This window comes from Mastacembelus armatus, chromosome 1 (assembly GCF_900324485.2).
Source record: "Mastacembelus armatus chromosome 1, fMasArm1.2, whole genome shotgun sequence".
Taxonomy (NCBI): Eukaryota; Metazoa; Chordata; class Actinopteri; order Synbranchiformes; family Mastacembelidae; genus Mastacembelus; species Mastacembelus armatus.
Genome location: NC_046633.1, coordinates 13,868,995 through 14,157,352, shown reverse-complemented (window position 1 = coordinate 14,157,352; position 288,358 = coordinate 13,868,995). Strand labels below are relative to the sequence as shown.

At 38.9% G+C, this 288,358-nt stretch overlaps 1 protein-coding gene across 2 annotated transcripts; it reads left to right on the top strand.

Annotated features, from left to right (window-relative positions):
- Window positions 1-71,469: 71,469 nt before the first annotated feature.
- Window positions 71,470-269,189, top strand: sorcs3a (sortilin related VPS10 domain containing receptor 3a). Of its 2 annotated transcripts, XM_026303245.1 has the most exons (28): window positions 71,470-71,733; window positions 71,860-72,150; window positions 156,156-156,223; window positions 182,358-182,457; window positions 197,054-197,212; window positions 216,133-216,206; window positions 217,360-217,424; window positions 218,074-218,192; window positions 220,611-220,700; window positions 221,113-221,292; window positions 229,158-229,304; window positions 235,970-236,072; window positions 237,116-237,192; window positions 237,839-237,930; window positions 239,155-239,262; window positions 240,856-240,973; window positions 241,055-241,188; window positions 244,636-244,749; window positions 245,708-245,879; window positions 254,222-254,408; window positions 256,887-257,020; window positions 258,956-259,079; window positions 259,575-259,687; window positions 262,806-262,937; window positions 263,036-263,135; window positions 264,491-264,596; window positions 265,425-265,585; window positions 269,027-269,189. In XM_026303245.1, the coding sequence occupies exons 1-28, from the start codon at window positions 71,470-71,472 to the stop codon at window positions 269,083-269,085; spliced, it is 3,591 nt and encodes a 1,196-aa protein (XP_026159030.1). In that variant the 3' UTR covers window positions 269,086-269,189. The 2 variants fall into 2 exon arrangements, with proteins under 2 accessions (XP_026159030.1, XP_026159029.1); XM_026303244.1 differs by having other exon boundaries at window positions 71,470-72,150.
- Window positions 269,190-288,358: the final 19,169 nt, after the last annotated feature.

Genomic DNA, 288,358 nt, shown 5'->3' with positions numbered 1-288,358 from the left:
CTTTCCAAGACTGAGGAGAGCACAGCAACACTAGAACAAAGCATTCGAATGCTTGGGATATTTCTTGTTTTGCTCCTGTTTCTAATGACAACCATGCCATATTTTTAAGGAGCAAAATAGGGACTCAACCATTCGTGTCCAACTAATGTAGGTGTAAGACAAGCGGCACAGGGAGAAACCTGCACAGATCTAGTATGTTAGTGCCTTTAATCTGTTTGTGCATTAGAAGGAAAAGCTGTCTTGGCCTTTCTAAGAAATCTCTGAGACATGCCACATGTAGTTAATGTTAGTAGGACAATACCTGTGGTTCTCTTGCATAACACAGCTCTACTTCAAATAGCATGACAGAAAATACTCTACAGTGATGTGGTAAAGTGTGTTTCAGACTGAATAATTATTAAGGTACACTTGGTAAATACGCATGAGTTTGACAGCCAAGCCTATAACATTGGGACTGTCACCCTTTCCTGCCACATTACTAGCTCCCCTGTCAGTGTGTGAATTACACACAACTAATTATTGTAACTTGATGGATTTGTCCCCTTTAGTACACTTTGTATGAAGCTAATTGATAAATACTTTATAAGATGTATTAATGCCCAAAGGGAAATTTAGGTAATTTATCTAGTGAAATTGAAATTCAGGCATTTATGTGATGCATATTAAAAGCATCCACTGTGTATTTTGTGCCTAAAACTTTTGCACAGTACTGTAAAACCCAACCAGAAAGGTGAAAGGCCAAAGGGATAAAGATGGGCTCTGTCAGTTGCGTGTCCCACTGTGCTTCTGTGTAGACGTCATCTGTCTGACCTCTGTCTCCCTCACACTTATTTTATTCCTGCAGCTCAATCGTCCCAGTTACCGTTTATCATCTTTAAACACTGAGACAGTGAACTGTGCCTTGCTTGCAATTTAGTTTAAACTAAATGTTTTCTTATCATTCCTACTTGTTGTTCAACCCGCTTAACAAGGTGGTAATATTGACTTTAGCTACAAATCTATTTTCAATTTTACCTGCAAAGTTGCAAAGACTTTTAACGAGACTCTTTTATCCAAACCATCCCATCACAAATAAATTGCTGTTTCCAGAGCAACAGACCATTATTCACATAGTCATCGCAAACCTTGTTATTCCGATGAGGTTGTTTTTATGGGTGACATCAACATTCACCAGAATAAGACCTGTGATCCTGTCAGTAAAGCTTTTCCTTGGATTTTCCGCTAATTTTGATTTTAGACAGTTTTTGTGTGAACCTACTTTCAGCAGTGGCAACATCCTTGACCTGAGTCTGAGTGTCTGTTTTTTTTTGCTCCCATCACATGAATTGTCAGTCGCTTTTGGCACATCACTATTACTACGACAGACACAGTCCTAACCACAGTGCACAGCGTTTTCTGTAGTCTGCAATAATTAAGTACTATTGCAGTCAAAATCTGAATTTTAAATGAACTGTAGTTTATCTTCTGATTATTCTGGAATATTTCACCATCTGGCAACTAGAAGCAACACAGAAGAGGTTAGCAGCAAGCAGTAGAACTTGCAAGGAGCATTTTGTTTTTAATGTTCATTAAAAATATGTAAGGGTTGTTTTTTTCAGTTGTCTAACAAGAACCGCTGTACAGCTGCATCGATCTCTTTCTCAGCTTCCTTGTTCCTACAAAGCTCTGATTGACTGGGTAGATTTTCCAGTTGAGACAATTGGGTTATAGAAACTTGGCAGTGCTGGGCAACCTTTAGAAGTGTAGTCACAATGCTAGCACATTATACTTTATATTCCCACACTCTATCAGTTTCAAATAGCTGATCATAATTCCACCCAGATCCCCTGTCCTGTGTCACAGCTTACATAACTGCTGTCTGACATATTGTATAATTATGTTACAGAATGCTGGGTTCCTAATGGGCTTCCAGCCCCCATCCTCCACCCAAATAACTCACATTGTCTGTTTTTATAGACCCAAAAATAGCTTCTGAGAGAGGGGGAATCCTCTATAATTCACAGGACTTAGAGAAGCACTCAGCGTGCATATAATGACACTAATTGCTGCATGATTTGATAGAAAAGCTTAACACGTAAAACTGATTGTCACAGTTAACAGAAAGCTGTAGATAGAGAGAGGTGGTTTCTCAGTGTGCTCTCTGTCACTGAAGCCTTTCACATGTTCCCATCAATATTTTTTTTTTTTTAATCATCAAATTTAATCCTGCTTGTTGCCCTTAAACCTGTAAACTTGCAAGGTGTCTGGCTTTCTAATATTACTTATGTTGTTCTTATGTTACTTGTAAAAAAATCATTTGGCATTATTTCTGTGTTGAAGAATGAATTGTGGAGAAACACTGACATTACCTATTTATAAAGTAACATAGTACAGTGGTTCTACAAGCTGCAAGACAAACAGCAAGTTTTGACAGAAACAAATTAGATTTTTTCTGTTATACAATTTTTTATGCAACCTGTAGTTAAAAAAATAAATTGAAGCCCTAACAACTTGAAACCATGTTTAGATTTCTAAATGTGCTCTTGGACAGTAAACAGTAACTGTCCAATATAGACATTTCATCTTTATTAAAAACACTGCGCTTCATTGCTTTGCTCAATCTATAATCTATGCTTAATTCTGTTGTCTTTTTATAGAATATTAATTATAAAAAATATATATGGCTGCAAACATGCAGAGAGAAGGCTGGAGTACTTTTCAGCCCTAAGTAGTGTCTGCGGGTATATCTTAAAGGCTTTAACAACATCGATTAATGAGGTAGGGCTGCTGGAAAGTAGCCTGAAAGGTGAAAAAAGGCACATGCAGCTTCCTTAATAATATTGTTTATCGCTATATACATTATGGTAATATTTAAAGGCGACTCAGATAAACATAACATTTTTATCTCTTCTCTTATCTGGCTTTTGGCAGCTGGATAGTTGGAGGACACTGTTGCTTTCCACCAGTTTACAGTATTTTAACTGATTTTCCCTTGATTCCCTTTAATCGAACTGTAATAGCTTTTACAGTCTACAGGGTAACATGCTGTCCATTTTGCTTAGAAAGATTCATTCCTCAACTTATAACCCTCCAGTCCCTAATTTTAAACACGTGAAAAATAAACACATACTTCAGACAAACTTATAGTATTTGCCAATAATAATTTAGTGCATTTTTAAGCACTCCCATGGAGTTTCCTACAAATGGTTGCAATAAGCAAACTGCCTTATGGGCATTTTGTAATTCCCTGCATTTTCATTCACTATTTACCTCTAAATTGTCATTTCCACATCTAATATTTAGAGGCTGCTGTACAATGAAAACTAGAAGAAATATTAAAAGTACAGTTTATGGGTGAACCGAACCAAAGATTTCTGACCAAAACACATCCATCCATCCGTTATCTATACCAGCTTATATCCGAAAGGCAGGAGTACACCCTGAACAGGTCACCAGTCCATCACAGGGCCACATATAGACAAACAACCACACATGCTCACACTCACACTCCTATGGGCAAATCAGAATCACTAATCAACCTGACATATATGTTTTTTGGACTTTGGGAGGAAGCCAGAGTACCTGAACACAAGCCACACAAGCATGCGGAGAATATGAAAACTCCACACAGAAAGGCCCTTGCCAGGTTTCAAACCAGGAACCTTCTTGCTATGAGGCAACGGTACATTGAATCAGAGTTATATTATCATACTTGTGATTTTCCTCTTGTGCCCAGGGTATTTTAATTCCCATCATACCCCTGTTTGAGCTCCCATGCTACTCTCTTTTCTGCTTGTTCTCCTGAGCTTATTTGGGGAAGATAGCTCATTACTAAGTGTGATTCTTCCTCCTTCAGAGGGACTGTCGTTGCCTGCCAGCACAAAGGAATTGCCTGCCTGCTACCAATCTGGAGATCAAGAGAGTGATGAGAAGTGATTGTCCTCAGCTGTCCTACAGATGAAAAGCTTGGACTGTGGTGAAAGCCTAGGAACCTACAAATGACTGGACCTCTCAGAGGGAACCCAACTCCACAACCAGAGATCATAATGAGACTGTGGCCCACTGTTCTGTATTTCTACACCTCATCTTTTGCAAATGTTAAAAGTTAGTAAAATGTCCTCATCCTTTTCTGTTTTGATTTGTTTTTAATCGTTTTCATTTGAACATGTAAATTATACCCAACCTCCATGCTGTTACCCTACATTAAATGCATGGTCATAGTCAATTCTAATTCATTAAACATTTTGTCAGGATGACAAAATCATGTGGAACATGAAGAATCCTCAGTATTCCTCATGTTCCTCTTCCTGGCATTGCAGTTTGTGTGCTCTGTAAACCCAGGTGGTTGTGTTGGTGAGAAAAGGATCAGAGATGGGCATGGCCTAACAGGGATGGGTAAGAAGAGTAAACTTCATTAAACAATACACATTCTGGTACTAGTCAAGTACCTTTCTATTTTGACTGCCTCTTTTGATTTTGATTCCTCTGCCTCCTTTAGTGATAATGATACCTGTAATAAGTGCAAAGTTCTGCTAGCTTTGGAGGCGAGGATCATTGATTTGGAAGTGCAGCTCTGCACCTTTGAACAAAAGCCAGCTAGCCTAGCCCCATTAGCAGGTGTGGAGCCACCGTGCTCAGGGTCTGTTAGCGGTCCAAGGGCAGCTCCGAAGCAGCCCGGAGAATTGGTCTGGGTAACGGTCCGATGGAAACATACTCCTAAGCAGAAGCCCAGGGCTCATCACCTGCCTGTTCACGTTTCTAATAGATTTTCCCCGCTCACCAACACACCCGCTGAGAAGCCGACTCTGATAATTGGTGATTCCATAGTCAGAAACGTGAAGCTAGAAACTACCATAGTCAAGTGTTTCCTGGGACCAGAGCAGGCGTCACCGAGTCAAACTTGAAGAAGCTGGCTAAGGCTAATCGTAAATATGGTAAAATTGTTATTCATGTCAGCTGCAATGACACCAGATTACGCCAATCGGAGGTCACTAAAATTAATCTTGAGTCGGTGTGTAACTTTACCCAAACAATGTCAGACATTTATTATTACAGAGTTTATTAGCCAACCTAAAGTTTGACAATTCAGAGTGGGGACCGGGACGCAGAGACTCAGTCTAAAATGCCTCTGCAGTTTCCTTAGAGCCTTATTCAGAGTTTTTAACTGAATTTCCAGACCTCCTGTCTGATTTAGTGCTTAGTTCAGATAAAGTCATTATAGTGGGAGATTTTAACATTCATGTAGACGTTGGAAATAATAGTCTCAGCACTGCATTTAGATTCAATTGGTTTCACTCAAAATGTTAATAAACCCACCCACTCTTTCAATCACACCGTCGATCTTGTTCTGACATATGGCATCAAAACACCTAATAGTCTTTCCCCCAAATCCTATTTTGTCAGATCATTCTTTAATAACAAATTTAGAAATGTTTTATCTAGCCTGGAAAAACTGTATATTAATATCAAAAAGCTCTCCAGAAAGCAAAAACTGCATAATATTCATCACTAATAGAGGAAAATAACTTTTATGAGTCTCTTTACAAATGAAATCATAACTATCCATCCATCCATTTTCTATACCCGCTTATCCCTTAACCAGGGTCACGGGGATCTGCTGGAGCCTATCCCAGCTCTCTTTGGGTGAAAGGCAGGGGTACACCCTGGACAGGTCACCAGTCCATCACAGTAAAATCATAACTATTAGAGATAAAATTCATCAGATGCTTCCTATAGCTGCCAACTGCAGTAGCTTTTGAATCATCTGTAAGACCTCAGTTATGTTTAGCCTGCTTCTCTCCCATAGATCTCTCTGAATTCACATCAGTAGTTGCTTCATCTAAATCATCAACATGTCTCTTAGACCCCATCCCGACTAGAATGCTCAAAGACACCCTGACATTAGTTGGCTCATCTTTATTAGACTTGATAAATGTATCTCTAGTATCAGGCTACGTACCACAGACTTTTAAGACTGCAGTAATCAAACCCTTACTCAAAAAGCCTAGTCTTGATCCGAATCTTGAGTCTTGGCTAATTATAGACCAATATCCAACCTACCATTTATTTCTGAAATCCTTGACAAAGCTGATGCTAAGCAGCTATCAGACCACTTACACAGAAATGAACTATTTGAAGATTTATAATCAGGATTCAGAGCACATCATAGTACAGAAACAGCACTGTTAAAAGTCACCAACGATCTTCTCTTAGACTCAGATAATGGACTTGTTTCTATACTTGTTCTTCTAGGCCTTAGTGCTGCATTTGACACTATCAATCACAGCATGTTATGTGATTGGTATCAGAGGAACAGCGTTAAAATTTTTCTAATCTTATTTATCGTACAGATTCCAGTTTGTTCATGTTCATGATGAGCCTTCCACAAGCACAAAAGTTAGTTATGGAGTTCCACAAGGTTCTCTGCTAGGACCGATTCTGTTCATGCTTCCTTTAAGCAATGTTATTAGGAAGCACTCTATTAATTACCACTGCTATGACACTCAGCTGTATCTATCTATGAAACCTAATAACGCAAACCAGTTAGCCAGACTTCAATCGTGTCTAACTGACATAAAGGATGACCAATAACTTTCTACTTGTAAATTCAGAGACAGCAGAAGTTCTTGTATTTGGGCCTAAAAACCTCAGAAATAGCTTTTTAACCATATAGCTATTATAGATGGCATAGCCCTGACCTCAAGCACTACTGTGAAAAACCTTGGAGTTATTTTGGACCAGGGCATGTCCTTTAACTCACACATAAAACAAATCTTTAGAATTTCCCTTCTTTCACTTGCACAACATTGCCAAAATTAGGAACATCCTGTCTCAAAGTAATGCAGAAAATGTAGTCCATGCATTTGTTACTCCAAGGCTAAATTGCTGTAATGCATTACTATCTGAATGTCCCAGTAACTCCATAAAAAGCCTCCAGTTAATCCAGAATTCTGCAGCCAGTGTCTTGACAGGAACTAGCAAGAGAGATCACGGAAGAGCTGGAGGAAGTGTCCAAGGAAAAGGAAGTCTGGGTATCCCTGCTTAGGCTAGTGCCCCCACTACCCGGCCCCAGATAAGCGGTAGAAGATGGAATGGATGGATGTATGAATTGAATTGTTTGATAAAATTCACCATGGACAATTACTGAATGCTGGTTTCGCCAAATGATGCCATACATAGGCACAGAGTAGTAAATACATACATGGTCATAATTGAGTTGTAATGTATTTCCGACTATTTCTAATGTCCATCAGATTAAAATATATATGTTTATATATGTTTAAAAAAAACAGCAATCTAAAACACAACTTTGTTTTACTGGAGGAAATCCTGTGATTTGTTGGTTAAACTACTTTTAAATTACATACTTAAGTGGATTCAATTATAAATTAAAGTACTGGAACCAAATGAGCCAAATACAGAAACACTTGATTCCAAAGCTAATTTACTTAAATAAATTAGTTAAAATAAATGAGAAAGCTGAGAGAACAGATGTTGGTATGAATTTTTTATTAGATGAACATTCTTAAAAGTCAACATGCAAAATCTGCATTTTTTGGCAATATTTGTTTTTGGGCTAAAATAGTAAGAGAGCATGCAATTTATTTTTAAAATAGCATCTATGAATGACATCCATTTCATGCCAGTGTCTGTTAAATTCCTACACAGACATATCTAATAGATTAGGTGATCACCTGAATTAAACTATTTTTAATGAGGAAAAGTCTCAAAAGATCACTGCTGTAATCAACACTCTCCACACTGCGCCATCCAATGAGGATGGCGAAAACAGTGTTAGAAGTAATTCAAAGGTTATTGGAAATTTAAAAATAACAATAGACCCTGACCAAAAGAGGTGAAAAGAATGGTTCAATCCTGGCTTTACTGGCACAAGGTTACAGTGAGCATCAGGTTGCTTCAACCCTTAAAATTTCAAAGATGGCAGCACACAAGAACAAGGTCAAACAAAGAGGCCAACAAAACTACAGCCTGACACAAGGCGAACATGAATCAGTACTGAGAGGGATGACCGCAAACTCATTTGAATGTCATTCAATAACCGAAGGCTGACATCAAGTGATCTTCTAACACAGTGGCAGACTAAGACTGAGGTGAAGTACCCAGCAAGAACAGTTCGACACAGAGTCCTTCAGGCAGAGCTAAAATTATACGAAGACGCAAAAAGCAATTCATCAGTGAGAAGCAAAGAAGAGCCAAAGTAAAGTTTTCAAAAGACCACAATAATTGAACTGTTGAGGACTTGGAGTAAGGTCATCTTCTCTAATGAGTTCAGTTTTCAGCTTTGCCCAAAACATGGTCGTCTTACGATTAAAGGGAGACCTGGATAGGCCTACAACCCACAGTTTTTCACACCAACTGTAAAATATGGAGGCTCAGTGATAATGTAGGGGTGCTTCAGAAAGGCTGGAATTGGGCAGATTTGTCTTTGTGAAGGACACATGAATCAAACCACATGCAAGGTTATCCTACAAAAAAAAAAAAAAAAAAGTTTCCTTCTTCTAGACTGTGTTCCTCAACTCAGAGAATTGGTTTTTGTCCAACAGGACAATGCTCCATGCCACACAACAAGGGGAATAAAGGTCTTAATGAAGGATCACAAGATCAAGATCCTGTCATGGCCGGCCCAATCTCCAGATTTGAACCCTACTGAAAACCTCTGGAATGCCATCAAGAGGAAGATGGACAGTCACAAACCAACAAGCAAAGCTGAGCCGTTTGATTTTTTTGCAGAAGGACTGACATAAAGTTACCCAACAACATTTTGAGAAACTGGTGGAGAGCATGCCAAAACACATGAAATCAGTGATTAGCAAATCAGGATTATTCCATCAAATACTGATTTTTGACTATCCACTTTGTTTACAAGTGAATAGAGCCTTGCCCTGGCTAATGTAACTTTCAGGTAACAGCACATTCATGTAGAAATGTAAAGTGTAAATAATACCACAGCTAAAATAAAACAGGCTGTGTTCACGTTATTTCAGAAAGCCAGGAATATTTCTGTAAAACTGCAGAGCCTCATTAAATGGCTTTGAAGCAGTTTTTTTTTGTTGTTGTTGGTGTGAATGAGTCATTTTTACATATCGATAGAAACCTTAAGATCGGATATTTGTGTAATATTTCCAACACAGTGGTCTGAATTGAATGATACAGTGCATGAAGTACCATAAAAAATGAAATATTAAATGACATCTTATTGCACTTTATCACTGTGAATGATGATACATCTTCTTGTCTGTACAATAATATTATTTGAACAAAAATGAGCCAATTTAAAGTTTTAGTAGACTTAATAAATCTCATAAAGTCTGATGTCAGTTATTTGACATCCTATCATGCTCTTTACATGTTCCCTTGAGTCTGCTGCAGGCCTACCAGTAGTTTACCTTCCTTACCATACATCCTTGGGTCCATTGACACCAAGATGAATCAACACTAGATGACTTCCATCACCTGAATCAGGTCAAGAATCTACAAAGACATCACACAGTGAGAAAACGACCTTCCACGTCTTTATTATGCAATCTGCACATTTTCTTTTCTCTATAAGACAGCAGGCCGTAGGGTCATAGTTCAGTATTTCTGCTGTTATCTCTCATAGTTTTGACCTTTATGGACCAATATGACTGCTGAAGGTAAGGCAAGGAAAGTTTATTTGTATAGTACAATTCATACAGAATAATTTAAACTGCTTTACAGAAATAAAAGACAAATTCAAAGTACATAAAGTAAGGATTTAATCTTTTTTCATATCATAAAATGTTATTTATGGTTTAAGCTAACAAATTGCTTCAAAATAAATTAAGATGGTGTTAAAAAATATAAATGTCTATAAATTTAATGTGACTAGATTACATTCCATTATTAATATTAACAGCTTGCCATGAATTTTTTAAGAAGCCAGAAGAAAATCTTTGAAAGGTGCACTGGGCAGCTGTTAGCCTACTTACTGCAAGAGACAGTGGGGCATTCTTATTGTTGTAAGTTGAGTGTGTGGTGTAATGTATTATTATTGCAGTAACAGAAACCACAGGATCATGTGGGGGCTTTATTTTATTCTATTGTACATTTTAAGCACTGAATATTCAGTGATTCCAGTTACAGTGCCGAAACAAATCATAATTCACCCACTACTACTAAGATGTTATGCTTATCTTGTGTATTTTTAAAGGATATTATTTCATTTTCAAGTGTGTTGACATAAATACATTTATTTTAAAATCACATTAATGCACCAATACATTTTAGATGTCCTTTAATCTTATCTTTACTAACAATTAAATAAGTAGTATTTTTTTTATGTCAGAATAAAATCTAAAGCTGTCAGTGGCAAGTCACAGTGTCTTAAAGTATGTCTGAGCTGGAATCAGAGATGAGTTAGTCACTTGGGGTGGGGCCTCTGGGATTGAACCTAAAAAGTCTGTTATGCTTCAAGTCAGTTTCACTAAAAAGATTAGTTTCTCCATTATTCATGAGTATTCAGTTGTTTTAGTTTTTTTTAAGGAACCAGTTTTTCCAGGTTAACACAGTCATAGTTTGTTTAGGCTTAGGCACAAAAAACTTGGTTAGGTTTAGGGAAAGACTACAATTTGTGTTAAGAATGTTAGCACACCTTTGGTTAATATAATAGGGATGCAGTTAAGGTTAACTCTTTACTACATTACCTGACTTACTTATTTGCTCTTGTCATAATTCCTATGGCCAGACAACCTATTGGATCGTTTTTTTAAGGGAGTCTGATTTCGAAACATACCTTTTTCTTAACCACTACAATTAGGGGAAATAAAATCATGATTCGTAACAAAGATTTGCACAAAAAACGTGTAATTTGTTGGTAGCAGACAGATCATGAAAAACGCTCACTAGATCACTTAGGGGAGAAGCAAACTCACTGTCTGTTACTGTTTCTCATTTCACTACCTGCAGGCTATTTTAGTGAGTCAAAATAAAGAATCAGGGCTGAAGATCTATTCAGTTTGTAACCTCTGTATGACACCCACCAACACACTCACACGCTTCATTCTCCTCTGACCCTGCACTGTTTTACTCCACATGGCACATTCCATTCATTTCGACGGAAGGAAGGAAACGGTTTCCTCATTGTCAGCAGCCAATTTCTCCACAGATAAAGGTTGTTATATTTCTTCAAGAATCCCATTTAGGTTTCTGTTGTTCCTAGCAAATATGAATGCTCATGCCCTTGGGAGTTGTTCCATTTTACATCTCTGACTGTCTCCTTCCTGTTTTCTCTCTCATCTCCACAACAAAACAGCAACATGATAACAACTCAGGCATGTCTGTATTTTTTAAATAGGTTTTAATTTGTTTGAGTTTTATGTGGCTATTAGCCCCACCTAGGTGCTGTTTGCATTTGCAGGTGTGCTGTGTTTCAATCTTTCATTTTGCACCATGGGTGTGACTATTACCCTGGTTACATTTGCATGTTAATTGGTTGATTTTACAAATTTAACATTGTTCTTTCTCTACATACAACTATTCGTACTTGTGGCTTGGTGCCTGCTGTTTTCGGAATCAAAGCTTCCTTAAATCAGTAAGTATGCTCAAACTGCACTCAAAGCATGGCACAGATGCCTGAACACCCACAGCAAATGGAAGAGAGCCGTGTTTGGTTCCTTTTGGTCTTGGAATGACGTGAGCAGGCGGCGAAAAAACAAGCTGAGCTGAAGTGAGGAGTCAGCAGAGTGTTTTAAAGGCCTCGTTCAAATGCTAGTAATGAGAGAGCAACTCTGAAGTGCAGAGATCAGAGAACATAGCGCAGAAGACCTCTGCATTCAGAGCCCAGCTCTAAGTGGGTCATACAGTTTGCCTTTGTTAACAGATGCTGTTTGTTTTAGGCTTTGTCTCGCGCTTCCTCAGAAAACAAATGCTGGCAACCACTGTGCCCTCTTTCCTACTGTGCTTAGGCTTCAACATGCCTGAGTAACTCTATCTTAATTATAATTTTCTAAACACAGTTTTTGTCTCTGCAGGCTGTTCATTTCCAAAACTTAATTTCTATTTACCCATTAGTGTTTGTTCAATTCCTCCTGGAGGTGGATCTGATCCAGCCCGAAGACTGTAAATAGCATCATCAGATCCTTTACCCTGCCTTTCAAAACGTCAGACTCTGGCACACCAATATGCTTTTTTAAAGTTGCTATGCTCTATTCATTCCATGCTCATGTTGCATTGAACCGAAAGTCCCCTTTATACTATGCAGTAGCGGCAATCTTGCTGGTTTATTACCTGTCACTCTGTGTGATATGGGTATAAAATAATCCTGGTTACAATCTGTTACCAAAAGTATCAGTTTTGAGGCATGTATGACAGCGTGATCATTCATCGAATTACAATGCTGTATTGATAGGTGGATTCTGAGTAATTTCACAACATTATCGAATTGGTCTGTGAAGTCTATGTGGTTTATAGCAGCAGTCACACTGGGAGTACTTTGGTCATCAAAAACTTTCTCACAATGCAGTCCACTGTTTTGTGCTCATACATCTTATATTTCTTTGGTTGTGGGACAAGAATATCTCCTCTCAGATGGCCTGAAAATTCAACCCTAACTCTCTAATAAGTTACGAATGAAGCATATTGTCAGTGAGCGTTTTGTTGACATGTTCTATATCAACCATTTGCACCATTACAGATATGTTCATCAGAAATATTTCTGAAATACACTGTTAAAATTTCAGGTGGCAATATATGTCTCCTATATATAATAAGTAGAAAATGAACATAATTTCTAGGAGCCAGGATTGCAAATATTGATTATTCTTTCTTAATATGGCAAAACTTTTAGTAACTTTTAGTATTTTTATAGTGATAAAGTTAGTAGAACTATTTTTCCATCTAAACAGCCTTAAATCTGAGAAGATTTCATTTGGCCCTTTCAATTTAATCCATCTGATCCACAACCTTGGTAGGCTGTTAATCAATGTACAGCCTGTAGCTTAAAACCCAGGGGTGTTATTTGACTTAGACCATAGTTTTGAAGCCCAAGTCAAGCAAGAAGTTTATCTACTTTACAAAAGTACCAAAACATTTTTATCTCATCATCTCTGTGCTGTTGTAATTCTCAGTGGTCTCTCACAGCTACAATTGTTCCAAAATGCAGCAGCAAAATTTTTTTAGATTTAGTGATTCATTATCTTAGCCTCCATTCACTGGTTAATTAATGGTGAATTGTAGAATCAATTTTAAAATCGTTCTTATTACATTCAAGGCTAAACTAGGTCAGGCCCTATTACTATGTTATTTAATTTCTCCTTAGTAGCCAGATTGCAACAAGTAGATGAGTTTTTCTGGCAGGAGTCTCTTAGGGTAAGCACCAGAGCAGCTTTTACTGTAAAGGGTCCTGATTTGTTCCTCTTGGGTTCCTCTTGTTAGAGGAACCCACAACTTATTATTTCTGCAGTAATGTTTTATAGGCAGACATTTCAATGTTGTTCGGCTCAATGGATGAGAAAACAGGGGGATCCAAAGGCAGACACATAGGCTGGCAGGCAAGTGCTCTGAAGTTCCTCTAATAGAAACTGCAGTTAAAAAAAATACTTACAGACAAGCAGGCATGGTCAGGTACAAGAATAAACAAAAGGCAAAACAGGTGACAGGTGGGTTGGCAAGAACAAAGCAAACAACATGCAGAACATGAAGAGCTCACATGAGGATCTGACAGCTGACTGGGAAAACCAGGCTGGAATCCATGCAGGACAGGTGATGAGATAGAAATGGTTATGTTGGTGGGGTGGGGGCAGGTGTGGTAATAAGGAATAAAGAACAGGTGTGCACGTGGATCTGGGAAAGGGAAGAAAGTGAGAAGACATCTGGTGGGTGGCTGGAGAGTGGTGAAAGACTGCAGGGCTTTATAGACATGCAGGGCCTGGGGAAGTGAGAATGTGGCTTAAGAGGACAGACAGTATTAATAGCACTGGGCCAGGAATTGTGACAGCTATAATTAATGATTGTCTCTACCATACATTAGTGTACTTTATCTGGAATTTAATACTAACTCTCCTGTCTATGTCTGTCTACGTTCTTCATTTAAGGCCTGTAAAGCACCACCTGATGTTTAATAAAAGTGCTGCACACAAGTGTATTACCTATTATGTCCTATTTTAGATGATTTACATTGCAATATAAATGTTGAATCATGGTTTATGCACTTAGTCACACTGGTACTTTTCTGTAAATGCTATCATCTGTATGCTAACATGGGTGAGATGAGAATTCTAACTGGTAACAAGGTAGTAATTTCTAGCATATTCACCATGTTATTTTAGCATATTAGCACAACAACGTCTCTACAGCAAGACTGATCTTCTGGGAACCATGTGTATACAGCTTTTTCAAACGTGATCTTGTGTGGTGATCTCAGTAATTGAGATATTTCAGTGTGGACCATAGTGGACTGATGGACAGAAAGACATGCATAAACTCAATCATTTTGGCCCATAGAATGCTGGTTGGCATTCCTTAGGGATAGACAGGGACAGTAACTTCAGCTGTGTTGTAAATATTCACCCTCACTAAAAAAAAAAGTATCATTTTTCTGATCCTGCAGCAATTACAATGTTTCTTTAGTACCGTTCAGCTGACAGCTTCCATTAATTTGACAGTTCTCCTTTTCACCTTTTCTGCACAAGGCAGTATTTTGATAGACACAAACCCCCAGGATGCCTGTTTTTGCACTTTTGTTTTTAATATCAAAGATGTGGCTTTCTGTTGCCGTTTCTGTTTTTTCCGTTCATCATTTGCTTGCATCTCTCTAGCTCTCCTCAATCCAGCTTCCCTCTTTTTCTCAAACCAGTATTCAGCCTGTCTGCTATGATGACCATTAAGCCAAGGCCAGTGGTGCTGGTGGGCCTGCTGCTTCCCTGCTTGCATTCCCACTGCACCGAAGCAAGTTCACTGGCCTGGAGCTGCTAACAAGCTGTGCATTCAGACAATTGATGCTACAAATGGAGCTATGCAGCAGGCAAACTCTGAAGAGGAACAACTGAAGCGCTTCTGAACCCCTTAGGCAAGGGAGGAAGTAAGAACATCTTGCTCTTTGCTAAAACTATGACTGGGACTAACTTGAATGTAGTTAGACTTTGAATATCATTGTATCATTTATACATAAATATTGCTGGATCATTCACTAACATGTATTACTGAGGGTACTGACAATTCAGTTTATGGTAGACTAAATCCATAGTACCATGACTGCATGACTGACATTCACAGTCACAGGCAGTACAAAATGAGCCTTACTATCAGCTATAGAAATAACTTGTACTTTTCCATATTCTGCATTATGCCTCCTACTCATGCACATCATGTTTGTGTTTTACTGAGCCCACAATGTGTGAGGAGTAAATTATTTACTCAAGAATGTAAATTAGAAAGTGATACTCTCAAATCTGTCATGGTGTAAAATAACAGAACATACACTCAAGTGCTATATTAAAGTTTCAGGTTAATGTAATTATATACTTTATAATTAATATTTGATATACTTTTTATTCTACCATACGTAACGATGAGAAATATTGTGCTTTCTACTTAAGTACATTTAAATTTGCATTTGAACTACTATTGTGTAACATATACATTTTTTACATACAGGCATACAGTAAAAAGGTGTTAGCAGCAGACTATAGCAGCTCAGTTCAGGTAAATGTGAGAAATGTATTTCTTATTAATATCTTTAGATTTAACGTGTTCTTTCATCACTTTCTTTATACAGTTCTGATGGTACATTGGAATTTCTTTTAATAATTCTATCTTTTGCTGCTAATTCTGGTATTTAGTGGCACATAGGAAAATGGAGCTTTACAGTAAACTGCATAGGAAAATGCAGCTCACATAACATTTTCCTTCAGTTACCCCACCCTTAACCTTACAAAAGACACGTTGCTGTTGCAAGTAATTAAAGCATATTCATCTGAGTGATCCAATTTGTGTGATTTGTGATTTTGAGGCATGTAAATATTTTGCCTATAAACTGAAAAATGCTTGAAAACCTTGCAGTTTGTTTTCTAGTAGTGTGATAAGGGACTTTATATAGAATTAAAACTTCTACATGTCCAAGCAGAACATCAACTGAGCACATCAGCTCTGTCTAAGCTGGAATAAGGTGAACGCTGACCTGTAAAGCTGCTGGAGTTGGTTGTAGATTAAATTGAAACAGGAAAGGAGCGCTAGGTTTTGGAAGAAATGAACGGGAAATGGCATGTATACTTGTAGAACAGAAATATGTGATGACATCTTAAATCAGAAAAAAGAGAATTGTCAGGACAGGGACTTTTAATTTTTTGTGTTTAGGTTTAACCCGTTAAAAACAGCACTGTCACTTTTAAAATGCCTGACAAATATTTAATATTTAAGATGTTAATATTTATAGTGATGGTGCACAAGTCTGAAAAGGGCATACCAACAATAATTTTCTAATCTTGAAACCTAAAGTTCACATTCGTATCTCAGGTCTCTTTTGAAACATAATATATTACAGAGTTTGATGAAGAAAGCACTACAAGGAGCATTCTGAATGGTCTTGTATAAAGACGTGTAAGTTTTATAGTAGCACTTAGTAACCAAATGAAATTATGGGTAAAATACCACATTCAACTCAACAAAACAACATACAGTGGGTACGGAAAGTATTCATACCCCTTTAAATTTTTCACTCTGTGTCATTGCAGCCATTTGCCAAAATCAAAAAAGTTCATTTTATTTCTCATTAATGTACACTCAGCACCCCATCTTGACAGAAAAAAACCAGAAATGTAGAAATTTTTGCAAATTTATTAAAAAAGAAAAACTGAAATATCACATGGTCATAAGTATTCAGACCCTGTGCTCAGTATTGAGTAGAAACACCCTTTTGAGCTAGTACAGCCATGAGTCTTCTTGGGAATGATGCAACAAGTTTTTCACACCTGGATTTGGGGATCCTCTGCCATTCTTCCTTGCAGATCCTCTCCAGTTCTGTCAGGTTGGATGGTGAACGTTGGTGGACAGCCATTTTCAGGTCTCTCCAGAGATGCTCAATTGGGTTTAGGTCAGGGCTCTGGCTGGGCCAGTCAAGAACGGTCACAGAGTTGTTCTGAAGCCACTCCTTTGTTATTTTAGCTGTGTGCTTAGGGTCATTGTCCTGTTGAAAGGTGAACCTTCAGCCCAGTCTGAGGTCCTGAGCACTCTGGAAGAGGTTTTCTTCCAGGATATCTCTGTACTTGGCCACATTCATCTTTCCTTCAATTGCAACCAGTCGTCGTGTCCCTGCAGCTGAAAAACACCCCCACAACATGATGCTCCCACCACCATGTTTCACTGTAGGGATTGTATTGAGCAGGTGATGAGCAGTGCCTGGTTTTCTCCACACATGCCGCTTAGAATTAACGCCAAAAAGTTCAATCTTGGTCTCATCAGACCAGAGAATCTTATTTCTCATAGTCTGGGAGTCCTTCATGTGTTTTTTGGCAAACTCTATGCAGGCTTTCATGTGTCTTGCACTGAGGAGAGGCTTCCGTCGGGCCACTCTGCCATAAAGCCCCGACTGGTGGAGGGCTGCAGTGATAGTTGACTTTGTGGAACTTTCTCCCATCTCCCTACTGCATCTCTGGAGCTCAGCCACAGTGATCTTTGGGTTCTTCTTTACCTCTCTCACCAAGGCTCTACTCCCACGATTACTCAGTTTGGCTGGACGGCCAGGTCTAGGCAGAATTCTGGTCGTCCCAAACTTTTTCCATTTGAGGATTATGGAGGCCACTGGGCTCTTAGGAACCTTGAGTGCTGCAGAAATTCTTTTGTAACCTTGGCCAGATCTGTGCCTTGCCACAATTCTGTCTCTGAGCTCCTTGGGCAGTTCCTTCGACCTCATGATTCTCATTTGCTGTAACATGCACTGTGAGCTGTAAGGTCTTATATAGACAGGTGTGTGCCTTTCCTAATCAAGTCCAATCAGTTTAATTAAACACAGCTGGACTCCAATGAAGGATACTTCATTGGAATGAATACTTTCCGTACCCACTGTATAATGATTATAAAACAATTTATGTTGTGAAGTGTGTAATTTCTGCAAATGTGTGGGCTAGTTGAAAAAACTTTATTATGCCAATTAGTAACATGCAAATTAATTATTATTTTTAAATGCATTAAAAAGTTAGATAAGCACAACTGATTTAAATAATTTAGACACTATTACCTCAACTACCCAGACATACTTTTGTCAGTGTGTGCTATCTGGGTGTTTTGTTTGTTTTAAAGAGAATTATAAAGTTTTAAACAATAAAAATGGTGGAAATCATGACAGAATATTGTCGAAACTATAATTTGATTGGCTAAAATATTTGTTACATGCTGTGCTCATGGGAGAAAAACTTGAATGAGGGTGAGTTTGTTTCATAATAGAATGGCATATGACATGACATACTTGGAAGTGGGAATGGCTGAGAGTAAAAATTAAATGTCGAAGTTACAGTTGAAATGTCAAGAATAAAGCTGTATTGTTGAGATTACAGAAAAAAATATAGCTTAATGTTGAAAAAGACTGTAATGACTTGCAGGCAAAAGATAGCCTACATGTTGAAACTGCATTGTATTTGGAACGAAGGCCACTACAGGTTGAAATGAAACCACTGAATAATGTTTCTTTGAAGTGTCAAATATGCTTAAACCAAATGAGGTTATAATAATGAGCTTATACTGTATGCCTTGTCTGTTTGTATGATTTTCTTATATTTCATTTTGAGCTGCTGCCTGGTACTTTTGGCCCATTGCATTGCACTTAAATTAAGATAAACATTAGTCACATGCCACCACTTTTTCATCTGTAGCATCTTAAAAGAAACAAAGTGTAGTAAGTGTTAAGTGAGAGGAATATGCATAGTGTAACTGTGTTTTTCAAACTTAAGCACTGACTACAGCAGCAATTTTCTCCCATGTCATTTCCCTCTCAGTGTAAGAACACTAAGAATTTCTGATTCCACTTGTTTGAAGAGCCATAGTGAATTGTTTTACCTGAGCTCCAATGATCATAGCCTCTTATAATCTTTGTGCACCACAGATATATACATACACTAGATGCCACATCAGCTCTTATGAGATGCATGTCATCTGCCGCCATATTGCCAGGGGCAGCTTGACCATTCTGGCCAATAATAGTAATCAAAAAGAATTTGGGGGAGTACCAGAACCAAAAATGGGGAATTGGGTTTCACTGGAAAAAAGTTATCTCACAATATTTTAATTTGATGTAATGTTAACTAATTGCTATTTTTAAGCTAACTTAAACATAGGATTACTATTAAGCCACCTACTGTATTTACTGTGTGAAATAACATCAATAATGCCAGTCACAGATACCTTTTTAAGATTTATTTAACTATTTACACAGTAGATACATGCTATTTACAGAAGGGGGGGGGGGGGAGAACTTAGAGAAACTAGATGAATTAACGAATAAAACATAATAAAAGTATACCAGGAGGTTGTTTGCAGTGGTGGAAAAGAAATCTTGAGATTAATTTATGTTCTGGGTTTGAGTCTGAGGTCTAAACAGCAGTTTTGGAGGAAGCTCTAATTATGGACTCCAACTGAAATTAGTGTGCCACGGGTTACTTGCTTGATTTAGGGTTTACTGAGGCTTGGTCCGTTCCATTCTGGACTGGTCTGACTCCAGTCTGGCGGCAGGTCTGGAGTCTATTCGTCGCCTTTCCACGCTCTCCAGCTGGCTGCTGCAGTGTTGTCCCATGGAGTCCCATGATGTGAGATGGTCAGCTGGAGGTGAGCTGTTTGCTGCAGGACAGCCACATGTGGGGAGGATGTCTTTGGGTCTCTCCTTCGCATGGGTAGTAAAAGCAGCCTCTACCTCATCTTTTGTAGGTGCTGTCTTTCTAAGGGTGTTTCTCCTCAGAGAGAGCGTCTCGAGGAGTCTGCAAATCTGCAAATATCTGGAAATTTGTAAAACTCTGAATCTGCTCTTTGGGTGTGTCTGTCGATGTACTGGTCTTTTTTGTGTACTTTTGTGTCTTGCCGCGCTGGGGGGGAATCCATCTGGTTAGTCCAGGAGGTCCACATAGATATATGTATTAATTACAAGCATGAATAACAGAGAAACAATAGCACAGATTCTATATCACACCATAGTCTGACAGCGATGCTGTTTATAAGTCTGGTCACACATATTTAGCAATCAAAGCAGAAATATAACAAGAACAATTCATAAGTCAATGCAGAGGTTTCAGGACCTTTCTTAAAGGGAGTAGTTTTAAGGTATTTATGGCTGGGTGTGAGCAGGGGAAGTCTGTTTGTTGAGAGAGGTCGTCTTTGTAAGAGCCGGTGGTCTGCACTTTGTCAAATGGGGACTTGACAGTGCAGTAATTGGTGGAGAGGGCTGCACCACTTCCTGTTGTTTACCTTAGTAGGTAACTGAGAGTTTTATAGCCATAAATTCCCTAAAGGATAAAACTCCTGCCTCAATCAGGAATGTGAACATATTTCTTCCTTAAGTCCGCTACACCACAATTTTAATTATTTCATCTTAAATATTCTAGAAATGTGCTGGTACAATCTGCAAAATATGAAGTGTCTTGCAGAATTGTAATTATTGCCAGGTATGTTTTCATATACAAGGAATTTGGCTTTGGTACAATGGCTTTCACTTTGCTCTGTCATAACAGTATCTACACATAAGTAAAAATAAAATACAATTTCATAGTTGACAAAACAGTCCTGCCACAAGTTCCATGTAGGTGTCAGTAGGTGTTGTGGATCTTCCTCAGCTGATTGTTCATGGAAGCAGCAGGTGAAAGAACAATTTTACTACAAGGTGCCTGTAGAAGTGATCAGCATTATTATCATTATTAAACACAATAATTCAAAAACACAGTCACTTAAATTGTGTCTAAGTACTAATTTGAACACATTAAGCATTACACTGTTATTGACAGTTATTATCCATTTATTGGTGCATTTTGTGGTTAAGATATATCCATGCATCCATCCATCTTCTATACCCGCTTTTCCTGGTTCAGGGTCACGGGGATCTGCTGGGATCTGCTGGAGCCTATCCCAGCTCTCTCTCGGGTGGAAGGCAGGGGTACACCCTGGACAGGTCACCAGTCTGTCGCAGGGCCACATATAGACACACAAAGACAGACAACCTCACACACTCACACTCACTCCTACGGTCAATTTTAGAGTCATCAATCAACCTAACATGCATGTTTTTTGGACTGTGGGAGGAAACCGGAGTACCCGGAGTAAACCCACGCAAGCACAGGGAGAACATGCAAACTCCACACAGAAAGGCCGGGATGTGAACCCACAGTGCTAACCACTCAGCCACCATGCTGCCCTGGTTAAGATATATGTACTGTATATTTCTGTAGGTGTGTCACTGTGTATCTGAATCAGCTAAAACTTGCTTACTGTACTTTGGCAACATACAGAAGGTTATGATTTTTAAATGTGAAATTAATTACAATTTCATACCTAGTGTTCATGTGGCTGTTTATAATACAACATGAAAGGGGAGGGGGGATGTGAGAAGAGATCAGGAAAGCAATGGCATGTAAAAAAAAATAGGATGGGGGTGGAGACAGTAAAGAAAGAAGGAAAGGATAAAGGAAAATGTTTGTCTGAGAAGCTGACACTGCAGTGTTGGGGTGGCAGCTGCACACAGACGGAGAAACTCTGCTTTACGGTCTTTCTCTCACCTCACACTACCCTTTACTTGGTTTTCTTACCTTATATTGTCTCACTACATATCGAAAAGCGCCACACACATATACATTCCAGTTGAGAGTCTGGCCATTACACAAGGGAACGAACAGCATGCCACGTTCATAGAACAGGCTCCCTGAAGGCCCTGTCCTTTCAGACTCCATAATCAATGGAGGCGTTTGGAAGAGCGCAGCCACAGCTCTCAGGAGGAAATGAACAGACTTCAGGCACTTGCTTAGCCAGCAATAAAGAAGTACAAATGTCCTATTAATTCAAAATGCTTTGATGCAAGAAGAAAAATTAAGCTAAAAAATGCAACTAAGTTGGTGTAAATGAACTCGTTTTTCTGTGTTCCTTACTAGATGATGCTCTTCAGTGAAGAAGCTACTGTAGCTACATATCTGACAGTGCCATGCAATATGCAGCCAGGCACACAGGAGGCCGATATAAGATTGAATCAGGTCTTTCACAGAATGGCAGAATGATTCTATAATTTTTGTCAATTTAGCATTTCTATACCATTAAAAATAGTTAATGTAAAACATTTTTTTTCTGTGAGTATTGCAGTAGAGCTAAAAGACATGAGCACAGTATGTTTTGATGGACATCACCCTGTTAAGATATGCTGCATGTCAGTCCATGTGGTGCTGGAGAGGGCAACACCAGGGGAGCTGCCAAGCATATTTTAATGTGTTATAAATTTGCTGAACAGTCAGCGGAGAGTTGAGGTCCAAGAAAAAAAAAAAAAAAAAAAAAAAAACTTGCCTCATAGTGACAGTGTGTTAGAATACCAATACACAGATTGGCTGTGATGCTGGGGAATAAGGGCTAGGTTCTGTAGCTATGTCTCCCTGTCTCAGCTTAATGATCTCTCCTGGTGATTTTGAGTCTTGCAGGACCCCCCTCCATAAACTCAAGAGGACATGGCTGCTTTCCTGCTGGCTCAACATTTAAGTGAGTGTCACATGTCACATTTTACTCCAAGTATTGAATTCACACAAGCTACGTATGGATATTAAGACTGATTTTGTGTCCTTGGATGTTATTGAATAGGTGGATGTGCGCACGCACGTTTATTCGTTTGGGGGTCTTTAGACAGAGACAAAGGGAAAACATATTGTGTTTTTATCTGTATATACTTTCAGTCATAATTTGAGGCTTTTTTATGTTTACACTCTTTCCAAATCAAATGAGAATGTAATCTGCAGTATTTCTGTGCACCCATCCGAATTGGGATGTTACACACTGAGATATGCTTCATTTGACATTTTTATTGTCATTAAAAGAACAGACAGATAAGAAGTGGGGGGAGGGGGTGGAAAAACAAATAAATAAATATTTTAAATATTTGTTAATTTTGTATATATCTAGATTACTCAAATCTGGATGAGTGGTTTGGTAAGTTGTGGTCTGTGGCCTTTATTTTTCCAAACCATGACCTTCCTCTGAGAATTCATCCATTAGATTTATTTGTTGGATGTGATATGTGAACTGAATATGCTTGTTCTTTCCTGTAACACTATGTTTGAATCCTTTTAATGAAATTATGTTAAAACATTACACTCCCTGGACTCTTTCTACCCAGGAGCCAATAAGCTAGAATTTAATCAAAAAAGCTGCACTTTGATGTCATATTTTAATTCATCAGTGTTTTTTAGAGTTACAGAGGTAATTATATCTCCTCAAATACTGATGGGCAAAATGAAAATGTGGGTTAGGGTTGTATTTAGTTTCATTAGAAAAAAAAAAGAGATTGCATCTCTTTACAGACTTAACACTAATCTTGTTATGTGTAAGCGAAGAAGGAGGGCCCAGATGCAGCTCGCAGTTAGCAAGACTTTCAGGTCCAGGATGTCCAAGCGAGGGACCCAGGAGGGCTCCATCAGACCATAACCCTCCCAATCCACCAGGTGTGGCAAATGGTTTCACCTATGACACGTGAAAGTCTGGATGAATCTTCATAGTAGCTGGTAAAGTCCGGCGTACCACTACCGGATTGACCAGTTGAGAGATGGGGAAACAACTGATGAAGCAGGGAGACAATTTCTTAGCGTCAGTCCATAGAGGGATGTTCTTCATGGACAGCCACACCGATTGTCCCACCTGATAGGGCGGAGCAGGGATCTGGTGACGATCTGCCAGAGTTATGCACATACTCCATCCAGGGAAGCTGGATACTCCAAGAGGTGGGGTTGGAGGCAGTGAGGCATTGTATAGCAGCCTCCAAGTCCTGATTTGCACGCTCACATTGGCCATTGGATTGCGGGTGAAAACCGGAGGAAAGACTCACCGCTGCACCCAGTCCCTTGCAGAAGGCTCGCCATAACCAGGGTGTAAATTGAGCTCCCCGATCAGACACCGCATCCTGAGGAATTCCGTGAAGGCGGAAGATGTGTTCCGTGAGGAGCCAAGCTGTTTCCGAAGCTGTGGGTCGTTTAGAAAGAACCACAAAATGAACAGCTTTAGAAAAACTGTCAATGATGGTAAGTATTACCGTTTTCCCATGAGATAATGGCAGTCCAGTTATAAAATTCAACGTTATGTGTGACCAGGGCCTGGATGTTATGGGCAGGGGCTGGAGTAGTCCGGCAGCCGGTCAGTGAGAGGATTTTGCCTGGGTGCAGATGGTGCAAGTGTCCTTGGCCGGCCACCAAAATCTTCATTGGATAATATTTCTGGTGCGGGGTATGCCTGGATGATGTGACCTTAGAGGCATTGGCCCACAGGAGCACCTGCGAACGCACAACAACAGGAAGAAAATGAAAATCCCCCCCGGATCCGGTTCCTGGTTCTGTGCTCCAGGACCTGCTCCTCGACTTCCCAAGTTACCACTGCCACTACACAGTGGGACGGGAGGATTGAATCAGGTGGAGTCCCAGATGTGGAATGCGAAAACAGGTGGGACAGGGCATCTGGCTTGACATTGAGTGACCCTGGCCGGTAAATCACCGTGAACTCGAACCTGCTAAAGAAGAGGGCCCGCCGTGCCTGGCAAGAGTTCAATCTCTTGGCCGTCCGAATGTACTCCAGATTTCTGTGGTCTATCCAAACGATAAATGTCCACATTCCTCTAAAGCTAATTTAATAGCAGTTCTCAGTTCCCTACATTGTAATTGGCCAGATGAAAGACGTTGGGAGAAGAAGGTGCAGGGATGGAGTTTGTGGTCCTTTTCAGAGTGCTGGGAGAGAACTGCACCTACTCCTACTTCCGAGGCATCCATCTCTACCACAAACTGCTGTTCTGTAACTTGTGTAACTTGAGCTAGTACCCTTCTGTCCAGTGCATCCGCAGGGATTGGGTGTGTAAGAGGTCTTAGCGGAATGCAGAGACGATGGGCTAGCTCGGCGTCTAAAAAATTGTTATCGGCTCCAGAATCCATGAGCACCAAGAGGGAATAATCTTGGGATGGTAATGTTAATACAGCTAGAAGCTAGAATTGGTTGGAATGTGCCTGGTTGGAAATTCAGCTCACCAGTACTCCCAGGCTTCCTGGTGAGCCGGATCTTTTGGCGGCTTGGGGAAAAAAGAGCAGGCGGCAATCGTGTGTCCAGGATTGCCTCAATAAAGCCAAAAATCCTGACGCTCACGCCGACGCCGATAGGTGATAGTCTGGTGTGGCCCAGCTGCATAGGTTCATCTGGATCAGTAATGACTGAGGAGGTTGTGGGAGACAGCGTCTTCTCTAACTGCCATGGGCTCGGGGTTGTCATAGTGGTGGTTTAAAGACGACTGAAACCTGCCTCCTCGGCTTTCTCTCTCTGCCGCTCCCGAAGATGATTATCTAGGCGGATTGTAAGAGAAACAAGTGTAATGAGGATTGTTCCTCCCTGCCCACTAGCTGGTCCTTTAAGTGAGAACTGAGTCCTTTAATATAGAGTCCCCTCAGTTCTTTGTCCCCCCAAGCTGCTTCAGCAAATAGTTCAACACGCTCTTGGTTCCCTGGCGGAGAGTGAGGAGACGGTTAACAGTGGCACCAGCGTGGTTGGGGAAATCAAAAAACTTCTTGAAAAATGGTCAATAATTCATCAAATGTAAATTCCTCTACGGGCCGTGTAGAAAAAAAATGGCCTGAGCCAAAGCCAAAGCCTTGTCTCTTAATAGTCCAAGCAAAAAGATTAGCTTGCTCTCATCAGTAGAAAATGTAACTGGGCATGACTTGAAAACATTAGTGCACATTAACAAAAAATCCCAAAACTTATCTGGTTCTCCACTGTATCCGGCACATGAAAATCTCACTGACTTGGCGAAGGAGGTGTCGAGCCAGGAGGTTGAAGAGGAGGCGCCGTGGTTGGAGCTGAGGGGTTTAGGCAAGCCGAGAGAACCCGCACCTGTTCTGTGAGCTGAGACCCTTGGAGTAGTAGTTGGTGATTGGTGTCCATGAGTGATCGGAGAGCGCGGTCGTGATCTCCCAGGACAGCGCCTTGTTGGGAGAAAGCCTTGTGGAAGTCGGGCGTGCTGAGAGCTGCCTCTGGCTTGTGATCCGCTGGGAGGAGAAGGAGGGCCCAAATGCAGATCACAGGTAGCAAGACTTTATTTAACAGTTCTTTATTTATTAGTGCTTTATTTATTAATGCTGGAGACGAAGCATTAACCTAACAATCTGCAGTGTCTATTTGTTATTTATTGTTACTGTTCTTTTCTCTCTCCTCTATCCACTCACCCCAACCGGTCGAGGTAGGTGGCCGCCCAAACTGAGCCTGGTTCTGCAGGAGGTTTTTTCTTCCGTTAAAGGGAGTTTTTCCTCTCCACTGTTGCCAGGTGCTTGCTCATAACGGATTTGTTGGGTTTTTTTGTTTTTTGTAAAGTGCCTTGATATGATTGTATTGTGATTTGGCGCTATACAAATAAATTGAATTGAATTGAATGATGAACTCTACTATGGTGTCTGTTGCCTCTCTCTCTTTTCTTTGATATTACTCTTTGGAACTGTGGTGTCTGCTGTGCTATGTAGTTTTATGTGTGGTTGATGATGATGCTGGCTGTGATAATGTGTCTATGGGCAAAGCATGGTGCCATGTTTACATTTCTCACATCTAATATAAATATTTGTTATTACCTTGTTTTGCACATTATCTGGCTGCAGACACTGTACTGTTGTTATTGTTACCTTTATCTTGTACATTGTTGTGTACATTGCCTAATGTATTGTCTGCACTGTGTGCACTCACCCACTTTCTGTAGCTTGAGGCTCTTAGCGTGTCTATTGTTTTATTGTCTCTAAGTAGCACCGTTTCACTTGACTATGCACTGTTTACTGTACATGGTTGAAATGACATATATAAAAGCTTCTTGACTGCATAGTTTGACTTCATACCATTTCTGTTTTGACCTGTGTATGTCTGTACCAGTACTAGTGTGGACATCTTTCCCTGCTCTGCATTTATACAGTCATAATAATGTAGTGTGTTAAACTGCTTCAAACACAAATATGTTTCGCCCTTCGACAGCCCAACAACATTACTCTGTATTAAACCCTTATAGGAGATATGCAGGGAATTTAAGCCAATACTCAACTGTAACAAAATTATTGTTTTAACTGGTGCTATATTTCGAAGCCATAATCTTCGTCATGCTATTAGTTACTGTTGTGGATTTGAGCATTTACAACATTTTGTAGGATTGTATAATGGTAACACCCCACTAGAATCAGTGATTATATTAAGTGGTTGATGAGGAGCCCATGGAAATTTACCATCTCACAAACTTACAAATTTATTTGGTTTAGTTATTTGGAAATGTTTTTTTTTTTTACGTCATCTTCAATCCCTTTACGTTTATCTACAAAGTAGTAATATTTTAGTAGATAAAATCATGTGTGTTAATAGGAAAAATATCAAGTACCTTTTCTTCCAACTGGATATATCACATATCACATTTTGGGATTAAACCATTTAACATGCAGTTAAATGAATTGTGGCTCAATTTTCTGAGTGCAGGGGAGAAGGTATGCAGTGGAGCGAAGATAAGAGCATTCGCAGCACAGACGATTGGAAGAGACGTTCATACAGTTACCGTCTGCTGAGGGAAGGAGGACCAGATAAGCACTACAGCTCTTAGGGCTTCTTAAGGCTCAAATCATCTGTCTCAGACTGGCTGGATCTCAACAGTTTTGCCTTCAAGTGTATTAGATATATGCAACTGCCTGACAGCCACAGAGGCTGGAAAAAAGACACTCTTTCCCTTTTAGGTTTCTGTGACTCTTACTGATGGAGTTTCTGACGGAGACAGATGGAAAAATGGGCAACCAGGCTTTTCTCAGCAGGAGTATGTTGGCGACAATCCCCACACCCCAACACTGAACATGTATGTCCAAGAAAAGGTTATAGATTGTTAAAAAGACATCCTGTTTTAAGGTGGAAATACTGCTTCTTATATCATGGAGAAATGTTAAAATTGTTCAATAAATGACACAAAAAGGGGTGTTTATGCTGTTTATATATTTATTTATTTATACCCCAACAATTTTCTCAGCAAAGAAAGGTAATGTGGTACATTTCCAGAAATGTACAAAAAATAAATAAATAAATAAAAGGAAGGAAAAGGAAATGAAAAACTAGCAATATGCTAAAGAGAAAACACAAAGCATAACCATAAATTGTTTTCAAAATCAAAATATTCTAAAAACTGAAACATTAAAAGCATAACACACAGTACAATAATGGAAGCTTAATAAAAAACATTGCAGAAAACACTGGCGCACATCCAGTGTGTTATATATTTGCAAAACTGTGCACCAGAAATGTTGCATGTAATAAAATATGTATAAAAGGTGAAAACATTTCACAAACATTAAGGAAGATCTTGCTCCTTTTATAATCGCAGCAGTGTTGCTTTGGACGAGGGAACATTTATTGTTAGTAAGATAGCAGATGAAGAGAGGGAGTGAGTTATTTATTCATTGCAGATTTCCTATTCAAAACAATGACCTTTTGGTTGGATCTCCCTAACTACCTCCATCCTGCCTCCTACAGCCAGTGATTCACCAACCAGACATCCCTACAGCCAGTCTCAGTATCACCCTGATCATGCCATTTGAACAGAAATTAATAATCAGTTACATTTCCATATTTTACCTCCATGTTCCAAGTTGCCTTTTTTGTGGGAGCAATAAGTTTTATGAAAGGAGTTACTCTCAGGCCATACAAAATCATTTCTTTACAATATGAAGTGGGCCAACAATACATAATGAAAATGTCATGCATTATTTTAACGTTATCCCTGCCACTTTTTTATATTTGCAGATAGTTGTTGGACATCTCAGCATCCTCTCAAGGACCTACTTCTTATTCTCCTCTAAAACTGCATGGTTCTCTTTGCTGCAAAGGGAAAATTGTTTCAATTAGCATTACAAAGGTGTTTTTCATTTGCGTTTGACTAGTTGGTTTATCATTTGCTATAAAGATGAAGTGGGCATCACAAACAAGACTCATTATCATCACTGGTATTCTGTGCTCTTAACTATCCTCTCCTTTTTCATGGACTATTTGTCTGTGTTTGCTGCCATCTCCCTCAAGATTGAATGCTTTGCATTAAAAACTGGGCCACCCTGGCAGCCTGACAAATGAAGGCAATAGCATGTTTGGAGACACCTCGTTCAACAGTTATTGAAGTTGATAACTTATAATTTGCATATAGATAAGGCATTCTTACCTAGAGTAAATCTTTAGCATATAAAGTAGAATTGTACTTTTTTATTTTTCTTCAAGCTGAGTTGTACTGACAAAAGCTGGCATACAATTTGAGGGTGGATTGATTCGAATGTTTGGGTGGCGGTTGGAATTTAGTGAAGGCAAGAATGTCAGTGTGCCACTTGAGGTTGTAATTACAAATGACAAATAATCATTAGGCCTTAAAGAGGATGCAAAAAGTGAGCCTTTTCTCTTTTTGTAAAGATAGTATCTACTGTGCAATTACCCACTGAAGCTGAATTCACCCCATAAATACTACTGTTGTTCCAGGGTTAGTCATATATGAATCATCTAATGAAGTAATAAGCACACACACACAGGAGGAATTCATTGACATACCAAAAGGAATCAAGTGAAGATCTGAATATTAGCCACGTTTCTGGGAGCTTGAAGATCCTGTTTCAGCAGCAGCCAGTCCTGTATTTAGCTAAATGCATGTTTGTGTTTGCTACTGTTACTGCTGGTTTAGATGTTTGCTTGTAGCTTTTTGCGAGGGACTTGCCTGAGTAAACAAAACAAAAAAATACTTTGGTGGGTTAGTAAGGATAAGGAACTCATCAGACACAGCAGTTATAAGCCTGTTTAAGACCCTGTGAACTGGTAATGCTGACTGCTGTTTTAACGTCTGCCAAGAATGAGGAAAACTGCCACCCAAATAAAACTGTTCAAAAATGAATGTAGCTGCATCTTTAAAATAGAGTGCAGCACTGCATGATGACTTAGAATATGTACTTCAGCTCACACAAAACATTATTAAGGGGATTAAACTAGTAAATTGAATTGGATGCATGAATGTAAAATAATATTAATAAAGAATTTTTTTAGATTAAGCAACACAAGTGCAGTTATATAGTACCATTATATAGTACACCTGGGTGTACTATAGTACATCTTGGGTGTACTTGACTTTCTTGACTTGCTAAAATTAGCAGTCAACTATCCATGCACATGAGCAGACAGGTGATTTTGTAATTTTTTTTTTCATTAATCCCAATAAGAGACTACAACAACATTGAGTTTTGAGTTCTCATGGTGATGTCTGTGAATCCAGAATCTGATTAAGCTTACTGGCCTGGAGGGTTTCGTCTACGATTTATCACATTAGTGTGGGGAAAGGGTTTTGTTCTACTAGGTATGTGCATGTGGTGTGTGAACCATTGGAATAAATATCAAATACAATTAAAAAGTAAAAAAGAAAGTAAAATAAAACAAAAACTTTAGATCATATTTATCCCCTGGAAAGACTGACAGTCTATCACAGGGCTGACACACAGAGACAGACCACTCATATTGACATTCATTCATTTAGAGTCACTGCATCATACCTGCATGTATTTGGACTGTTGGAGGAAGCCGGAGTACCAGGAGAAAACCCCCACAGAAACAGGGAAAACACGCAAACGCCACACAAGAGGCCCCAGGTTAAATGAGGTTTCAAGACCAGAACTTTCTTTCTGTGAAGCTACCTCTTTAACATTGTGCTGAACAAAAAATAATGAAAAAATTACAAATTACAAAAACAAACAAAATTACAAATAAACAATTATAATGTGGATCAAATGTGCAATTAAAAAACAATGTCGAACGATTATAGGCTACATGAAAATACATAATTAATAAAGTTCTGTGGTACCCTACAATCAAAATAACGTAAGTCGTTAGGGTGTAAGACAAGACTCATTTGAAAGTTTTTTATAAGTTAAGCAAAGATGACAGGGCAAATTGCTCATGTTAATTAGTATGTAGCATTTAATGTGAAAATCTAAACAGCTTGTGCAGTGTGAATAAATCTTTTGTTAAATCCCCTTAAAAATATAGTATAATACTGAAAACTGAAGCAATATTGTTGCTTTGTCCTTTCCAGATATCACACAGAAAAGCAAAAGCACATAATAGAGGCTGGAATATTTTCACCCCAAGCCCTCAAAATGTTATCTCCGGTTTCAGCTCCACTGTAAGTTAATAAGACAGTTTAAAACCAGGGCTAGAAATGAACTGGGATCAACAACTAAACTGGGAACAAGTATTCAAGAAGTTATACCACCCCTCCGTATGTCCACTAGCTGAACAAGTTTCCTGAAATAAACCAGAATGTAAGTCACTGATTTAGTCATTAATAAATCAGCCTTTTAATCCTTTCCAAAATATAAGTTCAATAAAATGCAAAATTAACTGGTTCATTATAAATAAATTCAAAATATAAAATTCCTGAGATAGATCCAATATTGTAGTCCAGTTGACTGTAGCTGCACAAGTCGTTTTCTGGGTCAAAAACAAAGCGCTCATGGGCAGACAAACACTAAATGTCATGCAAAATATAAAAATAGATGTTCAACACCCAGTAGGCCTACCTAGCTCTGGACAGGCTCGAGTCCAGCATCAACATGCCTGGCCACTAGACAGAGCAGATGCCCCCTGTTTGGGTTGGTGTGAGCAGTGGAACTGATAAGTGTAGACAATAACCTGCATGTACTGCTTTGTTGTATGAATAGGGGGTGATTCGAAGAAAATGGTCATTTTGGACCTCTGCTTTTCAATCATAATAGCTAAACGATCTGCTTTATGACTTTGTAATTCTGTTTTTTTGATCTGGTTACTCAAAAGGTCGGTTAAATTTTAGTGGTTATTTATTGAGTAACCTAAAAACAAAACATAAAACATTGAATACTTCTTGTGTGCATACTGCATATACTGTAAATATTGATATGAGTTCAACCTGTGAAATTAAACATTTAAGCTAATGAACATGATGAGAATATAAAAGCCCAAGAAAACACCTACCACGGCTCTTATCCACCTAGCCAATTAATGCTTGAAGTCATTCACCATCTAGTAGCCATTAAGGCCAGTGAGCCACTGGACTAATTTTGAGCCCAAATCCACTTAGTAGTCAAGATCTTGGACGCTTGTGTTGAAAACATTCATGACAGTTCAATCCGTGCATGATAGTCAGATACAATTCAAGGTCATACACAGGTGGCTTTTCTTTCCTACCAGACAACTGTACTTTTTCCTCTCTGTGTGAAATGTTAAAAGGACAAAGCGACATTGTTTCTTCAGCTCATGTTGTCATAACCTTTCTTTTTAAAATGCTTTCATTGTGAACTTTATTTCTATATTTATTTATTTATATATTTATTTATTTCTATAGTGACACCCAAATATGACATTCCCTGCTGACTTTTAGATTCCTCTTCATGAGAAAAAAACCATGTACTTCCAATTGAAACCAATGTGAATTTTTGCTGACACAAGCTGTAGTTGTCTGTGAAGGAATACTTCTTACCATTTGGTTGTAAAATATAATGGCATAGTAACACAAATGTGGGTATTTATGATCCATTCAAAATACTACCTGTATCCATCCATCTATCCATCCATCCATCCATTCATTCATTCATTCATTCATTCATCTATCCACTATCAAGTCTGAGTCAGTGTGGTAGCAGGAAAAGCATCTTGACTCACTTTACCTCACTATTACTATGGTCTCTTGTAGCCGTGATCTCATTATTCAGTTTCTACTTAAAGCCCACAACTATAAATAAAGGTTGGAATGTCGTTACACACATAAATCTGGAGCTTGGTCATGATTGATTGTTCTTGAGCTCTTCATTACGACGGTCTGGTAATATCCAGCACCCAACAACTGCCACAGCTCCTATCCACCTCTTCAATGCACACTAATACACACAGTATACTCAAAGTCTTTAATTAGGTTAAACAATTTGTTTCCAACATGTGGAGGTAATCCATCATTTTCTAGAATTACCCTTGGCATAGTCCAGCATCATTTGATAACAGAAAAGATTTACTTTGAAAAATGTAAATGCTAAATAATGTGAGTGAATTTGTCCTATTTCAGCAGTTCAGAACCAAAGCAATAAATTAGCCAATTTTGTAATCATGTCCCAAACAATCCAGTTCTTTGTGCCTTTTGGCAAATAGGTTAAGATTCTTAAAATTCTATTTTTAAGCTAGCCACCCACTAGACTATTTTCAAATCTTAATCAATTTTTAAAAATGTGACCACATAAGGACAGTTTCAACTAATTTTTAACATTACAATCCTCTGAGCTCACAGATGATTTGGCTAGACCGCAAGACCACATACGTGCTGTTTGTAGTAACTATTTCATAGTGGCAACAGACACGAGACCTCACAGAAACTTGCGTGATCAAACAGGATTTAGTGGCTCAGATTGTGCTGTGTTTCTGTTCAGTGCCGTATTTCTGACCTTTAAAGGCAACCTCGGCTTGTTGAAGCTTCTCGGTCTGCTCACTGTCGTTAGGTATTGTAGGTATTCCATCAGAGACAGCCGGATCAGGAGTCATAAATGTCAAACATAGGCTGTGACTCATTCACGAGCAGTAAAATAATCCTATTGACACCACACACTTGAGAATTATTCAGACAAATAATTGGTTGCAACAAGCTTCAAATTGGGCCCAAAATCAGATCAGGTATAAAATCATAGCGTGTAGCCAGCCTTTTCTCTTCTATTCCTGAAGAGTATGTATAATGTCTGTTCTTCCTTTTCCTGTATATGTATGTGCGTATGCGTGTACCCCCCACCATCGCCCCCACACTCCCTGAAGGAAATTGACAATGGTGTTAATTGTAAGTGTTTAGGGAATGTTATATCTTTTTAAAGCTCTCCAAGTTAATGGAGTTTATTTGGATGGTATTCAACACGGACATCAAACTAAACTTGACAACTCTTAATTTACTGCTCTGTCCCATGATACACTAGCAGTGCCTCTCACTCCCCGAGAGCAAACAGTAGCTTACCCCCTTGACTAGAGAGTCTAAAAGATCAAGCTTAGAACATGAAGCTCAGTTTGACTGACCTGAAATTTATTTCCCCATCTGAGCCTGCTGACTGGCTGCTGTACATCCCCAAACTATAGGGATAAAGGAGCACTCACACTCCAAAGCTAGTATGGTATAATGAGGCGACCCGGGAATGCTGGTCCTATTTCACAGCTAGCCACTAAAAGGTTAGCCTGGCCCAATTAATTCTGCTGGTTAAAAAGGTCAGGGCTCTGTGTTAAAGGGCTTGGGAAAAGCTATACAAGGGCCTTTCACTGCCACCTCATTACTTAGACTTCATCACGCTTCATTATAAAGTCGGAGGTATTGTTTAAACATGATAGGAGGGAGCCAGGAGGAGGGTCTGGGCTTCAGCCAAAAGATACACAGGCTAAGATTTGGTCATAGTTGCAGTAAAGCTTCCTTACACAATAGGGCAAAGGTGCTATGGTTATATAGCCTTTGATTTCAAAAGCAGAGTCTAATGTCAATGTTCTACCATTGTTTTGAATATAGACAATTTGTTAATCAAACACAACCACTTGGCGCTTCCATTGTTGAATTGGGAATCAATATCAAATTTATGCCCAGGGGCTGATGTGGTCCTCTCGCTTGCTGTATTGAATATACTGTTGGATGCTGCAAATGTATGGACTTTGAGGACTATGAGGATTGATTCCCTTCCTGTTCTGTCCAAATTCAAATCCTTCAAATTAAGTCTTTCCCTTTCTTTTACTTTTATATTACCTCTAAGCTTAACCCCAAATGTTGTACAAAGGCTAAGCTATACCAGTAGTCCAAAAATACCCTGACTTGACTTTGATATACTAAGAACTTCTGTGTTTGTGAGGACTGAGCATTTTTAACCCAGTAGCTCACATGCTGTCAACATGATGTGTAAAGACACCTGAGGCACCAGGATATCTGGGCAGGAATTACATCAAAGGCCAGAACCTGAGATAATTAAGACTGATCCTTCAACTACCTGTGAAAATGAATCCATCACATTTCCACCACAATGAAATCCCTGCTGTGCACGCTCACAGAGCTTTGTTATCAAAGACCATATTAAAATCTGTAATGCAAAGTGAAATTGAAAGGAAAGTTGTGCAAAGTGGTTAATACATTCTTCAAATCAGAATAAATTTACATCCCCAAAAAGCCATACTGATCTAGCTAATTTTTTTTCTTTTTGGCTGAAGAATTAGTTTCATCAATTCAAACTCTATCTGGACCCAGTAGTATGGATAGGTAAAGAGAGTTCTTATGAGTTGGATATACTAAGAAATGTGTCATTTAAATCCTGCTGCAAATGGACAAGTAAACCCTATTAAAGGCAGATCATAGGTACAATCCAAAGTAGTTAATTACACAAGCTGCCTGAAAGATGAGGCAGAAGATGTCATGCCAGATCTTACCATGATAATTACAAACTGCTACTTAGTGATAGTGAGAGCAGACAGGAGATGGTTCAGCATAAGACCACTGAGATGTTAAAGGAACAGGAAGCTGTTCCTGACTGACATTTGTTTTAGAATGGGAAGTTCTGTTTCTGTCATTGCAGATTGTGTGGAATGCACCAAAGATGAACATTCTTTGTTGACAATTTCATAACTCGAATGTCAACATCAATCAGTGCCTTTGGTAGTCCTAGCAAGGATTGTCTGTTCAACATGCATCTATTGTGCAAATCTCTGCCACAGTAAATGAAATGTCTTATAATGTATAATGGTGGCTTCAGCTGAATGAACATAACTGGTTGGACCCAAGCTTGCATGGGGGGAAGAACAGGAGCGAGCGTCAGGAGCAGGGTGGAAGGACACAAAGACAGGCAGGCACGCAGGCTGACAGACTGGCAAAAAACAGAGTTTTAGGCAAAACATTCAGAATGAACCAACAAAGGATATATATATATATATATATATATATATATATATATATATATATACATATACATATATACAAAAGGAAAGAGAAAAGGGCAGAGAGGGGACTGGTGAAACTGATTAGAAATGATTAATATAAAGCTACTGAGGTCTACAAGAAGGGAGGACAGAAACTAAACAAAATAAGAGTCCTCAACGGGATAACATGTTTTTTTTCCAGTAAGCATGGTGTTGGGCAATAACAAGTTAAAATGTTCTAAGATTAAAACAGTTCTTATAGATATCTAGGTTAGTGTCTTGTATCTTTTTTGGCTTGACAAATAAAGCAATGTCTATTTGTGACCCCAAAAACAGATTTTCCCTTTGTTTGATTTGAATGAAAATAGTATTTAGCCAATTTCACAAGAAAAAAGGCAAAGATTAGATAGTAACCAACTGTTGCTCAGCTTGTAAACCCTGTGGTTTACAGTATATGACTTATAAGGTCCCATTAACCACCAGTCAGGGTATAAATATTGTTCTGAAGAAAATTTCACTGCATACTTACCTGATTACATATAAACTAGATGATTAAAATCTCTTGTTTTCTTAAGTCAGGAACCCATACTTAAACACTTTTCTATTTACAGAAAAGATAATGATATCAACCCGTTTTGTCTAAAGATATCAGTACACTCCAGCTACAGAGCTTGTTGGTTGAACATGGTGAAACCATTTACACTGTCCTATTGTCTAATTTCAAGGCATGCCAAATGTTCCAGAAAAGTACCATGACATTTGGCACATCGCAGCTCTTTTGTCTTTCTGTACAATGTGCTCAGTGTGTCCTGTGGTTGACAAATGACACAACTCGGCTAGAATGTAAAGGACTTACACTTGTCGTTACTGTGCAAGGTATCACAATGCTGCTTCCAGTAACTCGGTAGTACAATGCTGCAGTAATGCCGATGGAACTGCCCAACACTTTTCCACCTTTTACCAGTTGATTTTAAGCTTAGATGAATGGATGGGTGAGTGGTGGGTGTGAACTCTAATCTCACACCAATCTGCTCACACTCTACTGTCAGTTATTGTTAATGTATTGGTAAATAAATCTGGACTGAAGACAACCGAGCAGATTTTCCTTGCGATGACAGCGTCTGTCCAAATCACTTAAAATTGAAAGTTGACTACAAAATGTATCAGTGCCACATTTCACTGTATGTGTCTTTAAAAGCTTGTTGGCAGCATATTTATATTAATATTGATACATGCATTTGAGTAGCAGTGGCATATTATAGAGAAGTTGTTTTCTTTTCTAATATTGCTTTCCCTGAGCCCATCACCATTAGCTGCATAGATCCATGATCACTTACAGTAACACCTTTTGGTTAAATTTATGTGCACACCACAGTATCCATTGTTATCCTATGCTTCTGTAAATGCATACACACACACACACATACAGGCTTGCAGGGGTCTGTCTAGTTGAATTAGCCTGTGAAAAATATTGGATGAATGCTTCTAGCTCCTAGCATTTACACAAGATCCACTCACACTAGGAATATCTAGTCAAGAGGGCAGAGAAGAGAAACAAACACAACAAATGCTGTCAAACAAGCTCAGGTGGAAAGAAAGTAAGTTGTTCTAATCTGTTTTGGGGCTCTTTTAGTCACAACTTCTGTCTAACCTGCTGAAGAATACTGCCAGCCATGTCAGTAGCTTCACTGGTCATGGAGGGAAAGAAGTGGTTCTCTTTCCTTTTCTTTTGGTTCCGTTCTCTTTTGTCTTCCCCCTGTTTTTCTCTGTACTTGAGATAGGAGGAGGAAGCTTTTAAAGGTGCATCCTCTCTTCCTTGCTCTATGAAGCAGCCACTATGAGGTGCTTTCCACTTCACAACACCATCACACATCAATTATTCAGAGGTCCTGAAATAAAACAGTGTGCTTCTTGTATCTTTTAAGGATGAAAGAGAGAATTATAAATGAAAAAACACAAAAGCAGCAACAATTCCAATACTTCTGCAATTAAAACATATCTTTTTAAATATTCAAAGGAGAAAAAAAAGTTGGAGCCTCAGTAAGAATGGTCTCCTGCCTTATCAATACATCCGTTGTTAAATGCACAGTTGCTACAATGACCATAGCCTGTCTATAATAAAAATAATACTGAAATGCTCATAGCTGTGTTGGCAATAGCAGGTGTCATTATGTCTTTTGTCAACTGCTCATAAGCTTAGCAGCACTTAATGACTCCATCAGTAACTCCATCATAGTTTTGAACACCCCCATTTTTTAAGCTTTTATTATTATTTATGTAGTTCAAGTAAATTGCCAGAGGTAAAAAAAAGTCACTAAAAACTAAAAATGAATGTACACTTCAGAGATCAAGTAATGGGTTACTTACATCACAACTAAACCTTGAAAATGCTTTCAAACACTTCCTACAGGTTTCTCAACCTTTGCTGAGTACAACAAACTGTCCATATAAAGGTGGTGCTGGAAAAGACTGTTACTAAACCTTCTGAAGGATTATTTGGACATTGCAGCACAGCAAAAAGTAGTACAGGATTATTCTATTTAAACAGTGAGGGAAAGTCAGTCAATAAGGGTAGTTAGGGTAATAAAATAGTAAAAATTACTTCCAGGCTGTGTAGGAAAATAGAAGACGTCACTTCAAATGGAACGGTAGCACAGTCTCTAGACTCTCCAAATAAACCTACAAGTGCAACGCATTTTTGGGAACTTCTGCAACAGTGCTATCTATCCCAAAAATATCTGATTTCATTTGGAGAAAGAATGCCACAAATGACGTGTGTTAGGCTGCAGGATGCGTCAAACATTTTGATTAAATTTGGTTAAAATAAAAGATTCCATAAATCTTTTTTTAATATCTCAAAATGTTTTTTTTTTTCCTTCTTCTTGTTTAAATTTCTGAGTACATTAAGACATTAAGTAAACTACATCCATTTCAGTAGCAACTGGAAAAACAGACATTCTAAAACTTTTGAGCGGTATTATAGCCATTAGAAGAACAGTAGGCTGTGGCCATAAAGGGATGCACATAGTCACTGACAGTGCTCTAGTATGCAGTGGCATTTGCTCAGTTGGTATTAAGGGGCCTATAGGAAAATCTTCTCCACACCATTACACAACCAGCAGCAACCAGAACTGTCGACACAAGCAAAATGGATCCATGGATTCATGTTGTTTACAGAAAATACTAATCCCGTCATCTGCTTGTTGCAGCAGAAATAATTTTTTTTGTCAGCCCAGGCAATGTTTCTCTAATCTTTTGTCCAATTCTGATGAGCCTGTACCTACTTCAGTCTCACATTTCCGAAGCTGACAGGTGTGAAGGCTGGCATGGTCCTGTAGCCTATCCTTTTTAAGATTTCACATGGTCTTCTTGATAACCCAGGTAACACGTGGATATTTGAGTTACCGGCCTATTCCTGTCAGCTTGAATCAGTCTATTTTCCTCTGACCTCGATCAGTAACAAGGCATTTTTGTCCACATAAATGCTGCTCACTGGATGTTTTTTTAATAAATATATAAATATTCTGCACCATTCTTTGTAAACTTCAAAGACAGTTATGCATGAAAATCCCAGGATATAAGCAATTTTTAAATCTCATATGGCACTCTCAATCATTCCACAGCTGAAGTCACTTACATCACATTTCCCATTCTTATGTTTAGTTTGAGCAATCAAACACACTAAAATTAGTTTAATGTAGATAAAAATGTTTTCACTAATGACTACATTACATAATAGGTTTACATTTCAAAAGCTACTATTTGCTTTTCTGTCTTTTAAAGAAAGCTTTTTACCCATACTGCAGAGTGAGATCAACAGTTGCTGGCAGTTACTGAACAAAACACTTTTCTTCTTTCTTGATCCAACCACAATGCGCCTAACTCTCAAGAATCAATAATATAGATGGCTTTTCAGTTTGCAAACAATTGAGGATGTGCACATTTATTAATTCACTCACTGATAGCCTTCTTGATTGTACCGGAGTCAAATTCCTTGTGTGTGCAACATAACTTGGCAATAAATCCAATTCCAATTTAATTCAATTTTTTTTATTTGTATAGCAACAAATCAAAATACAATCATCTCAAGGCACTTTACAAAAAAAACCAAAAATAAAACCCAACAAATCCTTTATGAGCAAGCACCTGGTGACAGTAGAGAAAAAATCTCTCTTTAACGGAAGAAACCTCCAGCAGAACTGGGCTCAGTTTGGGGGGCCATCTGCCTCGACCAGTTGGGGTGAGTGTATAGAGGAGAGAGAAAAGAACAACAATAAACAATACGCAGGCTGATGGCCACTAACTGCACATCTGCAATATAAAGCTCCAGGACCAGGGATACCTGGGATAAGACAAACACAGAGAGAAAGGACAAACAGAGAGAGCACAAAGTATGAGAGAGAGAAGGCACAAAGTTAGTGTTATGTTGCGGTGGTGTGCTGGAGAAGGAGAGATGTAGGACCCAAATGCTGGACATGAAAAACAATTCTGCTTATAATGTGTTAAGCTATCAGCTAGTTTGGCAAAATGAAATCGGTGATTGTCCAATAATGCTTTCTGTGCTTTTGTGTTACCAGAGTATGCACTCTATAATAAAACTACTACCTATCAAAACAACAAAAGTTGCAGACAGAAGAATGGTGTTAGCCTTTTGTATGTGCGGCACTTCATCGAACTGACTTTTTACTCACTTTTAAAGGAATTCTTCACATTCTGCAGGCTTTTTCTCAAGTCTGTCTACAGGTGCACCATCTGCATAGTTCAAAGTAAAATACAAATAAAAATAAATAAATAGGAAAAAAAAATTATTATTAATAAATTAAGTAAATCATTAAAACTCCAAAAACAGACACTCACCATACCTTTCCATTTCTGTGCAGATGTTGAAATTTGCTTGAATACTGTGACTTACACAAACACAAGCACATGCTATGATGAGGCAGGACATTTGGGACACGAGTGTGTGTTGGGGGAGTGAGAAGAATTATTTTTAACGGAAGGAGATGATGCCCTTAGAATACACCATGGAAGGAAAAGGTACTTGGAGACATGTGAAGGGGACCTGCACTGAGCAGCACATCCTAAGAAGTCACTCAAGTCAGTCGAGTTTCTATTTCCTGTGTCACCTGTTTTTAGTCTCAGGTAGCTTTATGTTTATTTGCTTATATATACCAACTCTCTGCTAGTTGCTGGACTGTTGTGCTTACTGCTATCTGACCTGTTACAGGAGAATCATGAAGTAGAGATTGTTTTACTGGCCACGCATAGGAGGAATGAAGACATCCTCCCTGCGTGGAGTTGTCCTCCAGCTGACCATCTCACATCAACCAACTCCATGAGACGTCCCTGCAGCGGCCAGATGGAGAGCGAGAAAAGGGATCGAATGGACCCAGGCCCGAAGCCCAAAACTCCGGGGAACATCTACTCTCTCCTACTCCTGCCGGCAGACTGCAGTTGGACCAGCCCACAGTGGAACAGACCAAGCCTCAGTAAACCCGTGGACAAGCAAGTAACCTGTGGCTGTGTTAGTTGTCTCACACTAATCTCAGTTGGCCTCCACAATTACTAGAGCTTCCTCCTAAACTGTGTTCAGACCTCAGACTCAAACACAGAACATAAATTAATTCCAAGATTTCTTTTCCACCACTCCAAACCTACTGTTAGTCTCTTATATTGTTTTGCTCGTTAATTCAGCTAGTTTCTCTGACCAGTTCTCCCTCCATTTCCCCCTATGTAAATGGCATGTATATATTGTAAATAGCTGAATAAATCTTAAAAAGAAAACTCTAACTGGCATCATTAATGTTATTTTACAGTAAATATGTCACTGAGTCGAGAGAACTCTCCCTCAGATTGTATTATTCTGTATTACTCATTAATTGACTGATTGATCTGACAGAAAAAAGGATCCCAAATTATTAAAATGGCTTATGATCTTCTAGATAATCTAGACATAATAAAACTTAATGTTCAATACATGTATATATTTAAATTTGCTACACGGATAGAATGTGATAGAACGATTCGGCCAGAACCATGGACCCTGCATACCCTGACACCACAGCACAAGAGAAATTTTTTTACTGCTGATTTGAGGATCATAGCGGAAGCCATATAATCTGAGGAGGATTATAAAAAGATTATTTCTGTCTGCCACTCTATAAAACAGACAATCCTGCTTTCCCCTCCTTGAATCAACGGAGACACCATTCCGCATGTAACAACTCAACTTTCATCAATAATTTCAGTAGCCTACTTCTGGATTGTCAAAAGCAGCAGATCCCCATCAAAGCAATTTGTCTCCCAGACTCTTTGGCCTGTCTTCCAGATCCATTTTCACGGGGATCTGCCTAGCCATCCACCTGGGGTGTTTGGGACTGAGATTTGGAAGGAGACACACCCTGCGAAAACATCAGTTTCCCACTCTGTTCCAGCAGCCAGCTACCCATCATCCAGTTTCTGTTCCACTTCCCCTGTCTGTATCTGCAGCTATGTCGTGAGAGCCCCAGCCATACTCTCCAGAGCCCCAGCCTTTGTTTCCAGTCCCCTTGATGGACAATCCAGAGTCTTTGACACCCCAGTCTGACAAGCCCGAGTTCCAGTTTCTACCCAATTTCCAGTTCTAACACAAACGTCCACACTGAGGCTCTGTTCCTGCTTCCTGACCCTCAGTGTGATGAAAGGCACATGCTCACTGAGGTTCCACTTCTGTTTCCTGACCATCAGTGTGTGGCTTCGTTCCTGCTGAGGCTGCACCCTTCCTCCTGACCCTCAGAATAATGGAGGGGTTCCTTTTTGAGGGCCATATGCCTGAACCAGCCATGGGTCCTCCAGCAGTAGTCGGATGCCACCTACCCAATTCCTGATCTCCATGGTGAGTCGAGAGCTGGAGCCACTATTCCTTTCCGACTCCACTGCATCTCCTGTCTCTGGTTTCCTCAGTGGGTCAACCGCAACTCTGACACCACTGTATCTCTTGTTCCTGGTCTGGCCAGTGGATTGGCTGGCACTGCTGATATGATTATATATCCTGTTCCTGTTTTGTTCAGTATGCCTCTGCAGTTACTGACCTTCCTAATGGACCTGTTGACACTGCAGATGCCACAGGATTTCCTGTTCCTACTCTGCTTAGTTTGTTGGATGATATCACCAATGCTTCTGTACCTCATTTTCCTGCTCTGCCCAGTGGATTGCCCAACACCACTGTAACTCCTGTTCCTGGTCTCTTCAATGGATCAATTGGCACTGTTCATATCATAGTATATCCTGTTCCTGCTCTGCCCAAAGGGTTGGTGGACACCACCAACGCCACTGCACATTCAGTTATATATAATGATAATAATACATTAATTTTATATAGCACCTTTAAAAGTTGCTTTCTCAAAGCGCTGTACATAAAAGCTTACATAAGAAATACAGCAGATGAACATTGAGATGAAAAAATGAGCTCTTTATTGTGTTCAATATAAAAGGCTCAAATGACAGAGTGGCATCAAAGATAACACCAAGCGATGGCAGGTTCCTCTGGTGTGGCAATATTAAATTACCAAGATCAACACCAGTACGATATGGTCTTGTGATCTTCCGTCGGCTATTTAAAACCGAGGCAATGGAAGACGACAAAGAAACATAGCTGCATCCAGAGCTCTGATGTATGTAGCACTTAGGCCTCGGTATGCCAGCATTCCCACAGCAATCGTATGCATCTTTACCCAGGTAACAGTTCTGCTTTAGGGACAAAAGCTGTCGGGAGGAGAAGCGTAAAGCAATATCCGATGGATGCACACCCGCAGTAGTCCCTGAGAGGCTCAGGAAAAAACTCCAGGCCAACACCAGCTGAGCCAAAAATCCAACATGCGTTAAAAATGGCACTACATCACATGAAGGAAGCATAAAATAGTAAAGCAGTAAAAATAGTGAAAAGAAATGAAACACTTACTAAAATGGATTAAGAGCGGTAAAACAATCGGAGAGTGGAGCGGCAGCCAAATGTGCCAGCGTACCTAGTCAGCCGGAACCAGAACCAAAAAATATATATATGCATATACAGTGGGTACGGAAAGTATTCAGACCCCTTTAAATTTTTCACTCTTTGTGTCATTGCAGCCATTTGCCAAAATCCAAAAAGTTCATTTTATTTCTCATTAATGTACACTCAGCACCCCATCTTGACAGAAAAAAACAGAAATGTAGAAATTTTTGCAAATTTATTAAAAAAGAAAAACTGAAATATCACATGGTCATAAGTATTCAGACCCTTTGCAGTGACACTCATATTTAACTCACATGCTGTCCATTTCTTCTGATCCTCCTTGAGATGGTTCTGCTCCTTCATTGGAGTCCAGCTGTGTTTAATTAAACTGATTGGACTTGATTAGGAAAGGCACACACCTGTCTATATAAGACCTTACAGCTCACAGTGCATGTCAGAGCAAATGAGAATCATGAGGTCGAAGGAACTGCCCAAGGAGCTCAGAGACAGAATTGTGGCAAGGTACAGATCTGGCCAAGGTTACAAAAGAATTTCTGCAGCACTCAAGGTTCCTAAGAGCGCAGTGGCCTCCATAATCCTCAAATGGAAAAAGTTTGGGATGACCAGAACTCTTCCTAGACCTGGCCGTCCAGCCAAACTGAGCAATCGTGGGGGAAGAGCCTTGGTGAGAGAGGTAAAGAAGAACCCAAAGATCACTGTGGCTGAGCCCCAGCGATGCAGTAAGGAGATGGGAGAAAGTTCCACAGAGTCAACTATCACTGCAGCCCTCCACCAGTCGGGGCTTTATGGCAGAAGGGCCCGACGGAAGCCTCTCCTCAGTGCAAGACACATGAAAGCCTGCATAGAGTTTGCCAAAAAACACATGAAGGACTCCCAGACTATGAGAAATAAGATTCTCTGGTCTGATGAGACCAAGATTGAACTTTTTGGCGTTAATTCTAAGCGGTATGTGTGGAGAAAACCAGGCACTGCTCATCACCTGCCCAATACAATCCCTACAGTGAAACATGGTGGTGGGAGCATCATGTTGTGGGGGTGTTTTTCAGCTGCAGGGACAGGACGACTGGTTGCAATTGAAGGAAAGATGAATGCGGCCAAGTACAGAGATATCCTGGAAGAAAACCTCTTCCAGAGTGCTCAGGACCTCAGACTGGGCCGAAGGTTCACCTTTCAACAGGACAATGACCCTAAGCACACAGCTAAAATAACAAAGGAGTGGCTTTGGAACAACTCTGTGACCATTCTTGACTGGTCCAGCCAGAGCCCTGACCTAAACCCAACTGAGCATCTCTGGAGAGACCTGAAAATGGCTGTCCACCAACGTTCACCATCCAGCCTGACAGAACTGGAGAGGATCTGCAAGGAAGAATGGCAGAGGATCCCCAAATCCAGGTGTGAAAAACTTGTTGCATCATTCCCAAGAAGACTCATGGCTGTACTAGCTCAAAAGGGTGCTTCTACTCAATACTGAGCACAGGGTCTGAATACTTATGACCATGTGATATTTCAGTTTTTCTTTTTTAATAAATTTGCAAAAATTTCTACATTTCTGTTTTTTTCTGTCAAGATGGGGTGCTGAGTGTACATTAATGAGAAATAAAATGAACTTTTTGGATTTTGGCAAATGGCTGCAATGACACAAAGAGTGAAAAATTTAAAGGGGTCTGAATACTTTCCGTACCCACTGTACATACATATGTATAGTTCCAAAATGTTTCAAGTAAACAGACCACATTTTTTTCCCAGTCTGCTATTTATTGTTATGGAATTTACTGTGACGTGTACATATATGTGCTGCTAGAACAGATTAAACAGGAAGTTTGATTTTGAAAACAGACAACCAGGGAAATCCCAACCTTTGGTCCTGACCTCTCCCCCAAAGTTTTTCTTTTTTTTTTTTTCTTGAGAAAGAACATTGAGGATCACACCAAATGGTTTTTGTTCAGCTGTTCAGCTACTGTTTTTGATGTAAGTGGACTTCTGTCAACTAAGAGTTCCTCCTTGTATGAATGTATGAAATTGTGACTTTTATAGGACTAATTTCTGGACCAAACTTTGATAACACAGAATAGAGAACCTGGAAAAAACACCAGAAGGGCTGTGAGAGAGTAAAACCTTACATTTTGCTTCAAGAGCTACATCTTCTGTCACTACAAATAATTAGTCAGGAGAGACTATTAGCATAATTAATTGTTGATAGACAATGTTCTGTCTGGGGTTAAGACCTGATCAGACATTGTAGGCATTGTGCTATGTCTGCACCTAGTTTGATTGATAAAGGGAATCAGTGATTGGTTACTAAGTTTTGGGTTTACATGACTGGACAAGTAACAATATTTTTCCTATCTTTTTTTTATTTTTTGATTGTTCCAAAAGATCTGAAATCTACTTTGGCACAGAGTCCACTACTGCTGACAACGTGGTTCAAATCTTACTTCTCTGGCTTACTGATAGCACCCTTATATATTTGCCATGACATGCTTTTCCTTTCATCCTGTTAATATATTAAACACACCATATATTGGTAGGATGTAATTTCTAGATATGGTCAGCTATATTATAAAATTTAACACAAAAAAAAGGATGAAGTTTGAAGCTTTGCCCCCACAATCCCAGATCCAGCACCAAAGCATCCCTGAAATATGGCTAAATAATGCATCCAAATAAAGAGGCTGCTTACCTGAAATGCCCTGCTTAGATTTAGCAAAGTCGGTCGTTTGGGGAAGCGACTGCTTACTGAGGACCCTGAGGTGTGAAGATGGATATCCTTATCCACTGATAGGGGAACAAACCTGCCACTGGCAAGCACAGCTGTGACAGCGACAAGGCACTGACTCAGCCATTGGAGGATGCAGTAGCTGCCCAAACTGTCAGTCTCTATTTAGAATTAAAGCAGTAATCGATACTGCAACCATTCCCAATGCCCCTCACGCTGTCTGGGACTAAATGGAAGGCTTAAAATCTACAGAAGCTGAATTTATAGTGTTGAAATACTTCAGAACATTTATGAAGTCCTTGCATCCATAGTCATTAATAAATGGCATTCACTGCAATGGTGCCTCAGGGCTCCAACAATACTCACATAAAACAACAGTGTTCAGGGGTCCATTTATCACCAGCAAAGAAAAATAACACACAGAAGCAATACAAGTAATTAGGCTGCCAGGTGTGATAGTCCAAAGAACAAGCAATTAGTGGTACACTGATCAAGTGATAAGTGAACAAGAAGGAGTCAAAAGTGAAGTTTTTAAGTGAACTTGGATAAGTAAAAACACAAAACAATAGCTCCATATGCTGGGCTGAATGTTCAAAAATAAGAAAGCTGCATTAAGTTTTAGTTTTACATTCATATTCATTGAGTACATTACATTTAGAATGCACAAAGTGGCCATTACCCTATTCAAAACTGCTGCACATGTAGCGCCATAACCTTAATGCAATGTTGTGAACTCAGTTCGACAAAAACAGGGCCTGGAAAGGCCAGTGTTAGCAGATGAAGTGATGACCCTCCTCATTAACTTTTTTGTCTGTTTTGGTGCTGTTGACAGTTCTCTCAAATGCTGTTCAGTACACTGAACAAGAAACTACCTCTAGTCTTCTTTAATTGGAAATGAAAACAACATTTGTATTCTGCCGGGCAGTACTGGTCTCCACAAGCATGCAGTGGTAAGCAAAAGTCCAGTAAATTATGTCTCTTCCACTCAAACACTGAACAAATGTCTCAACATGAAAATCTCTTCAGCTTATATCCTACTGATTTACAGTATTGTTGAACTGAAAGTTTTGGAACAAATAGTATTGCTATGAGTGTTTATAAACTACATGAATTCTGTTTTCAGCATACAAAAGCAGATACAGTAAATACAATGAGCACTTTAATTGCACAAAGCTATAAACTTGTAAGAGAATATACAGTCTAGTGTGGGTTATTTTGTTTTCAGTTTACCAGTGTCATTCAGATAATGCATCGCTGATTTAATTTTTAAATGCATAAAAATATCCCAAAAAACTAAATATTAAACAAAAATTCTACATCAGCTTACATGATTGGTCCAGCCGACACTCTGATCCAAAGTAAGATTACACAACATATTCCTACTTTGCTGTCATAATGTTTTAGATGACACCCCAGACCCTCCAAGATCCATCCTTTAGTCTGACTAGGTCAAATTTTCCAAAAATAGGCTAAACATGTACCAATATTGTATTTCTTTTTAACTCCATTTTGGTCTCTACCAGATACTGAGAGTGTTAGCTACATTCCTAAATTAGAGTAACAGGGATCTGCTGGAGCCTATCCCAGCTCTCGGGTAAAAGGCAGGGGTAGACGAACAACTTTACACACTCACATTCACTCCTATGGGCAATTTTGACTCACCAATCAATCAATACATGTTTTGTTTTGTTTTGTTTTTTTTGACTGTGGGAGGAAACTGGAGTACCTGGAGAGAACCCAGGCAAGCATGGGGAGAACATGCAAACTCCACACAGAAAGGTCCCTGATTGGTTGCAAATAGTTTAAAAATTATAACTATGTAGAGATGACTGCCACTGTATAGATTGGTGAAAATTCTGTGTAGGTTCATCACAGTAAGTGACAACTTTCATATAGAAATATACTAGTTTTATTGTTAATAATAAAATAACTAATATGGTAACTTTGCAGAAGTCCAACTGCTTGTGAAGAGTTTTACATGAAACTTTTATGTGCTTCAGTGGAGAAAATAGACTTGAAACATAAAAAAACACATCCTGGTGTAATAATGCATGTGAAACAGGGCTATACCTGAAGTGTAGCCTCCCAGTAATTACAAAGCAATAGGGACCAAACAGCATTTTCTTTGCTCCAGTGCCTCCAAATAGGTTGTTAATCTGTCCACACAATGTCACCTAGTATCACAAATTTTTAAGTCAATTTCTAAGTTATTATTCCACCATTTTATTAGCATAGTAAAGCTTGGTGTGAAAATAAAAGTCTAGTATGCAGGGAAAAAACCTTTAAATCAGGCAAGTGCCAGAAAATATTGCTGCTTGAAGTTCTTCTCTTTCAGCAGAAATTTTTAGCAGGTGTGTCTCTGCTTTGTCCACTTTCAGTCATTATCTCCTGCCTCCATCAGAGCACCAGACAGAACCTGACTAGTATTTGTCCTTAAGCTATGGCTGATGTAGTCACAGAACAGACCTGTGAACTTCTCTTCATCAACAACATGGCTTACAGGTGCTGCATTATACCAGTGAATTAAATTTGTTCATTAATCACCACCTACTGATAATTTGAAGTTCAATCAGATATGCAATCATAATGGTGTAGGTGTGAGAAAGTTTCTATGATTTACTTTTAATTGAAACTATGTTTGTACAGCACTAAACTAAGCCCTATAGATGCATATGTAAATATGTGCCCTTCTATGAATGGAAAAAGTCAATTATACTTACATGTCCAAGGACACTCTATCATAGCCTGAGATTTTAGCCAGGGTTGCCAGGGAAACCCATAAAAGCTTCATCCAAAGGTCACATGTTATCTGACAATGCTTCAGAGTATTTACTGTTTTGCCAGTATTGATTCATTATGGGGCAGCATGGTGGAGTGTGGTTAGCACTTTTGCCTCACAGCCAGAAAGGCCCGGGTTTGCAACCTGTCAGGGACCTTTCTGTGTGGAGTTTACATGTTCTCCCTGTGCTTGCATGGTTTACTCCGGGTATTCCAGTTTCCTCCCATAGTCCAAAAACATGCATGTTAGGTTGATTGATGACTCTAAATTGCCCATAGGAGTGAATGTGTGAGGTTGTTTGTACCCCTGCCTTTCAACCAAAGGGAGCTGGGACCCTAGCATAATAACATTTTCTGGATTATAAGTCCCTCTCTAAACTGAGTTCATCCACCTGCTGCCTTGATGATGATGTTGTTGTTGTCACAGGTAAGTATCTGTTTTGCCTATTGGTTCTCTCTCTCACAGGCTTTTGTGATGTACTCGGCTAGGCTGTATGCTGTTCACCTCTGGTAAGCCTTAGCCCTGTCCTTTCAATAGGTATTCTTAACCAGTAGTCTCAGCTGCAGTCTTCATCTGAGTCATCTACTGAGTCACTTGAGTGTGTCTGTTTCTGTGTCTCTACTGTGCTTCTTGTTTATCTGCTTTTTCTTAACTGTCCACAGTCCTTACTTTGTTTATGAGTAGTAGTTACCTCAACAGGTAGGTCATTTACTAACAGTTGGAGGTTGAAGTGCAGTTTTCTGGTTTTCTTCTTGTCTCCAGTCTCAGGATAGACAACATACACTGGGCCCCCTGCAAGCTGCTCTTTAACTAAATAGAGTCTTTTAACCAATAGGATCTCAATTTGCTGGGTCCCCCACGCTCACTGAGGTTGCTGACCAGAACTCTGTCTCCTGGCTGCAGTACAACACCTTTTACTTTTTTGTTGTAAGTCACTTTACCTCTTGCACTGGACTTTTTACTTTTTTCACTAGCAATGCGATACACCTCTGACATTTGTTCAGCCCATTTTTCCGCATATCCTCTAGGTGAGTATGTCTCTCCCTCCTGAGATAAACCAAACAGTAAATCAACTGGGAGATGGGGATTCTGGTCATAGAGCAAGAAAAAAGGTGAGTAGTCAGTACCCTCGTGGCACATGCAATTATAGGCATGTACAACATGTGGCAGGCTGTCCTTCCATTGCAATTTTTCAGTGTCTGTCAATGTCCTTAACATCTGGAGTATAGTTTGATTAAACCTCTCTGCTGGATTACTTTTGCAGGTTATATGGAGAGGTACGTGAGTGGCCCACACCAGACAGATGTTGCAGTGTCTTAAACAGTGCATTTTCGAATTCACGCCCCTGGTGGTGATGTAATTTTAGGGGATACCAATCAATTTTGTAGGGAATACTAATTGCTTTCTCTCTTTTGTCTGTCTGTACAGGATATCATTTCCAAGACATAACTTGCTCCACTCATGTAGAAGGTTACATGCCACTCTGTTTACTGTCTTACGTACCTCATCCGTCAGTTTTGTCTGTGATTCTTTCAGTTTGATGACTTGGCTGATAGCTGGGTCTGATGTGACTGATGCTCCATAGGTTGGGCTGAGGCTGTGAGTGTGAGTCTGGGGCTGAGGTGTTCAGATCAGCCACCCAGGTGATGTCTTCCTCTTTGGCCACCTGGCTCCCATCCTATATAGCTCGAACTGCCTTATCGGGAAAAGTCTCTGTACATTCTCTCACATACTTTTCAATGTCTAGTAAAAGACGAGAGAGTGTGTCTACATCAATGTTAGTATTATCTGGTCTATATCTTATATCAAATCTGAAGTCTGATAGTTCTCCAAACCATTTATGGTCAACTGCATTGAGTTTTGCGGAGCTCATGACGTAAGTCAGTGGGTTGTTATCAGTGTAAATTGTGAAATGGGGTGCATAATACAGGTGGTCCCGGAATTTCTCACACACAGCCCATTTCAAGGTAAGAAACTTCCCACTATGCAGGTGACAGCTGCATTCAGCTTGTGTTAAGGTCCTTGAGCCATAATCCAGTGACCCGCAACTTACCATTTTGACAATGATAAATGACAGCTCTTATTCCCTTATTTGAGGCGTCTGTGCGTAGTGTGAAAGGCAAATTATAGTTGCCGTAGGCTCACACTGGTTGGGCTGGTGAGGAGACTGACCAGCTGTTCTAAGGTTTCCTGATGTGTGTCTCTTTAGATGGCAATTGTGGGTGTTACTGTCTTTCCTGCAGACCGGACTCTGTGCTACACCTGGTTTTGTCTGGAGGAGCTCGTATATTGGCTTGGCAACCGGAGAAAAGTCCTCGATGTAAGAGCGGTAGTACCCCAGAAATCCTGTCAGTCTCCTCACACGTCCCACTGTCTTTGGTGTCTTTGAGTTCAGTGTGATTTCAGCCTTTAGGTCAAGGGGGTCTATTTTGACTCCTTCAGCTGACACAATCCTTCCCACATACCTTACTTCATTTTTGAAAAGTTCACATTTCTCTGGCCTAAGCTTTACCCCATGTTGTTGTAGGGCACATAGGATTTTTCTGAGGCACTCAACATGCTCATCAAAAGTCTTTGCATAACACCATACATCCAAATAGAGGAGGCAACATTTATCTCTGAGGGGAACTAGCATTTCCTCCATGCTCCTTTGGAATGCGACAGGAGACATTTGTTAATCCAAATGGGATACGAACCCATTCATACAGGCCCAGGGAGTTATGAAGGCAGTGAACTGACGGGAGCCCTCAGCAGTGGATGTCGATCAGGAACAGTCTTTTTTTTAAGAAACCTATAATCGATACATAGCTGTAAGCTGCCATCTTTTTTTCTGACACATACGACTGGAGCAGCATATGGAGACGTGGATTTTACTATCCAACTTTTCAGCAACAGTTCCTGTATGTAATCCTTTACCTCTTTGAGTAATGGCTTTGGTATTGATGAGTAGGCCCTCTGGACAGGAATATCGTTCTTTAGGTTGATGGACATTTTCAGGCTGGGTATGCTTTGTGAAGACTCCTGATTCTTCACAAAGCACTTTGTTAACTTAAACTTGTTATTCATCAGTGAGATGACTTAGATCAATGGGAGGCAGCCATGATGACGAGTTGGTAACAGGGGTACAGGTGGTACTACTTACTGTTGCTGTGGGCTCTGGCTCCTCAGGTAAGTTCATGTCTATCAACTTGTCAATGCTATGAATACTACCAAGAGCTGTTTTTCTTTGTATTGTCACTGTGTGTTTGGTGTTATTCCCCACAGGTGCTAAAACATAGGGCTTCGTAGGATTCTGTAATTCTAAAAGACCCTCACCAATGTCCAATTCAGCAGGTCTTGTGCTATTTTCATCAGGTTCGAAGAGGAAAACTGTCTCAGACAAGTTAATATCGGGTGAGACGTTACCTTTGATCCATGCTACTTGGCTAGCTAAATCTCTCAGGTTGGGTTTGGATCACCTCCACTAGTATGTTGAAACTGAGAAGTGGCCTCTCTAAAGCAAAGCCGCAAATAAACAAGAAAAGGCACAGTGATTGTCAAACTAGGGTCTTCATTTCCCATGAGACTGACTGTTATAGTTACCCAGCAATGAAATGGGAGACTGTCACCATTCACAGCAGAGATTTGCAAGTCATTTTCATTTTCCACAATTTGATGTAGGAGTCAGACAGCTGTTAGGCAAGTATTTATTTTTCCATTCTCTGTCTATGATGCTTACTTGAGTGCCAGTGTCTAACAACGCACTAATGGCTAACCCACTTTCAGCTTTCTGTCCAATCAATTTAGCAAGCTTTTCACTTTTAGTGTCAGGTATGTCAGTGGTTAGTGCATTGACATGTTTATTTTGCTTAAGGCCTATGACTTGATAAAGGAACTGCTGTGGAATCTCACTGTCATTTTGCTTAGTGCACATCAGTTCTTGGAAAAGGTCAGTGTTGTTTTGCTCACCAAGATGGAAGTGTAGAAAGTCTTTCAGTTCTCTTACTGTCAACTCATCTTTATTCATTAGCATGTCCTTCAAATTACCAGGTTTGATAACTCTTATGACAGCTCTGACTATTTCAGCATCACTGAACTGTACTTTAAACCCTTCTTCAATCTGGCGGAAAATGCCGTTATAACTGATGTCTGACCCCTCGTCTCCAAACTGACCGCCTTGGATTTTGAATTCTCTGCAATGGAGATAAGAGAGGTCTTTAAGTGATACAACTTTATCATGCATGTGTTGCTCAACATCATTTCTTTGTGGAACATTTCTAAGTAGTATTCTAGGTGACTGAGATCATGACGTGGGTGTCAGCCTCTGATTCACCACTCCTTTCATTATCAGGTAGGTTTGACTTTGTCCAATGTTAGTGTCACTAATCTGAGTGTCTGGGGGCGGCACATCTAAAATATTCTCAACAATCACTTGGACTGATGAGCCTTTAGCCGGAGTGACTTCATCAATGGTATCTCTGAGTTCTAACAGGTGTTACATCCCCATATCTTCCGACTCTTTTACTACAGATGACATCAAGGATGTACTGGAAGCAACTGCCCTCATCCTCTGACTTGGGACCTGGCTGGTCCATCGCTGGTATGGGCCACAGTGACTTGGCAATCTGAAGCAGTTCTTCTGCAGAGAGGGTAAGCAGGCTTCTCTTGATGCCCCGCACCAAGTTTCTCTTTTCACCATCTGCCATAACTGTTTCACTTTTCCTTTCACCTGGTCACACACCATGGTAGATTCTCTCCAGTCTCTATCCTTGAAGGGCATTACTCAAGTACAGTTGTCTTTACCCTTTACTCATCAACACTGCTTAGCATGAGTGTCGAGTCTTCATCAGTAGTCCATCCAGCATAGGTCTCAGTAGGCATGACTGAATACTCCCCGTACGGCCACCAAGAAACTGTAGCAGGTATTGGGCCGGTACAACACTATTAACAGTTTAAATTTGTTGGGGAGTACCAGTGCTCTCAAAAACATACGAATTACACAAAGATTTATTATTTTCTGGGCATCCTCAAGCTCTGCATCTGCAGACTGGCAGAGCAGGTCAAGGGGTGCATCCAAGTCGTCTCACTGCAGCTACTGCCATCATAGGGTGGAACCTGGTACAACACTTTATTTCTCTATTACGCATTCATCCATAATTTAAAACAATGTGAACACACGTGTGTGTGTGTCTCTCTCACACACACACACACACACACACACACACACACACATATATATATATATATATTTATGTATATATATAAAATCTAATTTTTCACTTGTTTATATTGTAACCTTAAATCATGTATAGTGTGTGTGTGTGTGAGCTGTGAATGAGGAGAGGTGACAGTGGCCATTCCATGTGCCACTTTTGAGCTAAAGCTGACTGTCTCCCCAAGTCCTTTAGATGTGGATATTTTAACTGGCCATTGCACACAGTTTTCTTTGGTTATTTAGCCACAGTGATGTCTCACTATATCCAAACCTTATGTATCTGTTATGCTACAATCATGCCCATCACACTACTGCAGCCAAACTTTAGATCAATGTAAATAAAACTACTGAAGTCCCCATCAGGTCCTTTCTCTGACATATTCTGGGGATTTGGCCTTAAGTGCCTCTCACATTTGCGTAAACAATTTTATTTGGACCCAAGGGTGCAGATTCTAAGACGTTGACAGAAAAGAAACCTTAACTCAGATATGCAGGAGTTGGAATAGGGAATCAGGAAATCATGGAGCCGGGAAACTGGAGTAGGAAAACAGGAGCCAGGGAAAACATGAACCAGGAAAGCTGGTGTCCAGAGACGTGGAACATACAAACAGAGGAAGAGTCTGGGAAACTCAGGAGAGTGTGGCAGGGAAGATGAAATCAAGTGAAAAGGAACACCACCTGAGAGTTAAACCTTCAGGGATTGGGTATGGCCTTCCGGTGTCAAGTTTGACCTTCGGGATTCAGCTTTGGCCTCAAGGAGTCAGGTTGACCCATCAGGAATCAGATTAGGCCATGTAGTGTCAGAATGAAGCTCAGGAAAGGGTTGGCACACGCCGGGAATGGTCAGATCACAGCAAGACACCCACACGCCCACACACCCCCACACCAGTTGCCAAGGGAAGACCCATACACACACACACAGAGAGAGAGGCAGAGCAGAAACAGGTGAAACCAATAATACACATGAACAAAAAGCTCCCTGGGAAATCCACACACAGGAAGTCCAGAACATGGATCATGATAACACCAGGTTGAATGCAATGATAAATACAGGCCCATCAGCTTTTAAAATGGTCAAATATCAATATTAGAACAGACTACTGTTAGACCTTTCTAATAACCTTTCTGGTTCTAATAGTGATATTTGACCATTTTAAAAGCTGCTCATCTTTTTATTGCAGAGTTTGTGGATGGACCTTATGGAGCTGAAATTTGAGAAGGTGTTTCTGGATCCAGTTTCATATACAAAGACTGTGATGAAGATCCCCATCCCTGAACCACTGTCTTCATATCTGTCTTATTTATGTGTGTCTCTTAACCCAAGAATATGATGTAGCGGAGCAGCAGGAACTGGCTGGTTGGGTTTTTCATTCCTGGCAGACATGACAACTATGGCAATATTTAAGTATATCCACTTTCAACCCAGGGCAAAAAATAATGTTTTAAAGTTGACTCGTAGGTCTTCTTTATTCCTAAATGATCTGACCATGTACTGTCGTGGGCTACTGAGAGTACATCAATAAACTGTACCACCACTTGTTTAACAGCATTCCATTCAGTTCTGTCAGCGATGGATGGTGACCACCTTAGCATTAACAATCCCTCATCAACAAAGTAAAACACTCCAACCTTGGCAGGCTGTGTGTCATCCACCACGGCAACATAATGCTGGCCTAGGGATTCATCCACTTTCTGAGCTGTTAAGTATTTTTCACAAGATACTAGCAGCAGTGTCTCCACTTAGTTTTCACTAGATATCTTCCAGGTGCATTCCAACTTCCTTAAACATGCTACTGTAACCACTGAAAAAAGCAGCACTCTAGCAGCACACCAGCACTAATGATTGAGACCCACCAATCACATAATATTCTAATAGGTATTTTGTCTTTCGGATCACCAGTTAAGGACAGTAAACCGTCAAACATGAACTGTCAAAACCCTTTATCAGGATCCACCAGGTGCGGAAGAGTGAGAAATGGGAGAATTAGAATTAACTCCCGCAGCTTAGTAAAATATGATGTGGCAGTAGCTATTCTTTCAAAGGTGACAAACTACTTGTCTCGTAATGAAGGTACCACATTGATGTATTGAGCCTACATTTCCCATAATGCAACTGAATTGCTGCATTACTAAGGAGTAGTGATGGTACCCGTATTGGCTACAGCTGCACAGGTTCGTGTATTTTTTAACACTATGCTGAAATTTTGTTCTGTGTACACGTGTACGTCTGATTGACGGTAAAGTCTGTCTAAGACTATTTAACACTCTCAACAGAACCAGCCAGTGACCCAGAGGAAACAGGAACCAAACCTATACTTACTGGAGCAGAAGGGGCTTGAGCTCTTTGTTGTGTGTCTAACTCAAGCTGATGCAGCCTGATCACTTTGTCTGCCTCGGTCTCCATTCTTTTCACCTGGAGATGATACTCTAACTGAGCCAGTCTTTCATTTTAGACTTAGACTGTTGCGGACTGTTTCTGGTGACTGTGTTGGTGTCAAGATCCAGGAGTCGAAATAGCCATTGAGCTGACAATGTTCCATGGGGAGAAAGACTGATGGAACTGGATTTTGAGCTCTTTCCAAATGGTTCGAGCCTCTGTTGGCATCAATGGCGGCTGGGCAGCAGACTGCAGTGCCTGGAAAACAGATTTCAGAGTTTGGGTGACAGGTTGTGGTGACAGGCTTAACAAACCTGACCACATTGACAGAACTGCAGCACCAGGCTGTGACATGGAGTTAGCTGAGGGAACGGCTTCTGGATAGCTGGTTAGGGTGACTGAAAGACATGCTGCAATGAACTGGGAGGCAGGCTGGACCTGGGAACCTGACAGAGCTGGAGATGACTGTTGGACACCTAGCTGGCACCATCTTCCCCTGTGAGACTAATTAACTGACTGGGGAGCTAGTTGGGGCAGTAACTGGGGTTGAATTGCTGGCTGTGACTGTGGTTGTGGCTGATCTGCTGGTTGTGAGTGAGATGAAACCCAGTGATCGGGAGCCAGAGAACCAGAGAGACTATGGGGCCTGTGTTTAACCTTGAGGATAAACAGAAATTCAAAGAATGTCCTTTTACCATACAGCTCTTCCTACACCTACTATATATCCATCCATCTTCTATACCCGCTTTTCCTGGTTCAGGGTCACAGGGATCTGCTGGAGCCTATCCCAGCTCTCTCTCGGGTGGAAGGCAGGGGTACACCCTGGACAGGTCACCAGTCTGTCGCAGGGCCACATATAGACACACAAAGACAGACAACCTCACACACTCACACTCACTGCTATGGGCAATTTTAGAGTCACCCTAACATGCATGTTTTTTGGACTGTGGGAGGAAACCGGAGTACCCGGAGTAAACCCATGAAAGCACAGGGAGAACATGCAAACTCCACACAGAAAGGCTGGGATGCGAACCCACGACCTTCTTGCTGTGAGGCAACAGTGCTAACCACTCAGCCACCATGCTGCCCCCTACTATATATACAGACAGTAATTGTTAGCTGACACATTGAACCTCAGTCAGGATTTCTGTGAAATATGACCCCTACACATGTTGTCGTTATGAGTTTATGTTCTTTGATATATGAGCATTCTTCCAAGCTCAACTAATTAAGTCAAAGCACTTTTACAGAGATATTAAACTGAACATGAAAGAGAGTCCCACTGGGACACTTCTGGTGGTTGAGCGAATTCATGTTATCCAGTCCTTAGTCCTGTTGTTCCCAACCTGCAAAGTATTTATGGACTGCATTGTTGGTGGCAGTTTGATGAAAGGATTGACCAGTTATAAGACATTTATGTTGAGAAATACAACATAAAAAAATGCAATAACAAATGAAATATGAAAAATCCAAATAATTAAGCAACTGCTCTAAAACAATGCAAGACTTGACAAGGACACTTCCTTTCTAAGATACATCGCTCAAGCTTTGAGATCTGTGAGGCACAGTATGCCTGCGACATTAAATCTACTCTGCTCATTTTTGATAAAGTCCTCCTCCAAGAAACCAAAATACATCTTACTTGGATGTTGATTGATTTAAAAAATTCCATCTGATTTATCGTTAAAAGGGATTAATAATTTCCACTCCATTAGTAACCCATGGTAATTGATGAATGGCAGCATTACAAGAGATGAGAAGTTTCATTCACTTTCATTAAAATCTCATTAAATGTCTCTCTCTTAAATAATTCAGTCCTAGCATGCAGTCTCTATCTCTGTGTCTATCGGAAGCTTAAGGTGTTTCTTGGGTGATGACCTCCTTGGACATAGTCTTCTTGGTATAAATGGGATTGAGGGCATGGCCTTGTACAGGGTGAGATGAATATCACATTTGGGACAATATTCTATTTAAATGTGGCAGGTTAGATTAATGCAACTTTCATGACTTTATACTCAGTGTTTATCCAGCAAAACTGTCCAATCATGTGTTTAGTGTTTTTTTGACAAAACATAATGTAAACAACACAATTAGTGGGACCAATTGTCACCACTACAAAGTACAGCAACATCCAAGAAAAGTCAAAATGATCTTATATTAGCTTTCACACCCAACTATGAATGGTAACATTTTATAATACTTTATACAAAAATGTGAGCTAATTAAAGCATATTTGTCAAATAATTATTTACTAAGTCTGCAGATGCGGTAAGTTTTTATCTTACCGCATAATAAGGTTTAATAATTTACTCCTAAAGCAGACTTTAATATTAATTGTGCAGGATATTGGACAACATAGAGGAAGTAAACTGTGGTGTGGCAAATATAATTGTTTTGTCTTGCAAAGGGGTATGTCACTGCAAGTTCAATCTGATATTCACCTTCATAGGTGTCTGTGCTGTATAAGATTAGATTGTATTAGTATAGTGTGTGGATATCTGTAACCAGAAACGGCCATTATGACATTAGATGAACTCTAAGGTAATGTACTACTGTCTTCCATTACACAGTACTCAATTATTTCCCTCTAACAGGCACAAGAGCAAATCTCAATTCAGCCCGAAAGCTAATCTTGCATCCCACTGTTATGTGCTGGGCCTCTTTGTAGCCTGCAGTTGTGGTTCTGCCTGGTGTAGTAGATCCCAAGCCTCCATTGACCTTGTACATGAGCTTGTTTCTGTGCTGCTGTGATTAGTGCCTCTGTGCTCTCTTTCAGTCCTGCTTTGTCCAGACTCTTGTAGGATTTTTTAGGCACTTTTGCCAGTGCTACACACTGTGGAGTTTTTCCTTACATGATGTTTCTGCTCTTATTTTTCTACCATCTTAGGTTTCGGCTGGTTTTTACTAAGTGCTCTTGGGGCTCCTGGGGACATCTTCCTGATGTGATCATGGATCTTTGCTGTTTCATCTTAGCTAGTGGCTCAAATGCTCACTAGTTATCAGCTTCCTTCCTTCTGCTTAGTGTACAGTTTCAGGATGCTGGATTTGGGGTGAAACCCTCTGTGCATTGTGAGGACCTTCCTTGTGTTCAAGTCAGTGGCCTCTACCTCCTCTTATGCCCAGATTATTATACCTGGTGACTAGAATGGTGCAGATGTTGATAACCTGGACCTTGTTCTTCCAGTACAGCTGACTTCTCAGGACTCGCCTTAGTCTTTATAGTTATTTGGCAGTTGCTGCTCTCCTTGGAGCCTCTTAACGGTCCTTGCTGTTTTTGTTGCAGATATGTTTCACTACAGAAACTGTCCACCAGCTACTTGATTGCTGTGGGCTAGAGCACCACAGTGTCACAACAGAAGAAGTTGATGCTGCGTGGTGTGTGCTAAATGTGCACATCTCCACCCAGTGTGGACACACATGTATGCTGTTGCTGAGATATTTTATCAAGTGTTGATATCAGTGTCTGCTACTAGATGTGGTTTTCCCCGCAATGCCAATCACACACACGCACACGGATTTGGAATTCTCGGACACTCTTTATTTCAGTGTCCAGACCAGCTTTCCAGCATGTCTTAGTTTCTCTCAGTTGTTGTTGTGTTGCTTCTGGTTTTTGCTCATTCTTCCCCCCTCGACTAGGCATGCTACTCCTATATAGGGAGAGGCAGATCATAATTTATTTCAGCTCTGGCCAATCTCCCCACTTGACCGCCGTTCCTCCGGCCGCTGCTCCATAGCTCCTGCAGCCTAGCAGCGATCACACCCTGCCACCACAGTTGCAGATTTTTTTTCAATGCAAGGAGAGCAGCCACTATCAGTACCTGGCGAAGTGGCTGGATTGTGAAAATGGCATCCTGCGATGAGTGAGTATTTGCCAGTGAGGATTAGGGCAGTAGGCAAATAAGCTTGTAAACTCAGTCCAAAACACAGTTCATATATCCAGCGGTCTTCAATCCGAAAAGCAAGTTCAACACTAACATAAATCAAGGCAACTAATCCAATAACCCAATAATCACTCTGAATCCAAATACTCAAAATCCAAGAATATGAGGTTTGGCAAGCACAATCCAGTCCATCTAAATCACATCACCACGTGAGATCATCACACTGTGGATGAAAACAATCACCCAGTAACTCCAATGAACAAAAAAAGTTGCTGTTGCTAGTCAGTGTTGCATTTGCCCATCCACTGTACAGAAGAGATTTTAAAATAATTTGACAAATTAAAGAGCCAAATCAAAAGGATAAATTAGCATAAACCAGTCTGGAAACACAATTCAACAGGCATTAGAAACAAGGATATGATGAGGGAGAAGTTGCTGAAGCTGTCATTCAAGCAATAGCAGCAGGGACAAAACTGAATAGTTATCTTGAAAGCAGAATTGATAAGACACTACAGGCAGATATTGTGAAATGAAATTGAGATGGATGCTATGGAGCTCCCCTCATGCTCACTGGTGCAAGTCATGGATCTGAGACAACAAATTGTCTTTGTATCAGAAAAAGCCAGGTCTAGTTTGAAATGCAACTCTGAGCTAATCCAAAATCAGTACCTTCAAACAGTAATCACTGGCCTCCATGATTCGTTCGTGCAGACATAAAGCCATACCTACAAGATCCGAAAGTTAAAGATGAAGTTCTTTTGGCGAAAATGACTGCTGCATAGAACCTGGAAATGGAAAGAAAGAACAAGTTGTCAACTACATCAAAATCAAAGATGATCAAGGAAAATGAGGACGTGAATAAGGAAAGCTATAAGCACACGCCACACAATAAGAACAAACATGGTGAGATGAACAAACATGATACATTAATGGAAAAATTTGATCAAGTAACAAAGCCATATGCAAAGCTATTAGAACCTCAGAATTCAAATTGCAAATCTCAAACAGATCCCCAACCCTCAACCAGTGAGAGTGAGTGAACAGCCATACCAAATGTATCAACCACAGTCCATCCATCCATCCCTGGACACTTCCTGCAGCTCTCCCGGGGGGACACCGAGGCATTCCCAGGCCAGCCGAGAGACATAGTCCCTCCAGCCTGTCCTGGGTCTTCCCCAGGGCTTCCTCCCACTGGGAGGCATCTGTTCCGGATGCCTCCGCCACCTCAGCTGGCTCCTCTCGATGTGGAGGAGCAGTGGCTCTACTCGGAGCTCCTCCCGGGTGGCCGAGGTCCGCACCCTATCTCTAAGGGAGCGCTCGGCCACCCTGCAGAGGAAGCTCATTTCAGCCGCTTGTATCCGAGACCTTGTCCTTTTGGTCACAACCCAAAGCTCATGACCATAGGTGAGAGTAGGAACGTAAATTGACTGGTAAATCGAGAGCTTCAGATTTCAGCTCAGCTCCTTCTTCACCACGACGGACCGGTACTGCTGCTGATGCCCCAATCCGTCTGTCAATCTCGCGTTCCGTCCTTCCCTCACTCATCAACAAGACCCCAAGATACTTGAGACCCACGGCCTCGGACTTAGAGGTGCTGATTATCATACCAGCCACTTCACACTCGGTTGCAAACCGCCCCAACACACGCTGGAGGTGCTGGCTCGATGGAGCCAACAGGACAACATCATCTGCAAAAAGCAGAGATGAAATCCTGTGGTCCCTGAACTGGACTCCCTCCGGCCCCTGGCTGTGCCTAGAATTTCTGTCCATAAAAATAATGAACAAAGGGCAGCCCTGCCGGAGTCCAACATGCACTGGGAACAGGTCTGACTCACTGCTGGCAATGCAAACCCAGCTCCTGCTCCATTTGTACAGAGACCGGATAGCCCTTAGCAAAGGGCCCCGGACCCCATACTCCTGGAGCACCTCCCACAGGATGTCACGAGGGACCGGGTCGAATGCCTTCTCCAAGTCCACAAAGGCGTGCACAGGCATGTCAGCCATGACAACCCAACAACATCCAGAGACTTGAGGTACTCGGGGCGGATCCCATCCACCCCCAGTGCTTTGCCACTGAGGAGCTCCCGAACTACCTCAGTGACCTTGGCATGGGTAATGGATGGATCAGCCTCCGAATCCCCAGCCCCTGCTTCCTTTACGGAAGACGTGTCGGCAGGGTTGAGGAGATCCTCGAAGTATTCTTTCCACCATCTGACAATATCCCCAGTCAAGGTCAGCAGCTCCCCACCTCCACTGTAAAAAGTGTTGGCAGTGCACTGCATCCCCCTCCTGAGGCGCCAGATGGTTTGCCAGAATCTCTTTGGGGACGACCGTTAGTCCTTCTCCATGGCCTCACCAAACTCCTCCCATACCCAAGTTTGGGCTGCAGCATGCTTGGCCCGACAGTACCTGTCAACAACTACAAAGTCGATCATTGACCTCCGGCAGGGTTCAAGCTATTTTATCATGGTGTGGATGGAAAGAGGAATGGAGTAGGAGTTATCCTGAAGGAGGATTTTGCTAGGAATGTTCTGGAGGTGAAGAGAGTGTCAGATAGGGTGATGAGTATGAAGCTGGAAGTTGAAGGTGTGATGTTGAATGTTGTCAGTGGTTATGCCCCACTATGTTAGAAGAGAAAGAGAAATTCTGGAGGGAGATGGATGAGGTGATTCAGGGTATCCCTAGTGGTGAAAGAGTGGTGACTGGGGCAGACTTCAGCGGACATGTTGGTGAGGGAAACAGAGGTGATGGGTAAGTTCGGTATACAGGACAGGAATGCAGAAGGAGTGGTGGTGAATGTGGTAGACTTCGCAAAAAGGATGGAAATGGCTGTAGTGAACACATTTTTCCAGAAAAGGGAGGGGCATAGGGTGACATATAAGAGTGGTGGTGGCAGGTGCACACAAGTTGATTACATCTTGTGCAGACGTTACAACCTGAAAGAGATCAGTGACAAAGTAGTGGCTGGGGAGAGTGTAGCCAGACAGCATAGGATGGCAGTGGGTAGGATGACTCTGGTGGTGAGAAAGATGAAGAGGACAAGGGCAGAGCAGAGGACCAAGTGGTGGAAGTTGAAAAAGGAAGAGTGTTGTGTGGCTTTCAGGGGGTAGCTGAAACAAGCTCTTGGGAGGTCAGGAGGTTCTTCCAGATGACTGGACAGCTAGAGCTAAAGTGATCAGGGAAACGGTAAGAGGGTACTTGGTGTGTCATCTGTAAAAAGGAAAGCAGATAAGGAGACTTTGTGGTGGAATGAGCAGGTTCAGGAGTGTGTTAAGAGGAAAAGGTTAACTAAGAAGAAGTGGGACACTGAGAGGACAGAAGAGAACAGACAGGAGTACAGGGAGATGCAGCGTAAAGTGAAGGTAGAGGTGGCAAAGGCCAAACAAAGGGCATATGAGGATTTGTATGATAGGTTGGACACTAAGGAGGGAGAGGTGGATTTGTACAGGTTGGCAAGGCAGAGAGACAGAGATGGGAAGAATGTGCAGCGGGTTGCCACAAGTGTGATGCGAAGATGGAAGGAATACTTTGAAGAGTTGATGAATGAGGAAAATGTTATAGAGAGCAGAGAGTAGAAGAGGTGACTGTTGTGGAGCAGGAAGTAGCAAAGATCAGTAAGGATGAAGTGAGGAAGGTGTTGAAGAAGATGAAGAGTGGAAAGTAGTATGTAAGTAGAAACAATGTTGTATGGTTTAGAGACAGTGGCACTGAGAAAAAGACAGGAGGCAGAGCTGGAGGTAGCAGAGCTGAAGATGTTGAGGTTCTCTCTGTGAGTGACGAGGATGGATAAGATCAGGATGAGTACATCAGAGGGACAGCTCATGTTAGATGTTTTGGAGAAAAAGCCAGGGAAGCCAGATTAAGATGGTTTGGACATGTTCAGAGGAGGGACAGTGAATATATTGGTAAAAGGATGCTGAAGTTAGAGCTGCCAGGAAGGAGGCCTAAAGGAAGACCAAAGAGGAGGTTCTTGGTTGTAGTGAAGGATGACATGAGGATAGTTGGTGTGGGTGAGGAGGGTAAAATGGAGGCAGATGATTTGCTGTGGCAACCCCTGAAGGGAGCAGCCGGAAGGAGAAGAAGAAGATACAATGATACAAATCAGATCAAAATCCTAGTTAACAGCTTAATCATGATGAGCAATTTTAAAAAGGTGAGTTTTCAACGGTTTCTTAAAAATACTTAGTGTAGGAGCACTTTGAACATTCAAAGGAAGCACTTTCCATAACCTTGGAGTAGCATGAGAGAAGGCTCTCTGTCCCACAGTTTTTAATCTAGAGTGGGGCTGATAAGAAGAGAATTGGCAGAGCGAAGAGGATGGGAATGCATATAAGGGGTAACTAAATCACAAACATAAGAAAGAGCTAATTTATGCACAGCTTTATAAGTTTAAACAAGCATTTTGAACTCGGAAGAGATGTTTAGTTCAAGTCTCTTTAGGGGGAATTGACACCAAGATATTATAAGACACCAGTTCACAGTTATCGATAGTAGGAACAAACTGGAAAAGGGAATACATGCCAGAAGTCGAGGTGAGACCAGTGTGGGAGCTGCTTGAGGAAGGGGACCTGTCCTGGTCCCAATCCTGGTGGCCAGCATTGACATTGAATGTCCCATCACTGGCTTTAGTGTGATTGAAGAACTAGCACTGACAAACGACACATGGTAAACAGACTGTGCTCAGAACTAGAAATAGGATGCAAAACTGCAAGAGCGGTTCTCTCTGTTCTAAAGAAACAAATGCCTCTAAGTTAACCAAGCATAGCCAGAGCTGGCAGATTGCCAGTAACCATCCGTAAGAACAAAGTGATGGCAGTGCAGTGCAGCCTGCTAAATAAGTAGGTGTTGAGTATACCACATGTAGTATTGGAGCCGATCCATGAAGCACCATCGCCAACAGGCCTAATTATAAGAGAACAATTAATTCAGCTACCTCCAGAAGACTATATTAATATAGAGGTGACTTTTGAAACCACCATCACATGCTGCGCAGTCGTTTTTTTGATACCACCTACCCTTTGAATACATAGCCTATGGAGAGTCTGTAAACTCAGACAACAGTGTCGCCTAACCTGCGCAGCAGTCCAATCCATTGTCACAGGCTGAGCTCTGGGACCTACCGTGGACATGGGCCATCTGTCAGATGACCAGCAGCAACAGATACAGCAGATGCTCAGTGAGGAATCTGATGTTTTTGCAAAGGATGATTAGGATACAGGGTGCATTAAATATCTGGAGATGGATATTCAGTTAAAAGACAATTTGTCTGTACAAAGAATATACAATGCAATCATCTCTACCAGGAAGTAAAAACACACCTTCAGGACTGAGGTTGAATTCAGAAATCCTGCTCTTCATATTCCTTACTGGTCGTATGCGTCAGAAAGAAGGACGGGAGTCCCCACCTGTGCATCGATTACAGGCTGCTGAAAGGGAAAACACTGCCTGACATCCCATTCCAAGGATACAGGAAATCCTGGAGAACCTGGAAGGCAACTCCTGGTTCACAGTGTTGGACCAGGGGAAGGCTTATTATCATTCATGAGTGAGAGCAGCAGACCTTGCATAGCATTCATATCCCCAGGATATTCAGGATGCCATTTGGACTTACTAATGCACTGATGACTTTTCACCACTACATGGAGGGATGATTGGGAGGTTTCCAAGATACATTTTGTATGTTAGGATGATGCCTTGGTGTTCAGTCCCAACTTTGAACACATCCAAAATTTGAAGCAGGTACTGCCACCACAAAGAGAGTGTGGTATAAAATTAAGGCTGGAGAAATGAGGGTTGTTTTTTTTTTTTTTTTCAAAAGAGAGGTCTGTTATGTGGGTTGAGTAATCCCTGCAGATGGAAAACAAATGAACCCAGAAGAGGTGGAAACAGTTCAAGCACGAAAGCATGAGACACCCACTACTGTGCGAGAAATGAGACAGCTTTCTCAGTTACTTTAAAACCTATATAACAGACTTCTCCAGGACAGACAAACATCTTTGCGGCTTCTCAGCAAAGCAAAGTAGACATCCCCTCCTGGCTCACAAACCAGTTCCTGCCACTAAAATGGGGCAATAATTCCCTGACATATGTCACCAAGTCAGCAAAACACAATGCAATTGGACACTGCTGGCTGTTAGAGTTGGCAGATTATAGGTTCAAATTCAGACCTGGAACAGCCAACAAAGATGCAGATTTCTTGACATGGAGACCAAAGGCCATTGAAGAGATCATGCCATAGCCATGGATGCCACATTTGGTGTAATGGATTTAGAGCTGGACTTAAGTTAGCAGATAAGAGTCTTTATTTTAACAGAAAGTGGTTAATAAACACAACACAAGACAGCTACGATGGAAACTTAGAAGTACTTAATATTCTCCTTTAGACTAAAAAACACAGTAGACACAGGAGGGAGCTCGAGGATCCCGTAGATGAACCCAAGGCAGGAAAGGTTAAGTACAATCTTGCAACAAAGTGTAGAAGGGAGCTGTCTCATATATTTATAAACTGCTCCTTCATCTGTTGTGGCTCATCACCTTTCTGCCTCCCCAGCACACATACACACACACACACAAGGAAAGAGACAAAAGTAAAAGTAATCAAGGATAAATTACAACACAAACATACTGGGAACTAAAAAATGATCAAAAAATAAAAGTATCTCACGGGAAGCAGGGCGTGGAATCTGACAAAAAAAAAATGCATTGGGAAAGCTCTGGAGAGAGATAGAACAGGAGATGTTAATTGAATGTGTGTCACCTGTAATACAGAAGCACTGCCAGAGGAGTGTGGTATCGCAGAGCCAATTCAGCATTTTGCATTGGAAGACATTAGAGTTGCCCAAAATGCAAACTTGGCCATAAGCAGAGTATTGGACCTGAAGAGAACACATGTACACTTTAAACATAAAGATAAGTTGCAAGAATGAGGCACAGACAGCTTGTCAGAGAATGGTCCCATCTGCAGATTAATGGAGAAGGCATCCTCACAAGAGAGACCATGACAGGGAAACAACTGGTTGTTCCTTAGTCCCTGAGGCCCATTGTGTCTACAAACACGTACACGAGAAGACGGGTCACTTAGGAGCCAATCGAATGGTGGTTCTTGTTCGGGAACACTTCTTCTGGCCTAAGATGAGACAGGAAATGGAACACTATGTTAGACAGATGTGGCACTGGATAAAAGAAAAAAAAACTAACAGAATAACCACAACACCTATCCAGAGCACTGAGACATCTGCACTATTTGAGATGATTTCCACACACAGGCATATGCAACAAATTACAAATCTGGGAAGATCACAGCTACAAAACTGATGATTTCATTATGTGTTTTGGGTTCCCATCCAAGATACACAAGTGCAATACAAAATATGAAGAAAGGTGCACAGAGAGGACAGAAAAACAACAATCAGCGCTCATGGGTGGTGCCCTTGAGCTAGATGACCATGTCCTGGTGAGAAACCTCACACCTGTAGGAGGTCAGCAGATCACAGCATACCATACTTCCCAAGGCAAGGAAGGGCAGTGCATCGCCATACCAGTGAAAACCAAGGGCCAGTATAAGAGGCATGTATTGTTAAAAAAATATGTATTACTTTGGAGGTATTGCACATCAATACTGTTATATTCAGAGAAAGAAAAGAAAAGTGCAAAAACAGCCCATTACTTAAGCAACCATGCCAGAACTGTAAATTCAAAATAGAAAACATATCACATCATGTCATTTACAAATGTAATTAATGTAAATATGTTTTCTTAATCTATCGTGTTGCAAAAGCATCAAATAACATTTTTTCTTTCTCTTCTGTGATGTTTTGTCTGGACAATCTGATGAAAACCATATTCGAGAAAGTGTTGATGGATTCGGCAACCTATATGGAGAATATCAGTCAACTAGTGGTTGCCTTGTGCATCAGCAAACCCCAACTGTTTGCATAGAACCACAGGCATAAATGACCACTCAGATCCTGCATCCTATGAATAGTATAGTATTTTAAGTATTTGTGCACAGTTTGTGAGGCAGCCCATCATATTCATTCAACTTTGTTATATATAACTAAACATTTTTTATGTCACTCATAAATTATTAAAACATTACTTTTAATAATATAGTTTCCAGAGCATTGGTTATAACAGCCTATCAAAGAGTCATAGTCTGCCTGATAAATTTCAAATGCCTTCTATGACACATTCAAACACATGTGTCAGCCCCAGGTGCTCACCGTGATGGTAGGTTGGGAAGCTGTTCAGCTGTTTTTGTCACCTAGTTAGGAAAAGATAAGTTTAAAGACAGTATTACCCAGACAGTAAAATGTGTAACTAATAACCAAACACACCTGTGGTGTGTAGCAATATTTCAACGTCTGCCTTGGCACATAGGGAGAAAATTGTACACTATGATAAAGTATAAACCATATTTACATGCTTTGACTTTAATATCAAGAGAATAAAACGTGATGACAATGAAAAAGCACAGTGTCAAATATTCACGTTACACTTTGAAATGCATTATCTCTTTACAACTGGCAGATTAATGGATGTGTTGAAACACTAACACTAACTAGCAATACTAAATAGGAAAATCATCCATCTTCTATGCATAGTGTTGCTATCTTTGAGCAAAAGCCACTACAACGTTACATTGTTTATTCACTCTGTACTCACAAAGACAATAGACAAACTAGTGGTTACTGTCTAATGATGCCCTACTCCCATTTCTATTCAGTACACAATCATGAAATAATATCAAACACGGTAAAACAAAATGTTAACTAACCATTCTGACATGTCTTGTTGCATTCAGGACTTCACATCTCCTCTTATCTCCTCTTTCACTGACTCTGTTCTCCTCTTTCACTGACACCGCCCTGCCCCTCGTTCCAAATTTGAACCTTTAGGGGAAGGTTACCTTTTTGCCAGGGAGTTAGATTGCTCTTTATAACAATGCTGCATTTATTCCCACCCACTCTATATTTTACGCAGCACTGTGCCTGGTTGCTCTGCAGTTGGAGTTGGAAATCCACAAAACTGTTTTGCACGTTAATATTACATTTGTTAAAAATCCCCTATGAGTATTCCCTGTGTGCAGCTTACAGACAAGAACACAACATAGATCGCTAATGAGTAACCCTGACGCAATTAGGCAGACACAAACATTTACCCACTCATACTGTACATACACCCGCTGTTGTTTTCTCACACGCGCACAAAAACACGTTTCCTCCGCACCCCAACAGTTCCACTTGCGCCAGCGCCGTCTTTTACCCCATACCATCAGAGTGACCGGCTCTCCTCGCCAAGAACGAGCTGCTGCTGCCTTATTCTGCACACTACGCCGAGCTTAGTATGCGAGGGAGATTGGCAGCCTGTAGGCATACAACAGTGTCACAAACGATAAGTACTGTATAAGTTAATTGACCGGTGATGGCTGCTGGTTGCTGGCTCGAGGGGCCCTGCACTGCGATTGCGCATGTTTTTTGGTAAAGCTTTCCACAGTGAATATATCATTTTTATTGCCACGTTGGCGTCTTCTGGTTATAAATCAGCGATACAGGCAATGTAATTCTATTCTGTTTGTAAAATAATAATATCAATAGCCTGTGAGTTTTAGACGTGTTCAATTTTCAGATGTATTCATCGGCTTTACTTATGTGTTGATTGGTAATCAAAGCCAGGTTTAGGCATGCTAACCGCTGTAACTACTCACCTCACCTCTTCATCTCCGGTGATGGTTCAACCTCTGCACAAAACACTGTGTCCAAGTCAAGGGGAGATAGTTTTTCCTTGGCAAGAATGTTTTACACAAGAAATAACACAAAGGACAGAAGTCTCATTCAGAAAAGCGCTGTGGCATCACATAGATTTACATATCTAGTTTAAGATTGCATTGCTCATTGACATGACTTTTTGGTATAACTAATTCTGTAAATCCAGGAAGATACAACTGAACAACATAAAGAAGAAAATGCCATATGTAATAAGTAGTAATATATTGCAATGTTTTTTCTAAGTTGATTGTAGATCCTGGTGTGATGTGTGTGATATGCAGATTATTTTGCACGACAAGGATCTAAACGGTTTGAACAGGAAAATAATCAGAACCACGGACAGCTCCTTTCTCTCTCTCTCTCTCTCTCTCCCACTCTCTCTCTCTCTCTCTTTCTCTCTCTCTCTCACTGTCTCTTCCGGGCGCACACTCGGCAGCTGGCTGCTATACAGCTCCTCCCTCCTGTGTGGTGGCTTTCCCGAGCAAAGATCCTTGGACGTGAACAGTTTCGCTGAAGAGCACTTTTCGAAATCAAACGGACAATCGAGGTGTTAGTTATTTCATATCGGCCTGAGAGAAGGGAGTTAAGGCGTCGGATAAGGTCTCCAACGGTCCTTCACCCCCCCCACCCCAATCTCTGTCAGCGATGGAGACTTGGGCTGGCTTCTGCCCAGGTCTGCACTTATGTTTGGGTATCTGGGTGATGATAGCCGCTCATACCCTACAAAATGCCAACGCGGAGATAACTTGCGCATCTTGCCCGTCGCCACTTCAACTTAATCAGGAGGAATTAAGGCTGGTAATGCGCACTGACCAGGCAGTGGAACCGGGCACCCTAAAAAACATCCGAGTAGAGTTTCGGGAACTCAGGTTCCAAAATACTGGAGTGGCCGAAGACCACGAGACAGGCGTTCCTGTCGAGGATGTTCTTTTGTTCTCTCAAGATAACAGTTTGAATGGAGTTAATATAAAGGAAGATACACTGGAGTTCAGTGAAGAAAGTAAACGCGGCAGTCGCAGGGACACGGAGCCCGAGATGAGCGACGATGCTGCGCTCCAGAGGGCGAAGAGAAGCGGTCCTGAGTTTATCGAGTTCAGCGAGAGCGGGTGGACCGGCCGGACTGGCTTGGAAGTGGCCGCTCCGGAGGATCGAGGTTCGTTGTTAGACGGACAAAAGCAGGGCAGGTCCGAGTTCAGATGGAACAGGGACGAAGGGAGAGAAAGTACCCGACAGGCTGAGCCCAAGCTCACCAGCAGCACTTTCTCTCTAACGGGGGACTCTGCGCATAACCATGCGGTGGTCTACTGGTCAGGACAAAACAGCAGCGTAAGTAATCATGGTTTATTACGCGTTTCCCTACGCGTATTCGGCTGCTTTTCACTGTCCCACATTTCATATTAACTCTTTTCTAAGCGTGTGATTGCTCAGCGGCGAACAAACTCCGTGACGCACAGAACAGACTTTGTGCTCTGTCATGCCGCTGAGTTGTGGTTCACTGTTAACAGGTGCACTGGTAGCTACAGATGCGCACCGGCGTACTGTTCCTGTTAAATGTCAGACTTGTGCTGTGACTGCGAGCTGTATTCGACCGCGACCTTTGACTCTGTCGGCAATTACGCACAAAACCTTCTCACTGTTATAGCGTTTCTTTTTTTCTTTTTCTTTCTTTTTTTTTTTCTTTTTTTTGCGTTACCTTGTCACTTGCCGCCATCAATGCATGGACTGAGAATCGTGCATTTTAAGTTGAATATTTAGTTTGTCTTGATTTGTAGTCTTAGTGTGAAAAATATTTATGATTTATTTGAGGCGAATTTAAGATATGCTAATGCATGATTCATTCGCCCCTAAGATGGCGTGGTGTTTCGTCCAAATTAATTGATTTGGGATGGAGGGACCCATAAATTATTGCTCATTCTCAAATAAGCATTTAAGTTCATTTGATTATTAATTTCTCATGCTTCCTCTAAATTTTTGGTTTTATTGAAATGAACACTTGAAACAGTGAATTAATTCGTATTTGCTGTTTAAGACCTGTTTATTTTTGTAACTCACAGTAACCATCACTGATGTGTGATACTGTCTTAAAATTGTAAATAATAAGATGTGATCGCTGGATGTATTACCATACGCTTTCCAAAGGGGGGTGTTCAGTACTTGGAGATTCAGTCTTACCTCCATTTGCATTATCACCAAGGAGGAATTGTCTTCTTCTCTGAAACAATGGTTTGTAATGACGTGGATTCAGGGATTAAATGCCACATTGGATCATGACAGCACTGAAAGATTTTGTAAAAATTGAGGAAACATGTATTTTGTTTTATTCTAAGCTCTTAATTTAGCAATTAACATTATTTCAAACCGTTTATTTGCCATTTTCCTCAAACAAACATCTGTAAAATTCTCAATGAGATAATCAGTTTTAGACACTGAAAATATAAGTATACAGTATAATAGAAATCAGCACCTTATTAGGTCATGGTGCCCTGTGGGTGTAGGAGGGCAGCATGCAGTCTTTCGAGAATCATAACATAACTGTACAGGTCAAAGATAGAGGCAACCTGGTGCCATAATGTGTAAATTTTTGCAATGGCACTTACTGGTCTCTGAAAGGATACAGCCCACATTCATGGCCATTTTTCATGTTAAATAGTTCCTGTCCCTCTTACACAAGAGGACCCTCACAGGAAGAGAATAATGAGACAAAATGAATCAAAGTTATTATATTATTATTATTATTATACAACCACGAAGCTCACAGGGAGCTGATGGGCTCTTCTTTCTGGTTTCACAGGCTTAATTTGTTGTTGTGGCTGCTTCAGTCGCTTTATTCCATCTGGAAAAAAAAAAAATCCCACATATTCAGTCTTGTCTGAGCTGATTATGACATGGTGCATGAACTTGTTTTTAACCCACAGTGAAGACTGAGGCACTGTAAGAACATGTTTGTGTGTGTGTGTGTGCGTGTGCGTGTGTGTGTGTGTAACTGCAGGAGTGTGTGCTAGATGGAGCTGGGTGAGGAGGTTATTGTGTGCCACTGCCCCTCAGCTTTAAATCTTTAATAATTATCTTGATGACTGAGGCCTCTATTTCAAAGTCTTTTCTCTTCTCTTGGCCATAAAAAAAGGCTTTGAGAGAATCCTCAGGAGAGAAGATGTGCTGCTTAATCTTTGCTAGCCATTGGTGCTCGTTCTGGTGATGAATGGAGTGGGAGGGCAGGCAGATTAAACTCTAACTTAACTCCAGCAGTAGTTAAGGCAGAGCGAGAGTAAGGGGCTGGCTAACAGGTTGACTAGGTACTTCAATGGATGACCAGTTTGCTTCAGCCACCTTAAACTTGACTGTCTATTCACTGCACATTGTACACTTTGTAGGGTCCTTAATTTTTCATCTGACTGCAACTACAGAGATTGCCCTTACCAGAAAAATAACACTGGTTGTTTGTTCACACACTTAAAAACCACCCAAGGCATCCTGTTGGCTAAGAGAGAACCACAATACCCCAGGGGAAACAGCTGTTGCATATAAAATACTTTAATTTCTCTCTTTGCTCTCTGTCCATGTTGACATGACTTCATATAATTGTTAATTCACACACAAAACCTCTGTGTAAGACATCAGGCTGTACAAAGCATCTGAAATTAGTACTGGATACGACAGTTTCCACATAATTTCCTACCAACTATTATTGAAGGCTCCATTTAACTTTAAACTGAGCCTTAACCATATAGCTGACAGCAGTTGTTCCCTAGCCTTGGTCAAGTAGTTCTTTCTTTTATAATGACATAATAATAATAATATAAGGCATATTATAATGGCATTTCCTAACCTTAAATAAGAACTTTTTTAAACCGTGACATAAAATGACTGTCTTACCTTTCCAATCTTTACCAAGTATCGACCTCTAATGTTGTTCCACAACCTTGATGAAGCAGTTTTTTAATTTTTTTAAAATGTTATTGTGTTCTTTCTTTAACTAAATTGTTGTTTACATCTTGTAGTTTTAGTAGCTAAAGAAAAACCAAATAATGGTGTCAGAGCAGATAACAGGCCTGTGGGTCAGTTTTAACGGCACTGACATATGACCTGCTTTGTCCTTTGGACATCTTGTTGATACAATGATAGAAAATTGTTGTTTTTGTGGGAAAGTCAAACTTTTTGGATGGATGACCATTATATGCCCTGTTCCACTGACCTTTAACCAAGATACCAAATTCTTACCTACTCAACCCTAACCCAACTCCTTCAGTCCAAATGCTGAAATTATAACCGTAAACAAAACCGTAATAAAACTGTAATAAAACCTTAAATGCCAGCCAACTGGTAGTCTGTGACTACCTCTGTGAAGACTTGATACTGTGGAGGGTGGTTAATACACCTTTCGAACTTACAGTCTCTGCCCTTGCCACCGTACAACTCTTTCACTCCATCTGTCTTGCATGTGTCTTCCTGTCTCTGCCTCAGGCTTATGCAGGTTATGCCTTAACCTTTGATATTATACTAGCTGGGAATGTAGAGGTAGCAGTGTTGAGAGCAACTGTCATTTATAATTTTCATGGGCATAATTTCCATGAAGCATCCCCACAGTAAAGTGACAAGTTCTTTACTAAAGTATCTTTGAGGCTGTGTATCTCCCAGTCTCTGCAGTCATGTGCATAATGGCATTATGACTGACAGCTTAAGCAAAAAATGCATAGCTTTTGCAGTATGAGCTTGAAACATTCCTCTCTACTAAGGCTGTATTGAGACTTCCTCTTAATATCATAATGATAGTGAGTATGGTCCTTTAAAATACCAGCATATTCAGTCGATATCACAGATAGAATAGCAGCTTTTTAAGCTGATCAATGCCACATTTTTATCCCTTGATTTTTTTTTTTTCATGGAATGTGGCACATGGTGCCATCTTTGTTGTCCTCCATTTGTTGAGGGGGGATATTAAAAAGATGGTGCAAGTATGGGCTTGACTTGAGTGGTCTTTAAAGTCTTGCGAATTCCCACAGAGGCAGGTCAGTTATACTATCTGGCAAGTCATCAGTGGAGCTGACTGTGTGTTTGAAATTCCCAAATCCCTTCTGAGACCTGGTGGAGCACATGCAGAGTCTGATACGATGTATTTGAAGAATTAAAAATGTCACATAGCAAAAACGCAAACACACATTGCGGCATGTTTATGACTTGAAAAGCTAAAGATAGAGCAAATATGGTGTTTACATTTTTCATGTCTGACACTTTCCAAACAGGTTAAATGATTGTTGCTTTGAAAGAATTGGACGTCCTCCAAAAAATGTTGTAGTTCAATACTTACTGTGGTCATATTATGCACCATCCATAGTGTAGAAATAGGCCAGAGAACCACCAACAAGAACAGAGCTGGTCTCTGCAGTGAGAAAAAGTGATTTAGGATGTAGAGTCTGGTTCTTGCTCACTTTCCATCAACCCAGCTCACCTTCAGCCTAAATTACTGATGGTAATACATTATAAAATTATTTCTTTTCTTCCTTCTCCCACTACCCTGGTGGCCCTCTGCTCTGGAGGAAGAGAGCAGGGGAAAAAAACAGAATATCATAAATAATGCAACACTTCCAGTGGGGCTTAACTCTCTTATCCCTCGATCTCTCCTCCCTCCCACTTCCCTGCTCTAATTAGTGTCTACAAATTTGTTTCCAGTTGCTTGGTTTTTTTTTTGTTTGTTTGTTTGTTTTTTCGACCATTAGAAGAATGATGTTGTGGCAGTACACCATGTGCCACAAAACGTGAATGGAGAACGTGTCTTGACTGGCCCCTAGAACATAATTTCTGGCTTCGGTTCCTGAACAGGTGGGCTTGGGCTGTGGCTCACTTTTGTGCTCTTGATTCCATGCAGTGAGTTTAAAAGCATGTGATGTCACCTAATGGTGACATAATATGACAAAACTTTTAATTTCCATGATTAGAGTGAGTCCCATAATGTGTGGTAGGTTATTTTTCATTTCTGGATCCCTTGCAGATTTTAGCCACACAGAATAAATATTCCTATTTATTTTGTGTGGGAGGGGCAACATAACTAACCACATCATTTGAAATTTAACCAGAAAAAAACAGTTAAGCATAAAAAATCAAACTAATACATACTGCGAACAGAAACACCTAGCCCTTATGACTGCATACACAAAAAGTGCTTTCCTTTTGCCAGAAGTTTACTAGGTCAGCACAATTTTAGACTGGATTTCATAACTGCAGTTAAAGGTCAATGGATGCACTTATAAGTGTCAGATAATAAAACTATCCTTAGCAGCACCCATCACAAAAGGTCAAAATGCAGCCTGTCTTGGAGACTTGGAAATTTACAACTCGAAATTCAGCATTCCTTAAAGAATAGGTATGAGAAAGAGAATGAGAAGAACACACATTAAGGGAACCATTCAGGAAACCATCCAATCCAAATGCATTACACCTGCTGCTGCAGCGCATCACAGATCTCGGGTCACATCAAGCTGCTTGAAGCTTTCAAGCTATAAACACGTAGGTAGTAGAGATCCAGCCAGTCGACTGAGAGGCTTTAAGGATGCATTCACCAAACCTAATGGCCTCATTATCTTTCCTGTGTGATTGCCACTGTGGCTGAAACACTGATGGAAGCCACCTCGTTAGGACTTCACAGAGTTGAGTGTAATCATACTGTTCAGCACTACAATGGTGTTGACATTATGCGTGTGTGTATGCAATTCTATATGTGTTTACTACATTGGTACACCCCAGTGTCAAATTAAATTTAGTTTCATTTCTATCTACTAAATGCTTTTTCCCCATCTAGGATGTCCAGAGAATGCGTGGTACCACCTACCAAACTAGTGCCACCTACCAAACTAGTGTATCTTCTTCTCATTCTCTTCCTCTTACCTATGCTTCAACTTAAAGAATGCTGAATTTTGAGTTTTAGATTTTCAAGTCCTCAAGGCAGGCTGCATTTTGACCTTTTTTCTGAACTAAGCACGATACCTTGTAATGTTGATGGGGAGCTGGGGAGAGCAGCCAGGCGATGAACACATAATGTCAGACCACAGTGATGCGATAGATTGCATGCTGTGTTTCATACTCTGTCTCTCCCTCGCTCTCCGCCTCACCCTCCATTCAGTTTTCTTCCTTCTCCTCCTCTGTGTCCTTGAGCAAGCTCTGTCCCTCCTACATATTGATATGTGCTTATTAGGTCACAGTTACAAAATCACACCCACCCACACTTTTTTTTTTTTTGCATGCAAGCAGGCAGACATAACGTTGCATGCATACATGTGTACATGAAGACATTTGCTCAGTCATTCTCAGTATTACATCTCAAGTCTCAGAGTGAATGGCATTGTGCCTGGAGGGGGTTGTCATTGATGGAGACTAATGTTGACACATCACACCCTAGGACCTGCAGTCAATTAACACATTGTCTAATTAAAGTGATCTACTGGTTTATCTATGAGAGATTAAAAGAGGCTGTAAAATGGGTCCACGCTGCATTAACTTAACAATCAGGTCTGCTTCTTTATTTCCATTTAGATTTTAATGGTAATAACCTGCTTAAACATCCCTCCATTACCAAACAGATTGTATAAGCATCTTTCATTGATGGTGGCGGGAGATAGATGGTCATGATTTTGGATTTCTATTTTCTGTTAATACCTCTCTCAAGCTGTGCGAAATACTCCAACAGCTGCCGTACGTGACTGAATTTCTGACTTTCCATAGCATCTGGCGTGGAACTCAGCTTAAAAAGTGCCCTTTAAATAAATCATCCTTCAACCAGCTATAAGTCATTACCCTCCCACAAGGTTTGCACTTTCTTTACGAGTGAACTGCATTACATTTCTATCAAACACTGTATCTGTCGCGTATTTACCCACTATCTTTGCTGAGCTTCTTTTAAAAATTTAATAAATACTTAGACTGCTTGACAGGTATGGTACTACTACTGTATAAGACTGTCTTATACCAGAGACTGCGAGTGGTCATGGATATCACCACTTCCACTGGAACACAAAGTAGAGTGTCTTCTTATAATCCTGTGAAAAATACTGCTAACTACACAATGACAGACAGGTCAAGGTAAAGGTAGCACTAACAATCCCTTTGGGTAGTCATTGAATAGAGGTGACACCAATACCTCAAGTCTGGCATATAATTGAGATCACAACATAAAGACATGCAGTCATGCTAACTATTACAGAAACAGACAATGAAATCTACTGAATATAATATAACCTTATGAAAGCACCAGTAATATTAATAAGTTCTCCTCTTAGCCTGTGCTTTTTGCACTATATTTTAGCACATGCTATTGTGTATTGTATGGAATATGTTGCACAGGCTTGCTTCTTGTCCATCTTGAATTAAACAATAAATTGCCACACTAGTTTGAATGTCCCATCCAATGTAAACTGGGATTGGCCCCAGTCCCTCCTCAAACATCTAGTAGTATAGCTAATGGATGAAAGGATGGATGATATTTGATACATTACGGCATATTGTTTCAGCTGATAATTGCTTTCAAGGAGTTTTGACAGTGGGCAACTGGATCCAACAAACTGTTGCCACCTGTAGCCAGGTTTATTTAGGTAATGAACAGAGTTGTTGCTTTCTGCTGCTGTCTGGTTTCAATGTAGAGATTAGATGAGATGTTTGTCAATGTGTTTCACACCTGTTAGCCATATAAAACTGCAAAGATTGTGGAAAATAAACTGCAGTTGCCTCACACTGTACAATTTGAGGTATAAAGTGTGTGAGCATGCATTGCTGTGTGTATTAATGTAAGGGATGTGTATGCACTTGTCTATGCGTACCATATGTGTTTGCACAGAAACACATACTGTGTGTGTTAATGTTATACTAATGGATGTGAGCTGCCGCTACCACATAAAACCTAATGAAGCATGGTGAATTAAGAGTTGTCAGCTTTGACTTATTTAATTGACAAAACAAGCATCAGAGCTAGAGCTCAAAAAATTCCACTTTTATTCATTGCCTCAGTGTGTAATTTGTTTGCGCAGCCAAGTAAAAGAGGAATTACTACAGTCTAAGAAAAAAAAAATTCTCTAAATGAATATATCATCATCCACACAATAAAAAAGAATGTGTTGATGTTTTCTCTACTTTTACCTCTACAGCAAGTATTTTTATTATTTTTTTTTGCTGCTGTAATAAAGCCATTCCCAAGTGGCCCCATTTTGGCCCCCATCACTTGTTTTCCCACTTCCTCTATTTGTTCCTGCGCTTAATTCATGGCGTCTTGTTGTACTGAACACAGACAGTAATGTTGAGTAATGAGTGGTAACAGGCGTGTAACTAAATAAATACCCTTAGCCTGACACTTTTTACGTGCTCCAGCTTGCGAGCCTCTTTTTGCATGCGTCAACAGCCCAGTGATTTTCTGCAGGGTGGCTTGTTGTGCTGAGAGCAGAACATAAAGGGTAGCATCAATGAGGACCTGTTCTTTTTTAATGTGAAGCTTTATAACGTTTTTTAGTAGATGTAATGAAGCAAGGCTCTTGAATATTCACTCATATCGCTGAGCCATTTGTTGATGAAAAGTATATTTAGTCACTCAAAGATGGCAGCTCCTGGTATAGTACCTCCCTCAAAGTTAAGCTTAAACCACTTAAATCCCAATAATTCTCAGTGAAGGTAGTCACCGTTGTGCCCTAGTCCTGTCATAGAGAGACTGATAGTGGGCCTTTACAATCAATGGCGCTCGGTATGATTCCTGGTGTGTCAGATACCTTCAGGCTAGAGTGAAAATAAGGCAGGTTGCAGTTCAGCCACAGTAAGACATTTTTGGATGTTGTATTTTCTTCTGGTTTGGAGACAGAATAATTCTGCATTTATAAATATGTTTGACAGTGACAATATATTAAATGCAGGGTAATGCTGAAATTAAGTTAAATTAGCTAACATTTAATTCTGTGTAAAGTTTAAAACTTGCTTTGATTTACAACCCTTTTTTACTATATGGTCATACCTTTTGCCATCTGAGGTTATTTTAGCAAAAAGACTTTGGCTAAGTTAGCAACGAGATTTGGAATTTAACCAAAAATGGATTAAATAAAAAATGTAAAAATACATCTTTAACTTAACAAACTGGAATTAGATCCAACCTAACAATGAATCATTTGCTACATTTTCTTTCCAGGTGCATGTATTCCTGTATACCGTGGCATTTATTTTTCTTCCGCCTACCCCCCACTGACTCAAACAGCATGTTAGTGATAGTAGACATATGCCAAAGCCCTTTTAATTATCATACAATGCCCCAGAGGTGTCACAATATGATAGGAGGTACATTAGCTGAGGCCTGACCTTTTCATCAGGGAGATTAACACAATTATGGCCACAGAAATGGAGAAAACCTGTAAAATGCCAACATCAGTGAGATCATCTTTTTTTCTGGAAACACCTTGGATTCACCACTAAACACACACAGTGAAAAACTGGCAATTTTGCAACAGACTGTTCATGTCTCAGACAAAACACATTCACTAACATTCATTATGTCTGGACCTTCAGTACAACAATGCCTATGTACTTTGCTTTGACCACAGCTCTCTAATTTTACAATGACTACGTTATTGTGTAATCTTCAAAAGTAAGCCAGTTATATAAAATGTAATGAATTATGAATAATGCCCCATTTTCACCATGTGGCCTGCCGAGACTTCAGTGGTATCAATTATCTTGAAGGGGATAGATCTTATTCCAGTCCCTACCTGATTTTATACATGTCAGTATAAAGACATAATGGAACTTAAATGAGACCACTCAAACTGAAGCAGTGATTTGTTGCATGGAGAGTGCTCTGTAGTAACTTTATTTAATGAATCCTATTCATTTCAGTTAACTGAATTCTGACTCACCTTTTCATTTGCAGCGCTTGACTGCAGTTATTCCAGTCATTACGTATCTATACATTCAGTTGGATGCTTACTGGGCTTAACTTCTCTGTTCTGAACAGATGGGCACAATCTAATAAGATGAACATGTTCTAATAACTAATGGGGTATTAAAGCAAAGACCTGGTTGTTTTCTTGCTCATAGTGTTTATCATTCATAGACAACATCCCACTGATAAGTGCAGGGAATAGGAAAGTGGAGACTGTATTATTATTAATATTCGCCAAGCTAGGGCCACAAGTGAAGGTATTGCTACATCATCCAGATCAGTGAGATGGATCAGGGGAACAGGGACTGAGGGAAACTAGGCCTTGTTGGGAACCTACAGAGTAGCATGAAGCTTTGAAGAAACCCAGTCCAGGTAATTATCATGTTGCACCACTTAAATACAAATAAACATGCTTTTTCACAGAGGAGAGCAGTTTAATGAAGTGTGTTTGTGTGTGTATTTGTGTTTGTCCTCTCTCTGTTCCTCTATGCTTTTTTTGCTTTCTAGTCTGCCTCTTAGCACTTTCCTGAACACAGATTATCGCTTGTGCTCAGTCAGTCATTTTTATGCGGAAGCGACTGTTTTTTTGTTTGTGTGTGTGTGTGTGTGTTCTCATCAAACAAGTGTTCCTCTCAATCCACTGCTGTTTTTCCCACCGGCATTCTGGCAATGGCATCCAGCCTGTAGAGAAGAAGGCTGACTCTTCCTGTCATTCCTGTGGTCCCTCATTTGCCGCCTGCCTGCCTGCCTGCCTGCTGGCTACTCCTTAGGCATTGCCTTTGTCCATCACTAGAGGGAGTGGGTAGCCTAAAGATTAATGAAGTGTTATCTGAGCTGCAGGACAGGAGGACAGACACATAGGTAGAGCAAGAGGGAGAAACCACTGATTATTATTACTATTATTACCCTTACTTTATAAATCCATTGTGGCCCTTCAGCTTCAATGCATATGAAATGATACTGTCTGTTGTAAATGTGGTTGATGAATCCCACTTGAGAAATGTCATGCTACTTGGCAAATATAAATATTCTGTGATTAAAACTAAAAGATACCATGTTTACTCTGTGTGTGTGGGTGTGTATGTGTGTCTGACGAGAAAAGGCAGGAGAGTCAGATAGATGGATGTAAACATGACACCACATATATACACTGACTGATAAAGAGATACAGCCACTCTCTTGGCCTCTCACAAAGTAGCTAGTTCATTGCATGCTAAATATTACAGTGCATCTCAAATTTTTTCCCTCCTCTGTTCCTCAGAAGTACATCAGACCCTGCTCTTCTCCCCCAGCTGCAGTCTGAGCCTGTTTGCTGCCCTTTCACAGCTCACTTGCCACACAAGAAAATGTTTATGTGGCCGTAATTGAATTTAGAGCTACATGGCTTACCAGATAGAAAAGCATTTGTTGAGCAGGCTTCTACAAGCGAGATAATCCTGCTAGTAAAGATTCTTCACGTCTGCAGCCTATCTCTGCATTTAAGGAGCTTTAGGTTTAGCCATCTCTGGGAGAGTGGAGTGGAGCCAAATCTTGGCAGCACTTTGCCAAGGGATACGGTGGTCAGAGAATAGCATATGATTTCACTGTGTCAATTCATTCATTTTCCCTAAAGGGAGAGGTGTGTCAGATAGCCATCATTTTTGCCTTGTTTGTCATGACAATGTTAGCCTGTTCATCTGTGCGTTCATTAGTTGACTCAGAACTTTAATCGAGAGCTTGACATCTCCACAGACGGACATCAGATTGGGTATGGTTATTTATGAGTCCTTAGAAAATGGATTGTAAAGACTTTGGTGACACTTGGATCTTTCCTGTAGTGCCACCACCAAGATAAAATTTCCACTTTTAGACAAGAAATCTCTGTGCATACTTATTCTTCCCTTTCATTTTTGTCCATAGACTTTGCACCGGTGCCATCCTCAGGCCTAAATATCACAGTTCACAAATAAAGTAATAAATTAATAATTATAATAATAATAAAAAAAATATAACAGATGGATTGTCATTAAATTTCCTTAACATAATGCCTCAAGGAGATGACCCTTCTGAGTCTAGTGTAGGGATGACCTGATCAGTGAGGTACTGTACTGTACCATACTATAATGTGGCACTAAGCTGAATACAAAGTGGACTTGGGACATGCAGATACTACTCAATATAAAATTACTTGGATCTGGATCGCGGGGAAAAAACCTTGACTGCGACATCCTTAGTCTAGTGACTTTCCTCCAGTACTGCTTCAGGACATTATTTTAAACTTTGCTGCTCCTTTATAAGTTAGGGATTAACATAATCAAAGTGATGACAAATTTTGTGTTCAGTGTAGGGCTGCATCTAATGAATATTTTCATCATTGATTCAGCTCTTCTTATTTTCTCCAGTACTTGCTTTAAAAAACTTAAGTATATGGTATAAAAAAAGATGGTCATGATTTTGGATTTCTATCCATAAGTAGTGCCGAAATGATTAGTTAATGAATAGATTTGGAAAGGAAATTTATTTGACAGCCAACAGTTTTTCTGGCAAAAATGCCAAACATTCAAAAATTCGATCCTTGCTTCCAGCTTACAAGTGAGGATTTGTGGTTTTCCTTTGTTTTATGTTTCTGTTAATTGATTATATTTGGCTAGATAAAGCAAGAAATTGCAAAATGTCATCTTGGCATCAGGAGGTTGTAGTCTGCATTGTACACAGTTTCCTGACATTTTATAAACTAACTGATCAAATGAAAAAATGTATTCTCAGATTATTAAATAACAAAAGAAAATGTATTAAGTTGCAGCTTCAATTCTAGGGGCCACTAAAATGTTTGTTGTTTCCTTAGCTAGTTAGTTGTTATTGGCAATGGGTGACTAGAAGAAGACATTCTGGTAGGTTTCTGTCCTTGGCCACTGGGGTCCCAGATGTGGAAGTTATCACTTGGCTACCTTTGGGCTGTTTTATTTTGAAAGGTTTATTTTAAGATCTTCATGCTTCAATTTGCTTGACAGCACATGGCAGAGAGTGACAGGAAAGGAGAAAGAGAGAGGGGATGATGTGACAAGGGTTGTATTTGACATTCAAACTCTTATAATGATTCACTTGTTACACTGCAGCAATGAGCTCATCATATATACTGTATTTCAGAGCAGTGGAAAGGTTAGAATGTGCAGAATAATTAGGGCCAGTTAATCTCATCTCAACTTGCAAAATTGCAAATTTTTGTGTATGTTTTTTTTTTTTTATCCATCCACCTAAATATACATAAAACTAACATGAATCATAGTAGGGCAATGTTGGAATACAGTATTTTGCATATTGTCAGTCATGTCTTATTTCCCTGTGGATAGAAAATTGATTTAGAAGTGGGAGCAGCCTTCCAGTATATTCCTCTGATATTACTTCTCATTTCATTACCATGCCAATGGAGGCATGAACCTCCTTTGCAACCTGAGTCAACTGAGATGTCAACATATGTTTGAAGGTCGAGGTGGGGGGTCAGGTTCAATGACAATGATAAAGAGAGTAATGGGAGTAAAACAATTGTATTATGGTGATTCTTTATTTGTGAAAGCACTGCTCTAGTCTATCATGAAAATTATAATAACCTAAATTAAAATCTTGTTTAATCCTGTTATTTTGCTTGGAAATAGAGCTATTTCATTTTTCAGTACACTTGACAGGTAATTTCGTTCTTTCCAGTGATTGTAATATCCTCAAATGAATTAAATTAAGTACATTAAGTACAGTGCATCCTTAAACATTCAGAACAGGATGGCAGATTGGGGGGATGTCATCATCACCCCCATCCTCTGAGATTGGGTACCAAGCACCCAATAAAAAAGTGCAATCTTTACTCAAGAGCAGCTGATCTGAGAGTGAAGATCATCGTGCCTATAACTAAGTACCTTCTGAAAGTCTACTAGAAGATGTGAATGCAGCATTACAAGCAATCCTCACAGCTACCATCACTGAGACCAACAAGCTGATATATTTGTACACTACAGCAACAGTGATCCTTGAGATGCTTGGCTATGATGGCTATGAACAGCCAAATAAAGCAGTATCCTCCATGGAGACAGATGTTGAGATCCAAGATTAAGGAAGCATAAAGAGAAATTAGCCAGCTATCAGAACTACAGAAAGGTGTGATGAAGAAAAGCTTACCTAAGAAGCCCAACAAGCTGTCCAAACCTGAGACCTTGGAAACTGCCCAGCAAAGACTAACACCTCTAGCTACCCAACTAAAGAGGAGTGTTGTAACATGGGGTTAGTTCTAACACGGTGAGTTTGACCAATCAGAAACAACCTAGGGTCATGTCATCCATATCATACACTCCCATCTCCTTTTTGAGCTCACAGGAGAAGTGGCATGTGTCTGTGAGCATGATTATGAATTTCATCACCTAAAAAGTTATTTTCAGGTAAGAAAGATTTTTTTTTTGTAATGTAGATAACATTTTTTGACTTACATAATCTTCTTCAATTTTCTTCTTCATTAATTGCTAACTTCAAACCCACATTCTAAAAGAGTTAGCTATGTAATGGCTGCTTGGGCTGGGGATATTTGTAACAGTTGACAGACAATCAGAAATCCTGACAGATACGTCTGTGAAACAGGCACATGACGAGGCGGAAAAAAATAGGAACACCGGAAAGAGGGCAAAAAAGAAAGTCTGGAAAGGGACAAGAGAACTAAACAAAGAAAACAAGCAAAAAACCCAAGTCCAATGACCAAGAGTATTCTAATTCGTCTGATGAGGAGAATTTCTGCATTGTGTGCATGGAACACTTTGGAAACTCTAGGTCAAAAGAAGTGTGGGTCGACTGTGTTTCTTGTCAGTTCTGGGTCCATGAAGCCTGCACCTCAGGGGCAGCTATCTACATTTGCCACACTGCATTGTACTGACTGAATCCTTACGAGATATACACTATACACACACTCACACTGACAAACACAGAAATTTGTTATAGTGTTACGTTTAAATTTCCAACATAAATACACTATACAGACACGCATACAAATTTTGTTACATCTATCCCCAGCTAGTGTTACAACTAACCCCAGTAGTGGGGTAGGTTGTAACAACAGAGCTCTTTGTATTTGACATTAACTCACATGATCTGTGATTGTATAGCATAAGTTCAAGTGAGTTTTATTTGTAGTAGACAAATGTGGCTATAAAGTATCAAAGTTTGAGAGATCAAGCATGAACAATCACTAAATTACTGACCCTCTAACAAAAAGTGTTACTATCATCCCCGGTCTTCCTTCGACCAGGGTAGTGGCAGACCAAGTCTCACCAAGACTGGAAACTGAACAATACTGGAAAAACATATGGGAAGGAATCACAACAACAATGCCCAGCAGCTGGTGGACCTAAGATGAGACCACAGCAATTACCTTGAACAGGATCTGGTAACCATCACAATAGCAGACATCCAAGAAAAAATCTCAAGCATGACGATATGATCCACATCAACTGGCTAAAGCAGCTAACCTCACTTAATGAAAGCCTGGGTGCACAAATGAACTAGCTGCCAGTAGATGAGATCCACCCTGAATGGTTAACTGAAGATCAAACAGTCCTAATCCCGAAGAAACTCCAGAAGGGAACAGTCCCATCCTGTCAAGTATCATAGCGGATGAGTAGGCACATGGATCAATACATGCACACAGCCCAGAAAGGAACTGGTAGGAACACCATAGGTGCTGAGCATCAGCTACTGGTAGATAAAGCAGTCACTTGAAACTGCAAGACCAAACAGACCAACCTGTGCAATATCTAGATTGACTAGAAGGAGCCTGCAACTCACTGCTGCACACATGGATCCTGGAAAGCTTGAAACTGTACAACATCCACAGGACTCTAAGCGCCTTCATCAAGAACTCCGTGGGAATTTTGAAGACAAATGTAGAGGCCAACTTCGAGTGAATCACACAAGTCACTATCTAGTGCGGCGTCTACAAGGAGATGCTCTGTCCCTGATGCATTTCTGCATAGGCCTGAACCCCCTTGGCCAGATCATAACAAAAGTGGTTACAAATACCGACTATGGAATGGAGCAACCATCAGCCGCCATTTTTATATGGATGAAATTAAGCTGTATGCCAGGAGTGAACAAGACATCGACTCACTGATCCATGTCACTAGGATCTACAGCAATGTATATATTGCTGTACAGCAATATACAATGTACAGCAATATATATACAGTATATATATATATATATATATGAATATCAAACTTGATCCATAACATCTTGTTGATGCTTGGGCCTAAGGAGTCATTTTGAAAATATCTGAAAACAGAAAACAAGCAATCTGGGGAGCATCATTTTTTGCTCTGCTGCACTGAGCCATCATGGAGTGGGTAATTCAGCCGAGTGGAAATTGTTCTATCAGGAATCAGACAAAGATCGTGCCAACATGCCAAGCTCCCACTCATACTCAAACCTTGGATCCTACACTGAGATGAGATTATAGATAATTACAACAGCAGCGTGACTGAGAGCACTCTCAAATAAGTGCAAAGTGAATTCCTACACCCGTTATCTACAGTGTGTTGATTCTGTAATCAACTTTATATTTTACTATTATTATTATTTATTATTATTATTTATTATGTGTTTCATTACTTTGTATATGTGTGTAACAGCAGAATCTGTGTGTGCAAATGAATGTGTGGTCCCTTTAGATAACCTGCTCACAGTTTTTATATTATACAGAGTGACATGCAGTGCGGATGGATTCACAGTTTGGACCATATCTACTCCTCAGGCTTTGATGTTCATGGTGGGCAATGGGACTGAAATTACAGAAAGAGCCCACTTCACATTTTTGTGTTCTCCCTCCAGGGCTGCCAGTCTAGTAGAAAAATTCTCTCACTCCTGTGCTGTGTTGTTGTAGGATACAGTTAATCCCCACTCCAACTGTAAAGAGTCAGTTGCAAACCTGACACCATGACGCTCTAACTCTATTGGCTGTGTGTGAAAAATCAACTTTAAGATGTTACTGCTGTTCATACCAATACTTAGTGCAGGTCTTAGACAGCTGGAGACAATGCTGGATCACCTGGGAAACGTGTTTATTCAAAGACGGAGTACTTGCTTCAGGGTGAAGCAGACCCCCTAGCTATCAATCCACAGAAACATTCATTCCTTTATTATCTACTTACAAGGGGTCCCTTGTAATGACCAAACCACAGAGAATTATGAGACTCTGCAGTTCCCTCAGCTCTGTGTAGTGTTTTACGATCTTTCAGCTTGTTTTGGTTATCTGCTCCCCAGCTTTGCTTCTAATTCAATCTTACCTTTCTAAATTCCCGAACAGGTGGTGACAACAGTAAAAAGCATTTAGCAGATAGGAGCCAGATACTTCCCTAAGAGCTAAAAGAATAATGCATATTAATTGCATTGTTATTGTATATTCTGTATGTCGGGTGCAACAGTATACACCTACCACCTTTGTGTTTTCAGATCCATTCATTACAACCTTCTTGTAATGTGTATTTTTTCATTCAGTGTGTCACCAACATATCTCTCAACTGATCATTTCATAAGAAGTAGGGTCACTGGAAAACTGTAACCTGCCACTGCAGTCACAAACAGCATATAGACTTGTGTTTTTTTTGTTTTTTGTTTTTTTTCCCACAGGTCTTGTGTCCAGAAAGAAGACTGCTAATGTTGCTGTGTCTGCTGTGTATGGCAACTGTTAACTGTTTAGTGCCACAATATATTGTTTTCAGCTTGATCACTGCCCCAGGGTCACCAAAAAAACATTATTGCTGGTTTAAATAAGTCTTCTTGAAGTTGTTTAATGTAGGGCTTTTACTTATGTATATTGTGGTATTTCTACTTTTACATAAGTAAGAGATTTGAATATTTTTATAATCGCTGATCCTGGGGTTTTGCCTCTAGTTTAGAGCCAAAGAGCTCATACATAAAAATAATGGGCATTTTGTCTCATGGATTAGATATGCTAAGATATGAGGCTTAAACATGTCCATTTCGTGATGTGAAAAATTCAGTAGTTCTTAGAGTCATGGGCAATAATAAAGTGTAAATATGTGATGCAAGATTAACATTAGCATGAAAGAACATGTTTTGGAGAGACTTTTTATTACTTCAAAATGACAATATTTCCTGTATGCCTCATCTTGTCTTCCAGCTAATGTCCACTATAACAACCATTTTCTACCATATGAACCGATTCCAAAAGGCCTAAATGGTGGCATATGTTTCCCCAAATTAAGGGCCTGTTAGAGCGTGAGAATTGGCTGTGCTCTCCCCAGATGGATGGCGATTTCCCCAAGGACAGTAACTTCCATCTTCTCAGCTCTTCTATCTTCCTCCTCTCCTCTAAGGATCCTTCTGTATATTCCAGATATCATGGCCTTAGAATTTTGTCTTGAAAACGTATTGCTTTCTTCACCAGACAAATAAAATAGTCTTGAACTGGATAACATTTTAAATTTGAAAATTATTTCATCTGTGAGTTAGAAAACACCTCTTTTCTCTCAACAGGGGCATGGAAAAATCTGCTTTATCAAATCCTTGACATCAAACATAGAGCTAATATATAGTTATTTAATCCAGCCTTGCTTCTGACACTCTGGATGATCACTTTTTGCTATCAAGACTACTAAAAATAAAAAATCTCCCCAGAAGCCATGGTTATATAGCAATTAAAAACAAAGCATTTGTTCCTTAAGTGGCTAATATTAAAGTCTAGGAGGTAAAACCATGGTATATATTTGCTCCAGCCCTGTGGGAGGCAATTAGAGTTCTGCTGTTTTAGATTCATAGTCATTCACATACACTCAGAAGTGATTTACTGATACATAGAAACAAACAGTGTAAATCTTGATTAGTAAACAGCCTGTGTGGTGATGGTGTCTGGAAGCTCCCAGTGTGGATAGTGAATGGCTTCTCCAGCCATTTCTCTTTAGGTCTTGCAGCCCTATGGCAGCCATGGGCAATGTCTCCGTAAATCTGGAGTGGATGGGGGATGAATGCTGATAAATTAGAGTACTGAATTACAACGGTCAGGCTCAAAGAAGGTGGTTCCATTGCCTCTCCTGGCACAGATATGAAACTGCTGTGTGTGAGCTCTGGTGGCCTCCGTTTTTTACCCAGAATAAAATATCAGCATCAATATTGCTTCCCTTGATGATTTTAATCATGATTGTCATAATAGATGATTCTGGAAAGAAATAGCACAATGAGCTCATAAAATGAAAATTTTATACAATATAAAAGAAAAGTGTATTTTATAATGTTCTGATGATTAAAGTAGATTTGGCAGTAGAAGTGTGAAACAGGAGAAGGTGTTGGTTCTACAGATTGTTTTACACACTGCAAAGTTTTTTTATTTTTATTTTCGGTGTTCCTAGATCCCCTGGATTTAATGATATATGACAATTTTTATAGTAAAACAGATTTAAGTATTTCAGTGTTTTCTCAGAAGTTGTGGTTTTCCATTAATTTGGTATAGCATACTTCTATGTTATACTCCAGTTGTTATGATGATGTTACTCATAAGCATTTAATGAGGGCGGCGTTGCAGTAAAAAGATACAGGATTTGTGGTAAGTGGTTCAGGCTGAGCTTTCTCCCTGATGGGAGATGGTTAAACAGGTGACTGCAGGGACGAGAGGGGTTGACTGTAATCTCCTGGTTCTTTTATAGTACAGAACCCAAGGTAGAGGGTACAGGTTAAAATGCTAATTAGACAAAAGCATATAGCCTTTTTTGCAACACCTGAGAAGTAATAAACATATAAAAAGATAGCCACCAGCTATTTTATATCTTTTTAAGTAAAGCATACCCAGGTTCCTGTGACACCTCCTTTAACTGATAACACAAAAGAAAGCCAAAGTAATGAAAAGTAGTCAAGAAGTTTGTGTGTCCTTTCACTTCATATTGGATTGATAGATCATGTATGACATAGCTTTCATTTTTGACCTAAGGTTAAAAATATGATCAAAAACTGCAATGGAAACACTGAATGATTCAAGCTGACATTTTATATCTAGTACAGCAAAAGACTCAGGATCACATGTATGTATGTATTTATATCAAGGTCCAGCATAAGAATTGAGCCAATATGTACTTCTTAGAAAATAATAACGCACACGGGTCACTATTAGTTTACATACAGCAATTTTATAAGGACCAGTGAGTGTGATGGTGTCCTGTAATGCGTCTGACAAACATTTAAAAGTAAATTACTCTGTTAAATAACTCAGTCAGTAATTTTGCATGTCCTACAACAATGATGACTTTGATGATGCTACTGGACTATAAGAGTTGTTTACAGGATGAGAGGTTCAGATGCACCAGTTTAGCATGATGGGTATGTAATGCATAAATGCAGGTCCTCAAGCCTGATGAAGGGGTTGCCGTGTGACAGACTATGTGGCTGATGGTGTATGGCTAAGGAGGAGATTGTTTTGAACTGCGGCAGTAATTAATGGCCCTCATGCCAAATGAAGCTCCTCTCCAAGTTTGTCTAATCAAATAATATAACCCTCACTTCCTGTCTACCTCATGTGTTTTTCTGTCTTACTCGGTAATTTGCTCAAGGTCTACTTTACCTGCTCCCCCTTACTTCTTAAAGGTTTAAATGATGGATAGGATTTTTTTTTAATTCATTACCATCAATTTAGTTAGGCTATTTGCTATGGGGTGCCCACACATGCTGTACATCTCATCAAACCGCCACAGCACCACTGCCCATTATAATTAAATAATTTTCTCATTACTGTGGCTGCCAAATAAGAGTTGAACTGCAAATGTTAGTTGTAGAATAAACTCCTAAGTAGGAGGGCTTGTTGTTGGTACCCAAGACTTATTTTTGTATGAAAAAAGTTAGGTGAAACATGAGCAGATGTTTAAGACATGGTGTGGTAAAAAGTCCAAACAATTTCTATTCTATTCCATATGTGATCTTATTTAATCAGTTCACTTTCCAATTTTGGTTTTGGTTCAACTGTGCATTTATGGCACAGTTGTTCTCAGTTGTAATGACAGAGCATTTCAAAATATTTAGTTCAGATTTGCACCCTTGACTTGCTTCCTCTTTATGAAAAAATGGCCAAGGCCTTAGTATAATCTGCTTGTCAGACAATCTGACAGTGCAGAATTTTGGGTTGCGTGACAATTTCTATAACTCTCCAAAGCGGACAATCCAACAATCACATCCACTTCACACAGTAATTGGCCAATTGAGTGAAAGTGTAGAAGTAAGTGAGTATGAATGTCTCCCTCAAACTCACTTTTTCTTTCACACTTGAATACATCCAAATTCACCACTATTAATGCTTTTGAGGTGAGACTTTTTCCAAAGTGTGCAAAGTTATTCCCATTTGTATGAAATGTAATGCATTTAGATAACAGCCTCATTCTCCTTTAATTTTATTTCAAGTTTTCTACTATTTGCTGTTTATAATTTTAATTTTTGCCTATGTACTTTTAACATGTCTTTTATTTCTGTAAAGTACCTTGAATTACTCTGTGTATGAACTGTGCAATACAAATAACTTGCCTTGCCTTACACAAAGGAATTAGAGTTCCAAAAAGACACAATGACATTTAATCAGCATTTAACATTTGTATGGTAGTTTTCTACAATCTGCTTTATACTTAACTTATTTTTTTCCTTTGCTGAATGGTACCTCATTTTGTGCATTTTCCAACAAATAAAAACCCAATATATTTGGTTTGGACAATGTGTGTTATGATGCATGTGCACTTTCAATGCAATTCTTTGATTTTTAGTACTTTACACATAAAAGATAAACACCATGCCAGACTACTATGCCTACCATCATGGATATTGACATAATGTCTGCCTTAGAACAGGATTTAACACAAACTAGATGACAGTAGATGAACACTTAAGGATGCTAAAAGTGTTCGTACCTTCTGCTCTGCTATTCCTGAAAAATGTATAAATTAAAAGCTCTTTTGTCATGAACACCTGCAGCCTTTGGTTTGCCATGGAATCAAACAAAGACGCTGTGAAAAAGAGCTTGTTAATCCTACAATGATCAAAAAATGCCCTGTACAAAATTATAGGTAAGGCCAACCCTTAGAAGTGTTGATAAATAAAATGGATTGTAAAGAAATTTCAGACTATTTTCTCCAATCAAAGAAAGAAAAAAAGAGCCATTTTAAGAGAAATATGAAAGATCATTGTTGCCAAAAATGGTAGAAGCTACAACACCATACTAACAGTTTGATGTTCCTGTGACCACAGCTGCTGATATTACTGAGATGTTTAAGGTCCACGGGAGCACAACCGACCTTCCTGGACATGGCCACCAAAGTAAAATTAGTAGAAAGTGAACAAAGAAAAACTAAAGAAATACAAACTGATCTTAAAAGTCAGAATATAGCGATGTCCAGTTGTGGCACACTTTGCTTATTTTGAATGAAAGTGAAGACCTGTGAAGAGCCCACTTTCAAAAGAAAAAAAAAAACTGGGTGGAGTTGGTTAAAATGTATGTGGATGAGCTACAAAGTTTCTGGGAGACCTTCCTTTGGACAGATGAAACAAAGTGAGAGGCTTTTGGTCACATCAGCTCTGTGCTCACAGAACACAAGAACACCATCCCCAGTGAGAAACAGGAGGATCACTGATATTCTGGGGTTGTGCCCAAACATCTAAAAAACCAAGAATGGGTGAGAAGAAGCAAACAAACAAAACAAAAATAAAACCACTGGAGCGTTCTGAAGCAGCTGCTGTGAGTCATGATCTTAATCCAGCTTCAATTGTTGTCATTTAAAGTAGTGTTACACACTAAAACATAAGTAACTTATCTGTTTTGTTATATATAGAAGAGGAACTTATTTCAGATTAATTTATCTGTTTTATTACATATAGAACAGGAACTTATTTCAGATTAAATTTTGGGTTTGCTTTTTGGTGGAAGGGAACCCACGCATGTAGACACATTTTCAATTCACACAAATGCTTTCAAATGTCTGTGTACAATGACTAACATTGTCTGAGATTCTGAACTACAGTATTTAGTCTTACAAAATATGTTTGTGAACAAAGCTTTTGATGTAATGCTCTTCATTAATTCTACATTGCGCTTTTGTTGTTTTTGTTATCACTGCAGTATCTGCTCAAATGACTTTGGCTGATTGATCCACGGGCATATTTGACAATTCCGTTTTTTGTGTATTTATGTGTAGCTCTTCTAAATGAACTGCTGGGGAGAATACACAATCCCTCTTTCCAACTAATGTTCCATCATTGAAGATGTAAGTGCATGCTGAGAAAAAGATAGAGCTTAGTCCAATTTGGGTTGTGGTATGCTGGTGCCAATCTCACAGTGGGCAAGAGGCAGGGTACACCATGGACAGTTCACCAATCTATCACAGGGCCAACACATACACACACTCACATTCACACCTACAGGCAATTGAAGAGTTACCAATAAAGCTAAGGAAGTCAACGTACCTGGAGAAAACCCAACACAGACACAGGGAGAACATGAACATGAACATGAACTCCACAACAAAAGATCCGAGGTTTGAACAGGATTCAAACCTAGAATCTGCTGTGCTAACTATAGCACCACTGGGCTGCCCTATATAATGAATAGAAACTGGTGGTCCAGTTGTGCCACGTGCCCATATGTATTGTAGTGCTGTAGAACTGTAGCTTGACCAAACCTACTGAATATATGAGATAAACAAAATATTGCACCAATTTTATCAGAGTTTTCAACTTGCAACAAAAGATGAACTCATTGAGAAGTAAAGGGTGTAATGAGGTGACTTAATTAAAAGAGTGCCAATCTAGTCTCAAATAAAGGAGAATGATGAAGAAGACATGACAGAAATAATGCGTTTATATTTATTTTACTGATATACACGTATCTGATGTTTGTGGCTGCTACAAAGTTCAGCATTTTCATTTATCACGTACCACCAAGTAAACCATGTTTCATTCAATTGAATTCAGTTTTACTGGCATGAAAGTTTCAACAAATCATTTTTCCATCTACATTTTTAGAATTGCTACTGCATTTATGTCTCCCCATGTTCTGCTCTGCTGGGGGTTCAGCGTCACTTTCAATTTGCCATCATCTCTCACCACTGACCTATTTCTGCCTTTTTCCCCACTCACTGCTGTGGCCCTGAGCGCCGAGCTGACCCAGTAACCCTTTGCAACACCTGGCCAGTGGCACTCTGGGAGCCGGATAAGGGGTTAGAGTTCAATCTAATATTAGAAATTACTTGCTAATGTATAGTTTAGGATAAACCTAAACTATACATTCTGTTACAATAAGATAGTGTTTGTTCCACGCTACAGTGTAAAAATATATGTGAAAACAACAGTTTTCTACATTTATATTCTAGTACATATGCATGAAGCAGACTTGAGTTTGTATATACCACCAGAACGCTATTCCAACCACGATGCTTTTCATCATCAAATTATGATTCTGGTCTTTCTTCCAATCTGTCTCTGGCTTTGAGCTGTTTTATTTATCGTGTGTCTGTCATGCAGCAAGTGGATTTGTTGGAGATGTTTATTCTGCTCACAAAGACAAACACAATCACAATACACACAATTTCTTGTGGAACTGCATTGACTAATGCTACATTTTGGATCCTGAAACATGTTGGCAGAAATGCAGGCCAGGTATCCTAAGTGGGGAATTTAACTTTTTTTTTTTTTTAATATCTACTCTCTAAATGTTCCACTTTCAAATGTGCAGAGTACTAACCCAGCCCGAAAAAAAGACCATCACTCTGTTACTAGTTTTCCTACCTTGAATCTTGACCTTATCTTCCAGTAATCTCTTCATGCTGTTCCAATTTGACCATTTCAACCTTGTCCATTCATTTCACACTGGGTTTCCAAGAAGTTCACATGCTTGCTGAGAACTTATTTACACCATTTGAAAAAGGTCAGAGTTTCGGCAGCACTCTGGCGCAGATGTTGGATTAGGGAGAAAGGGAATCCATTATGCTGAAAGATGTGAGAAATGTCAGTACATGGGCAAGCCCCTTCTTTTAGCATGACCTTAAGTGAAGTAATATCAGCGCTTGGCAACACTTAGCCAGGCTTTGTCCATATGTATCCCCTGGGAGTGTGAACTCTTAGTATAGTAAGTATGGCATGGTGCGCCAGATTAACAGATGAGACTAATTGATGGCATAATCATGCCAGCCTTGCGTGCACATTCATAACCTCTGGGGTTATATGAAGATCAGTGAGGAGCCGGTGTAAATGGAGAGTTTGCACAGCTACAAATCAAAGAGAACATTAAATATAACACAAATATGAAATCAGTAATTGAAAACCCAGACAGGCATACTGTACATCTTCTCCCTGGTTCTCTTTAGCTTGCCATTTCTTATCCTAAATCACACTATTGAGAATTACTCTTCACTGCAGCCAATTACTTAATAAACCCACTAATGCCATTACTAGTCAGCATAATATGCAGAAAATAAAGAACCTCAACCAGGAATTTCAGCTGATTGTTCAAGCCAAACAATAACCATAACAGCCTTCTGTTAAACATAGAGCTTTGCCTTTGGGTTTTTTTTTTTTTTTCTTGTCTCGTCTTGTAATTTAATTAAATCTATAAACATTCAGTCATAGAATTCCCTCTCCATGGCTAAAGCTTATCCGTCAACATTGCAAACTTGAGGCTTTGTGTTTTAAGCTTAGGGGCTTCTATGCCAGCTTTTAATTTTTCTCTTTGTTATGTAGACCAAACAAAATGAATGCTCCTTAGAGAGGCTTGGCAGAAACAGGATGTGACTCCTCAGGCCCTGAATCCTAATGACTTAATAAATAAATATATAATGCCATCATTTCATTAATTGTACCACAGATCCCACTGTGAGAGTTTCCTCTCTTTCACTTTGTGGAGCCTGATGTGAGGCATGGATCTGTGTCTGCTACTTGTGCACACAAACTCATAAAGCTAGCTGTTGTTTTGACTAACATACATTATATGGCATCATCAGTTGAAATAACTGCTACAATGGATAAAATCTCATCATCTCATCACTTGTCTGTTATCATCAGGAATAAACAATCGCAAACTGTAGGTGAATCTGCATGTGACATGGGACACTAGTCTCACCCCTACACTCTCCTAACAGAGTTGTTACACATACTGTATGTGATAAATGTACTATAGGTCTCTTTCAGACAAACAAGATACTGAACCAGAAATAGCTCAAATATGGACTGTTTGGTTTTGTTGCCAGGAATGGACAACCTTTAAATAGCCCAATTAGCATTCTTGGCGTGAAGGGGAGACAAAGTTGGCAACGTCTGTCCCTCAGTCTGGAAAAATGATCCTCGAGTCTAAGGATGAAGCTTTAGTTTCATGCTTCGACAGCAGAGCAAACTGTATGCACAGACACAGAAAACAGTGAGTTACAGGAAAATCACCCTTTAATTCAGTCCCAAATTGACAGAAAAATAACCGCTAACCTGAGCAGTACATATGTAGATATAAGATATGTAGAGATAAGGTATATAGCTAATGTTGTCCTGAGTTGTGTATAGGTGAAGGCAGGCTGAAGAAAACTTTTAGAATACATAGTCAGTGGGAATCCTGAAATAGAACTATTTATATCAAAATAGAAGCGTAGAAAATTGAAAAAAAAAAAAAAATCAATCAGTAAAGCAGTGCCATTTGCATCAGCATTCAGATCTTTCATGCATTTTTCAATAAACAAATTTCAGATTTATTGCTTTACAGGTAACACTCAAGCTATTACCCATACATTATAAACCCATCAATAACCAGTACTAATCTGTAGTAGTGCATAGCTGAAATTTTTCCTGCCATCTGATAGTTTTAGAGCTTTTGACTGGTTTACTTAAAATATACCCTCAGTAGAAATTCAAGAGGTTTTTTTTATAATTACATTAACCCTCAGCCTGACAGTAGGTCCTTACAGTATTTATAATTATCTTGAAGGATATTTTTTCAGCTTTACTCACCTTCTCCTTCACAAATCGATCCTTACTTCATACTTCAGGTGAATAGGTGTCTTAGGGTTCGTAATAAAAACCATGCAGTCTCCACACAGAAATAATGAAAAGATATGTTTTTGAAATAAATAAGGTTTCTTCATCACTATTTTTATTTTCAGGCCATGTCTGACACCAGCTGGTCATTAGTACATGCAAAATGTTTCTTTTAGTATCAGCTATCCAGCTAGGCAACAAGGCAAAAGCAACAGATGAAAAGCATAATGTGGTGATTTGCTGATTTTTCTCATTATTCAAATAAATTACTGTATTTACATAAACCATTGAGGCTGCTGTTGTGTGAAGTTGAAATCCTGCTGGAAGTTACAACATTTTTCACTCTATCTTGTCCCTGTTTGACCCTCTGGTCACCTCATTGAATTTAGGTATTTTTCTCATCATGCATGGCAGTGCAATTGCACACAGAGGACTAACTATGACTGTAATGACTCTCTGGGCAAAATTCCTTTAAATTGAATTCCACTGAATAATCACCCTGCAATATAATGAGCCATTACCGATTTCGTACAATTATCTCATTTTTCTTCCAAAATGTCTATTAATTTGACCATAATGTATTTCCTTTTACCTTCAGATTTAAAATCATACATGTGTCTCTGAACACAGTCATAATGTGATGGAAGATATTTGACCACTTCCTTATACTTGGTCCATCCTGCTTAGCTTCTGAGATCTGACAGGATCAGTCTCTCGCAGGACAATATGGCCACCTATGTATTAGATTTTTTTTGTCTTCTTGCAGCTGCTCCCATTAGGGGTCGCCACAGTGGATCCATTATTTTGCATGATTGATTTGCCACAAGTTTTACACTGGATGAAAATGCAAACTCTGCACAGAAAGGCCAGGAACCAGGAACCTCCTTGCTGTGAGGCAACACTGCTAACCAGCAAGCCATTGTGCTGCCCAATATATTGTTTCTTTAGTGTGAATTTAACAGCTTGATATTTTACGGTGTCCAGGCACAGTAACTTTGTAGAGTCATGGTTGGTTGCCTAGTAATTGCTCAGAGCCAAAAAACAGTACCCTGGGAAATGACAATTATTTGTTTTGGTACAGACAGAATAACTGAGTAATAACCATTTAATTTGTGTTGAGAGCTGGTAGGTGGATTTTCTTTTACCTTTGGACCCTTGGACCTTGGACACACTAGCTGTTTCCTGCTTCCAGTCTTTGCTATGCTAAGCTAACCAGCTAAAATATCAAATAAATTGAACCAAGTGTTTTTTTGGAATAAACAATATTCATAATTTATTCATTCATAATCATTTAAACAATGTAAATGTGGTTCTATGGCCAGTATAGAGATTATAATGTGACTAAACCCAGAAGCAGTTCAACCTGAAAATCCACCAGGCTGGGCAGCATTTCAGCTGCACTGGCATTCTGTCAAGTCTCCAGCCTGGTACTAACATCCCCTCAAAACATCTTCATTAGCAGTGCCTATTCATTCCTTTTTTTCAGCAGCCAGGTTTTTATGCGGTTTTATTTATTTCCTTCAGTTTGGGCTTCGGTGATGTGTTACTACACTGTGTTTCTCTTTTTCTTATAATAGTATATCACAAAGGTTGCTGTATATGATCTGACTTATGAAGGATTGGTTATCTGCTGTGAAGTGAGAGACTGCACTGCATCATCAAAGGCAAAGTAGACCTGGAAGAGCTGTTTATTTCAATTTCTCTTCTTATATTAACTGAGTTTGATTGTTTTACAAATAAGTATGTGTCAAAACACTCAAAATACTTTGGTGCCAGATATGGTTTCTTTCAGGGCATCAGGTGTTTATTTCCCAAGCATTCAGTACAACACATGGGAAAATGTTTGTTGACAACACATACATGCTATTTCACATCAACTGTGTTAAATGGTCCACGAGCTCAGTATCTCAGTCTGTTCTGAGTCTTTCATATACATGTTTTTAAGTAGAAGGATAACACAATTTCACTGATTACATAAGTATACTCGAAGGCATTCATGTCTTAATCAGGTATATTATTTCACACATACATTCGTGTTGTGGAGAGCTCTTAGCACATAGGATCACCCAGCTTATAATATATGCAGTTTTCCACAGCTGCTCTATCAAACTTTTAAAAGGGAGTTTTAAAAAAAAAGATTTTTGTGTGACAAAAAGTATGCAAATGTTAAGGGTTTGTTACTTTGAACAATCATAAATAGCTAAACTCAACAAATAGATGCATTAGACCTCTGTGTACCAACGAGCCAAATTCCTAGTGAAGTCATATGTTCTTCTGCTTTAAGCTAAATAGTAATGTCAGTGTGCTAACATGCTGCAAGTATGTCCACTTAAAAGCCAAAGGAGACCTAAAATATCCCATCATTTAACATCGTTGCTTTGATTTTAGAATGCAGTGTCAAAGTCTTATATGTGCAAGTTGCCATTCTGAAAGCTATTCAAGCTTCTACCATTAATTGGTTTCTGAGCTAATGAATCCCACTATCACAAATGGATGACTCAATCTTTGATCTTGTTAGAGGGCAGAGAGGATCTCTGATTCTGGCTAGATTTTTTTACTCTGTGGTCACCAACAAGTTTTAAATGGTACCCTTTGTAATTAGTAATGGACTTGAGGGAGGTGACGTTTGGCGCTCTGTGTTAATGAAATGGAAAGATGCTGTGCCTAAACCAAGTCAGTTGATGTACAATGCGATGTCAGCATGAAAGGAAACCTTTCTTGATTAAGCTGTGGGCATTCAACACTAAAATCATTATTTCATCAGCCAGATGAAATACTTTTACTCTCCAGGTGATGACAATTTTTTGGACATGGTGCTTATGTTTGGAAAATGCTCTAAATATGTAATATCCATTGAAGTACTGCATTTTAACACTTTCCAGTTTCTAACAATATCCCTAAACATCCAGGACTGTGATCAGTGCTGACTGACTCAAAAACAGAAGTGGAGCAGACTCCATCTTTACCAGTAGTAGTCTTGGAGGTTCTCTTTTACCTGTCTAGCTGTCTAGCTATTACATGGCTCATTTACCATAAACATGATGCTGCCTGCCACGCCTCATTTTAATGACACTTGCCCCTGTTGTGAACCATAGTAGAAACTTCTTACTTTTTCGAAGCTGTTGTAGGTTGTGTAAATCTATCTAAGAATTTTGTGCTATATCTTCATTAACAAACATCTTTAGTTTTTCTCAATACTAAAGCTCATTGTAACTACTGACAGACTCAATAGAAAGCTAGAATTTAAAACGAAAAACAGGATCAACTGCAATTAGCATTGTATTTCAAGATGTATGTTCACAATGATAAGTAAGACTGTAGGGAATGTATATGGAGATTTTGTCTTTTGGACTGTTCACAGATATGAACATGTTGATGATAGAGGAAAGGACTCAGAGGAGAGAAAGCAGCCTGACATAAGTTTATTGGATTATTGTTGGTTTAAGGAAGAGCAGGCATTTCACAAGAATCAAAAGAGAAAGGCACAATGGTCACTTTGTATGCACAACATCAGATGACTATTTTCAAAGTATTTTGAGGTTTTTTCTGGAAAAGAGTGGTTTAAAATTCCAGGAGACAGAGAAGAAGTGTTTCCCATTTTCATCTTCCTCTGTGCAAATTTCTAAAAAAATAATGGGCACCGTAATTCAGAAGTTATGAAATTGTTCAGAAAGAAAATCAAAGATCGTCTTTACACAGCATGATTCAGATATTCGTTTGTGACTGAACATCTCTAAAATACTACTTCCTTTTAGTTGAGTTAATTACACGTCTCTGAAGGTACTCAGGGATGAAGTGAAAGAAGAGAAAATCAATGAATTTGCTAAATTATCAGATCTGTGTAGTACTTCATAGCTTAGCACCTACACAGTCCTCTGTGCAGTATGGCGTGTTATGCAAATCCAAACATTAACACATTAGTGCACTGGGTTGTGGTGAAGTACTCAAATATAAAGCATCTCATTGCTGTACTATTTAAATGTTTTATTTATGGTCCATTAGATACAGGAGAGCCTTCATTCCCACTGCCATCAGGCTCTACAACACCTTAGCCAATAGCAGATGATGACTGTCTGCTGACTACTCTTAGTACTGACTTACTTAGCTACAAGACTACCTGAATTTTCCTTTGTGGGATGAATAAAGTTTATCTTATCCTAATTTATCTCATCTTATTTTATCTTATCTTAAATGTGTAGGTGAGGAACCATATACTGAGATCACTATAAAATGATAGTGTGAAAGGTTAGCATGCACAACGGAAAGCTGATATCAGCTGCATTCATACTTAACTGTCAGGGCACCAAACTATCCTCCCATGTAGGTTAAAACTGAGCTCCTGAAAGATTTGGTTAAAGTGAGTGAGTTGGAGTCCTGAGGTCTTTTGACTATTCTGAATATATTTTTTTTTATATACCGCTTTACCGAATGTTAAACATACAAGTGTTTGGTGTCTTTTTTTCAGCACATCATCAATATGACCTGACAAATATATAACAATATCTTTTTAGGTCGAAACGTTTCACCACCACCATTCATCCACTCATCTGAGTCAGATGAGTGGTAAAACGTTTCAACCTAAAAACTATAAGGAAAAAATTAATTAAAACCCTTTTCCTCATAATGTTGACAATGGGTATCATTAACTTGATTTCTCTTACATATCTTTCTGTTCTTTTACAGTTACAATATATTTGTAATTTCTAGGAAAAAGACTTGTAGGAGCAGTAGTTTATTTATTTATTGTCAGACTTGCACACATATCATTCACCTTTGCTCTTGTGTCATAAAAATGTAGCAATAGCATTGAGCTGCTATGTCAGAGCTTTTAATATGACAGGTGTTGTTAATGCCCACTCCAGTATCTTCACTGTTAGTTTTATCTTGCTGAGAATGTGGCAAAAAATGTCATGCTGACAAGCTGTTAATGGCCTCAATAAGGAAATGATCTAATTGCATTGACTTTCACAGTCACACAGCCTTTGTCCATATGTCCATTTTGAAGTCTCCCTGTGGAGTCACAACATGTAATAGAAAATTATTTTGATTATTAGAACTCGATGTCATACTGGCACATACTTATTGACTTAGAGAGAGTTCAATTGATGAGAACTGTAGGAAGAGTCAGAGAGTAACTTTGAGATCTTCTGTTTAACGCTAAATGCTGCAAATCAAGATCATGACTATGGATGACAGTGTCAATCTGTTCACCAATTCAGTCCAGCTTAAAATGCTGCAACAGCTTTTGGAGATATTGTCATGGAGGTTTTTGTGATTCGTAAAGATGATCCCTACTGATTTTGGTAATTACACCAACTTTCCCCCGGCACAATTATGAGGTTGACAATTTTGATGAAATGTCTCCAGATCTATCACCTTGCATCTTGGAGGATTTAGTTTGCTTAGAAGCTTGTCACCAATGGCAAGTGTTTTGTCAGGAGACTGGAATTAGGTTTCTGTTTTGCTCTTTTGGCAGATTTACAACATCAGGTATAATTACTTATAGTCTTTCACTCTTATCCATCTCTCAGCCACAATGCAGGTGTATGGGGTAGGGGGGCAGTAGATTACTAAAATAATAAACAAGAAATACAAGCTCAAACAGTAAATAAAGAATAAGCAAATAGAGCAAACAACTTTATGAATAGAACTCTACAACCGAAAGTGGCGAGTGATGGATAACAATTTCCATGTAGCTTAATTCTGAAATTTACCAGGGTTCTCCCCTCATAGTTGTCAAAATTAACCACCTCTAAAAAAATATCTAAAGGACTGAGGGATTATTTTAACACAAACTATATCCTTTACATTAACATAAACATGCATATGTTAATGCAAAGGTCAACAGTTTCTATAATAAGTTAAGTGAAACCTAACCTTTCACAGTGAATAAGGGAAAAACCTGCTGCAAGGCCAGAAAGACTTACATAACCTGCCTGTCTTGGTGTTGCAACAGAATGGTGATTATTTGGCTTGTTAATGTGCACGCTGACATAGCCTTTTGTGTAGTAAAAATTATAACTGCTAAATATGTCAGCATGTTAACATTTCCAGTAGATATTGAGCATTTTGCTAATGTTAGCATTTGCATTTAGTTCATGGCCCTGCTGTGCCTAAGTAGCACCCCCCAGCATGGCTGTAGACACTTAGTCTTGTTTCACATTAGTTACAAAGGGTTAACCCCATTAAATTTATTACAGTCAAGTCAGTTGAAAGACTGCTGAAAAGTACTACAGGAAAGAACTTTTATTATGTGAAAAAACTGAATAATCTTCATTGCCCCAGTGAAGCATGAGGCAAAATCATCGTCAGTGAGACGAACAAGAGAGTTAAGAGTGGGTGGACTGGAGGGATGTGCTAAGTGAGAGCGGTACAGAACAAATCAAATTACACTTTAGACCTGCAATGGTGGGTACCGACAACTCAGGGGAAACTGTGGAGTATTTTGCCAACATATTGTGTAAGGAAGATGATGGGAGTTAGGGAGTTAGAATTAAGTTGGTGGAGAACTTTGTTTCTCCGTTTACCTCTGTTTTCATTAGAATGTAAAGCAGGGGCCACAGTATGGGCCATGAATCAGAAATGTGAGCAAAATAATAAGACAGAAAGATGGGGAGAGTAAAGGAGAGACGTGAACTCAGATAGGCAGGAATTTGTGTAAATTTTGTAGTAAATTTTAGATTTCTATTTTAGTGATAGAAATGACTCAACATTTGTAATATTACAATTCATCTATTAAGCAATGGCAGATACTTGCTGTAAATATTCACAACACTGGAAACATTTTTGTGAAACTGTTGCACTGTATTTCAACTGAATCCACGACTGCTCATCAAATTTGTCTTTGAAAACTGAAGAAAATAACGTAGAACAAAGGGCTTCCTACATATTTTTATTGTGCAATTATAGTGCCGGATATTGAGAACAATTTCATCACATTGTATTTTCAAAAAATGCTTTAATGCACTGACTTTCTCCAGCTACATGGGGTGTGATGAGTAGAGACACAAAAGCCCTTTTTGTCAATGTAATGCATTCTTTACTGCTCTGTTGACATTCAAGCCCAAGGAAATGTTTAGTCATTTCATTAAAATGGAACACAAATGGATAGCTGTGTAGTTTTTGCTTCATTAGATCCAAACTCAACTGCAGCCTTGCTACTCTGTGCTAAAAACCACGCAGTCCTCCAGAAAATTAATTGAAGTGAGTGAGATTACTCTTGTAGCAAATATATAAATAACGCTTGTCAAAGTACATGAGAGTGAGATTGATTACTCATTTATTTTACCTCAGTTTTTCCTCTTCAGTAGCCGTCTTTTGGTGCTCAGATCAATGAATTTCTCACACGCATTATTTTGTTGCACAAGTTGCACAGAATAGAAAATTATAGGGAGTAAACCTGTAACACATGAAATAACAGTGCAGTTGATCACAACCAAATAATCTGTGTGTCATGTGAAGTGCGGTCACTTTGTACTGATAAAGCCAGAGAAAAGCAGCGACCAACTCTGCATTGTCCCTTATCTCTACAGAGTTTTTAAGTCTTTTAACTTGTTTTTCTTTTACAGCATTGTTTGGTTCAGTCTTATCACTGGTATATTTCAATTCCAGTCAAAGCATGCATGTGCTTTTAGAAAGAAAAAAAACCCTTTATCCTTTAACCTTTATGTCACTGTACACAACAAAATCTACAAAGTTAATGGCTAGTTGGTGAAATGAAGCAAACGCATGCAGAAACACAACTCAAAATAAAGGCTATTATTGCTAGCATTTGTGAACAGCATTACAAAGTAATAATTTGCTAAAGACTTGAGTTTTACACGTTGTGTATTCATTACAATAATATTAACTTAGTTTAATAACCTTTCTACATGGTTTGGTGGAATTCATTCAGGTAATATATGGTGTCTTCACAGCATTTGCAAAAAATAGACAGATATTAGTATTACATATTACTTGACAAACATATTCAGTTAAGCAGTAGAGAATAGACAACTGTTGAAGTAGGTTATTTAGTTGAGATCTGTATTAGGTAGAGATCAGGGCCCGTATTCACAAAGCTTCCTAAGTGTAAAAGTTGCTCCTAGTGATGAAATTCTAAGGAAATTCTTAGAATTATGACGTTTTCTTAGAATTCTCTCTTAAATTTAGGACTAAATCTTAGTAAAGATAAAAAAGATCCACAAAACATCTTAGCCCTAAAAACAACTCCTAAGGCAAAAAATGGTTAAGAGTAGAGAGGAGGACTTTTACCAGGCTTAAGAGTTTCTTTAGCAGAGGACAAAATGGCTGAAAGAAGAAATATTCTCCAAACACAAAACGATTGTGAGCTAATTAAACACTACAGATTGGATCACGATGGGATAATGTTTGTGGTCGAACTTACTGGAGCTGCGCTCACATCTCCCACCCAACAGAGTAAAGCCTTAACCCCAGAAATGAATGTGATTACAACATTGAGGTATTTGGCAACTGAAAAAATGCAACAGTGCAGTAGTGATGATTTGAGTCTGTAACAACTTTCCATCAGCAGAGTCATCGCACAAACTATTGAAACGCTTTCAGTAGTTTTCATATAGTGTCATATAGTGACAGAAATAATCTGGCTTCCCAGTCTCTTCTGTCCAATTCACTTTGCTCCCATCAATCTCAAATGGATTACAAGTAATAAAATCAGTGTGGTCAATACATGTAAGCATTTAAATATAGTAACTACTGCATCGAAATTGGTAAACACATTTTCAATAGTTGGCTGTTTTAATTAACTTAATTAACTTAAAAGATATTTAGCCTACAGAAACTTTGCATAAAGTAGCCTGTAATCTCATGATTATACAATTTCTTAATATTAGCTATTAATAGTAGCAGTTGTGGAAGACAGAAGTATTCTTTTTTGAACAGTTTTTCTTAAGTTAATAAAAGAAGCTGTTGACAGAAAATGACACTCAAAATTCATAAAAAAAAAAAAAATTCCCGTCTCACCCCTATGGGTGGTGTGTGTGTCTTCCTCAATCTCGGGTCCTCTACCAGAGGCCTGGGAGTTTGAGGGTTCTTCGCAGTATCTTAGCTGTTCCTAGCACTGTGCTCTTCTGGACTGAGATCTCTGATGTTGTTCCTGGGATCTGTTGGAGCCACTCTCCCAGTTTGGGGGTCACAACCCCGAGGGTGCCGATTACCACGGGGACCACTGTTGCCTTCACCTTCCACATCCTTTCTAGCTCTTCTTTAAGCCCTTGGTATTTCTCCAGCTTCTCATGTTCCTTCTTTCTGATGTTGCTGTCACTTGGGATCGCTACATCTACCACTACGGCTTTCTTGTTGTTTGTCCACCACTACTATGTCCGGTTAGTTAGCCATCACCTGTTTGTCGGTCTGTATCTGGAAGTCCCACAGGATCTTAGCTCGGTCATTCTCCCTCACCTTTGGAGGTGTGTCCCATTTTGACCTTGGGACCTCCAGCCCATACTCGGCACAGATGTTCCTGTACACTATGCCGGCCACCTGGTTATGGCGTTCCATGTATGCTCTGCCTGCTAGCATCTTACAACCTGCTGTTATGTGCTGGATTGTCTCAGGGGCATCTTTGCACAGCCTGCACCTGGGGTCCTGCCTGGTGTGGTAGATCCCGGCCTCTATCGATCTTGTGCTCAGGGCCTGTTCTTGTGCCGCTACGATCAGTGCCTCTGTGCTGTCTTTCAGTCCAGCTTTTTCCAGCCACCGGTAGGACTTTTCGATATCAGCCACTTCTTGTATCTGTCGGTGGTACATGCCGTGCAGGGGTTTGTCCTGCCATGATGGTTCTTGCTCTTCGTCCTCTGCATCGGGCTTCTGTTGCCTGAGATATTCACTAAGTATTCCATCGCTTGGGGCCATCTTCCTGATGTACTCTATATATATATATATATATATATATATATATATATATATATATATATATATATATATATATTACACTTTATTGTCGATAACTACAATAAAATGTCTAATCTATTGGATTTCTTGCCTTACTGAAGGTAATATGAAGTAACTTATTCCTTCAAGTTCTATGGAAATCTGATTTTATAATTAGATTTAGGTGTAGTAAGCTGGTAAATAGAACAGTAAGTTTGTTAGTTAGAATGTTAAAATTGAGTTTAGTTCTAAAACGCTTCAGTCGTTTTCTTCCCCTGCATAGTTATTTTGGTGGAAATCGGAGTATGTGACATTCAGAGAATTTTTATGAGATTCCTACTTTGAAAAGCAGGGCATATGGCACAGCCTGCTCAAAGACGACATATATTTGATTTAATGTGCTAGGACAGTGCAGAGTTAGAGGATACCCTCTGGTGGTTTGCAGAGGAGAACAGGGGGACTCTACAGCCAGAATGATAGAAGCCTTTCATGAGAGGACAGAGGCGGTGAAAGTAAGGTAAAAATTGTGCCAAAGAGGTTCAGAAGGAGCGATAGAAGGCATCTGGACAACCAGTGAAATGGCCCAGCACACAGACCTTGAGTAACATAAAAGAAGCAAATGTGTCCAATAAACTAAGCTCTAGGGTGCGCTGAAACACAAAGGTTAATGAGCAGAGAAATCCTTTATATGGGGCCTGATGAGAGAGGAAAGTGGAAAAATGGCTGCATATGTTTTGTGCATGTATCCAAAGGATCTCAGAATGAGTGGGAGACTTTAGCCCATTGCAGCCAGTTTCAAGAATAACTGTGAATAACTCGCTCTTGGCTGAAAAATTTCCATCCATCCATCTATTAACTTTATCGCTTAGCCTGTGATGGGGTATTGGAGCCAATCTGAGAATGTACCCCACAAATCACAGAGCTGAGACAGATAACCAGTTACACTCACATTCACACCTACGGTGTGATTTAGAGTCACCGACCTGATGTGGTTGAACTGTTCAGTTAAATAATAATAATAATGATAAACATATTTCAGTAATGCTTCCCTACACCTTTAGAGCTGTTTGAGATTACATAATGGAAATGAGCCAAAAATTCTACGGTCATTTTGTTCAGTTATTTTGACCCGAACATGCATGAATTACATTTCCTTGATATTCAGGTATTTAAGCAAAATCCAGTTTTGCACTACTCAACCGCTGTATCAGTCATAAAGAGAGCTGTCTAAGATGCTTCTGTGCCATGACTAAAACAAACTCATTCTTACTTTTTTTCCTCTGTACACCAAAATACTAAGGATTGATTTTCAAAATAAGAGAAAGACAAAAAAAAATAAATAAATGAAACACCCTATCCTACTGGGTAAGATACACAACCTCTATCACCCTTGTGCGAAGGTTTCCCAACAGAAGTAGTTGCCAGATTGCTGGAGCATGAAGCACTAACAGCTTTGCCCAAGGCTAACTGCAACCTTTTCCAGTGGAATGGAATAGGAGATGTCTGGTGAATTTCTCATTGTTTATAGTCTCATTTCATGAAGAGATTAAGAGTGAGTCTCTTGCTTGGTGAAACAAGGGAAAACCAGGGAAGCGAGAAGATCATTTACTTCTCTGACAAAATGAGCTTTCCTCTTAAGCAAAGCTGTATGTGATTTAAGGGTGGAATTAAGCCAGAAGTAAGGTGTAATACAGAGTAATTGTACTCTCTGCATTTTCTCAATGTTGAAAAGAATTATTAGGATATTAGGTTTTATGTTGTTAATAAAAAAGAAAAATTGTAAACCAGCTTCACAGTTCAATATATTAAAAAAGCTCTGCTGAATACTACACAAATTTGTAAAATAATATAGATATATTAGCTATGCTAAAAATGCAGTTTTGTGATGAAAGCAGTTATTATTTATTTATTGTTCAGAGACCACTTACACCAATATTTGAATTAAGTATGAAATTGTATGAAAGTATGAAGTATAACTAAAACATTGTTTCCTTCTGAAACAGTCGAAGGCTGAGTTAGCTATAGTAGTTAGGAAGTGCTGTGAAAAATTCAAGGGTCAACCTTAATTATAAACACTGAACGAAGCTGAAGGTTCAATTTAAGTGTGCTGAGTGAAGTCGACATATCAGTTGAAAATAAAGTGCTAAATTTTGACTGAAGTTTCAACTAGATAATGTGGAAGCCTGCATGAATTATTTAAAATAATTCCCCATCTAAAAATTGGATGTTTTTCTGTATAATTAAAACAGTCATTATTCAGAGACAGGTGACACCAATACTACAATTAAAGATGAATGTATTATTACTTCTACTAATATTTATTGTATGCATAGGCCACTAGATATCAGGGAACTAATTACAGGATAGAGCGGCTTTAACTGCAAATTTGATAACAGCCTTTAAGCCTGTCGTTTATCAAGACAGTACTTTAAAAAAAAACAAGCCCATATGTTGTTTGTGTCAGCAGGTTGTCGACTAACACTATATCGACCACAGTAATTGTGACATGTGCAAAAGAATCCATTAGGTGACATAATATAAAAGAGACTAAGTCCATATTAGAACTGGTGAGGATGCGACTGGTCAAACAGACCAAGTGGTGGGATATCCTTTAAAGTTTTTCTGAGGTTGATGTCAGGTTGGCGGACAATTCATCTTTACATCTCAAGAAACACTAAGTGGAATAAAACTATGAAGCTACAAAAACTATAAGTGTGTAGATATGTGCCTAAGTGTGATATCTAATGATATGGTGCATTCCTCTTGAGGTTGCATTGGATGTTTTACAATTGCACCAATAATTTGCACTCAGATTTGTGAAGCTCCCTGTCTGCTCGTCTTATAGGCATTGAAACAGGTGTTTGACAGGTTTTGGGTTTTACTCCACTGAGAGCACCTGGCCCATCTTTCCTGTAATGAGCTACATGAGTGGGATTGTTTCTTTATCCTTGATTTGACCTTACAGCTAAATTGAGTGTCTTAACAAAACTGTTTTGCTGCTTACAGGATATGTTTACTCCTTTCAGGCAGCAGAGAGACAAGTTGCCTTGATAAGGTCTTTGAAGGTGGCTTAATGATTTCCCTAAATTAATGTTTTGGCAGTTCCACCGTCTGGATGCTTTTACAATTCGGTCTGCTTTTATCGCACATTATAGTTGCTGTGTGTTCAGTTTTGAGAATCAGGTGGTGTGCGAGATATTGAGCGCAGATGTTAAAGAAACCTGGAAAATTGATTGTCACTGCTGCTGCAGTCTCTGTCACTTTTGATAATACCAAAATAGAAACGTTGGGTGGTTATCCAGGTTTTATAAACATGCAATGTAGAAGTTATGCAGAGAAGTGTAGCCCATCATTATATCATAGTAGACCTTTTAACAAGTCAGGGATGGTCACATGATGATAGTGAAAACAAATAAAGCTGGCTCAAAGTATAAAATAATCCTTCCATTAAAATAAGGATAAAGCAACACACCGCAATTGCAGATAAGTGGTATTGTGGCTAGTACTTCTACGTCCTGAGGTAGGAATATGTGATGAGAAGGATACTCAACAGGGTATCTGTTCTGAAACACCCAAGGATGACCTTCACTAACTCTATTTCAAATACAGTACAAATAGTTAATCTTTAAAAAGATATATTGTGATAAATGACCTTTAGATGTAACCTAATTATATATTTATATGTTAGAGAGATACAGTAGGCAGCACAGTGCCTTCATGGTTAGCACTGTTGCCTCACAGCAAGAAGGGCCTGGGTTCGTAACCCAGCAGGGACCTTTCTGTGTAGAGTATGTATGTTCTCACCATGCTAGTGTGGATTTTCTCCAGCTATTTTGGTTTCCCCCCACAGTCCAAAAACATGTATGTCAGGTTGATTGGTGACTCTATATTGTCCATAGAAGTGAGTGTGAGTGTACATTATTAACTACTCAACAACCAAATGGCATATTTTACATAATGCTTATGAAAGATTTCTCTGCAGCCTGCCACTAAGTTTTCTTAACCAGACGTTGAATGAACTGTAAATCAATGAGGTTGCAGAAAAAGAATTCATAAATTTACTGTGCTAAAGAGTAAAGAAAATATCAGGAGTAATACTAACTATATTTAATTCCAACCATGACAATTACACACTATTCACAACATGACAACAACACAGAACATAGGTTAACATCCTATTTGAATCATCAGTATTTGAATGTTGACTACAGTTCCGTGATGCCAAAGTTTTAGGGATTAAACTGAGTCTAAAACATATTCATGTGAATAAAACATCAAATTTGACAGTCCAGTACCAAATGTATACTGTATATCCCGTTGTGCTTCACTTGTGTAAACCAAGCATGACTTGTTGGTGCAAGACCGGAACTTTAGGTTCACATGATCTTGAACTTTAGAACTTTTGGTGTAATGAGGGGTCAGCCAGCGGTTTGAAAGTATTTAGCGACCATCAACGACTAGTTCAGACTCTTTGACACAGCTCTCTGCAAATCCTGTCCTCAAAGTGAAATTCTTCCAACTCAGGCAGTTGTGCTGCACATTCTGTAAAACGTAATATAACATTGGAATCACTGGAAGTTGTGTTCCATACAGGCTTGCTGCCTTCTCCCAAACTTTAGTCTATGTGCCAAGCTAACTGACCAGGGAAAGTAGATGGTATGTGCTAGCCCTCTTTCTAGTGCTTTGGATTTTCACTTTAGTTATACACACACTAGCCCCCCCATTTTTTATCTCTTTGGTTGTAGCCTTATGAGTTTTACCTTTACCTTACAATCCTTATTATAAAGATCCATCACTGACACATTACTGCCTAACATTATTTGCATGTCCTGATGCACTGAAATATAGTTCTTCAAAAACCTAGCCCATTCCCTCTATTTGTTCTGTTCAGAAAGAGTGTGTCTGCCAGGGGTACATCAGTAATGCAGAAATAGCTGCTTGTTTTTCTTTCCTTGGCAGGATAAAGCATTCCTTTCTGGTAGATTACTTTTACCCTTAGGCCTTTTTATTTTTTATTCTGAACAACTTCATATAGTACATGCAATTCTGTTGTTGCCAGACCACCAGATTTACAAGCATTCAGTTGGAGTGCAAAGGTCACTGTGTACAGTTTATATAGAAAAAAAAAGGCTCTAATTTATTAAGGTTTAGTGATTTAGGTATTATAGAAACTAAATGAAAACACAGGCAGAGGGAAGGACAGAAACAATCCTATTATCTTCTGTGTGTTCAGTTCTTTGCAGTCATTTTTTTTAATATGTATGGTAATGTAAGAAAGCATTTCACTAAGTTGTTTGGTTATGTTGAGTTGAAAGAGAAGGGGCAGAGAGTGTTGGATTCAGAGAGGAGAAAGTTTTCGTTAGGGAAACCCCATGGTGCACTAAGCATACATGGAACCGGAGGAGAATCAGCCACAACACAAGATGATGGATTGTGTCGAGCTACTGGCAGGGAACGGTAGAAATAAGTAATAGAAAAGAAAGAGGGGGTAGCGGATGTTTATGTGGAAAAAATGTTCACCATTTCTCTCCTTTATTTCAAGAGGTGATGGAGCTTGTTATGTTGTGGATGGCATGAGGTATTGTACAAACTCTACTGCCTCCTGGCTTCGATAGGTGTTTTAGTGGAATAGAGCTGAATTATCCATTTAGTACCAGAGGGGCAGTTCATGACCTCTTCCTCTTCCACTCCCACGCTCCTCTATCAGCCACCCACAGTGGCAGCTGTGGTCAAGGTTAGCTCTGTGGCTATTCTGCATTTTCTCCACAGTTCAGTGTGTGAACTGAGCCAGGGAAGTGTGTCAGACAGGTTTTGCCTGACTATACTCCAGGACACAGCTAGTTTTAGGGCAGGCTTTCGTAATGCAAGCAAATGACCTAGAATTTCTTTTCTGTTGCCATAGTGCCTAAATATTTCTATGTACCAGACTATCACATAAAGAACTAAAAAGGAACTGAAAATCTAAAAATACAGAGAATTCATCCAGCCAATAAAGCAGACAATAACACAGAGATGAGCCATATTTTATAATAGAACTTTCAAATTGGTACTGATAAGTATTTTCATATTAGTTTAGTTTACTTTAATAATATCAAGTACTTTTCTTTTTCATAAAACATAAAAAAAATACAAACTTCTTGAATATACACAGATTGTTTATTTATATCACCACTTAAATATGATATGAATGGTGGTATTTGGACCACATTGCTTTGGACCAACCCTAACATAAAGATACAATATATATCATTACTATGCCATGCTCCATACACTATGAACATTAATATAAATAAACGATGACTGTAAGGTACAATTTGTATTTGCCATGGTTTGTCTTGAATCTTGAAGAAAAATTATATCTTTCCGTGGATGCCTGGATATTCTTACTGTTGTTGGAAGTTCATCAGTTTGGCCGTTTTCCACTGAAAAGGTTCAAATCAAATATCTTTACAGCTTCAAGCATTGCCATACAATAAAGCTGAGGGTGCATAGGCAACAAAGGGGCAACATTTTGTTCTTTAAAGGCCTGGGGTTGCTGCAGTTCCTTGCTCCAGGACTTCTGCTGTGGTCGTGCATTTTAACAACTACAGTCGACCGTATTAGTTGCACGAGAAACCAGTGAGGGATCATGCCGTGTTTTAGTCAGGAGTGTCAAATATGGAAATAGTTTGTCTGACAAAAATTGTCTGGATGCTATTTTTTCATATGTTTTGTCATAATTCATATGTCATGTATCATGTATTTTTACTTGCACTAAGTGGTTAGTATCTTTTCAGTTCTTATTGCTGCATTAAAAAGCTTTGTTTCCCTGAAGCTAATAAACCCCAATGGGGAAGGTTAAGAGTTGTTTCTGTCACTGGTTGTCCATTAGCATAAGATCATTTTTTATTTTTATTTTGCAAGTTTACTTTGAGCCTGGATGAACTCCAGTGTCTTCTCTGTTGTATTTTCTGCCATCATGCTTGATGGCTAAAATTTTACAGGCAGTGCTGTGGCAAATTTTCATGCTTCAAATACAAGGGGGGCAACCAGACAACCTGCCCAGCCTCCACTCACCACAAGCCCCATTCCTGAGTGGTGGATGACAGTTAGTCAAATACAAGTTGTTCCTTTTCTTGTCCCAAAAACCTTGGCTTAGTCACACATTAAAACTATCACAGTTAGTTGTGGGTGTGAAGCTACTGATCAGGGTAATTATGTTCTTTACAGTAGAAGAGTCCTGCAGGTGGTTGGCTGATATCACACTGGTTTCATATAACCACCCATTAAGACTTCTCCCTTATAGGATGAGAAGACAGACAGTACACAGTAAATTGATGAAGAAATAAGGATGCTTGATTAATCATTTAAAAGGCAACTAAAAACTACAAATGGATGATGAATGAGCCAACAGAAATCTGGATGTGAGCTGAATTTTCTGAATGACAAACAAAAAAACATTATTTTCATTTATCACTACAAATAATAGTTTTATTCACACAGTGCTTAATGGTATGACAAGATCTAGTAGGTTATATCAAACAGTGCAACTTTAGGGGATATGTATAATGTCAGAGGGAGGCAAAGATTAAAGTGAAGACTGAGGTGACAATTGTATAGTATCATAGGCCCACCTATTTATCTACATGCAAAAACAGCTCCGAAGATAGTGATCTGGTACAGCCCAGTAACATGTGATAAGATGATTAACAAAAGATGAACCTCTGCTGCACATGCAGTCCTCTTTAATTTGGCACAACTACTTTTGTTATCTTGATTTAAATAATGCAGTTGATACTAGGTGAGGTATTCATGGAAATTTTAGCCAACCTATCTTATATCAGCTGATTACACAGATTCTAACTGGCCTAATTCAAAAAAGTAATATTAAAAAAATAATAATGTAGATGCTTCAAAGTGATAATATATATATTGCACTATAGTCATTTTCAGCCCAACAGAAAGGGGTATTGGCATAGCTTATATTCTCACATAATGATTGAGGCTCTTGAAATTCAGAAGATAATTCAGAAATGCCATTGACAAGATCTAGTGATTATTGGCGAAATGTCCTTCAGTGTGACTATAATAAGGAAAACCTTGTTATAGTTCTGTGGAGAAAGGTTTACAGGTTGATCAGTGCTTTTCTGTTTTAATCTCCAGTCTCTGATCAGAGTGCAAAAGCTCACAGACAGGAACTTTGAAAAGATGTTGCTAGCCTGCCAGCACAGATGATCTGCCATTAGTGAGCAGAATGATTGATTTCTTAAAGAGGGTGTGTGGCACTGGAAAATAAATAATTAAGTGAATAAATAAAAAAAAAACCCTCAGGCATGGAGGCAGCATTAATAAAACATTACAGGGAATAAATCTTAAGTTCTCTGAATCAAGAGTGTTTAATGACTGTTTTCCTCTTGCCTATTTATGTTTAAATGCTGCTCATTGAGAGTTTCAATTCTGAGTATATGTGAAATTGAGATAACTAAATTGTGATAGCTATGCAAGTATATACCTAAAAGTTATGTCTCAGGTGGTGTCACAAAGTTGTGTTAATCTTCTATAAAATTATTTAAAATTCTAGTCATTGCTAGTGCCAGTTTCAAATGTTTCCATTAAATTTGAAATGGTAGGAAATTACTGTCAGCTTGACACATTCATTCAAAGCCAGGGGCTGATATTCTAAAACTGCAGCACTGTTTACCCAACCATGATTTGAAGTTAATTAACTGCGCTAATATTTCAGATGCAATCTGTATTCATTGTCCAGACTGCTGTCTCTTGTTTGTTTCTTTGCATGACAAGTAGCATCTAATTTGACAGAAAGAAATGCAACACCTTGCCTTACTTTTATTGAAAAAATAATTGGACATTTTTTTTTGCAAAATGATGGTTTGTCCACATTTGATGTCACTTTGCTATTTCATGTTCTGATCTAGTTGTGGTGAATGAAAGTGATTTAAATTCTTCTTTAAGGACGATTAACAGCTTTCTCTTAGTTCACCCCATAAGTTTACCAAAGATCTTTAATTGGAACAGTTCCTCAAATTAATGTTCTAAAATGTAGGACAGAGAAAAGAGGGAAATAAAGCCTTCATCCATCTATTATCTATAACTTATCTGGGTCTGTGTCACAGCTGCAGGCCAAGCAATATAGCCCGGGTGCTCTTCTTCGCAGCATTGCCCTCCAGGTACTCTTCAGAGATCCCGACACACAGAATATTAAATCTTTCCAAAGTATTTTGGAACTATACAGGCATTAATTTCCATTTGGACTCTGGAAGTGTATCAGCCCATGTCTGACTGACACAGCAGTGTGGAAGTGACACAGCAGTGGCTGTGGCTAACCTCTTCCACAGCTAGCATCTCGAGGTTTTGAACTACCTCAGTGACGTCTGCCACTGACCCTTGCCAGAGAAATGGGTAGGACTTCTATGGCTCAGAAATCAGCAGAAAGCAGTCAAAGTTTTTCGTTTTGCCTTTCACCATGGACAGCTCACTGGAAAAGAAGGCAGCTGAACTCCTATCCAAAGAGACTGGCTCCATATTACTGCAGTGCTTCCCTACCAGAGAGGTTCCACATCATTAACGTCATAGTATTGGCTTAATGAATCCAGGAGTCAATCTGCCAAGACTTCTACTGCCACATGTGCCCTTACTGTACACCTGTCCCTGTGGCCGTTTGGCCTACATGGGAGTGACCCCACATTTTCTCTTTCTCTTTTTCTCTCAAAGACACATATCCAGTGGGTAAAGGCCTCACAATTTGGCCCTCACCTGGTCTCCAGAATGGAGTCCTAGTGTAAATATTCCAGACGAGGTCACACTTTCCCACTCAAGCTCATTTATGGAGGTCTATGAAACATATGGCCCCTCACCTGGGACCAATTTGTCTTGAGAGAAACTACCAGGAGTTATTGCCCCTGACATCAAAGCTCCCAGGATAACCAGCACATGAAAACAGTTCCACCGAATAAGGTGGCGGTACAACTGTGGAAAGATATCCCCATTAATAAGGTGTTTTCTTATATCATAAAATTTCATTTGCATGCATGATGATGCCTAAATCTGTCTTGAGAGATACAACAGAGGGCAAGCCACAGTGAAGACATTTGCCACAGGTGGATCACCACATAATGAGTAAGTGCAGGACTAGAAGATGGCAGCATTTAATACAGGGGATTTGAGTGAAGTCTGCCTTAATATAAAAATGTGCAGCAGCTGGCTAGGTGCCATCTCCATGCATTAAATAAAGTGCACTTATGTGCTCACTGAGTGGGTTAACAAGGCACTCTCAAGTGAAGAATCAACATGCCCCTGAGAAAACAAAGGCTCGTTCAACTCCAAGCCTTTCCAAAAAGTCATAAACCTCTCAGAAGAAAACAAGGGAAGGCAAAGAGCTCAACACAATAAAAACTCACACACAGTTAAAATTATACTTACACTAAATTAAATGGTTATACCTCATGTTTCAAGTGACATTTCGAATATGCTTCTGCAGAAGCCCTGCCTTTTAGGTAATAGTAGTGACCTTTGAAAGGAAGAACTGATAAAAAGAAATGCTTTTTCTCACACAATAAGAACCAAGGCACTATGTCCACTTATCGCCAGGTACTGTACATGCCATAGAAAATGAAACTAAACCTACAGTATGTCCTTGTTATGTATTTAGTATCAGACCATATACGTTTATTTTAATTTTATTTTTATTCAGGTTTATACACTATTTCACAGGGCATCAGCTAAACACTTTAGCTGATTTGATCATGAAATGCTTCTACACATTTGCTCTGTTTTAATATGTGTACATGTGATACAATACATAAACATAAAAACATAAAATGCTAAATATTTAATAAAGTTCCTACATTAAGCATATTAAAATATTTTTGTTTGAAGTCTTTAGTTTGGATCACTCCAACAGATTTGATTGACAGATTTGATTGATAGTAGCTATTACACATTACAGAGACCTCTTCACTGAAAATCCTCAGCATAACCCACCTGACCTTAATGTCTGTGTGTATGGACACATACATTGTTATTCTATATTGTAGTTGAACCTCAGCATACAGTGGTTCTCCAGACTGGACAAAGAAAAATACAATCACTTGAATTACAGATGCAGTGCACTCCTCCAGATCGACATCTGACAGAAGAAATTTCTTATGATAAAAGAAACTTTGTCTGTGTTTTCATTCATTTAAATTAATCTAAAGTAAATTTTATTAGTCCTGCTTTTTTGTAAGCAATTGTGTTAGTAACTCATGAAATATGTTCCTCTGGCCAGTTTATTACAAGTTTCAAATTTTGTATTCTACAATATAACACTGGATGGGTGATAACTGTGGCCAGATTCAGTGACATCTTGGAGGAATGAAAGCATATTTGCATTACTTAATCAATTTAAAGTAAAGGTTTTTTTCCCCATGTCTAAACCTATGCTTATAAATGTTATTTTTAATGTTTGAGAAGACTTGCGTGTCTAGGGTACACTCTAGCTTTTACTACAGATATGTAATCAAGCAAATTGCAACAATGTTCGTTTAGAGAGAAAATTACATTGTGTTTTTATTTGACATATACAGTGACTACAAAGTGACCATCTCATAAGACCACCAGATGTTTAAAGGGTTAAAGTTGGGAGGGTTCATCTGGCCCAGCTCTGTCTCTCTGACAATTTTTTCCTCCCACCCCTCCACCTCCTACGCCAGCTTGACTGAAGAATTACTGTATTTGGTGCAATTTGATGGACTGCTGAACTGTGAATATGCTTCAGCCTCAGACAGCTGTCTTGCCCAGAGTGAAATGTGATGGATGGGTAGGAGAGCAACGAGGACATATGAAAATGACCAGGCATGAAAGTAAAGAGAAATATTCTGTGCCTTTGTTTCACCAATCCCCAACTACACTCAGCATTTCTTCTATTATTGTTTGTACCACAACCATAAAATGCCAGCTGTTTTATTTCCAATACATCAATATGCTTGTGCCCTAATTTCCTGTAGTTAATTCAGACAAAACTCCATCTAGAAAATGTAATGCTGGAGGTCACTAATGCTGATAAAAGTAACTGGAGACTGAATTCATTTGGTTGCACTTAACCACTCCTGTACTGACCTGTGGTCTATCTGGGTGGCACTACAGTGACAGCAGCTAAAGATCAGGATTGACAAAGTGGACCATCATCTCAGATAGCGTGGTCGTGAAGCATAATTTCCCAGTTACTCACCATATTTGGCAACACCTTAGTCAGCAAAATGCCTGCAAGCCATCAATCTAATCTGGGGAGATTGATTCTGTGAGTGCATTTGCATGAGGTTGAAAAAAAAAAGCTGGTGGAGCAGAGAGGGAGAAAAGAAAAGTAGCATCTGAGAGACATGTGACTATGTACATGATGTTGGTGTGAAGTTTGAAATAGCTTGTGGTCTCACTATTGTATTTTGCGACACCTCATGTGAGTAGTACACTGTGTATTTTGTGTGTCATGCCCATCCTAAGAGATATGTGCTGCAACTGGTGGGTGTCAGGGAGCCTTCAGTGGAGTCTTCACATGCCAAGTTAGAGTTTAAGATGTGACTGGAGGCTGCAGTGTGTGTTGGCTTTCTGAAAGGTCACTGACTGTTCCAACCCCTGACAGACTCCTCTAACAGAGCCCAAATGCTGAAATGCAGCAGGACCTGATGGATACTGCTAAATATAACTTGTTTTCCCCCAACAAATAAAAATACTTTTAACAGGAGGTTGATAATGATGTTCAACAGGCCTCATTCAGCACAGAGCTGCCGATTTGCAGTCGACATTTATCACAGTTAAAGGAAAAATAGCTATGCCTTAAACCACACGTGAACAGATAAATGAATAAGCAAATGCTAACTAATGAAAAACCTTTGTTCACTGTGAATACTAAAAGCCATGCTCAATGTGAACTGTATCAGTGGACAAACAGCTAAAAACTGAAAGCCGTCTAATCCAACATCCCTCCAATAAAACCTCCTTCATGAAGGAGATAATGTTGGGTTCACCCAATAAACTCAAAAGGTACAGACAAAAAAGTGCAATCACATAATCACGCTTTGGCCTACGACTTCATGACACTTTTTACCTATATTAGTTTTAGCCTTTGTTTATGTTTTGCAAAATACATTATGCCAAATTAGCTACAAAGACTTTTTTTTATGCTTTTCTGTTTTTTTAAATGATTTGTCATCAGGTTTTCTTGATATGGGAATCTCAATAATAATATCCTCAGAAAACATAAGAGAGCAAATCTAAAAATCATGTGTCATGTCCGTACTCAAAGTTATAACTCTGGGTTTTGACACAGATTACACAAATCAGCCCTGAAGGTTTCATAAATGCCTACCTTAATTGCCTCCATCAGCTGTGCATCACTGCTGCAGGTACTGAGCGGTGATAAGCAGCCATGCTACATTTACTATCCTTCTGCTGTTTTTGGAACACCTGTTTTCACCTGTCCCTTTCAGTATCTTTGCCTAACCCTCTGTGCTTCCCCTGCAAGTATTCCACAGCTCCGCTGCAGTTTAAACCTCTGGAATTTATAGACTTTTTGTAAATGGCAGCAAATGCAAGAACTTGCCAATTTTATTTTTACTTGCTGAAAGAAAAATAAATGTATGGAAAAAAAAAAAAACATTTTAAGTAAATTTTATGCTTAAATTAATGAAAATATTCAAAAAGCTTTGTGCTTTTTGAATATTTTCATTAATTTAAGCATAAAATTTCCATAAAACAATAAGCCCTCACTTAGTGATGCCACAAAGAACTGGGCCAAAGTTGAACCTAACTGCTGACCTTTACTGTACTCTATGATTTTTTGATATTGTCTGAAAGCTGAACTATTATTAGCTGAATGTTGCATTCTGGTGAAAACCTAAAGGACGTGTTACAATATTTTTCTAGAGCGCATAAAGATATATGATTCTTGACCTCTAAATTCACAGAAGGAGGAGGTTTTACAGGGGCACTCTGGTGTAATGGGTTATGCTTCTGTTTATCATGTAAAACTTTTAGTATATTTCATTTAATCCCGCACCAGTATGCTCAGTATCCTTGTGATGTGAGATCATCAATAAATTATGAGATTGTTCTAATAATTCTACCTCTATTGTTTGTAAACCATGGACAATTACCTGGAAGGTATTTTAAATGGGCAGGGTGCCATTTTAATTCATCAGTGTATTATGGCTTGCGGGATGTCTGCCCACCTGGAACTAGTGGTGTTTTAATGAATTGCTTACTGTAATGATGTGCTGCTCCTTCCTAAACTATATGGCCAAACGTATGTGGGCACCCAAAGGTCGTTTTTAGGTCTTTTTAGAACATCTTAGTTTAAAATCATGGGCATTTATATAGTGTTATGACACAGGGCATTAGACACTTAAAAAAAAATCAGTAAACTGTACACACAGTAAACAGTATATTGATTGACTAGATTGGAGAACTAGCTAGAAGCCTATCAATTTGTCATTTCGTAAGCAAGTAGGTACCAGGTTTGAATCCCACTCAAAACCTGGGGCCTTTTTGTGTTGAGTTTGCATGTTCTCCCCATGCCTGTGTGGGTTTTCTCCAGGTACTCCAGGTTCCTTCTACAGTCCAAACATATGCAATTTGAGGTTAGTTAATTGTTGACTCTGAATTGCACGTAGGTATGAAAATGAGTGCGAGTGTCTGTCTCTATCTCTATCAGCCCTTTGATAGACTAGTGATCTGTCCAGGGTGTACCCCTCCTCCTGCCTAGTTTCATTTCATTTCATTTCATTTTTATTGAGTATGCAACATTTAAAGTTACAATAACTGGATGAAGTAAACGCACACATAACCAGGTCAGTGGTTTGATTTTAATGATGTAAACAAGATAGAACATTTTGGTTTTCGAAGTTCAGATGTGAATCAAAAATTACTTTCAGATTACATCCAACACTTAGTATGATCATAACAGAGCAAAGGCAGTCAAACTCCAAGAATCAGTAGTGTTGAACGGGTGATAAAATTGTGTATCATCTACATAAAAATAACACAGAGTTCTGAACAGCACATAACATACCTGCACACAAAAGTACTATATGACTATCCTCTGAGGAGCTCCCAGAGCATATATTTACTGTTGGGTCTATAACCTTTTGCTCAACCCATGAACACACCCACCATGTGGACTGTGCCCTTTTCCTGTTAAGCAAAGTGCACACAGCGAACTACAACATAGCTTGGCTATATATCCACTAATGTGGGCAAGGTAGCAATGAATATACACATCCAAACACTGTGGCAGCTATTTTGTTTTTCCTTTCATCACAATTGCTCTGTGAACTGAAGAAATATGGAGTTTGGTCAGATCATGTTGTGCTGAAGTTGTGTTAGTGTGCAGGCTTTTGGAGCCAGTTAAAGCGACCAAAGTTGTTGCTGTTTACTGTATCTTAAACACAACATCTGTACCAAAATATCTGTACCAAATTTAATTACAGTCCATCCAATAGTCATCAGCTATTCTTAAAACCACAAATGTCAACCGTGCTTGAAGCCCTCTGTGGTAGATCTAAACAGAGGTGGTTTTGTTTGAAATCTGTGTCATTCTGGTTTAGAGGCATTAAAGGATTATGTTTGACAGTTGTACTATAATGCCTATATACTGAAACAATTTTTTAGATGCAATCTCCTATTGCACTTTGGTTATAGAACATATTTTCAGGGGCCAGCGTAACATTGTCTTCAATTTACTGTTGCCATCAGAGTGAAAAGGCAATATCCACAGAGATGCTTCTGTAACATGTAAGTGCACAGCATCTTGATAACATTATATACACTGGATGAATTCCAGCAGAATTTGATGCATTTATTCCCACCCTTTCTGTAAAATCTCTCACTGTATTAAAGCTGGCTGGATTTGATCACCAATGTACTCTGCTTGCAGAGTCAAGCAATTCAAGCACAGTGGCAAGTATCAAAAATGAAAGCCTAAATGAAGCATTGATTTTAGGAGAAATTGCAGCTCTGTTGCAGTTCCTAGCGAGACAAAACACATTTCTAAACATGATGTAAGTTTAACAATGTACTGCTTAGTTTCCATGGTCCAGTGGCTTAGTTTAATTGATTTTCACAATGAACATAAATTCCTGTTTCCTATTATTTATAGGAAAACAAGTAGTGCTTTCTGTCTCTTCTGTCATATAAAGACATGAGAATCCATGGCTCTGTTTTTTTTTGTTTTTTTTTTCTTTCTCCAGTAGCTATATTAAATGTTCTGTTTGTTTTCTCCAGAACACATAGCTCTCCTGTGTTTACCATAATTCAACAAACCCCTTTGGGCTGACAGCTGGTATTTTAGCACCTATTTTTTAGTAGCTCAATGTAAAAAGAAGTAACGCATGACTATATTTCTTTTTTTCCTCAGACATGATATTTGTGTTTGGAGACAGAATTTGTCACTTCACAAATAATTTGAAAATATGCCTTTTTCTCTCTTTCTTGTTGCTGTGTCTACTATTGATTGTATATGTGTGATTGCATGGAGCACACACAAGGTTCAGGAACGAACTCTAGGTGCACTGACTTCATAGCACCATTTAAAAAAATAATGATTTGCAATGTCACAAAGTCATATTCTTGTCGAAATAACTTCAATAAGTCCAAACCATATTGATTTAAAGCCTAGTTTGTGACTTAGTGAACAACAATCACTGTGCTTTGAGTGTTGCTTCATGTTGCTGTTGTGGTGTCGCCCAGCTGTGTGGACCCCTATATCCTACCCACGGCTCATGGAAAGCCTTAATGCTGCATGTTAGCTCAACTCTCCCTTTCCAAAATGGACTGGACCAAGAAGAGCTGATGATAACATACTACTGTCACTCAGTTGTTAGCGTGCTTTTTGTTTTTGTTGTTTGTGCCTTGATATAATTGTATTGTGATATGGCCCTATACACCTAAAATAAATTAAAATAGAGATAAAATAAAATGCTGCGTATCTTTCATTTGCCGCCTGTTTAATTACTACAGCCAGTAAATTTATTCATGACTCCCACTTACATATCAGAAAGCTTAGTTAAGCAACCAAGTTATAAAGTTAATGTACCTGAGATTAGCTTCAGACCTAATGCCTCTGACATTTACAGTATAGCAACTTAAAGCTGTGTTAAGGTAATAATGTGACACTTGCATTAAGGGAAATTAATTCACCTGTTTGGGCATTAAATGTGTCTCAAAAACTCATTATATCTCCACAGACAGCTAAGGAAACAAAGATGAAAACATGACAATTACATATTATTGCTCTACAAAGTAGACAGGACATTTGCCTGTGTACACACATGGAGCAACATTAGTGTTAATCTGCAGTAATGTTTCTACTCTACACAATCTAAGTCCTGTTTTCTTAGAAATAACACCTGTGATGTTTTGATAAGATCACAGTGCAGCACATTTTCAGTCATCAAGCACAGTTGTTCACACAATCAAAATTTTAAAGTGCAGAAAAGTGACCACTCCTTGTAAATTGTTTTCCACTTGTTGAAGAAAAGCCATTGTTCATTTGATGGCACAGAAAACAAACAGTCAACATGGCATGCAGTTGCAAACTCTTACAGTACACTAAGTAATTCTTTGCTAAATTTATGTGGCATCTATTGTAGCAAACAGTAAGAGCAACTTTCATTGCTGGAGAACATGTTTCGTGCAGTACACGTGAACTTAAGGACATTCTTATTGTTTCCTTAATGCATATCAACAATGGCTGCTAAAAAGGCTAACTGTACATATGACAAGGCAATGTGGAAGGGAGTAAAGAGAACAGAGAAAAAAGGAGGAGGATGGTCAAAGAAATGGAACAGGATAGATATGTCCCTATTCAACTACCAGCAGTCTCTATGCAGCCAGTCTCTATGCTACATCTGATCCAAGAAGTGCAGACAGTTCATTCCTCTGAGAGAGTTAGGGCCTATAATGCTCCGAGTTGATAATGAGAGCTCAACCTCAATGATACATCAGCCCAATGGAGAAACTTAACAGCAAAGGCATCATTCTTCATCGCAAAATCCTGACACTTTTATTACCTCGCTTTTCTGAGTATCCCTATTTATAGCATAGCAATGCTGGTATAGATACAAAGGGAACTGCAGCCAAGAGAGGCAGCTGAAGAGCGAGTTTAATACTATACCACTGTTTCACTCAGTGAAGTTCCACCTTTCAGCTTTAGATATGCAAAAGAGGAGCATGCAAAACATTTTTGCAGACTTTGCTTATAAATAACAATAGAAAGCTATGTTGGTGTTTTTATTATCATGAATGTGGCTCCACATACAGAAGCCATGCATTTTATTTTGCATTCAAAGGACTCTGTGATGCAGGCCATCTTGGGGAAAAAAAAAGTCAGAAAAAGATCAAATGGATACTCTTCCTACTTCGATCTCCTTGATCTCTATTTCTTTCTGTAACAACAACAGAAACAGCACAAGCATGCTCTGCAAGGTACTGTTTTTGGGAAGTTCACCATTTCAGTGACTTAAGAAATTACAGATTCATTGGCAACATCCACTGTGTCTCAGCGGCTGAGAAAAAAAAAAAAAACAAAACATTCATTTCAGTCCTCCACTATGTCCTTAGCAAAACTATCACAAAAAGCAGACAAGCAGGCCATGATCGAGTCTCTAATGAGACCTAATGGCCCTAATTCTCTGCATCAATAGAAAATCTGTTATTTTCTTTTCTGCATTCAAGGCAACAAAGTAGATTATGCTCCCACAACAACAGGAGGGGCAAAGTGATAGAATGTAGATAACTGTTCAAATTCAAGGAATGTGCAGTTAGCTGACTGTTATCCTTGTTAAAAAAAACAAACAAAAAACATTGGGCAATTTGCAAAATATGCTAACAAAACAATGGAAAATATTAAATATTTATTAAAAACAGCTACAGTTGATTGTATCCAAAAAAAAAAACAGTTCATATCTGATTATTTTAATGCATCAATTGTTTTTAAACAAGTATTACAAAATAAATAGTAATTGAATTTATTAAGGTGCATGTAAGTGTAAGTGTATTGGGTGTTCACATGAAATAACCTAGTCTTCACGAGAAACACACATTTCTTTTGCAGACTTTGTAACGTAACGTAACGTGCAAATGAAGTGCAATTATAAGCTTTTGACAGCATAAAACCTTGTGTGTGCAGGCTACATCAGTTTTATATTACAGGAAGGGATTTTTTTTTCTGCAGCTGACTCCTTTTCTTGCTTTCACTGATAAGCAACTCATGTCTCATGTTGTTATTATTCTTACCAAATTTCATTATAGATTGTGATCAATTTTCATCTTTTAGGCACACTACAGCACAGGAACACAACGGTCTGGGTGCTTGCAATCCATTTTGATAAGTTGGCTCTGTTTTATCAGTAGCATTTGGAGACAGAATGAAATGGGCACATAGTCTCATCTTCTCTCTACTTCTATACTTAATCGAATAACTAAGTGAGAAGTGTGATGGTCAAATTTAGAACTTGAACCAATCAGGCTTTTATCTCTTTTTTCTCCAAGGCTACTGTTTGACCTTTTCTTCCCTTAATTGGTTTACAGAAAGTCTCTCGCAGCTGCACTGAAACTAGATAGCTACAGGCTGTTTCAAATGTTCATTTTATTCAGTCATTCAAGCAATGTTATGCATGATTTTTTAAAAATGCTCTTTTTCATAAGCCTTGAAAAAAACAGAGTTCCTTTTGAATTAATTGAGGCTAATTGCTTAACTTTGCAAAATCAATCTGAATCAGTCAAAGTCAGCTGACGTGGAGAGAAATGTGCTATTATTTTCCCCTCAATAGTTTTGTAGTGCATAAATAATTTAAAGAGGTCAGGTTCCTTTCGTCAAGCCTGTTTTTCAATGATCTCCATGTTCTCCATCCATCCATGACCATAAAGGAGGCCATGGGCCCTTCCCATACTCCTCCTGGGTGCTTGTAGAAATGTCATGTTTTTTGGGGGGTTTCTTTCTATCATGCAGTGTAATACCACACTAATCCACTATTCCTACTTGTTGAACTGTGTGTGTGATTGTGACAGGTTCTGCCTGGGGTGGATGTGGGTGGATGCTGAGTGGCTAATGTGATATTTTTCTAATGTTAACATGTAAATGTGAGAGAAAAGGCTGGGTTAGGCACATGGGCCCACCAGGTCTAATTGAATGGCTTGTTAGCATTTTAAAACCTTCAAAGGAAGCATTATGTGCATTTCAGTTCAATTCAATTTATTTGTATAGCGCCAAATCACAACACAATCATCTCAAGGCACTTTAAAAAAAAACAAAAAACAAAAAAACCCAACAAATCCCTTATGAGCAAGCACCTGGTGACAGTAGAGAGGAAAAACTCCCTTTAACGGAAGAAAAAAACTCCAGCAGAACCAGGCTCAGAGGAGAGAGAAAAGAACAGCAACACTAAACAACAAATAGACACTGCAGGTTGGTGGGGCCAGTAACTGCACATCAGCAATATACAGCTCCAGGACCAGGGACACCTGCAGAAGGTACAGAGAGAGAGAGGGAGAGAGGGAGAGAGCACAAAGTTAGTGACATTCAGTGGTGGAATAGACATGTCAGGGGTTAGGAGAGTTTTTCATTTTAATTAATGGAGTCCGTCTGTAAATTCCTCCATCTATTTTACCATAGAGAGCCAGTGGGCTGAAACTAGTTGGGATTGGCTGACACTGGGCGAGAGGCAGGGTACACCCAGGATGGGGGGCCAGTCTATCATAGGACTGACACATAAAGATATTCACATTCACATATATGGAAAATTTAGAGTCACCAGTTGGCATGTCCAATGTAAACCTACGCAGGGACAGGGAGAACACGCTACTCTGCACAGAAGTAGCCCACTTCAAAAGTGGTTTGAACCCAGAACCTTCTTGCTGTGGAGACACATAAATTCAGCATTACCTAAATACATCAAGTTCCACTTATTTCTATAAACCAACCGCAACACCAGCAACATGTCTATTATCTGGCCCATATGTGAATGAACACCAGCATGCTACAGTTGACAACTGATGTACTTAGACTGCATCATTATTTGATGTTGATTTCTATACCGTAGATACTAGACTGTTGTCTTATCAAACCTTTAACTTCTCTCTATTTTATATACAGAACATAACACTAGTGTTGTTTGGGAATCTCCTGCCAGAGTCAAACGCAAAAGTCCGAGTTGACTCACACAAGTGACACATAAAATGCCTATGAGGACATGAACACTAGGCATTTCGAAATGAATCCATGCAACACATAGCATCATCTGTGTTGCTTGCTTGGCTACTATTATTAGCACAAAATGATGCCCACTGCCCATGACCCACACTGCCACCGGCTGATGCGTTGAGTCTTTCTGAAGCTCCAGTCCTCTGTGTGTTGGCAGAACGGGAGAGTAGTGCTGTCTCTTTGGTATTTCACTGAAATGACAGTTTGAGCTTTCTATGGAACTATGCTGTTTGATGGACCAATTTGCTAGAAAGGGACTGAAATTATTCCTTGACTAAAAGTGTTTTTTTTTTTTTTGTTTTTTTTTACCTTTTACACTTCAGTGGCTCTCTTAAAAAATATCTAGGAGTCAATTTGATATCAGTTAAAAGAGGCATAAAATGCCATTTTATGTTTTTCAGTCCAGATATAAGTTAAAATAAAATAAACTTTATTAATCCAAGAGTGGAAATTCAGGTATTCTGGTAGTGAAAGTAATAAGTAATCAGAAAAAGTTGTTGCAATCCAGTTCATGTTGGTTAGTCATTGACCACTGACTAAGGTATTGCATAGTGTGATCTCCTGTATCTCAGCAACTATCATAGAAAGCATGATAGTCTTAACATTTTGTTGCATACATCCAGAGGTGTCCAGAGGTTAATCCTAATGAATGTGGTGAACCCTGTGTGTTTGGTGTTTGTGATTACCAATGATATTGTCTTTAATACAATGAAATTGGTTGCATATATTGATTTACCCCTTTGACTTGTAATAATTTATGTGATCATGTCATTTTTTTAAATTTAGCATCATCATCAGGGTAAAATTTTCATTTTATCCAGTACTTTGGTTTATCACCAAAACTCTGCAAAATCTGGACATTCCCATCACCCACTCCTGTACTTAATGTTGAGTAATAATTATGTTTTTTAGAGAACACAGTAATCAGTTAAGTTTGCTTTTATCTGCTCTAGTGTTAGTCACTATTAAAAAAAGAGACTGTCAGGCCTCCAGTAATCCCCTGAACATGATCACTCAGCCAGGGGCTGTGGTAAGGGATGGAGGACTGATGCTGTGGCATCAGCAGCACACACTGGTGTCTGCTAAGCCAGCACTGTCACAGCAGATATCAGTGTAAGTAGCTACTGAGCCATCAGTAAGCTGGCTTGAATCGAGCCAAGCCAATGGATCAAGTGTTTAATGGATAAAATAATGTCCCTGAAAGGACAACATAATGCAATTTTAATTATGTCCAACTCACTTCTGATGCTTTTAGTGTGGCAGTTTCTAACCAAGTGTACTATGCTTGGTGACCATGCAGCTCTTGTCTGTTTCACCCCTCATACCACCCCATCACTCTGTACAGGATAGAGACAGGTGATGGCATCAGAACTTGGCAAAAAAACATACTCACCAGTTTAAGATGAAGCCTGGCGTTTATCAGCTGCCCTGTTGCCTCCATATTGTGTCACCTCTGAGAATATTCACAATGAGATGCGACTATACCTGCTGTTAAACTTCTGTCCCTTCTCCTCTCTTCTTTTCAGCCCCTGCTGACACCAGAGTGGAAAAATATTACTAGAGATCAGAGAGACATTGTGGAAAAAAATAATGAAAAGCTGAAAATGACATACCGCAACTAATTCCTGTTGCTCATTTGCTGAAAAAAGAGCAATATGTTCCTCTAATCAGAATGATGTGTCCGTGGTAACGGGGGAGAAAAAATATATTCAGACCCACTGTAGTGGAAGATGACTCTGATTAAATTAATAGTAGGTTGTGCACATGGATGTGTTTAGACCTTCAGTCGTCAAGATAATTTGCACTTGAGAATCAAAGCCAGCAGTCCTCATTGTGATATTGTAGTAGACAATGTGTCTGTCTTAAAAGAAATCTCTTTGAGAAAGGTAGAAATGGCACAATAGTTTGTAGCTGATGACACCTCCAACCATGACTCTGGCACCGGGTAGTCTCTCATATCTCCTATCAATTTTGTTTTTCACAGTGATTTTCAAAAACGGACCATTTTCCTGCCAAAAATAACAATGAATATTTCCCAGTCACACATTTCACAGTCCGGTATCTGTCACTTGTGAGCCACAGACCATAAACCCACCTAGTTCCCTCTGGCAAGAAATGCATTATGTTTCTGTAAAAAAAAAAAAAAAACCAAACAAAAAAAAAACCTTTGACTTAATTTGATTTGTATTTTTGACAGAACTTTAAATATGTATATAGATAGTATGTAGTATATGTAATCCCCACAGAACCTGGTTGGCTGATAGTGTATTAGAAACTCATTAAAGAGTGACCTGCTTCATTTATAATTACATTAAAGTAAGTTTAAAAATAGATCTCATTATTATTTCTGTTCATTACGTATTATCAGATGTTACAAACTCATATTTATTACAATTTACATGTTGTTTACAGTAGATTTATTCACTGTTTTGGTTTAAACTATAAAAAAGAAACTTCAGCTTCCATAGGGGGAAGCTGGAATTGGCCCACAGACCTCTATTTGTCTGCTATACAAACATAACTTTAAGAACAGTTGTGTCATGTGCCTTTTTATAGCTAAATTTGTTAAACATGCTTGTAAGGAGGCTGAGGAGTAGCCTTCTGATGTGTTTTACTCTCTTCACACTTTAAGTTTCATTATGGGAAGTGTTGGTGTGCAGTATTTTTGTAGCTTACTATAAAGGGAGTAAAAGTCAGGAGAAATTTTCATCAGGTTTGACCATTCTTTTCAGTGTTTCTTCAAAGTGTTCTATTGTTTTGCAAGTGCAATACAAAATTACTTTAGTGCCACAAAAAACAAACAAAAAAAAAAACCAAACAAACCAACAAAAGATGTTTATAAGCATTATCATGGTACCATTTCACAATAAACCTGTGCAATACAGTACACAAGTATGCCCAAAAATCTCATGACGCAAACAGCGTCGACTCAGCATGTGGAAACATAACAGAATGAGGTTCCACATATCCATAGGCTCTCCGCCAGCCTTGTCACACACAAACATTACTGTATACTGTGGGTTTTCATTTTTTTAAAAACTTTCCTCTTATGCAAGGGCTTTGTGATTTGTTATAACTTTTTCTTGTCAGACAAATTTCTAGTGACTGGACTTTTATCCTGTAGGAAAAGGTGCAGCTCTTAGCGCTGAATAAACTTCATTGTACATACGTATTTGTAGACTATACCAGCATCTTCTTTGTGACATTCTGAGCTCTTTCTGTGCTGCAGTCCATTTTCCAGTATGAGGCATCAGTTGCTTGCCATATGCACAGCAACTCATTAGTGCGGGGCTGCACTTTTACAAAAACAGCTCCTTAAGAACAACTCCCTGATGGTCACTGTGGGCCCCCACTGAAATAACCTTCTACCTATTTAATGATGAGATTTGAAATATCAGGTGCAGCAGAAAAAAGACCAGACTGCCTTTTGTTTGCCTTTTTTCACTTTCTTTCTTTTCCAGTGTCTTTTTTTTCCTATGATGTCTGGTGAGCCTCTGTCTGTGTCACTGAAATTCCACCAAATCCATTTTTCTCTGTGTCTCTGTGTTACATAGTATGATGGAGTCTAGTCAGGAGTCTGCACAAGCTTTGTTTTTATTGCACCCTTGCTTGCACTGTGATAAGCTCTAACGCCCAGTGCAGGCTTCACAGCCAGCCAGATAGTGTTTGCTTCGCTTGACTTCCTCAGGAGCTGGCCTTAGAGACAGATGCACCATGGGAAAAAAAAGTGAGCAAAGAGGAGATCTTGGTGTCTGGTGCCCTGTATGCTCTTGAAATAACAAAAATAACCTAATGCAAATGGAGACTATTAATAATGTTTTTCTCCCATAAACCAAAGACTTTGAAGAGAAACATTTTTTCTCCTTTGTTTGTTTAGGACAATGTAGATTTCCTTTTTAATCTGTAAATATTTTTAGAGTAAGCCTAATTAGGTGTTGTAGTGAGGCGGATGCCTTACCTTACACGGTGGAACTGTCTTCTTGCAGCAAACAACATCCTGGCTGTACTCCTAGGAGGATGAAATAAATGCCAAAAAATACTTGAAAACACAGTTTGATTCAGTTGTGAAGAACTGTAGCTGCTCCTTTTTTTCTATAAATGAATCATCCATGACGCACTGATAACATTTACAGTGGCAATGGGCATTACATGTGCAGTAGCAGCTCAGTAGAATGTTTCGCATATAAAGGCTGCAAGCTAGTAAAAAAAAAAAAAAATTACTTTCCTATTTCATTTTGACATAGGGTATGTTTCAGCATTTCCATGCCAGAATATCCTTGCTTTTTACAAATTATTAATCCTCTCAGAAGAAGATAGCAGTGGGTTTCTCTGGACTTTTATAAACTGTGGATGCAGAATGACTTGAGCTCTGCAAGCATTTGCAACTACTTTACAGAAAGCAGTTGTTATGGTAACGTTTCTATCTCAAGTCATTGAAGCTGACGTGGGATATAGTGTGAAATGACAGCACGTAATACTCTTTCTTTTTTTTTTTTTTTTTGTTGGAGGGGTGGGGGTGTTGCACAGTCTAATATGACAGGTTTTTGTCAGTGTGCTGGAAAGGTTATTCCTCCCATGTTATAGAAGTCCAGCTGAAGTGATAAAGCAGTTAGGCTCACAATCTCAAACTAGTCATGCAGACCACTTGATGGTTTATCAATTGACCTTTTCCTTCACCTTGTAGTGCCATATTGATCTTAGTGCTATTCTTTGAATGCCATACCACCTGCTCAAGCAGCACCTAATGTTGCACCAGTCAATGGGTAAGCAATCTAAAAAAGAACCTTTGGTCTGAAATGAATTCAGAGGAAAAAAAAAAATTAAAAACTACGTAAAACTATTTAAAAGCTAAGTAAAAAAATACTTCTTAATTATTAAATCTTTAGCCCCACAACATGAACAATCCTGAAAATGTTATACCCAAAATAAAATGGTTACTAATGTTGAATCCTGGGGATTGCATTCATGTCTCTGTGAAAATGTTTTTTTAATCTTTTGAACTGTGCAGACAGGATAAGGTTAGACTGTCAGAATCATGTTCTTGATGCCGTGATAGGCTTACTCGCTCACTGCCTGCAAAATATATATGATGCAAAAATCTGAATAGGGACTTTTTCAAAGAGGTAGATATGAATACAACAACAGTTTCTATGATAATATAAGTTGCAAACACCAGAAGAAAACAACCAACTGAAGAGAATGGCAGAGGTGGTCTGAGGGATTCTTCTTAGGGATAACACATCAAAGGTCTAAAAGCTAATTTTATTTATTCGACTTATTAGACTGTGCTTACAGAGAGATCTAACTCAGTGCTAATATCCCTCAATAGATGACATTGTGATATTATCTTAAAATAGATTACACCATTAACAGCATTAGAATTTGTGCTTTCAAACAATGTATGATTTGTTAAAGTTCATTCAGAGTTGACCAATGCCATACACAGGGTGAAAATTCATTGGGTCTGAATATGCAAATTCAGTTTGCAGTTCACTTACAATTGGCAATTCAATTTGCAATTTAAACATGCAATATGCCATTTGACCAATTAAGGCAACAAGTCCCAGACCATCAGAAGAGTGATTCTTTGAGCATACTAAGCGTAACGGTATGATGAAGTCAGAAGGAGCAGCTCTCTCAATTGTAAAATGAATTGCAATTGAATGAAGAGACCAAAAACCCATAGCAATATGACATGCAATTGATTTATCATAATTTCCAGACTATAAATTTTTACGTGTGTGTGACGTGTGTGACATGTGCAAGCAGGTTGGAACGGGTGGAGGAAAGAGTCAGGTGTGATGTGTGACAAAAGAGTGTCAGCAAGAATGAAAGGAAAGGTGGACAAGACAGTGGTGAGACCAGCAATGTTGTCTGGTTTAGAGACAGTGGCACTGAGAAAAAGACAGGAGGCAGAGCTGGAGGTAGCAGAGCTGAAGATGTTGAGGTTCTCTCTGGGAGTGACGAGGACGGATAGGATCAGGAATGAGTCCATCAGAGGGACAGCTCATGTTAGATGTTTTGGAGAAAAAGCCAGAGAAGCCAGATTGAGATGGTTTGGACATGTTCAGAGGAGGGACAGTGAATACATTGGTAAAAGGCTGCTGAGGTTAGAGCTGCCAGGAAGGAGGCCTAGAGGAAGACCAAAGAGGAGGTTCTTGGATATAGTGAAGGACGACATGAGGAGAGTTGGTGTGGGTGAGGAGGATACAGAGGATAGGGTTAAATGGAGGCAGATGATTCGCTGTGGCGACCCCTGAAGGGAGCAGCCAAAAAGAAAAGAACAAGAAGAAATTGCGCCTTTTTTAGTGCTCTGGCTTGTCATGTGATTTACATAGCAAAGCAACTTATACGTGTTAATTTGCTTTTCATTTTGTCACTAGTGTTAGATGGCACTTTTGACTCAGTTGGAGATATTACTGTACCACCGAAAAAGTAAAAACATTTATATTCACGCTAAAACCCTCCGCCTAGTATAACATAAGTAAAAATGCCACCCAAAAGAAAGAGCTATACTGCAGATTTCAAGCTGCATGAATAAAGTATGCAGCTGAAGAAGTTCTCATTCAGACAACCCGTCAGAGGAGGAAGATGCTTCACTTTCAGGTTGTTTAACGTTACTTAACACAAATGAATGAATTCGGTAATATGCTTATACTTGTTGTTATGCCTAGCCTATGTTCTTCATAGGCTAATTTAGGCTATAATTAGTATAATTAGAAATACACCGAAGGGACTTACTGTTATGTCTTTAGAGGCCATGATGGTTGTTGTAAGTAGAATTAACATGGTCTGTTTATTTGTGTGACCGTGGCATGGTGGAGGTAGTGCATGCTGGGAGTCATGAAGTGTTTCCCCATGCGGTCATCAGCTAAGGTTGTGTGAGATCAGCTCCTCAGATAACATGTTGTTCTTTCTCCCTCTTTGCTAAAGGCAACGTCTGTAAGTCTAACGGCATTGGAGCAAGTTGGTGTTTTGTGGGAATGTAGATAAGTTATTTGTGTTGCTAACATAAGCTAGCTTTGTAATTTACTGCTGTTTGACTTTAATTGTATTTCATCAAAAGCTGCTTACTCGGATATTGCTGTGATGTTTGGTTTAATACAGATATTTTGTTGTACTGTGTTTGAGGTTTTACAAGATTCTCAGTAAATTTCATGGAGATCATCACTTGTGTCCTGGAGTTTTTAGGACTGTTTAAGCTGGATGGAAATGCACCCCATCACACTCAAATATATATATATATATTGTTATTACAAGGCTGTTTTACTAAAAGCAACTAATATTCCAGTGCAACTTATATATGGTAGTTTTGATTTAAATTTTTAACCAACATATTTCGAAGTGAATTGCGTATTGAATTGCCACTTTGCATATTGAACTGTCAGTTGCATAATGCATTTTCAAATTGCATGTTTAAATTGTAAAATGAATTGCAAATTGAATAAAGAGACAAAAAACATATTTTTGCATTACAGATAGTCATTAAAGCCTTTGGCAGTATAAACAGATTTGACTTTGCACTTATCCTGAATAGAGAATACCTAACAGGGATTTAGGTACTCACCCAAGCCATTATGTGAACTCCAGCCTGAACTAGGAATGAAGTGATAATCTGGTGATAAACACATTGCATTGCTGTAATTCCTCCACATTAAAACCATTGTACAGTTTTTAATGTGAAGCAGTGACAGAAGGGAGAAAGTCTGCATTACCTGTGATGTGGCAGAAAATGATCAGTCAACATCAGATTAATGCCGATCTTTGAAACAAGAACACAGGACTGCACAAAACCATAAAAATACAGTTACAAGGTAGACTGTGGAACAAAACAAGGCTTTTTGAAAAACAGCTTTTGCTCTAGTCTCAAGCACAGAGACACCAGACTAGTCACTGAGAATACAGAGGAGTAGAACATCAGGGGTCAGTACTGCAGCTGTCCCCTGCTGTGAGGCTGTAATGGAAATGCATGCCCTGGCTTGGCAGCACATGGAAGAAACTGTCAACAAACCAAAAAGCTGTATATGAAAGTTTTTTGTTTGTTTGATTGTTTATTTGTTTTTGATAGCTAATCGCTATATATTAGGATAAATATATTAGGACATAGGCAGCACGGTGGGTTAGTGGTTAGCACTGTTGCCTCACAGCAAGAAGGGCCCAGGTTCGCAACCCCTCAGGGACCTTTCTATGTGGAGTTTGCAAGTTCTCCCCATGCTTCTGTGGGTTTAATCCAGGTACTCTGGTTTCCTCCCACAGTCCAAATACATGCATGTTAGGTTGATTGGTGACTCTAAATTTCCCATAGTAGTGAGTATGTGTGTTTGTGTATTGTTTGTTTCTATGCGGCCCAGAGATGGACTGATGACCTGTCCAGGGTGTACCCCTGCCTTTCACCCAAAGAGAGCTGGGATAGGCTCCAGCAGACCCTGTGACACTAATTAGGAATAAGCGGGCATAGATAATGGATGGATGGATGGATATTAGGACATATATTTGCATTAATATCTTAGCATTATTTGCTGATTTTTAAAAATAACTTAATTTTGGGCTTCACAGTACTACACACAGTAAGAAAGACAATTAAGCAAGTATAAATGTCTGACTGGGTTAACAACACAATTCCTGGATTCAAAGGCAGACTCTGATATTGTATTTGGTTTTGAGCTTTTATGAATTTCATTCACAGAAAACAATACACTTTTTTTAATAGAAAAGACATATGCAGGAAGGCATGCCTGATCATGAATAATCATGCAATTTACCTGAGAAGACAATTAGGGACTGTGAACCACCAGCGAGGATGGAGCACCTCCTGGACCAACCACATTGTGTCAAGCATAACAGACTAACCAGATAGATTCCCTGCCCACCGTCTCTCTTTTGGGTACCTGCCGGCAGACTGCAGTTGGACCAGTCCACAGCGGAATGGACCAAGCCTCAGTAAAACTGAGGTCAAGCAAGTAACCCAGAGCTGTGTTGGTTGTCTCAAACTGTCTCACAATTGTCTCCATATTTACTTAGAGTTTCCCCCTAAACTGCTGTTTAGAACTCAGAGTCAAACACAGAACATAAATTAAGTTCAAGATTTCTTTTCCACCACTCCAAACAACCTACAGTTATACTGTTAGAATGTTTTATTTGTTAATTCCTCAGTTTCTCTGATCAGTTGTCCCTCTGTTTCCCCCCATGTATATAGCTTGTATCTACCATGTATATAGTTGAATAAATCTTAAAAAGGCATCTGTGACTGGCATCGTTGATGTTGGTTCACACAATAAATACGTTAATCGGGGAACTCTCACTCAGTTTGTAGACTGATACCCTGCATTGTTAATTAATTGACTGGTTGATCCCCCATCAAATGATCTGGTGCCCTGAAATTATGAAGATGGTTTATGATATTCATAATTCATAAACATGACATAATAAACACATTCATGTTCAATACAAATTATATATATATATATATATATATATATATTTGCTACACTGTTTACTTTCACATGTCAAAACAAAGGTGAATAAAAAAATAAGTGGATAAACACATGGTAGGCAAGTTAAAATAATAAAGAAGAAGAAATGGTATAATGAAAAAAAGATAACTGGAATAACTGGAATAAGGAGGAGCAGAGAGCTGAGGCACATTAGGAAGGGAATATGAGAAACAGCTCAGAGAATAAAGATAAGATGTAGGCAAGAAAAGTAAGAAAAACCAAGGGAGACCAATGCGAGGGAAGAGGAAATAGAGGAGCCCAGAAAAACAGAGATAAAAGGGCTTTAGTTAGGAGAAATACTCAGAATGGGTAAGGTAATGGTGAGTTGAGATGTGGCTGGTGAGAAAATAAGGAACAAGGGAAAGACAGACACATGAAGGATGGAATAAATGAGAGAGGACCACACTCTGGGGAGGCATACATGGAAGGAGGGAAATAAAAGGAGGGAGGAAGTGATTCAGATAGAGAGAGATAGAGGCAGGAAGCGTGAGAGGGAGCGTGAAGCAGCAGCCTGATAGAAAGAGAAAGAGAAGGAGGGAGCTGCAAGGAAGCAGAGGGAGTGATGTCCAGAAGGAGCATAGTCTTCTGCAGTCTTCTCCCTGGTGTAGCTTTGTTGAGACTATAACATGCCAGCAGCTACAGCCTACCCTTGTCAACTGCCTTTACACACACCAACACAACTCATTTCACATAATTTCCTTCTTTCCTTTCATCTGATAATGTCCTTCATCTTAGAAGTGTTTGACATATTTAAATTTGTGCATAATAGTGATAATTGTATTTTTTCAGAAAGGTGAGCTGGAACCTTGGGTTTTTTGTCTTGCTTTGCCATGTAGTGGTAGCTAAGAGGCTTTTGTATCAGGTGAATTCTAAAGGAGGTTATTTCTATGTAGCCTGTGTATAATGAGGTATCTATGTACAGTACTGTACACGCACGAGGTGCACAGCATGATGAGAACATAATGATGTCTGTCATAGTCAGACACAAACGCAATCCATGAACCTTTGTTCTCCAAGTCATTTTTTTCTGTTCAAAATCCTTACATTATTTAAGACAGTCATAGAGGGTTAATTATGGTGTTAGACAAACACAAACAATGAGAGGGTGAAAAATATAGACCTATATGTTTTAACAGTTCACAAGCGCAAATGTGAAGCTTGCGCACAAAGAAAGAGCTGCGTGTATGTTTATTATATCATGCTCAAACTATTTTTTCCCTCCACAAATGTGTTTCGCTCTCCATTTGATAGTTTTCCTTGCTCACCAAGTACACTTCTTTCAACTGCTCTATATGCTTGACAGTCAAAGCAGTGAAGCAGATTTCCCTCTGTTTTCCTTCCAACCACAAACCTCATCTAAATCAAAGGAATCTTTTCCTAAATTAAACTATTGCAACAAACTATTGGCAGTTTTGTGCATGAAAAAAATATGAGGGGTGGTTTTGACAGTTTGGGGGTGGGCTAATGAATAATTAACAACTTCTCCAGAAGTCCAAGATGGCAGACAAGGATGTATTATGGTAATGTTAATTATTTATTATTCAAACAATATTTATTCTAAAGGTGTCTATGATTAATAAATAACATTACCATAAGATAAAGTACAGTGTTCCTAAACTCAAACACTTCCCTCTTCTTTGGTGTTTATTTGCAGATGGCATCTTTAGTTTGCATAAACCCTCAGCGGTCGATGAATGCGCCAGCGCAATTTGTGGCATCTTCTCCTGATAATGCCGAAAGAATCGTAAATTACTCCGTCAGTTTTGATCATACAGATCAGAGCAATATATCATTCGAATCTGTAAAGGGTCTAGTTTGATTTGTATACACTCATAATAGCAACAAAACGCTGTGCTTTTGTAAAATGAAGAAAGCAGACAGTGTGAGCTCTCTGTCTTCTCTGTCTCTGTGATCTCTCTTTACAGACACGTAAATTAACGTTATTGCCAACTAATGTCTGTGCGTTATCGGAGATGAGTATTAGTATAATGTGTAAAGAGAGGGAGAGGATAGAGTGTGTGCAATTATTTGAAGACGGTGGTATAGTATTGTAATGGAACAAGATGTGGCACCACCAGATGTTGACCATTATTGTGAACAACTGAGATGAGTTAGTAAGCAGACTGCTACGATGGTAACGTTAAAGCCTGATACATACACCGTGAGAACAGAGACATTTGTTCGTTTTCTCGAGGTGGCGAGAACAAGAACAAAGTTAGTTCTCGCCAGGACACTCCTGGGAAGTACCTCCCACTGCAGCATGCCTCACGCACATTAAGCATTGTGGGCATGTGACAGATTCTATAATACAGGGATAAGATATCAGACATCACCATGTTTTACGACAGACACTTTCCTCCGTACACAACGTTAGGGCTACCTCTTTCCACGAATTACTAGTCATTTGTGTATCTTTATATGCCTTACAAGATGTGTTATAAAGATTTTCATACCTCCTCACCACCTCTGCCAACTGTTCCTCAGAACTATCCATTGCTATTACAACCACCAGCGGGAAAAGCAATATTTCTGCTTTCTGCGTTAAACGCGCCCACTTCAACTCCCAAACCAGTGCTGCGAGAAAAAAAAAAACATTCTTTCCTCTCTGCCCAAGGACAGAGCAAGTTTCTTGGTTCTCACATAGTATGCATAGGCCTTAAGTCAGGTTTTCCTAATGTCCATGAACATGCCATGAGGATGTTTTGTTTTGGTTTTGCCTGATAGGAGAGAGCCCTTGAGTTAGCAGTGTGTGTGAGAGACATTCAGCTGACTGCTGGTTATGGCCCACAGTAGCCTGTGTACCGTTTAATAAAGGTTTAAAATATAAAACCGAGTTAGCCTCTTCAAGTTGCCATGAGTGATACCTGCCATTAAACACCAAAGAAGACGTGACCATTTGAGTGTATCAACACTGTGCTTTATCCTATGGTAATGTTAATTATTTATTACTTATGCAGTATTTCTTCTAAAAGTGTGTATATGACAATTCTTTAAGCTAATCATAGCTAATCATCATCGCTCTCCGTCTGGCTGCTGCAGGGTCGTCCCATGGAGTTTGGCTGATGTGAGCTGTTCAGCTGGAGTTAAGTTTTTGCAGCAGGACAGCCACACACAGGTAGGATGTTGTTTGGGAATCTCCTCTGTATGGGCAGTAAAAGTCGTCTCTACTTCAACTTCGTAGGTGCTCTCTTTCTGAGGTGTATTTCTCCTTAGAGAGAGAGAGAGAGGGCCTTTATCTTATCTTTATCATATAACAGTGCAGCACTTGTTGAAGGGGGCCTGTACCATCCCCTGTTGTTTACCTTAGTAGGTCACTATGGCTGTGTCCAAATTCCTAACCCCTCAATCACTATATAGTGGAACACTACATAGTGAACTATAATAGTGCACTCAATTGTTAACGCTTTCGGACACTTTTTTCTCTTTACGATTATGGCGATAATTATTTTTATTATTTTAATAATTTTGTGGTAAAAATATATTTATCTCATCCGAAATGTTTTCTTAAAAGGTATACCTTAACCATCTGTTCATAATTTACAGCCACACTCTTGAATCCATATTTCTAACTTTTGGTCGTTTCCGCCGTTCTTTCATCCACACAATGCATGACAGTCTGTTCTACCCGTTTAGTGACCATTGCTGCTCACTACTTTTTACAGTGCATTGTTGGAAATTTTGAGGGAGTAGGGAGTGATTTTAGACACAGCCTAAGATTTTTACAGCCATAAATTGTCTAAAGGATATAACTCATGCCTCAGTCAGGAATGTGAACATATCCTGCTGCTTTCGGTCTGCTATGTAGGGAAACCAAAATTGACGCTATACAGCACCTTAGACGACATCCGTGTACACATTTGAGTGCTGGGAATAAACATGATTTCAGCCAAATCATTTTTAGAGTCCAAAGCAAAGAAAACACAAGATATAAATCATGGGGTAACATTACAGCTAACTGCAAGGGTGTGTCTGTTCCCCATCCAGATACCTTTCTGTTTTATTAACACACCTTCTCTAAATTAAGATCATGCTCAGCTGCTCAGTGTTGTTAAATTAATAACTATATGATTGTAATATTTTCAGCATTATGTACATGTTATAATTTGTCTCATACTGACATGTCGACTGCTTATCCAGTTTAACTAATCACATGTCAAGTCATTGGCTACATCCAAGGTAGTAATGAGATTGTTAGCTTATAGAATCGAGATATCATACACAACTTTAGAAGAAATACTGTTTGACTAATCAATAGTTAACGTTACCATAATATAGATAAAGCACAGAGTGCATTCAGCCTACACTCATTAGTCTTTGTCTGCCATTTTGGACTTCTATAGATGTCAATCAATCATTAAATGTACAGTCAATCATGAAAGCAAACAACAGCATTTACTGACAGAAACGTCCATGAGCCTGCCCCCAAACTGTCAAAACAACCCCTCATGTTTTGTTGCGCACAGAAACGTCAACCAAGCACAGAGAGCAGTCAAAGGAAATCCACTTGGCGAGCGAGGAGATGGAGAGCGAAAAACACATTTGTGGAGGGAAAGAACACAGTTTGAGCATCACATTATGATAAAGCTTCATATTTGCGCTCGTGAACTGTTAAAAAAATGCAGGTCCATATTTTTCACCACGTTTCTGAGCCCCCTAGTTTTGACGTTGACCATTTTTGGAGTATTCTACCAAATATTTCAGCGATTACTCGAGTAATCGGATCAAATAGACTTTTGCGTTTTTAAACAATAATACTATTGTGTAATACATGACAGAAGCGACAGGTTACCTTGAAATTACGCTACTTTGTGTCGGCTCCGCTGGATGAGCCGGTCTGATTCACAACTGGATGCTTTAGGAGTCAGCTTATTTGGTGCATTACTTACTTGCAGTTTAACATGAACTATTAATGTAGTTCAGTACTTCGTTTCCAACCGGATACTTTCTGTTCAAATGTTGAAGCACTGACGAAGTGCTGTTGTGGTTTGGCGGTTTTACTTTACAATACACAGATTGCACCGTGTTGTCTTTTTTAAGTTTGAAATTATCCCAAACTTTGGACAGTTTCTGCCTTTTACGGACAGTCTCGCTCTCTGCCATAGTGCCAACTTTTGATACTGAAATGTGTTGTGCGACAGTGATTACGGTCCGTGTGGAACAATGATCCTGAGGCAGGGCAGGTCTGATGACTCAAGTGATACGCATACTCAAGGCAAATAATTTACTTTGAAGATTTTTTGTAATTAAATTCCTCGATTTATTCGAGTAATCGTTGCAGCTCTACTTAACACTATTCTATTTGTACCATGTACTGAAGGCTCAAGACTTTCTGGTATTGTCCATGAAGCACAAGTGGTGGTTCATGCCTGCTGGTTGCACAGTCTCAGTGAAGGTGCTAAACAGTTAATATTTGAAGAGATCTTTGCTGAAGGACAGAATTTAGCTTAGACCCAAACGTTCTCTCTTTTAGTCTTTCCTTTAAAAACAAGCATAATTTTATTGCTCAAAATGTATTCACAAAAATGCAGCAACCCCCAATTCAACAGAGGGTTGTAAATAAGGGAAACTATTACGCATTTCTGTATGGAGTGTGCATGTTCTCCCCGTGCTTGCATGGGTTTACTCAGGGTACTCTGGGTATAGTCCGAAAACATGCATGTTGCATGGAGGTTGATTGATGAATCTAAATTGCAGTTGTGTGTCTCTATGTGGCCCTGTGATGGACTGGTGACCTGTCCAGGGTGTACCCGAAAGAGAGTTGGGATAGACTCCAGCAGATCCCCGTGACCCTGGTTAAGGAATAAGCGTGTATAGACAATGAATGAATGAATGAGATCAACAGCAGCACAAACTACACCCTCCAAAATTCAGCAACGCTCTGACACCTGGACACACCCTTTGTGAAGGAAGGAAGACTCTCTGTTTTAGACTCACTTGGTTTTAGCACAGTGGACCTAATCAAATGAGCATATCTGTCTGTTATTTCCTTCTACACAGACTATTTATAAGGATTCCTTTATTGTGCTACAAGTATTTTACTAATTTCCTTAAAACAATGCCAATATTTTCTCTGGTATTATTATTACTACCTTATTACTTATTGCTGCTGACCAGGAACTGAAACAACGTTAGCATTCATTTGGAGGTTGTTTTTTTTTTTGTATTATTATTGTATTTATTTATTTATTTATTTTTTGGAGTGTTTTTGGCCTGCCAACAAAGTCCCTCAACTCACATATCCAGGTCGTTTGCTGCCATGATATCCCACTATCTTATTCAGACAGCTGCTAACATTGTCAGCCATTTTGTGCTGCCATTCAGAACTTTATCAATCCTGTTCTGACTGAGAACAGCAGCCTAGATGCTGTGACTGGAATTGCTAATGAGAGTAGGATATGTCAGAAAATGAAAAAAGTGACTGAAAGTGGTTAGAAAATTTGTGTGCGTTTCTCACTACACACAACCCAGGTAATGTAGTATATTTACTGGTGCAGCATTAATCTTTAATGCTTCTGTTTTTGTCCAGTGAGGGAGTGTTTTATTAGCTGTACAGCACAAGTTAACCAACCTTTAAACCATAATGGTAAACAGACATTATTATCATCAACCATCTTTGCTAGCAAGTAAATAATGGCAACAGATGACAGTTGAACCCTCTATGTCAGACACTCTCTGTTGCTGCAGTCTCCCCCTTTATTTCACCTCTCTATTTGTCTCCATTTATAATCCAGGCAGTCATTGGAAAATATCTCACTGTATTCAGCCTCTTACCATTAAGTGAAGAGCTTCATTTTTCCTCATGGTCATGCCAAATTGTGTGAAGGGATTCAGTGTTTGTCGGCCTTGATGTCAATTGGTAGTACTGTTGTCCCTGGTTGACATTGTGTTTCATAAAGACCCTTTGTCAATTGACAAAGTAATTGCTCAGCTGTTGACATGCTACTGAGAGGCAGAGGAGCTTAATCACTTTTAGATAATGATCAGCTCCAGCTGCCATTTTGGTGTTGATTATCCTGATGTTTGTTTGGAGGTTACTAAAAGCTTGTTTTCAGTAGTGTGTGAGACTGTCAATACTGGAGTACCATGACATTTAGCAGTCAAAGGCACAGAGAGCTCTTTTGTTCTGAATGGAGCATACAATGTGGACATCTTTGAAACTGTTTTTAACTAAAATACAAAGTGTCAGTATGGAATGAGATTTGAGACAATAACAACTGAACAGAAATGAGGACACTGAAAGTAAATGAGAATTTAACAAGTCTAATTTTCTTCCATTCAAAATTAGTCCGTTTCAATTTTTCAGTCTTTTTTTTTTTTTTCAGTTCTCATTTTTTTCAGTTTAAGTTCTGGCACAAAAGTTTCATGGGGGTGGGTATTACAGGACCAAGTCCTCTTTGGCCAGCTGTTTAAGAGTGACTGTTGTAGGACCCGTGTCCTCATTGGCCAGCTAATATGGGGTGATTGTCACAGGACTGTGTCCTCATTGGACAGTTAGGGGAGAGCAGGGGACAAAGTAACACTTTTTGGGTTAATGAAAAAAGTAATGAAGTTAGACAAACCATATATACAAACAACATACAAGCCTCTCTTACAAATGAGCACTGTTTGTATGTTCATTGGACCTATCGTTCCTGTGCCGAAAAGTGGCAGGAGTAAAATGTAACTATTTAGTAACAGACAGAGGATTAGTTGTAACACTTGCTGGAAGAGTCAGATTTCACACAATCAAAATCAAATTCAATTTAGTTTAAATTGTAGTATATTTCCTCATGGTACTCAACTCTACATTTTTTCATACTACATAGCAAAATATGTGCGTTTGTTGATCTATAAAAACAATACTCGAGTGTAGACAAATGGATTTATTTGCAACATTAACAAACTGCTTCAATAAAATTTATTTTTCTTCTTACAGTAGTAGATAAATAAATAAATTAAACACATGTCACACTTTCTTTTTTATCTTTTAAAACAGACCTGTGTATAGGTCTAAGGTCTAGGATTTAACTTAATGAACCAATAGGCCTACATTTTTAAATCATGTAACTTTCTTTTTTTCATTATAACACATTTTGAGTTGTGTGCATTAAGATTTTCAAGTTCAACTTTTCACTCCATTTCTGAATTGTCACACAAGACACATTGGACCCAATTCTGTCCAGGTGCACAGGATGTAAAATCCTTCCTACCCACAAGACAGTTGACCGAGTTACTTGCTTTATTTTGCCTTTTCACACCAAGGCTTCTTTTCTTGGGGTCTTTTTTTTTTTTTTTTTGCTCTTTTTATTCTCTTTTCCTATGCAACAACTGGAGCTTCTGTGAAGATGGCACTTGTTGCCCTCTTTCATGCACAATCATGGCTACTACTTTTTCTGGAGCCTTGGGGAAGGGCCTGACTAAAGTAGATTGAATTCAGGCACAGGGGAGCCCTGGTGGAGTTCAACGGTGCCCTGGTGAAGTTCGGCAGAACCCTGGTGGAGTGCAAAGGAGCACTGGTGGAATTCGGCAGATATCTGGTAGAGAGCGGAGGAGCCCTGGTGGAGAGCCGCAGAACCTGCAAGGATGTCAAGGTAGTTGACTGGTCTATCAGTTGCATATGCAAGAGCAAAGTAATCTTTTCCAAACACATCAGGGCTATAGGGCCAAATGCCAATACACCTAGACAGATGGATAATTTATTATCCTGAAAGAAATTAAGAATTGTTTTTTTTTTTTCTTTTTTTAAATAGATAGATACAGAAACCCAACATGATGTTCCCAGGCTTTGCTGCCTGCGGTGTAGAAAAATGCCCCATACCCTACAGAAATCCATGGCTGGGACATACAGGTGGGACACGTGATTGTGCAACAAGAGAAGTACCTTGGAGTCCAGCGAGGGCTTCATATAGTTGGCAGAATAGAGAAGACCTGCAAATATTCCTGTACTTGCATCCAACCAGACCCATTTGCTGTTCCAACTGATGCAGGCAGTCCTTTGTGGATGAAGTGAGAGTGAAATTGTTTGCCACTGCAATGGTCACAAGCTTACCCCTTTCTCCAGAGGCCATAGCTCCAATCTGGCAGACTCCTTTTGTGGCTATTATCTACTCTGGGGCCTGCACTGTGGTCACATCAGTTTCATCCATGTTTCATATATAATTTGGGTTGAAATTGTACATATTCTAGACAGTGTGTAATTTGTTGAAAAAACTGATCGATAGATCGGTTCCTTTTGAGGAAAGCAGTGAACCAGCAGTAGACCAGGATTCTGTGAATGTGAAGTGGAACTGGACAGCACATTGGAATGTGTTTTCGCACCTGAAAAACAGAAGATTAAAATAGGAAAAAAAAATAATGCCAACTACATGAATTGGTTTACTGACATCTCACACGGCATCCTAAAATTGCTTATTTGCGTATGTATGTATGCATTCATGCATATGAATCTGTGTGTGTGTCGGCCTATGTATTCATTCATTCTAAGCATTTAAACAAACTGACCTACACAATTTACAACAGAAATGGGCAATTGAATGTAATTACGGAGCTATAATTTGTCTACTTCTTATCTTAATCTTATTTCCAACATCCTAGCTTAACCAGCCCTCCTCCTTACGGCTCAGCCCATAACATATTGCTGCCGCATATGTATAATAACAAACAAGCTGCTTCTGCTCTGATGTAAAAACCTTCTTGTGCTGCGAGTAGCCCACTGGAGGTACTGGTGAATTTCTACCCTGATGCTGCTCTGGCAGTTTTCATTTACAAATGACAAAGCGAAGTAGAGTTACATGGCAGATGCAATAAGGACCTGCCTCTCTCCCTGGCTGCTAGACTGAAAACTTCCCTAGTCACTCTCCTATTTCTGGACCTTCTTTGACTTCTAATTCTGTGAAAAAATGAAATGCAACAAGTCTATATGCAAACTGCACTCATCAGCACAATAGCGCTGACAACAGTAGCTGGCCAGTAAGAACAAAGTATAGTAATAGTCTTTTCTATTCTGATCTTTTCTCCTCTTTTAAACTCCCCACCGAATCTGAAATTTCCGAATTCATTAACAAATCTATATCTTCCACATGTCAGCTTGATCCTCTACCTACCCAGCTGGTTAAAGCCTGAACACCCTCACTCTCCTCTCTCATAATGCGAATTATTCACTCCTCTCTATTTTCTGGCATTGTTCCTTCATCCCTCAAAACAGCTGCAATTACTCTGATTCTTAAAAAACCTGGTGCTAATACTAATGATCTCAATAATTTATGTCCAATTTCAAATCTTCCATTCATTTCTAAAATATTGGAAAAAGTAGTTTCAATGCAGGTTCACACTTACCTCAGTGACAATAACATTTTTGAATCTTTTCAGTCCGGATTCCGTTCTGAACATAGTACGGAAACTGCTCTGGTGAAAGTTACCAACGACCTCTTGTTGGCTGCTGATGTCGGACTATTAACAATCCTTGTCCTGCTGGATTTGAGCGCAGCCTTCGACACTATTTCTCACCCAATTCTATTAAACCATTTAACTACAATTGGCATCACTGACATACCTCTCGCCTGGCTCACTTCATACTTCTCTGATCATACCCAGTTTGTTCAATTAAAAAATTCCACTCTTTTCCAGTCAGCTGTGGTGTTCCCCAAGGCTCTGTCCTTGGTCCCCTTTTGTTCCTCATTTATCTTCTCCTTCTTTGTCTTATCTTCAGAAAATTCAGTTATTCATTGTTATGCAGACGATACACAACTTTACATCTCCACAAAGCCTAACTCTGCTCTTCCACCCTCCTGTCTCACCAACTGCTTAAACAAAATAAACACTTGGTTTTCCTGCAATTTTCTTAACAGCAATAAGACAGGGGTTCTCCTCATAGGATCAAAATCCCCCTTTCCAAGTCCAGCAGTTTCTCACTCTTCATCTATTGTTCTTCAATTTCTCCCTCTCCTCAGGTTAAAAACCTAGGGGTTATTCTTGATGGCGCTCTGTCCTTCGAGGCCCATATAAACAATATCTGCAGATCATGTTACCTCCAGCTATGCAACATTTCTCCGCTCCACCCGTTCCTCACGCCACACACTGCAGCCACTCTTATACATGCTCTGGTCACTTCCTGTATTGATTACTGCAATTCTCTTATAACTGGCCTACCACAAAAACTCCTACATAAACTCCAATTCATTCAGAACTTTGCTGCCCGTATCATAACGCAAATTCTGTTAATGCACCACATTACCCCCACCCTCCAACAACTTCATTGGCTCCCTATTAAATACCATATAGAGTTTAAAATTCTCCTCCTCACATTTAAAGCACTTCATAATCTCGCTCCCCTTTACTTACCTCACGCACTCTTCGCTCTTCTTCATCAAGGCTTCTAGTTACACGCCCTTCCCGCTTGACCACCATGGGTTCTAGAGCAGGGGTGTCAAACATATGGCCCGCGGGCCAGATCAGGCCCGCAAACGGGTTTAATCCGGCCCGCGAGATGATTTGAAGTTTAAATTAGCTGCAATTTTTCAATGAAAGAAACTGTTGTTCTAAATGTGTCCACTGGGTGTCGCAATAGCAATTATGTTAAGCAGGCAAACCGTTTATACCGGGGCTGAGCAAGTAGGCCTATACCTGTCAGGTGGCCCGGAGCTAGCTGCCTTGTCGTTCTGCCTATTAAATCTTCTACTTTGAACATTACACGCTTCAGTAGTTTTTACCTCCGTTTGTATGGTGTGGTGAGTTAACTCAGGATTAAGATGTGGAAATGACGAATGAGGTATTCAATACCTAGAAGAGTATTTTGTTCAATCCCAGATAGGCTGTGACTTAAAGTTGTATGCCTTTGTAGATAGAGTAGATAGTAGATAGATATTAGACGAAGTTTAGGTTCTAATCACTGAGGCATTGTTCTTGAAACTGCACCAATTTATTCTTTAGAATTTTCAACTAATTTAAAGTGTTTTGTAAAGAGCATTATTTGTGATGTGTTCAGAATGTGCTTGTACTATTTTGGACTAAAGTAAAACAAAGGAAACAAATCTGAAGTTGTCATTATTTTTAAGTTATTATGCCATAAGTTTTACCGGTCCGGCCCACTTGGGAATAGATTTTCCTCCATATGGCCCCTGACCTAAATGAGTTTGACACCCCTGTTCTACACCCTTCAGCTGTACTGCTCCACATATTTGAAATTCTCTCCCGGAAATAATCCGTAACATAGATCCTCCAACTAAATTCACATTCACAAGACACATTTATTTGCAGGGTCCTGCAACAACCACAGTTGGCCAATGAGAACACAGTCCTGGAACACCCACCCCATCGACACGTTTGTGAGAGAACTGAAAAATGGAAAATTGTGAACATTTCTGGTCAGTTGTTATTGTCTCAAATCTCATTTTCATATGTCAGAGGATTTAAGAAGATGCATGTGCTGTGGATTTGAATTCTTCATTTTAAACACTTTGTTTTCATTTTGATCAGTCACTTTGATGTGCAAGAGCCTTTGAATAGAGTAAATTGAGCTCAGGCTAGATATATTTCAGTATATTATAGTATATATTTCAGTTTTTCTTTTTTAATAAATTTGCTAAAATTTCTACATTTCTGTTTTTTTCTGTCAAGATGGGGTGCTGAGTGTACATTAATGAGAAATAAAATGAACTTTTTTGATTTTGGCAAATGGCTGCAATGACACAGAGTGAAAAATTTAAAGGGGTCTGAAAACTTTCCGTACCCACTGTAAGTCAAACTACATGTGATATGGCACATTGGTTGAATGCTTCATTCAGCATGAAAACTTTCATCTGCTGTAAGTCACACAAAGCCAAGTTTAATTTAACAGGCTTGCTGTGCTACCTTGTACCACTAAATGGCACTGAAGGTTACAGCTCTTTAGGTCATGATCATCATTAAACTATTCCACTGCAAAGAGAGGAGCTGCACTTTTTTTTCTCAGAAAAGTCATTAGAAATGTCATTAGCGTGCTGTGAGGTGAACCAGTGTTTAAAATTATGTTTGACACTTTGACTTGGTCTTTGAGGACAGGAGGACATTTAGTAATGCTAATAAAATGTTTTCATCACAGTTGGTTAATTCCTGAGGCAACAAGGCTAGTGCAAGTACAATGTGACAGACATTTTGATTCACTAATTGCAAGTCAACTGGGGATGTGGAAGGGAAAGTGTACTTGAAATAGACACCTTGTCAACTTCATTTTTAAGTGTACACCATCTGTCTGTTGAACAAAGACCAGTAATAGTTGTAAGCAAGCATGTAAATGAATAGAAAACATACTATCTGTCTGGTGCTCTTGGAAATGCCAAGATTTTTCTTTCAAGTCTGTGGCTTAGTGCATTAAATATTAAAACACTTGGATGTTTAGAGACATTAAGACAAAATTTATTTAGCAAGGGTTTGAGGAATGCTTAAGCAGTGTTGGAATAGATTGTTACTACACTGTTTTAAGCAATACAATACAGTACTGTTCTGCAGTAAGTAGTATAATGCTTTCAATATGGGGAGAAAAAGGCAATTAACAAAGCCAAACAGATCATCATAACCATTAAAAGTGTGAGCCTTTTTTTAGAGAAATTGCAAAGAAGGCCAAGGTGTCAGTGAGTATAGTCTCCTACACAATCAAAAGGCCAGAACCAAGTGACAGAACCAAAGCCGAAGCAACACAGTCTATAAAAAACTTTCTTTTTTTTTTATCTAGCACATTTAAAAATTTTTTTTACTTATCACATGTTTAAAAGTCCATTTGGAATAATATTTATTTTCTATCAGAATAGATGCATCCTAACCCTAAGTCCAAAAAGAGAGTGAAGGCATAATTTCACTTATGAATACAGTGCATCTTTGCCTAAAATCTTCACATTTTCTGTTTTCCATTTCTCTATACAATAGAATATGGAAAACTGAAAAAACACACTAGTCAAAAACCTTAATTACAGATTGATAATACAATGTAAGAAAACTGAGTTCAGTTACCCAATTTCGTGTTTTCATTTTGTGTATAGAACATAAACTGATAAGCCTTACATTGACCAAGAAGGATTTGAAGGAACAAAAGTATTTTTTTCATCTGATGTCCTGTCATGTGGGGATGAAACGATTCATGCCTGTGCCTGTGTGTCACCCCCCAAGTAGATGAAACCATAAATATCTAACATCACAAAGCCCACAGAAGTATGCACACACTTATTTGTACAGTGGCATGCAGAAGTACCCTTCCAAAATATATGCATCTGAACACACAGATCCAGTTTTCCTTTGTGGCTACATGGCAAAAAATCATTTTCTTGTTATTCAACACTGCCTTCTCCTTCGCACAATTTAATTTGGCTTGAACCATATGTTCACACTCTGAGTAAGAGGTTCCCAGGGGCATGTGGCACATTTTCCCACAAGACCCATACAGGGGTCTTTGGTGAGTGGCCGAGTTATTCATGGGGCTTGTGGGGATAGCAAGGCTCAGCCAGAGGTGGAAAGGTCTTGGAATTCTGCAGGCCTTACAGCATCATCAGGACATGGCTACTACATGAGGTCAAGGATGCTGGGCAGTGGTTCTTTTCCTATCTGAACAGATTTCTGTGCATTTTTTCCAATCTAACCTTGATTTTTGATGGCTTTTAGAATAGTAAATGCCACACCTCCTCCAACCCTCCCAGCCAAGTGAGTCAAAGTCAAACTTGTCAGGTTGCTTTAAACAAGGATAAACTTGTAGGGAGGAAAATACTAATGTGGAAGAGCAGCAGTCATTTAGTCAGGGAAGGAAAACCTACAACACATTGACTGATGAAAATAGAATCTATTATGTAAAATGACATTACCCCCAGTAAGGTCTGTTCAAATATGTGTAAGTACAAAATAATTGCATGTGTACACAAGTCTCTCTTTCCTGTATGTTCATATTTGCTTGAGAGTCCCCCCCCCAAGACATTTCTGACTACATTCTGTAACCCAGAGGTAAATATCTGTCATGGATGCTACCAGATAACAGTGTTTTTCCCCTATCACCTCTCATCTCTCTCAGAACTTTACACCCCCAGCTGTCTCTCTAAGCAGCAGTGAGCTCCCTCTCTATGCAACACTCCAGAGTGGAGGATCACAGCTGACCAGTGATCCTGCCATAGTTGACTTGGTCTTCATGTCTTGTGATTTACTCTGAGGTGCTTATCAAAGCAACCTGTCTTTTGATTACCTGTTCAAAAAAGCTGAGACCCATGATGTGAACAGAGAGACTGTTGGATCAGGCTTTTGCACAGCACTAGGGAGGGCAGCATGTTCAATCAAGAGAAAAAAAAAATATTTTCGAAGTGTTGGTTACCAAACGCTAATTATGGACAGCACAACCTCTCACCATGGTAAACTATTACTCACAGAACCTTGTAGTACTGTAGTGTTGTGAATAATTAAATTTACTATAAATTCAATTAGTTATTTTGTTACAGGTCACAAGAAGTATGTTTTTTTTTTTTGAGATACAGAAAAAAAAAGAATTGCATTAATCTTACTGTACTTGATCATGTGTTCATTTTTGACATTCCAATAAACTAGAATATGAGACAAAAGCATGTTAAAAATAGAAATCACACCTGGCAACATAAAAGTGGTGCAACTAACCTTCACGTACCTTTTGCAGTAAAAGCAGTACTTTATTCTGAAGCAACTGCAGGAAATGATTAAGTGACAGCAACTATCTGGGGGAAGCTTAATGATCATTGCTATGTATCGTACTGACACTGGGTCACAAAATTGCTGAATAATAGAATAAAGTGTGAGGTTGTATGGGTCTGAACTATATAGAAATGTGTTTTTGCGTGCCACCATATTTAATGAGAACAATTTCTCATTCAATCTATGTATTTTCTGGCTCAAAGTAGCAGCAGGTCAAACAGCGTAGTTGAGACATCCTTCTCCATAACTATGTTGTCGAGCTTTCCCTGGGGCATCCCAAGGTGTTCCCAAGCAAGGCAGAGTATACATTGCAATTCCGTCATATGTTTTCACATTTTCCTCACTTGGTTCCTTTTCTTGCATCTTAGTCCCTCTCACATAAGATACATGGAAAAGATGTCAGTAGAGAGGAATCAAGGAACAATGTTTTTGGTAATATGAAATGTCCTTTCTACTGATCTGTCATCTGAAGCATCCAATCACTACCTGTTTTTTGGTAAAGGATGTGGTGATGTACAGAAGAGTTCTGCAAAGAATAGTCTTGTGTGTCTTTGCTCATGTCCCCTCCAGGTAGCCTTCTAGCTTCTCACTTTTCATAGCAGGGATAAGAGCTTTGGGATGGCCTTCATGGCAGACCTGAATAACTTCTGCATCAAGTGAGAAATGAGAAACAAGGAACAATCAGATAAGGGAATAAGGATGTACCCAGGATATATATGGACAGGCATGGAAATCTTAACAGGGACCTACCCAAGATGCCTCTCAGCCTATCTTTAAATGACGAGTTTATCACTTTGGAAGATATGCTGCTCGTTCTGAGTGGTTGATCTTCCAAAACAAAAGTGAATAAATGTATTTCCCAAAATGTCAGAATATTACTTCAATGTTGACCCTAATCAAACTCAGCTCCCTCATCACAACAGCCCCCAAATACAGTGCTTACTGACCCATCTGTAAATATTTTATTCAAACTCACTGTAACTGGGAAACAAGAACCCATGATACTTGACCTCATTCACTTGGGAGATGTTTTAAATTCTGTGTTAGATAGACTCATAAGAGTAAATGCATTTTTCTTTGGCTTGATTTGTCCTATTTTACATTATTAAAAGATTGTAATGGTTAAATTCCATATCTTTAATGGTTAAATTCCATATCTTTACAGGTGATCCTGATTTTAACCAAGCTGTACGACTTTCATATTGGCAGTGTCACTGAGAGTACTCTTTGGAGGTGAGTACATAAGATTTATATTCCTAAAATATTGTTTCCTTTTTTATAGCACCAAAGCACAATTCAATCATCTCAAGGCACTTTACAAAAAACAACCAAAAAAACCCTTAAACACAAGAAACCTCCAGCAGAACCAGGCTCAGTTTGGGCATACACCTGCCTCGACCGGTTGGGGTGAGTGGATAGAGGAGAGAGAAAAGAACAGCAACAATAAACAAGAAATAGACACTGCAGGTTGGTGGGGCCAGTAACTGCACATTGGTAATATACAGTTCCAGGACCAGGGACACCTGCAGAAGGTATAGAGAGAGAGGACAGTGAGAGAGCGAGAGAGTATAAACTAGGGTAGGGTACGGGAGCTCAGTGCACCGATGGAGAGTTGTCAAGCAGTCTCTGCCTATAGCACTATAACTACCTGAAACAACACTAACTATAAGCTTTGTAAAAATGTAAAGATATGCTCTGGCGGACTTGTTCTATGGTAGGTTAATATGTTTAAAAGCAACTGAAAAAAGCATAAATTTCACCGCATATCAAAACTTGTCCAGGGCCCCAAAACACCCTTAGATCCCAGAGGGTTAATAGAGTGCTTCCTAATAACATTGCCTCCAAGTGCCTTGAGATAATTGTATTGTGATTTGGCACTGTACAAATAAATTTAATTGAACTGAATTTAATTAAATGAAGCATGTATAAGGTGAACAGAATCGGTCCTAGCACAGAACCTTGTGGAACTCCATAACTAACTTTTGTGCGTGTGGAAGGTTGACATGAACATGAACAAATTGGAATCTGTCCGATAAATACGACATTTTAACGCTGTTCCTTTGGTTCCAATCACATGCTCCAGTCTCTGTGATAAGATGCTGTGGTCGATGGTGTCAAATGCACCACTAAGGTCTAGCAGGACAAGTACAGAAACGAGTCCATTATCTGAAGCTAAGAGAAGATTGTTAGTGACTTTTAAAAGTGCTGTTTCTTTACTATGATTTGCTCTAAATCCTGATTGAAAATTTTCAAATAGTTAATTTTGGTGTAAGTGGTCTGATAGTTGCTTAGCAACAGCTTTTTCAAGGATTTTAGAGATAAAGGGTAGCTGGGTATAATTAGGTTGGTATAATTAGCCAAGACTCCTGGATCAAGACTAGGTTTTTTGAGTAAGGGTTTGATTACTGCAGTCTTAAAAGCCTGTGGTATGTAGCCTGATATTAGAGATACATTTACCAAGTCTAATAGATGAGCCAACTAATGGCAGGGTGCCTTTAAGTAGTCTAGTTGGGATGGGATCTTAGAGACATGTTGATTTAGATGAATCAACTGCTGATGTAAATTCAGAGCAATCTATGGGAGAGAAGCAGTCTAAACATAACTGAGGTCTTATAGATGATTCAAGAGCTACTGTAGTAGAAGATTCATTTATGGCAGCTACAGGAAGCATCTGATGAATTTTATCTCTAATAGTTACGATTTTATTAAGTCATCACTGCTGAGAGCTAAGGGAACACTGGGCTCAACAGAGCTGTGACTTTTTATCAACCTGGCTACAGTGCTGGAAAGAACCTGGGATTGTTCTTAATTTCCTCTATTAGTGATGAATAGTATGCAGTTCTGGCTCTATGGAGACATTTTTTTATGTTAATGGACTAGGATGGACTCCAGGCTAGATAAGATTCTTCTAAATTTGTGGAACGCCACTTCCTTTCCAGCGTTCATGATGCCTGCTTTAAGGTACGGATATGTGAACTGTACCATGGAGCTAATCTCCTCTGATTCACTAACTTCTTTTTCAGAAGGGCCACAGTATCAAGAGTTTCACGCAGTGAGGCTGCAGCACTGTCAACAACATGATCAACAACATCACTGGCAGATGTCTTTAAATGCTTTAATGGTGCTCAGCTTGTCAAAGATTAGAATGAACCTTGTATAACAATGCTGATTGGCTTAATGTTTTATTTTAACATATTTTCCAGTGACAGCAAGAGCATCTGATAGAGCCCATTGTAGTAAACCCTTAAAACAAACGCTTTTCCTGTTTTCCTACTCATTCTTTCTTTTGTACTAAACCATCAGTCTCTTTTGCCACCTGTTTACAGTCACCCCATGTCCTGACTTGCTCCTCTGGTGCTGTGAACAGTATGTTCCAGTGTCACGCATGGTCAAACAGGGCACTCCTCAGGGTAGAGGATGCTCTTGCCATGCTTTTGTTCCTGTGTATTATCTGATGTAACTTGCTTCCTCACATCTCCTGGGAATAAAATAAACACATATACACATACACACATACTCCTGATAAAACAAAAGTGCTTGTAAAAATACACTGGAAAAAGGCTGGGTAACAAATCCCTGATGAGCTACAACTGTGTGTATCCCATTTTCAAAACCTAACTCTCTTACAGTTAATCCTCTGTGTGTGTTCTAGGATGAGCCCACACATCTTCCTTAGCTGTTTGGTCTATTTTTCTGGGAAAAATTACTTTAGGGCAAAGGGCCGCCTCAGGTAATTGACCATTCTCCAAAATCCCCTCCCTGAACAGCAATTGCGCAGTCATAAAGTAGAAGCTGTAATAAGAGTGATACTAGACATTTAAAATAGTTTGTCTTTTTTTCTAGCTTTTCCAAAACCAAAAGTTATTGGAGCTAGTACTGGATGTTAGCACTTTTTTATACATATACATATATACACAGTATATGTACACACTATACACATACACTACTTCATAGATAGATAGATAGACAGATAGATGGAAAGAAACCATGAAAAAGGCAGTAGTAAAAACTGAGATCATGTTTGTTTTCTACTCAAGGACATTCAATCCCACCTTTTCTTGATTGAGCTCAGATTTGCTTTTTGACCAGGCCTCAACACTAATGACGCTGTTACACTTACTGGTTCAAACTCCAGCAGCTCTATTTGCCTAAAGAGAACGGAATAGTATTTCATCTATATTCTTTTTGTGGGATTTTAGAGTTGACACTCCTTTAAAGCAAAAAGCATTTGCACTTATCAAGGCAGCTCACTTTGCCCAACTTAAAATGGTGGATTGACAATGATAAGTGCTGCCAAAGTGACTGCTAGCCATTTTTGACATTTAGACAGCTACTCTGTAATTTGGACCCACAGGCAAAAACAGAGCAGTGTTTTGGTGTTTGAAAAAGTGCAAAGAAATCCAATCCCTAGATATCCAGCAGTAAGTGGAACTCAGTTGCTTTAGCTGCTCTTGCAATGGATCATAAAATAGAATCAGAATCAGAATTAGAAACAACTATGCAAACACTACTTAAATAACACTGGTCTACAAATTTAGGGAAATTATTGACCTCTGAGATAAACATTTTTTCTAACTCCTGTTTCTTGTTTCCACATGTTTATCCTATTACATATCTAAGAAATCTTTAGCAAAAGGGTTACTTCAGTGTGTGAAACGGTTGAAATCACTTTATTCTTTCTGATGATCCCTATGGTCTTTGGTGCATGAACACACCTAGACAAACCTTGCATTACAACCACCACAGATGGAGGACAAACTGAGAGGGGACATACTGTAGCCTCCAGGAGAGGTGAACACCTTCATAATGCAGACTGAACAGAGCTGGAACTGGATCTGGAACAAACTTGTACAAGAAGAAAGCTGAGTTTCTCATGACACAAGATGCAATTATCAGGAGCCAAATTCTTGTTAGTCAAACTTCATGGTCTCACTTTATACTTCCTCACTGATTTTGACATCTGACATTTTGCCTCTTGTCTTATTTTCAACAGTGTGCCCTTAAAAATATAAAATTTCTTTTTATTGCAGTTTAAAACATCATTTTTATCATTCTATTATAGTGGCTTTTGGATTATAATGTTTTAAAAATAATAAGACAGCTAACATCAACATTTTGCTTTCAAATAAAAACTGTCAGCCAACCTGGGTGTGCTCACACCTTTTGCTTTGTGCAATATGTTGTCCGATTCAATCAGAGACGAGCAGTGGCAACAGCCAAGGAACTGACTGATTTGAGCAAAGGATTCTAGTCAGGTTTAGCTTACACTAAGCCAGTGAAGCAGTGAGGGAACTAATATTTTTAACAGGGAGTTTGAGTTAAACTAAGAATACCAACAATATAGTACATACGTAGAAGTGTAGAAATTTGCTACTGGATTGTAATTGTTATTGTTGTAATTGTAACATGATTGGATGTTACTACTCAACTGGTAGCCAAGCAGCAGATGAATGAAATAGGCATTGTATTAGTAATAATTAGCACGAAAAAAGTTGCCAATATCAATCAGTTTACGCAAGTACAGCTTCAGCGCTCTGTAACTCCGGTCATGAGTCATTTTGAGTACCACTGTGGTTCCATCACTGTGAATCTACTGCTAGCAGAATTTTAGCAGCAGATAACTTGCTTCTATTAACTATTGTCATGTTGCCACATCATAGTGTGCAGTTATATTTGTGAGGAAAACTAGAGTTATGCAAGAAATCAGAAAAATAACTCCTCATGGCAGTGGACTAAATTTGGGGCTGTCCTTCAGTCAGCTAGGAATGAAGTCCTATGACTTATGTTTTACCATAAAGCTCAGTCAAGTATTACAACACTTTAGGGACACACTACATATCCATGAAAATTTCATCTTTTCATCATCAAGTTTTGGTGATTGAAGGTGTTATGCCTTTTAGATAAGCCAGCAGTATCAACAGGATATTTCAGTAGTACCCTCTCCTTCACAGAAAATGTTTGCACACAAATGCAGTGAAGCGGTCGTTGTACTGGCACGGCCCTCACAGTTAAATACACAATGACAGTTTCAGAACTGTAGTGGATCAGCGTTATTGGCAACACCCCCAGCCCTGTCACTCTCAGCAAGCCACAAACAGTGAGGAGAGCAGCTGTCCATCTGGGCTTGACTTTACAATACATTAGTGTCTGAAGATATGCAGGATGACAGATTTATCCGTGTTTTACTTTATGTTTGAGATAAGAATAGCAGCTGTAGATGATGAACACAGATTTAATAAAGAGGTAAATAGAGGAAGTGTGCTAGCACTACCAGTGAAGCAGCCATTTTCCTGAATTAACTTGGCAGTGGTGAGAGACCTGGCTGTCTCATGTCAGCGACCGGTTTGTGATTCATCCCTCTGTTGCTGACTAATTGAGATCATAGCTCTGATAGGGATTTGAAGGGGAAGAGTTGGTGAGAATTACAGGAAGACATTCCAAATGGCAAGTCTGACTCTGCCTTTTTTCAAAGGTCAAGACAGTGGCAACACCTCATAGTATTGCCCATTCAGTCTGTCAGTTTTAATGAACATCCTGACCTTAAACAATGAAAGCTGATCAGTCAGTCTACATAATTTTCAAAGCAGCCTTCATATGTGCATGGTAGAGGGGAATGAAGGCAAGGTATTCATTGCTGACTGTAAATCAGCTCAGCAAAACAATTCTTCAAAGTTGTTTAGCCTTTCTCATCTGGCCTCTGGAGTAATGTCCTTCTGTGGATGAAAAATATATCAAATCTGATAAGCCCTGTTCTCATTTGCAGGCATTCAGACATGGGTAAATTAAAGCCAACAACAAAGTCAGGTTGTATTTTCCTCCTTTCACAGTACAAGGTTGACATATTCTGTACTTGTACTTTTTGTAAAACAAGCCTGTGCAGCTGTTGTTTTCTGCTTTATACTATGAGTTATTTGAAACTGTGCTCACAGTATGTTACTGAATTGGAAAGCAATGGGATGATCTCTACCACTACAGCACACACAGTAAACACTAGTTCACTCCTTATTTATATTTTGTGGTAACTATGGCTCAGAGATTGTTGTTGTATTATAAATACAGACTGCGGTAGTGGTGGCTTTCAATGGTCATCACTGTCATTCCGAAAAATTTGTGGAAGCTGTGAAAGTTGATGGACGTGGAAGTCACCATACTGAGAGTAAGGGGAAGATATGTGCTTGCTGTAAAAACTGTGGTAATGCAGGTCTAGTTTTGCACTGAAAGTGATTTGTAATGTCAATTAAATCTGCTTCATGCTGTCTGAGCAGCATGTGCACTACTTTTAGCTTACATCCTGTGACAGCCATAAAGTTATGCAAGGGCCAGCAACTGAGAACCAACTGCAAGTTCTGCCCTCAGCTTTAAGACCCAGTCCAACTAAACCTAATTTGTACTCACAAAAACCTGATCCTGACCTGGGCTACATGTATACCCATGCTAGCAGCGTCAGTCTGTCCAGTGGTCCACAAAGTTGGTCCAGACTGAAATATTATTTATTAGATATATATTGTAACTGTACAGATATACATGGTATACAGACAATAGATTCTACTCTCCCCTGACTTTTCCTATAGAACCAACACCAGGTTTCACTAAACTATAACTGTAAATCACAATAAAATTTTCTACTCATATTCAAGCTCTGGATGAACTGTGATAATATTGATAGTCCCCTAACTTCTCAGGTAGCACCACTATGTCAGAATCCCAGTTTGTCCAATACCTTAGCTTGTGAGTGTGGGTACCAGTGAAGCTAATGACATTCCCCACAGCCCTCAACTGCCTTTCATCCGTGTTAATTAGCAAGCTCCAGCCCTCCGCAACCCCTTTACAGGACAAGTGTTACAGATAATGCATGGATGGATGTTAATTAACTAACATGCTAACACACTGAAGAAATCATGAATATGGTATAAACATTTTATCTGTTACATCAGCATGTTAGCATTGACACATGAAGTTATTTACATCTCAAAGGCATCATGGCTGTCAGTTGAACTGTTCAAAGGCTGGATTAGATATAGCTACTACAGTGAGAATAGCATATCATATGAGTCGTGTTGCTTCATTGGGCAGCTTTCAGCTTAGGCTGCTTGGTTTGAGTGGGTTAGAGCTCATGATTATTTTTTTGTACCATTCAGACAGTTTCCCTTGATAGGTTCTACATACAGTGGCTGTTAAGAGAGATAAAAACCAAATGACACTGAAGTTTATAACTGGAGGCTCTGACAAATGTGGCAACATTACAAATTAGACAGGTAGTGGTCTTGAGTTGTCTTCCCGACTGGCACAGAGATCTTGCTCTATACACTGTTACTTTCCAAATACCTCAATAATAAACACTACATTTATGCATGTGTTTTTAAGAGCTCTAGTCTTGTGCAGTCAGTGTATATTTTACAATGCAATATTTTTAAAGCATACTACTCTTAAGTGCCTCACTGATTCTGTAACACTTGAAGCAAAAATGCTACTCAGCTTAACAAAAATATTGTGGTCTGAGATAGTCCAATCAGTATTTCTGAAAATGAACAACATTTCCCCAGTAGACCTCTATATCATAACATCAATAAACATGTAGAAGACTTTTGTCTGACTTTTTTACATCCTGCATGGAGCACTACTGTATTTTAGTCAATTTGTTCTATTTTATTAAAGCAAATTTTCATGCCAAATGATCAGACTTTTGAGTCTAATTATTTTGATTTAATTGGTCTTATAGTTGCCTTCAGCAAATTAACGCTGATCTGATAAAAAAAGGGAACATTTTCTTCACTCTTTTTTGCCTCTTATTAACATGCTGATTACAGTTGTAATGATGTTTGCTCTGAAGAAATATTCATTATGTGGATAACTGTCTGAAATTAGTGTCACTGAAAATGACAGTGATTATGAAGTATTATGTAACAGACAACAGGAGCACATTTTTGTGCAGCACAAGTTGCTTCAGGTCTAGACAAAAGTATTTGTGAACTTAAGTAGTTAAAAGCAGAGTACAGTATTAATTTTACAAAAAAAGGTCAGAGTGATATTATTCTTTGGAAGCAGTCATTAAAATCAAATTATACAAAATGCTGAAAAAGAGCCAATCCCTGTTTTTTTACTGAATTCAGTGATTGCTAGCAGATAGCAAATTATGTGTTTAAAAAACAACCTATCGACTTTTATTTTGTTTAATTCTTGTTTTTTAAATTGACATTAAATACAGGCACCATCAGAAAAAGTGGAGCTAGCTCCTCACTATCACTCCTCCTCTCACACTGTGCCAGGATGGGGTCACCTGGAGGTGAGAAGTGACATCCTCTCAAATTGCATCATTTTGGTGAGCATGCTCACAGGCTATCTGATATTTCACAGGTCGGTGCCTATAATAAGGGCCCAGCTCTCTCAGAGAGACCCCCCTGATGTTAGTGACCTTTTGCAATTGGATTTGGTATTTCCTTCAAAACCTCACCAGCCAGGGCTCACCAGAACTTTTCAACAGCAGTTCAGGAAAGAATAAGATTGATAGAGCTATTGTAAGCTCTCCTAAAATTGAAACCCAAATAGTAAATACTGAAATGGACAATAACAATCCTCACTTTTTCTGGCAACTGCAAAGTGGTTAAAGCTGCAATAATCACTTTTTTTCTATTAACAATAGACCTTATCAATATGTGTAATGTAAAAGGTGTCACCTATAGTGATGAATCAACAGAGAATTAACAACTGGCTCTGCATTTCAGCGATTTCTAGACCATTATGTTGGTTTTACTTCCTGCAACTTTACTATTTTGTTTCTCTCTGTCTTATGGTCCTTGTTTCCATAGACGTGGACATCTGTTTTCAAGACAGCTGTGCTAAAAAGAGTGAATGTTTTCATGTGTCAGTTGGCCACACACATAGCTTTCAATGCATGTTAAAGTTGCTTCATCTCCACTGGATGCTTGCTAAAACATTTGCCATAAAATCATCATAAGAAGATAATATACTGAGCTAGTTTATTAGATACACCAGCTAAAATTAATGCTGTCTAACAGTCCTCGAATTAATCATCCCTTTACAACGGTGATAAAAAACTAAGGCAATCTATAAAATTATTATATAAACTGTCAACTGACCTATAGTAGGTTGTGCATGGACATGATTTCCCTGTGCAATAAGGGAATATTAACATTATGAGCTTGTCCACATTCTAAATTAGTTCCAAATAAAGCAAGGACTTATTTTTCAGCAATGTTGCTGCTTCATATGATTACAGTACTTACATTGGAAGTAAATTGTGTTGTCTATAAGGATACTAGACTCATAATAAAGCTACAGTTAAAACAAGTTAAAACACTGAACTTTATATGCCAAGCTGCTTTGTCATTCATATACAGCGCTGGTTCCACCAGTGCTTTCATGCATACAATACATGTCGTTACAAAGATCACAAGCGTCCATCAGTCTAATGCTAATTGTCAGACAGAAGTAGTTTGACTGGATTATTCATAAGCAGCTGTCAGCCAGGAGTCAATATAAAGCCCACACTTTTGCAAACATGAATGCACATATAATACATTTTATAGTAATTAAAAAATGGCAGCACTGAATTATATGCAGCCTGAAAAATCATGTATTACTTGCATGCACCCATGTCACTAGCTGCACAAATTTACTATGAATTAATGCAAGCTTTTTGGTTTCTCTTCCATGCCTTACCTTGAAGTTAATGCATAAATCACTGTTGCTGTTATTAAAGAGGTCATTTTCTATGATTTTTTCTCACAGTATTTAAATTCCTACCTTTTCACTTGCCCACTCTTGGGCTTTGTCCTCATATCCTGAAGCATGTACTCATTTGCTATCTGTCCAGGCAGCGGATACTGAATTTCATCATGAGGCTTTAGTCTAAAGGCAATGTGGAATTTCACACTACTGCAGTACACGGGCATCTCTCTGTTAAGTGGTTCTGGTTTGTTTTCGGTTTGTGGTAATTAAAGTTATCATCTGTTCAGATGTTGCAGTGATTAAAATTCTTTTTTTTCCTCCCCATTTAGAAATGTTAAACTGATTTTTTTTTTTTTTTTTTTTTTTTTTTACTGTTTAAAAATAATTGATTTGTAAACCTTCCACACTAGTGTTATTACTACTTCATGTTTATTCCTAAAGTATTACATCTTTCTCTCTGAGGGATTCAAAGACATACAGACTAGTAAGTCAATAACCCTCAAATGTATGACATGTCCTATGTTGGTTGACAGCAGTGGCTAGCCTGAGTGCTCTGACTCCGCTGTTTATCTGAAATGACACAAATATTTCTGTGGAGGACAACATTCTGACATCAGTTGCCCCCAGCCTAGTGCTGGACTGCGGTGGCTGGTGATGCAGCTGGTGGCATGGGTGCTATAGCTGGTACATGCTTTGTTTTTGCTCATACCAGCTGCCAGCTGCTTGCAAAAGGGCCGGTTATATAGTCATTGCAGAGGCCACAGGCTCAGATCTGTTAATATTTTCGACAGGATGCTGCCAATGCTAAAAGACCCTGTCACAACTGCTGAGTGTGTGAATAGCATAGGAGTGTGTGCAGCACAGGAAGAAAGTTTAGTGACGGTTGGAGGAAAGTTTTTTCATTCTTCCTCATCCTCCCCTTCCACTTACTTACCTGAGTAAAACTTCACTTTCATATGTCTGAGTTATAAGTTCCACATGATTGGCTCTGGAGCTGCTTATCAGGGAGAAGAAAGGTACCAGATAAAGGCACTGCAGAGTCTTGAAGGATAGATCCCACTCACCTTCCAGGAGAACACTTCTTTCCCCTTCTCTTTGGAAATGGCAACAAAAGTGTATTTACCCCTGTGCTGCTGCAACAGGATGCACACTGGCAAATGAGCAGGCGATCAAACAAAAGACTTTTAGAGCGTGCGCAGACTTCTTACATCCCTGCCTGGCTTTTATCATTCCTGCAGTACTTTACCAAGTCCCCACCTGGGAAACAGCTGGTGTTCTTGCATTTGTGAGTTGTTCATCCCTGGCGAGTGACTTCTATACTGACAGAAAAGGAGGAAATGATTTAAATTTGGATTCTGCATACACAGTGTATGATGAGCATAAATCCAAGGAAGTTATGGCAGATATAAATCAAAAGTTTGTTTGCAGCCCTCATCTATTCACGACACAGCTGAAAAAAAGAATTCAGCGATTCCTGCAGTCAGTGAAGCACATATTAAAAAGGATAATATTTCTTGTCATTGTTTTGCCTCTGCACTTAGAACAATTTAACCTTACTGAGTTATAAAACCAAAGCTGCTTTAGAGACGGCTCTTTATTAAACTATCTCCAAATACCATGGAATAAATATGTTTGAGGAAATGTGTGAAAGCATACTTGAACCTCTTGTGTCTTTACAACCCTTTCCTCTGTTGATATACGCTGAAAAAGACAAGAGGACAGCAACAGCATTGTAAAAAACAATACAAAACTGCAACTTCTTATTGAGCAAAGCAAATAATTTACATCTTAATTTGTTCAGTTTTAAACTATCAGAAGCTAATGTTAGTGTTGGTCTCTCCTTGTTGCCCACCATTGTACTGGTGAAATATGCCTCGTCATATTTCCTTGTCTTTGCTTTGGATGCTGTGCTTTGAGTTAGTGAAGTTATATTTTCTGATGCAACATTATGTTTAGCTGGGAGACCTCTCACATACTTGTCCTTTCCCACCGCCAGTAGGAATGCATGAAGTAATGTAAGCTGTCTGATGGTTGGCATAGCAACGACACTTCTGCACAATTTTTTTTTTCTTTGATCCATCGAGATCTCAGAAATTTCTCTGTCCCATAGGCATAGTCCATTTGGGTTTTCTTTTAATAATGCTGCATAGGCTTAGTGTTTGATGTATCAACATAAATTTATGTCACTTGTGGTTCCTATTGTACTGGAAAAGTTCCTACTGTAAAGTACAAGCTAGAAAATTCCCCTAAAACTGTGTTCTAAGAAGTTCTCAGTTCCTGCAGTGCGAACACAAAGGTTCTAAGAAAAATGACAAAAAAATCCTCCTGTCTGAAAGTGCCTCATCTTATGCCATCAGCTTATTCCAAGCATGTCTACAAAATTTTCTAGAAAATTTTAAGTATATTTAACCTCTACTGTACTTGTACTTATACTGTAGTATACTTTATATTGACAAGCATACAGAAACACATAAGTGTATTTGGTCTATACTTATTTATAGTTAATTATATCAAGTATAGACTAAGTATATATAAGTATAGGTATAAGTAAGTATAAGTATAAGTTTGGGATCACCTCCATCTTTTTACCTCAATTTTTTCATTTTATATTGACATTAAAATTCTGAAAGTCCAGACATTACAGGTGAGAGTGAAAGCAAAGACACCTACAAATGCAGCACATTTTGTGAGTACCTCTGCATGGTTGCTATCTAGCCCAACAAGGCTGGATTTCAGTTGTTGCTACCAATGCTACAAATACGTTTGGCATTTCAGAGTCAAAAATATTGATTAAATACTTACTTAAACCAATGGTTTCCATGAGTTTCTTCATATAAATTTTCTTTATATACATTTTTATAACAATTGGAAAACAGATAGAGCTTTTTAATTACTCATGTAATGTTTAAGTATTTGTTTTGTAGTTTTGGGTGGAATAGTTTAAACAGTACATGGGTAGCAAAAGGATCAAGTTTAGTAATAAGTCACTCTCTCTAGTACTAGACTTGTGACATGACTCATGACTGCTCATTTAGTTCTATCAATTTGGCAAAGATGTAACTAGTACCTACAGTACCAGTCAAAAGTGTGTCCAAACTTTTGACTTGTAGTGTATAAGTTCACTAGTATACTAGACAGTGTACTAGCATGATGGCGTGTTGGACTAGTGAGATTTCCCAGGATAGAAATTGTTTGATCACTATTATTGTTCCAGTCATTTTCTTGTGTGTACCAAAATGTGGATTTTCTAAGGGCCTGTCAAACTAAAAGGAAGCTATTAAAAGGGCAAAGTTCTTATAGTTTCCTGTTCAGACCAGTGCTGCAGTTGTTGTACAAAATACAACTTAGAGGTAAATTAGTGTACTCAATGTTTAATAGTCTTATAACTAAAATAATCATTTATTAACTAAAAATGGATAGGAGTGTTACATGACTAGCAAAAGTCTACTTTCAACTTCAAACTAGGTTTGAAGTATATTACTAAGTTCAATGCACAGTAGAGTTGCAGTACAACATTAAACTTAGATATGAATTAGTTATTTATTCAAAGTTTACTACACTTGCACCTAAAGGGTACTTAAATCTATACTTTTATAAACAAAAAGCAGACAAATTTAGTCTCAAAAAGTCTTGAAATAGTACATTTAAAAAATATAAAAATACATTGATATTAGTATACTTACACTATAAACTATACTTGGACTTTACTTAAGTTTACTCAATAAAATAAACTTTAAATATCCTCTGACCCACTTCTGTCACTAAACTCATCCACTTTGTTGCATTGCTGAGCTTTTCTTTACCTTGTTTCCATTCACTCCTTTTTCTCTTTTATACCTCCCTAACGGTGTGGCCAGAGGCAGTATGTTTTCAGGTTGTACGCCTATCTGTCCATCCGTATATAAACCAGTTTGTTTTATCCATCCTCTATTGTGAATGTAATATGTGTTGAATCCTTTGTCTTGAGGAAATTTCTTCAAATTTCTTTGAATTTCTGGGTCTTAGTCAGTGGTGCTGTACAGTCCAACATGCATGTAAAATGTAACTTGGCTAATTGGCGGAGGCATGCAACCACAGTGCAATAATTCTGGTTATTATAGTTCTTGTTCCTGCAAGCTCAAGGAATAGCGTATTTTACCACATTTGTGACATTTTTCATTTTGGAAAAATGCATTTCTGTGCTTCATGCTGATCTCCTTTATAAAAATAATACTCATTTTTCTGAGTACCTTTTTAGCCTAGTATCTCCCACTGGTCTGTTGAGATAATGACAAGCTGCGATCTTATGCGGTTGCCACTGTATCATATCATGGTTTCAAGTAGTACTACACTGATACAAATCTGGGGTATCACAATCATAGTCAATGTATAAAGCATTTAATTCTTTTTGATGCTTATTTATGAAACAATTTTACTCTTTGCATATATACATCAAATGGCTGTTTTCCACACCTTCTCATGGCATGAATAATGAATTGAAGTTATTTCTGGTTGTTCTTTGCCTGCCAGCATCGCAGGCTTGAAATATATACTGGGGGCTTTCTTCTCTGAAGACGACTTTGACGTAGGTTTAAATCAAATACCATGCATATTTTCCTGCCAGCAGATCATTAAAGTGTTATCTAATCTAATCTAATGTAATCTAATGTGATCTAATCTAATTTAATCAAATCTACAGTAGCATCTTCAATTGACTGCAAGGGAAGATGATTGTTATCTCACCGCAGAGTGGAGGGAACACAAGAATAAAGGGTTGGGTAAGATCACTAAGTCACGAGACCATCAACCCCGTCTCGTAAAACTTATGTTCCTATACAACTAAACTGCATTTTAATTTACATTTTGCTATGAAGCGTAGTTTGTCTTTGATCATGTTTGCTACAAACATATTGAATATGTTTATATTTAACATATTTTTGCCATTTATTTTCATTCATTGTGCTTGAGCACTTGGTTCTGTAAACAGCTTTCAATAAGTATGCCATTTTAATTGACAGGGTTGGAGAAAATATGGGTCAGGTCAGCAGCATATGTTCATATTGAAAACAAGGTGTATGTCGAGCAGATTTCATTTTGGTAACCTCAAAAAGTGCTTCTCAACCTCATGAAAAAAGACATCAGGTCGGAGAAGATTTTTTTTTTTTAAGTTTTATACTTTATTTAAACAGTTTTGGAAAAAACCATGCTAGACTGGCAAGCAAGGAAGGGGATGAACCAAAGATACTCGCCTACCAGCTGTCAAGGTTGAATGGAGAACATGATCTGTGAGTGGGATACATGACAAAAGTGTCACTGAGAGTGATCTTTGAAGGTCAGCACTTCTCTCCCTCTCCAGCTGCTCTTTCAAGGTATTTCCTCAACACTGCATTTGTCTGGAATGGTGCAATGATGCAGTCAGGACTACATTTGGTAAGGCCTGATGAGTGGGATACTGTGTGGATTTTCTTTACATTTTTTATATAAACTTCTGTTCTCCCTTTCTGGTTTGCTTGTTGTATATATGTATCACACTCCAGCACAAGGTTGTTATGTGAAATCTTTTGTTTTACACAGCAGGATTGTCTCTGACTTTCTCGGCACATTGCATTAGCAGCAGCGCAGATTCTACTGCGGTCGGCAGGCACATTTCCTGTTGTCTGTTTGTTTCACACATGGGTTGCTTTTATATTTTCCTCTCACTATCTCCAACTAACACAGACACAGACATTAACACACGCACAGGCGGATATGCACAAACACATTTCTTAATCTAATGAAAGGAAAGAAAGAGAGACTGGCATATAGTGCTCAGTCTTTTGAGGTTCCATTATTTTTTTCATGCTTCACTGTCTTCTACTCTCACATGGGTTTCACTGACAACTCAGTGCTCTCCCACAGAAACACCTGCAAATACAGTATCTTACGACCTCAATGTGACAATTCTCCAAAGTCATTTTCCATTATGCTTCAGTGGATTCTGCATTAGAGGCAATGTTGTGCAGCAGTTGCCTTAAGTGAAAGCATGAAGAGATGCAAGCGTGCATGCATGTGTATGTGCCACCTATGAGTATGACTTCGTGTTGTGACTGTGTGAGCTCAGTGTGAATGTGCGTTTCACAGATAAACTCCTTGACAGCTTCTACAATTTTACTCTCCTTGCTCAGATATGCTTTACTGATGGTAGTAGTGATTATTATATGCTGATAGATGTTTGCAGCTTCTGCTCAAGACATGCTGCAACACAATCTTCATTTTTTTTTCTCTTGTAGATCTAATGTAATAGTACCATTTCATTTACCTCGCATACAGCAAATGCCAGAACAAGCTTTCTTTGTCCTGTTTTTTTTGTTTTCCTCATCATTCAAAACAAATGCATTTGCTGGTGGAAGTCAGTGGAAATTTGACATATAGTATCACATTGTTACACTGTATATATTGTATTTTGGGAAGTGAGACTGGGCCATCAGATCCCCTATGTCTGCACTGTAAAACATTATAAACAATTTGAAGGAATTTAGTGGAGTTAAATATTATAATCTAAGTTATTTTGACTTATAACCTTTAGTTGTAACTAAAGGTCTAGTAACTTGAAATTATGAATCATTAATGAACTGAGAGGAAACTCAGTGTATTGAATTAAGAAAGAAAACACAAATTAGTTGACACAGCATGCATTGTTTTTTTTTATAGTTTGAAGAAAACATTTATGATGATGATGTAAAATTAAGTCATTGGTGTTTCTTGTCAGTTATCATGTTGAAGGTCAGTGCTATATTATCTGTTTGTGTGTCTAGTTTAACTTGTTAGTTTGTTGAACTTTTTTGTAGCTAACATAAATTGTTCAGTTTTAAAACCACATTGAACTAATTATTCAACCCGATTAAAAAAAAAAAATGTTTTTCAATGCAACAGAGGAACTCATATGTTCAAGATCACTGAACTTATTTAGTGTACATTAAATCATAAAATACCATAGATTAAACATAAATAAATATGAAGATTGTTTTTCAAATGTATATCTTTCTTTGAAACAAAACAAAAATGACATATAGGGAAACTGATTTCAGCTGTGAAGTACTGCCACAAGTCAGATTGTCTGCACCATGACTATAAATTCAGTGGACTCTCATCCCTTTTAATGTTAGTTGAAATGTACAGATGCAACATTTATGCTCTCCCGTATTGTCTGCTTCTTTAAAACTACAAGTACTGTGTAGAAACCACCAAGGCCTACCCTCACATCCAACCAGGGGAACCATGCCATGGCTGGACTGAAAGCAGTACATAGTGACTTTCCAGCCACGTTTTTATGCACATTAACAAATATCTCTATGACAGTGTCCACAAAAATGAATATTACAGTCATGATAAAAGCAGACCTTATGTTAAAAAAATGCGTTTGATTGGATCTGGGTGCATTTTAGGTGCATCTAAAATAAGTAGCCACTAATAGTATATATAGTCTGACAAACCATTGTCATCCATTGTATTTATCACAACTCTAATCTTGCAGTAAAGCATGCCAAATTGTTGGTTTGCAACATTACCTACAACAGACTAATAAGCATACAAAGCAATTATGCTGATTATAGTATCTCATGTTTAAATGCCTATGGTATGTTACTATACTGTATGTGTACAGACAACATTGCTACGGAACAACAGTGCTATGATTGGCTTTGCTTTCTCTGTCCCTCTTAGAACATTATTTTTTGCCTTATTTATTATGAAATGATTGGACAGAGAAGCTGTTAAAGCAATTAAACCAATATGCCTATCTTGGCTCTTGGTGTAACAATGAACTATGACAACAGTGTTTCAGCTTGAATGTTGTCAAGACTGCCAACCTAATGTTTTGGACTAAAGCACTTAATCTGTTGGTTAAATGAAGCAGTGCACTGGCTGCAAGTAACAAACTAAATGCTCTGAGCAACTCATCCATCCATCTATTCTCTGTGGCTGCTTACTGTTGTTTACCATCAGGGGGGCTGGAGCCACCTCCTCATGCCTCAAACGAAATGGCAGGGAAACACCCTGGACAGGTCGCTAAAGGGCCATCGCATAGACAAATTGATCTCTGACCTCTGGTTGTCTAGATTCCTAAGATGTCCACTGTAGGCTAAAATTGGCTTTTTTAACATTCAAATTAATTATTATAGATTCAGATGGGAGGAAGGTCTGATTTCTTTTTGTTTTTTGTTTTTATTGTGCAGTCACAGCATTAAAACAATTGCAAATGATTGTAGCCTCTCAGGTGCATACAAAGTTCTGAAACACAAGTGAAAGAACACTGCTCTTTGTAGTAAACAAAAATTACATATTGAGCTGATAGGATCATTGTTGGAATTCCTAGTTCAGGGACATTATATGTGATTAAAGAGTTAGTGTATTTTAATATAGCAGTTCATATGGCTCTTGGATTATGGAATTATTAATTCTGAATTAAGTATTTGATTTAATCTTTGCTGGATGAATGTAGTGTTGAGGAAGAATTAAAATTCTCAGTAACTCCTATGCTGTAAATAAAGGCTAATAAAAAAGATTATCAGCATGCCTAAGTCTGGTTTCTCCTACTCTCAACTCTCAGGCGTTTTGTTCTAGCACAAGCTCTTTTTAGATCTTTTCCTGGCGAGTCAGATTTCTTGGATTATGTCCATGGACCTGTGGCTGGAGCAGAAATTGGCTCTCTCCTCCCCAGAGTCTGGCTGGAACAAACGACTGTAAGAATTCAGACAATTGCAGTAGAAATGTCTGCGATGCATTCAGGCATTTCTACCTTTGACCCCTCAGTACTGCACACAACGCTTCGGTTCACCGGTGTTTTTCGAGTGCATCAGTCAGTGAATGTTCAAAGTCCTCAGGTTTGATTTTGCTGGAGGCTTCTCTGCTAAGAAACATTTTCCTCTCTGTCTCACTCTTGGAGCCGCCTGTGCCTCTGTGTAATTCTCTTTCCGAGGACAGTCAATTGAGTTGTTGTTGCTTTGGTTCAACGCTGACAAGCACCTTAAGATGCTTTCATCTTCTGGCCCCTGATGAATATTGAATTGGTGCTTTAGGTTCTCATTGTGTCTCTTAGCTGCTTTGTATGCATTAGCATGCACAGTTTTTGTTCAGCAGCAAGTGAGCAAACATTAGGTTTACAGTAGTTAGATCAGTAACCTTTTGTTTTCCTTGGAACAAATATTGCAACAGACTTCATTTCTCTGTAATTCCTCTATGCTTCAGGGTGATGTGCTTTGGCTGTACAAGCTTAAGAAATGAAGATGATTTGGTTTGGAGTTTTCTTTCTTCACTGTTTGAAGTATATGGCTTTTCTCTCTCTCCCAGGCATGGTCAACAGTGTTGTACACCAACGCTGAATTGTTCTGCTTTACTGGCAGCCATCTGGCAAAACCTCACAAACACATCCCCTAATGCAATTTCTGTCTGCCTTTTTTTCCAATCATTTGATGTTCTTACACTGCAGTGCACTGTACCGAATCTCTCTGTGGCTCTCAGAAAAATTGAGAACATTATTTTACAAATAACAGCAAATGGAAAGCTCTACTGTGCGACTGTGCAGGTACAGCCAATGCCTTTATGGTGTACTTGAATTTGTTTTATTTAAAGAGGAAGTCACAAGTCTAACAAATCACACTTTGGAATTGTTGGAATTTTAATATTGTGTTAGAAACTTTTCCAACGAAAGAAAAAAAGGGTTGTAGATGTAGCCTCTGAATGTTGCAGCAATTAATTTTGCTCTTTAAATGCTGTACAGTACCTCAAGGAACATAGCATTGCCAGTGTGCTAAATCTGTTTCACTGTTACAAATTTAAGAAGAATCCTTCACTCGAGAGTCTGATGTAACATCCTGAGTCAAATCTGCTTTAATCTGTTTTACTGATAGTCACAAAAATATTTCCAGCTGCTGTCTTTCACATAAGCCTGAAACAGTCATTAAATCCATGGGAAAGCTCACAAACTGCTTGTCTCAACAGAAATGGAAACAGGTTGCTTTGGCTAAATGCATTGTGATGCTCTGCAAGTGTAGTCAAGGCATTGGGAGTATTTTCTTTCTTCCTTACACCCTCTGTGAAACTTTGCCTCCTTTCTTTACATGGCAACCAGCCATATTGTAGTAATAGAAAGTATACAAGCTGTCTTGATGGTGAAGAAATGACTAAAACATGCCAGTGAAGTGTTGAAGTTGCAACTGACTAGTGAGGCTCAGATAGCTGATAATTAATAATAATTGATAATAATCAACTATAAGAGCAGGTTCATTCCTCTGCAGACTTTCATGAAAACACAGACATGTTTCTACAAAAACTGAAGCCTAGCCTTGGTTTTATGAGGATAGTCTGTGTTCTCAAACTGGATTACACCTGGGAAATAATACTGATAAGCCCATTCAACTAAAAATGAGACTGGACACTGAATTTTCACTTGTTTCTTTTTATAAACCTACATCACATCAGTGACTAGTGAAACAGCAGGGATTCTTGTTACAGCACTGGCCAATAGGGAACATATACCCATCAACCTTTCGATTGGCAGTGGTTTATTTGTCTCACTGTGTCTTGCATGCAATGAATGTCTGTGTTACAAAACCTTTATATAGAACTCATACTCATAGGAGGCACAGCAGAGGTGCAGATTTTATTTTGTATGGGATATGCTGCATGCATCAGTAAGGGAAGCTCTATACATATGGTTTTAATGTAACTACAGAACAAGCACATATTATTTATTAGCATGACACAATGGGGAACAGTAACCAAACATTTTTACACAAGTCGACCATTTAAGTATAACTTTTATGTACTTGCCCTTTACATTACATTTCTCTGTTGGGACTTAACTGTTGTAAACTCTGGTGTGCAATCATCCATTTCAAACAGGAATGCAAGAGATACTGGATTGCTATTCAAACGGCTCTGTCTGTGTTCATTTACCTACAGTTAGAACAAGTAACCATCTTATTATTTCTCTAAGGTTTACTCCTTTAATAAAGAGTGAGAGGGTGAGGCCAAAAAATTGCAGTTTTCTGTGAGACAGTGACAGCAAGTGTCACGCACTGGTCACACCAGACCTGCATCTGTTTTGCAAAGAGCAAATAGGCAGAAATGCCTCCCCCCAGACACCAGCCTGTCTGACAGTGACTGTACAAGATGTCAGACAGAATATATTCTAGATCCTGCCTATTTCTGTTGTCATGCAGAAGGTTGAGGGTGATCCAGTCAACACAAAGCTGGTGTCAGTGTAGTAGCATCCGAGACAGTTTTTCACACAGTTCTTAGTTCCATACTCACAAAGTGGAAAATGCAAGACAGAACATCTCCAGATGATAAATTAGACATGCTATTATAATTTACCTCCTAAGACCTAAGCTTTGGTTTGGCTTGAATTTTAGATTTCTTATTTGGGGTTAGGTGGAACCAATATAAAAAAACAACCAGATATTATCTTTAAACACTTGAAGCACTTGAAAAAAAAATATGTCTGAGTTTCCTCAGAACACAATTGAGACATCATTGTGTAACAAAGTGTAGATATCTTATTTCCAGCCTGAACACTGTTTTCCATATTTTACATTGTCACTGTTGCATATATAACTGTTTCAACATCTGAACATGGATGTGGAAAAACAAAATATCCAAAAACCTTGACAAACATCTGATAATGTTTTGTTATTGCTTTTGTTTTTGCTTTGTTCACTCCAAAACTACTAGTCCAAACTAGGAATGTCCTTTTTGTCTGTGGGAACAGTTAATCCACATTTGTGTAAACAGGTTTCAGTTACACAGAATTAACCCAATGGGTACCCCCCCCTTTTTTTTCGGCACACGGCTGAAAAACACATACCCAAATTAAACTAGCTGCTGTTCTTACATTTTAAGAGTTATATTGATGACCTTGGTGTCGTTTGAAGCAAAAGCTTCCCAGTTTTCTATCGGCGCGCGTTAAAATGTGAAACATGACTCCCCTCCCCCTCTAGCGTCGAGCGCTGCTTGCCCAGCGTTGTCATGGCAACATTTACAGTAGCGGAGGGGGCTATTTAAAGCCCACTGTTGCGTCATCAAACATAACGAGTCATATACTGTTGGAAAGGCCTCATCATTGGCTACAAGATGCGTCAGTCATCATTGATGAACAATGCGACTGGCTGATTCTACTGTCAATCGAAGTTAGTCTATGCCCCCTGACTGGGATTTGCTCTGAGGGTGCGGAAGTGTGATTGAGGCCTTATGTGATTCACAGAAGCTTGCTATGTCAAACTTTATTGAATAAACGGCGAAATCAACCGTAAAACGAAGCGGATTACAGCTTTTTATGAGGAGGACGATGGTTTTATGGATTTACTACTGTATAATATTACGTCTCTTGGACTAAAACATTGGTACAGTGTTGTTATATGGATTCTAACGAACAAAATGATATGCGACACTCGATGTTTGAGTACACATATGAAGTAGCTAACACGACAGAAAGGTAAGAACCAGCGTACTGTACTGTATTTGTACTGTTGTTAAATATTAAGAAACTGTAGTCGCTGGGGTTATTCAATCTTAAATTACTATGGACTAACTTTGGGACCGGATCCGGTCCTGGGGCACCTAAAAGTATTAAGGTGCAGACGACCAAAAATGTGATGTCCATGTATGTGGATGCCAGGTTTTAGGAGGTCAAAAACTGTTTGCTTTTTGCTTCAACGTAAGCATGACTTCATGTGATTAGAAGGCCCAAGGGCAAGCCAAATTTGGCTGATAGCACAATTGTTTAAATTCTTTTTTTTTTTCATTAACAGAAAACTGAAATATCGAATTTACAAAAGTATTCAGACCCTTTACTCATTACTTCTTTTAAGTGACTTTGGTTGCAATTACAGCCTTATCAACTCAGGAGTGTGGGTCAGCTCTCACCCCATTTACATAGTCCACCTAATGAGCCTATTTGGGCTAGGAGTGGAGTGAAACCAACCTATAGGATAAATTTGAGATTCCATACCAGCTTTCTCTTAGACTGATGAAGCTACTTGAGTAGTGAAACGTTTCAACCTTAAAACTAGAAGTCCAGTTGCCTTGACTCAATATCTAGATAACTTCGCCTGGACGACTGAGAATCTTCACATCTGCTGTCAACTTCATTAAAGTTGATAGCGCATGTAAAGATTATAGGTGACGAAACCAGAAAAGGAACTGCAAAGGAATCAGAATCAATGTCATTAGGCAGTGTATGCTTTCTATGGTTAGATTAATATTAAAGGTTTTAGCCACACAGATCAATTACTGCTCATTGTATTATACAAACAGTTAAGATAAACTTAAGACATTGACATTTCCCTTTCCTGTGATACTGTTAGCTGAATGTACTGTTAGCTCAACCCTAGTTTTAACACTGTGCAGCATGCTGAAGTCATACTGTTATTCCTTACTAAGTGACAGCGTCCAACTGAGTTCACACCTTTTCACTTGAGTTGTTGGGATGTAGTCATGGCAACGCTTTGACATTAGTGCACTGATTGTAAGCTAGTGTAAATCTATGCTAAACATTAGCTGGCCTGCCAACAAACAACATTTCAGATGTTCTAAAATTATAAGAATCATAAATGTTTTACCGAGAAAACCATGCAGGTAATGCAAAGAAATGTGTTACACGTAACGCTAACTGCTATCTGTTAGCTTATTTCAGCTGCTACGAAAGCAGCAAAAAGTCACTCAGCTAGAAGTTAATGTTAACAGATCCTGCTACTTTCTGAATAAATAATGCCAGACAGCACAGACTTATTTGTGGTTTAGGAGCTCCAGGAGAATTTGTACGTGAATTTATGTTCATGGTGAGCAACAGGCTGAGTCAGTGGTTATTTGGCGGACCGTGTTATCATGGTCTCATAGCCCCTCCTTGAAATAGCCCCATTTAAATCAGTAAATGTGTAGAAACATCTTGGCAAAGATCAAGAGAAATGGTGATATTTCAGTTTTTTCCTTTTTTGAAAAAATTTTAAATATTCAATCCCTCCATTATCTAGACCGCTAGGGTCACGGGATTCTACTGGAGCCTATCCCAGCTGTCTTTGGGTAAAAGGCAGGGGTACACCCTGGACAGGTCACCAGTCCATCACAGGGCCACATAGAGACAAACAACCTCACACACTCACACTCACTCCTATGGGCAATTTAGAGTCACCAATAAACCTGACATACATGTTTTTGGACTGTGGGAGGAAACTGGGGTACATCACGCAAGCACGGGGAAAATATGCAAACTCCACACAGAAAGGTCCCTGCTGGGTTGCGAACCTAGGACCTCCTTGCTGTGAGACAACAGTGCTAACCACTAAGCCACTATGCTGCCCATCTATTGTAAATATTCCTAATATTGTTTTCACTTTGTCATTATGGAGTACTGAGTGTAGATTAATCCTATGACTTGCACACTAAGAAATGCATTTGCAAAAAAATATTTGCTAGTAAAATTGTGCTGCTGCCTCTTCATTTAGTAGACTTTTAGTGTGTGTGAGTCAAGCTGTGTATTGCAAACTATTTTGACATATTAAAAATTATTATAAAATGTTCATACAATTGTACAGATTCACACAATACAAATATTGAAGCTGTATGATGTATATTTTTTGAGCTATGACCATTTGTTCTACAACAGTGCTCACCAATCAAATGAATGGCGCTAATCTGCCATCCAGATCTGCAAGGGTGGCTTCAGCCAGCTCTGTCTCTAGAAGTACAAAAGCCACAGTTTAGATATTTACTCATATATGTAATGTGTTTACAAGTAGGGAAACATGTAGATATAATTATGTCTGTGTAGTTTACAAATTGTATGATTAGCAATGGTTAGAAATCGGGTACAAAATGAGAAATTAGCGACTTGTGCTAGGCTGACTGCTTACACTGGCAGCTCAACCAAGCGGTCAACCACATTTTCTGTAGAATCATACATGTACATTTTATTGTCTGATTTATAATCTTCATTGAAAAAATTTATTGTTAGGGTGTCTGGAAGTGACATATGGAAATATATTTTTCTTACCTCAAATTTCACATGTAGTCCTTGTCATTTCTGAGGAGACATGCAGGACCGAGACACTTCTGGTTTTTTGAACAGCTTTCAGACAATATTATTTCTCTACAGAAGCACTACCCACAGGATATAATCGGTTACATACACTACTCAATGAGGTGAACGAGGATAAACAGCCAAAGATAGTTTCTAAGTGTTTTTACTACAGCAATATGGCAGCGAAAAAAAGGTCAACCTTGCAATTACAATGCAGGGTTAATGAGGAAAAAAAAAAAACAATTGTAGTATCAGGTTGCAACATAACAAAATTGAAAAAAAGTGAAGCGGGTCTGTTTACTTTCTAAATGCACTGTATACTCATTTTCTGTGGATTATAAATTGTTTCCTTCTCAAAGCATATATATAACCAACAGCATATAATCCATGTCAAAATGCAATTTTTTTAATCTCCTTTTTCTGCATGCTTGAGTTTGCAGTGATGGGCGCAGCATGTAGATTGTTAATAAAAGATGATTAGATAGAGAAGAGCATGAAAAGGAGGATGTCACTGATAGCCACACAGCCTTCTGAGGCACAGTTTATTTTGGTACACTAAATTCTCCCTGCTGTCCTCACCAAAGATATAATCACCTTCCTTCACCTTGCATATTGGTGACTACATGATTAAGGCATGGTTTACAATGTCCCAGACACAAATACAACATGTTTTAATGGTATTTATGAAATCTAATCTCAGAAGACACCACAGAGTAGTTCACTGCCCCTGCTCCAAGTCAGGATGATTCTCAGTGCAGCACTTCTCCCCACAGCTCCACTTTAATATCCAGTGGAAATGATGTTGTCTCCGACTCATTATTGTGCTGTGTAATCATAGCAACTGCTATGTCTCTCTGAGGCATTTGGGTTTGAATTTGAATGAGAAAAATCTCATTGTAATTTCACTGAAACCCTGTTCCTGCTCAAGTAGCACAAGTAGGGAGGTTTGACTTTAAAAAAAACTGCAAATCTGAGTTATGCCACAGTTGTGGGTGGATGCTCTTATTCTCTCAGAAAGAAATATTTGAAAATCCGGAGCACATGAATGCAGCTTTGGTAGAAAAAAGGAAAAGACAGTACAACGCTGTGAATGCTGTGATATTCTACTTGAAGGCAGATTTTGTTCTTACTAGTGATGACGGATTCATGTGGAGTTTCTAGGGACTAGGCTGGCTAACAGGCTCATTCCCACTGTTAAATTATTAAAACCCAAGGGTTTAGGAACATCCACATGTTTTTGCACTCATATTTTATTTTATAGTAGTCATCGGGAGAGAATTAATTATTTACAGTGCCAGGCCCCCAGACATTTTTGAATGGTTTGTTTTTTTGGCAGCTATATGTGATTGGTTAACCTCTTCTTTTTCCGTTGCCAAAGGTTTAACTCCTGTAAGAGTAACTGTATATGTACAGCACCATCCCAGTTTCAGTCTATTTGTTGGTTTAATGTAGGATGTGATATTCCATTCATTCATCACTGCAAAATAAATACCATTTGACATGAATTGTGCAATATCCCAGTAATCTTTCTATTAGTCATTAGCTTTTCAAGTTTCAAGCTTTTCAGTGTGATTTTTGACTGGTTGAATTACAGTGATATTTGCCTGTTTCTTAATGCATATTCTCTTTATATTGTTCATTTAGATCAACTGACTATGGCTCCACATATGAGAGAATGAATGACAAAGTTGGATCCAGAACTGTCTTGAGTTACCTCTACGTCTGTCCAACTAACAAGAGAAAGGTGAGAAATATCAAGTTTTATTATTTCATTTTCATAAGGATTTATCAGCTCAGCACTAAACTGTGTCTAGTGTCAAAATGTACGGAGCCAGAACAGTGATAGTTTAACTGCAAAATGACACTTGGCACTGAAAACAAAATCGGAACAGACAAATAAAATATTGCCTATGAAATATTTGTGGTGAAATTAAAAAATAATAAATATTATGTTAATTTTTAATAATAAAAAATAATTATAATCTTCTCATTTTTTGTTGATGAAAGTTTTTTTTCGGTCTCAAAGTTATTTTTTTCAGTGACTATGTTCTAATCTTCACAGTTTTTGTTGATGTCCATGTTTTTCAATGCCACATTTTTTATTTATTTACTTTTTAACCCTGAGGGTGTTTTGGGACCATGGACAAGTTTTGACATGCCCTGACATTTGTTTTTTTTCAGTTGCTTTTAAACATATTAATGGTTAAAAGTCTGATAACACTGTAATCAACACAAACTGGGCTACAATAATATGTGAGCAGCAAGTTTATACGTGATTGTGTTTTTGACAAAACAGCGTTTATGCATGGTTAGTGAAAATTTTTAAGTCACTGAAATAAGACCATAAAACACATACACAACATTGGTTTACAAGACTTTCAAGAAATGCATCTTGTAGCCAAAAGTGTTTGCTTCAAAATGATGTAAAAGTCATCTTGTTCACTCTTTCACAAAAAACAATACACTGATTTAAATTTTCTAAGATACTTTTTGTTTAGAAAAGACATATGCAGGAAGGTGTGTCTGAGCATGAATAGTCGTGATATAGATGAAGACATAGACCCACATAATGAGCTTTTCAGTCAGGAATGTTGCTGAGAGGGAATTACTGCAGTACAATGCAGATGCAAACGTTTGTCATTTGAGTCGCGTTTTTCCTCTGAGGACAAAGTAAACTATTTGTCGCTCTCTGGAACATACAAAGCGCTTCTTCACCCATGTAGTGTACCATCATCCAAACACACAGAAAAAGTGAGTAAATTCTATGATGAAGCTTGACATTTTATGTTATTTCTCAGGGACGTGTACAGAACTACCTGGTTCACCTCAGATTATTTCCATATGAATATATTATGAGGCAAGTATTTGCTAAGATTCTGGTTGTTTTATTTATGTGACTGTGAAGAGAGATGACAGAGACAGACAAGACAGAGAGTGCACCCTGTCTGCTTTCTTTATTTAACAAAAGCACAGCGTTTTGTTGTTGTGAGTTATACAAATAAAACTAGACCCTTTACAGATTCGAATGATATATTGCTCTTATCTGTACGATCAAAACCGACGGAGTATTTTAAGTTTGTTTTGGCGTTATCAGGAGAAGATGCCACAAAACATGCCGGCGTGTTTGTCGACCCCTGAGGGTTAATGATGTTATATTGGTTTTGGCAGAGGTCCACTGGAGCAAGTCCACAGCAGCAGTCACATGAGCAGCAGGATCAACAAGTACAAACCCTGAACATTACCTCTGGTGTTGAGGCTGCTGCATGTTTTGTGTTCCCACATTTATGAGACATTGTGCAGTAGCAGCAGGCCTCTAAACTGAAGCAAAAACAGTCACCAAACAACCAAAGACTTACGTTACCATTGACCACAGGTTAGCTACCTAGCTAAGGCCTAGTGTTGAGATATATGCTAACTTTAGCACTAGCTCCAGTGGACCACTGCCAAACTACCCTAATGTTATTATGCTAGCCTAGTTTGTTAAAAACTAACTTCAAACCAGGTCATTTTTCTGTAGAAAAAAACAACAGGGCAGAAACAGACTTAGTTGCTCATGGAAGCAATTTATTTCAATTCATTTATCTGAGGTCTACAGTCATGTGAGAGTCATTGGACTGGACAGCAGTATGGACTAACATGTCTCTCCTTGCTGTGCAGATGCTGCTTAACTTGCAGCAATGATACTTTTCTAACAGCGACAGAGAAACAAAGCTAAAAAAAAAAAAATTAAAAGCAAACATTGACTTAAAATCAGAAGACTGTCATTGAAAAAAGTAACTTTGGCATTGAAATAAATTTTATTATTTTCAGCATTAATATGTTATTCAATGCTAGTGTTTCTCTTTTCAACACAAATTTCACTGCCGATGTTCTGATTTTCAGTTCCAATTATGTTTGCAGTGCCAAGTGTTATTTTTCATTGTAAAGTTTATTTTTCATTGCCAAAATTCAACTGTCACTGTTCTGGCCCCATAAAAATGTTAAAGGAAAGAAAACCTTTATTTAAAACAGGCCTGTCTAAGAGACATTCCTTTTAATTATATCATTTTAGATTTATATATTATCATAGATTAATAAGAAGACTTCAATCTGACAGCAGTCTCCTATGGGCAATTCACAAAGCGGAGTATACAGGCACAAACACATTCATCACTCTGGTGCTTATGAGCTGCGTATTTGAAAGCCAAACTCCTCTCATACAGGACCAATAAGGGAAGAGCTGGATCACACTGTTAAAGAATCAGCAAAAATATAACATAAAAAATATCAAACAAAATCTGTGGCTCAGATGGTAGAGCAGGTTGCCCACTGATCACAGAATTGGCCGTTTTAATACTCAGCTTCTCCTGTTCACACATTGAAGTGTCCTTGGACAAAACAGTGAACCCCACGCTGCTCCCAGTGGGCAGGCTAGCAACTGTACCTTTGTCAATATATCCCATTTCATATTAGATTTACTGTGTGTCAACAGCATAGTTTTCCTGGGGTAACATCAAAATGCTGTAATTCTATTTAATAAATCCTCATTTTAGGGCTCTCTTCTTACATTCCAGCTTGTATTTGTGTTTCGAGCTGTTAATGAATTCAGAATTTAGTATTTGCTTTGCTTTTATTTCTCTTAATAGCATTAGTTATATTAGTGTTTGCGTCTACATGCCCAGGGACGCCACATAGAAATTTTGTTACTAGCTAAATTTGGTTGGATCCATATTGTGCCTTTGCATGAAAGTTATAATTTCGCACAGGGGCCTTGACTAATCAATAACAAAAATAAAAATAAGTAGATGTACAGTGGGTACGGAAAGTATTCAGACCCCTTTAAATTTTTCACTCTTTGTGTCATTGCAGCCATTCGCCAAAATCAAAAAAGTTCATTTTATTTCTCATTAATGTACACTCAGCACCCCATCTTGACAGAAAAAACCAGAAATGTAGACATTTTTGCAAATTTATTAAAAAACAAAAACTGAAATATCACATGGTCATAAGTATTCAAACCCTTTGCAGTGACACTCATATTTAACTCACATGCTGTCCATTTCTTCTGATCCTCCTTGAGATGGTTCTGCTCCTTCATTGGAGTCCAGCTGTGTTTAATTAAACTGATTGGACTTGATTAGGAAATGCACACACCTGTCCATATAAGACCTTACAGCTCACAGTGCATGTCAGAGCAAATGAGAATCATGAGGTCGAAGGAACTGCCCAAGGAGCTCAGAGACAGAATTGTGGCAAGGCACAGATCTGGCCAGGGTTACAAAAGAATTTTTGCAGCACTCAAGGTTCCTAAGAGCACAGTGGCCTCCATAATCCTCAAATGGAAAAAGTTTGGGACGACCAGAACTCTTCCTAGACCTGGCCGTCCAGTCAAACTGAGCAATCGTGGGAGAAGAGCCTTGGTGAGAGAGGTAAAGAAGAACCCAAAGATCACTGTGGCTGAGCTCCAGAGATGCAGTAGGGAGATGGGAGAAAGTTCCACAAAGTCAACTATCACTGCAGCCCTCCACCAGTCGGGGCTTTATGGCAGAGTGGCCCGACGGAAGCCTCTCCTCAGTGAAAGACACATGAAAGCCCGCATAGATTTGCCAAAAACACATGAAGGACTCCCAGACTATGAGAAATAAGATTCTCTGGTCTGATGAGACCAAGATTGAACTTTTTGGCGTTAATTCTAAGCGGCATGTGTGGAGAAAACCAGGCACTGCTCATCACCTGCCCAATACAATCCCTACAGTGAAACATGGTGGTAGGAGCATCATGTTGTGGGGGTGTTTTTTAGCTGCAGGGACAGGACGACTGGTTGCAATTGAAGGAAAGATGAATGCGGTCAAGTACAGAGATATCCTGGAAGAAAACCTCTTCCAGAGTGCTCAGGACCTCAGACTGGGCCGAAGGTTCACCTTTCAACAGGACAATGACCCTAAGCACACAGCTAAAATAACAAAGGAGTGGCTTCGGAACAACTCTGTGACCGTTCTTGACTGGCCCAGCCAGAACCCTGAGCTAAACCCAATTGAGCATCTCTGGAGAGACCTGAAAATGGCTGTTCACCAACGTTCACCATCCAACCTGACAGAATTGGAGAGGATCTGCAAGGAAGAATGGCAGAGGATCCCCAAATCCAGGTGTGAAAAACTTGTTGCATCATTCCCAAGAAGACTCATGGCTGTACTAGCTCAAAAGGGTGCTTTTACTCAATACTGAGCACAGGGTCTGAATACTTATGACCATGTGATATTTCAGTTTTTCGTTTTTAATAAATTTGCAAAAAATTTCTACATTTGTTTTTTTTCTGTCAAGATGGGGTGCTGAGTGTACATTAATGAGAAATAAAATGAACTTTTTTGATTTTGGCAAATGGCTGCAATGACACAAAGAGTGAAAAATTTAAAGGGGTCTGAATACTTTCCGTACCCACTGTAGATGCAGGAAGTGTTGCTGTATTCTGGTACAGATTTTTTTTCACAGATAGTTTTGCTCATTTTTTTACTCAGATTTTATTTTAGACTTACTTTTATTATTACTACTTCTATTTGAGAATTTATACATATATATATATATATATATATATATATATATATATATATATATATATATATATATATAGTAGCTCATTGTCCCAACATCTGCAAACGGCAGCTGCTATCACAACTTGAGATTGAAGAGATACAACACAAATGCTACGGCAAGGGGGAGCCAGGATGCAAGGTCGGGGGGAAGTAAGATGGACACCTGGAACCTCTGTAGCCAGTTACCAAGACTAATTGAAGTACCCTCTGAAAGTGTAGTAGATGTGAATGCAGCATTACGAACAAACCCTACTGTGATCAACAAGCTGATATACACCATGGCAACAGTGATCCTTGAGATGCTTGGCCACAAAATAAACACCACCATTAAGGAGCAGTATACAAAATAAGGGCAACACGGAGAGAAGTTAGCCAACTATCAGAACTACAAGTACCTTGGAATCCCACAGGCAAATGGGAACCAAGAAGAAGCTGCAAGGAAAGCTGCCACAGCCAAATACCTACAGAGAGTAAGACAAGTCCTAAGAAGTCACCTAAATGGGAAGAACAAGGTCCAAGCCATCATCACCTACACCCTGCCAGTCATCAGATACCTGACTTAATAAGCTAGCCAAAAGAGGAGGCCACTGATGTCCAAACAAGGAAGCTCCTCACAATGCATGGAGGGTTTCACCCCACATCCAGCACCCTGAGACTGTACACTAAGAGGAAGGAAGGAGGCCAAGGACTGGTGAGCGTCAGAGCCACCATCCGAGCAGCAAACAACAAATATCCATGAATACATCAGGAAGATGGCCCGAGTGATGGGGTACTTGAATATCTCAGGCAACAGAAGTCCAATGCAGAGGAAGAGGAGCAAGAACCATCATGGCTGGCCCTGCACGGTATGTACCACCGATAGATAGAAAAAGACGCTAATATCGAAAAGTCCTACCAGTGGCTGGAAAAAGCTGGACTGAAAGACAGCACAGAGGCGCTAATTGTAGCAGCACAAGAACAGGCCCCGAGCACAAGATTGATAGAGGCTGGGGTCTCCCACACCAGGCAGGACCCCAGGTGCAGGCTGTGCAAAGATGCCCCTGAGACAATCCAGGAGGCAGGGCATACAGGGAACGCCATAATCAAGTGGCTGGCATAGAATAACTAAGCTAAGATCCTGTAGAACTTCCAGATACAGACCGACAAACAGGTGATGGCTAACCAACCAGACATAGTAATGGTGGACAAACAGCAGAAGAAGGCCATAGTGGTAGATGTAGCAATTGCAAGTGATAGCAACATCAGAAAGAAGGAACATGAGAAGCTTGAGAAATACCAAGGGCTGAAAGAAGAGCTAGAAAAGATGTGGAAGGTGAAGGCAACAGTGGTCCCCGTGGTAATCGGCACCCTCGGGGCTGTGACCCCCAAAATGGGAGAGTGGCTCCAACAGATCCCAGGAACAACATCAGAGCTCTCAGTTCAGAAGAGCTCAGTGCTAGGAACAGCTAAGATACTGTGAAGGACTCTCAAATGCCCAGGCCTCTGGTAGAGGACCCGACATTGAGGAATACACACACACCAACCGTAGGAGTGAGAAAGGAAGTTTTTAAACATATATATATATATATATATATATATATATATATATATATATATATATATATATATATATAGAGCTCAAAGATTTCCGATATCGATACCTTGACTTCGATACCGGTTCCTGAATGATACTTTTTTCGATACCAAATTAAAGAAATACATTTTAAACAAAAGTACATTACGCATTACCTCAGAGAAACTTGGGTTTATTTTTTTCAGGTTGTTGACTTCTTTTATACAGATTTAAATACTCTCCTTAAAAATCCAATCTTAATCAGGGGTGCCAATAATGGTGGAGAGCACTGTATAACGTTAGTACGAAGTCACCGTGCACAGAAAGAAGCGCTAACTTAAATAGATCACAAGCATGCAGCACTACAAGTTAGCCGATTTTGTTTGCTAAAAGTTAAGCTTACCTGTCGGAGTCCTAGTGGCGTGGGACTCCGACAGGTAAGTGTGGTAAGGTAAGTGTGGCTCGTGTGGTGGGCATGTCGAAGCAGGCTCCAGGGCAGTAAAACAGAGAGGATGACCGCATCTGCTCGGTCTTCTTGCAGTCAAAGATGTAGCAACTTTCTGCTCTTATGTTTATTCCGTGCACGATTAAGTGCTTCATCAGATTTGACGTGTTGCCGGTGTTGGCAGCAATTATTTTCTGTTGCAAATGTTGCATCGTGCACTGTTGTCGTCGAACTTGGTGAAATGCAGCCACACTTTCGACCTTTTCCACATTGTGTTAAACACTTCGGGGTTAGAATGATTACACACAACAGCCTCACGTGTGAACCGCGTCTCTGGGCGTAACCGGTGTAAACTAGTGTTTTTCCTTGATGCCTCGCTACAGCCAATCACCAGCATTTTATTTAGGCATGTCAAGCATGCTGCATGCTTATTGGCTTGGCTCACTGACGGGATTAAACTGACGAGATTAAACCCTTAGCTATCGAAATTTGGTACCAAACAAAAAGACATTTTTTGATACTCAATAGTATCGAGGCAATTTGGTCGGTGCTTAAAAAGTATCAAATTCGATACCCAGCCCTATATATATATATATATTCTTTTCAGAGTATTGTAAATTTAAAGTTAAGTTCTTAAATGATAAAACAGAGTTCAGCACACCTAATACCTGTGACTGTCTTAAATGGTCTGATCTATGACCAGTCTGTAGCTGATGTTAGGTACTGGTGCTACATGTTATCTTATGTAAGATTGATAACACTGTTTACCTCCTTTTCTGAGTGAAGTTTCTGGTCACCTTTTGATGCTTCTCTACTATACTTTTAGCAAGCAATGCCTAAATGGTGAAACAAGAGGTTAACACATAAAACCTCAACAGGAAACCATGTTTGCTTACACTTCCATTCTATAAATTCAGGTTGTCTAATGACAGTGTTTTTAAACAATCTATTAAAATGGATGGGAAATTACTGGGACCCACTGGGACAAAAAATTACGCTACGAGAGCAGCGGGAGAGGTGCATCATTATGAGAAACCCCTTAAATATTGTCATACTGGGTCTGAAATTACTCTATTCACTCACTATTCACTACATAGTGCAGAGTGAAGTGTGTTTGCCAGTTTGCAGTAGTCTTGGAATGCTACAATTAAAAATTCCACATGAACCTAAAATGCTTGCAAAATGTCATTGATTAGAATGTCTGAAATCTGAATTTACTGCTCACAATCAAGTGAGCTACACAGTGTGCATTATAAAGGGATTAGTAAATGAGTAAATGTTAGAGCTGATTTCATCTTTGTTTTCATATCATCATGCAATACATTATTTATATAAACATACCAATAGCCTTAACTGGCACTTATTAATAATGTGCATTTTTATTTATATGCTGTTTAGATATCAAAGAGTGTATTGAGTGTTTTAGTATGCTTAGAATTACTTTATTCTAGAAAAAGGCAATAAAGACAGGAGTCCTCTCACATTCACAGACTTATGAAACTTAAACCATAGAGTTGAAAATTTCTCTGTAATATTGAAGGTGCTGCAAAACTTGTAAAACCAAAAAGTTATTTAGTTTAGGTTGTCCTGCCTGGTAAGACACATGCTAACTAAAAAAAAAAAAGCATGACATCAGCAGTCTTAGAAGAAATAAAGCATGACTCCTGTGTGTGACAAGGACATGCTCGAAATTGTTGAGGTCCTCGAGTTCATCAGCCTCACTTTTCCAAAGCTGAGCCAAGGTACTGACCCTGAATATGTTTGCATGGTGCTGGAGTTAATAGGATCCCAGGACTGTTGAGCTAAACCTCATCAGGGCAAAGAACAGATTATAGTCAGTGCTGATTACTCCTCATGACTCACTTCTCCTGCCTTTTTTGTGTGGAGAACATTTAATTCCACATGAAGGGCATAGCAGGAGATTCTCTCTGTTGCAGATGTCATATACTTTTTTTGTTATTTCAGATTGGATCAACTTTACACCCACTGGGGGAGAAAGAGAATTTATCATCCCACAATATACAGGATGTAAATCACACCCAGAGGGAAAAAAACATTTCAGAGATCAGTTTCAATAAAATATATTCATATTTTCTCAACTGATCTATGGGATATAACACAATTTAATTGTATTGCTACTGTGCAAGTCAATGCTGGCAACATGAGAATAGTTTACTGTAATATTTAACCTCTGGCTCTGCTCATTGGTCAATTCCCCCTCCACACCTTGTCTCTGATCTAATTATTTCGATGTGCCATTCCACAGATGAATGTTTGCCTCTATGCGGGTTACACTCCTGTTGCCTCTTTGCATCTCAGTGGCTTCATTTAGTAACCTCCTGTGTTGTAACAGATTAAATGGACACTGGATGCCTAATCACTCACTGTAAGACATAATCCCCTGCAGCTCTTTGAAATAACAATAAAGGAATTGGTGTTTCCATAGTGAATCTAGAAGTATACGTTTCTCTTACAATGCCCAAGAAATATGTTGAAGCTGTGGCCTTTTATAATATCACATTAAAGTTTTGAATGATATTAGTCACATTTAGTGCAAAGCTTCTGAAAATGACGCCTCAGCATTTTTTTTTTTTTTTATGTCTTTTTCCTAACTCAGTCTGTGCCCAGTACTGTACCTTGAATGGTCAGTTTGAATGGGTGGAAGATGAGGTCAATTTAAAAATAAAAGCATGTATTCTCTGCATAGTTAAATGTCACTGATGATGCAAGACAGAGAAAACATGATAGCTAAATGTGGGTGATTAAGTCCTGATCTATTGTTAGTGAGTGTATTGTGGAGACAACACTTTGTTTAAACGTCTTGTCAAAGACAGACTAAGTTCAACTGATCTGGTGTGATGTAATTCATTTACTGCAAGGTGCCTATTTTTTCTCTGTGTCTGATCCATACCTCCACTTACCCCAAGATCCGACAACTGCTGGCATCTATCTCTGAGCTCCAGCTTATGCAGAGATCAGCAACAGGCTGATAAAACACAAAGGTTATCCGTCTAACCTCTATTGATTTAGTATTGCTACTCTACTCACTCACCTGCTTTCTCACAAAGGCCACGTGGTTGCTGTGAGGGAAATCTTAATCACTCCTTGGTAATGTTATTGCTCACTGTGATTTTGGAAGTGAGCAATTATTGTTTGAAGGTGTTAGTAGGCAGGAGAGAAAATGTCCACTGCGCCTGTTCCTACCATTGTATTGGCTTTACATTGGTTGCAGGTTCTAATGGCAGAGGTGACAAACAGAAATTGGCTCATTACGATATTGTATAACGTACTGTAGGGGAATAATGTTTCTACACTTACATGGCAGTAAATGAGTAATGTGAATGTGACAGTACTTTCTTGGCCCTGTTCCCAGTGTTAAAAGAGCACACAATGAGCTTTGCTAAATCAATGCTTAGGAAAAGATGAGCTAAAAGAACTGCATTAGAGGGCTGTAGTCACATGGAGAGAATAAAAATATATAAATTAATACTCATCACTCATTAAAGGCCTTTAAAGCAAGGGTAGATTTTAATATGACATTTACAATATGTTCATACATCGCTTGAAGGCATTTCTTCTTTTTTATTTAACTGAAATTCCTGACAGTTGACTCAAAATAAGGCAGAGCAAAATGTAATTTCCCATTCATAATAGACTATGATACTTACTATAATATTACAGAATATGATTACTGCTGAATTACCTCTGACAAGCCCCAAAGACACTAGCAGATATCAGGAGACCTTGGCATTATACAGTGACAGGTAATGAATGGCAAGATCGGTGAGCCTGGCCAATGAGAAATCCAGGTTGAGTATGTGCTGCCTGTTTATTGGTTCTTAATGAAAAACAATTTATCTAAATCACCACCAGGGAGGGTTCCTGGTTAAAGTCTGGAAAGAAGGCTAGCACTTCTGTCAGTGACAAATGTGCTGCTGTTTCTCCAATTCAGACTGAATTGACGAGAGAAAACACAGCCATCTGGGCCAGGAGCGCAGTCACTACCCACGATTCCACTACACTATCCTTGTAGATGGATGGGTTTTATAGTTTAAGCAGGATGAAAGAGCCCATACAGATAAATATTTAAAGTTTCATCAGTCCATTTTTTTCTTTTAATTTGTGAGGAATAAATGACTGAGCATTTCATGAAGGGGTTTATTCATAGTGACAAACACAATCATCACCTTACACTGCAATTTTTAGTGTGTGTGTGTGGGGGGGGTTGGGACTTTGATGAACCCACTGAGTTAGCTACTCACTTACGTATTACATGTTATAGTTTTTCAAGTTTGTCCCTATATAGTCTCCAAAAGACCAATAACCTGTTAATTTTACCTGTTACCTGCACAGCCATTCTTACTGTTTATGCAGTTTTTTACTTTATAGTATTTATGAGTTACATCACATTTTTTCCATTCACATTTAATGGAATCATTCTAATTCTGAAAGAAAAACAGCATTTAAGTAGATTTTACGATATTTTAACCCAGGGCTGGTTCTTGCCAGCTGTGGAAGGGTGGGCTGGAAGATATCCTGGGTGGGCAATTATTGAGATAAATTCAGAATAATTATTTATTTATTTATTTTAGGGCTCTCAATCGATTAAAATCATGATTAATCGCATGATTGTCATAAGTTAACTTGTGATTAATCGCACATTTTTATCTGTTCTAAATGTACCTTAAATTAATACTTGTAAAAGTTTTTATCAAACATTGGCAGGGACAAATTATCCCTTTATTATACAAATGTATGTTTATTATTAGTGAAAACTTAGGGTCAAACAACATAGACATGTTTCAAAGACGGTTGATATGTTTTTCAAAGAACTTTAAACACATGGAAAAAAGAACATAAAAAAACCCACAATTTCCCATTATTTCTTTGCACTGGGCCAGTTGCTCAAACAGACAAAGCAACTTAATTCACATCGACAATGAACACAGACAACTTTTGTCTTGTAGACAGAACCATTAGACATCATATTGTAAATGAATTAACCATTCAGAAGACTTTTTTCTTTCCCCATTTCTGTTTGCTGCTGCACTCTTTACTGTCTATGGCTGCATTTTCGATTTCTCCTACTACGGGCTAGGCCATGGGTCAAACAGGAAATGTGTGCTGCGTTAATCGCGCATTATTAAAATTAGTGCCGTTAAAATGAGTTTGTGTTAACGCATTAACGCAGTAATTTTGACAGCCCTAGTTTATGTATTTACTTATTTATTTAACACTCATTGCAATGCTTCCATGATTCTGAATAGATTACTAAACATATGTAATTGACTAGAGGTTCTGACAAATTTTAATCCCTCGTTTATGTAAAAATAGAGTTCCAATGCTGCTTTCCAATTGGTATAACCATGTGAGGTAAAAACGACATCTCTCTCATTAGCAACACCAAACCTATGACAAGGGAAACAGAAGCATGTGTCCCACAACGCTGTATTCAAGCCATGGATGCGAACGGTGCCACCCAGCATTAATTAAATGACTGCAATATGGATCCAAATATACGATTGGGGTAGCTATTTAATACTGGCTGGGATGGTGTGTGTAAATTTAGGTCCAGTATTTTGCTGCCACCGGCAGCGTGAATTTGGGTGGCTGAGGTGGAGGGAAACGGATTTATTTCTGAAGGGGGAGGTGGGGAAGATGGAGTTTGTGAAACAACAGTAGCAGCATTGCGGCTGCCGGAGCCACTAACAGGCTTCCTTATAGGCACCAAATATCTATGCATTGCACACAAATACTCCTGCTTGTTATCGCTCGTGTTCTTGTCTGTCAGAAACTGAATCTGCTTCTCTGCGCTGAAGGCAAGTCGCGAGTGTGGAGACCAGCTTTCAGCCAATAAAAACAGAGAAAATACTGCGTTTTTTTTAAATTGGTTGGGGCAATCTACAGCCATCCCTCAAACTTCTTAACATGCTGCCCACTTTAGATTGCCTTTACCAAAGTAGAAACCGTAAAAACTCACAGATAAGTTCTGTCTTTCACTAAATTCTAATCGGGTGGGCAAGACTGACGTTTGGGAGGGCTAAGTCCACCCCTGCCCATGCCTAGATTCGGCCCCGTTTTAACCCAATCCAAACCTTTTCTCTATCCCTAATTCATTTTTGTGCGAAAAGCTGATGAAACTTTAAAGCACTTTCACATCATAAAATGGATTACTTTTTATTGGTGATTCACAGTGGTCTTGTGAAAACAACTAAATATGACCATCATGCTGCTGATAAGGCATCCAATTACAAAACATTGTTAGATGCATGGACTGCATGTGAGAACAAATAAGACATTGTCATTTATGTTTAGAGCACCAGTAAAATATATCACCCTGGAAGAGCAACATAAAAATTAATTAGAACAAACAACAGTTGTTTTCTGATGTCTGGAGTGAGGTCCAGTTGCAACATATGCAGTTAAATTTGTTGATAATAACTTTTTTTCTAACATTTGGAAGTTTATAAACTTTTAACATGAAGATGTGTATTCAATAGAGGAGTCTGATTTAGAACAAAACTACTATATAATTGTGTTATAATATACACCTATTCAATCACCTCTTCTTTAGTCAAGTAGGAATTGTGACCATTTTATCTGTTTTCACAAAGACTCATTAACTGAAAAAATATGCACTGTGGAATGCCTGTTCTTATTGAATTCGGTAATAACTATGATAGCTCTGGCAGAAATATTCCAAGCATGAAATTAGGACTTCTGCCACTCTGGTGCTGTTAAATTTGAAATTAGAATTCTATTGGAAAAAGAAATGCTACAAAATGGCATGCTAAAAGACTAGCTAAAAGAAAAAAAATAGAATAGTGTATATGGCGATTAGAGGGCAGCATGGTGGTTTAGCATTGTTGCCTCACAGCAAGAAGGGCCCAGGATCGCAACCAGTCAGGGACCTTTCTGTGTGGAGTTTGCATGTTCTTCCTGTGCTTATGTGGGTTTTCTCCAGGTACTCTGGTTTCCACCCACAGTCCAAAAACATGTATGTCAGGTTGATTGGTGACTCTAAATTGCCCATAGAAGTGAGTGTGAGTGTGTGTGGTTGTTTGTCTTTGTGTGTCTATATGTGGCCCTGTGATGGACTGGTGACCTGTCCAGGGTGTACCCCTGCCTTTCACCCAAAGAGAGCTGGGATAGGCTCCAGCAGATCCATGTGACCCTGGTTAGGAATAAGCAGGTATAGATGATGGATGGATGGATTTGGAGATTTATGCATGGCTGCTTAATCCTGTGTTTGTATAGCACTTAATTGTAACTACATCACCTTTTATTATACATTATCTATAGGTTATATTAGCACAAATCATTTCATGATTTTTCACCCCACCTGTGTTTAGTGTATACTTTTTCGTCTGCAGTGGTTTATTTACGCTTTCTAAATGTTCCTGTGAACAATTTTCACCTTATTTTCGAGTGAGATGTTGAAATCTCTAGGTTTTCATCTCAGAGTGCACAGGAAAAGCCAGAGAGCTATGGTAACTAAAGCACAAGAGTCACTCACATGAAATGAAGTTAGAAATATAGTGGTGTTTTTTGCCAAGCATAAGTCTGATGTGTGCCAAAGCTAGGCCTTTTCTGCTGACTCTGCTCCTGCCTGTAACATCTCTCTTCTACCTTTTCTCATCTCTGTTTTTCCACTTCTTTACTTAAAACTCATCTTTCAAATCCTTTCTTCTCCCATTTTCAAAATCTCAACCTCTCCTTGCATTTGCGCACACTCTCCTACTCTTCCTACCCTTTCTTGTCTCTCTCTTCTCAGATTATGGTGTTGACAGATCCAGAGTTTGAGAGCAGTGTGCTTATCAGCTCTGATGAGGGAGCCAGTTACCAGAAGTACCGCCTCACTTTCTACATCCTTAGCCTTTTATTCCACCCCACCGAAGAGGACTGGGCCTTAGCCTACAGCCACGATCAGAAGGTGAGATTGTACTTGATGTTGTCATTTATTCATTCTAAGAATGAATCTAGTTCAATTTTAAAATAGTGGTGTAATGATATATACCTGAAGCTATGTCTACATATGAGACTTGCACAACCACCACAGCACCACATCATTATGTAACTATATATTATCACATTTATTAGGAAACTTTGAATTTTTCTGATCTACTGCCATGCACACTGGTAAATGGCTGACTCAAATGTTTTTTTTTCCTGTTAATGGAATTTAAACATTTTCTCCACTGTTCTACATTGAAGGCCTGCACTGAGAAGTAAGGACCTGGTCTTTAGGGCTATAACTGGATTCACTTAATTACAGTAGAATGAGTAGATACACATGTAGACAAAATTGTTGGTACCCTTCCATTAAAGAAAGAGAATCCCACAATTGTCACTGAAATAACTTGGAATGGAGAAAAGTAATAACTCAAAGGTCAGGATACATTAGTGTTAGATAATGTTAGACACTGTCTGTCACTGTTTTAGTCAAAATGGACTTAATGGAAGACAACCAAGGAGGACTCGACTGTTAAAAGTAAATCATAAAAAAGCGAGACTGGAATTTGCCAAGGGCAGTACAGTGGTTTAGTAGTTTAGTAGTAGCACTGTAGCCTCACAACAAGAAGGGCCTTGGGTCCTCCAGTTGGGGTCCTTTCTGTGAGTTCGCATGTTCTCCTCGCGCTTGTGTGGGTTTTCTCCAGGTACTCCGGTTTCCTCCCACAGTCCAAAAACATGCATGTCAGGTTGATTGGTGACTCTAAATTGCCCATAGGAGTGAGTGTGAGTGTGTGAGGTTGTTTGTCTCTATGTGGTCCTGTGATGGACTGGTGACCTGTCCAGGGTGTACCCCTGCCTTTCACCCAAAGACAGCTGGGATGGGCTCCAGCAGATCCCTGTGACCCTCGTTAGGAATAACAGGAATAGATAATGGATGGAATTTGCCAAAATGCATATTGACAAGCCAGAAAGCCTCTGGAAGAATGTCCTTTGGACAGATGAGACAAACCTGGAGCTTTTTGGCAAGTCACATCAGCTCTATGTTCACAGATGCAAAAATGAAGCATACAAAGAAAAGAACACTGTGCCTACCCCCAAGACGATTGGTTATGTTCTGGGGCTACTTCGCTGCATCTGGCACAGGGTGTCTTGAATCTGTGCAGGATACAATGAAATCTCAAGGCATTCTGGAGCGAAATGTGTTGCCCAGTGTCAGAAGGCTTGGTCTCAGTCATAGGCCTTGGGTCCTCCAACAGGATAATGACCCAAAACACACAGCTAAAAACACCCACTCATCATTCTGAGTGGCTTTCAATAATCCCTGATCTAATGAACATCTGTGAAAAGAGCTGAAACTTACAGCCTGGAGAATGCACCCTCTAAACCTGAGAGAGCTGGAGCAGTTTGCTCACAAGGAATGGGCCAAAATACCTGTCAACAGGTGCAGAAGTCTCATTCAGAGTTACTGAAATCAATCCAGGCCAGTTGGATTAGTTTGATTTTTTTTTTATTCTTGTTGACCCAAAATCCAAAAGCAATGTTTAATTTTCATTAGTTTATTTTCAGTAAATTTTTCATTTATTATTACCTTTTTCAGTTTCTTTAATGGAAGGGTACCAACAATTTTGTCCATGTGTGTATGTTTGTGGAGGTAAACCAACTAAACAATGCTTTTTTAATCATAATTTGTGTCACATTCATTGATTCATTTAAGAAAACCACTGGGAATATTTGGGGTTTTGCACACCTTGTTTTTTTATTGTGAAATACTTTACTAGGAGTATAATTGTGACTTCATGAAAAATCAAAACTGCATTTCTGTTAAAAAAAGAGAAGCTTGGAGCAATGAAGTGGGAGTTGTAGCACCACTGTGTTGTACTAAAAGAAACAATACTGTGGAAATGCATATATTGTTGAATGAACTGTACGTAAAGGTAAGGGTGATAGCAATTTTGTTCTCCTAGCTATTTCTGTACTGTTGTGCATTCTATATTGTTCATTGCATTAGCCAAAAGCAACATCAGACCCTTAAAGTGATACTTCACTTCTCTTTTTCCTTGCTTGTTTTCACCTTGGTGTCACCTTCACACAGTCTGGAGCTCTGTGCACAATCATTACACTGCTCCAAGATTGTAGCCAGCACAGGTCTGCCATTAAGGTCAGGGACTCTGACCCAACAGCCAAAGTGATCACTCTACATGGGAGACCTGGCGCTTGAGGGTGATGATTGTGAACCGTGGTGGTGTATCAAAAATGTCAATGACAAAGCTGTGAAGCGGCTATCACTGCAAGTTAGTGCCAGGGTTTTATTTGGCAGAAAGGAATCATAATATCAAAAATGTAGTTCTGAAATAAAGGTGAACCAGAAAATATTTAAATACATTCACACAGGCATACAATAATGAACTCAGCAGTTTTATTGTTCACCTGGAATTTAGAATATCTTACAGTTCTTGCTAATTGGGAAGCAAGTACTTTTTGCTTTGCAACCTTACCTCCCTAAAGTCTTATGTTCACCTCTTGTTTTCAGTTTAACTATTGAGTCGTGGAAATCAAAAAAAAAAAAAAAAAAAAAACCTCACAAGGATTAAAACTATTTTAAGCTCCACTATTTTGTTCCAGCATTTTAACTCTGCATGAAAATATTGCTGCTACTATTTCAAGTAGCAAGTCTTAAGATGAAAACAGTAGCCAGGTTTAAGAAGTTTGCATCTCTGTGACGTGTGGGTAGGAGTGTAGTTGAAAGAGGTTATGTCAATCTTCAGCCAAGACTCTAGGCAAAACTTGAAATTATTTTGATGGATTGCAAGGAGTCAAAAGTATTCATCAGTCATTTCTGTTAACAGTCTTTCAAAACCGGTCTTTTCCAATGTTAATTAAAACCAACTATTATCAGTTTAGGTTATCTATAAACATTACAGCATCTACAAAATATGGGGTGTGTCTGCCTTACCCATAAAATAGACTCACAAGATCAATGGCAGTAACAGCTATTGATCTCACTGATTAAATACATCTCAGTCATGAAGGTGGGAAATACATCAAGCAGCAGACTAGAAAGTTCAAGTAGAATGAGGCAGATGAGTCTTGGATTTGGCAACTCAACATTAATACAGTGGCAGGGTTCAGTGTGTGCAATGATGATTACAGGTATTATGAAGAAATGATTAATGTGGCTATAACGTGCATCATCACTAGGACACCTTGGCATCCAAAGTAAACGGCCCAGGCATGATTACCTCCTCTGCTAGACCCATTTTCATTCCCCTTCAGAATGTGTCATCTGCATAATGCAACCACCTCCCTGGGGCTGTTGTCACAAATAAGGAATATGTTCTTCATCTAGTTTGTTAAAAGAGGTTTACACAGTTATTACTAGTTGCTTAATTTGACCTGATTTCGCTCACAGCCTCAACACTTCATCTGGCCAGGAGCGAGAAGCTTTAATATGCTCTTTTTCAGCTAATAGTTTTTAGACAGGGTCACTCTGAATTTAATCAGCTGTAAGTTGGTGCTTAACTGTGGTTAAGTGCAGCCCCGAGGATGTAACTTTGAGGCAGCATTGAAACTCTTTAGTGACACATCAGACTTCATGTCAGCATAAATAGTAAACAGGGTGGAGTAAAATATTTGTTGTAATTCTTAATTTTCTTTGACTTTTAAAAAAAAATAACATCCAGGTCAGTGCCCTCCTGGACTAAATGCAGATATTTTTCAGGTATAGAACTCTTAGTGACCTTTTCAGGCTCTTATCTCTTGACGATGAGGATTTGTGGAGACAATTACTCACTAAAGTAGTCCCAAGTTGGCTTCCGAGAATAAAACCAATGTTGCTGCTGTCAAGTGAGTGAGTTATGTAAACAGCCTGACAAATAAGAACAGCACAGTGAAGAAGCTCCAGACACAGAATATTTTGGAGTTGACTCATTTTATTCACCATGAACCACCTTAGCTCCCAGTAGACTGGGTGTTGGGGCATCTTGATTAAAATCCTTATTTTTTTCTTTTTAGAGAAAAGCTTTTTTATTTTCACTCATTATTCATGAGAGACCTTTATGACCTTTAGCTCACATGAAAACTACAATATATCAGATGGTGTTGGCAGATTTGTAGTAATAAAACATTTTCCTTCATACAGTTTACAAAGGAAGTGTAGTGATTTGTAAACAATAGTTTTCTATTACAGCAATGAATATGCCTCAGCAAACTTGTAGGACAAGGCCATGGCTCCGTAATTGACTGTGTAGTGATTAATTCATCCAACTTATGTGTCAGAGACAATACAGTGCAGTAGATAGATAGATACTTTATTCAGTACACTGTAATCAAAAAGCTGTTTCCACTCTGATGAATTTTCGACCTATGACAGAGTGGAATCTTTTTCTAGGTACTATTTGTCATAAATCTTTATATCTTTATTAACATCACTGTGAGCCTCCATAGCCTTCATGCTTTTATTAAAAACTGCTGCAGTGAGTTAGTAGTCCCCTTTCATAAAATGAGATAGACTTAAAAAAAAAAAAAAAAAAAAAAGTCAAAACTGGTGCAGCAGCATAATTAAACTTGATAGCATCTTTGTATAGTATAAGGTCTACAGCCATGCATAGCAGTACGTTGATGTTAATGATGCCAGTATATTGACATGTTTAGCAGGTATAATGTTTATCATGATCATAATCTTAGTGTAACTTATTAGTTTGCTAGCTAATAATTAACATGTAAAAGTCATAAACCAAAGCATTGGACAGTTTTAATATTGACCGAAAGTTTTGTGGTCACAAACGTTATTGTACTTGGCGAGGAAAAAATGTATATCCTGCTTTTTAAGACTGTCAATACATTTAACAATTTCACGGCGACACTCGAAGAAAATTCACAGGATCAGCAAATTATTAGTGTTTATTATCTGTTGAGCATAAACCATGAAAGTTTAGGTGTGAATAATTTTCATGATACTAAAAACTTTGACCTGCTTGTGGCATTAGATTACTAAATTCGAGAGGAACTTGCCTACAAAGTTTTTATTTTTGACAAATTCTTCCAGCAGATTACTTACTTACAGATTGGTGTTATTGTATATTACTGTGTTTGAACAGGGGCACATACGGGAGTGAACCTAAGCTCTCTATGGCACTGAGCTGGCAGATCGCTACAGATGGAAGGATTAATGTCATTTTTTTAGGTGATGGATGGTTCTGAGTAAAACAGTAAATCCAATAAAGCATGACTAAATAATCACAGAGAGGACTGTCTTTGGCAGATTAATTGTAGACAGTAGGGGGAAAAACGCTTAGTATTGAGAAGAAATTAAAGTATTGGCAGATTAGTCTGGGTCATATTCATATTTTTTGTATAAACTGCATATTCATTATCAAACAGAGAACAAAATCAAATGTAAAAAAAAACTTCATTATGAGCCTACAGTAAGCTACAGGGAATAGCAGTGTGGGAGGTGCAAATGAGTAAGCACATGCAAAAACTTTTCAATTTGAACTTGAAAAAGAGTGAGATAGTAAGGAGTTACACTGGAGCCTTTGTTCATCCGGAAATGTTTGATTTTGGTTTTTTGCATCTGACAAGAAAAAAAAAAAAAACAAGGAAAGGAGCCCTGAAATTAAAAGGGTAATTATTGATACAGTGAAGCAGTGATGGCTGCATGGCAAGGAGAGGCAGACAGAACAGATGGAGTAACTTGTTATGTACTGTCACTCCACTGTTAAAACAGCAGTTAGGGATGAGCTGCCACTCTGTGGTCATTTTGCATATTAGTTTACTAAATCCTTTTATTGTAAAATTGAGCAAAAACATTGATTTTTGTAATAGCAGATGTGTAAGCCTGGACTATATAAGGGCCCCTGCACTTTAGAAGTAATTTTATTAATCACCAGTTTATTAGGGAAATTTTTACACTACACACTATATATTATATTATGTGGGTTGTGGTTTATTGGCTTTTGTGTTGTGTGTTATATGGCATCACATGTCAAAGCTAGTATTAAAACTGTGAACATTACAATAAAGAATATGGGGACAGTTGATTGTTGACCTGAAGGGCAGTGCTGATAAAACAGCCCAAGGTCGATATAACTTCAATTTCTGATTCTATGACATCAGCAATTCCAGTTTGTGCAGTTGTCATAGAACCGTACTTCCAGTCCTATTCACCTCTTCACGCTGGCTTAAAAATTAAGGTCCATTCTTTATGACTGTAGAAAGTAGAGGAACTTTTCCAAGGTCAAGAATTAAATGTCAATCTACTCCGTAACTCGCTATCTTCTAACCCTAAATCCTAACCATGAAAATAACCAATTCAATTTGAGACATGGAAGACATTCATTGTTCTGCTACAAATGAAGCAAAAAATGCTTACCTTCATATAATCGGCAGTTTATTATTGTTACGTGTTGGTGGTGTGCTGAAAAGGAGAGGCGTAGGATCCAAATGCAGGACGGGAAAAAGGCTTCATTTCCCTGGAGTATCTCAGGGCTCAGGAAAAATACAAAATATTTTATATTTATATAAAATATATATGTGTATATATATATATATATATATAACCCACAAAGGGAAACAAGGCACATATATAGGGGAATGAACAAAAAGTAATTGAACTCAGGTGAAGGTGATTACAGCTAATTAACGTGAAGCTGCCGGGGACCAGTGCAGAGGAAAGAGGAAGTCCTTACAAAGTAAGGGTCCCTGGCAGGAAGTCCCAAAGTGGAATTGTGACAATTAAGTTGTCATGCCATCCAGCAAGTAGTCGATGAAGCAAACTGGCAGAGTAAATGTGAACAGATTCACCTCCCCATGCTGCATTTAAGACTGGGGAATTAGCATATTGACTTTAATTATAAAGTGATGCATCTAAAGACTGGTTGAAAGATTTATCCTTCTATCACGGATGGTTTAAAAGTAAAGGCTAGCATCTTTGCCCTTTTGAGGGTGTTTAGAATTCACCTACAACCACAACATGTCTCTTACATTGCCACTGATGTCCATCAGCTATGTGGGCCTGTCAGTCCACTTTTAGTAGTTCATAGTAGAGAAGCACACCTGCCAGGTCCAGCGATAGAGATAAGGGACTGAAGGTGATGGGGCTGTTAGCAGGTATTTGTGTGTTTGGTAGACAGAAACGTTGAGAAGAAGAGAGGGTAGGAAATGAACCAATAAATGGGAGCAAATGATGATTGATGGATCATGCTTGAATTCTTATTTAATAACTTTTTTATAGAGGTGACACTGACATATTCTGTAGGTGCAGAAACACATGAGTAGATATAAGCTTATCCATTTTTTTTTCTCTTTTGCCTTTTTTCTAACTGGGCACTCATGTTGTATTTAAGCCAAGAAGATTTGGTTAAAATTACTTTTTAAAATGAAACTCCTTTTCTCACTTGACTCACTGGCTGAGGTAAGGGAAAACACTTTAACAGTTTGCCGTGTTCTGTTAAGAGATATGACACTATATCATTCACTCTGTTTGTCTCTATGGCAGCTGGCAGCAGGATGGATGCAGGGTCTTCTCTGAACTGTTCTCTCAGTGAGGAGCCAAGGTGTGTGTCTTTGGGCTACAGGCAGTTATGACATTCATTTTAGTCAGTGGCATCTCATGAGTGAACCTCTCATTGTATGGTAAGACAGGGCAGCAAGGTGGCACAAAATGTTATTTACCAAACCTCGAAACGTCTCGTCTCGAAACCTCCTGTTACTTTTGTAAGTCAGCCCTGCATGGTGGAATACACACAGGATTAAAAATAGATGATTTTACTTTGAATCCATTTGTGTAGTCACTGGAATATATTATTGGTTTACTTACATTCACAGCTCAGGAGAGTAGCTAGAACAATGGAGTTACTCTAATCAAGTCCAAGCAAAGCGGTCTTAACTGAAGGTCAATTTATGTACTTGCTGCTTTTTTTTTTCAGCTAATATATGTTTTACACAGGGGTACAGTGGTGTCAGGCGATATACTGTGTATGTCTTTAATGACATTTTCAGTGCACAGCTTTTACTTGTAATGAAGCGCAGTTTATATTTATATATCCGTCACTACTTATCAACTCACAGCCCTGTAATGCCATTACCACTGGTGTAATGTTATGCTCTAACAATATGTCAGTCTTGTTGTGTTCCTCTTGCTCTACCTGGCTCCTGTAGCTCATAATATATTGGTAAGGCAAGGCAAGTTTTTTAGTATAGCACAGTTCATACACAGAATAATTCAAAGTGCTTTACAGAAATAAAAGACAAGTTAAAAGTACATATGCAAAAATCAAAACAGGAAGCAGCAAAATAGTAAAAAATTAACTTAAAATAAAATATTGGTGTGATTGCTGTTTTTTTTTTTTTTTCTTGTTAAAGTTTAGCAAATAACTCCGTGTGTGTTTCATATTTTAACTGTGGCCTCAGCAGCAAATAAACACACTTGACGTCCCTGAATTTGTCATTCAGTTAGTGCTTCTCCTCACACATGGTACTATGTAATCAGGGTACTTGCAATACCTCTTTCCACTGTAGTAGCCCCTGTACAGGGAACAGGTTGTATCTGTTATTAAAAGGCATCCTGTGGACGCCATTTTGAGAAGGCTGCAGAGCGTGGCACATTCAACTCTCCAATGTTGCCAAATGTCTAAACTTAATAGTGTTGCATCATTATGTTTTATTTACACAGCATTACATTTAGATCACATTTTAGCAACATTAATGTTGATTAACTTATAAACCTGCTAAACATGGCTCTAAACTGAAGAACCTTGGTTAGATAGAAGAAAAATGCTGAAATTGGATTTGAGTTTTTCAAATCTCCTTCTGGCCTGAAGATGCAGCTAGGGTGACTTTTTGAGTTTTTCATTTTGGCATTGCAGTTTTGGTGCTATTATTGATTGAAATATAGGTTATGTTGAGTCTGAAACTTCAAAATTGCCTAGGGCTTTAGGGGTTTAAAGACTAAAGTCAGGGAACCAAAGTCACGTTATGTAGTAAACGCAGACTGCACCAAACACTGTAACATGACTGTCTGCTTAACATAAACACCAACTGGACTATTATTAAGGAGTTATGTAGTCAACTGGCCAGCCCTGAGGAAAATATATGCCATGCCATTACCTGCATATACGCATCAATATACCTCTGGTTATATGAACTAGAATACAGTATTTTTTCCTATGCTGTTTTAGAATGTCAAAGGTGAAGAAAAATAAATGTGGAAGCAAAGGTTTGGTTTTCCAGTGTAAGCAACATTTGCCAAAAGCTCAGTTAATCTCAAGGGAGTAGGACATCTGGGAAACAATAACAGCTATGTTATAATTTTACTCCAGGTAACATGAAGGAAATTATTTCTGTAGATATAAATTGATTATTTGATATTACTTTTTAATGGCAAATGGCAAATGATTCATATTTATAACATTTTAGTGCTGGTAAAAGGAGTACACTTCTTTTGTTCAGTGTTGTGATAGTTCATCTGGGTTTCTATGACATAACCAAACAAAAGCCACTAATTTCTTAACTTAGCTTTAATCAGAGTCCTTCAGGGTGTGACCTGTTTGTTTATCATCATGCCAAACCTTTTGCTTTAGAAAAAGATTAGTGATTCATTAATTGGAATGTGACATTATAAGGAGTCCATTTTCACAAAATGCCATTGCACAAATAGGAAAGAGAGGATAAGAGATTTATGATTCAAAAGTGCTGTGTTACCAGAAAAAAAAAAAAAAAAAAAAACCTCTGCAATTTCCACCTCCTTCCAAGCCCATATAGTCTCAACCCCATTTCCCTTTTCCTTTCACAGTCTCCCTAATGATCGTAACTGGCCTTGGAGCCCATAAATCTGAACAGTAGAGAAACTAAGTGTCTCATCATTATGCAGCCTCCACCTATCCATTCAAGGAGCATCCATGTAAGGCCCCGAGGACAGCAATGGCACTTGTTTTAAATCCAATCTCATTTCAGTGAGCTCTTCATCACTTTTTTCTGCTCTTGCACCTAATGACGTTCCTATGCCATATTGTTGTCTTACGTGTAATGGGGATGAGCTGAATTACTCTTTCGCTTGACTAATGGTGATGACTGAGTTAAGTTGACAGAGTCATTTTCAGCTGAGGTAATGTTGTTGCTGGCTCTTGTTCCCTGAAGAAGTTATAAAGTCTTCTAGGAGGTTTTTGTTGGATGGCTATCGCTTTGGCAGAATTAGGGTTCAAGTGTACATCTGTTCACATCTGGGAATAGATAAAATCACAAAGCAGTTCTTTCATGTTACATGACAACATTAATGTATACACGTTACAGCTCAAAAGAAGTGTTGTTTTTCTTAAGTTTCTTTATGCCTACTGTGTGATAAGTACATAGTACGGTGGCCGACAAGGGCAAACAAACGCTGCAACTACAGAAACGCTGCAACAGCCAAAACACACGCAAGAGAGAAATGCTGCAAATACCAGAGGCCTGGCGCACTTCTGTTCCATAAATATGCAGCGTTTCTCTCTTGCATGTGTTTTGGCTGTTGCAGTCTTTCTGTATTTGCAGCGTTTCTCTCTTGCATGTGCTTTGGCTGTTAAAGCATTTCTGTATTCGCATGGCACATTTATGGCGCATTTGCCCTTGTCGGCCACCGTAACATTGTCAACAAAAAATTGGTTTTAGAAACCACACCTCAGGAATAAAAAAAAGGCTAGGACCTAGAATCCAGACTGTGCACATATGTGCTTGTTTTTGGCTGTTAAAATAAATCTTGCTATGCATAACTGGATTACCAACCTGGAAAAGCTGACAATATGCCAGGACTCTCAAAAGCCTAGCATACAGTTTCAGGTAGTTTGGTCAATTGTAAATTTGTGACAACTATAGTGACAAATTTGCATAATTTAACTACATATCAACTGAAACATGTTGTGTTTTTTTCTTATAGTGAGGTCTTGTGACATAGGTTTTGTGGACCTCAGAGCAATTTATGCAGTTCCTAGGTGCCTGGTAAATTGTTAGGTTGGCCATGTGTCTGTGTTGGTGGAAAAAGTCATTATGTGTTGGGTGTTTACTCTTTGTGACACTTGCACTTGAACATATAGATCTTCTATTCAAACCTGAGCAGAGAATTGCACAGATTTTTCATTTTCATTTTTTTCCCTTATTCTTTTTCTTTCTTTTATATCTTATAGTAGCAGGTGCCGGTACATCTGGTTTTGGGATGGTAGTTAACATTCAGTAGAGTGAACTTGCTAAATGGGAAAATGATGTGTTAAGAAAAATGAGAGTTTCTTTGCCTGCTACATTTGTGAGAGGAGGGACTTGCTAAAACACTGCATTGTTACCTATAACCTCCATTCTTTTATATCACTCTTCATTTACACATACATGCTTATATATACAAACATACATGGTCAAACAGTAGTCTTTTTGAAGACTGAAACATAACTCTAATGTGTCTGCATAATTGCTTCCCAGGCAAAGTAGAAATATTCTCCATTACAGTATGAGCTCCCATGGGAGGCCAACGGCTCACCTAAAATGAGACAGGAACTAGGATAACAGCTTTGCTGAGAGAGCTGCATAGTCCCTTCAGTCCTTCAATATGCAAACAATATTTGACTTAATCCATCCTAATGATGCAAATTTATGCTGTTAATTATTTCTAGCTGAATCGTATCCTGGCTAAACGTTTTCATAGATGCAACGGGGACATCAAACTCAATAAAGTATTCAGGGAGAGCGGGAGAAGACATTATTCAGGATTACTTTTTTCTTCTTTCTTTCATTCTTTTTTATTTGCATATGCATAAAAAGAATTAGCATTTTCCATTTTGTAACATTCCTAATATGGGTGATATTGTGGCATGAGGCTATAGATTCTGGTATTGAAAAGTCCTCTTTAGATAAGTCCTCTTTTAATTCAGACCTTATTTAGTAGGAAGATGTGAGTATACACTTCTCAGAGCTTTGCTTTCAGGATCATTCTCTGTCACTGTAATCCTCAGCTCACACCTTTTTGTCTGCTAAATACAACAGGATTCTTCGTTTAAACCTTTGATATGTGGCATATACAGAGTCCAGTTGGATGTTATAATATCATATAGACTCAATCAGTTTGCTGGTGTAGAAACTACTTTGTTTCATTGTTATTGTAGTCAAGAGTGGGACACGTTCTTCTGATTAAACTTATATTATACAGAAGCTGTAGGCCCGTATTTCTTACAGTTTATTGTGTGGCACTGCTTAGGTGCAAAATAGCATCTATATCACTGTCTATGAGGTGGCTCATTTCCATTTTTCTTATGGTCAAACTGAAATTACAAAAAAAAACAAGGTTTTTCCAATGAAATAAGCTAATCTTAATGGGTGGGTCATTGTATGTGGTGGCAAGGACAGAGTTTATTTATACCAACAGCTTCTGCTCACTTTTTATTAGTGTTGGTGGTGAAGAATATAAAGGCTACTTCAGGCAGCATTTAAACTGAGTGGTGCTCCCATTAGCAAGGAAGTTTTTCAGCTCATTCCTGAGCTACATCTAAAAAGGTAAATTAGCTACCTACCCTACAAAAACTAATGTTAGCAATGCACTTTACCACTGACCTTAATTTAAAAAAGGAAACATATGATTGACAATGTAAAAAATATTTCTTTGTAAGTAGAGAACCACTGGTTTCACAAATATAATTTTCCTGTTTTGATAGCGATTTACATGACAGATCTGTGTATGGTAGCAGAAAAATATATTTGAGTTATTAAAAAAAAACAAAACACAAAAATGGTGTTGTGGCCATCCATTCAAAATGGCAGCTTCCCATTCTTTTCGTAAACAAAAACATTTCCTTCGCCATCCATCATAGTGTGTCTATTTCAATAGATCGACTTCCAGCCACTTCCTGCCCCTGTCTGAAAGGTGGTGTCGAGCTTAAGCCAAAAAAGCAGCTGCTGCAGTGCATTTCTCAGCTCAGTGACTTTCCAGATGGCAGGTATCTTTAGTGCTTAGCTCTCTTGTCCTGAGCTGCGACAGCTCTGCCGCGCTTCACTGGGCTGCAGCAGGCCAGCCCTCCCAGGGTAGTTTTAATGGACTTTAATTAGAAACACATGATCAGGACAATACAGACAGTGCATTTGCTAGCACAATGGATATAATAACACTCCTTTTCTTCCATATGGGCTTAACAATTCACACCATAATTATTGTGAAGTGAAGAAAAAGGATTACTCGCTGGCCTAGCATTATATTATATACAGATTGTGTGGCACCAATTTATAAACAACATGGTAGTCTACAACTACACTTAGGTGGCTGGTTTTTCCTAGCACATGCTGTTAAGTGCTTGGTCAGCTGAAACAGAATAAACAACTGAGGTACACATCTCATAGTCATCTGAGAGTACACACAGTACCTCTGTTTGACTGCCAAGCAGGTGTGCTGCCTACTATCATTTATTATGTAGCCATAAGGCAACAAGATAGCTCCTTCAGCCGAAAAGACAGGGTGCAGTGTGAATGTGAGCACAAAGCCAGAGGGAATCCATTTGTTCGACTTGACTGGGCACACATTAGTGTTTGACACTGATAATCACGCAGGATAATATTTTAATTTGTTGAGCATGTACTGGCAACACGTGGGTGAAATAGAGTGTTTGTGTTGCTTGTGTTGCTTTACACTTTGTTAAATACCTTTTTAGGTAAATCCATTTAGAAATCCATTCCTGACTCAGAAAGAAGCACAAAAAACAAAAACTCCAGACAGGCACACAGTGTTCTTTAAAAAAGAGAATATTTTCTTGTATTTAAAACCACCGGGACTCTTTGTAATTAGCTGTAGAAATAACTGCATGATGCACCTCAGTGATCTATGCTATATCAGTGCACAGTGTCAGTTTAATAGCATGACACTACAAGGTCAGTAACTGTGTAATGAGCATAATAATCCCATTGATGTGCTGCCATTTCTTATTTTTCAAAGCATCTTTAATGTATGATTAGCATAAATAATGGTCCCCTTTATAGAGAATGTGTAATGTCTGATATAATGAAATAGTCTAAGTGTAAATGGGCATTTCAAATTTCTTATTCACCTTTTAAAAAAAGGATTAAAATGATCTAAATGAGTATTATTCACTTAATTCCCAGCTTTTTCCATTGTTGTATCTATATCTTCCAGCACTGATGTGGTTTTGTTTACAATATACTGCCCATATAGGACAGATACAGTGTGACTGAAAGAAATGGTGAAAAACCTAGATCAGGTAGAAAGCAACTGAGTGGACCTCGAGTTGATATTTATTTGTAAAAAAAAAAAAAAAGAAGAGCAATCAATTATCAAAAAATGTAATCAAATAAGTGTCTCAGCTCTGCTTTTGATGCATTGCACTGTTTTAAATAGAAATGCCAGTCTTAAAAGAATATGATTCTCTTTTTTTGTGACTTCGCGGTATAGATTTAGTGGCGATCAGAGAGACTCTCACTCAGAACAATCCAGACGGTTCATTTGCATAGCCTTTTCTTATACTTTCCTCCATAGGATCATCCCTACTGCTGTGTGTTTTGCAGGCTTCATAAATTGTGGGGTATAAAACCAGTCCTGCTCCCTTCCTTTCCCTTTCCTTGCATATGAGATATGCCAAGCTGATGCCAACAGAAGCCACTTGATTTAAATCACTGTACATAGATGCATCAAGAATTTATGGGAGACTTAATTAGGAGTTATAAAAGTGACTTATAGTAATTGTGTGGGACACAGGGCCTATAATGCAGCAGTTATAATTTCCATAACTCCTAAGTCTTGATTCTTTTCTCAGAACTTTTATGTGTTGGTGGAGCTTTTTGTGCTTTGATGTTAAAGCACAAAGCTTTTCTGGGTGGCAGAAAGTTGCCACTGCAATGCTGCAGAGGGAAGTGTGCAAATGAAAAAAGGCAGAAAACGTATGTTTTACTTTTTTATTACTGCAGTGTGTCATAGCTATGATGCTATTCAAGTTTAAACACATTATCCCAACATCAGAGTAAAAGCCATAATGAAACTGGACCAGATTTGAGAAACAAAAAAATAAATAAATAATAAAAAGGAAACAATATTTCTGTCAGAGAATGTCTTTCTGAGTTCTTGTCTTATATTTCATTTTTAATCATAAGACTAATCAAAATATCTGTTGGCTCAGATCACAATCTATGAAAGATTAAAACAGACTACCTCATGATTGGGATCCTGGGAGACAACAAGATGTCAGAAATGTAATAGTAGGATGAGCATGGAGTGGATTTTTATTTTTGGCCTAGCAAATTCATATAAGCACGTTGTCTTTGAGTATACCATATACCTCCAAATAGTAAATTTCTGTACATTGTTTCTGTCTGTCTCTGCTGTAGTTGGTGCATACATTTCTATCGATATATCAATATCATATTGGAACAGCCAATAGCAACTGATGTAACTGATGTATGCATCATTTTCTTTTGACTCAAAAGCTGAATTGTTGACTGATAAAAACGATTACAGTAACTATGTTTTGCAGATTGTTGTGACTGATTTAAAAGTTTGATGTTTATTAATTTTATCTATGCTTCTTTTTTTTCTTCTTTTCTTTTGTTTTTGTTGCAGTTTCTCTGTTGCTGTTTTTCTAATATTAGCGCAGCTGCTTTAGAGCAGAGATACTAGGCTTGAGATTCATGCTGCTACAATGTGTACAGTTTTTAAAGTAGTAGTGTTGATAATAAGGTCTAAGGATTATGTACAATAATAGGCACATTACTTCAGGAAAGAAATGATGCCTTAATTTTTTTTAAAATCTAATAAAAGACTGTAGTACTGGAATTCCATTTGAATCAAATCAATTCCATTGATCTCAGTTTTATTGAAGTAGAGGCAGAAATCTCAGATGTTTTTTGTTTTTTTTATTGTTATTTGGTTTAATATTTCCTTTCATACAGCAAGATAAAATTATTTCTAGAATCATACATTTTATCATCTGGTTGTATATGTTTCTATATGTAGCAAACGTGAATTGGAGAATCTGAGAAGTAGGGGCACAATCCCTAGCATTTTTATCCACTTTTATTCTTCACTGCCTCAATCTAAATTTTCATTGTACACTGGAACACATAAACTGCCAATAAAAAACACAGTGAGTGATCAGTGATCTGATAATGGTTAGAAATCATGCTGGAAAGGGCTGCTGTGGGGTCAGAAAACAGTCGTCTCACTAATTTGTTGCACAGATCCAACAAATGTTATGATCCACTACAGCAAGAATAATCTGTCTGTCTTTTCACTGCAGGTTTTTATCGCTCACAGTGAGTTACGGAAAGCCATCATTATGACCTTAGCCTTTTGTATCTGTGACAATCAGTGGATTCAGTAGCAGCTCCACAGTTAACAAGTACCTTGTGCTAGTTTGCAGCAGAAAACTGGCAGCAAGGCCTGCTGTTCTATTGTTTGTGAGAGAGTGGTGTGGCTTTCCCTGGAACCTTGAAACCCCATGTTATTCTATCCACGAGGGACATGTCTGTGCACCGCCACCACTAACACTGCCTTTTCCTAATTCATATCAAGGCTAGACAGCCATTGTAGAACAGACCTTTAAATTGTATTTTATACATATTTCATCTTAAGGAAAGGTGCAGTTAAATCAGACTTAGAATAAATAGCTGGACAACAATAGCAAACACGATCATGTACATTTCCCTTAAGCATTTCCTACACAGCTCTCAATGAAGAAAAAACAAACTGTTATGAACAGGCTTCATAAAATCCTTTCAGTGGTTCATGTCTAAGTTCTGTAGTGAGTGAATAGTTTGAATCAATTCATTTCTCATTTAGGTTCTGTCCATGTTTGATTTACCTCAATTCACCACTATGATTTGTTGTAAAACACAAGTTAAGACTACAAGAGGGAAAACAAAAGGTTGATCTATACATAAACCTTTAAGGTTTATTCCTCATATGTATATACTAAAATCCAATATCCCTGCATAACTCCTGTGCTAGTTTCAGTAATAAAAAGGCTAAATGTGATAAAACCCGCAGTGCCTGGCATGAATTCCTTATAAGACATGGCCCTCAAACACTTTTTTCATATAAACCACAGAGTGAGACATTCTGAGTGACACAGAGCTTTTTCTTTGACACACCTTATGTGTAAACAATATTTGAGTGTCTTTCCCTGCATCATGATTAGTGTAATACTTATAAGATAATATTCCAAGGGAAAATAAGATGAGGAAGCTTGCCCACACTGTGGAGTGACTTTTTGGACATCGGATGTTTTTGCTTTCATAGTGTAGCCTCGGCAGTGTATTTAGCATGTATCATTCAGTTCTACCAACTGCCTAGGAAATATTACTCATATGCTATAATTCATATAAATCTATGAAATATCTTACATATTACTTATAGCTGAATTACTAACATTACCTGCAAACCTATGCACAAGTCAGAGTAGCTCAAATGTTTTCTAAACCCACCATCAGCTTGAACAGATGAGTTTAACTAACATGCTCTTTATAATTCTTCAATCACCATTTAAGCCTGGTGGTGTGGCAGCTGGTTGGCCTCGCTTTTGATTTATTGAAATAAGCAGGAAACTATGAAGCTTACTTTGTGACAGCTCAGAGGCTTTAAAATTTAAGATGTCATTGAACTGATGAATGGAGAGAGGAGAGGCTGAGCCTGCCTGCTGGCATCATATGTCATTGTCCAAGCTGATGATCGACCCAGCCTGCTGCCCTGTTACACCAACTCAAAGGCTCCAGTGGGGAGCCTTGCTTTACTGAGTTTGGTAGAATCAGAAATCACATATTTTTGCAGGGAAGATGCCTAGGACATTATATATTAGAATGTTAAGCTTCAGGAAGGTTTAGGCATGTTTAGGCATCAGTTAATACTTACTTCACATTGGACAGCAAGATGATTACTTTGGTCTACTGAACTGCTGATTATATGATAATCAAGTAAGAGTGTTTGACATCAAAATGCAATACAAAAATACAAAGAATAACACCAACTTTGAATAAGAAACATTATTGCTACAATCTGCTACAACTGGTGCTTTTGCGGTACATGTCTTGAGAACTAAGCTAATGAATTTTTAAAATAGAAAACACGCTTGCTGACATATACAAATTTTCCCTTGCGGAGGTGACAGATATATTTGCGGTGGGTGACAAATGTGTATCCTTTTATCACAGTAAGTGTCAGATTTGCCGTGATAAAAGGCAACAAGTAGAAACATTAGCATACAACTCAACTGGGGCCACTGGCTTACCGCGCTGCAAGGAAACACACAACACACAGACACAGCAAGATATAAGGGAGCCGTTTCTACAGCATCAATCAATACAGTGTTGGGAAATGCACTCGGGTTATTAACTGTTTGTTCGAGCACCAGAAAAGGTAATTAGTACATTGAAATTGGGCCAATGGCTCCATGCTGTACACTTTCATGTCAACTTAGCAGTATATATCATCCACTGCCTTCATGAAAGCTCATTCTGGAGGACCTTGGTTTTGATTGGGCGCTGGAGAGAACACTTTTGCACCTAACATTTGTTGTTAATACAGCAGCTGTCCAAAAGCTACTGAATCAAACCATATTATTTGCTGAACAAGCTAAAGCTGAATACATTAATGTAAAGTACTTGTTCTAAACCCATAGCTCTAATTTGTAACAGGGGAGGGGTATAAAGATGCTTATATCTGTGACAATGTATAAGCTATCATCAGTCATGATGATAGATCATCAGCGCTATGTCAGTCTACCTCCTGAAAATGCTTTCTGACCCCACCCTCCTTTGTAGAATAATCCAGTCATGCCACTGTTGGGGCCACTTTCATGTTTCACTTGTCTAATTAGAAGTTAGACCAGCGTGGAAACATTCATATTTCTAACAAGATTGAACAATTTGATTTTATTTTCTCTGTGATATTTCTCATAGTTGTACAGCTCAGTGGACTTTGGAAGAAAATGGCAACTCATCCACGAACATGTCACGCCAAACAGATTCTACTGGTGAGGCATCCTTTTTCACACCCCTCCTTTCTCTTTCTTTTTTAAAAATTCTGCTTCACTCTCTTTTTCTTTGTTTACACATAAATCTAGAAACTGTGACTGACTGGTGATGGTGCAAAGATTTTGCACATATCTACACCTTATATGATATAATCAGACAGAGATTATTCTCCTCCTTCAGAAAATATTTCAATTCATTTCTTACACCCGTGCCATTCATATAAGGCATATTGTGCATAAATAAAACATTATTATTGTAAGAAGGAAGTGGTTTTCTACAGATCCACACAGGCAGACACAGAAGCTTACTATGACTAATAACAGACATTGTGGTTTTTCTTCTTATCAGTTAAATCTGCATCTACATCTACTCCCCCTTTCATATACATTTCACTACATGCCTGAAAGTGCTAACTCATCACAAATGTAGGCCAACATCTATTCCAACTCATGGCTTGTCTCTCCCTCTGTGAAGTGACTGTGATGTACCTGGGATTGGTGTTGGCTATATCCACAGTTACCTTGCATATATCTGGAGTTAATTGCATGCTGATATAATCCTAAATAATATGCACATTCCATCCCTGGCTTCACCCTTCACCACCAGAGCCCCTTCAAGGGCAACTAAACACTGGATGAGCCTCTAGCAATTGCTAGGCAGGCCTCCAGTTGGCTGCCTTTAGACAATGGCTTCATCAGCCTCCAAGGGATATGAGACATTACCACAATAGTGAAAGCTGGGTCTAATCTGCAAGAAGGGAAATGAACAAGAAAGCTAGGTTTAGTGAGAAATAGAGTGTGTGGTGACCCTGCACAACCTAGTCAATGAAGAGAACACTGTATTTGTATTTCTCTGTATTGTTGCCTTTATCTTGAAGGGAACTAGCCTTGAGTCACTGTGAGTGTGCTTACTACAGTGTGACTTTTAGAATATGGGGTAAACCTTTTTGCATTCAAACATCGCAAACTTAATGAAAGCAACTATAGCTGGAGCACAGTGCCACTACTATATTCTTGCTTTTTTCATTTTTCTCTTCCACCCCTGCACTGAAAGCACTTTGGTCTTTTTTTTGCCCTTTTATGTCCCTTTGTATTCTTCTTTTCATTGGCATTATGCTTATATATTCTTCCTCGGTCTGTCATTCCCTCCAAGGTCTGTCTCAGGCCTAGACAAGGAGCCAGATCTGGTCCACATGGAGGCTCACACACCAGATGGAAGTGAGTGTCTTCTACACACACATACACATCAAAGAGGACTAATGAACAGGCCTCAATAGGAATGAATTCCTCAGTGAGTACAGAAGGCATACCCAGAGGAAGAGCACTGACTCACTCCACCAATAAACCCAGTGCATGATTCTTGATTAATGAGGCCTTTCTTCTCATCCAGTTCACTATCTGAATGTCAGCTCCATAACTCTGAATGGCAGTACCACCAAAGTCTTCCATAGGTGACATACTGTAGGTGAAACTGTTTATGCCAGCCTGTGATGTCAGAGCAGAATGTCAGTCTGTGATAAAAGCACTGTTTTTTAAATCTCATATAGCCACTGCATGACTGACAGGTTGAACATGCTTGTTTGTGGTAGCTACAAAATAAGAATAAATGAGGTACTACAAAGAGAGGATAATGTCAGACTGCATAGACTGCTGAAGTGCAACCTCGCACAGTTCGTGTAAGGCATAAATGTCTTTGGATCTAACTGTGAGAAAAATGATTATCATACAAAGGTGCTCTCAATTTATAAAAGATAAGCTTTTTTCTACAGCTCTATATATTTAGATGCCCTATATTGACCATAATTTATGCTTAATAATAAGTATTTATACCCCTCTTATGCTTGCTCTTTGCTTTCCTACATGACAGATGTGCAGTATGTCACATGCAGAGCTCAGATGTGCACAGAAACTAACAGGAACTACCCTTTCACTGGATACATTGACATCAGCTCTTTGGTGGTCCAAGATGACTACATATTCATACAGGTAGGACTCTAAACAATCAATCCCTCATGCTATGTTGTACATGACAGATTACTGTACATTACTGTCCACCTCTCAATTGGTTAGTTCTTAGGTATCGAAAGGGCTAATGGTTTCTTAGAACTCACAGATAGGTGCTTATTTGTCAGTGGGATTTGGTCTACATGACACCCTTTTATTTCACCCAGAGTCACTGGGTTGAACATTGATAATAAAATATTGCATTAGCAGATTTAACATGAGACCTTAATTTCAACTCTACCGCCACAAATCCTGTTTTGTATGCAAAGGTTTTATGCATAATATCTCTTGTATAAATGATTTTGCTTGGCACAAAGAAAATATGTAAAAATACTCTAATACTTTAACCTCATCTGAACATGTGTACTTTGTTTTTCAGTGATGTATTAATATTCATCGTAGCCCCTGCCCAGTGTGTCATATTAATCATGATTTGTGTGACAGAAAAATCTGAAATGGTAATCTCCTGAATTCTAAGTAACATAGATGCAATTTATGAGTTCTATTTTAATTTTCTCTACAGCATGAATATTATTTATTTTGACATTGTGCAAATGAGTTTTCGTACATTTAAAAGTCAGCATAATTACACAGCTAGTCCACAACAACGCCAATTTTATTCAAATTTGCCTCCAAAAACTATTGTATTTCTGTTAAAGTGGTTCCAGAGCCTGTGTTTACAGAGGTGGAAAGTATCTGGTTATGTTTCTGCTTACCTATTCACCTCTTCAAAACCAAAATCAAATATTCTTGCAAAGGCTTTAAAAAGGCCAAGACATGTTTAAATACTGCTTTCAACAATCTTTGTATCTACTTTGTTGTTTTCAGAACTCTCAAGCTCAAGAGGTGACCATTGTCCTCCAAAATCTTTGCCTGACATTGTTAAAACAAACTAGTAACTGTCATTTATAATATCTTTCACTGCCTAATCCCTTCACAGTCTACCAAGCATCTTACAATCTCTCTTCAGCCTGTAAACCTGACCCACTCAACTGTGGTAAATGTAGTTAAAATACTGTATATTAAGGAGAATGTAAAAATAGTAATTACAAAAAATAAAAATGTCAGGCTATTTTTTTCAGTATCAGTGGTTGTAGTGGTGTTCACCCTGCTGTGTGATCCCACTAAATGTTTAATTTAGCAAAGAACAGGTATTTTTTCTGAAGCATACTTACCTGAACCACATATAAGGAAGTCCTTCCTCTGGAATTCCAACTGGCCTTGGCAGCACATTAGACAAAGAAATAGAGTTGTTCTATAAAAGATCCTTCAATCCTGTTTGACCTCTCTGAAGTCTTTCAAGTAAACTCACAGGCAGTCAACCTAAACCTCCCCTTCAATTCGAGCACCTCCACATTTTAACACGTATGCATTACAGACGAGAGATCCTGAAAGGGATGAGAAAAAAAATCAATCATACCAATTCCTCTTAAAGTTCAAACCGCCTCTGGTTACCCGTCATCGATCTCTTGCTCCTTCATTCGATTACATGTGGGACTGTTCTGCAGGGCTTACTGCTAGGCCACTATATTTCCTCTAACAGCTTGTTTTCTTTCTTTTGAGCCATCCAAAGCACTTACAAGATCACTAAAAGAATCAGTGCTGTCATACAACATTAAGACTAATATTGCTTCTCTTCAGTCTGAGTTGAAGGTTTTCCTCTAATGAATTTCATGTCAATATTGAAATGAAAGAAGCCACAATCTTACTTTCCTGTGTGTGTGTGTGTGTGTGTGTGTGTGTGTGTGTGTGTGTGTGTGCGCGCGTGTGTGTGTGTGTGTGTGTGTGTGTGTGTGTGTGTGTATTAAGTGCTTGGCTTTTGTGACTTCAGGGGTAATGACAATTCTCTGACACCCACAAGACCTATGTTTTCTTGTTGCATAAGCTAACAACTAAGAGCTTTAACTGTTTGCAAAGGGTCTAGACCATTAAGGGCAACTATCTCTTTCTCAGACAGCAGATGAGGCTCAGTTAGGCAACTTAAAGATTTCTCCAGACAAAGAGTAATGAGACTATTGATTGTCCTATGAGATATTTACCAGCGTCCACTTTGAAACCACCAGGTGCATTGACACCTGGAGAGGGCAGCATCCTTTGAATTTAAGTTAGTGTATCCAGCAGTGCCATGAAAATCAGCAGGACAAAAAGAGCGATGGAGAGTTTTGTGTACCATCACCTACCCCTTTAATTGACTGGGGAAAAAAAAAAAAAACATGTCATGGCATCAGTGATGAGGTTACACATGACACCTTGGTAGAAAGTGTACCATGCATTTTAGTGAGAAGCAAAGCTCCATCACAAATTGCTAAAGTATGTTGTTCAAATAAAGCTAAAATAGAGATAGGCCTAAAATATGATGTTCAGTATACACAATTAACTTAATTATTTTATATGTTGTAGGTTCCTACATCAGGCCGAGCCACCTATTATGTGTCTTACAAGCGAGACCCTTTTATACAAATCAAACTGCCCAAATATTCCCTGCCTAAGGTAAGCAAAATTAGAGTTAATATTTTGACTTTTTATTTTCCATGATTCATATAAATCTGCTCTCATTTCAGAATGTCACAGACTTAATTAATCATAAAATTAATTAAATATCTCCATATTGCTGAAAGCTTTTGAATTTGATGCTGCCATTAAGAGGAAATTTATGTAGATTGCATTAAGGCAAAGTACGTTATCAGCCTTTTTGTTTCTGTTTGTTTGCCTAAAAATGTGACATCTTGTCCTATTAGAAGCTTATTTTTAGTAGTAGTAATACAGCATTAAGAGTGACCTCTGACTGTAAGGTTATTAACAGCATTGATCGTCTGACCAGTCCCACAGGGTCACATGTTACAACCTGTCACCTCTCCACCACCAGTCATAACTTCTCTTAATTTCCCCCACTCCCTGATAGGATTTACACATTGTCAGCACTGATGAGAAGCAGGTTTTTGCAGCAGTGCAGGAGTGGAACCAGAATGACACCTATAACCTCTACCTGTCTGACACCAGAGGGATCTACTTCACCTTGGCTATGGAAAATGTCAAGACAACTAGAGGCATCGGTGGGAACCAGATGCTGGACTTGTACGAGGTAGGCAGCTGTTAAAACTGGTCCCACAAACAGTAACGTTTTCATTGTCTAAAGCAATTATTTTTTCTTTATCTCCTTGCACAAACTGACCCCTCCATCAAAAAATAAAACAGGATTGGAACCTGCTGTATTATGGTATGTGTAGGATCCAGCACTTTCAGAGTTTCAGCATATTCACTTCAGTTCAATTCAGTTCAATTTGTATAGCACCAAATCACAATACCATCATCTCAAGGCACGTTACAAAACCCAACAAATCTCTTATGAGCAAGCAACTGGTGACAGTGGAGAGGAAAATCTCCCTTTGATGGAAGAAACGTCCAGCAGAACCTCAGGCAGCTGGGGCGTCTTGAGAGGAGGGTCTCTAGGAAGGCTTAGAGTCCAGGGCCACTTGGAAGAGGATGTCCCCACAGGAGAGTTGAGATCTGGGGCCGCCTGGAAGGAGGATGGCCCCTTAGAAGCACTGGGGTCCTGGGATACTCTGGAGGAAGACCCCTTGGAAAGGCAAGGGGTCTGGAGTGGCTCTGGAGGACGGCCCCTTGGAAGAAGACCCCTTGGGAAAGCAGGGGTACAGAGCTACTCTGGAGGAGGGCCTCTGCGGTGGCCTGCAGTCTGGAACCACTCTGGAGAATGGCCGCTTGAGAGAAACGGAGCCTGAGACTGCCTTGGAAGAAGACACCTCGGGAAGGCAGAGGGATCAGGAGACTGGAGCTGCCTCCTCGGGTGGCATTGCCAGTATCGAGGCAAACTGGCAGGGAACTCTGGCGAAGGACTAGCCGGGGTTCTGGCAGGCTAGCCAGGAGAACAGGCCGGAAACTCAGGCAAAGGACTAGCCAGATACTGAGAGGAATGGCTAGCCGGAGAATGAAGCGAAGGGCTGGCCGGAAACTCAGGCGAAGGACTAGCCGGAGACTGAAGCGAAGGGCTAGCCAGAAACTCAGGTGAGAGGCTAGCCGTGGGTTCAAGCAGGTGGAGAGGAACCTCAGCGGGAATGTCTTCATCGACGCACTGAGGTTCTGGAGACTCACTCTTGAGGCGGCGGCGGTGCTGTCGCTGAGGCCGTACGACTGGAGCCTCTGGTAAGACTGCTGGCCAGGGTGTCAGGGACTCTGGCAGTGGCTTTGTCGACCTTGGCTGCAGCTCTGGAGGTTTTGGCTGTGGCTTTGGCGAGACAGCCATGGCCTATGAAACTCCTAAATAAGATATGGCACGACCAATTACATTAAAGTCCACCTGTTTGAAGTCTAAGTGCCACATTATCTCAGCATACATAATACCTGCTCTGAAAAGCTACTTAGCCCGCTGTTAGCCGTACACTCCACATAGCATGTAAAATATAAATAATTTGTAAACCAATCCATTTCAATTGCAGTTTGTAAGGTACCAAAATAGGAAAAGGGTGAATGGGGGTGAATATTTTTCAAGGCACTGTAAAGGCCACTCATTTGAAGACAAGGATGTACATATTTTGGACAGAGAAGATAAATGGTTTGAGAGAGGGGTCAGAGAAGCAATATATGTACATACATGCAATAAATCCCTTGGAAAAACCCTATCTTAGCAGAGGTGGGGCTCAGATATTATTTGTCTTCCATACACAGGGATGCCCTTTCATCTGTTACCCGGAAGTTAAGTAACTCTTCGCATATCCCTCAGGGAGGACACTCTCTACACCCAGTTTGTGCATCAGAGGGTTCACATCAGTCAACCATTAGATCCTAGCTTCTGGTGATTTCCACTGTTAACCTAACAAGCCTATTTAGGCCGGGAGTGAAGTGAAACCAGCTCATTTCATTTCACTTGAAAAAAATATCCTGCTACTACAAACACTGTTTACAAGGTGTCACTAACTTTGCCTGTCAGCCGACTGGTGACAGCTGTGTGTTACTGGTGTTTGTTTAGCAGATTGGTAAAGCTGCCATCCCAAAAACCAGATCGGTAATGCCGGAAGATGCAGAGGTGAGGAAACTGCAGAACTGTCAGGGCATAATTCTCTATGGATTTGACATACTAGTGTAAACTTTCACATTACACATAATCATTTATTGTTAACATAAACATATTGATTAGAGCAGATTGTGGCTATTGTAGTTTGCTTTACATACGATACATACACTGACACCAAATACATACACAGGATGTGGTCATCCATCTTCCTGGCAGCAGGCATATACCACATAAGGAGCATGTTTAATGGGACTCGCTTCCCCTCTGGACTGTTAATGACTTTTTTTTAGCTTTTTGGCTAGCTACAGATGTGTGCATTGGCATTCAAAGCAGGGAAGTAGAATTCCCTCCTACTCCACCCCCTGGTGAACCCAGTTTATCATTCTCACACTGGCAGGTATGACTGAGAGAGTGAAGGAAGCAAGATATTGGCCAGCACCAGTGGTAGTGGTGTTGTAATTAATATCATTACTTCACCAGCACAGTATATGATGTGTATGTGTTGGTATGAATGTGTATGTGTGTGTGCTTGTGTGGAGCTGCTATAGTGATGCAGTACCAGTTAAGGCATTTCACCAGGCAGCATGAGTTAATAATGTGTTTTAATTGCATTTGTGATGCACTGACACTTGAGCTGAACCAAAACAAAGATAGCTGATACGCTGCTGCTTCTGATAAATCAGACCCATTACATTTGGGCTATGAAATTCATCCCATTTATTGCTGTTACACCATGACACAAACTGCACTTCAAAGAGCTAATGGTCCAAAGAGAAGACACAGCTCCAGTCACACCAGAGAGAAGACAGCGGAGCTTGTGAAAGTTGTTTTGTTCTTCCATTCTTGAAGCCATGTCTCTTTAGAGAGGACCTTGATTCTCTGCATCCTCACTCCCAAAATCAATTATTCTATTTTCACACAGAAAATTGCACAATTATCGTCTAAATTAGAAGGATTATTTTATTGTCAGTCTGATTGGATAAGGGCAATTTCTGTAATCATGATCCTTTGTTGTGCCAACAAATTCTGCTGACATCAGTGTTCTACATCACCTGCTAAACTTCCCTTCCATTTGAGAGGTGGTTTTGCAGGTGCCTCTCAAACAATTAGCACTCTGATTGTCACTGTATCTGAAATCATTTGTCTTTCTCTTGTGCCTCGCTATAAACAGCTCTGAATGATTGATTGAAGACGTGAAGTGGATTGTTGTCCGTGGAGAGACGCTGGATGACGCTGATACACAATGATGTGGCCCTTTGTGTTTGTGTTTTCCTGCCAGAGCTCTTAAACCAATATTATTCAACAGTGTAATTCAACAAATGAGCCATATAATATATTGTGGAATGCTAAATTGCTTCACATTAAATAAATAGTGATTCCCTGCTGTTCAATAAAGGGGCTCAGTCTTTAATGCTGTAAAAAACAATAATAATCACAGCAATTAAAATATTTAATTGATCATTTAGGGGCAGTCGTGGCCTAATGGATAGAGATTCGGACCTGTAACCCGAAAATTGCAGGTTTGAGTCTCAGGACTGGCAGGAATTGTTGGTGGGGCAGAGTGAATAGCCAGCGCTCTCTCCACCTTCAATACCATGACTGAGGTGATGCCTTTGAGCAAGGCACCGAAACCCAATTGCTCCCCGGGTGCTGCAGCAATGTCTGGGTGTGCACTTGGGCAGGTTTAAAAGCAGAGGGGAATTTCCCAGTTTGTGATCAATAAAGTAGTTTAATCTTAATTTAAGTTAACTTAAAAAATTGCAAACATTCTCTGGTTCCAGCTCTTCTTCCTGTCTTTGTAAATTGAAGATATGTTGGGCAGCCACTAGGTCTCTGAGAACTTGTGATAGGCATTGAACAAAAAAAAGAACAACAGTAGAGTTCTTCTGGTGCCTCTTGATTCTCTTCAAGAGGGTAAAATAACACAAATGTGCTTTTGTAGCATGTGGCATAAACAATCTAAGTTTAAGTGGATGGTAAAAGCCTTTAATAAGTAAGAACAAAACATCCTTTTGAAAAATATCCCTAGGCATATGGGCACACTGGAAAGGAATGCTCAGAACTCTACATTGGAGAAACCAAACAACCACTTAACAGGAGGATGGCCCAGCACAGGAGGAGGAGCTCCTCAGGACCAGAATCCGCAGTGTACGTGCAATTAAAGGACACAGACCATTCATTTTGACACAGGCTACCACAGCAGTAACACACAACTGTAATGCTCCCTCTTTTTCTATCACAATAATTTTCATAAGAAGTAAAACCAACTGAGGCGTATGGGTCTAACGACTGTCACCCCTTTTATATAGTGCACCTAATGAGACCAGTTAGGCTAGGTGGGACTGAAACCAACCTGAAAGAAAAATATAAATTTCCTATCAGCTTTTCCTCAGACTGAGGAAGGTTACATATTACCAGTAACGTTACAGGGGAAAAAAATAGAGAATGTTGTCATTTTTGATGCAACCTAATATATTTTTGATCACCATTGCAGGTCAGTACCAGTACCAGCACGTGGTTGCCGGTCTTCTCCTGTAGGTACACAGTTCACAACTTCTCCTCATTTTGCTGGAGTGCTGTGGGTCACGCTCTGATTCAGACAGCTGTTTCGCACAGGGGACAAGGTGTCTTGCAGTTGCTGGGGTCACCAGCATGTACCCCAGCTCTTCCAGTAACACCGTCCATTGGTAGGTTTTAGAGGACTGCCACACAGGATGCATTGATTTCCACAGGACAAAGGCATTGCATGCCGAGACATCCAGGACATTGTAGAAGAGAGCCAGCAACCAGCTTTCCTTCAATAACTGTAGGTGCCAACAACCTTGTCTAAGTTATCCAACCACTGCTGCACCTATTGTAGTCCAGGATTGCTACAGCCTTCCTCTTTTCCCCATCGCTGACTGCTGGTTCACTGTGCTTTGGAGAAGCACAATCTTCCCTTGCTTGGACATGTATGATACTGCCATGGTAGTTTTGGTGAAGGGGAAGACAGACCCCTCTATAGAGGACGATTCTGGAGGAGCTGGGGAGGTAGCTCTGGTTTGTTTCTCGTAATTGTGCCACAGAGAGAGCCAGTTTTCTTCTGACGAGTTCCTCTGCCAAGGTGAACGAAGTAAAGAAGTTGTCACATGTGACAGTGCATCCTCTGAGCCCCTCTATCATTTGGAGTGTGTAGCTCCCGGCTTGTCTGCCAGTACTTGCAGACTTGTTTGGCATATATTGTTGAAATCCACAATGACCTTTAAATGCAACAAGCTGTTCGTTGACACACACATCAACCCTGGATTGATCAAGAGGGGGAGGCAAACCACCCACTTTACCCACAAAATGCAAAAAGCGCCAAGCTTATCATCCCGGTTGGGGAAGCGTCTCATCAAAGTGGATGATAGCGCTGATCTGAGCACAGCGGTAGAGGGGCATCATCGCACGAAATATGGCCTGTCTTGTCTTATCATCCCACATGCCACGTGTTGCTTCATGTCTTAAGCAGTAGATGGCAGCCAGAATCAGAATACTGATGTAGGCTCTCATCTCCAGTTCATCCACATTACTCCAGTCCTCACAGTCCAGTCCTGTGTGGGTGCACAGCAGCTGAATCATCTCCTCTGTTAAAAACTGATCAAAGGCAGACCGCAGGCTGCTGATGTGGGCAACTGCATACAGGGTGGGCCCTGGGGTGATACCAGTAGGTACTGGATTATGGTGCAGGGTCTCTTCAGCAGCAGAGAACCAAATGATTTTCCCATCACGAGACACCCAGTCACCCGCCAGCTCCTCTCCCTCTGCCACTGCTCCTACTGGCTCTCCCATCGTCTTGTATTGTCCTCACCCCCTGAGGAAGAGGAATTAGACACTAGCTGGTACTCCTCATCATCAGTGGTGATGCTGTCATGTCTGAGGAGTGTGTCCCCTCATCTTTAGGAGAGGATGTGTCCTTATCATGGGTAGAAGATGTCTCTGCTTGAAGTAGTGGGTATGACCTTGCAATCTTGCCAGAGAAAAAATGATCTGGGAGCCTACTTAGAGCATCAGTACCGACTGCACCTGCATAAACTCTAGGGCAGATTTATAAACAGTATGTTTTTGTTTCCCCTGCAGCCGCATCTTTGACCTCTACGAGATGATCTTTTCTTTTGGAGAATAGATATTTGGGTGTGTAAGGGCTATTGTGTAGGTGTGTGTAGCATTTGTTTATTAAAAGAGCAAAGCTACAGGGGCTTTCAACATGTGCTCAAAGCTCAATAGCCTGCTCCATAAATTTACTGAACCTTGGAGGTATGATACGTCATCATTTATTTCACTCTATCTTGCAAATACATTTTTGTGCTGCAACTACACGCACAGGCACAATATTTTTTCATGCACAAACACAAATCATTATCTGACATCTTTAAGATCACACCTATTTCAAAGCTCTGTCATTCAATGGATTCATTGGCGTGAAGTAAGCCATCAATTGTCCCTATTGGAAACTAAGAATATTACAAGAAAATGCTCCTTTGGCCAAAAATGAACACATGACATAATCTGGTAATCTGGAAAAGATTAAAAACTACAATTTTCAAGCGTTGCGTTTAGAATGAAAGCCATTTTAAATTGTATGATTTAATTCTGTATATAACAAGGAATTTAAAAATATAGTTTCATGAGTTTCAATTGGCCAGAAGTGGCCATGATGGAGCCACGTTGTACAGTTATAGATATATAGTTATATAGCTATATAGATATATACAGTATTTTGATATTTAAAAGAGCTGAAGTTGAAAATTAAAATATTGTGAAAAATTCCCTTGGGAAATTTCATACCATATGCATTAACCCAGCTAAAATGGTCAAAAAAGTGAACTGGACACAACTGGCCAGCATAGAGCCCAGAGGGGTAAATTGATAAAATAAATTAAGATTTTGCACTTGAACTTCTCACCACTTGTGGCCACATTCATTCATTATGGCCACAATAGACAGGGACTTCTTTAAATCGCCATTTTCAGAAAGGCACAAAGTGAAAAATATCAGAGTAGCCCTTAAATGTGATACTGCTTGGTGTAATCTTCACTGTAGAATAAAGATCTATGTCAGCATCATTCACTTTGTCATCAAGACAGAAGAGTGTGGGTGGTGTGAGTGATGCATAGAGAGAAAAGTGTGCTGGTGTGCAGGAGTGGTTGTCCTTGTTTGCATGCATACATGATGCATGATACAGAAGGTGGGGACGAATAAATAATTACTACACTGATTGACAGCTTGGGGTGGATAAGGACAGGAGTACCCTCGTTAGCCGCAACTATCCTGAGTGCCATGTTTCTATGACAATGTCAAATGTGCTGCCTATTAGTGCCACTTATAGAGACATGCCCCTTCAGGGAGGGAAACACATCCAACTGGAGCCCCTCACTATGGCAACCACTTGGAGTGACTCTGTCCCTTCTATCGAATATCATGTTTTGGTTTGTTTAAGGGATTTATCTCCCTCTCTCTCTGTCTCTCTCTCTGTGTGTGTGTGTGTGTGTGTGTGTGTTCAGGGAGATTTAGTTTCACACTGAGACAAGGTGTCGCTTCTCAACAGTCATCATTTTATACTGCTTGGATTGTAAGCATATAATTACAGATAGTACTTAGCACTCTGTAAGTAAATGCAACTGACTGCTGATGGTGTCTGCCAGACTGTCAGCCACAGCAAGAAAGGATAAGCACACATTTCCATTTAACTGGTGTTTTGAAGATTCCTGCCTCAATACACAAAATGCCCTTTCTGATGAGAGTACCGGGTATGCTTTTTCATCTGCTTCTGAGAACTGAACTGTAGTATCTAACTGTTATGAGGATGTTTGATATAAAATGGTCCCTGCTCATTTGCATTAAGAAGGTTAGATGAAGGAGCTGAAGGAGCTGAGCTTCAACGTCTCTGTTTCCATCAGGTGGCAGGAATTAAAGGCATGCTGATTGCTAACAAGAGGCAAGACAACCAGGTGAAGACCTATATCACCTACAATAAAGGCCGGGACTGGAGACTCCTGCAGGCCCCTGCCACTGACCTGGATGGAAATGACATCCACTGCATACTGGTGAGATACTGTAAATTTGGTGTAATTCTTTAGTCTTTATGTGTAGATAGATGCAAATATAGTATGTGAATCATAAGTACAATACAATACAAAAAACTACAGTAAGTAAAAAGCTGATTATTTTTTTTTATAGTCTGTTCTCCTTCCTCATGATTTTCCAGAGATGTACAGATGAAGCAATTCAAAGTTCAATTCAATTCAATTCAGTGTTATTTGTATAGTGCCAAATCACAATCATCTCAAGGCACTTTACAAAAACCAAAAACAACCCAACAAATCTCTTATGAGTGAGCACTTGGCGACAGTGGAGGCGACAGTGGAGAGGAAAAACTCCCTTTAACAGAAGTAAAAACCTCCAGCAGAACCAGGCTCATTTTGCGTGGCCATCTGCCTCGACCGGTTGGGGTAAGTGGATAGAGGAGAGAGAAAAGAACAGCAACAATAAACAACAAATAGACACTGCAGGTTGGTGCCAGTAACTGCACATCAGCATTATACACCTTCAGGACCAGGGACACCTGCAGAAGCTGCAGAGAGAGAGGACAGAGAGAGAGGGAGAGATCACAAACTAGGGGAGAGAGAGAGCACAAAGTTAGTGGCATTCAATGGTGAAATATACATGTGAGGGGGGAGGAGAGGAGGAGAGTGGAAGGGAAGGGAAGGGAGGGGAGGGTTAGTGCATCGATGGAAAGTCCTCAGGCAGTCTAGGCCTATAGCAGCATAACTAAGTGATGGTTCAGGGTTACTGGGACATACTGATAGTAATGAGTTACAGTAATCTAGCCTTGAAGTAACAAATCCATGAACTAGATTTTCTGCATCAGTTTGAGACAGGATGTTTCTAATTTTTGCAATATTGTGCAAGTGAAAGAAGGCAGTTCTAGAGATTTGTTTTATGTGTGAATTAAAGGACATATCCTGGTAAAAATAAACCCCAAGGTTTTTCGCTCTAGTGCTGGAGGCCAGGGCTATGGCATCTAAAGTAGCTATAATATTAGAAAAGCTGTTTCTGAGGTTTTTAGGCCCAAATACAAGAACTTCTGTTCTCTCTGAGTTTAAAAGTAGAAAGTTACTGGTTATTAAGGCCTTTATGTCTTTTAGACACGCCTGAAGTCTGGCTAAGTGGTTTGTGTTATCAGGTTTCATAGATAGATAAAGCAGAGTGTCATCTGCATAGCAGATAATTAATAGAGTGCTTCCTAATAACATTGCTTAAAGGAAGCATGTATAAGGTGAACAGAATTGGTCCTAGCACAGAACCTTGTGGAACTCCACAACTAACTTTTGTGTGCATGGAAGGTTCATCATGAACATGAACAAATTGGAATCTGTCTGATAAATACGATCAGAACCATTTTAACGCTGTTCCTTTGATTCCAATCACATGCTCCAGTCTCTGTAATAAGATGCTGTGGTCAATGGTGTCAAATCCAGCACTAAGGTCTAGCAAGTGTAGAAACGAGTCCATTATCAGTGGCTAACAGATTGTTGGTGATTTTCAACAGTGCTGTTTCTGTAGTAAGATGTGCTCTAAATCCTGAAATCTTCAAATAGTTAATTTCTGTGTAAGTGGTCTGATAGCTGTTTAGCAACAGTTTTTTCAAGGATTTTAGAAATAAATTAGTTCGTCCTTTGTACTAGGTCTGGCTTCTTTTCGAATGAAGTCCTTCATCAAATGCCACACCAGCTCAATTGGGTCTTTGACAATGTAAAATAAAAGTGATACAGAGACCTTTAAGAATACTGACCCACATTTTTGTGTAGGACCAGACACAGACTGTACAAGATTAAAAGAGTCAAGATTTAAAAAGGAGTCCATGGGGGCGAGTGTCCAGGCTGAGGAATATCCGCCAGGTAGGGGGCAGGTAATGCCAGGGCAGCTGGTGGCAGCGATCTGCGGAGTGGCGTTCCACATGGAGAGACGGCCGGCAGGTTGGAGGCAGTTACCTGGTTGGAGGTGTGGCAGTCCTCCTGGAAGACTGCCCCGTCTTGTGGGGGGCACTCAGTGGGCTGACAGAGACTGGCTTCAATTGGGAGACGTGGAAGATCATGTGGATCCTCATTGAGGAAGGGAGGGCCAGATGGTTTTCCACAGGGTCACTATCTTAGTAATTTTGAACTGCCCAATGAAGCGAGGTGATACCACGCAGGTGTGGCTGATTAGCATCTACCTAACTCGGTGCACCTGCGATCAATACAATCAAGACAGACACAGGGGAAACACACAAACACGAGAGGAGAGGGTGGAAACACAAAAGGGAGACAGAAGGACACTGCCGCCCCATGACAATCTCAGAAAAAAATAAAAAGATTAAAGAATCGATCATCGAGACCCAGGTCCAAAGCATAATCTGGTCATATCAAGCATCGCAGAACTCACTCTGACACACATGTAATAAGAGGTAACTTCAACATGATATGTAACCCACATGTTGACATGCTCAGTACAGCAGGGGATCACCGTATCTGGCAGTCTGTACACAGATATGTGGGTGTCAGTATCTGCTCCAGCTAAATTACACACCTGTGATACAGCTAAAGTACATACCTCTGTTTAAATTGATAGAGAATGGCCTTGTGTGATGGAACACTTTGCCTATATCACTCATGGGAAGAGTCACACCCATAAAAATGATGATCCTCCTCAAAATCAGTTCTGTTCTCAATAAATTATATGGACAGGTGTATACATGAGTTGCTTTTAGAATATTCCTTTCATGTTTCTGTTTTACATTATAGAGCATAGAACGATTAATTACACATCTGTCAGCCTACATCACACCGTCTAACTTTCTTCCCTCTATAATTTCACTATCATAATACAGTTTGTTATGGTACCATGTACTGTTCTGGGTATTTCATTTTTAGTTTTACAGAGGCTTCAAGTGCAGTTATTAGACTTATTTATTTGTCATGCAATACGTGCCCATAGACGACAGCGTCTTCTCCAACAACGGGCATATTCTATACTTTCTTAATCAGAGTATTGTCTTAATTTGATTAACATTTGATTTTTGTTGGGCATGTGTAAACGTACTTACTTAATGATTCCTACTAAACTGACCTCATTGGTTCAAATCACTGGACCGAAGCATATTTAAATTCTTATGTAAAAACGAACCACCATGAATCGGTTTAATATCCCTACAGGAGGCAAAAGGGTTTGGTGGTCAAGAATTACCAAATTTATATCATCATTTTCTTGCGAAGAGATTACAATATATCTCTAAATGGATTCGCCATAATATATTTGTTGAATCCTGGAGGGATGTAGAGCAAATGCAAAGAAGTCAACAACCATGACTTACCTTTTATTAGCTCTATGATCAAACACCATAGATGCTTTAACATCATTCCATATAGAAATCTACTCCTGGATCATATTAGCTTGGAGAGAATGTCTACTTCATCATGTGATCTTTGCCTACCCTCTTAAATGTCTGTCCCACAATTTAAAAAGCATATTAAACATGGAGGATGTGAGGAGGAGTGTGGTGCATCTCCACTGTTAGCCAGCAGTAGTGGATCTGTATGGATCTTCTGCCCTTACTCTAGTGGGTCGGTGGCCTGGGGAAAGCGGGGATCTGTCGGCCCTGATTCAGTAGCCGGTCCTCCCTGGACTGCGGGGCATCGCCCCAGGGTCTTAGGGCTAGGCCCTGTGGATCTGGGCTCAATCTTTGGGGATCAATGAATGTGTGTGTGTGAATGAAGTGGGGTACAGCACATCCCTGCACTCTCCACTTCCGCCAGCACTCTTGATGTTCGCCTCTTGGGCTGGGGCTGTGGCATCAGTCCTGCTTCCTGCAGTCCTCTCCGGAATCGGGAGCTTCCTCCTCTGCTTCCGACATGTCCTCCGGTACTGCAGGTGCGCAGTGGCTCCTGGGCCTTCATAGTCAGTGCTATTGGGTGGGTGTCAGCTGCCCCTTGGGGTGTGGGGCCTGGGCGAGCACAGGCCTCTCTGGTGTGGTTAGTCACCACCATCAGGCTCCAGTTGTGTCTGGGTGGTGGCTCTCTATCTGGTCTGGGGTCTGCCTGCCCAGTCTTCTGAGGATCTTGGTTCCCGGCTGTGAGGGATCCCTCTGTGGCATCCCGTCCCTCGGCATTGGGGTATGTGCGTGGTTACTTCTGAGGCGTGAGGCCTTGGGCTTTCATCCTCTGTGGGGCAGGGGGCATTGTCGAGGCATACATCTGTCTTCAGCTGGGGCTGGGCTGCCGGCGAGGTGGACCACTGCTCTTGCTGTGTATAACATTCGATAACAAACTCACACATATACTCATGCACACATTCACATACTCACGTGCACATATTTTATGGTAGTTTTCTCCTCTATGTATCATTACTGACACTGTAAATTATTATTAATATTATTTATTAGTATTATTACTGTTATTATTGACAATATTGTATTGCATTATCACTGACAATAGTATTGTCTCACCTTGTATTGATGAAATAGTATAACCATTGATACTGTTTATATTGTATATGCATCACTGCAGTTGTTTTGCAGTTTTCTTTCACTCTCTTCTCCATCTCTATCCATTCCCATCCCCTGACTTATCTGGCATCATTGAAATAATAAAGATCTAGGAGTTGGGTCACCACCTCTTAGAAAAGCAATGCTGATGGCTAAAAAAGGCATCCAGATCCTCAATACTGTATGCCAAGCAGATGGACAGGACAGGTTTAAAAGGAAAAAAACAGTAAAGTAACACAAGATCCACACACAATAACAGTTTACAGACATTGTAATGTAACACATGTCATGCTGCAATACAAAAAAATATGTCTCTCATTCATAAAATAAAAACGGCTTCCCCACAGAAAACCAATGAAACATTAAAGCATTTAGATCAAGAAAATGTATAAATAAATAAATTCCAATTCCAATAAATTCCATTGTTACTGTAGTAGTGACCAACCACTGCCCTCACATTAAAATATATTTATAGTGAAACAGTGCAGGCTAGTGGTGTGCTAGTATCATCTGTGGCTTTACAAATTATCTTTAGAATACTTTTGCAAATGGATAGGACAGCTGCAAACAAAGCAACTGGGTTCCTGCTGTGATAATGTCCTGGTACACAGAAATATGGAAGATTTAATATGCGCAAGGGAGTGTTCTGGCATAACAACAAATAAATGCAGTGAAAACTATTGTATGTTAATATATACACGCATTGATATTACCTACTATTTTGTCTTATTCATGAGTAGTCCACTACTACCCTGAGCATTAAATAGTGGCTGTTCATCTACTTGACTAGTAGTTGCTAAAAACCCAACAATTGAAACCCCAAAACTTGTTGTTTAAGAACCCTTTATAAATCAATAATTAACATTACAAACAGAATAAAGATTAACCATGGATGGATGGATGGATGGATGGATGGATGGATAGATAGATAGATAGAAAAATGGTTACATTAAGCAATAGTAACCTGATTGACCCATTGATTTTTTTATTTCTAATTAATCAATTAAAAAGTGGTGAATTTTTATTGCTATAGTCCAACTTTTTGACTTTTACACCTTACAAAACAGATGCAGTGGTGAATGCTGCATATCATAAGTAAGCCGATTTAAATTAAATAAAAAAATAAAACCAAACAATACAATTAAACTATATTCTACAATAATTCTACCATTTACTGCAATGGAGTCATGCATTGACTGGAGGCGGATGATTCGCTGTGCCGACCCTTGAAGGGAGCAGCCGGAAGGAAAAGAAGAAGATGACTGCAATGGAGTCACACAATGACAAAACCGAATATTGTTGTTTAACATGGTGTTTTTATAATAAAATATGCTTAGGGAAGAGCATGTTGTGCTTAGAAAATTAGGCAGATAAGACACTAAACTGGCAGATCCAGATTTACTGCATGTGTTAACTTCATTAGACGACCTCCCTGCAACTAAAACTAACAGGCCGGCTATTAGGAGGAATCATGCTTGAGACATTAGGAGGATTCACGCTGTTTAAGAGGTGATTTCTGGGCCGTGCGGTGTGGCTTACAGGTTCCCTGTGATTGCACGTTCATGTGACATTTTAATTACCGCTGTAGATTTTTTTTGATTACCCTGTTCAGTCCTAGTGCCCTTGATGTCCTTACACCAGTGACATGCTGTCTGCTGCAAAGATGAAAGCAGGCACATTTTTTCTGCTCTTTGAACAAATGTAATTGTCTTCTGTTGTGTGCATGCCCTGGAGGCTTGGCTTCATACTTTAATGCAAATTTCATCACTCTTTGTATTAATGACAGATTAAATGCAATTAGCAAAACTTATGAAGGCACAGTTGGTGCTCTTCTGGAGACTAATGACTGAATGACTTTTTCTGATAGTTTTGTTTTTGTTCTATAATTTAGTTCTGACCCTATCATTATTAAATAAAATCATCTCCCACAGTTTCCTCTGCTATTACCTGGGAGTTAATTAAATAAGATGATGCCCAGTGAGAAAACAATCAATTTATATCATATTTTCAGTAAATAAATCCATTGTAATGTATTCATTACACTGAGAAAATAATTAACCGGCTCAAATAAATAAAAGAGATAAGGCTTTTCACATAGAATTTTTGTGGTTGAATGTACTGTACACTGTGTTTTATATATTTCTTCAAACATAAATGCAGTTCAGTTATCTTTTTCTTCTTTTCCAGCCTTTCTGTTCACTTCATCTTCAACTGCAAATGTCAGAGAACCCTTACTTGTCAGGAACGATCTCCACAAAGAGCTCTGCGCCGGGGATCATAATGGCCACAGGTTAGACAAAAAACTAAAAGTTATGTTTAGTAAAACTACACAGCAGTGTATAATAGTCAATAAAATATATTACTACAATAGAAATTTGTGATAAATCCCTTCATCTTTTGAAAAAAAAAAAAAAAAAATTTCAATTTGATGCCCTGAGGTGAAAATTTAGATCTGAAATTATAAAACTGAAATATTTTTTTATGAAGAGTTTTACTGTGATCCTTCCATGTGACACCTCCACTCAAGCTCCACTGGACAATGCAGAATATTCACTTTATGCAAACATGTTGTGGATCACGTGTCAACCTGTTTTCATGACAAGTAACTCAACCAATTATACATGTGTGAGAAAAGGCGACAGTTTTTTGTTGTGCAGTGTCTGTGTGCATGCAAGAGTCAGCAGAAAAAAGTCTCTCTTTTGCTGTGTGTGTGAATGTGTGTGTTTATGCATGAATATGTTTGTCTTTGGATCTCTCTGTTTTGTCTTGTGTGTGTGAGAATGCTGAATAAACATACTTCTCCGCTGCCATGCTTGCACAGTGTGTCCTTGTATGTGGTTGTCTCTGTGTGTGTTGCTGGCCGAGCCGTTGCTTTGGCACTGTGATTCACTTTGCCCGATGCGCCTTTTAAGACGTCAGCTGGTGAAGAGATCATCTCACTAACATGACAAACACCATCCCGATCAAACACATGCCTATCTACTGAGCCGTGGCCAAGAGAGCTGTTCAAATCAACAGAAGAAGCCAGTCCTCTTGCCGCACACTCACAGGAAAAAAAAAAAAAAAAAGCTTGTGAAGCATTACTTTGTAACACCGCAAACACCGGAGCATTATGTTGCCTGAATAATGTAGGCAACCATAAGAATTAACCCCAGGTCTCCTCTGCATTATTCACACAAATTCAGAGAGTGATCTGGGAGTCAAGCCAAAGGATTACATTTATCACAGATGTGGCATGATTGGCAGTGTGTATTTAAAACACGTATGACCTTTTATCTGTGATCTCATTCTACTGTTCTTGTGCTACATATTCTGTTTTCATATCTACCGCAGGAAATATTGGAGCAGAGCTGTCTTATAACAACGTGGGCATGTTCATATCATCTGATGCTGGCAATAGCTGGAGACAGGTGATCTTCAGACTGAGATCAAGCCCTCTAACAGATTTGTACAACAATGGGAAATACTGATAAAAGCTGCGGGTCTACTGTTTCCTAAGTCCCGCACCCCTTTGTTTCCACTTCAGCAAGGCCCATATGTAGTTAGCAAGAGCTGTCTCGCTAATAAACATGAACCCTTTGAGTTGTATGAAAACAACGTCTTTCACTGTTGAGAAGCCTTTTAATATACTTTTCTAATTTTCAAACACGTTTTCAAACTTTTACAAGAGATAAAGGCTGTGAAAATGTCAATTAACCATCATGTTTGATTACATTACACTATCTTAGCTAACATATTTGGTTTGGGTTGCTAGAGTGTAAATTCAATAAAAAGCAGTAAAGAGGAGTAGAGTAATTAACATTATCCTGATGTCTGAGTAGCATCCAGGACTAGTTCCCATGAAGTATTGGAACATTACACACTTTATGTGCTAGTCCCAGTTTTGTTTTTTAATGTAACTGGTTAACTACTACAAAAGTAAGCCATTTCCCTCCCCGCTATTATAATATTGTATGAATGTTATATTTTTATTATATTATTATATTTTTCAGTTATTGCTTTTGGAATCCTTTGTGAACAGGATTTTTTTTTAATTAATCCTATATGTCTGTTCAGATTTTTGAAGAGGAGCACAATGTGTGGTTTCTGGATAAAGGAGGGGCCCTGGTTGCTGTGAAACAGCCTTCTGTGCCAACCAGACACTTGTGGTATGTTCATTCAGACAATTTTTTGGATAGTAGCCCTTTCTGGAATTGCTTTTCCAGTTTTCTTCATCTATTTTTAGGTTAATTCATTCATTATCAGCCAAAAAATGAGCATCTGTTATATAGGACACTTGATCCATTTACTAATGCACTTTGACTATAGATCTTGAAAAAACTCTGGCAGTCTGAAGAACTCTGAGGCAATCTAATTTGAGAGATTGTGTTTTCAAGCCACTTATTAGCAGCCAGCAGTGTGACACCCCTAGGTTTCAGTGTTTTTACTGACATCTTCCATTCCTCTTGCCAAATCTGGTACCCATGGTTTGCTAATCCAATTGAAACTAGATCTGTTCTCTAGTCGCTTTTGCAACAATTTTGAAATTAGCTCTAGAGCCAGTGAAGTGGAGCTTGATGAGTTTTTTGTCTCCCAATCAATTTGAGTGTGATGGTATAGGAAGTCAAAAACAAAGACAGATAAAGAGACGTGTGTGTGTATTCACAGTCACTATACACCAGTATTGCTCTCTCAGCCAATGTTAAGTTAAACACTTCCCCAGCCTAAATCTCGTAATAGGTGCATGTCAACGCTCTTTCTGTTGTCAGTGCTTTTAGCCAAATGAAGGCAGTGGGGTTTTTTTTAGAGGCAGCATGAGGAGCTTTCTTCCAAGCACAGACCTCAGCGATGTTTCAACCCATGTCACACTCAGGTACTCCTAGTTGTTCTCACTTCAGCACCAATGTTGATAAGCTGTCAGAATCAATATAGCCCAGGCCACGATGATGAAAGCTGTCCAATTTTTTTTTCTTTTTTTGCTATCTTCTTCTCCCTTTGCAGTTTTGTAGTCCAACATGAAACAGTTTTGTTCTTTCTGTTTTTCCCCTAGTGTAGACGTTTGCCTGAGACTGTGACATTGTTTTTTTCCCCCCTTTTTGACACTAAAACATTTCTATATTTATTTTCATGTGCCCTGGAAACAGTTTTGTATTTGCTCTGATAAGCAGGCTGTCTCTTAAATATATCTTTAATGCTAACCCTTTTGATATTTACCAAAAGCTACAGTAACTAATTGCACAGAGACTCAGAGAGTTGCCTGTTGAGACAAGGCCGTTATTCTGATCTCCACCTAAACCCTCCCCTATGACCAGGCTCTAATAGAGAGCGTCTGTTTCCGTGCCATCTCTGTTGCTGAGCTTGTGATGGGAATGTGTTCTGACATGCGTACACAGGGTCAGCTTTGATGAGGGGAGGCAGTGGACTCAACATAGCTTCTCCTCTGTGCCTCTGTTCGTGGATGGAGTCTTGGTGGAGGCAGGAGCTGAGAACCAAATCATGACGTAAGTCCAGAAAAATCCAGAAAGAGCCAAATGACATGTTAAAGGTGCTGATTTTTGTGTCCTTGTTGGGTGAGTGAAAGGTAAATGGCATTTTTTTTATTCTCAATTCTAATCCTCAACAAAAAGGCTAGATGGGGAGGACCTTTAACAAAGGCACCTGTTCAACGCTCTGTGCTATTTAGTTTTTATTAAGACACATTTCTGAGCTGCAAGTAATGCGTCATGTAGGCTGTTAGTCAGACCTTTGTAGATATTACCACAGTACAAATGGTTTTGATCACAGGAAAATCACCTGTTAATGGGTATGCTGTCATTAGCTTCTTTAAAATTACACTTAACAACGATAGTTTCTATTAGCTATGACTATTAAGTGTTTAACACTCAAATCCAAAGTTCACTTTCTTCACGAGGACTGTGTGGGTGTGTTTTGATGAGATTTCGTTTGACCAAACCATAACATGTAAGGTACATCCCAAGTCCCTCATATGATTGGTCCTCACTTCTTGATTCTCATTCAGTTGTTCAGGTTGTTCAGGATCAAGAATGTCCTGTGACTCTTATATCTGCTCGCCCCACCCCAAACCAGTCAAAAAACAAAAGAGAAATTAAACCTGTAAATATCAATGATCAGCAATAAGTCAGACAGTAGTGAGAACTTATTTTGGATTAAATTAAAATTATTACCCAAACTACAAGTTTCCATCAAAGTTTACAGACCAACTTCCTGGCACAATTAAATGTACTGATGCAGTATTTTGCCAGAAATAATAAATAAATAAATAAATAAATAAATATAAAATAAAATAAAATAAAATAAAAAACAAAAGAGAAAGTTAAAAAGTTTTACTGTTTTCCCCCTTTAATATTTTGTGAGATGCCCCAACCTTTGGAGATTCACATTTAACTGAAGTAAAAGTGTCATTACCTCCATGTAAAAACATTTCATTTCAAAGACAATATAGACTATCTTTAATGCTGATAAATCAATGTATAAGGTTTGTGAAGGTTTTTGAATCTTGCAGATCCCAACTTAAAGGTCAGGTCTGTCAGAAGAGGTTTGTGAGATTACTTATGGGAGAAGAAATGTGTGTTGCTGTGCAAATCTGAGTTAATCTTGAGCAAACATTGCTTTTTTGGAAGGGGGTCACAAGCCAAGATGGTCAAAAAGCATTTAACTGTGTTTTGAGTTTTACAAGTTTTTTCAATAAATATAGTGTGATAAAAACTTTATTTCATTTTGAAACATCTTATCAAGTGAAGCAAAGTACATGTACCTTTAAATTGTACATGAGCACATATATTTGAAAAAAATAATTTAGTTAGATTCCAGTACTGCATACTGGAAACCATCTCTTTATATAAGTGGTTAAACTAATAGCTTTTTTTTTTTTTGCCCTATCTGACTTCATATTAGCCATTTTTCTGTGTTGCCAGGTCTTAGCAATTAGTCTGGGTATCAAATTTACCTCTAATGTGTAGAGGAACTGTTCTGCCTCAATGTATTTTGATCATCTTATATGTTGGCACAGACTTGTGGCTTGTGATTTAAAGCAATTGTATTATTCTCTTGAAGCTGGTCATTTCTCTCTGCAGCTTTTTTGGACATTTCAGCCACCGTTCTGAATGGCAGCTTATCAAGATCGACTACAAGTCAATCTTCACCAGAAAATGCACAGAGGAAGACTATCAAACCTGGCACCTACATAATCAGGTAGAAATAGAGTAATTTCATACAGTACGTGTGTGTACCACCAGAGAGAAATATTCCTAACAGGTTTTATGGTGCCCACAGGGTGAGCCATGCGTGATGGGACAAAAACAGATTTACATGAAGCGCAGGCCTGGAAATTACTGCATGCTGGGAAAGGACTACTCCAGAATCCTCTCTGCTGAGTCCTGCATTTGCCGAGCTCATGATTTTGAATGGTAAGATGAAGTTTGTCTTTGTACAATAGCTCCTTTCTTCATAAGCGTCAAGGGGGATTAGGTTTCTCTCCACTGTCTGCTAAAGAGGGACTACATTAACAGTATAATGTTTGTTCTCTTACACTGCCATACGTGTAGAAGCATTACTTTCAAAGGGTTTTTGTTTGGGTTAATCTTTTCAAATTTTTCAGTGTGTTAGTAAATTAATTATTCTCTAATGAGCAGCTGCAAAGCCTTAATACATGTCACAGCATGAATGTGACTCAACAAGTCACATGGTTAAATGCTACAACCAATTAAAAGCAAAAAAAGCTTTGATTTCTTGAAAAAGAGCTACAGCTCAGTTTGTTTGTTTCAAGTGAAACCATCCAGTTATTATTAAATACTCTCTTCAATCTACCCAGATTTGCTTTTAGATTTGAGCTAACCTCTCTGCATTTCTCACACATTACTTTAACTTTATTTATTTTCCAGACCATAAGTCACACTAAGTCACATTTTTTTACTCGTCTGGCTTTTCCCGTGACTTACAGTTATTTTATCGAGTAGTCACTAGAGCTTTTAGCTTATTTCAGCTGCTACTAAAGCAGCAAAAAGTCATTTAGAAGTTAATGTTAACAGATTCTTTCTGAATGAACGGTGGCAGAGAGCACAGACTCATTTGTGGTTTAGGAGCTCCAGGAGAACTACGTGAATTTATGTCCATGGTGAGCAACAAGCTGAGTCAGTGGAGTGCAAGTTGGCCGCTTCTGCTTTGGTTACTATGTGGAAAACGGTATGCAAATTATATGCATATAATCCACCCCCCCCACCCCCCACCCCCAAAAGCCCCCCTCCCCTCCATGCCAAAACGGTGTCAGAACCTTGGAACTAAAAAATTGGCAATGTAAAAAAAAAAGGAGCGGTATGGTACAAGAAAGAACGTCATCGAAAAACGAATTGTCATTTAAAAAAAAACAGGAATTATCAAAAGATTATCACTGAAAAACATAAAAATAAAATAATATATTTTAAATGCCCATTTGCAGAAAAGGTGTTTGAATACCAAAACTTTATTTACAATGCCAAAACATCAAATTGACTCCACAGAGCCGCCTGCCTCAGAAAGTGCGTCCGCCTTGCTCTCATGAGATTACCATGACCAGCGCACAGGTTACGTGAGAGCAAGGCAACGTCAAGTTGGACACAAATCATGACAGGGATGTCGCCATGTTACTTTTCTTGGAGCCAAAAGTACCATATTTGGACAATAATTCTGAATTTCCCCCATCGGGGATGAATAAAGTATCTACCTATCTATCTAATAAGCCAGTGTCAGAGATCGTTCCCATGGCGACCACTGAACCAATCAGCAGCGAGCTTGCTGAACGTACATGCTCCTTAGAGAGAGCTGCTAAAGCTACAACTGTCACAATCTGATCTGGCCTTGACATAAGGCTCAACCTAAGGCTAAATATCAACATCTGTTATGCACAGTTTTCTGACATATAAAATGACGGGCATCTGCGATTTCTAATAATCAGATCATTTTTTTGGTCTCTAGACCGAGCTTGCTGTTGAGACTGAGTTCCAATTTGTATGCAAATCCTAGTTAGTTATATTTTTTTTATCTTGAAAAATGCCATCTCAACATGCAACAGTTATGTAAACAGTGTTTGCACAAGGCCAGAGAGTGAGCGCTAATTGGTTCTCATTGAACTACTGTCAACCTTCTATGTATGAATTTGATTTCTGGCTGTCTCTCTTGCTATTTCTCTGTCTGCAAGAAATTATTTTTGCATGCTTTAAATTCTAAAATGAGGATTCTATAAGGCACCAGTACTGAAAACAGCTCAAATCCTTTGAGGTGTGAAGAGTCTGTCTGACACATGTTCAGCTCAAGTGCATACTTATTAGACTAATATAAAATTACTGTGCTATGCATGACAGAGACCTGCTTACAGAGAATACAGTTCTGCACATAAAATATACTCACTAAAACATAAGGCTGAAAAAAGAGCCTCCATACTTGTTGGACAAAAGTAATGACAACTGACAATGAATTCAGATATATAATTTTGTTTATTATTTCATTGGATATTTAGGATATTAGGAATTTGGGTAACTATGAATTCACCAAACTGTTTTGTGGGTTTTAAATAAAGTAGATTTAAACTAATAAAAAAGACATGTTCATGTGTTTTTAGTCTCCTGTGGAAACTGTGAGTCAGCTCAGGTCTGGACCAAATAACTAGAGGTGTCTTGGTGCACCCTAGTCCTGCTCCATCTGGTGTGGTTTCATTGGGTGACAAAACCTAAAATAGGTGTTTACATGCCTCACAATTATCAGGCTTCCTGGGACCATATCTATGTTTCTCAAAACTGAGATAAGGCCTCATCTAGGTTTATAATTTTACCAGTGTGCCTGCAGTGTATATGGATTAAACAAATTTAAAATAATATATTAATCATTGACCATTTCACTTTTTGGTAACCAGGATAGCTTCTTTCCCATGGTTTCAATCTTCTTACTAAGCTACTGCACCTGTTCACTCTCTAGAAATGAGAATGATATTGACCTTCTCATTTAAAACATGGTAAGAAAGCAAATGGGACTGTTTCAATATTGAACTAGACTAGACATTACTGCAAATGCTAGTAAATTAGGTAACTTTTGTTAAATCAAAAACAAAATGGTTTTCCCTTCCTTATACTAAGATATTGAAATAAAAAAAACATATTTGTATGAAAACTCAATCTTGTGCTGTTGTTATATTATAAATTAGCACCAGCACTACCAAAGTCTTTATTTTGTTGGTTAAATTAATTTCGGCAGTTGCCCAGTGGTTTACATGTATCATCAATCAGATGAGATTTTAAAGACTGAAACATTATCCCAGTTTTGAATATACTTCCAACTTTAGCTCCCACTCAAGTTATACTCTTGGGTGTCTTGTCCCAAAATGGATTCATACTGACCTTGGGCCTCTTTGGCCATATGCACCTGAGCAACCAATCTGCCTTGACAGCTTGTTAATGAATAGTTTGACTGCTGTAATCACAGAAAGAAACTAGACTGGCCAACCATAAGCTTCTTAGTTCTGTTTATTTGTTTAGACATGGTAATTAATTAATAAATCAATGTCATGAAGATTATTAGAATGGGCATTTGCTTACCTTGCTTTGTTAGATATAAATCATCTTCTGATGGGAAATGTTAAGAGAACTAGTCATCCGTTTGTACGGTAACAAACCCCTATACACGCATCTTCACACTGCTATGGTGCATCTGTCAACACTGGCCTTAATCAAAACATAATAATGATGCGTCTCTGTGCCAGACAGTTCCCTGGTCACCAGTTGAGAGTTAGATAAGACACTGATGTGGAACACACTGTATGACAATATGTCCCTTTTCACATGCTGATATTGATCTGGTGCTGTGTGGATGTGCTTTGTTGTTGGCAGTGATTATGGATATGAGCGTCGTGGGGATGGGAACTGCCGGCCTGCCTTCTGGTTCAACCCTTCCACCCTGTCAACAAGCTGCAGCCAGGGTCAAAATTACCTGAACAGCACAGGGTGAGGGCTGTCTCATTTCATTTCAAAGCTTAAACAGAGTTGTAGGAAAAATGAAAGCCACAAATTTTATATAATTACATTCACAAAATTGAATGAGACTCATATGGATAGGCACCTACATATGCTTCTCCAGCTTTTTAAATGTTAACATATCAATAATATTGTATGCACAAAATGAAACTGATCATCTTTCAAGACTATCTGAGTTGTATCTGCCTCACATACCTGTATGGTGAGGGGCTCGGTTGGCAATGATGAATCTGGCATCAAAAGCACAATTTTAAGTATTGTTTATTTAGTTGTTTCATTCATTTTGTAATCATTGAGTGTGATCGACTACCAGTCAAATTGTAATGAACACTGACAATTTGCAATCACTAGCCAATTAATAAGATAATCCCTAGTTTCTTTTTGCTTTGCCATCATGCCACATAAGTGAACCTGTGTCAGTATGTTAATTTATGACTGTATCCATAAAGTTAAATGCAATAAATTACAGGTTTGGTTTACATGGTAGTGAAAATAACACCCCAAGAACAAAACCTTGTTTTTCCATGTGTGGTATAAAATTTTACTTTCACTTCTCTACAATCCTTTTTACTTTCTCATGCCAGCAAGTGTCTGCTAGTTAGGAAAACTTCCCAGGGGACTGACACCTTGCAAAACTTGATCACAGTGGGAGTGTTGGGTTCACTATGGCTTTGATTAGGTTTTGCAAGGTATCTTAGTCACTGACACAGCTTGTGTTGTCAGTTGTCATCTAGTGTGTTTTTGCACAGTGAGGCTGTTGAGACACAACAGCTGTACTATTACACCACTCTGCTGAGTTCAACAAAATTGTTAGGCTTATATAGCATAGCTTTTACTTTAAAAAGTAAAAGAATGTGTAGACTTAGCTAGAAAAACAATAGAATGAGGTCTAGAAGCACTAAATTACAACTTCTTTATATTTTCAAAGGTACCGTAAAGTGGTGTTGAACAACTGCACTAAAGGAGTTAAAGAGATGTACACAGCCAGAAAGCAGCAGTGCCCCAACAGACCTCCTAAAGGACTTTTACTGACCACTAAAGACGGCAAACTCACAGCCAACCTGGGAATCAACGTCACTTTTCTGGTACATCTGGATGAGGTAAGGCCATAGCCAACATGGATTTGTCACTGTATTTGGTAAATACAGTGCCTGTTTATCTATTTATTTAACAGATTTTTACTTAAGTTATTTCAGTAACCAGCAAACAGTGTATTAGCATTTATTGCTAATGAATGTTGAATGGATTTTAATGCGCCTTTGGTCTCCACCTACTCCTGAGGGAATTATATGGCTCAGTAGCTACTAAATGTGCTTACTAGCTAGTTTATCATTTGGGAAGGTACTGTATAGAGGGTATTTCATACACTTTTGCTAAAACCAGTTTCCTGGAACATTTGTAAAAAAAGTTCATAAGAGCACTGAGAATAAATTAAATTGACAGCTGTAAAACTAAAAGAATGACTTGAAAACAAAAATTGCTCTCTATAGCTGAGGGATTCACCCCTATCATTCATTCATTATCTATACCCGCTTATTCCTAACTAGGGTCATGGGGATCTACTAGAGCCTATCCCAGCTCTCTTTTTGGATGAAAGGCCCCCTGCCTTTCACCCTGGACCGGTCACCAGTCCATCATCCCTATCATCCACTTTTTTTTTTTTCTATGTTAACATTTAAAACTTTTTTACAGATTTACCCAAAACAAACAAAATTTTGACAGCCAACCAATGGTAGTAGCTACATCAATTTTATGTGTCTTTTGCAAAAGGTAACACCATGAAGTATGTATCATCCCATGAGAAGTGTTACATCCAGGCCTCCTCACATGTTTCTAAGGCAGGATATGGTACCCTCTTAACTGCAGAATTAGAGGTTTTAGCAGCAGCCGTATTTTTCTGCCAATGTAACAGTTCAAGGTAAGTGTGTGTTCCCCTGGATCTTGTCTGGGGCCAGTTGTCATATTACTGTGTGATGAGTTTTGAGAGGTGGGATGACAGAGGAAGGGATGGGTAGCACACCAATATGATAAAAGAAGGGTGGGGTAACGAATCCTTGTGGCATCAGCCCTATTTGAAAAAATTCTCAAGATGAATTCCAAGTTTAATTTATATTCATGAAACCTGCAATGGTTGTATATCTTGGGGAGAGCAAATGGCCTTAAATATTTAATGGGCAGAAGACTCTGTGGCACATATCCACATTTAAAAATGAGGAAGAAATGGACACATGTCTTTACTTATGATAAGTATGACAGTGTAGTACATTTATTGGTTTTGTGTTGCTTGAGAAATGTGTTCTGCAACACAATAATTACGATTAAAAATGGGCCTTATAAAAGTGACACTTTTCACTAAGTGACAGTTCATGAAAACTGTAATTGCCATCCCATATTTGGCATTAATAGAAAGAGACATAGAAAATGTGAAACCCTTGCATGTCCACTCTATTTTCTCTCTATCACTTCAGATGATTTGCTGTTTATTGTGCTCTGTATGGTATTTGTGGTGGAAGCTTGTTTACATATAATATATAAGAATCCACACTTGAAATAAAATTCCATGACTGAAATGCTTGAGGCTGATTAGTATTTTTCAAAATACGAAGAACTACATGGCTACAAAAATGCAAATGCCTGCTGTGACATCAAACTGACTGCAAAGAACAGCTGCTGTACCTGTGGTTCACTGAAGCTCTACAGTAACTCTCCAGTGAATACTATTGTGAAGCCTTTCCCCTGAGGCCTACAAAAATTGACACTTGAGTCTTGGGGTGTATCCAATCTATGCACCTCGACATAATGTACACGGCCTGACCACTATATAGAACTGCAAGCTGCATACAAAAATAATACATTGCCACCACTGAACAAATTACACAATTTCTGTCAAGTATGATAAAATATCAAGACTTAGGCAATGTAGGCATAGACATGAAACAAATCAAATGTCACTTTTCATCAAAACTTTGAGCTTTTTTTTGTTGTTTTTTTGTTGTTTTTTTTACGAAATGGAACAAAAGTAAATCCACTAATACTGAACCACCTGCAAGACCAGTTTTTGTGCCTCACCTTCATTAAGATTATGGCATGCATGAAGTATACATGTCAAACTCTTTGACTAGGTAGAGAACAGACATAGACCTTGATAGCTTCAGCAGAGATACATGTCAGAGTCTACAGCACAGCACTGTTATGAGAAAAGACAGCTAATGTAGCCAGTTTCCACCTACATTACTCTGATGTTAAAAATGAATTAATTTTTGCATTTTTAAAAACATGATTTCCATGATGTAGAGAAACAAAAATGTAAATGAATACAATATAATAGTGGCAAGCCCTACACACATTTAGATCATTGTAATAGTAGAGGTTAATTTTATAGCATAGTTAACACCTGAATGATATTCATTTTTCTGCATGTTAATGATATTAGCTGAGTAACAATTTTAAATTAATGTATAAATAAAATGTACATATAAATAGGGTACACAATTGTTTTATATTAGTATCTACTAAAATAAAAGAAGTGTATCATGTACTTATCTAGTAGAGGGTGATGTGGGTTTTTGGAGCCAAATCCATTTCACGATGGGCGTGAAGAGGGGTAAACCATAGGCAACACTAGTAATAATTTCATAATAAGTAATATAACTGATAATTCATTGATAATAGCATCTCAAAAGGGACATGTTGTCTTAGGGGAATTTTTGAAATCTTTGCCCTGCATATTTCCAACTTAAGACTGAATAAAAAATGTTTTATGTGTATACATCTAGTTTTGCATTCTGTGACCGTCATTATTAGATCAACAAATACAACAAATCAGATGGTAAAAAAGTGAGCACTGACTTTCTGCCCATGGATAAACCGACTTCAGTCTTGGTTCATTGTTATAAATCAGATTTGGCTTCAGTTTTGCTGGCAGAGCTGAAGTAACTAAAGCTTTGCCAGCTCAGAGCTTAAGTTAGACAGCATGCTTGATTTTTTGTTCTTTCATCAGAGAGACAAAATTCAAGAGAATTTTCAGGAGTTATTTTAGGTTTTATTGTAGCTTTTTAATTGTCCCCTTAAGGTGGTAGAACTTGAAAGGATATATTTATAACTAGTGGAAAGTCAGACTGAAGTCATGTAGTGTTCTGCTTGATATGGAGTTTTGGTCCCATCCCCATTTGCCATTTGTGTGTCCTACATGGTGCCCACACACACATCAATGGAAGAACAAGTTCAAAAGACTCAGACAGGTTCTTCCTTGGTTAATAGCTCCTTGGTATCTCACTAACAACATTTTTTTGTCATTCCTGTCTCTATTTCACAATCTAATTACATTTGGGAGAAAGTGTCCTACAGTTGTTCTTGCTCATGTTATCTTTTTGTGGACCTTATTCTTACCTGAGCTGCAAAAAAATCTCCTGCTGACAAACGGTTATCAAACATGAAAGGCACGACTAGTGAGGATTCCAAGCTAAAATATGAACTGAAGTGCTCATTTTCTGTGCAGTCATAAAATTAGACAGATTTGTTGTTAAAGTTGTTTGGCTATTAGCAGAGAGTAGTTAATATGAGACAATGAACTGCCTTTTATGTGTGTGTCACTTCCCTAGGTAATTTGCAGTTATGCTATCTAAAACAGAACAGTGCAAAAAACTGCCACGAAATTCAGATTGTTACATCTTGATATGAAAAATATATTTTTAATGTACATTAGTACAGTATTAGTAGTATAGTATAGTAGTAGCAAATTTACAACATTACTTTACTTGAGTGGGCTACCATTTCTTAAGACACTAAGTAAAACAGTGAGTACATTCACCATCACCAAAAACCAAAATTAGACAGATGTGACATATCCTCAAAAAAAAAGCATTTTTATGATAAAATTCTTTGTCTGTGTCTGCATTATATAAGTAAATAATAATTGTCTTCATGATACATTTTCAGTAGAAACACTGAACCATGAATTGAATTATTAGAGGTTATAATTTGTTGCTTGCTGGAAAAAGCAGGCTTAATGAGAACAAACAAAAACAACAAAATAATATCCTTTACATTACAGCTGGCAGTCTGTTCCAATGTTAGTAAAAAAAAAAAAGCTAATTAGAATAGTTTCAAATCTAGGAATTTAATTGTATTTTCACTGTATCTCAGTTGGCAGCCCTCAGTTGTTTCATTATTACATGTAGGTCTCTAAGCATTTTTACCTTAATAAGAAAAAACTGCTCCCTCCACTTGGAGGAAGAATGTATGTTGTTATTATGCTTCAATTATGGCCGGAGGTCAGCAAGTTAAACTATAAAATTTGAAGAGCAGGAGAAATTATGAATAATTTAGTTTCATTTGTTTTTGTGACAACCAAAGTGTTATGATTTGGGAAAGAACTGGTACGAGGCCCAAGTGCAGACAACTCAGTCTTTTATTTCCAGACAGGAACTAATCTTAGCTCAGGCACGGACGGGAACAGACACAGACGACTCGGAAAACTCATGACATGGAACTCGGCACAAAGTCAAACTGCTCAGGTACAAACAACAATACTCCAGCAATAAACAAAAGACACCGGCAGATATATATATATACAAGGAAAAACCAAAGGCTAATGGGACACAGGTGAAACTAATACTAATCAACATACAGCTACCTAGGGTAAACATCAGGCGAGACAGGAACAAGGAAACCAAAATAAAAGTCCCATACAGGAAATCAAAATACCAGACCATGACACCGATTTGCTGGAGAAAGACCAATTCTACGGACTGTGTGAAAAGAAGCACAAAAATAGAAGAAACTGGACAAACAAAGAAAAAACAGAGTTTTTATAAACAAACTAAGGGGTTGCAAAAATCAGATATAATGGCTGAAGTAATTAGCAAAGACAATGACTTGCAGCTAGGATTTGACCTCTGCTCTATGTTACAGCTTTGCTCTGACATTGATGTTGCACAACTGTGTCCAATGGGTTAGATTCTGCAGCGCTAGCTTGTGACATGCGGGAACTTTTTTTGCTGCCAGGCAAAAATAGAGGATATCTTGAATGCACTTTTTTTTTTTTTTTTTTGATGACAGCTACCTTAACAAATCAATGCTTGATTCTGTGTCCGTTGAAGGAACACCAGATGTAGGTGGGAAAGTGAAAGAGGGTAGATATCCCAAATTTTGCTACATTCCACTGGATTACTCAAGAACCTCAGCTTCAAACCTCAACAAACCTAAGAAAGTAGTGCAATTGGTTGTGCACAGTCAGCTTTTTCCTCTAGATGAATGTAACATAGACTATGGAGCCAAGCACAGTGAGTTGCACAGCAGAGTGTTGGAGAGTTCATTGAATGTCTTGTCTCAGATCACCAAATTTATTGAACTCCAAATTATCCAAATAATACCTTTTAGTAGAGACAGCATAGGTACAACATGAACTCTCTACTGTAGAAATAACCAGAATAATATTTTAGAATTATCCACACAGTATCTTTTGTCAGTACTCATCAGACTCACATACTAGGTTAAAGTACAGACACTTCAACAAATACTGTCCTTGTGTATCTAAACCCTTGTCAGCTTGTACAACAGCAATTTCACTGTGAACACACACTGATGTCCCAGCCTCAAGGCCCTGGCTGTGATGTGTTTGGATCTACACAGCCCTGGGAGACACACACACACAAAGAATGACATTTAGAGAGATGGGTCAGCATCAGTCTCATGCAGATTAGTGAATCCCATTGTGGTTCATATAGAGAGCAAGCATGAGCAAACACCAAGAAGAGCTGAGTGACATCAGTGCCACTGAGCCTGAGTCTTGATTGCATGCCAGCTTATTACAGCTCTTACCAATAGGTGCACAGTTAAACCTTGTTTTTAACTGTTCTCTATGCTCTCCAGCCAATTATCAAACATATTTACAAGACGATGTGACATAAATATCCACATAAGCCTTAATTAAACCTTCTGGGTTTTCAAATTTGAAAAAGGTGAATCGGGTAGCGAAGGATGTAAGGAGCAAGAGAGAAGGAAAGAGATAGAGAACATTAGTGTCATTCTGTTTGCTTTATTGTGCGTTTTGGTGGGCTAATGCAGTGTTACAAACAAAGATTTCAGTAACAGTGTGCTACAGTGTGCTAAGGGGCAGCTGGGAGTTTGCCTTTGGAGACTTAGGGGGGAATGAGCACTGTGGCATCTGGAGCCACCAACACTTGCACTATGTGCTGATCCTCGAATCGTGCCAGATGTGATTCCCAGAGGAAACCTTGCGAGCAACTGAAAACCTACACACCATGCAAAGGAAAATATGGTGGGGTGGGTGCATAGATGCATAGCACAAATTTGCACACACACACACACACACACACACACGTACGCACGCGCGTACTTCACTCATTTTTGTATTTTTGAATCAGTATTTATAATTAGAAATCAACACTGACTATAATGATTAATTTACTCATGGATTAATTTATGCAAGGATTCCTTGAAAAAAGATGAGATTTTCCACTGTTTTCTAAAATCAAATTAATATATGCTGAAATCTTACAAAACAAAGATCATGACTGTTTTATGAAATTGACTTCTGTTAGTCAGACAACACTTTAGAAACAATTAAAAACCAACAGTAATAATACCACAACAAGGTACACTGGAACTTTTACTCTGTAAGAGGAATAATTAAAAAAAAAACTGTAATTTCTAAATATGTAATTAAGTCTAAGTACTATAATTATTTAGTGTAGCTTTAAACTTTGATGAAAGCATGTCATTTAAATGAAGTTTGTGATATTTGTGGTTTTTCAACTTTGAAATTTTACTAAAAGCTGTATGATCCATCATTGCCAATTTAATCTTAATGCTAAATTTTTGTCTCTCACCTGACTGCCCTTGGTCCTACATCACTCCATTTGTGTATACCAATCTGGTATAGGAGTCTGGTAAATTTTATTACATACAGTAAATTCTGTTGGCAGTATGTAATAAAATTTGGTTCTCTGTCAGCATCACTCTTGGCAAAAGCTTTTGGAGTTTTGTTATAGTCCAATAAACTGTGATAGTGTTTACAATCCACAGTGAACAGGATAAAGGGTTAATGTCACTGTCACTACAGCAGTGTGTTCCAGTAAATGTGAAAATTTTGAAATATTCTTGTGCCAAAGGTTTGACTTTGGAAACTGAATATGAGCGATTGGTGCGATAGTTCTTACTGCTAGACCATGTAGTGCTGCTAACAAGCTCCATTAATCAAATTTGAGTATTTAGTTTAGGTAATCTATAGAAAAATGTTTCCGGTTCTGATTATTAGAGCTCTCAGACAGCAAGTCATACTCTGAAAGTGTGCATTGCTTGAGTATTTTATGGAATTCAATTCAATTCCAATTTCATTTGTATAATTAATCCAAATCTCAATACAATCATCTCAAGGTGCTACACAAAAAAATACAAAAACAGAAACCCAACAAATCCCTTATGAGCAAGCACTTGGTGACAGTAGAGAGGAAATACTTCCTTTAATGGAAGAAACCTTCAGCAGAACCGGGCTCATTTTGCCTCAACCATTTGGGGTGAGTGGAGGAGTGTGGCATTTGTAGAAATATATATTAAATACTTTGAGGTGTACACATAATTTCAAGCTCTGTTTTTCAGGCCTGTTTAGATTATCTCTTATTGCAAGTGCACGACATTTCTTTGATGGAGGTGCCCTGGAGGATATATGTTGTTGAAAAGTTTAACCATAAGTACATTTCCTAAACAGTTTGAACCGTCACCTACAATCTGGTCAGAATTGTCCCACGGACTTTATGTATATTATGTATATTCATATTTGTACTGCCGCTTGTTAATATGCAGATTCCTATAGGCTTGTACCTTAAACCATTCTGGTTTTTACTTCTCACTGCTTCACAATTGCAGTCATGCTTCTGCATGAGTGCAACCATATACATAAAATCACAGGCCGAACTGTTCTAATTTCCAAAAAATGTTTATTGAGTGTGTTGAGTAAAGACATGGAAGATCATGACTGTTTGTATTTCATCAACTTAGAAATATTGTTTGTTGATTTGTGACTTTAATGACGATCAAATCACATTTTATTTTCAATTTATTCCAAAAACTGGAAAATTGCAAACACAGCAGTTAATTTTTCTTGCAACTGTATATCTTTTAACTAATGTATGTGAATGTAATCTTTTCCATTTTAAATAACCTACAGAAGACATGTACTCAGGATCTGCCCTTTACAGAGCTCTATTCCTGGACACATTTCAGCACCATCAGACCACTCATTGTTATGTACATTAAATGGGGTATATTGTCATTTCTCATGGCCTTTACAGTGTTTGCTTGATTCCTCTTCGTATTAGAGTGTTCCTCTTTGACAATAGCTACCTGATGATTATCTTCGGCCTTTCAATGATGGCAACTTGCAGCTAAATATGATCCTCTGCTGTGCTGTGTGCTTCAGGGTGACTCTTTGCGGACCAACATACAGCTGGATTTTGGGGATGGCACAGCTGTGTCCTACTCCAACCTGAGCTGGACTGAGGAAGGCATCAAACACGTCTATAAGTCTGCTGGAATATTTCGTGTCACCGCCCTGGCAGAGAACATGCTGGGTTATGACACCACAACGCTCTTCCTGCATGTCACATGTAAGTACCCACACTGTAACAAAACCAAACTTTGAAGCCTTTCTAATTGGTTTGTTTTCTTTTTTTTTTAAATGTCTTTCATTTTATTGGAAAATTCTAAGTGCCAGCAGATCACTGTGACCCTAAACAAGAATAAGCTGGTATAGATAATGGATGGATTGAAAAATTCTTTTTTGATTTCTTTCTCTTTCTGAAGTCTCTTTGAAAATTGTTTGCTTGCAGCCACAACAGTCAAGATGACAGAATTTTTTTTAAAAATTATTATTATTTATTTATTTAATGTAAGTTCAAAACAGTAAACAACATTTAAATGGGAAAGGATGTGTTTTAGTTTGTGGCACTGCACTGCATCATTGTGCCAGGTACTGATGACACGACTTGACAACCACACTGGTGATCCATGCTAAATTCATCTGAAGTGACCTGCACTGACCTGCACGCAAGTGTGATAAGTTCATAACAAACTTGTTTATGGATGGTTTCATTGTGGACAGAAGCAGACACCGAGAATTGCACCTTTAGAGCCACTGAAGCTAATTGCCAGTTATCTGAGAATATAAAACTAGAGCAGTGGCTTATTTTACACAGCCAACAAATTACAGGACCAGCATCTGCTCAGCTCTATTTAGAGATAAATAAAATAGTTTAAATTTCAGTATGTTTTCTCTGTCCTGTTGGTTGCTCTTTAATTGATCTGTTTAATACATTTTAATTTAACGCTCTTGCCATCTCGTGTGTCATCCAGTATAGTGGATTTATACGTTTATGACAGCAATAATGTCAGTGGGGTTTATTTCACAAAGTAGCTCATGCTTTCTGTGGGAAATGCCATAAAGTACTTCAATGATTTCTCAGCTGAGGATACTTAATATCAAATTACTCTCTCTCCCCTCATTCACACACATGCACACACAGAGCAACTTAAGGTGGGGATAAAGATTAGTTCTGGTATTAGAGAATGAGCACTAACAGAAGCAGTGGTGAGAAAAGCACCCCAGACCACTGCACTACACAAACCTTTCACTGGATTTTTCTAGAAAAGTAATGAATTACATGTGTCTGCACCAGAAAACCCCACCTTTGATATTAGTGTAAAGCAACCTGGACTCCTGGCAGGTCCTACCAGGTTCTTAAAGTCAAAAAATATGTGAAGGTGTCAACATATTTTTAGTGTTAAGTGCATAGTAGCACACACACAAGAACCTTCGTTTAACATAAGAAAGATTTTGCTGCTTCCATTTTATGCTGTCAGACAAGGCAGACAGGCAGTCTGACTTCCAAGACGAAGAGCATCAGAAAATGGCACTGAAGATGGCAAGATGAGATGGCATAGGCTCCAGCAGAGCCTAAATAGGAATAAGCGGGTATAGATAATGGATGGATGGATGGATGGGTAAAATAAATATGCACTGAATTTAGAACCCTTGTGTTGAACTGAGAAAGTGATGGCTGCTATTATTTATTTATTTTCAAAAATACAACAAGTGGAATGAAAAATGACAGTAGGCCTATTTCATTTGAGGATTTTTTTTTCTCTCCAGTGTATGAGGATAAGCTTAAAAAAACATACTGACAACTAACGGTCATTGCTGCTAATAATTTTGCAATTTGATGGATTCAGTAACAAAGTGGAATCTGAGACCAAGAAAAATGACATGAGCACTCAGTCTTTCATCTCCTGCCATCACAGCATGCATAGTTAAAAAGCTCACCATATACAGTATGTCTTACCTATTAGCCAGACTGACAGTGCAGCTGTCAGCATGAGCCTCAGAGAGTCTAATTGGAAAAGTCTGTCTGTCTCACTTTGCATTATGAGAAAAAAAAAATCAGATGGTAAACTGGAAGAATAAATTTGCTGCAGTAGAATTTAGTGATAGTTACCACTGTTTTAATGATATGGCTGTTACTTAGACTGAAGGTGTTTTATTTTCCACATTCACACTTGTTGCAAATGGCATTAAATTTCCCCAGCTGTCTAATTTGGCCAGTGAAGATAATATTTCACAGTGAATCAGAAAATGCCAATTGTGAAGTTTCATCAAAATGGTTATACAGCAAGACGCCATACGTTCATAAATAATTTCCATCTTTCGTTTCATATTAATGAGAAATTGGCCACGATTATCTACAAGTAAATATTTTTTCTTGGAGTTTGTTCTAAAAAATGTTTGCATCCATCAATCCATCCATGTTCATTGATCCTGTTCACGGGGGGTTAGATTGGGAATCACCAACAGGCTGAACCAGGCTAAATCGGTCGTAGTCACAGTCACTCACACCTTTGGACTATTTATGTTTACACTTCATTTCACTGTTAGAGAAAACCTGATCACACTAAACTGTAAACCTGATGCGTATTTTTTCCTCAAAGATTTATACCGCATTGGGGTTTGTGATCTTGCCAATCGGCTTTTTGAATGAGAGACATTCCCAAGTAAACCTCATATCAACTGTTCTGTGGGATTCCTTTCATAGGTCCAGTGGAGCATATTCAGCTTCTTGCACCCTTTGTGGTCATAAGAAACAAGGAGGTGAACATCACAGCAGTGGTGCTGCCCACCCACTCACGCACTGTTACCTACTTCTGGTGGCTAGGCAACAATACTGAGGTAATTCTTCCAGGACATTAGTAATACACATTTCAGCCTTTTTATTGCTTGCTGTGTTGGTTTTTATGTGTTCTGTTTTTGTAAAGTAGTTTTTTAATACAGATTTGAAAGGATGGCCATAAAAAGATATTAAATGGCTGTTATGTCTAACAAAAATCATTAAGTGATTTCATGACTAACAATGAATGTGTGCCTGAGAGGAGTTCCCAGTTTTATGAACACACAAACACACACACAGAAAGAGAGAGAGTGAAGTATCAAAGAGTCAATCAAAATGAAAAGTGTATTGCACATTTCTTTCCTGTACATCATGTTCAATCCTGCATTTGTGGCTATATTCAAGTTATCATTGCAGTGTCAAAAGTTATTTCCAGTTGTCTGTGTCAGCCCCCTGACCTATAGAGGACTAAGTCTATAGTTTAGGTATGGCAGAACTATGGCTGTAGGCGTTATAAGGTCAGACAAGCAGTCGGTGTACTGGTCCATAACTCACAATTTAAATAACTTAACCATTTGAAGGCTTTTCATCAAATATTGTACACACATACATACACACATTGTTCACATACCCTCAGAGATTGAAGCCTACTGACATTAGAATCACCAGAGACATGAACATTGCTGTTACAGGTTTTTTCAACTGCAAACAAGCTTTGGTCAATGCTTTGGTCTGCATTATACACATGCATCTCAGCTTAACAGTTCATCTCACCTCCAAAACTCTTTCTTATCAACAAAACACGTCATACGTCTTAAAATAAGCTAATTCATTCACAACACTCACTCAGGAAGCAAACACCATCACTCTTAGCACACTAAACTACAAAATAAGTTGGTTTTTTTTTTCAGATAAATCAGTATTTTATTATAGAAAATAGATCTTTGCACTTTATTGCGTGTACTAAATTATTGTATATTGTAATATGAATGAAGCGGCAAAGCAGCAGTGTGCTTCAATTCTATTTATGGATTCTATTTATTGCATAGTGATTTACAGTATTTCATGTATAACATTCACACCCTCTCTTCTCCGTATGGCCACATGTTTTTGTCAACATCACATCTTATGTCTTCTCTGGCAATGTACCTTGGGAAGAATCTTTAAGAATGTGTAATCCAACCCTGGCAGGCTTCAGGAAAAATATCCCCTTTGGCAACTGTGGTCACTCACTCACACATGCATTTTATGTGAAAGCAATGGAAAGTGATTCACGGTTTGATCCACACAGACTTCTGTTTTGCTGACTGTGTAAAGGGGTTTGACAATGTGACTTCAGTTTTTACCAGTGCTTGCAATGCTATATTAGCATGTTGATGTATCTCAAAGCTACTCTATGCCCAAGTACAACATCACAGAGCTGCTAGCTAAGCATGTCTGTAGACCCTTCGCCCACATTCAGAACAATAGTAACCCTGGGAGAAAAAAATCAGTTCTCTCAGTCATATCAGTGGTGGAGCAACAGTACCAACACAGAGGCCCCCAGCAAAACAACTGGGTGTTCAGTAACAGAGTTGAACCTGGCTCAACTTTTGGTGCAACAGCATGTCATCTGCATTTATTGTCTAACCAGTATTTGAAAACATTACACCCCCACCAACGTAGATCATATGCTGTTTTAAAATGTTGCATTTTGTTCAAGGCTTTGTACTACCTAACAGACCTGCTGGTGTGGCTGCAGACGGTCATTTTTCAAAACAATGTAGTCCCATTTATTCCTTTTTAGTAGCCATGGATAAAGCTATTATTAAAGCCAATTTACAGTTGACTAACACATCCCTCCTTTACCTAAGTGATTGGTGGACTGCACATATACATCCTGAAAACAAGCCTAAATTGATGAATACAGTCTAGTGTAGTGGAGAATTAGTTATGGTATGTTCCAAGTATAACATGATTTTATTCATTTACTTTTACCTTAAATTTTGTGCCTGCAGCCTGTGATAACGCTGGATGGGAGTATTTCATACACCTTCCCTAATGAGGGGATGCACACCATCACAGTTCAAGTGGCTGCAGCCAACGCCATACTGCAGGATACCAAGACCATAGCAGTCAAAGGCCAGTATTTGTTGTTAACAACTCTGCGCTATTGTCAAATAATGATAGGTGAAATGGGAAAGCAGTTAAATTCTTTAGAAGACATTACTTTAGTAAGCTACTTGTAATGTCATATTCTGACTCTGCTCTCTATAAAATTATTCTGAAATGAAACTGCTCTTAGTTAAAAATATCACATTACTGTTGGAACCGCTAAAGAAGATGTCTTCCTTTGAAATGAAGTAATCCGGCTGCAAGTATCTGTAAAATGCAATGATTTATTACCAGCAGATGGGTTGGCGTAAAGCTGTGACATTTTCTAATTATCTAGAAGTGCATCTGGTACATTTAGCCAAAGGGAGGTACATGGGATATAAGAAACCCTTTTCTTTTCATCAAGTGCTAACTACCTGAAATTCAACTTGAGCAAAATGACAGCTGGCACAGCTCCCTGAGAATAATGCCCCCAGATCCAAATGAATTAATGGCTGATTCTCCCCTGGCTCTCCTCAACAGAATTCTTCAAATCTCTACTTTTATCTTTCTCCCCTAATCTGGACGAGTTCAACCCCGACATACCCGAGTGGAGACAGGATGTGGGGAGAGTAATTAAGAAGGCTCTGCTCCAAGTGAGTGATTTTCATTTTCTCTGGCCCCCCACACTTATTCCATCCTTCTGTCTCCCTCTCATCGTTCCTTCATGCCTTTTTATTTCCGACTTTCTTTCTCACGCTGCTGTTGCTCAGTTATTTCATACACCCATATTACACCCCTATTTTGCTGTCCAATATTCTGGACTTATCGGTGCAGCAAGAGAACACCCTTAGGTGATTCATGTGATTCATCATCAGACAGGTGTGAAGACACCTCTGCTTTCCTTCGCTCCCAAGATGGCTTCATGACCACTGATTCCTTCATATTAAAAGTCACAGATAAAACAATCTCAGTACTTACAGCACAGCATCTTGGTAGGGATTTGTGAGTGGAGATACTTGTCACTGTGTCTAATGTGTCTACCTGTGTGTGTCTGTGTGTGTGTTAGCACACTTGATCGTAGGAGGGGTGCAAGTGCTCTCAATGTGTGTGGGAAGCTCACCCATCATTGTTAAGTGCTACTCATCTCCCCATTCACTGCTCATGAATAGTGGACTGAATTTGGAGATGCTGTGCTCTTGGCCATCTTCCCAACATATTGAGCAATTTAGCTGCAGGTGGGCACTTTTAGAGAAATATTTAAATTGGTGAAGGGGCTCTCACAAGTAACCTGGATAACCCAAAGTGAGGCCCTTGCTTTTGAGCCAATTGGTTTATGTTTTTCTGGGCTATGATGTAATTGTAAGAAAAATAATTTTCCACCATCTCCTGAATTAATTCACAGGGTTTATCGGTGCATTCTCAAGCTATTAAAGGCTTGTGCATTTTACTAATTACAGAATTTAAAAAGACTGGTGATTAAAACTGGCCTGTTTTGAGAGGTAGTCACAATTAAAAGTCTTTTATTATCTGGATGAAATAATGTGGATGTGACTAGGACACACTGATGTGAGTAGGATTTAGCATTATAAGATGAAATGGTAATTATAATAGACTACAGGCACACCTTTTGAACCACTTGGTTTCATTTAATAAATGTATAGTATATTGTGTGATTGGCTTGAGAAAAGCTGTCAACTATTTTTTAATTCCTTGTGGAATCAATATTAATATTACACATTATTTCTTCCTTTATGTAGAAAAAGATTCTCAAGCTTTGTTCTTTAAAAAAAAAAAGAACAACGCCTGTCTGTTTCCACAATACACACTAGAGAACTCTGTCTCTGAGATCATAGAAATAAGGTTACAAAACCTAGTCATTCATAATGTCCCTTGAAGGGAAGTATTAAAATGGTGAAAATAATGACAGTTCCAAAATATGTTTATGTATTATTATTATTATATTACATTTTGTGGAGAGCAGATTATGTGTCACTTTTGTTTGTTTTCATGTTGTCACATTTTCCTGTTATATATCAGCTACTCTTAATCTGAAAGGTGAATAGATCTGTTTTTAATGTGTGGAGCTGACACAAAGTTCATCTCCAGACAAACATAGTGTCCGAGTGGTGACAGAAAGATTATTTTTTCTGTATTTTGCTATGGTTGAGAACTCTTACTCGAGACCAGTTCACAATTAATGGTTTATCAACATAGTAAATAACTCCCTAACAATAAAATAGGAAATAAGACGGAGACTTGCAATTAAAGTCAAGGTCTATTTAACTGAAGTACCTTACAGCAGCTTACTGAATCTTTCAAGTTGTGATCTTGTACTCTTCACGTAGGCTCATTTCAGTACCACAGCTTTCTGTTAGTTCTGAATTCACGTCAGTAATGGAGATTATTTTATTTCACTTTGACTATATTCAGTCAGCTCCCTGTCACACTCCCTTAATGTTTCTCTGCTCAAATTCATAGTTTACAATGTTAATTGCCCCCATAGCTTTCCTCAAAAGTTAAATCAAACTATCAAGCTATCATCTCCTTATTGCTTTCCCAACAGCATCAAAATAGGTTCTTATCCAACTGATGCATGGTAAATCATGCACAGTAATTGCAGAGATATATTAATCTTTTCTCTCTGTTAAACAACTGGAATACTGATAATTAAATTGATATCAAATGACTAGATTACATATTACATTTTATGAGAGCAATTGAAACATAACTGAAACATAATCTACAATACAATCAATGATAGGATTATTTTTATTCAAATTGTATTGATTAGGTCAGAGGTAGTTTAATGCTGAATGTACAGTTAATCTATTTTTTTTATAGATTTAATTTGTGTTTAATCATCTAAATGTTCTTTAAGAATATAAGTGAAAGAGGTTGCGTTACACTGTAACCAGAATTCATATATGGACTATATGGGTTCTATGTATATTTCCCCCAAATGCTTCTAATACTCCAAAATATTAGCATGTGAATTTGGAGCAAAAATATCAAAAATATCTAGACAGTTGAACTAGTGCATTATTTAACTTTTCTACTGAATGAAATGAATGACAACAAGCTACATGTCACCACCCAATGATACATAGAGTACAAGATACAAGTTTTACTGTTATAGAGTTTTCATGTTTTAGTTATTTATGATGCATTGACATAATCCATATAATGCATTTATAGTAAAAAAAAAAGACAGACTTAGTAAAAAAACATTACATGTAGTGAAAAAAGTATAGTATTAAAGCATCAAAAACTTTCAGAAAGGGCTTAAAATAAATCTGCAGCTTGAAAGTGATCAGCAGCACTTGAATCCTTTCTGTGTTTCTAGCTTATGTGTTGAGTGTATGTAACTGCATAGCTTCCAGTAGTGGCTTCCAGGCAGGTAATTACAGCTTGAGTTAAAATTTGAGTACATAATCAAGTTCTCTCTTAAGACTAAAAAGCAACTCTTCCAGGAACATTATGCTGAAAGTTCTAAATCTAGTACTTGACTTCAATGTAAAGCACACTGCAAGCCCTTAACATGTCTCCAATGCACCCTTTTTATTATGACAGTGTACTTGAGACTTCTAGTCATCACTTCCAAGTCCCTGTTGTGCTTAGCTTGGTGCTTTTTGGGGAGTGATCACACTCTCTAAATGCTGTGCATTCAAGTTTTTTATGGGAGTGTGCTGACCAGACTAATGTAACTGTATGACATTGGTAATAATCACATGTCACTGTGTGATAGTAAAGCGTATTTCTGCCATACTTCAGGTGTCTGACTTCCCGGAGGAGCAGCTCTTGGTGGCTGTGTTCCCAGGAGTTCCAACAGCTGCTGAGCTCTTCCTATTACCTCACAAGAACAAGTCAGAGGACAAGAAAAAGAGTGAGGAGGAGCTAGACAAGGTAAGAGAGACTATGAGCAGATTGTACATCACACATTGTTGAAATCTTATCAAAGTGTTATTCTGACTGACACATATCACATTCTGTCTGTTTAACAGATGTCTGATATTATCGTAAGTGCACTGAACCAAAATTTTGTGGAGTTCGAGCTCAAGCCCGGTGTAAGGGTGATTGTGTACAACACACAGTTAACACTGGGTAAGGAACATTTGCTCTTACTGCTACTACAACCATAAAATTTACTTGCAGGTAATTTAGTTATTACCCAACATTTTCTGTGTTTTGACAAGATGAGGTTTTTTTTTTTTTTTTTTTTTTTTTGTCTGCCAATTAAAATTCCTGTCAGTAAGTCTCCATGCCAGGCGAAAAGAACACAGGAGTATGAGAGGGGTTTGATTTTAAGTGGAGCTCCTTGAGATGAGGAATCTTTTATGCCTCCCATCAAAAGCTGAACATCTGTTCTATTTCTTTTACAGTCATCCAACCACAAAATGAGTGTTGCACTGTGTATAATTATGTTGATTATTTAGTCCTTCAGAAAGAACACTGTACAATTTAAAGGCAGGGGAATAAATTGCAGAATCAAAAACACTGTTCAGTTTTTACCTCCTGGAAATGGGAAAGTTGGGTGATACTTGAGACTCTGAAATGAACTCTTGCCGAAAATGAAAATGGTGCTATAAGTATTAAATCACAGCACAGTGGCTGCAAATAACATGGCTAGTCTGTAAAACTATTGACTTAGGTCTTGGTCATCTTGAGCAACTCCAATATACCTCCACTGGACGGATCTTAAAATTGTATTTGTTGCTTGGCTGTTTTCATTAGTCATACAGTCTATGGAGGAACACACACCCATGAGGTGTCTAATGTTCAAAATGCTAGATGTTAAGTATCTGGGATGCTGTGTGATATTCTGTGGTGTGCTATACGCTAATGACATTGGAGGTGTATTCACCTCCCAGGAATATGGCTAAAAAGCCTTTGTGCTGCTTGAGAAAGGTGAGTGCATACACACCTGAACTGAAATGGCTTGGGAGTAGCATGGAAACAATAATATGATTTTAGTGGAATGAGAGATATGTGATATCTTAAAAGTTATGCTAGGCCTCAATGATATACAGTGTTTTTTATAAGAAATGAATGGATTAAAAAAGTTACCTTCCAGTAAGATGACGATGTAAATGAACCACACTGCCTAAAAAACATCTAATACTATGAGAGGCTGTTTTAATATTCAGGTAACCTAAAACTTCCAGCAACTTAACTGGTTTTAATCTATTTCACTTCACTGTACTTTAACGTCCATCAGCATAATGCAAAAAAAAAAAAAAAAAAGTCTTGTAGAAATTAAATTAATATACAAAAGCTGGCACAAACAACATATAAACTCATTTTTACAGGAAGACAGTCTCTTTTATGAGCATGTGAATCTGCAACGTTTAGTCAAATGGCTAGATTTTGTATCCACACAATTAACTGAACACAGAAAGGTACACAGCAAAATTAAAACAGATGTAACATCATAATCCCTGCTGTGTTCTCCTCCACAGCACCTTTGGTGGACTCCAACCCCAGACACAACAGCTCAGCTATGCTGATGCTCCTGTCAGTGGTGTTCCTGGGGCTAGCAGTGTTCCTCATCTACAAATTCAAGAGGTACACAACTTTGTGATTACTTTCACCTGCTGCACATACAGCGTAATCTCACACAGCCCAAGTATTTATTACCATATCCTTCATTATTGATGATTTCAGATGAGGATGGACCAATCAGAGGTCATAGACATACTTTAATAGGATTCCAATGCATGAGGCACATTTACCATTAATAAAATGCAGAAAAGGCCATTAAATGGTTTAATATGCAGTTGCAGTGCCTTGGCTGTTATTTGCTGAATAAATTATTCATATGCAAAATGATTCTCTTGAAAAGTCTGAGGGAAACGGAAAAGTTGTCATTAATTATGGATATGAAATTGTTCCCATTAGTCTAAAGAGGATGCATTTTTCAAGAAATCTCACAGTTGACAAAACAGAGCAATTAATAACCAAAATGAATGGTAATTGGAAATAAATTGGATAGTGACTAAAGAAATGTATGTATATTAGCTGTTGTAAATGTAGATGGGAAAAGATACCAGTTATTGTAATTTGCCTATAAATTAGTTACTGAGGTTTAAATTAGAATTATGACAAATTTGAAAGTTGGCCTGCACATACACCATACCAGCACAAGGCAGTCTTTGAGGTTAGCTGTGAAATGCATAAGTGGGTTCTTGAGAAAAGTATGTCATCTTGAAGTTACTTATTTCAGTAAAAATAATTTTTTTTGTGGTTAAAAAAACAAAACATGTCCCAACTCCAAAACATTAAAAAAAAAAAAAAAAAAAAATATATATATATATATATATATATATATATATATATATATATATATACATATATTATATTATATAATTGCTTTCTCTTTTTGCAAATCGTTAGAAAAATACCTTGGATCAACATATATGCTGAGGTGAACCAGGAGAAGGAGCAGGAGATGATTGGCTCAGTGGGCCAGGGGGACAGCACGCCTAAAATCACTCTAAGTGAGTTCTCCACAACCAAAGAACTCATGGAAAAGGAAGTCGATGCCAGGGTTAAAAGTAAGTGTTGATCATTTTGTTTAAAAGATGCATGCAAAGTCAGAATATTGCCCTGCTGAAGTTAACTGCAAAGACTTCTGATCGATGGCAGTTTTGTTTTAGAGATAAAAGTAATCATGGTTTTACACAGGCATTTAAAAAGACCAGTTGGCATCCCCTTTTAGCATTTTTTAAATTATTCAGAATGGAGGATAGCAGCGGGAGCTGCGTATATCAGACTGTCTTGGAAGAGGTTTAACATTGTAAAGAATAGATTCCAGCAAGACCTGCAGTACTGAGAACAATGAATTATTAATAAAACCAGCATGTTTAAGCATTCAGCCTCTGGATTCAATAGGCCAGTGGGAGCAGAGGCAGCAGCCTTAATCACTTGACTGTTTGGTCACAATATGACTTGTTTAAAAAAAGAATATCTTACGCCAGCACAAACAACAGGTTGTCAAAAGCAAATTGGACAAGCACTGTCTACTCTGACCTTATGTGATGCACATTGTATGTTTTGCAGCATTACCAACAGAAAGCATCATAGGCCACTTCATAGGCCACAATCCTTGAATCCATTTGGCTCTTGTGGTTTCACAGAGAATTTGCTAATTCTGAAGAGGAGTGGCAAACAAAAGCACATGTTACATAGCAGTGGGCACCCTCAATCACCAAGGCCATCAGTATTCTAACTTATTTGCTGCTGAATATTTTTTACTCCCCTCAATGTTCTTTGTTACTTTTTGCACTCAGCCTTTAATCCTCCACAGAATTGATTTTGTCTGTTAGAAAACCGAGTAGCTGCTTGACTCAGGGGTGGTACAGGTGGTACATAGTTTATACTAAACAGTGGTGCTGACCAAAATGTTGTACTGTACGACAACAATAATAATAATTATAAAAATACACTGGGAAAAAGAGCATTAGCTAAAAGAACAGTAATGTAACCAGTTAATAATTAATTAGTAATTAATTAATTAGTAATAATAGTAATTCATTAATTTGTAATTAGTTTTTTACTTACTAACTTAAGACAAAATATAGCAGTAGAAGAAGAATATCTAATAGCAAAGATTAAATTCTTTCAATATCCGGACGTAACTGGTACATTTCTGCAATTTCCCTCCCAAATTACATATTCCATGCAGATGAAGGCATAAGTGGTAGAACAATTAACTGATTAGTAGACTGTCTGAAAATTACAAAATATTTTGACATTTGATTAATTGCTGATGTGCAACTGAGCCAAACAAATGCAAAATGTTTCCTGAAATATGGCTTCAACATTTTGAATTCCAGCTTTTCTTTATCTGACACAGACTGTCTTTGAGTTTTGGTCAAATAAAAAAAGCAATTTTCGGGCCTTGGGATTTAGGATATTGTTGTATGCATTTTCTCTGTTGTCTGACATTTTATTGTTTAAGTGTATTCCTAACAGGCATATTATGTTCAGCGATTTAGTATTGCACCTTCATCAAAGTGGGGAAGTCACATGAGACAGTCTTCTCTGTGCCAAAGAGCCAAAACTGTCCTGATTTATTCCCTATTATAGGTGAAGCTGTGGAATGGCTGGAAACTCCATTTCATATCGTGCATTTGTTTTTCCTTAGACCTTTTCTCACTTGTAAAACCTTTACCTTTAAAGACCTATACTTTGTCACATAGGCTTTCTGTTAGAAATGTGTAGTGTCCAAGCCAAGATGACGCCATTGATATCACAAACCCTTAATGACATCATCAGGACCTCTGGGCTATCACTATGGGTCATATCCCCGTCTGCGTACTGAAGAGAAATTCGTTTACGCCCACCTGGGGCGGGGCCCCTTGCCCGAACCAACAACAGCGTGGAAAATGGAGTGTAGGCCACTCAGCTAGCATGCTAGCAGCAGACAATTGCACTGGCTCCCCAGAGGGGAGGGGATGGGGGGGGGAGCAGTACAGTACAGTGGCCCGGAGCATCGTGGTTTTCCCTTCTGCAACATTTCCCCATTGGAAGATTCCATGGAGGGAGGATGCTTTGTCGCAGGCGGGGGGTGTGACAGTCAGCCCTCCGGTAATAGCAGCCCTTGTGTGTTTGACTGTTGAGAGAAGGCACTTAGAGAGTTTGGGGTTTTCCCCCAGCGTCGCTGCCACCATACAAAGTGCGGCTGCCCGGTCCACTACAGCATCGTATGGGGCTAAATGGGTCACGTTTGAGAGATGGTGTGGGAGAACGGTGTTTCTTCTGTTGCATGCCCTCTCATCATGATTCTCTTTTCTCCATTTATTACTGGAGAGAAATTTGGCATTTAGCACCATAAAAACATATGCCGCAGCTATTTCCTCATGCCATGAGCAATTTGCCAACAGATCAGTGTTGAGTGACCCACTCACCTAACGAATTTTGAGGGGCTACCCTGCATACATAAATGTATCACTAGTTCTTTCAGATCTAGAGTGATCACGCTGGAGGGTTTCTTTCACCCTCCACAGAACTTTGTCCTCAGAGGAAGCCGCTTCGCATCTTTTCTGCCTGTTGCGCGCTCTGGCATGTTATGTGGGACACATGCTTGTTTGTTCACTACAGAGAGTGTTCGCTGGGCCCCCCCCTCTCTTCAGAACGTTTGTCTCACTGGCTATGTGACACCATTGTGCAGGCTTACTCTGTGTTTCTACTTGTGGGATGTTGCAAGCTCATCCCTCTCTCACGCTGTCCTGAGAGTCTCCCAGTCGTAATTAGGCTGGCAAGCCTGGGAGGTGTTTTTTGTTACATGGATGCGGGACAGCCCTCTGTCCGTTTTTTAGCTTTATATGAAACCAGTGCTTACTTGCTTGCTTCGCTTCCGATCAGGCAGTTACTCGCATTTCCTTTGTTTTACGGACTCTTCTCCTGGGTGGCCGGGCCCAAGTGAGGCGTAGAGGATTTCTGGCTATCGCTTTGACCCATAGCAATAGCCCAGAGGGCTGTGCATCAATGAAACAGAACAGCTAGCTGAGATTCTGTGAATTGGGCGCAGCCCTCTGGGCTGTGGGCCCCACTGGTCCTTTGAGCCGGTTTAATTCTTAGGTAAGAGTTTACCCAAACTGCCGCTTTATATCTGGGAACTGTGGACGTGATTGGGCAAAGGTGCCCACCCCAGGTAGGTGGAAATGAATTTCTCTTCAGTGAAAGAAGGGATATGAGGGCTGTGTCCAATTCACAGAATTTCGGGTTATGATACGTTTCTCAGACTAAATTGTACTTTTGACCAATAAACAACAGAAAGACATGTATGTGTCAAATCAATAAATAATCAAAAAAGACTTAGATTCACTTTCATAATTCTTATTCTGTATGTCTCCATTAAATTATGTTCCATAATAATTAAACACAAGGTGTCAGTGTCAAAGAAGTTCTACAGGCATGAAAGTGGCAACGCTGAACTAAACATCTTTGTTCTTGGCTTTTATTTTTCTTTTGTTTCATTTATTTCTGCTCAGGGGGAGTCAGCAACGCCTGCGAGAGCACAAGGGAGATTCCAAACTGTACTAGTGTGTAAAGCCGGAGAACTCAACAATTTATGTACAGAGCGAAGTATTACAGTGTCCGGGGTTCTCTTTTTCTGTTTTGTAATTCTCAACACAACTGATGTTAATACTTTTTCTAAGGGACCTCATTTATACAGACTTGCATGGATGCCTCATTCAACAACATCCATGCAGCAAATGTCAATTTACTCAATGAGATTATTGTAATTAGTGGCAAAACTTATTCAGTTCTGAGGATGTATAAGCTACATGACAACATTCATTTGCAAGGTGAAATATCTTTCGTCAAAACCTGTGAAGAGTTATGTAAATTTCCTTAGACGTTTGCTTTGAAAATCATCCTGCCTATATATAGACTATGTCTGAGTCTTTAATCAAACAGGGAATATTATTGAAATGTAGAAATATCATCATTTGTTTTGTTAAATGTATATACTATTACTTTCTACATGCTCGTAATCTGAGTACCATGGCAACAGCAGATCTGACAATAGTCTGCTGTTAAAAGTGTGTTATACAGTCAAACATTACTTAAAGAAATCAACTTTGTTTTTCTAATGTCCTTGACTTGTGCATGTTCTTATTGAGGACACAATTTCTGTGTTGTAGATAAGCAAGTGTTGTAAATAGTTATTTTCTAATCATTCATCAAACAAGTTCAATTGTTTTTGCCCAAACCTTTGTTCTGCTCTCGTTTTCTACATTTCCTGTTGGTATCTAGTTGGCATGTGTAACTAGTAGAAAGGGTTTATCTGTATCTATGCAGGTAGAGAGTGGAGTTGCATTGGCAGATTACAGATTTAACTTTCCTCCATTTTCCAGGTAATTAAATTAAAACGATCAATTTGAATGTGATCATGTTCAGTATGTTTATATTTTCATAGACAAGTACAATCGATATCAAACATTTTTAGGTCAGTGACTACAGTATCTGAACCAAAATTATTTGCCTTTGGCATTGATGCGTTACATTTTGCCTTTGAGTCAATGATTCTGACAGTTCCGATTTGGTCTGAATCACTATGAAAATGCTATCATATTTTACCAGTGAACATCCATCATCTATACCATGGCTGGTATAGATATTATCATATTATATTATCATGGCACATCCAGGCTCGCTGGGGCCTGACGCTAATCCCAGCAGCCTTTGGGTGAAATGTGGGGTACACCCTGGGCAGATTGTGCAGGTCGCCTGTTGCAGAACTGGTGAACAAATGCACAATATTAACATGTTGATGAAGATGATGGCATTCATTGCAGAATATAAAATGTGACATTATATATAGTATGTTACATGTGCATACTCTGGAATACCAGTAGGCCTAGGATTGGGTTCTGATAACTGGTTCCAGCTTGGCAAAAGTTCTACCCCAAGTTCTAAAGCTAATATGGTATCCTTTGTCTCTTTTGTCATGGTCCCCATAGCATGAGTCTTAATGAGTCTGATGATCCTCTCACGTTTCCTACTATATGGTTGACATTAGGCCCAATGTTTTTCAGTAAAATATCTTGACAACTTAAAGTTAAATTCATACAGGCATTTGACCCCACCTTAATGAACTGTAATAACTTTGTTGATCTCCTGTCTTTTTAGCATGATCATCACATTAAAATTTCAACTTGTCCAATGCTTTTCCATCAGCCTCAGCTGTGGTGTATATTCTGTGCTTAATTAGCAAATGGTAGCATGTTAACATGCTACACTACGATGGTTAAAGAAGATAAACATTATACTTGGGACCTAGGTCACGTCTGTTCATCAGCATTTAATTTAATTAGCCCAGTATTTTCTGCAGTTTAGCTCATTTTTTGTTCACAATAGGTTGTGAATGTTCATTTAACTTACTTTAAAGTTTGTGTGTTTGAGTTCTTAGGGAACAAAATGTGAAGACAGATTTAAATAGATTGAGTTTTGAACATCTTAAAAATTAAATGTTGATTTCCAATCTGAGTAGGTCTATACAATACTGGTATTTTCGAGGCTATACAGTAGTATTACTTGTGATGAATCCAATTCAATATAGAATGTCACGCATTCTTTGGTGTTGCATTTATCAATTCATTATTGTATATAATGGAGAGATCAGTAATTTGGAACCTGTTGAATTCAGTGTTTCTTACTTGGTCTTTTGCTCAGGGTTTTTGGGTGTTTGCTTTGAGATTGTTTTATTTTTGCCTTTTGCCACAGAATTTCACAATTACTTGCCCACTCTGCTCCTTTTGCCATGATCCTGACACAGCTAAAATAGTCACACAAAGATTTTTATTTGTCACATTACCAGAATATTGTCCCAAATTATAAGGATGGTAACAATTTGTATTTATTTTGAATATTTAACAGGGTATAAACAGGCAGATACACTGCAGCTGAACTGGGTTGATGTTATCAGGTGACTCTTCCACTTTCTCCCATCTTCCACTACCCAACCTTTGACCCACTGCATTTGATTTAGTTTGAAATTAGAGAGTAGCGTGATCCCAGCATGCAGCCCCCTACCACAGCTGTGTTCTCCAGTCCTGCAAAAGCAAAATGGCCATGAGTTGACTCACATTGCCCTCCCATTGTCCAGCCAGCATAACGATAATAAGAGAAATGTGTACAGCATAGCAGTGGATGACCCATGCAGAGCTTTTCCTCAATGCTCAGCTCATGTAAACAGCAGTTTCAAAAGAGAAACAAGACAGGCAGGGAGCACTGCTCAGAAATATAGGTATCACTTACATTACTTCTCAAACTGAGCAGCCAAGCCATGCTCCTGCAGACATAACATACAGAACATAAACTGAAAAATATATGTTTTTGGTTTTGGTTGGGTGAACGACAGATGGTGTGACTTTGTTCCAATTCTTATTAGAAAAACTGTTAAGAAGAACAGAAAACAAAATATCTAAAGAGTAATCATACTTGTATTTTTTTCTTCATAAGCCCTTTGAGACCATGGAGAATGTGTACACTAGTTCATAACCCAGCCATAATGCAGCTTTTGCCGTTGCCAGGTAGGAATTTGGAATTCTTTAAAAGTATGCAAACAAAGTGAGAAAAAAAGCTACTAAAACTGTTGGAACTGTCACCAGTAAAAGAAATGTGTTGTAGGGAAATTTCCTGTTGTTTATTTCCTCCTTATTTATTTAGTCACTATTTTGATCACTGGAAATTTCTGTCTCATCTGATATCTTAAATGCCACATTAAACTGTAAGACCCAGATATCTGGGGGAATCCATACTTGAAAAATGAAAGAGATTATTGTATTTGTGATATCTGAGAAAGCAAAAGCATTGTAATGTTCTTCAGTGCACAAAATCAACAATGCATGCATCATCAGTACTGTTCTGTTTCATCTTTATTTCAATATTTCTACGGTAAAGAAACTGTCATTTTGAAATTGTTTGAAATAAATGTATTTTTGTACATCAATGCCTTTGTTCTCTGGGTGATGAAATTCGTGTGAAATGAAGGGTGCAAAGAAGATTATGTTTATTGCAAATTACAGTGTTTGTCTGATGACTTCATGTACTGGTACCAATTGAAAGTACAGAAGCACACAGGTAAGACAAGTATGAGCACATTCCTGCCTACCTGCCCCCACTCCACTCACTGAAGATTTTGATTGATCAAAATGCTAAACCACAGTGTCAGTTCTCAGATTCACTGTATGCCAGTCACTGTAGTTACTCGAAAAATGATTCAATTATCAAGGACATGTGCTAATGATGTAGGGTTCAGAGACTGCACATTAGGCCTAATGGTTTTAAGTGAAGTGTCTTAACAACTATTAGCCAGCTATGAGATTCGTTGCAAATGTAAAATTTTTGGTGCAGATTCAGACTGAGTCAATGGCAATACAGTGAGAATGGGAAGAGAACCTTGAAGGAGAAAAGCCACACAGTAATGGCTCTAAGTGATTACAAAACCAGTATTTAGTGACTGGAACACCTTTTTTTTTTTAAGCAGAAAAGGGGCTGGTTCCTCAATGAAGGCCCCAGTATCTTGTGATAGTTAAGCATGGTGGTGTGAGGACAGAACTCACTATTATTGCGTGTGATGGATGATAATCGACCTGTGCTGTGAGTGTCAGATTGTTTAACCCAGTGCACCGATCGAAAACACTAGCCTTTCGTTATGTTCGGGATGAAAAGATCAACTAATGTAATGTATGTAAGATAAGTATTTTTTCAGTTTTTTTTTCTTTTGCATAAATCTGTTGATCAACTTGAATGAAAAGTTTCATAGATAGTTTCATAAAAACTAAATTTCAGTTTTTTTGTTGACATTTGGTAGTTTTGATCAGAACTGAAGTTGATTAACAGATTTAAGCAAAAAACTGAAATTTAGTTTCTATGAAACTATCTATGAAACTATTCATTTTATGACAGAAATAAATAACACCTTTAGAACCCTTTATAGTATTCATTACAGATTAATCCAGCTGAGGCAGACATTGTTTCATTCCTGAAAAGTGTGTATTTGTCAAGCCTAGATGATGGACAGATCATGGCTCTACATTCTCACATCACAGTGGCTGAAGAAGCCCAAGAAGCCCTCCAATGAATGCCAAACAAAAAAGCTCCAGGGCCAGACAGTTTTCCAGCTAAATTCGTTAAGGAACTGTGGCCCCAAAATTTTATAGAATGGTACGTGAAATTAAAGAAATTCTATCTTCGCAGATTGTGGTGAGAGAGTTTTAGTAGAGCAGGTGACTGGGCGCAACTGTGCCTGATCAGCAATCAGCCACTCTACTTAAGCTCTTCCTCAGCGTTGGAAGATTGTTTGTGTGTCTGTTTGATTCATTTTGCCTTTGTGGTGCAGGCTGCAAACGTCCTGCTTCTAGCTCAGCTGTTACGTTAGTTAACCTTCAGTTTTTGATATTCAGATCTTCTTTGTACCGGACCTAAAGCACCAGAATATGTTTACATTCCTGATTGAGGCAGGAGTTATATCCTTTAGACAATTTATGGCTGCAAAACTCTTAAGTGACCTACAAAGGTAAACAACAGGGGATGGTACAGCCCTTTCCACCGACTCTTGACAAAGAAATTCCCGTTTGCTTACACCGAGCCATAAATACCTGAGAACTACTCCCATTCAGGCAAGACCTGAAACCTATACAATGACTTATGAACTGGTCTTTATATCTTGTTCTTGACTATTTCTGCTTTGATTGGAGCATTGTTGTCCCACTACAGTGTGATACAGAAGCTGTGCTATTGTTTATCTGTTATTCATGCTTGTAGTTAATCCATTTAACTATGACGTTTTATTGATTTTCATTTATGACGTTACTGAACTATTGACTGAATAGTTACTAGGTTTCTCATGTGTTTGAACTTTGCTGGGTGGAAAATGAAATTATTGTTCCCATTTTAGAAAAACATTCTTAAAACTGACAACATTTAAAGAAAACTTGATTCACAGGGACCAGTGAGATTTAACCAATCACCAACACGGATGCAGCCCTTCCTGGACTGACCAGATGGATTCCCCGCCCAGTGCGGCAAGACAAAAAAGACAGTACACACCCTGTAGAGAAGAGAACAGAATGGCTGAAAAGAATTGCAGAGCAGAATACTGAACAGAACTCTGAACAGAGTTCCAGACAGATTCAGAGAGAATTTTGCAGATTTCCAGAGATCTGCAGACCCCTCGAGACCCTCTCTCTCTAAGGAAAAAAACACCTCAGAAAGAGAGCATCTTCAAAGATGCTTCTTCTACTCCTGCTTCCTGGACCCCACGGTGCCAATGGCTGCGTCCCAACTGAGGTTCCTGCTTTGCTTCAGTTTCAGTTGTGTCGGTTGAGGTCACTGACACCACCCCATTATCTTTGGCTTCATCCAGTGGGACAGTTGAAATTGCTGATGCCCCTGTTCCAGATCCAGATTCTTCCTGAGGGTCGGATAATGTCACCAACACCTCTCCTCCAGCTTCTGGGTCCTCCAGTGGGTTGGATAATGTTTGCGATACCACCTCCTCAGCTTCAGATTCTTCCACATTCTTCCACTGTGCCACTGCACATCCAGTTCCTTCTCTGATCTGTGGGTCACCAGCCAGAACTGTAGACACCACCTCATTTTCTGCTCCCCCAATGCCTCTTCACCTGCTTCAGTTTCTTCGACTGAGTCATTTGACTCCCCCAAAGTCATTCCTTCAGGTTCTGGGTTCCTCTAGTGGGTTGGTGGGTGCTGTCAATGCTACTGCTCTTGTTCTTGGTGATTCCAGTGATTTGGTCCCCTGCCAAGACCCCTCACGTTCTCCTCCTGCTGGTGGTTTAGGATGCTCGCTGTCCTCCTGAACATCCCTAGATTGCTCTTCACCTTAAAGGCTGCCCTTGAACATGAATTCAGGAAACATCATGTTTCTTAGACCAGATAAAGACCCTGTACTTCCACCCAATCATCGTACCATATCACTCCGTTATGTAGATGTCAAAATCATTTGCAAAGCTCTAGCCAGGAAGCTAGAAAAAATTCCTTCTCACATAACACACCACGATCAAACAGGATTTATCAATGATAGACAGGTGGCTAACAATATACAATGAGTAACCAATATACAGTGCATTCAGAAAGTATTCAGACCACCTTCACTTTTTTCAATTTTGTTATGTTGCAGCCTGGTGTTTAAATGTTTAAATTCATTGTTTTTCTCAATCACTTAGCGCAACATAGTGACAAAATGAAAACAGAACTGAATCAGTTTGTAAATTTATTAAAAGAAAAAACTGAAATATCACATTTACATAATTTTCAGAACCTTTGCAGCATCCAGCCTCACAGGGCCTTGGGCTCCGCTTGCATCTGGATACGGCCTTCTGGGGGTTTCGGTCTGTGGGGATCCCTCTGTCCTGTCCCACGGCCTTTGGGTGTGTGCGTAGTAACTTAGGATGGTGTGTGACGTTGGGCTTTTGCCATTCGCTTTTACCTGGTATTTATTTATTTATCCATCGATGTCCATACACTGTACATATCCATAGGCACATATTGTACACACTTGTAATTTTTAAAGCTTTATAGTATGTTTTAATGTCTTTAATTTCTTATTTATCTCACATCTTTGCTATTTTTGGCACTCTGCTATATACTTGTAGTTTGCTGTTGCAACAATGCAATTTCCTCATTGTGGGACAAATAAAGGCTTTCTTATCTTATCTTATTTTCTGTTATCTGATGTTTTATTTGTGTTTTCAGTTGTCCTGCTCTACGTATCCTGGTTTCTGCTGTTGTTGCCTAGCTTACTGTCTGGAGATTACCCATATATGTATGGACACTGACTCTTAGGTCTCCATTCCTGCTGTTGTTGGTTCACTGAGTTATCTTCACTTTAACTAATAAAGCCATCATCTTCACCTTGCCTGATCTGTGTCTGCATTTGAGCCCTGCTTTGAAAATCCTGACACTTGGTCTTTGTGGATAAACAACATTTGGGAGAATTTTAAAATGCAATAATTCTCTCTGTCTCCATCACCAGTGCAGAGTCTAACTAGGTCTTAATTGTGTCTAATTAAAAATTCTAAATTATGGAGTGAGAAACAACTGTATAAAAATGAGTTAGTGGCACTGATGCTACCAAATTCTGTTTTCAACTAAAACTCTAAATGTGATGCAGTTTAAAGCAAAACAAAACAACACTATACATTTGAGCCATTTGTTAACTGTAGAGAGCCAGGAATGTGCTCAAACTGGTGGCAGAAGGTCAAATTACATTAAGAGATACAGCCAGGGCTCAGTATCGCTAGGTGGGTCAGGATGGAAAAGGTGGTGCATTGGCATTTGTGGTGTGTTTACATGCCTGCAGTTCTTTTCACCAAAAGAGATGTCAGTAGTGTCAGAAATTCCCATACACTGTATGTTTAGGTAGATGTAATGTACAATTGTATGTTAGATTCCGTGCTCTAAAAGTCAAAGAAACTACAGTTCTGATGGAATTACTTTTTCTTTTTTTTTTTGTTTTGTTTTTCTATCAGTAGTGAATGAATATTTGTCCTGAAGAATGGTGTCAACTGACAATGACATGCAGTTAATGAGCTATTTTTCAGCCTCTGGTGCAGGAAGATGCAGTTGCCATACTTTATTCCTGTTTCCAACGGGGGAACAGCAGTAAACAAGCACAACACCTATGTGTGACAGACCTATCTGATGTGGGAGGTGACTCTAATTCAAAGGTGTCAGGCCGATTGAAAGAAACCTTGTGCATATGAATAGTTTCAGCCAGTATGCCATGTAGGATTAGCATGGACTCCACAGTGGAGTGCAATGAGGGACTTCAAACCTGAGCCAACTTTTAAACAGTTAATGTTACCACAGTAAAAGCTCTTTTCATTACAGTTCTATACAAAGACCATTACTAATGTATTTTGCATTGCAAAAACTCCTCTGGAGTCAACTTGTATTCAAGATGCTTGCATTCATGTGTTGCTTTAGGAATCAAGCTGAAAGACTTCAAAGTGAATCAAAGACAGGTTATTTGTTGATGCCCGTAGGACTTTTTGTCATATGGCATTAAAAGATAATGCTGGATAATTACCTTTTTGTTGTTTTGTTTTGGCCATATACCCACACACTAATAGCAGCATTTACTTAGCAAATGAATCATATCTGGGTATAATGGAAATATGGCTAAAACAAGCCAGATGGAGCAGGAAACGGCTGGGTAGCGGATTAACTACCAAATTGGGCAAAACTTATACAAATAAAGTGGGCTCAATAATTGGGCTAAAACAGGATGAGATAAGGATTGAAAATGCGAGACTAATCCTGGACTGCTCACATTTTCATATATGTTCACATATATTAAAAGATTGTACTAAAACATGTATATAAAAAACTCTTTATTGATACTTATGTCAGCTTTCTTGGCAATTGAGAGGAAAGACAAAAATTAGGGCAGTCAAAAGTTGTTAGATTGAAGACAAGCAGTAATTTGGCTGTTTTTAAATCTAAAGATTTATTTGCAATAATGATGGTGTTATAAAAGCATAGTACATCATATTTCTATGCAAATGTCAAATGTAGATGAAAACAAGAGGCAATAAAGCTTTTGCTATCAAGGCATTGACTTGGGAAAACAAGTTCATTTTTTTTATGTAATGACATTAATTATGTCTGAAAAGACTTAATCATTTATTTTGTTTATTGCTATAATTTCTATATTTTTTCTTGTGTTTTCTGTTTAATGTCAATAGTTCTTCTAACGGTAGTCCCTCTATATTTGGTCTTAAAACTGTACTAATCAATGTTTTAATATTAACAACAGAAAACATAACTATAGTATGTGTAATATGAAAGCTGTTATTCAGCATTATCTGTCAATAGCCTCCCTCAGCTCTGTGGAGCTTTAGTATCTTTTAGCTTACTCATTTGGTTTTACAGCCGACAATGTTACTTAAATTTCCAGCAGAAGCTGGTCAACTTAAGTAAAAAAAAAGCTTGACATACTCACTGTAAACTTCAAACTCAACAACATCAATGTTAGCAACAAGCTGGTCAACACATACATGATCCGTTTCCACCCTTTGTGGTCCTCACATGGGACCAGGCTGTATCTGTGAATATGTAACCAAGTTCCGTTAATCTACTTAGCATATACGAAAAATAAAAATCTCTAGGGTCTAAGATCACAACTGTTAACAGCTATGTCTCGGTTCTTGATGCAAAAATATATACCTGTCTCTTAGGCTGAAGGAACCATTGATCCCACTCAGAGATGACAAATACACACTTTTCAGTTTTCAAGTTCCAACTTATTATTTAAGCATATTTCTCTTAGCAAAAAAAAAAAAAAAATGGGGGTAACCTCAATCTATACAGTTCAAATATCCCACAAAAAAAAAATCCAAACCGAAATAAAATAAATAAATAAACAAAATCCTTCCAGAAAAAGAAAATTACAATCAATTGCTGCAACTGTATTCAGTTTTGATGCTGTTGTGCACAACCAGAGTGAGCTCAGTTAAAAGAAAAATATGTCTGTTGATGTTGTCTTTTGGCCCTGGAAAGATCTTACTTGCACAATATTCAGGAATCCCAGCTCCGGTTGGCACCACACGCAGAGGAAAGCACGGGTAGGGTTTTTTGGGTAGGGTTACAAATAGATGAGATGTGCTGCTGCCCTTTTGAGGAGACTGCAGAGCATGGCACATTTTACTCTCCAAAAGCTAACAAATGACTAAACTTGAGAGGCTTGCATTGTTGTGCTTCATTTACACTGCATCACATTGGTTGCAGTTTTTTAGGTTCAGCAGCAACATCACAAACTAGTCTGTTTTAACTCCACACTACTTCTCTTTAAAACCCACCTCTCCCGCACCATCACTTTCCGCAACATAAAGAACATTGACCTCTCCTCCTTCACAGCTGCACTTAATCTTCCATGTTCGGGTGTACACACCCGAACTCCGCCTCCTCAAAACCAAAGCCCACCGCTTTGAGCGTCTCTCCAAAAAAAACGGTTTATCCACCCATAAGGACTTGTATCTAAACCACATGCTGAAATATAAGCAAACCATTATTCAAACAAAAACTGCCTACTACACCTCACTCATTGTATCTGCCTCCAGTTCCACGCGTTCTCTTTTTTCCACCGTCGAAAATCTATTGCTTCCTCCCGATATTCTTCTCTCCTGCATACTCTCCACCACCTTGTGCAATAACTTCATGGACTTCTTCTCATCAAAAATCGAAAACATAAATCAGCAACTCCCCCCCCCCATCTGCGATACTCCGAACTGCCTTACCCCGTCCACCCATATCTTCACTGCTTTCTAATTTTACCACCCCACCCAGTACTGTTATCTCTTCCTTGATCCTCAATTCTAAACCTTCTACTTGTAAACTTGATCCCCTGCCAACCAATCTCGTCAAGCTCTGTCTCCCGTCCCTCCTTACCATCTTACCCACATTATTCACACTTCTCTCAATTCTGGCATTATACCCCCCTCACTCAAGACAGCCATCATCACGCCCGTTCTAAAAAAACCTGGTCTTGATCCTGCAGACTTAAATAACTTCCGACCCATCTCCAAGCTTCCCTTCCTCTCCAAAATTCTTGAAAAAATTGTCCACCACCAGGTCCATAATCATCTCTCCACCAATAACCTATATGAACAGTTCCAATCTGGTTTCCGCCAACTCCATAGCACCGAACCTGCCCTGGTCAAAATCACCAACGATCTCCTGTCTGCCTCAGACTCTGGCCTTCTTTCCATACTCATCCTCCTTTATCTCACTGCAGCATTCGTCACCATCTCTCACAACATCCTCCTCCATCGCCTTGCCTCCATTGGTTCTCCATCGCCTTGCCTCCACTGTTCTCGCTTGGTTCACATCTTACCTCTCAGACCATACCCAGTCCGTCCATCCCCAGAACTTGTTCCAGAACACCTCCCAGTCTTCAACAGTCAGCTATGGCGTGCCTCAGGGCTCTGTCCTTGGGCCCCTCCCTTTTCATTATCTATCTCCTTCCGCTTGGGAATATCTTTAGGCAATACAATATCAATTTCCACTGCTATGCGGACGACACTCAGCTCTACTTCTCTGCAGCCCCATCTACCTCCCTTCCCCCTCCCTCGCTCCTTACCTGCCAACTCAACATCAGATCCTGGTTCACCCACAATTTCCTGAAACTCAACCCCACCAAAACTGAAATTCTTCTTGTAGGCACCCGATCCACATTATCCAAAACTGGCACCTTCTCCATGCAAATCGATAACAACACTGTCCTCCCTTCCCCCCAAGTCTAGAGCCTTGGTGTCATTCTCGACAGCACTCTTTCCTTTTCTCAGCATATCAATACCACTACCCGGTCCGCCTACTTCCATCTCCGTAACATCAATCGTATCTGTTCATCACTCACCTCCGACAGTACTGCCATACTTGTTAATGCCCTTGTCACCTCTCGTTTAGATTACTGTAACTCACTCCTTACTGGTTTACCCCTCAAATCACTTCACAAACTCCAACTTGTCCAGAATTCTGCTGCCCAGATCATTACCAAAACCCCATCCTCACACCATATCACTCCTGTTCTCAAACAACTTCACTGGCTCCCCGAGTCCTTCCATATAAACTATAAAATCCTCCTTCTCACCTACAAAGCCCTCCACTCTCTAGCCCCACCATACATCTCTGATCTCCTACATATCTAATCTCCGCCTCGTACACTCCGCTCCTCTTGTTCCATTCTCCTCTGCACACCCATGGCTCGCCTGTCCACCGTGGGTTCTAGATCCTTCAGCCACACTGCACCCCGCCTTTGGAACGTTCTCCCTCACAGTGTCCGGTCGTCTCCCAATTTACCAACTTTTAAATCTTCTCTCAAAACCTACCTATCCGCCTAGCATTCCCAACCTAACTTTCTCAACCTCCGACTCATTGATCATTAGTCTGCAATCCTCTGATTATTTTATTGTCGCTCTGTCTTTGTGGTTTCTGTTTTTACATCTATCAACCACTTCTCAGATGTCCTTCACACCTTTTGCTTTTATAACTTTGTCGCTCTATTTGTTGTTTTGTCGTTTTAAGGCATTTTAACCTGTTGTCTACCCCGCCCCCTTTTTTGCAAATGGCCGAAAAACACATAGCTAAATAAAACTAGCTGTTGTTCTTACATTTTAAGAGTTATATTGACGGCCTTGGTGCCGATTGAAGCAAAAGCGTCACAGTTTTCTATCGGCGCGCTGTAAAATGTGAAACATGACTCCCCTCCCCCTCTAGCGTCGAGCGCTGCCTGCCCAGTGTTGTCTAGGCAACATTTACAGTAAGGAGGGGCTGCGTTAAAGCCCACTGTTGCACCATCTGGCACGACTTCCCGTATGTCGATTTACAGGTCTCATCATTGGCTACAAGATGCGTCTGTCACCATTTACGAACAATTTGACTGGCTAATTCTCCTGTCAATCGAAGTTAGACTATGCCCCCTGACTGGGATTTTCTCTGAGGATGTGAATTCTATTGGTTTTACCGTTAGTTACGCTGTGAAACGTAACAACACGTTTGTTTGAGGCCTCATGTGATTCACAGAAGCTTGCTATGTCAAACTTTATTGAATAAACTGACAAAACAGCCGTAAAACGAAGCGGTTTACGGCTTATTATGAGGAGGACGATGGATTTATGGATTTACTGTACAATATTACGTCTTTTTGGACTAAAACATGGGTGCACTTTGTTCTATGGATTCTAACGAACAACACGATATGCGACACTCCATGTTTGAGTACACATATGAAGTTACACGAGAGAAAGGTAAGGAACAGCGTATTGTACTGTATTTGTACTTTTGTTTAAATATTAAGAATTATAGGTTAGACGTAAACTTAAAATTGGCTTTAAGGGAAACAGGGATACCATGAAGCCACACGAGGATGGATGTAATATGGTCAAACTGTGCAACAATCAGCAATCAATTGAACAACCCGGAGGCTTCTTTAGGAAGAGCAAGGTAGACCAGAGAACAGAATGTTACAATAGCCTAAACAGCTGGAAATAAACCTGAATTAATAGTCTGCTTTCGACAAACATTATTTTATTTTGTCAATATTACCGAGGTGAAAAAATGCTGATTTTTTTTTTTTTTTGCTTGTTAAGGGTGAGTGATGGGTCTTAGCTTACCCCCAGATTTTCCACAGTGAGGGCATGGATACAAATATTATATTCATGCAGAGTGATGGTAAGACCATTGAGTTGAATTTTAAGATCAGGAGGACTGCTAACCAGATGGTCTGATAAATTCTGTTCACAGCTTAACATTGACCCCGAGCATCCCCAAATTTGGGGACTTAAAGGAGTCACTACCAAAAACAGCGTGAAACAATGCACTACTGCAAAAAGAATATAGCGATGTCAAATTATACAGCAGAAACTGGGCTACAAAAATATATAATTTATATATTTTACGTACACAACTCAAATGAGTTATTTAAATATCAAATTTCACACTGCACCACTCTATCGAAAGCTGAGACTGCAGACTGAAGATGTGCATAAAACATGGAAAAACAAAGCATCGGAGAGCTAGAAGCCAAAACACAACAGCAGCAGAAATCGCTATGCCTAATGATAGCTATTAAATCTCTCCTTTTTTACGATTTTGTTGTTTAAAGCATATTTTACCACTAAAGCCTGTTAGACCTGTGTTATGCGACATTCAAATCACTCCAAGCATTACTGAAGGGCTTTTCCAGCGGAGTTCTAAAAATCAGCCCCGGGCTCTTAACATTAAATAGTTTTGTGACATCCAGGGTTGAATGTGAGAATAGCAGATTTCTAAACTAACTTAATTTGAGTAGTTATTGGATTTGAATAGGATGTATAGTTAGATGTCATTGTCATAGCAACAAAAGCCATATTATATTGCCAGATGGTATTACCAACTGGGGCAAGATAAAGTGAAAAATGGTGTGGGCCTAAGTCAGGTCCTGTTGAACTCCAAAGTAAAGCTGTTTACCGCTGGATAAAGTTTTATTGAAAAGGACACACTGTGAACAACATCTTAGGAATGATCTGACCCAGTTTAGGGCAACCCTCTTAAGAATAACTCTTCAAAGCAATAAAATAGAATTTTGTGATCAGTGGTACTGAATGTTGTGCTGAAATCAAAAAGTAGCAAAATCCATATATGTTTATTATTATGGGTCATTAAAGGTTTAGCATTATGAAATCAGTTCTCTGTTGTCCTAAGAATATGTAGGTGACATGCTTGTGTAAAAACTTGACAAAGATCATCCACCACAGTCAACCTCTCAACTTACCTGCTAAGTGGTCTTGAGAAGGCACGGCTGCTGAGCAAAAATACAACAGTCAATCAACACAACACAACAATCTATAATATTTCACTCAGAGTCCAACCCAGAGCGAGGGTCCTGAACGAGTTGGGCCATCTCCACTTCAATAGGATGTTTCTGCAAAATTAGTTATGAATGTTGTCACATTTATTTGATGATACATATATGGCTATGTTAGCCAGTGACTGTGATATTTTATGCTGTTAGATCAAGGTTTCTGTATGACACTGTCTGAATTAACTGCATGTAAGAATGATGTCAATCTTCATGTCATCGGTCAGATGTTTTTCGAAGTTACAGAAAACAATTTTTCTAACCATTACATGATTGTTATGTTAATAATGCAGCTTTTACTTGTACTGTGCTGTTAAATTTTCCACACTACAGTACAGAGGGAAATATGGATATTTAGCCTCTTTAAAAGTAAGCAACTGCTTAAATGTAATATATCATCCACTAAATTAAATATCTATAGAGCTGACTATAGGCCCTTGTGTCTTTGGGGAATAGAGCAGTAAGTATTTCCTACATTATTCTTCTTCATCACAGTCTCTGCATATGAATCTGGGTCCAGAAACACCTTCTCAAAAATCAGCTCCATAAGGTCATCAACATACTTTGCAATAAAAAGTTTGGTCAAATAAAAAGATATTCAGGTTTTTAAATGGTCAAATATTAGTATTAGAACAGACTATTGTTAGACCTTTGTAATGGTCAAAACACACTTTTTGAGATGAGATAAATTTTATTCATCCCTGACGGTAAATTCATGTAGTCTGTATGTAACAGTCCAGTTCATGTTATCGGCAAGTCATCTGCCGTTGGGTAAGGTGTTGCATAGCCTGATGGCAGTGGGGATGAAGGGTCTCCTACATTGTTCAGTCCTGCAGCACATAGAGGTGAGTCATCCACTGCAGTTGCTTCTCTGATCCATTAGGATGTTGTGGGATGATCAGTGTATTCCAGGATGGCCGCTACACTTTTCTGTGTGCATCTCTCCACCACAGTCTGGCCTCATTCCAGTCGAGGCAGTTCTTATCTGCTCTTTCTAAGATTTGTACATTGTTTAGTAGTGTGTTCTTTATTGCATATACATGCCAGGATTGTCTTGTAACAATTGACATTATTCAGAGCTCTGCCACATAAATGTTTGGATAGTTACTGTCCTATTCACAGTTTGCCTGGTCCATAAACAATAAAGAGTGCGTGGAGAATACAAATTATAAGCTTCCCAAACAAAAATCAGAGAAACAAACAATATGATGCAAGTAAAGCAACAGTGAGACTAGCGAATGGCGTATGGTGGAGTAGAGACACTACCACAAGCTAGTTGTCTTTTTTGTTGTAAAGACATGACAATACGTGTTGTCACCAGCTCTGTGCATATTTTTTTTGTTGTAAGATTTGCCAACTTGGGACTAGCAATGAGAAATGTTGCGGACAAGTCATGTGCAAGGCTTGTTTAAATCTGATTGGATGACTGGAGTGTAAAGCCGGCCCTATTGCAGACCAACCAAAACGGCTGTGATTGGCCCAACTCTTTTGAGGCCAGAGGAAAAGACTTTCTATGACAGGGGTTCCAGACCTACATTCTTTCGCTAAGAAAGGAGTGGAGAGTCTGGCTGGCCAGGCTAGTCTATAGGAGCTCACTTGTTCTAAGTCTTTTCCCTTCTTTGTAATACGAATCTCAGTTACTTCATTCAAGGTCTGTGGAAGTGTTCCCTCTTCCAGCGCTTTCTTAAATATTTTTAGTAAGTGCAGAGTTAATATATTACAGATTTTTTTTATAAAACCCATTACACAGGCCATTAGGTGCTGGGCTCTTCCTGTTTTTCAGGAGTGGATGGTGTTATTACGTTCTTAACATGTCAGTTCTGCTTCTAAAGAACTCTGATCCTTCTGATCAAGTGTTGGTAAATTACAAATGAGTAGAAAACTTTGCATAGTTTCAGGAGGTGCATCACAATGAGCGATATACAGCTGTTCAGAAAATTGTCTAAATGCATTGTTAATGTCTTTATGGTAATTATCCAAAGTCCCTGAGTCTGACCTGATTGTGTGTCACTCTCTCTTTCTTAGTTGCCTTGCCAATAAACTTATGTTAATATTTAGCGTTGTGGACTACATGCAACAATTTGCTATCAAATAAGAAATAGTCTATCCTGGAGTATATGTTATGAACTCCAGAATGAAAAGAATATTCTCTTCCAGTTGCATTTAAAGTTATCCATGAAGCTCAACAAGCTGTTGATATATGTGCACTATCCTGCAGACAGTGCAGCTGTATCTGAAACATTCATCTTATTTAACTTACCAGCATTCCAGTGTGTGACAGCACGTGCTCCTTCCACTCTCTGTCTGCCAACCTTGAGATTATTAAGACACCTTGTTTTTAAACATTTCTATCAACATTTATTCAAATTAGTTGAAACCCATTACTTAAACCTGTGTAAAAAGTGAACTCGGTCCATTCGCTTTTCGTCACTGGTGCACAAAGGATCTTGGGGTATGTTTGGCCACAAAAAATACAAGAGATGAAGCCTTTATTTCCAAGGAAAAGAACCCAACATTTATTGGCCATATTTGAAGGAAATGAGACAGCCGTATTGCGATGACAGGCCTGGATTGCAAGGTGGTCTGGAAGCTCTGGATGTGTGTTCCAAACCTGTGATGTACAGTAACTGAAGTCTGCTTATCTATGTTTATGTAAGCTTGCTCAAATATACAGTTTGGGCTGTTTTCATAGCCAGAGACCAGAGAAGAGGACCAGAGGAAGAAGTGTTCTGTCAAGCTATGCTACATATTAAGATGTGCTACTTTGCAGTTTTCAAACCGAAACCCAAAGTCTCTGTTTCCACGCTTATAAATCCATGCAACCTTGCTGTAGAGAATCAGTTCATGAAAGACACTGGCTGATGGTGAGCAATATCTTTAAACTTTTTATTGCGTGTTTTGACCTGTAAACATGTAAATGTTTGCATGTACACACTGGCTTTTCAGCATAATGAAGAAATTAACTGATATTGGCATGCAGCATGTTATCTTTAAAAAAACATCTCTCATTGTAACATAAGTGCATATGTCACTGTACCTTTTAAGAGCACTTTCAACTTAATAATTGAAACTGTCAGGATCCATGTTCAATCGACTTCCTGTTTCTTATTTTGAAGGATCCTGACAGGAACTGGTTGTGGATTATTTCTGTTTCTTTATGTAGTCTAATTTGGTTGAGTGTTTTCACCTGTGCCTTGTTTTGTCCCCTGTCTTTATATACCTTGGTTTGTTCTTTGTCTTGTTGCCGGGTTGTCTGCTATTAACTGCGATGAACTTCTACTTATGATTTCATGTACTGCCGAGACAGTGTTTGAGTTCTCGTTAGTCTTGTTTGGTTTATGGACTGCCTTTTGTTCCTCGGGTTTTAAGTTAAGTATTTGTCTCTTTCAGTTTATTTCCCATTCCCTTCTCCTGTCTCCTCTTTATGTGTGTTCTGCCTCCGGTCATGTTTCTTGTCCCTGTGTTTCATGTTCCGACCCCCGTCTCTCTTGTCCTAATGTTTGTGTGATCTGGTGCGTCTCCCAAATGTGTGTGTGTGTGACCCAGATTCTCTCTAGTCCTGATTCCCTGCTCATGTCCATGTCCCCTGTGGTTTAGACCTTCATGCCCCGTTCCTTGTCTCTCATGTGCAAGTGTTTGTGTGATCTGGTGCGTCTCCCCAATTTGTGTGTGTGTGACCCAGATTCCCTCAAGCCTTGACTCCCTGCTCATGTCCTTGTGTCTTGTGGTCTAGACCCTTCATGCTCCCTTCCTAATCTTTCATGTTCTTGTGTCGGTGTGTGTTGATCTGGTGTGTCTCCCTTAATAAGTGTGTGTGACCCGGATCCCTCCGACTGTGTCTCCTGGTGCCCTTGTCCTCTGTTCATGTTTTCATGTATCCCTCGTGCCCTGGTTCCCGATGTCATGTTTATGTCTCATGTCCTTGTGCTTCCGACCTAGACCGTTTCCCTCCTAACTTGTAGTTTTGGTTTTTTCCTCATTCTGTAATAAAGCCTCGTGTTAAGTATCTAGTACCAGTGTGGGTGCATCTGTTTGGTCCGAACCTTATAATAGTTTTTCGAGTCCTGACAGTTATAATAGTTTTTCGAGTCCTGACAGAAACTTTGTGTGTTCTTCATTATTTTAGCCAACACAGCTATTTGTTACTTACTTTTATTTGAAGAACACGGTCACTTTGGTGAACATGGACATGGTGGGCAGACGGACTTTCAGAAAGAAAGCAAAAAAACGATGAGGTAGAGACTTGTGCTGTTTGTCTCACAGTGATCTCAGTTGGTCTCCTTAGTTACCTAGAGCCTCTTCCTAAACTGCTGTTTACCCCTCAGACTCAAACCCAGACCATAAATTAATTTTAATATTTCTTTGGGTCTCTCCGCTACGTGGGCAGTAAGAGCAGTCTCTACCTTGTCTTCTGTCATGCTCTCTTGCTGAGTGTCTTTCTCAGAGAGAGAGA

Coding starts and splice junctions, on each gene's coding strand:
- sorcs3a (XM_026303244.1), top strand. CDS start 71,470: ATGGAGACTTGGGCTGGCTTCTGCCCAGGTCTGCACTTATGTTTGGGT. Junction 244,750..245,707: donor AATTACCTGAACAGCACAGG/GTGAGGGCTGTC, acceptor ATATTTTCAAAG/GTACCGTAAAGTGGTGTTGA. Junction 257,021..258,955: donor GGCTAGGCAACAATACTGAG/GTAATTCTTCCA, acceptor TTGTGCCTGCAG/CCTGTGATAACGCTGGATGG.